The 228578-nt window shown below is 37.9% G+C and overlaps 2 protein-coding genes across 2 annotated transcripts; one reads left to right on the top strand and one right to left on the bottom strand.

The window, feature by feature from the left end:
• Window positions 1-66922: 66922 nt before the first annotated feature.
• Window positions 66923-175757, bottom strand: LOC131571568 (guanine nucleotide-binding protein G(q) subunit alpha). Its single transcript, XM_058824334.1, has 7 exons — window positions 175287-175757; window positions 135776-135960; window positions 96905-97059; window positions 83870-83998; window positions 82809-82938; window positions 73534-73687; window positions 66923-69978 (listed from the first exon to the last, which is right to left on the bottom strand). Exons 1-7 carry the CDS (start codon window positions 175420-175422, stop codon window positions 69788-69790), a joined length of 1080 nt encoding a protein of 359 aa, XP_058680317.1. The 5' UTR covers window positions 175423-175757; the 3' UTR covers window positions 66923-69787.
• Window positions 175758-203615: 27858 nt separating this feature from the next.
• Window positions 203616-228232, top strand: CEP78 (centrosomal protein 78). The gene is made up of 17 exons (XM_058823669.1): window positions 203616-203744; window positions 205921-206197; window positions 206412-206587; window positions 207203-207275; window positions 207796-207899; window positions 208658-208832; window positions 210612-210725; window positions 210978-211042; window positions 213726-213834; window positions 214434-214451; window positions 215410-215545; window positions 216462-216507; window positions 217530-217676; window positions 222300-222377; window positions 224095-224261; window positions 226048-226201; window positions 227473-228232. The coding sequence occupies exons 2-17, from the start codon at window positions 205945-205947 to the stop codon at window positions 227998-228000; spliced, it is 2343 nt and encodes a 780-aa protein (XP_058679652.1). The 5' UTR covers window positions 203616-203744; window positions 205921-205944; the 3' UTR covers window positions 228001-228232.
• Window positions 228233-228578: the final 346 nt, after the last annotated feature.

The following is a 228578-nucleotide window of genomic DNA, read 5'->3' as shown; positions in this document are numbered from 1 at the left end:
AGCAAACTTGTGCTGATGAGTCCTGCAATGGTAACAGTCTTAACATCTGCAAAACTCATACTCCAGCAAAGCCAGGCTCCCACATTCATGGTGTAAATGTCCTACTCACGTACACAGCAAATCTTGACTCTCAGAGAAAACCTCTAAGAGTTTAAACGTATTTTTCTGGAAGTTCCAGGGGGCTCAAAACTAGATCAAGCAGTCAAGGCATTTGGGCATTTTATATGCCTTCTTCTAATAAATCTGCTGCCCTAGAAAAGTATTACATTGATGTCTTTTCATGTGACCAGAATTTTTAAAGTAAAACTCCATTGTCTATAGATCTTATGACAAGATTTGCTTTTGAATTGTTCTCTGAGCAACAATGGTTAATTTATGACAGTAGGTTTAAGTACTTCTTTCAGTACTTCTAAAGGAGGGTTCAGATGACATGTTGGATGATATGGATGTAACATGGATGATACACAGATGGGCTGTTGCATAGTGTGCTTTCCGCCACCCCCCTTTGGCTGCCTCTCCTTCAGCAAGTGGCTCTGTGTCCTGTGCCTCAGGACACAGAGTGAAGAGCCTCATCCTCAGGTGCTCTTCACTGTTCAACCTCATCCTCAGAGGCTCTTCACTATTCCCTCAGCATAGAGAACTGCCATTCACTAGTATGGACACAGTGTTACAGGTCAGTGTCCTTCACTTCCTTAAAAACATAAAAGCATCGTTAAGAAGGGGCTTCTCCTGATTTTCCGACACTAAAGAAAAAGTAGATTTTTAGATTTTTTTTCAAACATTACAGACTGTTTTCTTCTGGAAACACTACTTTTTCTGTATTTCAGGAAAAAAAAAAGAACTGTGTTGTTTAATATGTCAAACTGCAAACATCTTTTATGAGCAGGGAAAGGTCAGGGTGTGCTATTCCCAGGACTGAGCTGTGAGAGCTATCCCCTGGTGGCATACACAAGTGCACTAGCTACTCAAACTGAAAATTCAGTAGAATTTTTTTATTTTTATGTGCCACACAGAAACTGTTATTTTATGCCACTAGTAAAAGCTATTGCTGTATTACTTTCCCTTAGAAAAATGGCATTTTGATGTATTTAAGTATAGGAGAAACTTGGCACATCTTTTGAGGTTAATTACTGCTATTATAAGGTTCTTCTACTAACCTGCTGTACTCATCAGTGTTGCTGGGTGAGCTGATAAGTGCCAGTAACCTCTGCAAGTTTTGCTTGGTAAGAACAGCCTTCTAAATTCCCTCATGTCCTTTATTATTTTATCTGAGAATTGTTGCCACAGTGAAGGAGAACTGAATGTGCTATTAGTGGTGTTGCCATTTTTAGTGGAGGGGTTTGTAGTTGGGCAGAAAATATGGGAGGTAGGAAAATGGCTGGAAATCTTCTAAAGAATGACCATTACAGCTCTCTAAACCATGGAAAACTACCCATGAAGCTTAATAGCAAGGGGAATGCAACGTGCAAAAGCAGGTTATATGAGTGACTTGGAGGAATTTAAGGCCTAGTTAATCCCAAGTACCTGTGGATAATCTTTCAGCTCCTATGGCAGTGAATGCTGGGAACATTTGTTAAGTGCTTTGCTCTCCGAGAAAAGTGTTGTAAAGCATTTGAACAAAAATGTAGTGATGTGCAAGAGTCACCAGTAATTAATACTTTGTAATTACTATTAGAACATCCAAGGACTTGGTCTATCAAGAGTATAGAGAGCTACTTCTGTAAAACATAATAGGCTTACCCTAGTCTTTCAATTACATTGCTTAGAACAAGAACATAAAAATATCTAGCACCCTAAAAAACTCTAACTTGTTATTTTTAAGGCAATACTGTTTCAAATTTTATAAGCTATGATTGTAAATACTAAATTTAAAAAAATCTGAAGAAAATACCAACTGGAGAGCAATGTAGCAATGTACATCCTTCTAAATACACCTGATTATATAGCTGTCAAAAAATAACTCACAGGCAAAAATGAGATGGGAAGTATGAGCAAAATATTTTAAATGTACAACTTGTGAAATCTAATTCTTTAAAACTCTTTTAATCCATATTTCTTCAGTAAATATAAATCCCTCTTCCATTTCCATAAATAGTATTTCAAAAGACGCCCTTTTTAAAATGAACACAGGCTGTATTATGAGCAAGCCACACTTTGTGGCTGCAGCTATGCTTTTCTTTAAAATAGAACAAACTCCCTCAGGTTTAGTGGACTTGACAACAGCAAAGACAAAATGAGTATTTTCTGTCTGAGGCACAAGCAGGAAAGATTATCTTCTTGTCTGGATACTGATCCTGATAGAGCTCCAAAATTAAGTCTCTGACAGCTTTCACTTCTTGTTTAAATCATAGTTCAAAGCACAGTTTTTGGTTTTGAACAGTTAAAAGCTATGGGTTAAGGAAGAAAAATGTGGGCAGTATCAAAGCAAGCTAATTTTGTATTTAAATATCAAATTACCATAAAGACATAGTCCCCTGTTAGGTTTTTTTCATTCATCTGTTAGTGGAATAAAAGCTGTTTGCAACACTACTTTCTGAAATGTGTGGAGTATGCTTTTTTCAAAGGTAAACATTACAGGTCAACAAAATTTTTTCCAAAAGTGTACTGAAATTATGCAGCATATATTAATAGTTCAGCACACTGTCGTAGTTTGTCAATGATCATGAAGGAAATTAAGTTTTCTAAAACACACAGAGTAAATAGGATTCACTTTGGCTAAGAAAGGAACATATGTTTTCTCTATTGCTAATAAATTAATATAATTTTTCTAATTTCTGATAGTAGGATTCAGCATAGAATCCAAGGAATCATTTAGGTTAGAAAAGACCTCCAAGGTCATCAAATCCAACCATCAAATCCATCGTCAACTAGAACATGTCACATCCAGTTGTTTCTGAGTACACCTCCAGGGATGCTGACTCCACCCACCACATCCTTGGGCACCCTGTTCCTGAAGCTCCCCTGGCGTAGGTTGAAACTTGATACATGTCTTGCAGAATATAAGCCTGTACTATGTAATAGGATACCTCATCTTTTTGGTGATGTAAAGCATCAGTAGCATTTGTTGAGGAAAGTTATTCAGGCTGTTTTTATAATTTGGACTTTTTTCTCTCAAATCCATAGAACAAAATTTTTCTTTTAATTATGTCTATTATATGGATGGAAGAACAGGAGCATCTACTGTTGTGACCATTTGCTTTTTTTGTTCCCTGTCCTCCTTCTCTCAGTGTCTCCAGCTTGCTTCGATAACTTTATCTAACTGGAAGTTGTAAACATACTTTAGGGCTTTAGCATATCTACTAGGGCCCTCCAAACAACTACAGTCAGGAGACAAACTGTTAGCTCTAAATGGAATTAAACTACATTCCAATAGGAGCACTCCAGTTACTACAAACACCTTTTCTCTGCACCACTCCTCTCTCCCATCCAAAACTTAATTAAATAATAGTTCAGCATGCACAGTAATTGGGCTGCTTGAATTGGAAAGCTTTTTTCATGTAATGTAAATCTTCTAAAACCATGTTTTGAAACACCATTCACGTTACTGTGTTAACTTTGGAAAATAAAAGGAATGGAAACACATACATCCAACACTCATTGAATGCGAAAGCTTAAAGGACCATAGAAGGAAAGCTGCAGCAGTTACTTTCACAATTGTATCCTGAATAATTTGGCAGGTCATCTTACTGAAATACAATATTTTCAAATAAAAAGGACACTCGATAATTCTGGTAGTTGGCACCAGTATTCTAAGAATATCTTGACAAGTTGGCACAAATGAGGACATAACAATATGACCAAGGTCACCCACAAAAAACAAGATGAAGGCATTATCATAAATGAATCACACAGACTCAAACACAGAGTAGTAATCAGCAATCATGAAAGTGTTCCCACAGAAACAGCTAAATAGAATCCATTTTACATGGCCTTAGCCCAATTGTTGCTGACATAAAACAATAAAACCCTTTAACTTTTGTTTGAATAATCTTTGCTATTATCCCAAAATAAACATAAGGATTAAGATCTGAAGACAAATATAAATATCAGTCTAGTTATAATGTTTACCAACACCAGTCTCTTCATCTGTGGTGTTTATATAGCACAGTAAAACGAAAGATTATAAACAAGAATGCTTCAAACTTAAACATGAGACTTAAAGATGAGGCATTTAGTTTCTCGTCTGACTGTGCAGTTATTCTTAACCTTATTCTTCCTAGCTCCACAAGTCTTATAGTTTTAATGGCTAGGTTTAAATTTCAGCATGACATTTCCTGTGCCTTGGTAAAATGTGTGTGTGTGTGAGCAGGGCAGGATTGCTCTCTGCAATCTACCTTCCCACCACTAGACGTCAACGTTAGATCATCCAAAACCCAAAAAAGGGTAGAAGTCCTAGGAGGGTTAGAACAAAAGATAGGAGGTGTATTCCAAATCCTACACCATGGTTGTAGCACAAACCTTCCTTTATTTAAGCACCAATTTCTCTCTCTCTTTTCCTTTCATGGAAAAGCAAGGACTTCTATGTATTCTTTCCTTGCTGCTCCAGCATCCCTCACATTTGGACTTCAGAATAAAAAATACTTACAATGTAACCACTTGCTCAGAGGATGAATTCTTTTATTCTCTTAAGAGCAAGAAAACTCATCCTCTTCAGTGAGGTAGCAAACTACTGTTGAGATTTCATCTGTAAGTAACAACAAAAGGAAGATTTAATAAAATTGAAAATAAGACTAATTACTGATTGTGACTGATTTCTAAGAAAATGAGGCTATAGTACACTGTTAAATGCAATCCTTTTTCTTCAGTGTAACATTATTTAAGGAAAATGCAGACAAACATATGACAAGAAGGGTAATGCTTGACACACAGAAGCAGATTGCCTATGTGTAACTGTTCTGAGTTAAATTTTAACATAAATGCATAATCTAAATATTCCTTGCTGAAATTTAACCCTATTACTTCTCAGCCTTGGCAGACATAGAAATGTAATTCTTCTGTTATCAGAATAAAGCTCCCCCTGCTCCATCTCCTCCCCTCACCAATTAAATTATTTCAAAACTGGGGGAGAAACTTATCTTCATTCTTATTTATATGCAAAACATTTCATATAACTGAACTCTGACCTGCCTGCTTGTTGTTAATATATTTTGTACAGCTGTTTCTCATGATTTTCCCCAAGGGAAATTCAGTTATGTACAAGCTGTGTTGACCTCAGAATTGGAAGGAACAATGTTTAGAATGCCTAAAATTAGTTAGTTTCATCTCTCCAGCTTAAAATTTGTTGTATACCACTGAGAGGTACCTCAGCATAGAGACAGGTATAACTAAAAAAGTCAGAGGGAAACCATCTCTTCTTTATGAGCCAGCATGTGCCCAGGTCGCTAAGGCCAGTGGCACTATGGCCTGTAGTGTGGATGACAGGGCCGGGAAAGGGATTGACAGCGTGCTCGACATTGTGAAGGCCACACCTTGAATCCCGTGCTCAGTTTTGGGCCCCTCACTCAGTACAGGAAGGACAGTGAGCGTGTCCAGAGAAGGGGAACAGAGCAGGTGAAGGGTCTGGAGCACAAATCCTGTGAGGGGTGAAGGGTCTGAGCACAAATCTAGCTTTCTACCAGGCTGTCTAGCCTGGAAGAAAGGAGGCTCAGGGGATATCTTCCTTATTGCACTCTACATCCCTTTGAATGGAGGCTGTAGTGATGTGGGGGTTGGCCTCTTCTTCTGAGTAAAAAGTGACAGGACGAGACAAAATTGCCTTAATTTGTACCCAGGGACATAAACATTGGATATAAGGAAAAAAATATTAACTGAAAGTGTTTTCAGAGCACAGGCTGCCCAGAGCAGTTGTTGAGTCACCATCCCTGCAGGTGTTTGAATGTTATGCAGAAGTGGCACCTTGGGACGTGGTTTAGTGGTGGACTTGGTAGTGTTAGGTTAAAGGTTAGATGTGATGATATTAAGAGTATTTTCAAAATGAAATAATTCTATTATTAACTTCTCTAAGTCGTATTTGTTGCTGTAATTAGGCATGGTCATTACTGCTTATATGAATCTAAGAGATGCTATTCCCTCTGTTTCTTGTAAAATTCCTGAATTCACAGAATCATAAAAAATGTTTGGGAATTTAAAGATGTGTTAGCTTAAACACCCCTGGGTAGGGGTTGGTTCTAACTGACCCAGCTGCTTAGACATCCTCCAGCCTGTCCTTGAAGACCACGTATAGGAGTTGCACAAACTACTCAGCAATTTCTTTCTTTTATCAAGTCTAAACCTACTTTCTTTAAAGCTGTTTAAAGAAAGTTTAAAGCTGCTTCCCCCATCCTTGTCCAACTTCCTGAATCTTTCCAGAATTCCTTGATTGCCTCAACTTGTCTTTCCAGCAATGTCACTTTATTCTTTCATCATCTAGTCAATTAAATTATTGCACAACTGTAAGAAAGGATTGCTATTGGCACACAGCGCAGCACATTTCCCCCTTCTTATTATATTTTTCCCATCAATGAGGCTAGGCATCACAAAGGAACCTAGGAGAAATCAAGCAGTTTCAATCCTTGAATGCATTTAGTTTTCAAGTAAATAACTGCTATTGAATGTGGCAGTGTGTTTTCTGATTGCAATGCATTTCTAGCAGTCAGTTTATAATCTTTCCTATTTCATACTGTCACAACATATTTTATTACTGATGGATTGTTCCTTTCCCCCTAGTGTTGTTGGTTTTGCCCTAGCTGTCCATCTCCCCAAAGACCTGCCCCTCTGTTCCCTGTTCCTCCCCCTATTGAATGTCAATCCCTCCCCGAGCCTGCCCCTTTCTCTAGAAACTTCCCTATCAATTTTGTATCCTTCAAAACCCCATTGGTTTGTTTAAGTTATTCTCCTCCCCTGCAGTCCCCTATTGGTTTAAATATTGTATTCCCCCCGCCTTGTGTTCCACCCCCAATTTCTCCCAATTGGTCAAAGATTGTATCTTCCCCTGGGACCTCCTCCCCCTTATAAGTTGGTGTATGGTAGTGAGTTTCTTTTTACTGTTCCTGAGCCTTTGGAGGTAAGCTTCTATGGCAACCATACAGAAGGCCTCTCCCTGATCTTTGTCCCTACCCTTGGCGCAGTCTGCAGTAGAGCTGCCGTACCCTGCAGCTGCACCCTGGACTGGACAGCTTTCTGGGGGCAGCCCGCCCATGCTGTCGGTGCTGGGAGCTGGTCAGGCAGAAGAAATCCGGCACCGCAGCAATTGAATGTTTGAACCTCTCAAATTTCAACAATGGCAAGTGTGAGGCCCTGCACCTGGGTTGGAGCAGTCTCCTACATTAATATAGACCGGGGGACAAAACACAGAGAGGGCAGTCCTGAGGAGAGGACTACTGGGGATACTGGAGGATGACAAACTAAGTATGAGCCAGGAGCGTGTGCTTGCAGCCCAGAAAGACAACTGCATCCAACTGACCAGTGTGGCCAACTGATTTAGAGAGATCTCTTGAGCTCCCGTCCTGGTATACTCCATACAGCTCTGGAATCCCCAGTACAAGAAAGACCTGCTGGAGTGAGTCCAGTGAACAGGCTTTTTCAGGGGTCTGTAGAGAAAGGACAAGGACCAATGGCTTTATGCTGAAAGTGGGTAGATTTAGCTTGGACATAAGGGAGAAATGTTTTATGTTGAGGGTGGTGAGACACTGGAACAGGTTGCCCAGAGAATCTGTGGATACCTTGTTGCTGGAAGTGTTTAAGGTCATGCTGGATGAGGCTCTAGTAGAAAGTGCCGTCATAGTAGGATGTTGAACTAGAGGATTTTTTAAGGCCCTTCCAAACCAAATCATTCTGTGATTGGAAGCATTGTCGTCTGTAACTGTTGAACTGGTAAATACTAATGTTTGCCAATACCCCTAGGGGTCATCAAAGGAATTGTTCTAAAATTAATTCATATTTTAATAAATTATTTAGCAGGTGGAATATAGATTGGTTACAGTAAATTCAACTGGCCTCCACTTTTCCCAGTACACTGATAGATATAAAAACCTTTTACCTTAGATCCAATGTAAAAACAAAATAAGCTTTCTTGCCTACCTCTTTATTGAGAACTCAAATGGTAGTGCTGCATACAGATTTGGTCTGGATCTGGAGCAGTGAATTCCTGGGTCTGTGGAGGACTGGGCATAACCGTGTTGTTTCTCAAGCATTCTGACTGTGGTAACAGGACAGTTGTGCTTAGAAGAGAGTGTTCTGCAGAGCTGGGATGGCACTATGCTGAGCCAACTTATTTTTCTGCCTTGAGACTCCTGCTCAATCCATGCCCTCTGCCAACAACTTACCTCCTAGAGGAGAGTCCCAAAGGGCCGGCTGTGCCGTGTGTGAAGAAAATGGTGTGAAATACCTAATTTACATAAGAAATGCGCACCATACAACCACTCACTCACTTCCCCACCAGGGAGACTGGGGAGAAAATTGGAAAGGTAAAATGTAGAAAACTTACAGGTTGAGAGAAAGACAGATTAATAGGAAAAGCAAAATCCATGCACGCAAGAAAAGCAAACCAAGGAATTAATTCTCTGCTTCCTGTGGGCAGACAGAGGTTCAGCCATCCCCAGGAGGGCAGAGTCCTATGTTACAGTGACCTGGGAAGATAAATGCCATCACTCCAAGCAACTGCCCCTTCCTCCTTTCCCCTCCACATTTAGATACTGACATGGCATTGTATGTTTGGAACATCCCCTTGGTCAGCTGGGGCCTCCTGTCCTGGCTGTGTCTTCTCCTAGCCTCCCAACTGCCCTGCGAGTGTGAGGGTATGGAAAGCAGAAAAGGCCCCGGCACTGTGTAAAACCTGCTCAGCAGTAACAGAAACATCTCGTATATCAGCACTGATTAGAAAGGCTAGAGACCCTGTGTCCTGACCATACACTTTCTCTGTATTTTCAGCCTTACCAGTGGAAAGATGTGCAAAATAATTTTGATTATGAGTTACTGTTCCTTCAATTTACTGAAGACACAGAACAGACATCATTTTGTAGAGAACATAAAGGGCAATGTCATGGAAAGGCACATGCACAGCATTTTGAATGGGGTTTATTCTGGCTTCATTGTAATTGCATCTGCAAAACTAGCTTTGTTATCAGGGTCTTGTGAGAAGAATTATTTCATAAGCATCTACATCTGCAAACCTCGGTCACCTTATGTGGCCAAGTACCACATAACGTCAGAATTAACCATCAATTTGACAGAATATAATAAAAGGAATTTGACACAGACAGCTAGTCTCATGCTATAATTCAAAGAAAAGCAAAGTCTTACAATGAAGTGAAGCATTACTTAAGGCACAAAGTGATTGTATTATAAAGCTGTGGGCATATCTTCCTCAGTAAACAGGCATGTTACTAATAGAAAATGCTTATGGTGTGGATTATAGTAGATAACATGATATGAAAGCCAGACACAGGAATTTTTATGTTCCTTAAAATGCAATTCTGAGGATAAATGAGTATGCCTAACACTAGGAGACAGCCTACAATAACCCAGCCAGGATCTGATAGAAGAGGGGATTAACACGAAACACATTCTAAAGTGTTCTTAGAAGCAGCAGAAAGTCCTTCAAACTGGACAGCCGGAGAGTCCTGTGTTTTTTTTATACTGGGAAATACCAGCATTTTAACCAACAGGCGGATGTCACAGGGCTTTGTTTGAGTGCTTGTGTTTGTGTTCTTGTGTTTGTGATGATTTACTACTAACAAGAAGCATTCATTGCAAGACCAGTGCAATACCAGCTGTTTCAGCCTGACTACTGCAATGATTGAAAGAAATTCTTTTTCTAGAAAATTGTGTTGGCAGGCCAGAAAAGATCAGTGTAAAATAGGATTATAACTGGAAATTGATTGTTTGTTTTAGATCTAGTTTTGAATAAAATTGATTATCAGACTTTGATAAAAGTTACATCTAAGTTGCAGATTTTCTGTATTGCATTCATGGTCAAGACAAATAATTGCAACTGAACTGAAAATCTCTAAACCATTGGAAAATTAAACACCTGAGCTGTATTCACAGCTCCTGCAGTATATAAGAACCAATTCTGTTAACCAGTTCTTTTTTTTACATTGTTGTATCTCTCCCACTGAAGGGTTTTTGAGGATTATAGCGAGTAGGTGGACTTAGAATCAATAGCTCTAGCTATTACTGTAGCTATAGCTCTAGCTCTTTAGGCTAGTCTGATAAAATGCTTAAATGTCCCTTCCCCCCACCCCCTTGTTAAATACTCTAAAGGGTTACTGAATGAGATAAGATATCCCTCAAGGCTTGCAGGCTTTTTGCTATTTTGCTAGTTTTGTAGAATCTCAAAACTAAGAAGTCTAGAAAAGGGTTATTAAATCTTGTCAGCACTTCGTAATAACACAAATTTACATTTAACAAATATCTTTTGGCATTTCCAGCTGTGTATCATGAAAGGAGTGAAAACATCCTGAAAATTTACATCAAGATTGGAATTTTATAGGAGTCTCACCACTAAGAAGTTAGCCCAAGAGACACAATGGAAATATGCAACTGTAAACACATGAGCAGTAGCTGCTCTACAGAAGGAACAGAAAGGGTTCAAAGTAAATCCATAATCATTAGAGAGCAAACCAAGGAACAAAGAGGGAAAATATAAAACAGCACAAGCACATGTTAGTGTCGCTTCTTGGCAGAAATTTTTGTTAATGAAATACAACTCACAAATTAATTCCAGAATTCACTCTTAATTGAAATACGTAGAATATAACATGTTCTCTGTAAAAAGAGTATAAGCAGGAACAGCAAGAGTTACATATACGGTGCTATAAAATTTTGATACTCCATGTATCCATGCCAAAGTTGCCTTGCTTCAGGCTGATTTTTTATTTTTTTGTAGACCTCTACTTTTCCATGACATGGTGCATGGTGCAGAAGACAAAATAAGGGTAAATAGTTTTGAATATACAGAAGTAGGAGAATATACTTGTCTCATTAAAAATAAAAAGCATGTGAGAAACCAAACTAGACCAAAATCCTCAAAAGCTATGGTCCTGGAAGGAAAACTGATCATGTATAATAAAGATAGTGGCAAAATCATTTAACAGAAAAACCTCAAAACCTCTAGCTAACTTCAATTGAATACTAAAAATCTATTACTCTCTTTAAAATGTGTTACATTACTGTCCAGTGGGAATCAAATTTATTTCTGTAATAAAAGGGCAATTGATGATGAATAAGAGGCGCCACTGCAAGGACCTGTTCTTAATCTGTTTTCATTAAAAAATTATATAAAAAAGAAAAAAATAATCAGGAGACATCTTGAGTATTTCTTTTTCACTTCAATCAGTAATACCACTGGGTAAAAGCAGCTTTCCCCTGTTTTGTGAAAGTGACAAGAAAGAGGGAGAAACACCAGGTGAATGAGTATATTGAATACAACTCATAGTAAAAACAAATATTTGTCAGGCAACAAATGGATAACACTGTAAGTGAAAAATAATTTTTTGAAGATATATGAATACATTTTATCTCCAGCTGTTACATGTAATGATATTATTTCAATAAAGCTTCTCTTTTGGAGGGTTTGAATCTCCATGCTTGGAAATAAATTGTATCTGGTTTGATACCTTGCACCTCTATCCTATTTCCTAGGAAACAAAATACTAAATAGAACCCCAAGCAGTGCTAAAGGCTGGAGACAGAGTGGCTGGAAAGCTGTCCAGAAGAAAAGGACCTGAGATGCTTGTTGACAGTGGCCGAATACGAGCCATTGTGTGCCCAGCTGGCCAAGAAGTCCAGTCGCATCCTGGCCTGCACCAGGAACAGTGTGGCCAGCAGGGCCAGGGAAGGGATCATTGCCCTGTACCCAGCACTGACAATGCCACACCTCAAATCCTGTGCTCAGTTCTGGACCCCTCACTGCAGGACTGAGGGGGTAGAGAGTGTCCAGAGAAGGGCAGTAGAGCTGGGGAAGTGTCTGACACACAAATCCTGTGAGGATTGGCTGAAGGAGCTGGGAGTTGTTTATCCTGGAGAGGCTCAGAAGAGCCCTTAGTCTTTACAGCTGTTGAATGGAGGGTGTAAAAGGGTGGCACAGCATCAGCCACGTCTCTACACTGTGCCCCATCAGCAGGCTGGGGTGCTCCTGGCAGGGAACACAACTCGGCCAGCTGACCCAAACTGACCAAAGGGAACTCCATACCATGTGATGTCTCTCAGATATTAAACTAAGGGAAGGAGGAGAAAGGGAGATATTTGTTATTTATAATATTTGCCTTCTGGAGCAACCTCTACACATGAAGGAGCCTTGCATCCTGGGAAGGGGCTGAATGCTGAACATAACTTCCTGATGGCAAATAACGGAAAATAATTATTTTTTTGCTTTGATTATGTGCAAGCAAACTTCGCTTTTGCTTTAATAAACTGCCTTATCTCAACTTCTGAGTTGTTTTTCATCTGATTTTCCCTCCCCTGTACAGCTGTGGAACAGTAGAGAGGCTTGGTGGTCACCTGGTATCCTGCCAAGATCAACCCTCCACACCTGTCTAGTCAGCAATAGTACTGAAAAAGCACAAAAAGGATGTTTCCTCTCATTGACCAATGCCAAACACTGGCATTCTTACAGGATATTCTGCTTGAATTAGGTTAGTTTTTACTCTGCTGCCACTGTGTTTTTGCAATAGTGGAGATGTGGAGGTATCAAGCGTTAACTGACTACACATCAGTTAATACTATTTCACCTGCTAAATAACTCATATTAAAAAAAAAAAAACACTCCTTCTTTAGTACAGATCTGCTCAGAAGTAAGGAATTTAGCAGATTATCATAGAAATGGATAAAAGATAGAATCATAGAATACCCTGAGTCAGAAAGGACCCACAAGGATCATTGAAGTCCAGCTCCTAGTTCTGCAAAGGACAGCCTGAAGACTTACACCATGAGCCTGATGACATTGTCCAAACACTTCCTGAGCTCTGTCAGGCTGATGCTGTGACCATTTCTCCAGGGACCTGTTCCAGTGCCCAACCACCCTCTGGGGAATTCCTAATAGCCAACCTACACCTCCGCATCAGGCCATTGTCACAACTTCAGGCCTGGTCACCATAGAGGAGAGATGAGTGTCTGCCCCTCCTCTTCCCCTCCCGTAGAAGTTGTAACTACAGTAAGATCTGTCCTCAGTCTCCTCCAGGCTGAACAGACCAAGTGACCTCAGTTGCTCCTCACACAGCTTCCCCTCAAGGCCCTTCACCATCCTTGTCGCCCTCCTGTAAATGCCATCTAACAGTTTAATGTGTTATATTGTGGTCCCCAAACTGCCCCCAGCACGGGAGGTGAGGCTGCCCCAGCTCAGAGCAGAGCAGGACAATCCCCTCCCTTGCCCAGCTGTGATGCTGTGCCTGATGCACCCCAGGACAGGGTTGGCCCTCCTGGCTGCCAGGGCATTGCTGACCCATGTTCAACTTCAACTGAGCAGAACCCCCAGGTTTGTTTCCATAGCACTGCTTTCCAGATTCTCCTTCCACAGTCTGTCCATCCAGGGTTGCCCCATCCCAGGTGCAGAATCTGACAGATGTCAGATGCTGTAGTAATGCCACATCTTTTCTCAAGAGCATGCAGTTTTCACAAGGAGAGCAAAAGTGTTTTATTGAAAGGTCACAATATATTACTTGTGCTGTTTTGCATTAATACTATCTATTCATGTTGTGCAAAAATATTTGAGGAATATTTATTTTGTTCCATAGTCTTTACCCTCAGAAACATCTCTGACATTGCCAGATAGTCTGTTCTCTGATTCCAGTTGAGCCCATTTCAGCAATTTCAAGTAGTGATATTGCGGCAAGGCCTGGGAGGTCAGTGTCCGGCTAGCAGAAGGTAGGCCAACACCCAGCTGCAATCCAATGCGAGCACCCCTCAGCGTCTGAGGGCCTCGGGTTGTGCTCGCCTGCGGATTGGTCTCGCTGCCAACACGACGGGGAAATAAGGAGCTGGACTCTCGATGGGGTCAAGTCAGGTCTAATGTGAAGCCCAAGACGACAACCAGGGAGAGACCAGGAATGGAGGGTGGAACAAGGTTATAAAGGGGGTGGGTGTACACAGGAATCAGTAGGGAAGGGTGAAGGGATGAATTTAACATAACTGACATAAGGGAGAAGCCAGTGGATACAAAGTAAGGGAGGGGCCCCGGGACCACAGCCAACCACAACCCCCAGAGAGAAGAAGATTCTGGAAACCTGGGAGGAGTGGGGGGTGATTGACTGGGCCCAGGGAGGAGAAAAAGTCTACATATAAGGAGATAAGGGGGAGGAGGAATTATATAACTTAACGGACAGTCAGTACAAGTGGCGGGAAAACTGGGAAGGGCAGAACCATTTACATAAAACGGGGGGAAGAATACAGAAAATGGGGGAGTAATACAGTAAACTTAACAAACACACTACAACATGATATGTCAAGAAGATGTCAACTACTTGAGAAGGTTCTATTCAGGAATATTTGTGTCTGTGATGCCTAAGTCTATAATTGAATTTGATCACTTATATTAGACAATGATGATAAAAAGAATCAATTTCATATGTCTATATCCTATTCTTATTAAAGCTTTCTAGAGATATAACTTTATCTTCCATTCCTTTTGCATTTGCTCTTTACGGATGGCTTCCAGAAAATCAGAAGAAAGACATGTTAAAAAGTTACACATTTTGATAATCCTTATTCTTACTTTTGTTCTAGTTAGAATGGCCCTAGCAAAGTTCAGCAGTAATACAGACTTCAATCCATGCTTTTTAAAAACCTAGCAAAAAATAACAACATAGGAATAACCATATATAGTAAGCAATGCAGTAACATAGCATTGCTGAGTCAACAGACATGAAAAATTAAAGGGATTCTTTTTCTATCTTTTTGTTTTCTAGCAGTGCTTAAAAAATGAATTAAATGGAATTTTCATACTCTTATAGCATATTAGTACATATCCATAACAGTAACTGTCTCTTTTCCTGAATAAATTATTCTAATTATTTAACCCTGGAATGGAGACTGATTTCTAGTCACAGAATTTAATCCAGCTAATCCTCTGCCTAGCTTCTGGTTTTCTTACAGTATAATATGAAAAAATGGAACCAAGTTTAGTGGAGATAGGAATTAATGTCTATAATTTTTCAAAAGTTAAATCAGAGAAAGAGGTCTAGGCATGCAAAAACTATGTCGGTTTTGTTCTTGTAACTTCCTTTTCCTTCACCAATACACTTGCAATAATTTTATCACAAAATCTGCCAGAACTTAATTACCTTTGACATGTCTCTCCTTTGTAACTTTGGCTGATATATGTCAATGCCTTTAAAACCTACAGGGAATGAAGGAAGGCAGTCATGCACAGTGTGATCACAGAATATTTCTTGTTTAAGAAACTAGACTTAATACTTATTACATTTATTCTGCCCTTACATAAAAACTGTATGAAGAAAAGAAAACATGTTTCCAAGTAACAATATTCACTAAGTATGTGCTCAAATCAGGGAGAAATTCACTAGTGTTTTTTTGACTCGGTTTGTACTTGTATCCCACCACTGACTGTAATGGAATTCTTTCAGATTCATAGTGAATCAGGAAAAACATGAATAGGTCTCTGAAGGTACAATATGTGTAGATTCCTGAAAGGAAGGAAGCAAATTCAGGGAGAAAAAACCCCCTGTGATTAGATAACATTCATATCAAATTGAAACCAACCCCAAAAATGCAGCTGGCTAAGAGTAGGAAATTCGTCCATGCCTTGATTTCCTTCCTTGAAAGTAACAAGGTTCACAGGTCCAAAAGCCTGCATGTACAGCCCTGTGTGTGGAGCAAACTTTTCAAGTGGGAGAACAGGGGCACTCTGGGCACTCCACTATTGGAAATTTCCTAGGCTGAGGAGGAGATTCAATTAGTGAATTCAGAGTCAAGAAAGGAAAATAAAACAAAATGCAAGAATTAAGACAAAAAAGAATAATCTCCTGGCAAGGCAACAAATTAAAATATTATTTAGAAAAAACAAAGAGTTGGACAGAGCTTGCATAAAATTTCATACTTCTGGGTGTAATTTTCACAGTGGAAACTCACTAGGACAAAAATGACATTAAGAAGCTTTTAAATATGTGATTATTATATAAGTAAGAGCTACTGAAGTCATAAAGAGGTTCTTTAGCCAGGTGAAGCCATACATACACACATACACAAAAAAAGGAAAAAAAAATAGAAAAGGACAAGAATGTGGATGAGTGGGGATGTATAACTTCTACAGTTTGGTGCAAATTCTCTAGATTTCCTCTTTCTGTCAAAACCACAGACCTTTCCACCTATTAACATATCAAATTTCTGCAGGAGTCAACACTGATACTGCAAGATTAACTTCCTCTCAATTATTTCTGTAGTTCTATCAGCAAATACCTCAACCTCTTTGAAAGAGAAAATTTTTCAACTGTAGAGAATGAGAATACATTGTGAAAAGGAGTTATGCAGTCAGTAATTGCAAATAACTATTTCAGATATTTACACCAAAATTTCAGGAATTCATTAATGCATTCTATCTCCATCTTCTTAAATTACTGTGTAGAGGTTCTGCATTACAGGCAGTTGGAGACATTCAAATGATTTAGACTGTACCATGGAACCAGGAGAAACTTGAAAGATAAACGTCTCTCTTTCCCAGGACTGTGTCATAGAAAGAAAATATACATGGGAAACCAAGAGCTATTGGTTATCTATTCTCAAACAGCTCTAGACAGAGGAGCAGTTTTGTCTCTGCACCATTGAAGGACTAAGAGTGTCAATAAAAGGAGCCCTCCTTGAAAACAAATTACTGTCCTGGAATGAAATTGTCTCAGTTGGTCTCTATACAGAGTTTTCCATCCCTGGTGATATTTACTTCTGTCTTCATTACCTCTGACACAAGCAATCCTGATCTGAATAAAGAAAATACATGACATTTCTTGCCATCAGCAGCCATATGACATGACATTACATACTGTCTCATTTTTAAGACACTTATGAACATCAAAATTGAAAATAACAAGAAATACACCATATCCTTGGAGAATCCATGTTAAGAGCATCTGAAGAAAATTAAATTTCTGGCCACCTTAAGCTTTTGCAATATACCACAGGAGAAATAGAGGCAAATATAATACAGTTCCACTGATTCCTTTCAGGACACAATGCTGCATCTTCATTATCACCCAGTACTTTAAAACAGCATAACATTTACCTAACACTTTCTGCAAAGTTTTTGGCATTCTTTTTAGAATAGAGATGGACATGTCAAAGGTATTTCACAGGTCACACCACCTCTCAAGAATTAACTCTCTTGCAGCCTTGCTAGTGTACTTACAGTAAAAAACTTATTGCAGAGAAGGTTTTTGATTATGGACATTGTTTTTGAGTGTGTGCATTAAGATGTATAACAGCTTCATCAAGTAGAGATCATCCAGAATTTTCCCCTGCTTTCTTCAGCCAGGGATACCTGTGGGCTGACCAGTGAAGACTGATGCAAAGAAAGGCATCTCAGGGGTATCTCAGCCTTCTCAGCGCCTTCTACTGCAAGTGTACATGTTCTGTTCAGTAGAATGCCCAGACACCAGGTGACACCAGCAGTTTGTATACAGACGCGAACGAGACGGGGCTGCTGTGAAAAGCATCTTGAGCTATTTATTTTTCAGCATGAGTCTCATTACGTGCTTATGACAATAGAGCTATGTGAACAGCTCGCTATCCAGGAAGCAGGCCAAAAAACTTAATGTTACAATATCTCATATGTTAGTCTTAGCCAACTACACAAAGCAAAAGCATATTGGCAGTAATTCTATCCAATCACCATAAGCACACGTAGCTTTGGTTAAAACAGTAATTGCTTATTCTCAAATACAATGCCCGTTTATAAGAGACAACGAATAGAATCCTATTCATAAACTTAACCTTCTTAATATCTGCTAGATAAACTTGTTGCAACTTAGAAAGCCAAATTACACAGCTCTATTGTTCTATTTCTCATGTCTTCTCTACAGCTTAGATATTTTTTCTGCTGTTTTAGCACTGTTCACAATTCCGCTGTATCTGAGGCCTGTCTTTTGACCACCTTCCTAAAACCCTCTGATTTTATGGATTCCCACAATTGCCTCTCTCTGTTGACCCAAAAAGAAACCTTCATAACTGTGTCATTTATTACTTGCGTTTCATAGCCCTACTGTAATATTTTTTGCTTACTATCTGCTAAAGGCCTGTCCTTGCTGACACTAAGCATTGCTGTATTACCACACAGCAACTTGATGCTGTGAAGGCCCAGTCAGTAGAAAGGGTATGAATCACGTCTGACAATAGTTACAAGTCATTGTTCAAAAAACTCTTGTCGATTCCAGGGTCTTAATTCAAAACCCTCCTCCCTTTCTATACCTTTATCTACCATCTCTGTGAGATTTCAAGCACTTTCTGTGATTCCACTTCCTAATTCTCTCATGTATGACAAAAACTTCTTTGACCATTTTGTTCGTCATTCGCCACACACACTGAAGTATGCAGGGCATTACTATCAATATCACTACCAAAACACCCAATACATAGAGACCTATCTCGCAAAGTTACCTTAGCCAAGGAGCAAAGCTCCATTCTTGGAACAAATATCTAACCAGGACCCACCGTCTTCTTTAATTTGGGCTGTCAAATCTATCAGCTTTTGTATGCTTTTGTGGATGGATTCAGAATGATCTGACAGGTTCATACAACACAATCCTTCAAATTCCTCGCAACCATGTCCTTGTGACAGTAAAAGAAAATCAATTGCTGCTGTGTTTTGAAGGGTACCATATTAAACACTATCAACATCAGTCAACATATCACTAATTGCAGAGGATGTGGCATTAGCTTTTTTGCTCAGCCAGCATCCAACCCGATCTAATTGTTACAATGCCATTGCTGAAGCCAGGTGGGGTAAAAACAAACCTGCTGAAACCCTTTTTGCAGCCTTCCAAGGCATGAAATCACTTCTATAGTTCTCATCATAAGGATGAGCAGATCTTCTTCTCCTTTGTTTCTTTTTCATAACTGCTTTGGCTGCGGGCGCAGTTACAGTGAGCATCCCAATGCTACATGGGCCACCTTCAAGGTGTGCTGGAATGCCTTGCCAAGCCCTTTCTCCACAAATGAACCAATATCCCTTGGTGTCCTGGTTTAGGACAAATTAGGGGAAATCTCCAAAAGGGAGCCCCCCCAAAACAAAACAAACCTCCAACCACCCCTCCCCCAACACCGGGTTCGGGAAGGAATTTCTCGGAGGAGCAAAGTGGAAAACAAAACCTATTTATTTACAAGTAACAAAAGAACACTCCCCAACACAAGAAAAGAAAAGAAAACAGAAAAAACAGACTGTGTGTTGAGAGGGCGCGGCGCTTCTCTGCAAGCTTCGGGTGTCCTGGACGTCTTCAGGTCACATCCGGAGCCGGTCCAGTATCTTCAGGGGAGGGTAAGAAAGAGGGAGCAAGAGAAAAGGAAAAAAACAGCACAAAAAGCAGAAAGCAAGCAAGCAAAGCGGCTAGCCAAGCCAAGCAGCAAAAGCCAAAAGCAAAAAGGCCTGGTCAAACACTCCCCCCTCTCTTCCCCGCCCCGCCGCAGCAAGACGGCCGGGGGGGGGGGGAAGAGAGAAAAGGCACAGCTGCCAGACACAACACACGATATTGGGATAAAGGCTGTCAACCCACGACACTTGGGCAATTGTCGTGGATATTGGTCAGCCTCAGAAAGCACATCCCAACTGTTTCAAAAATCACACCAAAAACTTAAATTTCTGTATGCAAAATAATGGGGAGTAACATTGTACTTTGGAGAGTCACCTTCTCACCAACCACTAGCTGTGAAGGTAAAGCAAAAGTCCATTGTTAAAGAACCAAGGATTTCCGGTTCTTGGGGTTCAGATACTGCTCTGGGAAATTTTTTGGCCCAAACGTTCCAATTCAATGTGGGATCGTTCCCATTGTCAGTTTCACCTGGCTTTCTATCGAATTGCTTTTTGACCAAAGGCAACTCTTTTACTGGCACACCAACCAGACAGGTTGAGAAAGGCTTTTCTGGTTCCAAATCAGACAAACATACAGTATCCAAGCCGGCAGCCTTGGCTAAGGTCACCCAAACATTTGTTTGCGGTTGTTCCACAGGCAAATCTGCACAACAAAAAACAATTAAAACACACCAACACCAACAGACAATTTGATTTTGCTCCATTCTGTTCATGAGCTAAGTTTTGGCAAAATCCTCACATATATACCAATTTTAAAACTTTGCTTTTAGCCTTAAGATAAAATTTGACTTTGAAAATCCAACAGAGGGGATCTATAACTTAACAAAAACAAAACCACAAACTTTTGCCCAAAAATCAGCTCTACGAAACAAACACTTGACATACAATTGACACACTTATAAATAACATTAGCACAAAATCAGAGTTTGCAGGTTCCACCGATGCACGTCAGGCGTGACCCAGGATCCCTCTGCTCGGCTCACATCTGTGTACTTGCTTCCTCAGTTCTGGACTCGTCAACACGTTCTGGGGTGTGATATGGTTTGATGTTTTTGGCTGGAACAACTTAATTCCTGCATCTGTAGAGACCCTTCTACTATTTGAATGTCTAACTCCCAAGCATTAGTTTTTTGGTTCAACCAAGTTACGACTGATTTGTGACTTTTGCCAGAGCCATCAGTGAAGAGAGTTACTGCATTTAAAGGTTCTTCACTTAATTTAGGTTTCTCCCTAAAACTCAATTTTGCTTGCAATAATTTGTGAGCTGGGTAGTGAAAAGAACAAACACCTGGGAAGTCCAACAATGCCTACTGTAAATCATCAGAATTTTGCATTGCCCAATTAAGATAATCTTTGGCAAATAGATAATTGCAAATTCTTGACCTGCTAAAGTTAGCAATCTGGTTCTGGCCTTAATTACAATTTGTGCTATCATTTCTAAAACTGTGAAAATAGTCTTTGGAAACCTGTAGGGAAGAAAAGTCCATTCTATTATCAATGAAGGATCTGTCTCAGAAGGGTCCCACTGGAAAATGAGACCACAAAGTTGCATTTTTTCTCCTAAAATTGCAAAAAAGAAAGGCTTTTCCGGAATACAGTGATGAGCTTGTCTTTGAAGAGCTTCCCTGACCTTGTCGAGGGCTGCACGAGCTTCAGGTGTTAGGTTCTTGGAGAGGTGATGTCGCAGCTTCCTCAGTAAATCGAAAAGTGGACTTAGTTCATCATTGGTGATTCCCAAAACAGGTCTGACCCAATTGATTTCTCCCAAAAGTTGTTGTAAGTCTTGCAGATTGTTGACACTGGTCCAGAGCTGTATCTTCTGCGGTGTTATTGTCTCCTCAGTCATCTTCCAACCCAGATACTTTCAGGGTGGAACTTCTTGGATTTTTATTGCAGAAATTTCAAGTCTAGCATTTTGAATTTCAGCGACAACACTAGCACAGGTATTCCCACAACAAGCTATTAAATACTTCTGTTAATTCAGTGTACAAAGATATGTGAAAATACATCTTCAAGAATATTTAGGCCTTAATTGAAAATAATCTGAATGGATGTTAGATGATTCCCCAAAATCTATCTTAGTTTATGAAATTACATTTCACACTTGAGTGTTAACACTTATACTGCACTGCATGTTAAACTGATTCTTCCAAACTTTCCCCATCTTCCTTTCAAAAATAATAAATTTTCCATCACTTTAAAGTAACTAATGACTTGAATTTCTAAAATGGTTTGAGCACAGAAAATTCTGTATATCTGACAATATCTAACAATCTGCTTTGCCATATTTCCAGTTTGTATCTGTAGACATGATTTAGATAGCTGCCATTGCTATCTAAACTAAAATGAACTCCAAGATTTTTGATGTTCATTCATTAATAAGGACTGGTTGTAAGGACAATGTCCTTGAAAGTGGATGCTTTCCCAGTGTGCCAAGCTACTCAGCTGTCTAATTTCCTTGATAAGTGTCGTGGGTTGACAGCCTTTATCCCAATATCGTGTGTTGTGTCTGGCAGCTGTGCCTTTTCTCTCTTCCCCCCCCCCCCCCCCCCCCCGGCCGTCTTGCTGCGGCGGGGCGGGGAAGAGAGGGGGGAGTGTTTGACCAGGCCTTTTTGCTTTTGGCTTTTGCTGCTTGGCTTGGCTAGCCGCTTTGCTTGCTTGCTTTCTGCTTCTTGTGCTGTTTTTTTCCTTTTCTCTTGCTCCCTCTTTCTTACCCTCCCCTGAAGATACTGGACCGGCTCCGGACCTGACCTGAGACGTCCAGGACACCCGAAGCTTGCAGAGAAGCGCCGCGCCCTCTCAACACACAGTCTGTTTTTTTGTTTTCTTTTCTTTTCTTGTGTTGGGGAGTGTTCTTTTGTTACTTGTAAATAAATAGGTTTTGTTTTCCACTTTGCTCCTCCGAGAAATTCCTTCCCGAACCCGGTGTTGGGGGAGGGGTGGTTGGAGGTTTGTTTTGTTTGGGGGGGCTCCCTTTTGGAGATTTCCCCTAATTTGTCCTAAACCAGGACAATAAGTGAATTCCTTGGATGTTTTCTTATGTAGGATTGTAAGGGTATATCATGTTGTACAGAAAGTGAATGCTGCCAAATATAGTCTGACCCTGCCCTGAGAGACTACATTCTAAACACACTTCAGATACCTCACAGCACAGCTCAAGTAAATATGGCTTTGGATACATACGAGTCAGAAATAATTTCTCCTTTTGCCTTCAACCTATGTAGGGTACCAGATATGCTATTTGTTTCAGTACCCAGAAGAAAAGAAAGTGATGATGAATGTAAAACACAAATGTCATTATTATCTTTCTATATTAAAAAATATCTCTGTATTCTCAAACACGGATAAGAAGAATCCTTTGCTAGACTTCTGTTGAAACATCTCTCCTCAAGCTCTGAATATTTTGCATTATCAGCTTGTGTTTAATTCACTAATTTATCAGTTTAAGTACTGAATAGACCCAAAGAATTTTACTTAAGAAGTTAGCTTCACATTTTCATGAAAGCAATTTCCTTATTTCCTCTTCATTACTCTGAGCTTCTTAAAATCCACAGGCACAAAAGCCTTTTCTCTCATATGTTGAAACATGGGGAAGCAGACCACTCCACATTTTGGTTTTAACCACTGAAAGACAAAAGGAAAGAAATTATATAAACTGTCATTGGCTTGCTAAGTAGTGACAATCTCTAAGCAAATCGTAGAATCACAGAATCATAGAAACATAGAGCCATGCAATAACCTGCATTGGAAGGGACCTTAAATATGACCTGGTTCCAGCTTCCCTGTGATGGGCAAGGATACCTTCCACCAGACAAGGGTGCTCAGAGCCCCATCCAACCTTGCCTTGAACCCTGCCAGGAATGGGGCAATCACAGATTCCTTGGACAACCTGTGCCATGGCATGCCTTACCATGCTCACGGTAAAGAATTTCTTCCTAAAATCTAAATATAAAATATAATCCCACCCTTTTCCAGTATGAAGCCATGCCCCCTTGTCCTGTCCCTATATGACATTGCCAGAAGTCTTTGTCCATGTCCTAGGCTGACTATATGATGCTTTTATCCTCAATCGTCTTGTTCTGTTTATGCTGAATGTGATAAATAAGTACGATTCGTGCTAATGAAAATTGAAACAGTAATTAGTATTGATACAGTAATTAATATTTGAGAATAATAAATAGTTAAAAAGTTGTAATGCCAAAGAAGAGAGGGAGAGGAAAGGCTCCACCCCCCCTTCCCAGATGTTTTCAAAGACCACAAGAAAGAAGCTGAAGATACAGTTACTAAAAATGACCAAGACCCTGGTTAGGTCCCAGAAAATGCTAATTATAAGAGATTTATTGCCTTGATATGTAGATGCAGTGATACGTTAGTCTTAGCTTACATTGTACTAGCTTAGTGCACATGTGTAACCCAAAAGTGAATTAAAAGACAATGAAGAAGACTACAGGGCCTTCATCAGTGACGACCCCCAAAGACTTGTGCCACCACCAAACCGAGTAGTAGTGCATGCATAATAAAAGTAGTAATGAGAGCAGAGACAGAAAAGTGACAAACCGAAAATAGGAGGAGATGGCATTGACACATGGCATATAAAGAGTGACTTTCACTTAGCAAGACTATACGTGAAGTAGCAAGAGTCAAGAACTCTGCCCTCCGTACCCCGCAGTTGTTTTTGCTTATGCGCTATTATTTGAACCAAATTATCCCTTATTTATATATGTTCTAAACTATTCAATTAAAATTGCTGCTACCTTAAATATTATCTAGGGTTTTTTTGATAAAATAATTAAGCAAACATAACACTGAATAATAAGTTTTCCACCTTTAAGACTTGTTACAGAAAGTGAAGGGGGGAGAGAAAAAGCATGCAGTTTGTTTTCAGACACTGCACTCACTCCTTCACATTCTGGCTCCTGGATTGTGTTGTCTGTGGATTGACAGGCAGTGGGACAGAGCTCTCCTTTGCTTTTAGTTAGTTTAGCTAGCTGAGGCAAAGAAGTTCCCTGGACTGTGGGGTTTTTTTCCTTTTTCTTTAGACCTGTTTAAACCTGCTCTGGACTGTACACCCAGCAGAGCACTGGCAGCTGCACCTGCGGCCCACCAGGCCGGGCCTGGGCCATGGCATTTCCAGCACCTGAGGGACTGACCAGAAACTGAGTGAGCTGAACTGCAGCCCAGGGAGGGACTTTCTCAGTTTGTCATCTCTTTGGGAGCAGCAAGGGGTTTTATTGTTTAATATTGTTTAGGTTTTATTGTTTAATAAACAGGTTTTTTCCACTTTTCTCTAAGGAGTTATTTTCTCCCAGACCTGTTGGGGGGAGGGGGCAATTGAATCTGCTCTCCTAGAGGAGCCCCTTTGGGAGGCTGTCTCCAAAATTTGCCCTGAACCAGTACAGTCCAGTCTTCCTGTAGAGACTCTTTAGGTAGTGCTCTAATGTCTTCCTTTAGCCTTCTTTTCTTCAGGCTGAGCAACTGCAACTGTCTAAGCCTGTCTTCTGAGGAGAGCTGCTCCAGCTCTTGAATCATCTTCCTGCCCTCTGCTTAACAGGTTGAAGTCTTCCTTATGTAGGGGACCCCAGAGCTGATGCAGCCCTGCAGGTGGGCTCTCAGCAGAGCAGAGCAGAGGGGCAGAATCCCCTCCCTGGCCCTGCTGCCCACGCTGCTCTGGATGCAGCCCAGGACACGTTTGGCTCTCTGGGCTGGGAGTGCCCATGGCTGGGTCATGTCCAGCCTCTCATCCCCCAGCACCCCCAAATCCTTCTCAGCAGGGCTGCTCTGCATTATTCACCTTCCAGTCTGCGTTTGTGCTTGGGATTGCCCTGACATGACTGATATGCCAAGACAGAAGATGCATCTTAAATGCATCTTAAATGCCTGCCCAGTACTGAATGATGTCAACAAGTAATGTAAGAAAACCCATTTGCCTCTACCCTGTAGATAACTGTTACTTTTAAAGTGATAAAAAACAAATGGAAAAACCAACTCCCCAAAATTTTAGCTTGTAAGTTCTGATATATTCCTGTTGGCATTTTTTCCCAAACGTTCCATATACACTGGGACAGGAGATGGAGAGTGAATGAAGTTATTTGTCATGCAAATCAGTTTTGTTAAAGGCATTACAAATACTAGATGTGGGTTTTCTAATTTTGTTATGACTCAGCTGTGTGAAAGAAATGAGCCTGTGTTCTGGTGCTGCCTACCTTTCCAGAAAAATGGTTAAAAAACATTTCACAAGGAACATACATGACAACTTTTTATGTTTTCTATTCTGAACTTTTCATGTTTTCTATGCTGTTCTCTGAGTTCACATAGTAAACTTTACCTCTTTCATTTTGCATATTAGTGTGAATAATATATTGCTTGTGATAGAGGTCATTACTTACAATTTATTGCTTAAAAACCTATATTTACATAGTAATGTATGATACTTCTTTTCTTTTAAAATTACTTACTACAGATATCATCAAAATGAATGACATCCAATTTTAAACCAAAAAGTTGATTCCATTTATGAGAACAGTACCATATTTGAATAGCAGAATATACCATGTTGATCAGTATTTTTAGAGTATATAATTTTATTTTCAATCTGTGAATACTCTGCACCTGTAAGATTTGATATCTACAGTCCAGACCCTCTTTTTATCCTCTTTGCCTCTACTACCTTAGATATTAAAAGAAAAAAATGGTAAATGCTGCTAAAAATGAAATGAAATTTTATGAAATGCATTTCATAAAAATGAAAATGCCATACAAATGCCTTCTAAAGAATTCTGCAGGACAGTTGGCTGTGTTTCATGGTTCATTTATTACTTATCTGTGATTCAATTTTGCTTTAAGAATGAGAAGATGCCATCATAGAACTTTTCAACTGAGAGCTGTGGTAGTAGCAAAATAGAAAAATCCACGGCCTTCTAATAAATACGGTTTACACAACCTGCCTAAGATAGAACTTTTTTTTGATAGAAAGGTGGGAGCAGTGGCCAGAGAGCCGTGCTGCCCTTCAGAAGGGCCTTGATAGAGTGGAGAGAGGGGCACAGAAGAACTGCCTGAAGTTCAGCAAAGGCAAATGCAGGGTCCTGCACCTGGGGAGGAAGAACCCCGGGCACCAGCACAGGCTGGGAGCTGATCTGCTGGGAAGCAGCTCTGAGGAGAAGGGCCTGGGGTTCCTGGTGGACAGCAAGCTGTCCGTGAGCCAGCAGTGTGTCCTGGTGGCCAGGAAGGGCAATGGTGTCCTGGGGTGCATTGGGAAGAGCAGTGCCAGCAGGTCAGGGGGGTGATCCTGCCCCTCTACTCAGCCCTGGGGAGGCACAACTGGAGTGCTGTGTCCAGTTCTGGCTCCTCAGGACCAGAGAGACACAGAGCTGCTGGAGCTGGTCCAGTGGAGGTGACAAAGATGATGGGGGGACAGGAACATCTCTCGTGGGAGGAAAGGCTGAGGGAGCTGGGCCTGCTCAGCCTCGAGCAGAGATGGCTGAGAGGGGACCTCATCAGTATCTGAAGGGAGGGTGTCAAGAGGATGGAGCCAGGCTCGGCTTGGTATTGCCAATGGAAATTGGGAAAAAGCTAGTTTAGCCAGTCTGGCTCTTGATTTTTATCCTTCACCATGAAGAAGCTTGGAACTGATCCTGTTTAAGGGCTGGAGCCATGCCTAATGTATGTCTTCATGAGAATTGAAACTTTTAAGGGATCAAAGAGAATAAGCATGAGTAACTTAATCACACAAAGTGTAGAACAGAAAGTAACAGATGACTTCTCAAGATAACCAACAAATATGTAACAATTTCTACACATCAAAAGTGGAACTTTGGCATGGAACAGAAGAAGGCAAACTTTCCACCCATTCCTATGTGAATAACCTATCACTCGAATATTTTACCGGGAGCAGAAATGAATTTACTGTTATAGCAACTCTCATTTTATTTTTAATTGGAGCATAGCTTTTAGAAAAACAGACAAGCTGGGATGAAACGAAGTCCTATGGTCTGTGTTGTACAGGAAATTAGACCAGAAATTTGCAGCAACATCTCTCTAGTCCTTATGCTAAATTATAATGCATTTTTGTGCCAGGCAATCTTGGGGCTTATTGACATGGTATAACAAAAGAATTGCTGTCAGCTTTTGAGAGACTTCTAAGAAATGTTATCGCTTGAAATTCAGAGTAATGTGTGCTATGTTCCATTTATTTAATTTGATTTGTTGCTAACAGGAACATAGAGCAGAAGCCAGCTGAGCAGGGAAATTGCATGCATATATCCAGCATCAAAGCGTGGTGGTAAGAACACCAAGGTTATGGGTTCCATGCCTGTACAGGCTATTCACTGCAGAATTGGACTAAATGATCCTGGTGAGTTCCTTCCAACTCACAATATTTTGAAATTTATGAAAAGGAAATAAACATTAATTTAACAGAGGACAACTGGGAATAAAATACTAACTCATACAATACTAAGTTTTACTTAAAGAGTTCCTACTCCACTTTCCACCTCACTATTTGTCCCTGTTCCATTTGAGCTTCCTATGGCTTTATATTTTGGTTTCTGATCCCTTATCCCAAATAGTTTTTTTTGCACAAGAATGCTGTAATGTACCCTGTGGTCAAAGGAGGTATAATTGAAAAATCCCTTAGTTCCTCTACTGTGACTTTGGGGGAAAAAAGAAAATAAAGAATGCTGTCACTCTAGTCTTTCTACTAATAATCAATTTTATTTTTCTACAGGTAAAGCAGAAAGAAGCTCTTAACTTTCAGTTTTCTTTTTGCTACACCACAGCATCTGTAGCCCTTAATTACCTAGGTTCTGCTCATCAGACAAAAATTGTCCCTTTAAGTAGAAGGAAAAGAAATGAAAGAAAGCAAGGGAAAAGCCTGGTGTTTTGGCAAATCTCTGTAAAGTCTCTTTCAGACTAACGAACTCAATGCTAGATATTCCTAGCTTTGCTGTGCTCTTAAATAACACAGGCCTCATGATCTCATGGCTCACAGCTATGAAGAAGGTCAGGACTCCAGCTACCAAAAAGACCTCTCAGATACCTGCTCAAAAACTCACTAAAGCTGTAGATCTCCTATGGGCGTTTTTTCCCACTGTCTACCTCCCAGACTACATCTTCCCACGCTGCCCCAGGGACTGTGCCCTCTCTGTGGTCTGTCTATCACCATCCCTCTGGGGATCACTGAGCTACAGAATGGTTGAGGTTGGAAGAGATCTGTGGAGGTCACCCAGACTAAGGAAGCTCACTTTCTTTTCTTTTATTCCATTAGCAATCAATTGCTTATCCTATAAATGTGTGGGGTGGTTTTGTTTTTTGTCTTCTGTGGTTTTGTGTTTTTTCAGTTTTTTGTCTTTTGTTGTTGTTGTTGTTGTTTTGGTTTGGTTTGGGTTTTTCTCTTTTCTTTATTTTTTTTCCAGAGCATAGCTTGAACTCATGGTAGTGCAAATGGTTTGAGCACATAAGTGAAGTGCTGAAGTACCTCAGACAGTGGTGGGCCAGTACAAGTGTTTATGTGGAATTCTGACAGGATGGCTGCCCTCTAGCACATGTGGCAGAAGGCTTGGAAGATGGTCAGGGTGTTTACACTGCCACAATGTGAACGAATAAGTAGCATGAGTGTGAATTTTGCATCTGTTCTCTACCACTAATAATGCCATAATGGTTAATATTACTTGAGCTCCTCTTCCAAGAAAGTCTTGACAATGCAGTTCTTTCTTTGGACACTTACACTTATATTTCTGTTTTAAAACAGTGCTTGTCAATATCCAAGAAATTTCACACAAGGTATCTTAGGGAACCTATTCAGAAACTTGCAAATTACAAAAATTCTCTAAGACATTAAAATTAAAGATTTGCTTAATATTTTTTTCAACAACTAAGCAATAGAAGAATAAAAGAAGAAAAAGCAGCAGCACAAACCCATAAAAAACAGAGCAGGAGAGAAACATACCAGCCATAAAACATACAATTACTCTGCTTTTTACTGTAATGCCTATCATTAATTCTCAAGAAATTTCTGTGTAAATTAATACTGACTTCCTTCAGAATAATATATCTGCCACTCAGATATACTTATGTTCCAAGACAGCGAATAAAATTGAGAGAGGAATTCAGAGGGACAGACCTGTTTATTAAAGAAACAAAATAACCAAGTGGAAAAAAACCCCAGCAAAATTATTTTAATTACCAAGTAAAAATGAATTTTCTTCCAAATTTCTAGTATAAAGCTAGAAGTTTTGTTTTACCAAACCTGTTCAAAGTAGTACATTACAGAGACAAAATCTGACCTGAAGTCAGTTCCTGAAAGCCTGTGTTATTACAGCTTTTCATGTCCTCTTTGAAGGCCAGGTTGGAGGGGGCCCTGGGCACCTGCTACAGGGGGTCGCAGGGAGGCAACTCCATGACATGGAGGGTGGAACTGGATGCTAGACTTTAAGGCAGATTCCAACCCAAGCTATTGTGTGATTCTATGGTTTTATGATGTGATCTTTTTCCTCTTTGATGTGAATTGCCTATCTTTAGTTTATCCTGTTTCTTCAATTAAATCTCTTGTACATGCTAGTCTAGGGGCAAATTAGAGCACTTTTCCCATCCATTTTAAAATAGCATTGTATAAATACGTGAAAACTGTAAGATATACTCTTTAATGTCACAATATACTAATTTAATGTTGTGTGTATAACATACTATTTCTTTTTACTTCTAAGAAATACAGTTTTTCACGGTACAACAAGAATTGAAAAATTAATTCAGGATTTCTTCACCGTATTTTGCATCCAGATAGAATGTGTTCTATCTGGAAATATCAGTGCAAATTATCAGTAAAAGTGTTAAGAATCAAGAGACAGAAGGGAAGGTCTTTTGTTTAAAGCATACAAAATTTTGTTGAAGCTTCTTTTTCCTGTGATGAGGTGCTGCTCTCAGCTCTGCAGGTTTTTTCCCTACAGGTCTACCACACATTCTCCTCAAAGCCGATATTCACCAGTGAGTGCTACCAATACAATTTGATGAAGCACAGTGAATAAGGTTTGCACATCAAATTCTGTCTTTCCTTACTCTATTCTTGCTTACTTACTCTATTCTTGCTGATCTATAGATGACTTGATAAACACTGCTGTAAATGTCAAAGCCATTGAAATCCTTTTTTTTTTTTTGCAAGCAAACAGGGCCTTTGTAGACTCTACTTGACAGCTACTGACCACAGCACCTACTCAGAGCCCTTGCAAATAGCACCATGATCACTGCTAGAGTAGAGGGACTTCCTTTCTGTGTTGGCAGTGTGGCCTCTAGGCAGCAAGCAGGCATGTCTTCATGAATTAATCTCCCAGTCAAACAAGATGTAGAAATGGCTTGCAAAAATATCCCCAAACAAACAAACAAGAACCAAACAAAAACAAAAGAACAAAAATCCACACAAAGATACCCCATCACAAACAAAACCCAAAGCAAACTAAACAAACAAAAAAACTCCAAATGAAGCAAAAAACCCCCCACAAAATGCAAAGAGAAATTCAGTGTGAGAGTTTCACTTTTTTGCCCTGCAAAATGTTCTGCATCCTTCCAAGACAGATGCTCAGATTTGCTGACCAGGATAAATATAATGGCCTTTAGAGTCTCTTCACACGTTGTAAGAATATCTAAATCAAATACATGAAAAGAATGGTGTACATCATGTTTCAATACACATACAGGAGTGGAAAACCATGGCATTCAATAGGAAATAGACTAACACTAAAAACACTTTCTGAATTTTTTCTGAACACTGTCTGAATTTGCCAGATTTTTTTTTCTTCGTTGTGGAAAATTCACTTCAGACAATAATTTTATTGGCAGATCATAAATCCATAAAATGTGTCACAGGCTCTAGCACTAAGGAAAGAGCAGGCCTAGAGGAGCTTTCCAGCTGGTTCTCTTTCTGAAGTGGCCTTTTCATTTTTAACATGACACTAGATGCTGATATAAATGATTTTGGCTGAATTGCTACTAATTGGTCTTTTCATATGCAATTAATTTCTTGTTTCTTATTCACAAAGGGATTTAATTGCTGTAAAATAGAAATTTGCCAATTTTCCTTTAGAGAAATGCCCATTAAACTTTCCATTGAAACAAAATCCTCAGATCTTCCATTGCAAGGAGTTGTTCACATATTACTGTAAATATCTGTAAAATAGTATGTTTCTCTTCTAAGAAAAAAGGTTTTTCAACTGTACATATTCACTCATTTCTATCTTAAAGCTGAAGTATGCAAGCAAGACTGTGCAAGAAAACCTAATGACCTGGAAAAAGTTGTCAGTGATAGCAGTCACATGGCTTTCACACAGAGAGCATGTGTTTCATACAGCCAATTGTGTACAGGTATCAAAACTCTCCAGCTGCAACACACATTTACAAGTATCGTCCTCTCAGGACTGATTCAACCTCTGATTCCTCATGCTAAATCTAAAAACACGGACTTTTGTCTTTTGTTGTTTTAAACTTTATTTTCTTAGAGTCTTTGATGAATCATTTTTAAATTATATTTTGAATTTTTTTCTTGCCTTCTGGTTAGATTTTTTTTTCTTATTCTGCTGACAAAGGTCTCTGAGAGATGTACTCTGGTTGATTTTGTTGTGACTACTACAGATGTGAATTTGCCAGATTGAACCCAGGCAACAGAACCAGGGGCATATGCTTCCATCCAGATTCTGATGCAGAAGCATCAAGTTCTGATAGAGAAGTTGGGTGACAAAATATATTCAGCCACAGCTGTCTCTGTACAGTGTCTTTATTTTAGTCTCTATAGCAAAGCTTTGACACTTTAAATCTCCTCAAGCCACAGCTCAGAGAATAATTGGACTCTGCTCCATCTTCTGCACCCTTAGGAGACTTGTTTTTCAAGCTTCCCTTTGCCAATAAATAATTCTTGTGCAGCAACAAAGGCAGCAACACAATTATTCACTTACTACAAAGGAAGGAGCATGGGGAAGAGAAAGGATATTTGGTCTGCAGTACATTGAAGTCTGTTCTGAAAAGCCAGAAAATATTGACCACTTGTACATATCCTTCTAATGTGAACCATTACATGCAATCCTCCACTTCCAAGTACAGCGCTAAATCTGGTATCCTCACTTACAAGCTCTGCATCATTAATGATTTTTTCCATGACTACTGTCCTCTTTTTTCATTATCAGATCACATCTTCTCTATATGTACTATTTACGCCACTAATAACACGGCAATTTGCAGTAGAGTAGAACAATTTGGAGTAAATCCACTGCTGGCTGAAGGGCTTCCTCCCAGTCATTCCTAATGCAGTAAACCCAAGCCTTGGGTTACTATGTGCTGTGTGCGTGTGTAACTTTGTGTGTTATGTTAAATGCTACATAGAAATAGCAACTATAAAGTCAGAACATTTTAGATGAAAGGCCATATAAAGTGAAAAATATATATCTATATCCAGGAGATATAGATACGACATTTTGTGGAGAAAGGCTAACAAAGTATCAGCTCTGGGGAGTACCTCAGAGCTGATTTTGGTAGATTTATGGGTGTACCTCTGCTCATATATTTGTATTTATGAATACATAGGTGATATTGACCAGGAAAAAAAACCCCATTTTTCGCCCATTGCCTCAGTATTCACCAATATTTACTTTTCTTAAAAACAGCCCAGTCTAAAGTATGGGTGCCCTTCATAGTATTTTTTGAGAAAATATGCTCCTTCTCAAAAAGGAACCTACCTCAAAGATATGGACATGTAAAAAATTAAAAATCATCACTATCACAAAGGCAACTCAGTTTAGAGACTCAAGTAAGCCAGTTCAGCTCAAACTTTCTTCAAAATCCTATATATATACACAGTCTTTCTACCATTCTGTGAGAAACTGTAGAAGTATACACTTTTTAAGACCTACTTTTTCCTCCTTTCTGCTCTTCCCCTTGTGATATTGTTCCAGTTACAGTTTTTTTATGTTATTTTTTCCCAGAAGCATCCAAAAGTCTGTTATGATTAGTTGAAATAACTCGAAGGGTTAACTCTGTTTCTGGTAAGCTAAACCGTCTCCCCTAGTGCAAAAGAACCAAAGCAAAATGAAAATGTATGTAACATAATATTTTACTTAAAGAGCGGTATAAAGCCCAAAGAACCAAAAAAACTCCACAAAATAAAGGAAAATAGGCCTATCCCTCAAACAAAATAACATGAAGATGACACAAAACTTGGAATTAATTTGTAAGTGAGGAGGGAAACTCTAACATTTTTGGTAGCTCTGATATTTTATAAGGCAGAGAAATACCTACAGGTTTCTAACCAACAGTCACATGTTTTGAAGAACAAATTAATTCAGCAATTCCACTAGAAAACAAGCAAATGGGTATTTGGAACTTAGATGCTAAGAAAACAAGAAAACTCCTGTTACTATTGCTTTTGCATCTGGGTGTATCCAGAAACTACTTAGGAAGGAGGACTACTAGAAGCCCATTACTCTGAATTTACCAAAGAAGAAGTAAAAAGCAACTCTAAACCCAGCCTGTCATATTTATTTACATTCAGTGGAGTAATGCAAACAGTGACGCAAACAACCTCTCCAGTATTGGCAGCAATAAGATGAAATAGATCCCAGTACTCAGTCTTGTCAACAACGTGGCATAGTACAGAAACTTGAAGTCTTTAAAGTAAAAGGAAATGGTCCGTGTATTTACAAAACTGTACAGACTCCTACAGGTCTCTTAATAATAATTACTAACTAGTATTATGTCTTATAAACACACAATTTTACTATGACATGCCAGAAAAGAACTTCTTCATTTGAAGCAGGGGCATTACTGGAAACAGTGTCATTAAGAGTCTGGTAATTTTTAAATACAATAAAGCATTCTGGTGAACGGGACCATTAAAAAAAAAAAAAAAACAAAACCCTAACCATAACGAAATCAACATAAAATCAGCAAAAAAAGACTCCCAACATGTCCTTAACAAGTCCCGCATATTCTAATACCAACAAACATGTCCCAGCTGGGCACGTGCATATTGCTTGTGTGGCAGGGAAGGTTGCCATTTAAGAAGTGTAAAATTTCCTTCCTGACTTCCATGTAGAGTCATATTAACTCACTTGCATGGCATTTTATACTTGGTCATGTAAAGCAGCAAACAAACTTAAGCCCCCAAAGTGGATAGTGAATCACTTTGCTCTGGAAGGAGACCAATGTTCTCTCTCAAAATAAGAGCTTATAAAACAAAAAAAAGAACAAGAAAAGCTATGCCCTTCCTGGAAGGAAGCAGAAGATCTGATGTTGTGTGCCCAAGTCTCTAAGGATATGGTGCTATATGCTACATTTCGTGACTGAATGAACACAGCTTCTTGTGCTTTGAAAAGAGCCTCTCCTCTGCTGACTTTTTGCTTTTATTGCAATTTGAGAAGCTTTCTCCTTTCTCTTATTTATAACCATCCAGCAGCACTAAATTTTCTGAAGTGAAGAATTTCAGGTTTCTACCTTTAACCTCTTTGTGGAGATCAGCTAAAATCACACAAAAGGTCCAAAGACAGATACAATTAGTCTGTTCACATGAGTCTCATTTCCTTAGAAAATCAATTTGAGACCTCTGTTTAGGAGTGCCTAGACCCATACTTTGTGCATTGGCCAATAACTAAATGTTTATTATGAAGCAGGGTATAATATATTTTGGAATGCTTTGAATTAGAGTCTCTATAAAACAAACTTCTAAAATACATCTAGACTGTCCATAAATTCCATCCCTTTATCACCTGAATTAGTGCCAGCCCAATGAAAGTCACTTTAAAAAGTATTGTGTCTTTTAGCTAAATTTAATTGCAAGTAAAAATGCTTTTAAAAGCACAAAATAGAATTGTTATGATCAGATTACTTTTAAAATAAAGCATCTGCTATAAGAAATGGTTTCTCTCCTAAGGTTTAAAATAATGAAGAGAAGAAATGACTGTGTTATATAATTTTCCAAAACTTCAAATGCCTACATGCAAGGAAATCCACCAATGCCTCTTTCCTATGTTTTCCATTCATCCACACTACATGGGTTCCCTGTGTACTTCCCAAATTTGATCTTGCTATACTTGTCTTTTTTGCATTCCCCTTTTCTGACATAAGCTGTTTACCTATCCCATAATATTAATTTGGCATTACAGTACTTTCTTAAAAGAAAAAAAAATTAGCTCTGCTGACACAGTCATGCTGGCGCAACTTTGCAAGACTAAAGGACACTAGATTATCATTTACTGAAAGTCAGAAAAATTTTGGAGAAATGCATTTTTCACAGTATTCTGTTTTACTCCCTAGGAAAAAAACAATTGTTCAGACTGCTGAAAAGAATTGTTAATTGCAGACATATGCCCTGTCATTTCCCATGTGCATTTATGAACCAAACCAACCCACAACAACAGGGCTGAATTCCTTTTCCATGATCCCCATTCTAGACAGTTATATAAAAACCTCTTCATAGCTGGCTAAATGTACACATTTAGAATTTTAGATTTCTTTTCTTCAGCGCAAGTAAATTGAAATTTCTAATGTCACCTAAAGTGGAGAGGGGAAAGAGTGATTTTCCTGCAATATAGGCTATATTTTAGTTTGGAAGATGAGGGAAAAGTTTTGTTGAACTAGTATTTTAAAATCTCTTGCATCCCTAGTATCTTTATATGAGTAGCAACAGCAAAAACTAATGTAATTCAACAAGCTATGACTGGCTGGCAGAAACAAACACCCAAGAATATATCTCAAAATGATCCTTTTAAGATTGACATATACAAGCAGAATGGTATAGTTTCACTTCCTCCATCATCAACTGATTTTTTTGTCTACAATGTTTGAAATTTAATTTCCTACAATTTGACTTTGATAAAAAAATCCAGTACAGTGAGAAAGGGCTTTCACTATTTCACTTGTCAATGACTTGCTGTCAAATGATTTTTCATTTCTCTGTGCCTCACTTGTACAGTTCATCTTTGATTTACTTATATTAGTAGTCACAGTTACTCAAGCACTGTTTCTCAAAGAAGCCATTAACTTTCAACTTGCTTTTTAGAAATCTGTATTCTCACAAGAAGTGTTTGTAAAAGTAGTTAATACAAGCTGTCACACAAAAGCGCTATCCTCAGATTCTAAATTATGTTGTACTGTAAAGGGCTATTCAACCAACACTCAATTTACCAATTCCTATTCTATGGTGCTGAAAAAATGTAGAATATATAGAATATTAATAATAATTCCTCCACCAAACCCCCTCAATGAGTTCACGTCTAGCAGGAAATTTTGGAGTGGTTATAACAAGAAAACAAACAGACAATCAAATGCAAACAAACAAAAAAAAAAAAAAAAAGGAGGAAAAAACCCCAATCATACAGCCCGTCCAGAACTGTAGAGTTTAGAGGGTAGTATAATCATGCCTTATATTATTTATGAACTGTAGAATTCCTAAACATCTGCAAGATTTTCACTTAAAATGTACCCAAAACATGCTATGACATCTTTTAATTTCAAGTTGAGGTCTAGAAAAAATATCCCAAAGAACACACAACCTGAAATTAAATAAAAATTACTTCCTCAGTTAAAGGTCAAGCATGACTATAGTACATAACTACTTCATCCAAGAAACAACCCTCTTACCCTCTCATTTCAGCATCTATTGTGGAAAACAAATAACTACAGCTGAAAACAGCAATAAGAAACCTCATTCAATACCTTCTGTAAATTGCTTTTACTTCTGAAGGTTAACAAGTCCTTTTGATATTCTACCCATACAGGAGTTACAGATTTTCAGATATATTACACTCACAAAGAGACAGAGCGTAGAACAATCTGTTCTCTGCTACAAAAGCTCTAAAGGCAGATATTCAGCAGCCAGAGAATTCATGGGCGCTGACTTGGTTAAAGCACAAACCTGAAAACAAGAAAAATAAAAATGCAAACAGATAAACAAAATTGATAAAGTGACATAGGAAAACAAATACTTCAGAGAAAACAAGTCATGCCATGGAAAAGGCAATCACGGTGTAAAGTGGGGGACCATGCATGGTGATTTCTTCCTTGTCACATTATGACAGCAGAATCACAATTGCTCTGTTCATTACTGTTGTTGACAACTGTTTTTCATTATAGGCCTAAGATCCATTAATGTGCAACAATTACAAGACTAACAGTACTTTGCATTATATTCAGTACCTAATGAAAGATCAAAATGCAGTAGTCTTCTGCAAAGTGGTTGGAGTGATGCCTGGATATTTTTATGTTGTCTCTCAGGGGTTTCTCTGTGTGTAAGCAAAAGGGATTTTGCTTTCTCCATGTCACTGAAGCTGGCCTTGCCAAACTCTTCTTATCACTTAGTGCTTCGTTACCTCTGATAAAGAGCCAGAACACTACATTTTGCTTCTCTCCAACAAGCGTAAAATAGCATTATAATCTCCAGAATCAGAAGACACTGCCAGCACAGCTATCATCAAGAACAACATTTTGGCAGAATAATGTGTTATGGAAATGCATCCAGCTCAGTTCTCAGTGCTCAGAATAAGAAAAACTTTATTGTTTATTAAGTCTTCGTATATTTTTTTAATGAGAAGAAGAAAACCCAAATCCAAACATGAAATTCAGTAAGAGAGAGTGCAAAATAGACTCCCTCAAATAGATTCTGATGGTCATAACTTTTCATCAAAGTATACACGTCTGAATCAAGATGACGTATATTCTCAATCATATTAGCTGCTTCTGTAGCTGTTGCCTTCTTGAGGACCACAAGGTGTTTTACAAGTTATTAACTAACCCTCAAAATAGTTTCTTTATGTGAAAGAATAATCCTAGTTCCTCCAGTCTATGAAGTCCAAAATTCGTTTTTGTTGACACCATGTGTTCTTCTGTGACAAAAAATAAAATAATTTTAATTTACCAGTTTTTTATGCTTCTTCTCTACAATCCTAATGATAAAAAAGAACATAAACCAATGTAAATAATGAGAAGTCTGATAATTATTTTTTTATTCATATTAGTCATATGCAATCATATTTTTTGAATGAAAGTAAGCTATTGACTGTATTTTGTTCATATAGTGCTTCAGTGAATAAATTCATAAATTCTATAGGGTTTTTTTTTCTGTCTTGATTCTCCCTACAGGTTATCCCATTGAGTGGCAATTAATTTCCCAAAGCCAACTCCTTTTTGCCCATAATGGTAATGGGTAAGTGTCTTTATCTTGATCCATGAATTTTTTTCACCATGTTTCCTTCTTGGCCCTGTTAAGAAGATGTGCTGGTTTTGGCTGGGAAGGAGTTAATTTTCTTCAGAGTAGCTACTGTGGGTCTGCACTTTGGATTTGAGCTGGAAACAGTCCTGATGACACAGGGTGGTTTATTCAGGGCAAGACCTTTTCTGCTTCTCACTCCAGCCCACCAGCAAGAAGGCTGGGAATGCACAAGGATTTGGGAGGAGACACAGCCAGAACAGGTCCCCCCAAGTGACAAAAGAGATATCCCAGATCGTATGGCACCATGGTCAGCCTGTAGGGATGAGGGAAATAGAAATGATCATGCTTGTCTTTCAAAGTCACTGTTATGTTTGATTGTGCCCTGCATTCCTGGGCATGTCTGAACACCTGCCTGTCCATGGGCAAGTGGTAAATTAATTTCTAGTTTTGCTTTGCTTGTGTGGACAGTTATTGCTTTACCTATTAAACTACCCTTAGCTCATGAGTTTTGCAGCTGTTACTCTGCTGGTTCACTTCATCCTGCTGCAGGCGAGTGAGTGAGCAGCTGGGTGAGGCTTGGTTAAACCATGATGGGAGGGGAAAGGACAGAGAAGCATGGTGAGCTCAAGAAAGTCAACAAAGGACAGCATATATTTACCTTCTGCTGTATTTTCCTCTATTGATGATTTATAACCAGGTAATTTCAGTTCTCAGGTGGAAAACACTCCAAAACTTGATCATGCCTTAGGCCCATATTGAAGTTTTATCAGTTCTGTTTACCTCTGAGATATACTTGAGGTACCAAAATATCAAAAACGTGCTGACAAAACTTAGATTTATGAAGTGACATCATTGTCTTATCTGCACAGTAAGCAATAGAAAGAAAGAGGGAGAGCATGTGCTATATGTTTATTCTCCATCCGCATGATTTTATACTGATCTACAATTAACTTTACCTGCTGTTTCACTGCTTACTCTCACAATATCCTTCTGAAACTTTCAGTCATCCTTATCAATTTCATTAATACTCAACAGAAAAATTTCTTGTGGCTGCACAGCTTCTTTCCCACAATACCTTTCAGTTTCTCTATATTTCCTGTTATTCAGCATTAGTGTGATGTGGCTGAATTAATCCATTCCTGTCCCAGAAAGCTTTAAAATAAGAGGAACATGGACAGCATTTTCTTGCTCTTCCCCAACTGGAGGATGGTACAGGAGCAAAATAATACCTGTTATAATTTCTTTTTAAAACATTGACTGTAATTTTTTTAAAGTTTAACCATTGACTCCATTCTGTCTGAGTTTACTAGTTGCTTAATTTCTTTACTAAGCAGTTACTGCTGGTAAAGTAGTATTCCCATTAATAAACCTTCAGTAATTTATACTTTGTACCACTAGGTGTCAAAAATATGTCAACACAAAGAGGGAAGATTTTCTCTGAATGTCATATCTTGAGATGTAGCAAAGCAAGAAAACGCTGTGACTGACCACCTCCTCACACTGTATGTCACTACTGTAGCACACCATACCATCACATTAATGAGCAATCACCCAGCTGCAGGGCTCTCCTAATATTACCAGTAAGAGCAAGCAAAACCCAGGTAACTTAGGAAAGTGCAGTATGGTACGCATTATTTTATATCACGGCCATTTTTCTAAAATTTTTATTACTGTCATCAATTCTTGCTCTATGACTGTTTTTTTTTTGTATTTGCATCATCCTTTGGGAATTTCCTTTTAAAGCTGCCATCAGTCCCTTGTTCAAGCCCGATATGTTCAACAGCCCCTCTCGAGGACATTGCTGGCACAGCTCTGCTTTCCAGGTAATATGACCATCAGAAGAAGACTGAAGCAGTTTATTAGACAAGGAATAAGTAATATTTCCTGGTTTTGTATGTAAAAAAGATAATACAGTCATTCTTTCAACATTTTTTTTTGATTTCTCTAATTTTAGTGTTGTATTGCTTTACTGGAAAGAAATATGAAATATGATAAAAAATATGATGGAACATATGCCAAAAAAATTTTGGGAGGAATTTGTTCTAGCAAAGTGCTGATGTTACAAGGTACACCATGACCATCAGGAAGGCAGTTCTGATGTGTCATCTTTCAGAAGTCAACAAAAGCACAATGCAAATACAATTCAGTTTTAAAAACCCATCCAAAAATTCCACCACTAACTTTTTTCACTGCCAGTGGAACCCTTATATTTCAGAGGGAGACTACCTAACCTACACTTAATTTCTGGCCAAAATTTTATAAATTCAAAATAAACAGCCCTATCACATAACAGCAGTGCCCTCTAGCTCCAATTAAAGAAAAAACACCATGTGACTGTCAGAATTATGAAACAATGCTGTGAAATAAACATCCCCTCATCACCCCCACCCCCCCAATTTCAGTTTTTAAAGGAAAGTATTTTTTCCCAAGTCCCACAGGCATCAAAGGCAGATGGAGCCAAGTTTGAAGAGGTCATAATCTATAATGCAAACTGGAATTGACAGAATCACAGAATGAACCGGGTCAGAAAAGACTTTAAGATCATAGGGTTCAACCTATCACATAGCACCTCTTAATCAACTAAACCACAGCACTGAGTGCCACATCCAGCCTTTTTTAAACATGTGCAGGGATGGTGACTCCACCATCTCCCTGGGCATACTATTCCCCTGCCCAATCATGCTTTCAGTGAAGAATCTTTTTTTACATCCAATCTAAACTTCCCTTGGCACAGCTTAAGACTGTGTCCTCTTATTCTGTCAGTGGTTGCCTGGGAGAAGAGATCAACCCCACCTGGCTGCAGCCACCTTTCAGGAGATTGTAGAGAGTGATAAGGCCACCCCTGAGTCTCCTTTTCTCCAGGCTGAGCCACCCCAGCTCCCTCAGCCGTTCCTCACAGGGTTTGTGTTCCCAGCCCCTCTCCAGCCTCGTTGCCTCCTCTGGATGCGCTCAAGCGTCTCAAGGTCCTTCCCAAACTGAGGGATCAGAACTGGACACAGCACTCGAGGTGTGGCCTCACCAGTGCTGAGTACAGGGGAGAATGACCTCCCTGCTCCTGCTGGCCACACTGTTCCTGACACAGGCCAGGATGCCCTTGGCCTTCTTGGCCCCAGGGCACACTGCTGGCTCATGTTCAGCCTGATGTCACCAGCACCCCCAGGTCCCTTTCTGGGCACTGTCCAGCCACAGCATCCCCTGTAATGCTGCAGGGGTTATTGTGGCCAAAACGCAGGACTCAGCACTTGGACTTGTTAAACGTCATCTCATTGGACTTGGCCCATCTATCCACCCTGTCCAGGTCTCTCTGCAGAGCCCTCCTACCCTCCACAACAGATCAACTCACACTCCCAGCTTAGTGTCATCTGCAAATTTACTAATGAAAGACTCAATCCCATCATCCATGTCATCAATAAAAATATTGAACAGAACTGGCCCCAGCACCGACCCCTGAGGGACACCACTGGTGACTGGCCCCAGCTGGATGCAGCACCATTCACCAGCACTCTCTGGGCCCGGCCATGCAGCCAGTTCCTAACCCAGCACAGAGTGCTCCTGTCCAAGCCCTGGGCTGCCAGCTTTCCCAGAAGTGTGCTCTGGGACACAGTGTCAAAGGCCTTGCTGAAATCCAGGTACACAACACCCACAGCCTTTCCTGCATCCACCAAGGGGGTACCTGGTCATAAAAAAGTGTGGTCAAATACGACCTTCCCCTCCTAAACCCCTGCTGGCTGGGTCTGATACCCTGGCCATCCTGCATAATGACACTCAGTATAAACTGCTTCATTACCTTACCGCGCACTGAGGTCAGGCTAACTGGCCTATAATAACCAGGATCCTCCTTCCCACCCTTTCTGTGAATGGGCGTCACATTGGCAAGTTTCTAGTCATCTGGAACCTCCCCAGTGAGCCAGGGCTGCTGGTAAATGATGGAGAGTGGCTTCACAAGCTCATCTGCCAGCTACCTCATCACCCTGGGATGGATCCCATTCGGTCCCGTGAATTTATGAACATCCAAGCAGCTCAGTAGTTCTCTGACTGCCTCCTCCTGGATAACAGGGGGACCATTCTGTTCCCTGACACATCCACCAACCCAGGAGGACAGTTGTCCTGAGGACATGTCTTTCTGTTGAAAACTGAGGCAAAGAAAGTGTTCAGTACCTCTGCATTTTTCTCATCTTTAGGTACTAAGTTGCCTCGTGCATCTAATAGAGATTGGAGGTTGTCCTTACCATTAATGGAGATTGTTCTTTTGCCATTAATGTATTTATAAAAGTATTTTTTATTGTCCTTCACAGAAGTTGCCAGTTTGAGCTCTAACTGGGCTTTTGTTTATACCTCTTTTTTCCACATGCCATAGCAACTGCCCTAAACATTTCCTGAGATACCTGACTCTATTTTCAAAGGTGATACACCCCTTTTTTTCCTTAGTTCTGCCAAAAGCTCCTTGCCCATCCAGGCTGGACATTTGCCTGATCAGCTCATCTTTTGATACAATCAGGACTGTCTGCTCCTGTGCCCTCAAGATTTCTCTTTTGAAGCATGCCCACCTTTCCTGGACTCCTTTGTTCTTAAGGACTGCTTCCCAAGGATCTCTTCAAACAAGTCTCTTGAATAGGCTAAAATCTGCCCTCTGGAAGTCCTCAATATAAATATTGAGGGCCACCTCTCCTCCTCTTCTCCTTTCCTGTCTCTTCTGAAGAGCTTGCAGCCACCAGTGCAGTGTTCCAGCCATGTGAGTCCTCCCATCACGTTTCTGTCATGGTGACTACATCAAAGCTTTGCTGTTTCACCACGGCCTCCAGCTCTTCTTGCTTGTTGCCCATGCTGTGTGCATTAGTGCACATGCCCCTCAGCTGGGCTGCTGGTCTCACCCCTAACTCTGGCTTACCACCCCTGGGCCTGCTTCCAGACAGCCCAACTGCATGCCCTTCCCCATTCAAACCCAGTTTAGAGCCCTCTCAATGAGCTCTGCCAGTTTGTGAGCAAAAATCCTTCTGCCCTTAACAGAGAGATGGAGCCCATCCAGTTCAAGCAGGCCAGGTGCCATGAAAGTTGCCCCACGATCAAAGAATCCAAAATTCTGCCAACGGCACCAGCCTTTGAGCCACTTGATACTTTTGACTTCTCCTGTTCCTTTCATTCATGCAGTTCTTCACTGAATGTAACCAATTTAATTTTTAAAGAATTGTTAGGTTAGTATTTTATTAATATTCAAGTTATCTACTCTATGTCAACCTATAGCAAAAGAAAATGGGCTATTGATATGATTCACAAAGTAGTATGAAATACATAGGTAAAAACCAGAGCCATCCTGCTTTACCCAATGGCCTTTTATAACCCTGAATACAAGATGATTTACAAGTTTTGTGCTTCCCATCTGATGTCAAGTAGAGTACACAGTCTTCCTCTTGTATTTTTCCTTCCAGCAGCTCCTTATGTGCCTTGCTGTGCCTCTTGACATAAACCCTGAATACTGGGTCTGTGCAAATCCCACAATACACAGTGTTTTGTTACTCCATTCCCATAAAACTCTCCAGGGCTCATTAGCTAAAATGAAACTAGGCTTTTGAAGCACATCTTGACAGAGCATCATTTAAAAGCATGTTAAGAAGAGGCTAGGCTTTCAAAAAAGAGCTTGAATATGGAGTATTCCAGTCAATATGCATACTTCTGAGATATTAAACTAAAAATAATTGAAATTCAGGATGGAACAGCATATGCAGTCAGACTTGGACTGAGTATCTTTCTAATTAAAATGGCTGGAAAATAAATGGACACACAAATTGGAATGTACCTTTTAAAACCTGGTGCATCCTTATAAAACAAAGTATAGTTGTTACATTAGGAATAACAGAAAGTGCTAAAAAGGTAATAAAAAGATGGTAATACAGAAAGTATAGATAATAGAACAGATAAATAGTGATGCATTATATATCTAGAAATATATAATCATATTTTAAAGCTGTCCATTCTAGCATCATGGGAGAACAGGAGTTTTTGAAAAATGGCTATATACCAGCAAGTTCTTGGGATTCTGTTATTACTAGCAAGTCTAAAAACATTATTTGTGCTTAAAAAAATTTAAGACATACCCCCCAAAACATAGGCAAATTGTATTTTACTCTTCAGTGACATTTCTGACAAGCATTTTCTCAGAATGCATTTAGTGGATGTAATTTCAGGAAATTATCTGTTGAATCATTGCTGCCACAATACGGCATTATGTATTCTGCCGAGCAGGTCACAGACAAAAGGTGGCATGCAAATACTTCCGTGGATGCCATACAATTATCCTCCTCCCAGTCACTTCAAGCATTCATTTTTTAACTCTGCCTCCAAATACTGACTGCCACATGGGTAAGTATAACCTGTTCCTCCAGTTAGGCATGGCCACTGGAAAAGGGTCCTGAAAAGGATCATGTTTGAGCTTTAGGTGACTTACCAGCTCTGCAAAACTCAATACCCTCAAGCCTCTGCTTAAGCCTCTGACAGGCCACATTTCTGACTCTCTACAGAAGAAAAAAGGGCAGAAATATTTAGGAGAATAAAGATAGCAACATTTAGTGATTAAATCAGGAGATTCACTGTTGCATGAACAACTAAACCACCTTGACACAGGATCTGCAATAGTTGGTACTGTAGCTGGTAGGCTTGTACCACTGAAAGAAGAAAACATCTTTCTGTAATTGTAGGAATAAGAGTTTGATATGCAGAACTAAATGGAGCTAGTGTGCAAATGTGGATATAACAAAAATGGCTTTCAAATAAATAAACCTGAATTACTGAAAATACATAAGGTTATAAAAAAACCATAGGGTTTTAATTACAAGAAACAGAAAAATTGTCAGAATTTTCTCTTGAAAGAAGAGAAAAGCAGCAGAAAGGGATTTTTCATAGGTTGTCAGGAAGAAAATCTTTATGATAATTCAGCACTTTTGGACGACTACCATGCTCATTCTGTTAACCACTTCTATGGAGGTACTATAATAAATGCTGAAAATATCTTCACAACCTAATGCACATAGCTACATGAAAACAAATCCATGACCATTTCCACTACTACAAGGCAGTGACAAGAGCTGTGGAAAAACCAAAGGAGATTTAATCTCTATTACTCATAAGAAGTTATTGTTTTCCAGTAGGGATGTAATCCAAAAATAAAATGTGTTTTCACTTCTCTTGTTCATTTACCAATAAGCAAGCATTCCTAATATCTGTGCCAGGCAATGTTTTGAAGTGTTATCTGTGACTTTTTACTAATCAACAAAAAAAAGCGCTATCTTTCCACAGATATATGAAGAAACAAATTTGGCCTGGAAGATGAGGTTGGGGAGCAAAAACTGAAAAAAGCATCCCCCTTAAACCCAGCAGCTATTCCAGATATGCCATTCATATTCTGTAGGGTTCAGAACCATCTTCCACACTGGTTACCAAGGAAACAGGTCTCATGCATTCTAAAATCACACATGTTAAAAGCATATTCTGGAGAATTTTTCCCTGCTGATGACAGGGAATATGATTCAGAATATGAGATTCTCCATTCCCAAAGTTAAATTAACAGAGGGAGAGGCTCCAAACATATTTAATAATAACTATCAAAAATTCTGTAGAGAAGAAAAAATACTTTAAAAAATTATTTATAAGTTCATACGGACTATTGTTATGCATATATCTGAATGTCTGCTTCTGACATGACACCTACATAACTTGCTACTTCAATGATATTTTTGCTACTAAGTGTAAAGGTGGAAATGACAATGTATCTTCAAATAAGCCTGTAAATTATAAGAGTCTTATCAAAAAATATAATACAGAATTCTTTAGTGAGAACAGTTTAATAAAGTTCCATGTCTCATTCAAGTCTTTCATCCTATAGAAGCGCAGGACAAAGTTAGTCTTAATTCCATCATTCTAAGTAATTCCAAACATCCTGAAGGAAAGCATGGGAGCAAAATCAGCATTGTCACCAAAAGTTACAACCTCTGATCAAATCCCCCAAAGTTTCCTCATGTAGGAATGTATGAGGCTTTGTAAAGCATTTCACATGCTTAATGAGCAAAAGCTACTGTCCTCATCCCCAAGAGTCTGCTACTGTTGAAAATATCTAAAAAGTGCTAAAAGTATTTCTTTAATAATTTTATTAAAAAACAGAAAAGGTAGGTCACAGACAGTCCAGACACATGTGTGTACAAGTGCACTTGGGTGGGCTTTAAATAGAAACAAAACCAAAAACTTTTCAGGAACAACTTCCTTTAATAATTCTGTCAGGAACACTGGAACAAGCATGTGGAGGGTAGGTAGGCCAGAGAACATGCTTGTTAAAGCACAGCAATGCTCCTCCACTTTATGACAGTTTTGTTTATTTCAAAATTATCCTTCATGTTTAAAATTTAAACTTTATACATTTTTTTATTTATTTTGGCAAGATCACGCCAGTAATTGTTGACTAGAAAAGAAAGAGAAATTTGATGTATACAGAGGTACAGATGCCATTGTATAGAGGCAAGATTGGAGTTGCAGCAGTGAGGACAGACTGGGGAATGAGTGGCTGGAGTGAAATCCCACAGGGGGTCCTGGCAGGTTGAACATGGGTTAGCAGTGCCCTGGCAGCCAGGAGGGCCAACCCTGTCCTGGGATGCATCAGGGACCCTTCAGCTTAAGCTGTTAGAAAGTGTCTAAGGGAGAACTATGAAGATGGTGAAGGGCCTTGAGGGAAGCTGTGTGAGGAGCACATAAGGTCACTTGGTCTGTTCTGTCTGGAGGACACTGAGGGGAGACCTCACTGCATGACTGCAACTTTCTCTTTACCCTTGCTGTACTTACCTTAGTAAGTGGTGGCAAGAGCTGGCCTGGAGGCCCCACAGCCACAGGCAACCCTGGTGACACAACTCCCCCAGCCGAGGCCGCTGCGGATGCAGACAGCCCTTGGCCAGTGAAGTGCAGCCGGTCGGGACCAGCCACGCTGGCTCTCTCACCCTGGATAAAGGTGATTCCCATTCCACTGGAATGGCTGTGGCCATGTGAACCTCCAATGTCCTGCCCTCAGCTGCGACAGCTCCATGATACACGGGACAAAGACAAACCCCAAGGTATACTATCAAGACGCAGATCGGCAGCACTCAGTATTAACATACTTGGAGCTCTATTAAAAGATCATTTCAAGGATTAGTCTGAACACTAATCTATCCACACTTGCTCAAAACTGCTTAAAAATTTTCTTGTGTCACATTATAGACATAGATACATTAATAGAGCAAGCACTCAATTAAAAATTGAAGTTTGCCAGCACAATGTTTTTTCCTTTTTTTTTTTTTTTCTTTCTTTCATGGAGGCTGGAGCCTATGTGCTTCTGGAGGACCTGAGCAATTTACCACCCCAAGTTCTCTCATCTTTGTGAAACTTAGACTCTTAACTGAAATTACAAAAACAAAAGAAAAATCTGCCATGCATTACTCATGATTTACCTCTGAACCACAAGTAGTCTGAGACTATCCTTCATTAGTTGGATCTTATATTAGCATTTTGTGCTGCTGACCACAGGGAGGATAATTTACCATAGTTCTGTTTACTTCTTCTTACAAATCAATAATATCAGTGTGCCGAAATATCTGATAGTGAGTGCAAATAAGACAGGGTTAAAGTCCTCTACTCTTGTCCACTGAAAGGACAGGAGGCAATGGACATACACTGGAATATTAGAGATTAAACATAAAAAACCCCTCATTATTTAACGTGAAGGTGACTTAATACACAACTATTCTGTCCAGGGAGGTATTCTTTATCTTTGGAGGATGCTCAAAACCCAACAGGACTCAGTTCTGAGTAGCCTGCTCCAGGTGACCCTTCTTTGAGAAGGGGCATAGTTGATGCAATCCCCGAGGTTCCTTCCTACCTCAATGACTGCTATTCTATGACTGGGTGAATAAAAACACTGCCCAAAATAACACAGCAGTGCAGCAGCAAGAATCTGGAAGTTGACTGAAACCCTCTCTTCAGAGGCAGGGACACCTCATACAAAACTTCCATTGAGCCAAAATATTACTGAGCTTGAAAAGGTTAAAAAAGGTCGAAAGAGGACAAGAGAAGAACCCAAACACCACCAGTCATGCACAGCTCTGGGAGATGAACCAAACAGGATCTTATGTAGAGAAAGAGTGGTGAGTACATGAAGACAGTCTCCTAAGAGGCTGAGTGGGATCAAGGCACAACTGCTATGCCTTCGTACTGCATACCATCCAATTTTTATGTAGACATTTGGACTACAGACCACAGATTTTCTATTATTCTCCAACAGGTTTTTTCCTAGCAGTATTATTTATTTCTGCTCAAAAATTACTAAAGTGCAGACTTTATATCAGAAAAGATAGCAGGCAAAGAGTTTGAAGTCTACCAGTAAGATTAGGGATTGCCAGAAAAAAAAAATCAGGGCTATTTAGAAAAAAAACCATAAATACCCCCTAACCCCCCACATATTAATCTTAACTACCTATTATTAAGACTGACCTCATCCTCCTTTCTTCTTTTTCTCCCCAAATCAGCAGCTTCTCAGCTGCTGATTAAATACTAATATTAGCTAAAATTTAGCTACTTTTAAATACTAATGAATATTAATAGTAAATACTAATATTCTTCCTCTGTCTAAAGTTTTCTCTGATGGATTTGCACTACTACAAACAAATAAAACTTTTTATAGAAGGAGAAGCTGAATAGAATGAAAGAAGAACCAGTGGACAAACCCAGAGAGTAGTCAAACAGACTGGCCCTTTAAAGTTGTAGCATTACAGTTGTTTAAAATTTAAACTTGGTTCCAAACATTGTAATGGAGAGGTTCACTCTCAAAACAAACCAATTCTCACTTTACATCACAGGTAACAGGGACACAGGATTTCACCCTAACTGCTCCATCAGACCTGAGTCTTAAGGTAACCAAATTTTTTCCCAATAGTTATGTGTGGTTGACCTTTTCTGGATGCCAGGTGCTTATCAAGCTGACCTATCACTTCTCCTTCTCAGCTGGGCAGGGGAGGGAAAATGAGATGGAAAATGACTTGTAGGTTGAAATAAGGCAGTTTGCTAAAACAGAAGTGAAAACTGTGTGATTACAAGCAAAGGGGGAAAAAATTATTCCTTACTTTCCATCAGTGAATGATGTCTGGCCACCTCCTGGGGAGCAGAGCATCAGCACATATAGAGGTTTCTCCAGAAAGCAAAGATTGTAAATAAAAGGCATCCCCCTTTCTCCTCCTTCCCTTAGTTTAATATCTGAGAGACATCACATGGTATGGAGTTCCCTTTGGTCAGTTTGGGTCAGCTGGCTGAGTTGTGTCCCCTGCCAGGAGCACCCCAGCCTGCTGATGGGGCACAGTGTAGAGATGTGGCTGATGCTGTGCCTGTGCTGCTCAGCAGTAGCCAAAACACTGCCGTGTTATCAACACCTTTCCAGACACCATTGCAAAGCACTGTGAGGGCTGCTGTGGGAAAATTAACTCCGGCTCAGCCAGAACTAGTACACTCGAAAAATATTTTCATCTAAATAACTCTAGGGTTGGCAAAATCCACACTCCAAAGCCAAGACTCTCCAGGTTGCTCAATCTGCGGCTCACCCCACCATGGCTCAGTGGTGTTAACCAAGCTGTACACAGGAAGGCAGCAGTTACCTAAGGACACCATCCCCAGTCAAAATTTTTATCTCATCTCTTATGAAGCTATACACAATTTCTAGCAGCTCCTTATGACTTGCCTACTAGATTCTGTCTTTTCCATTTGCTTTCTATATCTTTTACTAAAATCACACTGAGATTCTGTTATTTCTTGTTCAAAAAGCTACAAAATTAAGCTTGGTCTGAAACTGCAAGCATTATTTATATCTTCTGCTTTCTGTTCAAACAGCCAACAGTTCAACATAACAATTTCTCCAATTAAGCACAACATACACTGCTGCATGTAGCTGGAGAAAGTGGGTTTCACAGGTATTTCAGAAAGAAAAAATAGAAACAGAACACAAAACAAGAAGTTTTGTAATCCAACACTAAGAGAAGCCTGTTTAAACTTAGTTCCCAATCTACAGTTTTGTTCAGTCTTCCTGACAACTTTCTGTCAGAAGCCTGGTTGGTTATTTGGTGAGGCACATCATTCATGACGCCAAGCCTTGAGCCCCATGGGCGTCGGAGCTGAAGGCAGAGTCTGTAGCAAAGGAGTGTGAGCACTAGCACAGAGTCCTGCCAGCTCACTGTGCTCACAGACTTCTCTGGTGCTGCTTAGAGCAGAGAAGCAGCTCCAAACTGGGAGCTTTGACTCCTGAGACCTTTTGCATCAAGCTGTGGGGGCACAGGCAGCTGCCACAGAAAAGCAAACCTTTCCTGACTGAGGCTGCTTCCCCCTAGTTTAGAATTTTGTATCAGATAGTTCCAAGTATCTGGTTTTCTTTCAGCCACTGCTGTGGGCTTCGTTTCCACCCACACTCTGTTCCAGAGCAGCAGGAATTCTACTGGATGTGTGTTTGGCATCTGTGCGGAGCTTTATAGAGAAGGCTAGAAAGGCTTAAAGCTGTCAGCTTCATCTGCACTGGAGCCCTCACCGACACCTCGCTGGGATGAGCGGCAGTGGAACAGAGCTGGCGGCAGAAGGCGCGAGCTGGGTGCGGGATGCGGGAGGGAGCAGGCCTACAGACACGGCTGCTAGGCCTCAGCACAACCGCCCCTGACACCACGGCGTCCTCAGAGTGCCCTGGGCACTGCGGGCTGGCCTTTGGCTCCTCTCAGAAAAACCACCCAGGCACCAGGGAAGGGAAGGGGAAGGGGAGGAGGGATGGGAGGGTGCCTGTCGCAGCAGGGCTCTGGGTCCCCAAGCTGTCTGCAAGCTGGAAGGTGGGGGATGTGTCTGCCATTGGTGTCGGCCAGTTTTCATGTTGAAGGGCTTTGTTGGACTTAGCTGTATTTCATTCCTTTCTGATATAGTTGGATCTAGCACTGAGCTTACTGTTTTGTGGTTTTTAAGGCATACAGTCTGGGAATTTTGCTCACACCCAGGTCTTGCCTGCAGTTGTAGCAAAGCAGCATTCAGGGCAGATGCAGTGCAGTGACAGGGGCTTCTCAGGTGTCCAGCAATTAGCAGCAGCATTACAAAAGGCAGGTTTGATGTTCCTTAATACATAATTCACTGATTTAGAACAATTACTATTTGTACAACTATATGTCTCCTTTGAGGACATGGTACTTCAAGCAAGCGGCTTAACTACTGTAGCCACAGAGATCTGCATGGTGACTTGTGCTTCAGTTGGAAATATACCTCTGTGCTGAGGGTGGCTGAGGTGGGAACTCCTTCAGGTTAAAGATTTCATGGCTTCAGTAATTTATTTCAGGTTTAGCCCTTTCTGTTCTCAGGCCAGAATGAATTCCATTGCTCTTTAAGGACACACTTACTAATGTAGCAGTATGTGATACTCCATGTTCCGGAGTCTGAGGCTCATTTACAGGCTTGCAAACAGTGGAGAATACAGTCTTTATGACCTTCTAAATGTACTGAAGTTCAGTAAAATAAAAACATAATTTTAAAATATCTTTTCAATGTTATTTCAGGTACAGAAAATCTTTTATTATTTTTTCTTTTTTTTAATTTTTTTTTTTTTTTTGTGATGGGGAGAAACATTTATTGCATAGAAGCTAGATACTCAGGTTTGTAATTACACTGTATGCATTAAAAATTAAAATGTTATAGGGTTTTTTCCCCTCAATTTTTCTTTTCTCCATGTATGCATTCAAAGTTTCCTTAGAGATTGTTACTTTACTTTGTCTTCCCTCATCGAGTTTTTCTCTACTGGTTTATTCTAAAGAAAACAAACCTTTTAATGAGACTTGAACTTTTGAACTTCTAGAGTTTTGAGCACTTTTAATAATGAGGAACAAGCTTTTGATTTGTGCAACAGGGATAGGTGAAACCATTAGAAAATAGAAATATGAACAAATATTTGAACAAGCATAAGGTGATTTTTTCCCCCATAGGCGTTTGTGTTTATATCCTGAATATAAAATATTTTTTAAATTCTAAGCTTAGTATTTCTAGGTTGATGGAAAACAACTGTCTCAAACTTTGCAAATATGCAGGAGTAAGTAATTATATAATAGTTGCTTCAAAATTTAAAATTGAAATGTTTTTGTAGTTTTTATTCATAGTAAGTTTTTAGAACATTTTCCTGACATAATGACATGGCAGGTTTTAAAGAAGACAGGATCTCTGAGTTTGCTGATCATGGAATTTCATACAAATGTGACTGTTCTCTGAATGACATTACTCATTGCTACTGCAAGTAAACATTTGCCTTGGTTAATAGCATTTGATGACCTGTGCATACAGTTTGAGATAAGTGTCAAAATTAGGTTTTTTGTTGGATCAACAGAAAGATGTACACAGCAGTACAGTTCCCACTATGCTAATCGCTTGGAAAATTTACATCATATCTCTGTTCCCACATTAGGGTTGGCTCTCCAAGGAAAGGAATCAAGATCTAAATTTATTTTTCTGTATATGTCCTACCTTTATCAGCTTTATTCATAGCACCTTTTAACAGGCTGGATAACTTTCACAGACTCATAGAACTGTAAATGGAAACTGGTGGAAAAGACCTCTAATGGAAGCGAGTCTAACCATTTAACCCAGCACTTCCATGCTCACCACTAAAACAGATGTCCAAATGTCATATCCGCACACTTGTTTAACACTTTCAGGCAATATTTCCCAACATATAACACTCTGGTTCATATATTTCTTCATCTAAGAGCAAGTCAGTACAATGTAGGTAATCCTCTGGGCAATTTATTCTTGGAGCAAATATTTATGTGATATGCTTAAGCTTTCTTCCAATCACTAATTGTCTTTTTTTTCCAGCTTACTTATTACTTTCTTCAATAAGCTTGCACTATTTACAGTTTGGTTATTCTGTAGATGAGTAATATAATTGTGCAGACTATAAGGCTGTCAATATTTTCTTCTGTGGGGTTTTTCAAGTCAAAATTCTGCTCCATCTCTCTTGATGCATGACATGGTTTAACACCAGCCAGAAGCCAAGCCCCTCACTCCCCCACCAGTAGGACTGGGAGAGAATTGGGAGGGTAAAAGTCAGAAAATTCACAGGTTGAGATGAAAACAGTTAACAGGGAGAGTGAAAGCTGTGCACACAAGCAAAGCAAAACAAGAAATTAATTCACTTCTTCCCATGGGCAGGCAGGTGTTCAGCCATCTCCAGGAGAGCAGGGCCCCATCACACATAATGGTGACTTGGGAAAATAAATGCCATCACTCCAAATGTCCTTCCATTTCTCCTTCTTTCCCCGCTTTATGCACTGAGCATGATGTCAAGTGGTCTAGAATATCCCTTTGGTCATTTTGGGCCACCTGTCCCTGATATGTCTCCTCCCAGCCTCCCATGCACTTCCAGTCTCCTCCCCTGCATGGCAGCATAAAAAGCAGAAAAGGCTGTGTGTAAGCCCTACTCAGCAATAACAAAAACATCTCTATATAATCAATGTGTGTTCAGCACAAATCTAAAACATAGCCCCATACCAGCCATTGCGAAGATAATTGACCCTATCCCAGACAAAACCACCACACTGCTGCTGAAGAGAAATACTGCCACCCAAAATATCCGTCAGCCAGTCGTATTTCTTAGACTAGATATAAGCATCAAGCTCTTTTCCTTTTAACTCCTCTGGCTGATCCACCATTAGTGAGTCATGCCCACTCTCAGACATTCAGGCATATGAACTCACAACAATCTTGATAAGACTGCCAAAAACAAAGGAGTAGGTAAATGATTGGTGTCAGTACAGTTTTTGTTGAGAGCTAATTACAGTATAAAATTTTATTATACCGTCACGGATGAAAATTCTATTGTCAGCTAAAATGAAAAAATTATGCTTTTATAGGGGTGGATTTGAAATTTTTAAAAATCTGATATGATGTAAAAATCCTTATAACTCAAGCACCTCACTGTCTCACATACCTATATTGCTGAAAACTAGCTCAAAAGCTGTGCCCACATGCAGTTGGGAAAAGTTGTAAATCACCCCTTTTTGTTAAGCTAAGTGAGAGTTAGTTTGGCCTCATGGAGAATGGTCAGAAGTAATTTTCAGTGAATATCATGTCACAAAATCATAAAACAGCTACAGGTAGTCTCCTCCTTCTTCTGCTTGCATATTGTTACTCAAGGGCAGAGGCATACACAATAATTTACTGCTCTCTTCTTCTTGTCAGGTTTTCATTGTTGTTATGATTCCTTGAAGATGAACATCTTTAAATCAGGAGGGTACCAAACAAAAAGACCATGAAGCAGGGCTCTGTAGCAACTGCTAGGAAGAGAAGTGGTATTTTGAGTAGAGGTAGGAAGCAGAAGGAAATGTTTATATGCTTCATAGGCTTGTATTCATGATGTGCTTTACATGGAAGTAGCTGGTTGATTAAGAAAGGTAATGAGTATAGGATTGGAGAAGATGAAGTTTTAGAAAAAAACATGAGCAAAAATGTGTTAATGTAGGTTCAATGAGGAAGTAACCAGTTTTTCTATTTTTAAATGTTTGGGGTTTTTTTGATGGCTCACAGCAGCTTTCTGGGTATTGTTGATATGGAGAAGGGACTTCAAGGCAGAGTACTTGATACCAATAATATTTTTGTTTTACTCCTAAATTACAGATACATTTTCCTATTTCTACGTTCTATATATATTTTCATACCTACTATGAATGAGAGTAGTGGTAGAAGACCATAAAAAATCCTCCTGTCATTCACTCAAGAAGTACTGAAAAATGAGAAATCTGTTATTTTTTCTGAGCCTTCATAGAGCATGGTCATTTTAACCTGTGAAAAATGGATACACAATTTTTTTTGCAATGCTTTCTGTCCACTTTTCTTAGGAACAAAGAGTTATGTAGGACACAGACATTCAGACAGAAACAGATCTCAATTCTTATACATTTTCCAAAACTGGGAGATTAAAATAAACTTAATTTTGCTTTAACGCCATGTGTAGCTTTCTCTTTAGGGTGGTGGTTTATTTTCTATTTGTTTTGTTATTCTATTGTTTTGCTATTTTACAGTTTGATAAAGTTTTACTTCAACTGACTTTTTTATTTTCTTTCTCACTTTGTGCACTTTGTGCATGTCATTGCTTAGTAACTCACAGTAGCTGTACTCCTTAAAAGGAACAGATTCAGAGAAACTTTCTTACTGGCCCAAACTAGTTTGACACGTTCACTGACCCCAAATACTGGTGCAGTGAAAAAATATCCCAGATTCAACCACCTTCCAAGTGCACATTTTTGAACGTATTCTTACCCTTCAACAGAAATACCTGGGTTAAAGGATATGAATTAAAGTAGCACTTAGAATGTGAATAATGAATTATATAAAAATCAGAAGGCAGTCTAGTTCTCAAAGGCAAAGCTTGTCCTTGCAGTAGGAATACTTTGAAAACAACCAACTGCAGCTTAAGCTTCTTTCTACCAGATGTCTGAGACTTATCATGGCCAGATTTTGCTGGTCTAATTCATGGTAGGTTAATCTCATCTGGCAATGTGAAGTTATCCACTATTCTAATGCTGCAAACCAACAAGAAATTATGAGAGCAAAATAAAACTGCTGGCGTACCTTATCTCTCCTGAGAGAAGTAAAAAAGACATTATGGATGACCAAATGAGGAAGCGTTTTCACATAATCATTCTTGTGAGAGGATAAGTCCAGGACCTCTCCTAAATGTTTGGTCACATAGGTTAGAAATCCTAAATGTTTGCTCACATAGGATAATTTTCCCAAGTAAATCCACATGTGCATGCTGATGTTAATATTTACTCATGTTTTGTTTTGTAAAGATTTATGGTGTTGGGGAATAAAGCAGTTCATTGCACAATAATTATGTCTGCAATCCTGAGGTATGAGGAAAGAGTTCCATCATTTTATTATTAAAACCACTAATTAAGATTAATGTTGCATAAATGGTTCTGTATCTGCAGAGTTTAAACCCACCATCTCCTGTTAGAGTGATGCCTTAGCAGTAGTCTTCTATGAGATTCAAGTATTTTATAATGCTTGTAAAAATATATTAGTAACGGCAGGTTCAGAGGAGCTTAGAAACATATTGGATTAAATATTGTCTGGGGAATAATACGTGTTTTTTCTGCTGGCAAATATAATGAAGTTTTGCATTTTTGTATTTTCTTTTCAGTAGTTTAAACTTCACCAAAAATAACTGCATTGCTTCCCACAAAAGTCTATTTGGCTGGACTGGTTTTACTCCCTGAAGTCCACTGACTGTACATAGAAAGCAGGAGAGCAATTCCACAGGATCGCATCACAAACATGACAGAGCTGGAACAGGAAGCTTGAGTATAATCACTGTTGTTCAGTTTATCATAAAGCACTCAGTAAACATTCAAGCAAATATATTTGAAAATTTATCAGGGTGTTTGCTTATGCTCATTGTTGGCAGTGTTTAATTAGTTAAACTACATCTCATTGTAGCGCAACAGCACCATGGTTCCACCATTCTGGGGTTTCTCTTGGAGTTCCTAATTTATTAAAATTTTACATTAAATGAAACAATAACTTTTTTGAATTTTTGGCTGCAGGTTATCTGGGCCTGTTTTAATTTCTACTCAATATTTTTTACAATTATCCTTAGTGACAAATGTATTAGAAAGTATTCAATCATACTCACTTGATAGCACCTTGCTATATTCCCTTCAGACATATACCAGACATAGGCATATGGAATGCCTGCTTCCTAATTTCTTCATATTTATGTTTTACCATTTGGGTAAAACCAAGAAGGACCTATGGCATTGCTAATATTATTCTAATGTACTTAAAATATCTGTCTTTTTGGTGCTACCTCATCCTTTGGTATTTAAACTTCCCTTTAACTGTTGTACTCCCTGACTTTGAATTCTGATTATTTATGACTGGATTTTTTTTCTGTGTTGTACTGCCTTTCACTTCCCTTTGCTACTGAGTAAAAATGAACATACAGCAGTATCTGTCTTATTACTGAATCTTCATTATTGATCTGGTAACTGTCTTAAAAGTTGTGATTTTTCTTTGCAGAACACTGTGCTTTTTTATTCCATACATCACTTAAAATTTTCCCAAACTGTTGTAAAGTGGCTTCTTCAAGGTATCAGGCACATAAATTACTTCCAGGAACTCTCCTTTCTTGCCAGTAATAAATACCAGGTATTGGGATTTTTCAGTCTGAAGAGGAGGCTCAGGAGAGACCTTATGGCTCTCTCACAGAAGGCTGTGGTGTAGTGGGGTCAGTCTCCCACGTAATAAGCAACAGGACAAGAGGAAATGATCTCAAGTTGTGCCATGGGAGATTAAGGCTGAGTATTAGGAAAACTTCTTCACTTCAGGGGTTGTCAGGCACTGGAACAGTCTGCCCCATAAAGTGGCTGAGTCACCATCCCTGGAGAAATTTAAAAGCTGAGTAGATCTGGCTAGTTAGGGAGACATGGGTTAGTGGTCAACATGGCAGCTGCACTCACTGGTTGGACTTGGTGATCTAAAGGGTTTTACCAACCTAAATGATCCTGATTCTAAATTGTATGAACTTTCTGAAGAGATACATACATAAATACACACACACACAAGCATGCATACATACATACAACGGGTACATGGATAGGTGGTTGATATTGTCTACTGTGCAAGTATGAGTAAGCGACCCCAGCTTCTTGCAAGGAGAGGGACAATTCCGATTCAGGGAAATAAAGGACACCCTTGGACTGATGAGAGGATGCTACCAGTGAGAGGATGACCCCAGCACCTGCAGCAGCTCTTCCAAGCCCTGCTATCACCTTGTGTCACAGGGCAGTACCTGCAGCCAGACGGACGCCGCGGACGTTTCAGTGGAGACAGCAGCGCATGGATGGTGGCAGCTCCCCAGAGGCGGGAGTCGCTTTGCAGAGCAGCGGGGTGTGTGTGCCTGCGGGGGACACGAGCTGGTGTGAATTGCTGGTGATGCTGCGCGACGCCCGGCAGGGAAGCGCGGAGGCAGCGCGGGCCTGCGGTGCTCCCGCCGGGCCCAGACGGGGCCGGGGCCGCTGGTGCAGTGCGAGGGGCGAGGGGCGGGCTGCCGTGCGGGCACAGCGCGGGCTGGGAGGGCGGCCGGGGCGCAGAGCCCGGCTCCGGTGCCCGGCGCGCCCGGGATCCCCTCGCAGAGCCGCCGGTGCCTCCGGCCGGCCGCGCTCCCCGCGGGCGGCCCCGCACGGGCGGCTCTGGCTTTTCTCCTCTGCCTGGCACCGGCCCCAGCCAGGAAGCTTCTGGCCCACTTTCTCTTGGCTCCCGTTCCTCTGGGGACAGGGCAAGGAGGCAGAGTCAGGAGAGCCCCTGGCTCTCACGAGGTACTTTTGGTCTCTCGACCACAGCATGCATAATTTCCTCATTATCATTGTAGTTTGTGAAACCGAATCCTTTTCAGCCAGTGGCAAAACCATAGCTATACTTTGATGTAAAATATCGAGAAAGTAGGCTCTTTAAAATAAACTTGTTTAATTTAACACAAAAAAAAAAAAAAAATCAAACAAAACACAACTTTTAGTTTTCATTGACAACTACGAAATTACAATAGTTTTACAATAACTTCTTGAAAATTCTTTACATAGGTAAGCACTATCTGTAAGACTGTGGCACTCTCAGACATCACAAAATGCCTGGATATGCTTGCTATGCCAATAGAAATGTGCATGTACAAACAGAAAAATGTACTTAAAAGCATTTGTACTTGTCTATGATGAAAGAAGTAAAATTGTGCGGCCTGCCATTGGCTTAGTGTTGCATTCCTTATGTCATTTATATATGCCATTTTCCAAATGTCACTGCTCCTGAATTTACTGCTAGGTAGTATATGCACAGATATATTCTCAACTTGTGTTTTATTTAATGACATTCTTGAACTCTTGGCAAAATACCTCAGACTTTACAATTTTTATTTTCAAAGGAACTTTTATTAAGTGGTATGACATATGCCACGCTGCTGTTTTCCCAGTGTATTTTTGGTCCAAGTGTAGTAGTTTTCTGCCATAAGAAAGTCCCCTCCTTTACCAGTAACTTTGGTCTGTGGGTTCTTCACATTCCAGTGTCTTGCCTGTTCTCACCATAGATCTTAGTACATGGTCGATGACCATCTGTCATTACCTATTACTTCTCTTGCCACTTGGGAAAGGCACCTTCTTACAGAACAGTAGCCACATATTTCATACCACATATCAAACCCTGCCTGACATTACAGGCTTGATGTAGTTACAGGCTCCACATCAACAGCCAGTGGTCATATTTGTAGATCTGGGCACTCAGAGGCTCAAACAACATGGCTGAAATCTGTTGTCTGGAATGTGTGTGTCATAAGCCTTCCCAGCTCCTTTGGAAGGTTTTGTTTGTTAGGGTTGGTTTTTGTGGTTGGGTGTGGTGGTTTTGGTTTTTTGTTGTTGTTTGGTTGTTTTTTTTATGTATAGAAATGATAGGGAGAAGGAAGAAAACAGGTATCTCTGTTGTAGAGAAAGTTTGTTCCACAAAAGTAGCAGCACATCTACTCTTGCTTTGAACACAGGAACATCTGACACCATGACTTTCTGCTATGACTTTTCTTTAGGGCCCTGGATTCACAGGTGACACAGCAGGCCAAGGTGATCGTTGTGCACTGAATAGCAATTTCCATGTACCCATAAGCATTTTAAATAATGCTGCTCAGCCTAAATGAGGGAAATACACACTTTCTTTTAATGCTTCACCCTCTATCACTTACAGACCTCCAATTACCAAGTTAATGTTTGGAAATATCAGATAATCAGCTGTAAAAGAAGCCTCTTCTGAGAAGCAGATTTCTTTTCCATGTATATATGTGAGTGGAACCAAAGTTTTACTCAAAATACCTCCAGGCAGACAAGGGAAACTATTATCTCCTAAAATGTGTTGGTCACAGAATTATTAAAAGCAAAGACTAAGCCAGTATGAATAGATTGCAGAAAATGAATCTGCAGCAGATAAATTTGTCTGCCCTTTCATTAATTTATTGTGGTTAGGACCTGTCTTTTTGCCTGCTGTGCAACAGAAGGCTAAATAAAGGTCATACTTGTGGCTCCAAGACAGCAAATCAAACATTGAATGACCAAGAGTTCAGGAAAGGTGTGAAGCTGTTTTTGTAGCCTAGGGTAAGACAACAATTGTCCCTATTTCCATTAGAAAAAACTGAACAGTTGTAAATTAAGAACTCTTCAGTTAGAATTAAAATGACTGCTAGGGTACTGAAGCCATAATATTTTCTACTGAGAAGACAAATGAAATAATTAAATTATGTGTATTTTGCAGATCAAATGGCAAAGTCATTTTCATCTGCATGACTGGGGACATAAGGTTTGCCTTCCATGCCTTGCAGCATTTCACTATCCCCCTCTGCTGCAATTCGGAGGCATCGGTTTAAACATCCCAAAATGTATGTATTGTGAGTGTGAGTGTGTATTTCTCAACTCTAGAACATCAGAGTAAGGGAGAATAAGCTTTTAACCCACTTTGCTTTGACCTGCAAAATGTTTAAAGAAGAGAGATGCTAGTAAAGTATCTCAAATGCAGGTTGGTTTTTTCTATTAATCTTGAACAAGTGAACAGTCAACTAAATAACTCACAAATTATTTCTCAGTTTACATAAACTTTTCTCTGCTTAGGAAATTTGATGTGCTCATTTACATTGTACACTATCATCTAGATTAAGCCCTGTATTTACCTTCTAGCTATGTAATGCTTTGCCCTTCTGGTTTTTAATTGAGGACTATGTTTTGCTATCTAGAGTGGAGTTGCTTTTATTTCGTATTAGCAGAAATAAAATCAGCATGTATAAGTGTGAATATGGATCAAAAGAGAATTATTTAATCCATAACTACAGAAATCTTTCACTTGTAGCACCAGTTCTATAACTTCTTACAAGAGATTCCAACAATTTCTAGACCATTAAATAATACTGAAAATCAGTTAAGTTGTTTTTACATGTATTAGTCATATTATTTGAACTCTTCCAACATCTCCTAAAGAATCCGAATATTATGATTATGTATATAAGATAAGGACAGCTGATTTCTTTTTAGTACCACCACCACAGCTCATTGCAATTCAAGAGGAATAGCTCCATCAGCTAAATTATAGTGATGTAATTGATTTGTACATTAGAAGATTATTATGCAAGGGAAGTATCAAATTTGACTACATTTATATCTAGCTTTTTGCCTCTCAATTACACTCAGGTTGCTTAACTTCAGCAAAGTGAGATGAAACAGTGAAGTTCTAAATAAAATTTTTATTCAAAGTTTTTGAATAAAAAACTTTGATAATAATAGTAAATCAGTTAATTTCTTGAGCTAAAATAAATCAGGTCTTATCAGCAACTGTGAGTGTTCTTCTAAAGACATGAGAAAAGTAGTCACCAAGATACTAATAAAAACATTACTTGGCTTTTCCAAAATCAGCATTTGAAATAAACCAAGTATTCTGCAGCATGTGACAACAGATTAATTAACCTCTACTATACAATAATCACACTTGTGTGCACACGTAATTGACAGTTGTTAAGAGACTCCAGATACTTCATTGTGAGATAAATGGAATTTTATTTTTAGGGAGAGAGTGATTCCTCTTCAAAATAAATGTATAAAAGTGCAATTATCTTAAATATTTACTGCATGCATGCAAGTATCTTTTTTGTTGTTGTTGTTAGCATCGTATAAAGTAATCTTATGCCATAGTGTCTGCAAGAATACATTTGAACTTATTGTCGAATTAATGCATCTCTTCAGTTGAGTGCCAGCCTGATCATTGCATTAACCACCTCATACAGGGCTGCAGGAAAAAAGGCAAATTTTCAGCAACATCTTAGCAAACAACTCTCTACTGACAATGCAAAATGACATATTAAAATGGCAAAATTTGGGCCATGTTTGCCAACTACATTGTTCAAATGTTTGTATTCGAACGATGGTGTTACAGTTTTCTGAAATACAATTAGCCAAAAGGCTAATTGTATCTTCCCCTGATTACAGGAACCTTCTGAAGCTGTTCTTATTCACGATTTGTCTTTTAATGCAGCCAGTATGATCAACTCTGCAATGGCTACCAGAATTGAATCTGGTATGTCAAGAAACCCTCTCTTTGTGGCAAACAGGATAAAGGAAAGATATCAAAAAATAATCAAAACAAAATGGCAGGAGGAAGAAGATTAAGCAGAAAGTGTGTTCCTCTTCAGCTGTGTGTTCCACATCAGCAGTTGTTGAATTTTACCAGACCAATTTACATTTAATTCACAAGGATCAGAAAGTATTCCAGAGTGCACATACATAAAGCAATACTGTATTTTCTTTAGATGGCAATTAATGAGTGTGGAAGAGGAAGCAATTAATGTGTGATATTAAATAAATGTAAATGGAGAAAGAAGTGCCTTGGACAAGACACAGTAAACCTTGAATATCAGGCCCAGCAACAGAGCATTTTAAATAAGACAGAAAACATCTTTTTTGAGCTTACTGGAAAAGAAGTTTTGGTTTGTTTGTTTTTTTTTTTTTTTTGTTTTTTTTTGTTTTTTTTGTTTTGTGTAGCTATGTTTTGAGGGTTTTTTTGGTGGTATGAATAAAAGTCCAATTTTTGTATTTTTCTATCCTTAACACTAAGTTTGATTTCTTGGCATCAGTCATCAGTCTGACTAGAGTTTCATTTAGTCTATGTACACAGAAATTTGTGATTCTTAAAGGGGAACAAGAAAGAGTTTTCCTTGTTTTGCAGTTTCCTTTTTTTTTTTTTAAGAATAAGTATGCAATCAAGGCCTTTAAAAATGAAAAGTGCAACACTTCCAAGCCAGAATAGCTAATAGTGCATAAAATGAACGGTTTAGAAACTACAACACTAGGATGAGGTTTTCAGGGAGGAATGTGTTACTCCCTTTCTTCCTCATTTCTAAGCCTTTGGGCCACGCAATTCTACCCCTTCCACTTGGTCAACTTAGCACTTCTTGGAACTTCTTGGTCAGCCAAACTGGCTGACACCCCTGAAAATCAGACTAATACAGCAGCCAAGCAAGAAGATCAAAAATAAGGTGGTTGTTTTTCCACCCAGTTAACTGACAAAGCAGCAGGGCTGACGTAAGGGAGAGAGAAAGCTCTGAGTGGAAGAAAACCAGGATCAGAGGTATTGGAGGGTAGCTCCTTTTAAAAGTAATGAGCTGTGAGAGGGGGTCTGGTGCCTTCGTATCAGATACTGATACCAGATGTGCTCCTAAGGATCTGACAATTGTGCAGTTGTGGCATTTTTAAAATATTCTGGAACTCCTAGATGTTTGGGACAGTATCCTACAAAGTGCTTGGTAATTGGGTGAGATGATCACAGCATCTGATGTAAGATTTTAATTGCAAGTATGCACAACTTATCACACAGATACAGGCTTCTTCATCTATTGCACATATCTAAGGGTCACAATGACACTGTAGCTTGTTGACACTATCTTCACTGAGACACAGACATAAAATAATCGCTTTCCTAGTGACTGATCCTTCTCCCATACATTCTGCAACTGCAAAGAAAAACAAGGAACCATTCACTCTTGTCTTTGCTTAGGCAAACGGTTTGCACTCCGTTGGAGGTAAGGATTCTTACCTCAACTGTTTTGTTCACTTAACAGAGAACCAACTAATTTTTGCAACTTGCCTGAAATACTATTTCTTCAGTAATGATGATCTCAGATCCACTGATTGTTGACCAGGTATGAGTCAAACTCCTGAAAAGTAGCACATGGGCCTCTTTCTGTTATGGCTGTCATGACATAGGTGAACAAAAAGATCTAAGAAACACACTACTCTTGCAGTAGCACTGCAATCATCCAAAATGCCTTAAGAAAATTTCCTGTCTGCAAAGCATGAGCTTTCTTTTCCTAAGACATAGGTTTTATTTCCTTTCTCCCATGCTTCTGAGTTTCCATTGTACACAAGCCAAAAACACTCCAAAACTTTTATAATACTGTCGAATTACCTTCTCCGCTGTAACAAACCCTAAATGTTTTGAACATCTGGCTGTAACAAAGATACTCTGGAAATTTAATATTTAGACACTGATGATGGAGCATGTATAATTAAAAAGTAACTTTGGAGTAATACATGTCTCCAGCATTTACCAAATAAGAATCATTTTGGGAGAACAATAACTCCAAATATTCCAGAAAAACTAAATTTCAAGGAATGAAGATGCTATAGTATGAAGATATGGCAAAAAAATACTGTCTTTTTAACCATCAACATTTTTGAGGGGTAGAAACTGTATAATATTAGTTTTTCAAAAAAAACTATTTCCATCCCTCGAGCAACACACAATACATGCATTTATGTGACACTTTAAGAACAGCAAATATTATTTTAAACACTCTTAAGTTTAAAAATGCATCTGACATCCCTTCCTTAAAAGAAAAAAATTATTAAGAACTGGTCAAATAAGGATTTCCTGCAGCATGGTAAATGAGGAAACCAGTTTTAACTGTATTCTGAGAGCAAAAAAAACCTTCAAATAATTTACATAAAACTTAGTATATCTTTTGACACTGTTTTCAAAATCTCTCTTCCTTTCTTACCTGCAGTATGACTACTGTGAAAAAGCTCAAGATAAACCTACAGTAAAATTCTTTTATCATCTAAATTGTGACCCCAATGTATTGACTAGATAGAAAAATTTCTTGTTTGACTGACAGAACTCAAAATGCTACAGATAACCAGAAGGCAAAACAGAGGAAATATTAGTAGCTCCACTTCTCAAACTAAAGCTATTGTTTTGCAAGACTTCTACTAAACTAACAAGCTGGTAAGGCTTTAGTTAATGTCTATTAAATGCTAGAACTTATGGTTTATGTCAAAAGAGGGACCGCATTTGTAAAAGCATCAATTTCTAAAATACCATGGTTAATTAAATACCAGGACATTTAAATTTTCTAAATTACTTATGTCAGTCTCTCCAAAACATAGCTACTTTACTAATCTCTTAACTAGAGGTAGGTCATGTGTAGGCCTTGTTAATATGCTGTGAACACTTCATTAGTTCACTAATGCAATAGTCTGCAGGATAACTATGCACAGATCTCCAAGAATAGCAGCACATGTAATAAATTAAATGTCTAAATTTTATTTTTTTCATGTGGGTTAACATGTACTTGTTTTCTCCTAATATTTCATTCTTTTGTGAAGACTGTTTAACAAGGAAAGGGTCATGAGGTTGAGTACTCTGAAAGTCTTCTGCACCTTACAACTCAAGGCTGGGAGTCTAGCAAAATCTATATGCAGCCCTTTTCCCCCATATAGAGTTTTTGCAAATCATGCAGTCAATTCTGACTGTTATCCAGCATTAAAAGTCTCTTCTCCATTTTCAAACTTTAAAAAGTGATTCACAATCATGTGGCAGTATGATTAAAAAGTACAGTCCATACACCTTGACAATCAAAAGGATTGAATTATAAAAAGTAAACTGCCCTTATAGCTGCATCATTTTACATCTGTAAGGACAGTGACAGTTAATTTGTGAAAAAGGCAAGTTCCAGGTTTCTGTAAAACACATATTACAGCTTTCTTGTGCTAGTGAACATTTAGAATACACAGGTTCCCAAGACATTTTCCTTCCCTCCTCCCCCATTTATAAAATTCAAAGAAAACACATCATTTTGGCAAAGTTAAAAGGGTTTCTGTCTTGATGTTTTTGCCTTCAGCTTCATGTTAGAGGCACAAACTTCTGGACTTAAGCACTATAAGGCATAGTAGAAACCGCCAATTAAAACAACAGCAACACCACCACCACCACCACAATGGAATATACTACAAGTGGGAACAGCTGTGTTATTTAAAAAGAAAATGTTTTGTAAACTGTCATACTGCACTGCTGTGTTAGGTGATTCATGTAAAGCTTGCCTCAGCATGCCGAATATTTTTTTTCCCCAGAACATGCTCAAATGATCTAAACATTGCCACAGGTTCAACTTACCTAAAAAATACCAGAAAATAGCCCAGTGGCACACACTCTTGAAAACTTCTGCAATCACAATATAACTATAAAGCATGAGTAAACTTTTGTTTCGTTTTTGTACAAAACTTGGAACCACATTTCCTTCTCCCCCACCCAATATCCCCTAAGGAAAAAAACCCAAACAAATTAAAAAACCCCAAACTTTTGTTAGACACTACTGTCTAAGCTTTTTGTTTGGTTGTGTTTGTATTTTTTTTCTTTTTTTTTTTTTTTTTTTCCTTTTCCCCTCTTTTTTTTTTTTGCCCCTTCCTTTTTTGGCCACAGTTCCATTTATAGCACTGAACCCAGTGTGGGCAATGTATTCCCAGGTTAAAAAAAGGGATATTATCAACAGCGGAACTGTGAAAACAGAAGCTCTGTTGCATTTATAGCAAGATCAGGACCAATTTTGTTAAGCTGTATGTAAGAAAGAATCACTGTTCTGATCCCCTATTCAGAATGTCAGTGTCACTTTTTATAATCTACATCTACCTGGTTTAGCTTCATTAAATAAAACACTTTAACTCCCTAAAATTGTTAACAACAGTGACTTTTTGGTTGTTGTTTTTATACCTAAGGTTTCCACAGTTTCTGAAAGACTGATCTGATGTTTTGCATTTTATCATGGTATTTGTAGGGCAACAGCATATATACATTAGTACTTATGGTACAATGGTTTGAAATATCTCTGAATTTACTTTTCCAATACAACTATCAGAAAAGTGAAAATAACCTAATGCGAATCACTCAAATAAAACCTGAAATTTCTATTTAAAGTTTATGTTCTAATATGAGATATAATAGCATAAGTTCTTGTAATAGGATTTGTTTTATACAGCTGTATAAAGCCCTGATAAGATTTGAGCATTGTTTTGAATGTGAATCATCTCTGTCTCGGTGTCTCCAATTTACTTCTACTCAGGAATGTGCAAATGATTTTATACAGCACGATTCTAGTACCGCTCTGTACTATAGTATTTTGTTTTGTAAATAAAAACAACAACGAATCCCTAGTCAGAAATAAACTGACAAAATTTACATTCTTCTCTCTTAAAAAAGTAAATAAAATAACATTATTTAAAATGTGAATTAGCTATAAGACATACAATACAATTACATAGATACATATCAATACAGCACATTCAATTTGCCAAAAAATTAATGATTACAAAGCCAATATGGATGCTGCCATATATATATATATATATATATGTATGTACAATGATTATAGCATTCATAATTGCACTATACCTACAACCAGTTTTAAATTACAAGGTGTTTTAAGAGGGAGCAAAAAATAGTAACTATTCTTATTATTGTTCTTTTGAATTTGGGAGGGTTAAGGATGAAAAATATCTCATTGTTAACTTTGGAAATCAACTAATAAACCCTTCTTTTTTCCACCTCCCATCTGCTGCTATGTGGCAGCCATTTTTGTGTTAAGTGCACTCCAGTGCCAGCTGGCATCATAGATAATCAATCCAATTACATGTCTGAACTCTATACAGAGTTTTCTTGCTAGAAATCATGCACGTGGTCAAAAAACCTTCAACCTAAGCTGCGGAATAAAGGCTCATCAATATGTGCTGCACTTTTGTTTGTTAAAAATTGCACATTTAAATTTCAAGAATGATTTTGTCACTGCTTCATTTACATTTATAAATCTCTTCTAAAGAACATTGAGAAAGGCTATTTTGCATGAAAGCCTATCAAATGCCTGTGAATCAATTAACAATCAACCTTATTAGAAAAGGTTCCTGAACGTGATCTCTCATCAATAACTTCTTGTAATACAACTGAAGGTGCCTTGACATTATTACAGAAAACAATCTCATGTCATAACTTACAAAATGAGAGATCTAAATTGTCTTTAAATTACTAGACTACATGCGGGTGCACAGTACACCTTATAGAATATTCACTTACATGTTGGTTTTGGCATTAGAAAATGGTACACTTTCTAAAAAAGGGAACACATGAGCTGAAACTGTGTGTGTTAATCATTTGGCAGTTGATTCAATCAGGTCAGTTCCCAACCCATCCATTTGGCATTTCAATCAGTATCTTATATTTCAAGCACATTGCTTTTATAAAAAGCCAGATTTGGCAACATGAATTTTGTACAATAAAAATAATTTTTCTACTGTGGAAAACAAACACTTAAAAAAGCTCTAACATAAGAGAAAACACCCCACACAACTGAGAAAAACATTGTTTCAGGCTGCAGCCACTGAGGAAAATGTAGTGTCTATGACTTTTCTATTTGGCATTTGTGAATAAAAGAAGAGAGAAAAAAATGGCACATGGCAATTAAAAAGAGGTTCTAACATATTCCATGTATATCCCAGATTGTGTCTTAATTACTTCATTACTGTCTTCTGTGCACCTTTCTTAACTGTAAAACTATGTTTACATTTATGATCCTTAGACAACTGTAATTCTGTTTTGCAATCCAAATATTCTAGTCTCAGAAGTGAAGACAGAATGAAGACATCCATGTAAAGAATTTAAAAATCACAGTATCAATACTTTTTGATCCTTCAAAGTATATACTGCAAAATTTAAGTCATACTGATGACTTAAACAGTGATGATAGTGTTTTCCTGACCGAATCATTCAACAGAAAACATTTCACCCAGGAATGCAACTGGGGGGAAAAAAAAAGGCCATTGTACCTTTTAAAAGATAGGTGGAGTAGGAAAGAAGGGGAAGAGAAAGGGTTAGGCAAAGAGGAAATCAGCTTGATTTTGCTTCAATAGCAAAAAACTGCTATCCTTTGTAAATGTACGACTGAGAATTTGAAACACATTGAGTCACATGGTTTTACCTAAAAAATGAGGAAATGTGCTGTGAATGTACTTCAGCATCTTTTGGTTTTCCTCCATATACTTTAAATAAAATCATAATATTAACTACAAACTCTGTGGACATTCACAGAGTCCAGGCCGGCAATAAATTAGTATTATGCAAATTGTTTTCACAGATTATAATACAGTCCCTCTTGTATATCTTCAATCATGGAAAGTTGGTTTTGGAGGATGCCCCAGGTACAGTTAGACCAGGTTGTACTCCTTCAGGTTTAACTGTAGGATTGTGTCCTTGACAGCAGCAAAGACGAAGCGGATGTTCTCTGTGTCTGTAGCACATGTGAAGTGAGAGTAGATAATTTTGTCACTGTCTGGATTCAGGTCTACAAACATCTTCAGGATGAACTCTCGTGCTGCCTGTGCATCCCGCTGTGGTCCTGTAAGAGAAGTTCAGTTTTCAGTCAACTTTGTATTCCACTTCTTTGAAAGAAAATAAGGAAGGCTCAGTCTGTGATCCCCACCTAAAAGAAGATGGGGAACCTTTTACTAATCAGTATTATCACATACTGGCTGCATTCCTTGTGGTAGGAACTATTAAAAATAAAGATGGAAAGAAATTTTAGATGTTCACTAAGTCAGAGCTGGTCTTTCACTGCTGACTATCTTCTTTCTTTACCAAGATAAATCACCTGTTTTAGAACAGGTGATTTATAAATGCATAGAATGAAAATTTAAAAAAATTAGATATATAATTAAATCTTTTAAAAGTTAGTAGAAATGGTGAATATTCAGTCTAAACCTACTATATTTAAATTTTACTTCACTTATTTTAGCACTGCAAGTTTACTAGCTCTATATGGATTTGAGTAGGAAGCATAGAGAAATCATATCCTGAACTGGATCTGACATTGTCATCAATAGACCTTAATTTACTTTAAGTGATAATAAAATACACAGATGCTCTCCAGCTGAAACTGTTGTCTGTAAAAGGCTCATGTTCTAACAATTTAAAGTATCTAGTATTTTAGTTGGTATCTAAATTATGTATGCTAATGATCCTATCATATCTAAATTAAAGTTGTAACTCTCAGAAGGACAGAGTCAATCTAACCAAACTACATTTTCAGCTTAAAAGATCTCAGAAGGTAAAGTAATTATTTCCAGCCTGCAACAGTGAGGATTCATTCAAGTTCACAGCCAAAAGAGCAGTGCAGAAGCAAGAACATAAGCCACAAGCTGGTGAATCCTGTTCAATTACTCTAGTACTGCCACCAAGTCATTGTTCCCTTGCTCCTGTGTTTCTGAAATGTGGGCTTCTACAGAACACAGATTTTCTGTGCTGTTTCCTCCTATTCTCTTCATTAGTTCTGTTGTTACACAGCAATACAAATACCAGCATCCAGCTGTTATTTGTAGCTCCGTCCTTCAGTAATCATAAAATCTATAGTTTGGTGCCCAACACATGTCCACACATTTCACCAACTGGGTAACAGACCTTATTTTAATACTTCAAGCTTAAAATTTGTAACACTTCCAATTTGTGCAACTAAAATTTAGGACGGGGATGTATAAAAGAGAAAGCACATACTTTCTGGTGTGCTGCAAATCTATGTGGAGGAAGAGTGAGCTTTGGCAGTAAATGGCTGTATGCACGTGAACAGATGTACAAATATGCACATACATACATAGATGACATATTTTCTGAGATTTAGGAATATAAACAGATAATAAGTTTTCTGAGGCAGGACAGAGGACACTGGACAGTTGGACAGTGTCCAACACCTCTACAGCTTCTAAAACACAACTGGCTCTAGCCTTTAGCTTGGACACCAGACTCTATCATAGAGCAGCAATATTAAGTCTCACAATAGCACATATATATATGAATATTTATGAAGAAAATTATTGGGCTTCCAAAGACAATGATTTCATCAAAATAAATCACTTAGTTTTCTAGACAGTTTCTAACAGAATTTTGTTAAACAGTTTCACAGTAGCTACACACACTGTTTTCTCAAGACCTATTGGCCTATTCAGAGATATACCCAAATCGGCACACCTCGAATCTTACGTTATTTAAACTTTTAGCTGACTTCAAGCATAGAGAAGTATGTGTATGACCTCAGGAACTTAAAAAAACTGAACGAGTTAATGTCAAAGTTAGATGGCGAAGTGGTTCTGGTCTAAGAAACCTAGAAAAGAACTATCATATGAGTTAGTAGCTTTCTTGCTCACTGCTCTCCCTAATCAGCAGTTTTCCATGGCTGGCTCTATATGATACCATGAAGATCTATGTAACAAGTGCTACAACAGTATTTTTCTCTTATTTTCCTACCAACTACAGCCTCTTTTTGTGTTTGCCCTCACTCCCTCTCCCAGCCTGTGAGTCAGTTGTCAAGTACTAGCATACAAAGTGTGTCTTCATATGACACACCGACCTAGCAGCATGGCTCGGCCTCCCTTTCAAAGCTCTTACTAATGCACTGTGCAGCAGAACTCCTTAATTTAATCTGTCCAATTTGCCACCCAGGCAAGCAGTTCTCATCCCTAGGCTACTTTCTCCCTTCTGAAGATGAGAGAAGCAATCCAGCTAAAAATACCTATTTCTGAAACCTTCCTCAGATCTCCCGCTTCCCACATCCCCAATACACTGGGATAGAAGAGGGGACCACCTCTGCAGTCACAGACTCCACCCTGCTGTAAGAAGTAAACACATCAAATTGTATACACATCAAATTGTCTCTGGAGTTAGGTCCTGCAAGACCTACAGAATTAGGATACAAAAGATTCTCAAAGACTTGCAGGTCTTCACTCCCACATCCTTGATAGTCCAAAAGGGTTTTTTCCCCTCATCAATGAAAAAGGAGAAGAGAAACAAAGTTTTTACAAACTGTTTGAATTATTTTTTTTTTCCCCTGGAAAAGCATTTTACAAAGGCTTTGTCAACATTTGAGAGGAGGTAACAGAGTAGACTGTAGGGTCTACTCACCTTTGGGATGTTGTCTAGGGAACCTGTAACACAAAGTAAATTCAAAAGAACAAACATATTTCTATTCAACTGCCAGTTCTCTTCTCTACATTACTATGAAACTAAATTTACACTGCCTCATAGATAATGTGATCTGATCCTGCAGGCTTTTTCTGTTCTCTTCCTCTTTAACAGAAAACAAGAAGTACATTTTTCCCATTAGTACTTTCCATATTTGAACATGGGAGTTTTAATCTTCTTCTCAGCTTCCCAATCAGCTATTCCTTCCTGGTGGGACAAAATTGATTCTCTCTTCAAAAAAAAAAAAGGAACATTTAGTTCCTTAAACCTCTTATTATATGAGTTTGATTTTTCTCTGTTACCAAGGCCTCCTCCACTCAGTTACCTCAAAATACGTAGCTTTTCCCCTCATAAGAACTTCCTGAAAGTACAGCTTTAATAGAAACACTTATACAGTCCTCAATTTTTTTTATGGACAAACACATTAACTCCACATAATCAATGTAAAGTTAAAGAACAATTTAAAAAAGTACAATAAAAGGGTGGAAGGGGAGGTTGCTTGTTTCTCTGAATGTTACAGAGAGCTCACAACACTTCCGCTTCAGTATTCAATCTTATATAAAAGCAAACTTCAAAGCACCAAAAATATAAAAACTATATGTACAATTAAGGAATATGTTTCTATTTATTTTTAACTCTTGTATTTCAATTTAAACTCTCACCCTAACTTTTGAAAAATGACAAAAAGTGGTTTACTACTAATATGACAATATCATCTAAAGTCAACAGTTTCTCAATAGAGGTTCTGCCATCCTACCCACAAGTCATTACAGTACAAATCAAAATCTTAGCAGCCTAAAAATTCCACAAAACTTCAATCACTTTTTACAATTTTTTAGTATTTTTAAAGGAATATACCAAAGTATCTATCTGTCTAGTATTTGGTCAAGCTAGCACAATTTGCCAGTACTATAGAGTAAACAAAGCATGTCATTATACTTACCGTCATACTCTGGAAAATAATCAACTAGATGGGAGTACATAATTTTCTCCTCTAGTAGATCTTTTTTATTTAAGAACAGAATAACTGAAGAGTTCTGGAACCATGGATATGTGATAATTGTCCTAAAGAGTGCTTTGCTTTCTTCCATTCGATTCTGGAATAAAAAAGAGAGCAGAATTTTGGTGGTCATGAGATTATTTTTTTTCAAAATAAATTCAAGCATTTTCACTCCATTTGGCAAAAGAATCCATTTCTTGTTTTGCACTTTCCTATGATCCAATTAATTAAATTAAAAGTAAAGAGCAAACAGTAAACGAAACCTTCAGGCATCTTCCTTTTGCAAATTCAGCTAGTTAAGCCATAAGTATTCTTTAAAATACTAGTCATGAACTTGAAAGTTGTAACAAGAACATTTGCTAAACCTGAATATGCAGTTACAATCAGCCAACACACTGGTGGTTATTGAAATACAAGTCATTCATGCTAGAGACATATATAACAACACAAGACAACCAATTCAAAGTTGAAGAACATTATTTATTTTACTTGCCTTTCCCAAATTTTGAATACAGAGTTCAGCAATTCTTAGAGATCAGGTTAAAATAATTGCAAGTAAATTTAAAACCTGGCAATATATTTTGTCAACATCAAGGGTTTACATTGAATTTTAAAAAATTGTAAATTATTACCTTTGTTTCTAGCATTGCTGCCAGATGAAGAATTGCTGGCACCTGGACTTAATACAATGCTTATTGTTCAGAACCCACTAGCCTATGGAAGAACACAATGCTTATTCTGTAGGAAGAAAAATTAGAAAGCAACCAGCCAGCCCAGTTATGTTAACTTTTACCAGTTCACCAGGCAGTCAGGTATGACTTTGGGGTTGCTGACCAGCAGGTACCACCAAAGAGAACCACAGGACAAAAGAATGCATGTACAGAGGGAAGGGACCACATGTCAAGGATTTTGGGGAAATTATGATCGTATGTATGTTTCTTCTGGGAAAATTAATATGTATGTATGTAAAATACAGTATATAAAGAGAAAATGTTCTGTACTCAGCACACACAGTATTTGGAGGAGCTACCCCCTTGTGCATCTGGCTAAATAAAGAATTTCTGCTTCTTAATGCTGCCTTGGGGCTACATTAATTTTTACTGATTTTTGGTAACAATGCCATTGGATTAGCCTTTAACTCTTTAGCTGCTCCTGAAACCACTTTGCATTATAACTGAAATACCAGAAAAGCCTACAGTTATTTCTATTTGTAAAACTTTTGTCATTGTAAAATAATGCTACAATTCGATTAGTTCTGAACTGTTAGGCTGACTCGATGTGGTTAATACAGAGCCAGAGCAAATATGGTTTGTAAGACAGGAACTAACTTACTCCTTTTACTATTATTATAATTTAAAGCTGCAGCTCCCTGAAAAGGTTGTTTCACCACCAAATGGGCCTCCAGAGGATGATAAGAACATGAATCTTGCAGATTCTGCTCTTACTGAGCCATACAACAATCTGTTAGATAACTCAGAAAGTTTTGCTGTAAGTGTATATTTACTTCCACTAATTTGCATTTTAGCGAGGCCAACATAAACAAGAATGGGAACATGAAAAACTCATACCAAACATAAAACAAAAAAACAAATAGTAAGCTAATTCAACGTTGTACTAAAAGCTGATGATTTGGTCTGTTAAACTTTATTGCATGTTGCTGTAGTGCATGAAAATAAATAGTTGAATTTATATATTGAGAAACTAATGCAGACTAATCAAACATTTGCTTTCATGTAGTCAGATCTCATGACTCATATTGATTTCAACACTGCCAGGATTTCACTCTGAAAGGAAAGAACCTCTAATGTCAACACAGCTGAGCATAAAACATAACTCCTTAGACAAACTGTTAATAAGATGCTATTTTCTTCTCAACATTATATGCAGAATTCTTCTCTTAACAAGACATTAAGAAAAGGCAAGGGGAACTACCTAGTATAGTTATATCTATTATATAGTCCACCTCAAAAAGTTTAGCTCCATGTAACTCCAGAAATACTTGTTGACAAGTACTTGTGTCTTCTTCACTAGACTAAACAAGCTCAGGTCCTCACAGAACATTGGCTGTGGGCTCTTCATGCTTTTCCCAGCAGATTAGGTGACCATGAAATTTAGAATAGAATAGAATAGAATAGAACAGAACAGAACAGAACAGAACAGAATAGAATAGAATGCAAATTATTTCAAAGGGAAATAGAAGCAAACTGTGTTAAGGACAGACAGTAAACTGACATTTTGATATGTTGTCATTTATATCTGTAGTCTGCAGATGTTTTGTAGGAATTGAAAAACGGCCTAGAGATTTTCAAGTAAATTTTATCTGCCCATATAGAGAAATGCAGTTTGCCATAACAGATTAAAATGCAATAATGGTTTCATTAATTTACTGTGATTGACTGATTAAGAAAAAATTTGAAGTGATTGATTTTTGACTTCTCAATCTCTGATTAACATTCTGCTGTCTTTCATCTCTCTGTTTATCCAATTACTAAGGGCAATTCAACTTTTATGGTTGTCTCACAGCAGATAAAAACAATTTTTATGCCAGAGTAAATTCCTCCAATACTGGAGGAATTTATTATCCTCTAAAATTTTTCTTAAACTGGTTTTCTGTTTCTAATGATAGCTCACTCCTTTCAATGCTTACTCTTTTCCTTTATTGAATATATGTGCCATAATATTTTTTAGCAGTTTAATTAATCACAAGATCATATGGTTGAACTGGTTTCTGAAAAAACCTTTCTTTAACAGGATGCACTATTGCTTGTGTAAAAGATAGTTTTATGTTACAATATTTTCCCTGATAGTAGGGAAATGATTACAAGGAGTATGGAAAGAGACTAGCACTGGAGATGTGACCTTCTGTCAGATGCAACATGAAGGAAGCTTTGCCAAACCAAGCATTACAGTATGGCTCTTCAAAACCAAACCACACAAACAAACAAACAAAACTCCTAAAAACCCAAAACCACAACAAACAAAAACCAAAAACCAGCAACAATGTGGGGCAGGCAATATTTACTAGGTTGTCCAAGTACTTAATCTCCTTTTATGAGCAGCTCTATCTCACCAAATTGTTTCCAGAAAAATCTTATTTCAGCTTCAACAAAAAATGCTGCAGATAGAAACTAGAATAAGTAATGTACAGAAATGTGCAGCTGGATGTGGCTCAAGGCATTTTCAGTAGCTGACAGCCAATGTCTGCAGTGAAGCCAACCTTCCACAGCAACCTCTGTCCAACAGCAGCAACAGCTCATCATGGCCTCTCTGGCTTGGCACATGGAAAATTAGCAGCAGGATTACTGTTTTCATCATCCCTAAAGATCTGCTGGGCTGGGCAACTTCCCTGATCAGCTTTTGTCTGCTGTCAATCCAAAATTACATAAAAACATACTGATATCACCAGCTGTTCCTCTCTTTTTCTTGTAAGGATATACAGATGCCAGTGTAAAATTCTCCATCTTCCATACAACCTGATGAAGTTGTCAGTCCAAGGTAAAAATATCATTATGAAACTCAGTAAGAAATACAGTAGACATACTCCAATAGTGAATTTGTTAACTACAAACAGGTTACATAATCTTGGACAAAGTTATCCTAATATTTAAATAAATATCAAGAAAAAACACTGTACTAATGAGCTACATGACTGTCCAATTTTATGACTAGAAATATGTTTCTATGAAAGAAAAATAAAATGGAATTTCTTTCTGTCATGTACTTCTTATATAAAAGATTTTACGCTGGAAAGTTTTTGTACAACAATTAAACATTAATACAAATACAAGCAGAAGTATAAACCATGTTTCCCCACATTTTTTATCCAAATGCAAACCTACTCTTCCTTAAATTTTAATGGATTAAAAAGGAGTATACTTAATTCAAATTTTATTTTTATATGTACACTTTCAATTTTCCTTTTAAAAGGATGGATTTCTTGTTTGGATGTCTCTTTGCTATCTGTTGCTCTGGAAAAATGCAATTACTCCTACAATTAGAGAAATAACAAAATGGAGGTAATTTATAAGCACTCAACTGTCAGATCCTGAAGAATACCTGCAAGAGTGCTAAAACAGCATTTAAAAGCTGTATCAGCTAGTATTCAGTGAAGGGAAAGCAGCATTTTCCAGCTAACAAGCAGTGCTTTGACAGAAAACACTTAGTAAAATATTAATCTGAAACAACAGAGAAGCACTAGTGGAGTTTCACCCATTATTGTCTTTATGACTATCCAGAGTGGCATCTAGTGGGCGTACTGTAATTCACGCACTGAACAAAAAACGTAGTAATTACTTTTCTCTTTAAAAAATGTTAGCAATTCAAACAGTGTCTATTAGGAAAATTAGGATTTCACATAGTCTGAGGAACTACATTTTCTTGGAATGCAGTGAGAGACAAGGTGGCAAGGAGGTAAACGAACAAGCATTTTTCAGTAAACTACTTGTTCTGTGTATGCATGCAACTTCTGTATGCTGGCAAAAATGCTTATATGAATCAGAGGGCATTCAGAGATGATAAAGGTAGAAAACGAGATACTGACGCATGAGAGCTTCAGAAAAACCAGAAGTTAGTATTTCTGAAGGTTATTGTCATTGTCATGGACTCTATTATTTTGGCTGACAAAAACTTGCATGGTTTTTATGTACAACTCTGTATTAACTTGGAATGTCTCTATTATCCAACTAAGATCCCTAGCAATTATTTTCACAGAAGCAATGTCAAGCTCTACAGAAAGACCTACAGCATATTTCTTGGCTAAATATTTAATGAAGCTGCTTTGCAAAACCTGGGAAACAGTAGAGGAAATGAGGAAGTGGGAGGTAAGTGCAGAGTCCTCCACTGTGTAAAAAAGTAAATACAGTATCAAAATTGGAAGTGCTTTGCATTTTTGCCACCAGTATGAAGTATAATCTCATAGCTCTACTGCTGTAACTAGTCATCTTAGTAAAAACTGCAACACAAATATTTTGATGAGTAACACAAATGCAGTCAATAGGCTATTTCAAACAGAGCTCAGGAATAATTCCTTTATTTTGTTCACTGTCTTAAATATTTCTGTAAACTAGACTGAAAAAAACAGCTTCTGGTAGAGGACTGGAAAAAAGTCTCTGTAGATAAGAATTGTGTTTTTAAATCACCTGGGAGAGGAACTCTCAACTCTCCAAAAAACTGAATTTGCAACACTGCACTTTCAAGTACACGGCAATTTTATGTACCCAGCAGAGACACAGATGAAGCAAGTGACAGTTGAAATCCATTAAATCAACATGTTCAACAACCATCAAAAACCAAACATACTGTCCAAAGCAAAAACGGTCTATAAAGTACTCATAAAACATGCTTCAAGTATTGCTGTCAAGTATTTTTTAAATGCAAAAATGGCTCCTTAATTATTTTTCATCACATAACACTAATGCCAAAATTGGCTATTTTCATAATACCTACATATATTTGAGAAAAATAAGTAAAAACATTTTAAAATCAAATTGTCCCTGAAAAAAAACCCCAAACAGTTACATCTTTGCCAGTAGCACCATTTACAAGCAATATTTCTGGCAGCCTCTGTATGCCGGTTCATGATCATCCAAGCTCCCAACTTCCATTATGAACCATCCACTTCAACAAGAGAGAGGCTCTGACTCTTCCTAATTAAAATCTTTCCCAGCACTGATAGTTTACATTCAAAAGGTTCTTTATCCACAAGCCAAAAATAAATATGCATTTGTGTGGACAGGTTTTAAGAGATACAATACATGGAGCAATGGGGTTTGACACAGGTAATTAATGTGCTGTTTTCTCAAGTTTCCAAATAACCAATCAATTCTGGAGATTTGATTTCCCATGGGAAAAAAATAAATAAGATAGTATGAAAACTTTTTGAGGATTTTAGTTCTAACTAAAGGAGTTTGTATTATCCCACTGCCACATTTTCAATTGTTCTGGATTGTTGGCTGTTGATGAAAAAACCAGCCAAATGAAGTATTACATTTATTTATGATGTAGAAAGACTGAAGTCCTCTGATCTCAGTATTGTTTTCTTTCAGCCTTCACACTAAGCCATGTATGACTGAGAATAAGTAACACAGTGCTGGAAGAGAAGTGGAAGCATGCTCAGATGTGAACAGCATGAGAGCTCTGATGAAAAAATGAAATACATTGTTCAGATAATTGCCTCTTTGAAGAGTAAACATACTCTGAACTTTGCAGTCTCATGCTATTTCTTATTTTTGCACACCTCAGAACAAAGTGTGACTGGAACATGGTAGCAATTTGTCACCTGTTAATGTATTACACAAATTAACGCTACACAAGTTCCATCTAGGCTCATCTGTTTTGCAGATGTACTTTTGTTCGGATTTAAAAGTTAAGCTGTAAGCCCTATGTTTCATGTCAATATTTTAATAAAAATTTAATAAATTTTAATAAATTAGATTTTAACTGCAATATTTTTTAACTACCTGTTTTGTATTTCATACCAAAACCAAATTATCTACAATCTAGAAACACACTTAAAAGAGATGCCATTGGGTCTGAGTATCACCTGTTAGAGACATCATACAAATACAGGTGGACAGCCAGGTGTGCTTGTCTTCAGGACTGAAGCTCACAACTCTTCAGGTATTTGTCAGGGGAGTGCAATTTCACAGGTGTGTCATTTAGAAGTCATCCTGCACCTCTCTGGATAACAGGCACTCTGCACTCTTATTCTCTTTTTTTCTTATTTTCTGTGTATGTCCACTTACACAAGAGTTACATTCCTCAGAACTTTTAATTCTAAATTCCAGCAAGGGCATGAAAATAGAAACATTTTCCAGCACTAACTCACATATATCCAGTGAGAGACACTAACAAAGACTCCCAACTAAGTGTAACCTCATCTGATTTATAATCCAAATGTATTTCCCTTGAATAAGATAAACAAGGAAACAAACAGATTTACAACTGACTATCCATCAGGCATTACATTTTCAAATAAAAATCAAGAGTCTTTACTTCCTAATGAGAAAGCTCATATAACCACCAACACCCCCTTCACCCCCGCAAATAGAAAATAGTCCTTTTTAAATATTTCTATTTACTCATTAAAATTATATCAATGAAAAACTGTATTAACTAAAAAGGATGACATAAATGATTAAACACTACACTTTTCTCTGTAAAAATGTACTACAGGAAATGAGACTTAAGGCAATATGCAATGGACTAATTAGAAAAAGAAAGTAGGCCACTGTACAAAAATCATAGTTTAATCAGGCCATGAAAGCAATGAAAAGTAAATAGCAGAACACTGTAAATTGTCAAGTCAGATATTTTAATTTCAATATGAGCCACATAGACCAAAGAATTATTAGATTCCATTCTAGTATCACACTGATGGCATACATATTAAGAAAGTAGAACATTCACACACACTCCCTCCACTTTGGTGCTAAAATTTCAGTACTGCTCCACAATTTAAAGCTAAGCATGAAAAGTATCTCTTGGCTGGTTACCAAAGTCTTCAAGTTAAACCACTGTCTTCCCTACTGAGGTTGTCACACCTCAGTGAAGAACAAAAATAGCTTTGTGAGTTGAATTTCCTAATTCAAGGTGTCAACAAACATTTAAAGCCATATTTCTGCCACACCCACATTCAGATAAACTATGCTTTGCTTTGTGTGGAATAAATAAACTCATTCTTCCATTAATTCTGGGACTGCAATGTTTAGAGATACAGAGGAGAGAAAAAGAAGGGAAGAAGGCAGTGTCCTGGCATACCAAGAAAATCTAGACAGACAGGTGACAAGTTTGCTGAAAGCCACAACTTGAGCTGCCCAGATTGGTGCTCAGCTCTAAGACTGTCTAGATCCTTTCCAGAGTTAGAGTAACACAGGCCCAAGTGTGCTGGAAAGCCTACTAGGCTATGTATGTGTAACTTGAAAACAAAAACTGATTTGAATTAAAGACATGAATATATTTTAAACTACAAGTCAAAAAGGTTCAGAAGTTTTCCTCTGTTGTTAAAAACATAAATAGTTCAGTAGTGAGGTGTAAAAACCATCTGCAAGAAAGTTTTGATTTCCATGAAGCTTATTTTGGATAGTTAGAATAGTGTTTGAAAAATATCATAACTAATTTCACATTACGCAATTTCCAATAAATTCTGCTTTGCTTTGTATAATTAAAATGCTTAGTATTGGTGTGTTGACTTTGTGGCTACAAAAGAATAATGCAAACAGAAGAAGACAGAACCAGACACTTCCAGTTTGACTTGAAACATACCAAGTCTGACAGTTTTCTCTTTTTTAACTACATGTGTCTAGCTTGTATTTCCTATAAATTATAGGAGATGAAGCTGGTGCAGACTACATCATAATTTCTGGAAATTCAGCCTTGAATGACACAGGTAATTATACACTTAATGTAAAACAGGGGTTTTTTATGAAAACACTGCAAATGTAAAAATTTCCAGAGCTCCAAGGCTTTAAAAAAAAATCCTAAAGAAAGCTCAATATACAATATACAATTGTGATTGTCCAGGGACACCTGTTTTACTTTATGTCAACAACTGTTTTAAACAGTGAAACTTGTATCCAGCCATGAAGAAGATATTGTCTGATGTTCTCCTTTTTTCATCTAACTTTTTAAAGTATGTGCTGAAAGATTTTCACAAAACAGTGCTAATTACTAAAATTTGTAAAAGTTCGTTGAGTAACTTTAAAAAGCCCTCAGGATAGAAAAATACCTTCAACATATAAAATCATCCTTAGTCTTCATTCAAAACAATGGATAGTGTGCTTTGAACCATCAGCACACCCATTTGCTTACTTCTCTTGGTTTTTTGAAACAAAAATACAATATACACCTTGGGTTTTAAGTCAAAGGAATGGAGTTTGCTACCCTGGGGCTGTTCCTTAGGAATTGATAAATTTTGTCTTCATTTACACCACCTATTATTGTGCCTCTGCTCATAACAGTAACTGAACAAACATTTCTCTGTGTTCAACTGTATTCCTCTTCAACACAAAATAGAGACTTCTTTGAATCCTTCATGGAGCAGATCCACTTAGCCATACTTGAAGATTGAACCCTTCCTCCCCTTTGATCCCTGAAGTGCTTCTCCTCTGTGTGCCTTTTGTGTATGATTGCTTGTAGATGCATTTAGAAAACACCTGGGACTGGACTAGTAAAACTATTTTTTTTTGAAGAACTCATGGGTTTTGCTGACGGTTGCTTACCTCATTATCTGACTCCACAAGCACTTGATCATATTCACTAAGAGCTACTAGGAACATGATAGATGTGACATTTTCAAAGCAATGTATCCATTTTCTTCTTTCTGATCGTTGGCCTCCTACATCCACCATTCTGCAAAATTAACAACCACATCAAATCCATGAACACCTTAACAGACAAACACCCAACTACAAACACAGCAAAATACAAGAATTTAGTTTAAAACACAGTTTGGCTAGGTTTTCTTAATGGCTTTTTTTCCACTGATATTTAATAGAATCTGTTATAAGCATGTTAATCATACTTGCTGATGGGTTTTCTGTATTTGAACTACTGTGACCCCTCAGAATTATGAGATATAAAGGTCTCATGAGCAAAGATTTGGCAATGCATGCCCCATGTATTCAGCAACAAACACAAAACAGATGGTGGACCACCATTTTCTCCTCCCCATAACAGAATCAAAATCTACAACTTGTCAAAGCTACCCCATTTTAAGCAGACAAATAGAAAACAATACTTATCTAATAAAGGCTTTGACAGCCAAAATCAAAACTCATGTTTGCTTGCAGTGTATTTCCATTTCATCCCATGTCTCAGTGTAAACACAGGTGTCTAACTCATTATTACAATTCCTTGGTTATTTTTAAACAATTGTACTTGCACTAAATTAGGGTGGTATCTCTCTAAAAATCAACTAACAAATGGTGACCTTTTATTCCATGATTTACATGAATGACAAGGGCACCTGGCTGGACTTTCAGATTATTATGCATAGTGAAACTTCAATATATATTACTGAAAAGATTAATTACAGAATTTTTATCAGTAAAAACTGCTCTCAAAAATAACAAACCTAATTGGCTTTGATCCCTTTGACATTTTTAACATGAGCTACTGAATACATGTGGACAATTAGATAAAAACAAACCCACCAAGTTCAAATTTTAATACCAGAATAATTGCTTTCTATGTAGTTTAAATGAATATCCTTACTTGACACTGCTAATGTAAAAGGAAACAAAAGAAGCAAAGCAAGTGGGTGCCAAAACTTTTTTCCTACCTGAAAATGACGCTTTGTAAGTCGAATGGATATTCAATGATCCCTGTTGTTGGGACTCGAACTCTGAGCACATCCTGCTGGGTTGGCAGATAGGTGGAATCTGCTATGCGGTCCAAGTCATTAAGATAGCTATAAACAGGGAGAAACAACAGGAATGCTAGACAGTGACACCATCATCCCATGAGGAAAAGAGAAAGGAAAGCTTGGGAAGGAAGTGGGGTGTGGGGTAGGGAGAAGTACAACAGGAAAAAAAAAAGCATTATCGGCAGAAAAGAGGGGATAAAATATAAAAAGGTACTCCATCACCACTTGCAAGCTAATTCTACAAGAAAGTTAGCAAAATTATTATGTTTTTTTCTTAATCTCATATAATTTTGCTTGGCTTTCACATGTAAATTCACCAAAGTTGTCAATTACATCATTCTAGGAAATTCAGAGGCATAGTATTGTACAAAGTGTGAAAAACATAAAATTGCTTTGAATCTGTAACATATTTCTTGATATTCAGTCTGTATGAATATCAACTCCATAAGACTGAATGAACCTTCCAAAAAACAATGGACTGCTATAGAATAGATAGTGGTCTACAGGAATCTGGTGTGACTGACTGGTAATAGATCATTACCAGTTATAAAATGACAGGAAGATAAAGAGCACTGTTTTGAGACTAAATTAAAAATTGAAAAGACCAACCACTGACAATTAAAACACTCTCCAGATCTTGTTACCAGAAGGCAGCACAAACTAATTAGTGGGATCTTTGGCACCTGAACTCCTGCATTCACACTGAAACTTCTGATTAGGTTGATAAGTCTGCAGTACTTGAAACACACTCCAGCTGGCTAACAAATAGCCCAAAATTGTATAAAATTGCTTGTAAATATTCAGTAACTATAACATAGACCTATTCTGCTTATTGGTTAATGGTAAGTTTCAACCATAAAGCACTAGTTTACTGAAGGTTTTAATTAGCTGTTATGAAAAACATCCCCCAAAAAAGGAAGGTACCCATGTGTGTGTCCAGGAGCTAGACATCTAATGAAGTCAGTGCACCACGAAGCTTATGCCCTCCCCATGGTGGACCTGTGGCAGAAGGACTGCTGCAGGAAACCAAGCTCTTTGACATTTGGCTAGTTCACAGCAGAACAGTAACCCTACAGTTAGTCACTAAGAAGATAAACTAATGTAGGGATCCCCTCATTCATTCTAGGGGATGAGAGCAATGGTTTTGTAATTTATTAAATGATGATGAAGTGTCACCAACTTCTGAACATGTTCTTTTCCTTGTAGTAACTAGTGAAGACACTCTTTTTAAATAAACCCACACAAGAAATAATCCGACTTCTTCTAGAGGTTCTGGATTACTCTTTAATAAAATAGTGAGAAGTTATCCTGAACGATGACAGAAACAAACAAGTTTAATTTCTACCTTACAGTAAAAATACAGAAGAATTTGTTAGCTTTGGGAAGAGCCAAATTATTATTGGCTCAATTATAAAATTATCAAATTTCCTTCACTCTGTTTTATTAATGGAGTATCAATTCAATAGTAAATACCAATGTGAGAAAGATTAATTGAACACTATCTCAGTTAATCCAGAAGGTACTAGTCTGAAAATATTTTCTGAGAATGCTAATTGGCTTCTGGCAGTGAGAAAAGGGCTTGAGAGTCTGAGCACTGGATCTGCCATCAGGGTTTTTTTTACACAAAAAGCAGCAGGAACAAGTCACCACCAATTTGTTGGCAGAAAAGGAAAAAAAAAAGTGAATGAAATCCATAACTATTACCATAAGAAAGTGACAGACTCAATTAGATTCTTATTCCCTCCCACCTACAGAATAATTAGTTTCATTTTTTGATGAAATTTTGGAGGGAGATAAAGAAGCATTGCCAGTCATTACATGCTACAGTGGTATTTATAAGAGCAAGAGAATTTTAACTGAATAAATTGGCAGGTGGCCCATTGTGCCCATTTACACAACTGTCTTGTTGCTTTCCTTTGGCAAGCAGTCTCCAAGGTGAGCCTGGTTACTGCATCTTTGCACAGTGGACATGTTACTATCTGGTAATGCACATCTGGCTCATTTTAGGAAGGTAATAAATCAAAGGGATAGATACTATTAAATTGTAACATCTCATTCATGTTTCTAGAAATCAATAAACAAGCAGATGAGGTTTTTTGGGGACTTTTTGTCCAAAGTTTTAGAAACACTAACTTATCCTTAAAAAACCTTTTCCTTGTCCTCATCCTTTATGCTCAAGTTCTGCTCACGCAGTAACCAAAAACAGGTCATTTCCTCTTTCACCTGTAGCCCCCTACAGAGTCTACACAGTCCACAGAAGAGTCCTTATGCATACCTACAGAGTCTTTCTTAATATCTAGAGTCTTACTTAATATCCTGGATTGCTTCACTTAACAGAATAAAGAGTGTTGGGCTCTCTAAGAACTGTCCTGAATTATACATTCAAACCCAGAATCAAGGAATTAGTGTCAAAACCAGTAGGACTATCTCACAGGAAAAAACCATCAAAACAGAAGGGTGCACCAAAACTCTAAAAGAAGAAAATCTTTTTTACAATCATAAATAGCAGGCTAACATACATACAATCATAAATATACAGGCTAACAAAAGCCATTTAGAAAACACCCCACTTTTTTTGTTGTTGTTGTTTTCCAGTAATATTTAGCCCTTATCCCCTTTTCTTCAAACTTAAAACTTAATAAATTAATGTATTATTGTATCAATTTATTTAAATGAAAATATCACAAGTCTTAGTTTTACAAATTGAAGTCTTTTATCGTTGCTATTTTAATGCTGTGACCATACTGCAAATTGTCAATTAAATTCTTCCCGGAGAGAAAAAAATGGATTTAGTTTTGATTTGTGGTTTTTCTGTTTGGGTTTTTGGTGGTTGTTGTTGTTTGTTTGTTCTGGTTTTGGTTTTTTTTGAGTTTTTTCTGGGTTTTTTGGAGTTTTTTACATTTTATTTTAACAGACTCTTTTAACTTATGCTGAAAAATTACTTGTACTGAAATTCAGATTTAAATTAAGTTTTGCACTGTTGCTCTGAAGCAAAGGAACCGGTATTTTCTGTTACTGATAGTTCTGCAGACAATTACACTTCCTGTTACCCCATGAAGATAGGTAACTTGGTGTTCTGCTATCAACTTCAGGGGGATTAAACATGAAAATCTGAAAATCAGACTGAAAGTTCTGCCAGCAGCAGCAACACAAAGTTGTCTTCAAGATCTTCTAAATTCACTAAAAATGTGGCATGTCTCTTTTAAAATTTACATAACCTCTAAAATAAAGAAGGAATTTTAAAAAACCACCTATTTTCTTTAAGCAAGAACATCTATCATTGGGATTGACATCAGGGTCTTTCTGTTCCCTTTTTTTCACTGTTTTATAACATTGTCTGAAGACTTTTGATATGACAGAAATAAAATGTCTCTTTTCAGTCAGGTGCAATCTTCCTACAATACCAATGAGAGCATATCAACACACATAACCTCAAAACATTATCATAACTTGTGCATTAATTGCAAAACACTACATCTCTACATCCACAGTACTACACAGAGAAAACTCAAGGCACTTTCTCTTTATGAAGCACAAAAATGGATTTTTGCATTTCATTACAAGGGGTGGGGTGACACTCTGATTATTCTGAACAACTGGTTGTTGAGCTGAGTCACTATTTCAAAATGCTGAGAGGAAATATGTAAGTGAATGCAGCTGACTACATAAAAAGAGAAGACAACTAGAATACAATTAATATTTAAAGACATACCAGCAGCACACACATTTTCCACTTACTACTATTCTAACTCTTCCTGTAGCATTGAGATTTTATTATTTGGCTTATCATGGTTTATTTGCTGTCACAATAAAGACTTTTACTTTTAAATCTTCTTTGTACCAAAAGAATTGGATATTTGACATGTTTTTTACCCTCATGAAAGCTGGGGCTTAAAGAAATTCCCTGATCACCAGGGAAGTGCAGCATTGCATACATAAGCTCTAAACATTCTACAGCTTATCAAACTAATGATTTATTTGTTTTTGAATTACTTTATGAGGCAGCAACTTTAAATTAAAACATCCAAAGTGCTAGCTAATGCCAATTGTCTTCTGCTTTCAACTCTGTTGGCTCCAGACCACCCTAGCTGCTCCTCTGCCCATCCCCAGCTGCCAGTTCTTTAACTTGTGCAATAGCTTGATAACACATCTCTGCCAATATTATTTGGAACAGTGAAGAAACACTACTGAAATTGTTCTGATTATGGTTTATTTGAGGGATATGTCCTAGGATGTGGCAAGTCCATAAACTCCAGCAAGAAAGCAGGGTGGATTTATTCTCTTCACTGGTTTATCTGCAACCAGAAGACAACTTGTGAAGCCACAGCCATGTGAACTGTGTTGAGTTTTTTAATGCAGATGGATGAGGAGTAAATGAAAATTTGATGGGCTTTTGTATGTATCTGCTTACTAATAAACTGATTCACTGTGGTTCTAAAGCACTTATCTAATGCAGCCCTAAAGTACTGACAACTATATTGCCCTCCTGAGGAAACAAATCCTACATACAAACAAGAAATTTAAACAAATAAGAGAAATGCACTGTGTGTTTTAGGGTAGATGCTCAATTCAAAATGGAATAACACATACTGCAAATCAGTCTTACCAATGCACTTAACTCTCCAATGTATACTTCAACTGACTTTACATGCACTCTAGCAAACAAACCACAAGACTTGACATAGATACAATCTTACAAAAAAGGACAGTAGCCAGTAATTGCACAGAGCAAGTATTTTTTCAGTTTATTGGCTTCAAACTTTGAAGTCATAATAACAATATGGTTATTGGAAACACTCTGGAAGCCATCCTGAGGTCTAGTTCAACACTGAGTAACCACCAGCATTACCACAGAAAAATCAGTTGTACAGGTAGTAGCAACTGTGCAAGACATTTAGGTCTCAGCTACATGGTACTCAGAGTTCATTTTCACGATCTATTGAGAAATCTTGTTTTGATGAGTCACACTGTAGCTATATGGCCTCTCACCCAAACAGCACCTACTCAGCTAGGCATTATAGAAAGGAGATAAAATGAGAAAATACATGGTTTTGAGTAAATTTACGATACAGACCAAGTTTCTAAAGTTAATTATATCCATAATTAGTTTTAATAAACATGAATTTTAGTGGTGCTGAGGTAATTTTCCGGGGGTTGCTATAGTGACAGGCAGAAGGTGCATTATCGAGGCAATGAGTATGTAATGAGCTGCTGGCAGTGGACCTCCCTTGACGTCAGGACAAGCTGCCAGCATCTAGCAACATACCCGTGATCTGCACGCTGACTAGAAGCAGAGGAAGACTTTTATTTCCCAGTCAGCACCAAGAGCTAAGTAATTATTTTTAATGCACTTTACATCACCTGTGACAAGGTCTAAGCCTGCAGCCAGCTTCAGTGAAGCTGCCAAGCTATGGACATGCTAACAATGCTGTTGAAAGAAAGCACATATCAAAGGTACAGTGGGTCTACATTTCCAGGTAACAGCAGGAATAGGATTATGGGAATAGACTGACTCTGTACTTTCCTACATGTATTTCCCATATGGAAATTGAGCAAGGAAGTGAGACTCCTAAGCTTAATAAGCAGACCACAGTTGTTTTAACCAGTAAAGTTCTTTAATAAACTGAGTATAACTCCAGTCACCATGAACAGGGAGCTCAATACTGAGCCTTATTTCCTAGGGCTACACCACCTAATGAAGACAGACCATCAAAACTTATTTGAATTTACTTTCAGAAATCAAGATCTTGGAGCACCTTCAACATGGGGCAGACACTTCAAAGAAACACCCTCCTCTAGCTATGAGCTACTACTTACCAGCATCTTTGAGGTCAGATTTTTCCAAGTAATCAGGTGATAAAGAAGCATTTTCTAAGGAATTCATAGGATGAATTTATGTAACATTAAACTTTGTTCTAGTTCTATACTAGTGTATAACCTACTTGATCACATGCAGGCAGTAAGGCATGGGCAGACAAAGGTAGAAAGGATACAGCCTTCAATACATCTCTAACATAATTTCCCTATCTGAGGTTAAAAATGAGACTAGTCTGCTCATCAGTATTGTCTAATAACTTTTCTTAAACTCAACAGGCAAAACTGATGTAGCAAGGTGCTGAATTAACACTCACTGGCACACTATCAAACCCTGGGCTTAGGAGTCTGAGAGACACTTTGAGCACAGAAGTCTCTGGAGAGCAGAATGCATCTGTAACACACTGCTGAGGAGAAAGGATCTGACTGGCACCATACCAGAAACGTTATGTTATAAACCTCTCAATAAAACCAAACATTGAGACAGAAGTAATTATTGACACTGATAGAAAGGTCAGTATAAAACCAGTAAGGATGATTTGTTATCACCCAACCAGCCAACACATGTTTATGGTGAGAATGAGAGTACAGGGAAGAGTTTGTTGATGATTTCAGTATAATCACAGTTATAAAAGCAAGCCTTACCAGAAACATTTCACATGCAAATGTTTTATGTTTTCTCATTGCATTCAATGACGAGAGATTTTGGTATGATAGTAACAATAAACATTTACATCTTTTCAACCCCAAAGTTCAGAGGTTTAATGCAAAAAACCATATTTTTCCTTAATATTAAGATAGTTCATGGGTATGACCCTCTTGAAACGCTCTATTTCATACACAGATAACAGCAGTGCAAGAGAAAACAGAAACCTAACCTAAGTCTATGACAATGGATAATTTGGCAAGATAATAAACAAGATTTGATATATCTCTGTCCTTTGGAGCCTGCCTGTTTTGGAGCAGGGTGGAGCTATACTACATACTATTGCTGGAGTTTGGTGTGGTTTTGGGGTGGGGTTGGATTTTTTTTAGTTTGTTCTGCAAAACTTTGAGCCAGTTGATGAGGCCACTCTCCTAAAACCCCTAGCACTAATTTGGATCATGTGCTGAAAAACAAAAGCCTTTCTTTTTTTGCTTCTTAGAGAAAACATGCAACTGGCTTGACTTTCAACAGCAGATATGCAAAATGCTAAAGCTGCTGTAGCAGGATTTTTCCTGCATCACCGAGCTGCCAGAATAATTGACACAAGTGTTCTCTATGCTGAGAGGCAGCAGTCCAGTAAATGGAATTGATTTTCAGCATACAAAACTAAATGTAAACAAGTACTGGCTGTGTTCTCAGAACGTCTGTAGAGGTTTGTGTTTCTAAGACTCTACACCATTGATGAAAAGTTGAAGTAAATTGCCAGTTTCCAGAACTATCTTATCTTAATCTATAGTTTGAAGTGAGGTAGGAAGATGTTGGCACAGCAGTTTTTTAATCCATATTCCACCTAAGCCCTACCTAGTTGTCTTCCTCAATTTCCTACCTCACTAAAAGCCAACATTAACAAAGGCTAAAAAGATTAGTCAAAAAAGAAACAAATACTCATGCAAATTTTTCTTTTTATGAACTGTGGTGTAAAAATTATACAGTCATTAAGAACATGTTTGGTGCTGCATCAAAAAAAAAATCCTGAAATAAACACATACTGTATACTGCTTTACATGGTCCCTCTTTCCTTTTTGAATTTCCCAAGCTGTGTTGTATAAGCTGCAGTTTTTGTATGGGAAGCAGTACTTTGGTATGCACATCCCATCTTTCTTCAGACATTGCTTTTATTTTTGGGACTATATCTAAAGCATAAGATAGGATTATATCATAGTTCTGCTGCTAGTACTTGATCTTTGAATTCAAGACTTTCATTTTTATTTGCTGTTTCTACTTTACTCTAAACCGCACGTAAGGCTGTGCAAACTCTGAATACACAAAAGCAGAATCTACAATTCTACAACACAAATTGCCCTCAAGTATAGGTTTAGGACCTTCAGGTATATTTTTACAAATGAAAGTAAGCAAGTACTAATAAGCAGTTTATTAAATAATAATGTACTTATGCATCTTTTAAATTATCACTATATGACTATATTTGTCACTACAGTCTAATGACTGCCACACAAATATCCCAGACAGTTGTTCAGAACTTGCTATCAGTTCAATTTCATAGTAGGTCCCAATTTCAGACATTATTACTACTTCTGAGAGACCCATCATGCTCTAAGAGTGCCCTAGACCTTTATGAAATGAAAAAATTATTGCTAAAGGCAATGCCAAGAAATGGAGTAAACTGCATTAGTAAAAACTTAATATTTATGGGTTGCTCTTGCCCTCCTGTGTACCCCAAAGCACATTGTATTTAAAGGGGGCTAGTTCCACTGAAATTTACCTGTTTCAGAAAAGTAACACAGAAGGAAGATGATAGTTTTAGATGACAGATATAAATGAATTTTTTACCCAAAGTTTTGAAAATACTTCAAACCTAAATGGAGTACTGTCATAGAAAAATTACTAGATGACCAAAGCCTTACACCTCCTGCAACAAGTTTTACAAAAGGTGTACTTTACTGAGCAGACATCACTAGGTTTCATATCTTTCTTTCCAGTTAAAAATCAGTGATATGTGGTAAATGACCTCATATTCACACACTTGAGCTCTTATATTACACAGTAAAGTATGGGAATCTGCATTTCTATACTAACTGTCCAGAAACAAAAGCCTGAAAGACTATACATGCATGAGAATGCAATGGCATGCATGACTAAAGAAGCAGTACATTATATAATAACAAAATCTGCTATAGATATCCACTGGCATAGCTAACACACTAATGGGAAAATTAAACTTAATTTTCTGAAGTGTTAGAAAACATAGCCACGGAAGGGAAACTAAACAGACATTCTCAGTGCTTGTAGCAATTAGGAAGTCCTTAGCTGGAGGTACACAGCAGCCAAATACTTCAATTTCATGTGGCTAGAAAAAGATGAAATTAAAAGTCTGAGCCAAGCAAGGCTCTGGGACACTTTCTAGGTCTTGACACTTCCTACATTTTGTTAATGAATGGTAAACCCTTAGTGCCATACTGGAGAAAAATGGTGAAGAATTTTCAAAAATTCCAATTGCAACCCAAATTCTCCAACACAGAAGGCTATTGGCTCTCCTTTCCTTAGGCTTTGAAAAAGTATGATACAATCAAACTGTTTAATGGTAACTTTTTTACATTTGGATTAAGGTCTAGGCAGCTGGGACAGCATATTCTGAATTCTCTCATCTTATCTCACATACCTACTACTAAAAGCAATTCTCCATGTTAGTTTACATCTGTCTCACACTGTGAAGCAGCATCTTAAAGGGAACTAATTTGATGGTAATTAAGTGGCTAAGTCACCAGGTAATGCACATGGAAAGCAAATAACCTCTATATACCTCAGGTGCTCTTGACTTTACTACAGAGAAGTCTAAAAGTTGATTTTAAAACAACATGAACATCCAAGCTTTGGAGCATTCAATGGTCAGGAAAGAGAATAGAATTAATTTGTTAAGCCTCCAAGAAGTTCAAATTGACTCCCATAATGCAGAAAATTTTCTTTCTTAGACACTACCCCCACCTCTTCTAGTAAACATACACTGAGTGTATTCTTCTAGAGCACATCAAAAATGAAGCTAACAATGACAAAGAATGACAAAACGGGTCAAAAGATGGCAGAAAGTGAAAGTAGTATGATATACAGGACATAATAGAAACCTGAAACGTAATTTAGAAACAATAAAATAACAGGAAAAAGACTATGTGTAGTAAGAGAATAATTTAGATTGCAAAATACCTCAAACATCATTAAGTCCAACACTTACCAATCACCACCTTGTCACTTAGACTATAGCACTAAGTACAACATCCAATTACTTCTTGAACAACTCTAGGATGGTGACTCCACCAATTCCTGAACAGTCTGTTTCAATACTTAACAATTATTTCCAAGACCAAATTATTCTTAATGCTCAGAAAAATGAACCTCAGCTGGTGCAACTTGAGGCTCTGTCCTCTTGTCCTATCTCTTGTTACCTGGAAAAGTGTCTGACCCCCAGATGGTTACCTCCTCCTTTCGAGGCAGTTGTAGAGGGTGGTAAGTTTACACCTGAGCCCCCTTTACTCCAGGCTAAAGACCCCCACCTTCAGCTGCTCCTCACAGGACTTGTGCTCCAGACCCTTCACCAGGGCTGTGCCCCTTCTCTGGACATGCTCCAGTCCCTCAGTGTCTGTCCTGCAGTAAGGGGGCCAGAACTGGGCACAGGATTTGAGGTGTGGCCTCAGCAGTGCTGACTGCAGGGGGACAAACCCTTCCACAGTCCTTCTGATACAAGAAATAAGATGTGGTCCTGATGACCACACTATATATGATTCAAGCCAGGATGCCATTGGCCTTCTCAGCCAGAAGATGGCTCATATTCATCTGCTGTCAAGCAGCACTCTGAGGTCATCTTCTGCTGGGCAGCTTTCCAGCTACTCTGCCCCTGCCTGTATCACTGCCTTGGCCTTGTGACCCAAGGGCAGCACTCAGCACTCAACCTTGTTGAAGACTGATGGCAGAAAAGAGCAATATAGGCAGCAGACTGAAAATACTATTACCACTACTACTGCTACTACTACTACAAAAACAGTGGAAAACTACTGAGAAGATGAGAGGCTTGTGCAAGGGATGAATGAAGAACACACCTGACATTGACACATACATTTACCAGATACTGGCACATATGCTGAGAGCTGGTGGACAACAAACTATTCTGGTTTATACATCAAGTCAGAAGACAATGAGCATCAAGTGCTTTTTTCTGTCTTACTGCCTTGTGAATCCCAGTAGTAGCTTTAAACCAATTTGTTTCCTTGCTTTGTGACATTTATAGTGTTAATGAATTTGTTTGGGTGTTTTAATTGTAAACACACATACTGTATTTTTGAAACAACATTTCTTTTGTGTTTGCTGATTTTTTATAGTGGACCTCCACACCCAGAAAAAATTCTACTTGCAAGCATAAGTATACATAGAGGCTTTTCTAAATACTCATATACAGTGATTAACAAGTCTAATTTAAAAGATTTTGCTGAAATCCATAGTATGAACTACAATAAAGCCACCAAATCTCCACAAACTCATGGTAGACTGCTAAACATGCTGAGCTTAAGAAATAACCAATCAACTAGTACATGTACCTTTCGCAAGACAATGTACTAGAAGGTTTTTTTAATAGCTACTTAATGATTATTCCCTACTATTCTTAATGCTACCCAAAAGATCCACTACAGTGCCAATTTATTAAAAGTAGATCGAAACTACGGTATTCAGCACAATCTGATCTGAAGTAGCATCAGATCATTGTTTCCTACTTAGGAGAGTAATCCTATTTTTAGCCTCTAAGGTAGAGCACACAAAATACATAGTTACTTCAACTTTAAAACCAGTATCTCATCTGTTGTGGAAATAAGGTTAGGACCTACAAATACAAGAAATTCAAAATATAAGATGCTTCACCTTCTAGTTAACCCTGCCACTCATTTCAGTACAGAAACAACCTGAAAATATGTTGTTAGTAACGTGTCTCTAAAATTTTTTTATCACTGTTTATGCACCCTGAAATTTTTCTCTTTATGCAATATTATATTTGTTTCCTTACCACCTAAAACCAAAACACAGTATGGTATGTTTGGGGACAGTGAGAATCTGAGCAATACAAGAGAGATGCCATTGTGCTTTGCACCACCCTACACAAAAATGTATGTGTAAAAATGATGGGTTGGGAAGGTAACCAGGACAGAGAACTGCACAGGACAACAGAAGCCCTATGCTCAGGGCAAAGGGAAGTCATGGTGTGGTGATAACATTGCAACGGATCTGAGGAGACTTAGGTCATGCATCCATAGTCTTCAGCTGCCTAAATTCTATCAGCAAGATCCTAGTAAGTTCGTCTTGTCTAATTCCCTTATAAAGTGCGGTACTAGATAGGGATGCTTAGACTACTATGCAGATAAATGTCATTCCACACCTGTCATGTCTAATGTCCTGCTACAATGAGCTTAATGGAAGTTTCATTGTGCTTTCCTAAGTGAGAGGCTTCCATCCACATACACATGCCAAATGGAGACTGGAATTATGTCACTGGAATAATTTTTTTTCATAGCTAATACAGAAATCAAGGTAGAACCCGTGGAGGTTTTTGCCACGGCTTTAACAACAAACCAAGCTGTGCTCTGTAGCACAGGTCAACATCAAAAGGCCATCATCTGTTTCTTTGACAGCAAATGACAAATTTCACCTGAGCTGTATGCCACATCACTAAAAAAATAACTAAGATTCATGGAGTAAACCTCTGGCAGACATCAGATTCCAATGACAAATTTCACATGTTTTTCTAATCAGATCCCAGTCCCAAGAAAAAGGTAACATTTCAGATAGTTTTTAGTCACATACACATTTTTATTATTGTTGCTCTAGAACAAACAATTTAACTTGATTAACTGATTTCTTCCTGGCAGCCATTTTAAAGTTTAGAATTTGTTTCCATAATAGAAAGACAGTTCTAAAAGACAGTATAAAACAAATCTCTTTGTTTAGTACTGTTTACCTCACCACTAAGACTGCAAATGCCAGAGAGGAAAACCAGAAAATCTGGAAAATAGAAGTTATTGGATATTTCAATTTTTATGAATTGTATGGAGGTCTACTTTGGCTGCACTTCCCAGTATTCACTACTGTCACACTACATTAAATTATTTTTGCATATCTTGCATTTGTGATTATATGTTGGAAGAGAGTAAGTTGACTAGGTTTAACAAAAATTCCCCCCCAAATTAATCATCCCTAGTTTGAATGTTAATTTAAGACTTTGTGTGATCACAACTATCATTTTGTAAAATAAGCACAGGTATAATTCTAAAATAGATGTATACCACTCCTTAATTCAATTTATATTCAGCTATGCTTGTGCTGCATATACATACAAACATGCACACAGACATATAGTACAACATGCTAAAAAGTAAAAATTACTTTGTTAGAAACAGAAAATTATATATAGATGTTCATAACTACCATGTACTTACTATTTAGTTGAATCTGATAATTGATATTCCCGTCGTCTATCGTAACACTCCTGAATTCCAGGGTCATTCCATAAGCTTCTTATTGCATCTACATATGGGTTCTCAAAACTTGACACCTTCTCTACATCAACTTCTCGAACTAATAGTGCATGAACCTAATTCAAAGCAAACAAAACAGTAAAAATGTACCTAATTTTCTATGTTTGCAGTCAGCTCATATACAATTAACAAGATTTATAATTCTTCACATTGGTTATATCACCAACACGAATTTAAATTTGAAAAATCAAATATCATGAAGATGATTGTGAAGATGCAAAAAGGAGGTAACTTTTAAGCTAACATCAAAGGGAGTGAAGTTGCTCTTGGGAAAATTGCATCTTCTTAGACTTCTTTCTTTTGGGACACCAGCAATTGTTACCACAACATTAAAACAAAGAAAAAAATAAAAATAACAGACAAAACAGAAGGATTCTGTAAGCACCACCAAATTCAAACTGGTCATTAAGATCTGGCTACTGATAGTTCAACTCAGTTGTTTCACCAACATCTAGATGATGTAGATGGCTGTTCAGTTCACTACAATTTTGACAACAGCAGACAATATTTTCCATGGCCTTCTGGGAATATAAGAATGTCTCCTTTTATTTACCAGAAATCTTGTAAACACTTAATCAACTATTTTTGGAAAACCACGTCTCATACATTTAGGATCTTCTTCATGGGTTTCTATAAGTATTTAAAGAAAGATTTCAGAATACGGAAACTGGAATTTTGTAATCACGATATCACCACTTGAGAAGATACTGAAATAGCAACCATGTTTTCTCCCTCTTTATTCCCCTCAGAAAACTATGAGCAGGGTTAAAAACTGATTCTGAGCTTCAATTGTATTACAGCTTTATGCTGGTTTTCCTGGCAATACTCTTTTTGCCACAATCCATTATATACTTATAAAAGTGTGGGTTTTTTTGTTTTTAGGCTTCATCACCTCAGTCTTCTACTTATTTTCTTTATTATCATCTCTTATTTTTATAGTAATGGGAAAGTAATGGAAAATAATTTCCATTTTCCCAATGCAAAATAATTTCCAAGCCACTAGGAAAAACCTGGTCCTACAGAATCTACTTCAAAAGAGCTGAGAAAGTTCTAGTAACTCAGCACTATTACTAAGAAAAACGTTCATATTTTCTCTGTTCTTTGGTTTGTAGGACTACGTTAATGGTGGTTAGATTTGCATAAGACCAGTGAGTTGGCATTTCACTACTGTGAAGCACTTTTTTCCTTTGGCTACTTGTGTGCATTTAAATTAAACTAGATTTTACAAAAATGCTGTATATATTTTCCTGAACTACCTCATTGGTTATGACAACAATAACAGTTAGCTGAATAAACTGAGTAAATAAAAATATTTAATGCCAAAAATGTATTTCACTTTTCCAGCTATAGGAGGAACTAAATCAGTCATCTCTCTTTGGTTTGCCTTTTTTTTTAAATCAGTGTAATCTTCAGAATATCCAGTGTAAAACTCCTGGGTTGCAGTTTCATGCCATTCCCTCAGGTCCTGTCACTGTCACCACAAAGAAGAGCTCAGTGCCTGCCCCTCCTCTTCCTCTCACTAGGAAGTTGTAACTGCAATGAGGTCTCCCCTTAGTCTCTTGTTTTCCAGGCTGAACAGACCAAGCAACTACAGGCACTCCTCACACGGCTTCCCCTCAAGGCCCTTCACCATTCTCATGGCCCCCCTTTTGGACACTCCCTAATAGTTTAATATTTGTGTATTCCGGCACTCAAAACTACACATTAGACTCAAAGGAAGGCCATTCAAAGGATAGTGCAGAGCAGGATAATCACCACATTTTAAAACCCCAGCTACAGAATAAAAATGGCACAGCAACTTTGGATGATCCCAACACTTTCTGGTAAATTGAACTTAAATGCAACTATGGATGTCTACTGTAACACTTAAAGACTGAGAATGCTGCAGCTGTCAGACAGTCAGTATGTGCTATATGGTAATTTACATATAAGGCTGTCAAACCCTCACAAAACCTGTTAGAGCAGCATCTTCCTCACCATGGCTCCACTTGCAACATGAAGATATAAACAACAATGAAGGCACAAAGGGAGAAATAAGGGTGTATAACAGCTTCTTTGTTTCCTCGTAGTAAAAGGATGACATCTCAGCTGGGTGAACTGAAATCCATCAGAATTTCAAAGAAACATACATAGAGCCTGTGTAAACCAGCCTGGGACATGGATCTATGGTCACCTTAGGAATGCCATTACAGGGCTACTCAAATGTTTAAAATACAACACAAACAGGGGAATGAAAACAGTGTATACAACTTGCACTCTAAGTATTACACAATTCTCATGACTTCTCATAATTAAATCATATTTTTATGACTCTATGACCAAATTTGTTATTTGCAAAACATCCCCAAGAATTAAGGTATGGAATAAGCAGATGAAAACTGTGCAGGTAAATAGTTCCATGAAGGAAGTAAACTCTTCCATGAAGGCAGGAAATTGTATGCCATTTCTGCGGAACAACCCAAAAATCTTACATCTGCAAAAATTACTAACATAATGCAGTATATTGTGGGGCATTTTTTCACCTCCAAGGAAATCTTAGTTACCAAAGTATTTCCAATGTTTTGTCTGTGTCTGGTATATAAAGCAATTCACCAGGGATATAATACCATTTCATATATATTGGTACTTCAGAGACTTGAGGCTTGATGTAAAATACAGATATAACTCTTGTTTTCAAAAGCAAAATGAAATTGAAACATATTCTAATACTTGAAATTATTTGACTACCTTTAATGAAAAACATTACAGTAATTTCTAGTCATCTTTTATTCCCTGTGCTGCTGGTATATGAAGAAAAAAAATCTGAAACAAAAAATACCTGTTATTTGAAGAGAGGGGGAACATCTCACTTTCTCTCTCTGCTACAAAAGACTTAAAACGCCATAGAGATAATGCAATAACCTCCTCAACTGCAGTGATGACAGAGGCAAAAGAGAAATTTCACCTTATGACTCTAAATATTAATCATCCTTTTATATTTTTCACTCTCTCTAGTTGTTCCACCTATAAACTAAAATATGAAGATTTAATAATCAAAAATTAGAGGCTCTTTTATCCTCTGTTTTAAAAGTTTCATACCTCTAACTCTCCAGACCTCTAATTCTCCAGATCTTCAAGACATTTGCCTACTTCTTTCTTAGAAGGTGAGATCATTAAGCATTACAACTTTTAAATGCTACAACTTTGCTTGCCAATGACTGCATAGGGTGTTACACTCTTCAAATACTGGCATAACTATAGAGCTAAGCTGGAAGATGACATCAGTGCAAAACTGAACAGCAGGTTGCAAAAATCTATCACAAAAAAAATAATAACTAATATTTACATTTGTGTGTGTGGCATGTTACATTTGCAACAGGTTATAAATTAGGCACTTTCATACCTCCTGCAGGTACTAAATGTAGCACCTTACATGAAATTTTCACACACTGGTCCTGAAGTTTTGCAACTAGTGAATACTTTCCTGATGTGTGCTGTAAAAATGTGTCATTTTTGCTGTTGAGGATAGAAAAAGAAACAGCTTTATTCTATGGAAAACACTTTTGCTTTGTAGAGCTGGGGAAATTCTACAGCTGACTTTCTGAAATATCTCTATGGATCAACTAACTGCTACATCCTTTCCACTGCTTCAGTAATTCACCCCCAAAGAGCTGGTTTTGTGTTGGCAGGAGATGAGGTATTCTGCCCTGAAATTAGTCAAGTCTGCCTAAACATCCTACTTGTTTACATTCACTTCTAAAATAGTTCAAAAAACCCAAACAAACCCCAATTTTATTTGCAATTTTATTCTAATTGTAAACAATAGCTTCAATTACACGTTTAATTTATATATATTTAACTACTTGATTAGGAGTCTATGACATTTATTCACAAGTTCAACTTATTCTCCAGGCTTTGCCAAATTCCTTTTTAAAGAAAACAGAGCAATGAGTAAAATACAGTCCATATAAGTAAAGAGAGATCCAAAACAACTAGCAAAAATTTATTTTTGCTAAGTTACTACTGGGTTTAAATAGTAAACAGTCTCATTAGGTCACATTTTGACTTGTTTTCCAAGTATTACTTTGACTGACAATTTTTCAAAGGTTTTCAGCAGCTGATGAAATTTTGAGATTAACACTTTGGTTCAGATAAATCCTTAAGATTCCCAAGGATACCATGGAATATACCTGATAATGTTCTGACATTTTTAAAATTTAATTTTAGCTTTTGAATTCTAACACTGATAATCTGAACATAAAACTAAACCAAATCTTTTTCTTTTAGACATAGTCACTAGCAACAAATGACAATCTCATCAAGTCCTCACAATTAATAACTGACAAAGAAAACAAGTGAAATAATCTTCTAGCAATGAAACCTATTTACAAATTTAATTCAAATCTTCAATGACAGAAACTAACAAAAACCGTTTCAGATTTGAACAAGCATAGGCAAGAACTGGCAACAAGCTCTCCTCTCGCAACAATTTTTGTAGTTGAAAGGAATTATCTAAATTACTGCTCCATCTATAAAAAGATAGTATTATCACCAAGTAATCCTTGAATGTTTACAAAAACACATTCAAGCATGGAGCTCTAAGCAATCTGGTCTAGTGGAAGATGTCCTCATCCACAGCAGGGAGAATTGAAACTAGATGATCTTTTCCAGGCTATTCTACATATCTACAATAATATTTTCAGAAAGATATCAATGTTATAAGTATTTTTTCCTATTTTTTTGGTGTGCTCTTTGTCTTCTTTTTTTCTCCCAAGGACAATTTTTAAGCTGAGATCATCCAACAATTATTGTGCTATAATCCTACAAATAATTATTGTACACACAACATATAACAAAACATTTCTCCTACTTCATAAATATCTCAGTTTTTAGATGTTTATAATATGCTTCACTGTTTTTAAAGAACAGTGCTCGATAAGTCTTGCAAATGGTACACTTTTCAGCCAGATTTTTGTATAGTGGTTCAGCTGAATTTACAGAAGAAAATGTAGTGGAAACATGGACATGCTGAAATTTTCTTTCCATCTGCAAGCAAAATTCTGTACTTCACAAGCCTCCAAGAATCTGCTACCTCAGTCAATCACTGCAGTACACAACTAAGTGCATTAAAAAGAAGTAAAATAGAAGGACAATGTTCCAGTACTAGAATTCTTATTTAACAAGCGTACCATTGAACAGATCTCCCACAAGCCTCACTCCTGCGCCTTGGTCCTGCACTACAGACTTTTTTTAAGAGTACAAGCAGTAACAGCCTTGCTTGGTCTCATGGATTCAAACACCTAGAACTGAGAAGATGATGCACCTCTTCACAGATGTCACGGCCAGTTGATTCAGACAGTTAAGCATCTATTTGCTTACCCAAAGAAACTGCAGGAATTGCACTGCATTTCAGACCTAGAGAAGAACCTATGGTGAACCTAGGGCACAGGGAAACAAACAGCAAGCTCCTTTTAAGGGAATGTCCGGGTTTCGTCTGGGATAGTTTTCCTCTCAGCAGCTGGTACAGTTTTGGATTTAGTATGACAATAAACTTGATGACACACTGATGTTTTACTTGCTGTTAAGTATGTTTACTCTAAGCCAAATTTCCCATACTCTGTCAGCCAGCAGGTGCACAAGAACCTAAGAGGCCGCACTGCCAGGACAGGTGATCTGAGCTATCAAGGTGATATTCCATACCACAGAATGTCACGGTCAGTATGTGAACCAAGGAAAGGCGGCTGAGAGGCACTGATCACTGCTGGGCAATGGGCTAGGCATCATTCAGCAGGTGCTGAGCAGTTGTTCTGGGCATGTCATGTTTCTCTTGGGTTTTGTTCCTCTCTTGCTCTCCTTTTCATTCCTATTATTATGATGTTTTATTTTGATTCAATTATTAAACTGCTCTCAGCTCAGCGCATGAGGTTTAATATTTTTTTCTCTGAATCTTCTCCCCACCATGGATGTAGCAATCAAGTGCCTGTGTGGTATGTAGCACTAGACTGGGATTAAACCAGGACAAGAAAATGTGCAATTGCATCTGAATTTCAATTCAGGAGAGAAAGTACTACGTGGAAAAATAATCCTCTATACAACTCATACTAATTAAAATTGTCAGATGTGATAAGTTAAAAAAAAAAACCACACACAAAAGAAAAGAATTTTGCCTCCATAATTTTAAGTCACACTTTTTTACCTTCAAAGAAGCAGAGTGCCCTCTACTGACTAATACATAAGAGCAGAGGCAGTTATTTCAAACTGGTATTTCTAGAAATATCAGAGAACTGGGAGGGTCCCTTTCAAAATAATGAGTGGTTCCAGCAGAAATTTTCCTCTGTAAAATTGCAACTAACTTAAATGATTGTATTTGTGTGCTGTCCAACCAAGAAGATTGTCCTTCTAAACAATTACCTCACTTCTTGGAAGTAAACTCTGAAAGTGAGCTTCAGACTTACCCTAGGCATGCAAAGATACATGACACCCTATCACCTACTTATTTTGAGTGTGCTCATTAATCCCTAGATGTTTAGAACAATGAGTTGGCAAGACTGAAGTAAGGGGGCAAAATGTAATCTCAGATGAAAAGCTGTTGTTTAGAACAGGGTCATACAAGAATCAATTTAACCCCAAGATGTTAAAGATAGCAAGCCAACAATATTTTCTCTAGAGAAACCACAGACATATTATACCATAGTGATGAGTAACTATTTGAAAAAAGCCTTGAGGGAAAATTAAAATAAAGTTTTATGCCATGTGTGACCTAAAAAAGTGATAGCTTCCTTATAAATTAGGTACTATCTTCTCTGTTCCTAGAAATGGACTGTATTTGTGCTGGCTGATATCAGATGCCAAGAAGAGCTTATTTAAAGGAGGACGGCAAAACACTGCTGACTCCCCTTTCAAGGCTTCAAGCAAACACCAGTCCTGAAATATGCTGCCAACTTATATCTTTGGGAAGGAGGAAGAAATAACCAATAAAACACATCTTTACAAGACTGAAAATATTGAAACAATTTGTCTATTTTTAAGAGCTTGAAAAGCTACTCACTTTGCTGCCTGGCGTGTGTAAAATTGATTCATTTGTATTTTTCAAATATTAACTCAGCTTATTAACTATTTAATATTTACAGTGAGAGGTCACAGTGGCCTTTTAAACAACCATTTGGACAGGTTATTTAACCACCAAAGCACAATTGGATGAGATTCTCAGGAGAAATAAGGCATGTTCTTTATAAAGGTACCATCAGTCATCACATGAGAGGAAATAGATTTTTGAAGGGTTATGTTAGTGTCCTAATAGTACATTTTTAATAACCTACATGATTTATTTGAAAGCCTGTGCTTTCAATAAGAATGACATCTATGCGAAGGTAAACAAAATTGAGGGCTTTTTTGAATTAATTTTGATTAAATTTCATCTGGAAGAAGTGAGGGGTGAATAACACAGGTGTGAAATCACAAACAGTCTATTGAGAAAAACTGTCCTCATTACTAGTATAGCAAGGTTTCTGAATTCAGTCACCTAAGCCTGCTCTTCAATATACTCTGGAGATTCTCTAAGCAACGAGATGAAAATCTAAAAGTGAACATGAATGATGAAGTAAACAGTCACATCCAGACATCACATCGCGTCTCCTGGAGTCAACAGGTTCTATTTAGCCACAAATATCTAAATTTACCCTCTTAATTCTGTCCGTTATTGTTGTTTGTTAGTTTCAGAAATGTCCAAGGCAATTTCCCAGAAAATTTTCAAAACAAATTAATCAAGTTAATTTAGGGAAGCTGTTGATGTAGAAAAGACATGCTGTTTGAGTTATATCCTGCTATCCAGAAAGAATGTTTATTAACAGGCCTTATCTACCCCGTTCACAAGTATTATCAGAGACAGGCAGCTACTTAGGAAATCAGCAGGCAACTACAACACACACACAAAGAAACATTTCTAGTTGTAATTGCAGTATTAATTCAAATGCTGATAGTAAGACTGAACTGAATGGTTAACAAAAATAACCTGCAATTAGTCTTTAAAACAAAATAATTAATTCACTGTAAGAAAAAAAGGCAGGATTTTGTTAAAAAAGCTAGCAAAGCCCTCTTGCTTTAAGTTATTATTAAGATACCTGATGCTATCATTAAAATTTTTTTCTTCAGTGGCTTTAAACTATCAATATGAAAATAACCCTAATTACTTTTTAGACAGGGTAAATAAGTATTTTGTTTCAGACTTCTGCCATAAAATGAATCACAAATTGGATTAAATATTAATAACATTTAGCTTCAGTGGATAATTATAATACATTGATTTAATGCAATCCCCACCTGCAGAACACATCTCCAACTAGGAACACTTTTGCATTTTTGCAGGTAGGTCAGGACATTATTAATCAAATAAAAGAGAGCACTGCTGGAGGGGAGGAATCAGAGTAAGCTTTATACTGGTTTTGCAACCACCCAACACCTTCTTCAGAAGTGTTGTTTACTAAATCTGCAAAGCACCACAGCCCCACAATCACTCAAATTTGTATTGATGGTGACCGACTTGATAGCCCACGTCACAGCACCTGGCAGTTTGCGCATCTCGGTATGTGACCACTGATGTCCTTCAACAATCTCTGCAATGATATATACAAAGCAGCAGGAGACGTGCAGAGGACAAAGCCCTCTTCCACAATTGTCATCACAAATCCTAACATGGAAATGCTATCAGAGGAGGGTAAAAGTTTAAAAGGCTAGAAAGCTGGAGAATACATGATAAGGACATGGCTCTGCCACTTTCTTTGTACACTGGTGAGCTTTCCTTCACACTACTACTTTCATGCTCTTAATAATATATATTCAAATGATTTAAACTACAGATTTAGTTAAAAAGGTCAACACTGAATAGATATAGAGAGAACACTTAGTGATGCATGTTAACCTGGTAACCATGTAATGTAATATGGAATGCTCCTTGTAATAAAGTTTGAATTTTGTGATCTAAATGCATCAACATAACAATGTTAGAGCAACTACTATTATATAAAAGTACTCTCAGTTGCAATCTGTCATACCATCAAAACTGGGTTTTAACCAAAATTGACTGGCTGTGGATTATAGTGAATTTACAGTAGATGAAGAATTCACTACAGTGGCATCACATGGGTGGCTTTATGTTTAATTGTTTAAAAATCAATTGATGGAAAGCTAGAAAATTCACACTACAATTCTAAGAAAATACTAAACTTTGTCTTATTTGTGTGATAGGACAAAGGAACCACAGAACTTATGTTTTCCAAAGATTTCAGTGCTGTTTCCCCTGCATCTTCATTTCAGTGACTTCCTTTGATAGCACATTCGTTGTTGTAGCTGTTAAATTGCTTCACATTGAATTGCTTTAAATTTTAGAATGAGGCTTTAAAAACTGTCTTAGGTTGCAATGCAAGATGTACCAGAAGCAAGTATTCTATTACCATCTCTTAAAACCAGGTGGAGCAGTGTTCTTTATCTCTTCCAGGACCCATCCTCTCTCCAGGAAGATATCTTCTGCTAATGGGCCATTGAGTCTCACTGCATGACTGATAAAATTACATCATCCCATTGGGAGATGCTCCACCCAGGGGGAGGAACCAAGCATTCCTACCTGGATAAAAATCTGGTATTTGGAACATCACAGTCAGCCTTTTCCCACTGGATTCCCAGAGAAAGACTAGACCCATCTACACCACCACTGGACCTTCAGAGGAAGATGAGACCCTTCTACAGGAACACTGCTTCAACAAAATCACATTTCTTACTCCAAAAGGAATGCAGCCACCATTTAATTGGACTTCTACCAGCACCCTGACTAACAGGGTGTCAGGTTGTATTCTGACTCTCTCAGTGTTTCTATATTATTGCATTTATTTTAATTTTCCTATTAAATTTTATTTCTGACTTAGGATCCCCCACTGGTTTGCTTTCAAACCAGCGCAAAACACAACAAAAAACACAACAAAAATCCCTTAGAAAACAGAATATCAAATTCTGTTGTAAGATTCTTTTCCATACAGTAATCAGTCCTTTTCTTTGATGAAAAATTCAGTCCTACTCTTTTTCAAAATTCAGCTTTTCAGAGTACAGAAAGTACTTCCTTATTTAGGGGAGCTATGATAGAGAAAGTTACTAGTATATACAGAGGTCCCAGTAATTCACCACAAAGAGAAGTATTTATCCAAATGTAAATTTGGATCAGCAATCACATTTACCTTTTCCTAAAACACTAATCACTGAACAGTAAAATCATTCCATACTATTACGGAAAGAAGTTCGCATTGTGAGGTCAGCAATTCTTTTTCACTTGTTAGGCCACACTTTTCAGTTTAAGCAGCAGAAAGCTGCAAGTATCCACAGTGTTTCCCCCAGAGGGTCAGCACATGAGTCAAGCTTAACAGAGGGGAAAAAATCTCATAAAGAATAAAACAGTTTGGACAAGAACAAGAAGCTCTGCCTGTGCACCCTTCTGTGGTTGCTGGTCTGCAGAAGCCCCTCCAGTCTCCTGCACCACAATTATTACAAGTATTGCATAGTGCTGAGAGGTCCCAAATACTGCCTCAGCTCTGACAGCCCACTTGGAAAACACCTTAGCAAAGAAAAAAGTTAACTAGGTTTGTTAAAATACAGACTGTTGACAAGCAAACACAAGTCTAACTACAATTCAACCCTGACCCAATAAAGACCAAGGATTTGATAAGCAGTATCATCATATGATACTGTGTTTATATACATTATATACATTATATACATTATATACATTATATACATTTGTGGTTGGTGTCTCCGTGCTTTCAGAGACGCATCACTACTGTTTTTCTCCCACATAATTTACTGTCTAACAGGAATCCGCAAATTCTATTATGTCTCCTTGCAACTCCATTGCTGTAACTGTAAGCAAAGTCTTTAATCAAGGAAAAATAAATAAATGAAGTGCTCAATCATTATCAACCTTCAAATACATGCATCCTTCTTCACCTTTACAACTTACAGGATCAATGGCAACGTATTTGGTCTGACACTAATACTTCCATGTCAAGAAAAAAAGGAGAACGGGGAGGCAGAAGAAAGGAAATAAACATCAAGATATAGTTCTCTAACTTTTAAGCTGTTTTGCAGCTTCATCTTCTGTCCACTGAAATCTAAAGGCAAATAACTCCTGTAATTCTTACTGAATAAGCACTGCAGAAATCACTACTCCTACAAGAACCCAATAAATTAAGCAAACTCCATCAGGGTCTTACAGAGATCTGTAAGTGGTGTATTTATCCCATTCCTTAACTTGTCTTGGATCATACCATACTGCAAATACATCAACCATACATAGTAAGTAGTTTGAAAGGCTGTGTTGCCTAATGACAGGTTTGGTATGTTCAAAATGCCTGGCAATTTTTCTGTGAGCATTACTGTGAATTCCATGGCCTTAATTTACAGCAAGTCTTACTTCTGTTCATACAAAGTACAGCTCCTGAGTGCATTTTCCTGTTGCATGTGCCACAAAAAAAGCCCAAAAGCGCAAAATCAGCCAACTGATTAAACAAAAAAAGCCTATCCAAAATAATGGCAACAAGGAAGAAGAGACAGGAAAGGAAATGACATTTTTAAAGACAGTATCCTGTGGGCAGTGTCACCTCCTACTCTCAGAAGATCATAGAATTATAATTATAAAAGAAAGACTGTGTACCCTGAAGTCAGGGAAATATTAAAAATACTCCTAGAATATTTAAACTGATGCTGCTATACTGGTCTCCCCACTTTCATACAGAGATTCAGTGGGTGAGGTAAAGAATTTCTTATTTAATAAGAATACCAGAGAAACACAGCTCTAACCATATGGCTATAGATTTTTTGCTATTATTTTCACTGTAAAGGCACCACATATTGCCTTCTTTCATGTTCAATCACCTAAACCATCTTATTACACATAAGGACAGCCCAGTATTAAATGTTCAAGTGATGTATCAGCATTACCCACACCAACAGAAAAACAACTGTTGAACCTTAGACACACACGCCCCAAAAAACCTGAAGACAGATGATGTAAGAAGCTTTTTTCATCCAGAGTCCTTGTCTATAATAATGCTGGTCTTTCCTCCCAACATGAATAAATAAATAAAGATGTTGGAACAAGTGACAACCAGAACAAGAACTCAGAGGAACACAATTACTCATCCAAGTGTCACAGTCACAGCCTGCCATGAGCTTGTGATCCATAGGCAAATGGCATCAAAAAAGCAGGTACAGCTGTTCCTCCTAAACTGTGTAACAATGGAGATGCCTAACAGCTCCTAGAGAGTAGAAGAAGCTGGGCATGCCCACTGATTCCATACTTTCATAATTAAATTCTGAATTGCATTTGCAGAATACCAGGGACTGAATTTGATTGTGTACTATATTTGGTAATCCCTAAAGTATGTTGTCAGTCAGGCTGCAAAAGAAAAGCTGAAACTGAAGAATCTGGACAGGGTTATAACCATAAATAAACCAAGAAGAAGGCTGATAGAAGAAAAGAAAATTTATGATCGAGAAGAAATCTCCCTTTTTTAATTCCTGCTTCCATTGCCTTTTGATTACATTTAAAAGAAGGCTGACCCCAATCCCAAACTCCAAAACAAGTCACCACTACAGTTCCCATCTCAACACCTAAACTTTGACAACAATACTTTGCATCCTAAATCTTTACTTTTCCTAATAACTAAACATGTATACTTAATTCTAAAAAAACTTACGAAACTGCTTGCCAGAGAGATGACAAATAGTCCATTCAGCTGATCCTTAGACATAAGCATCATCACTTTGGTTACAATCATATGCAAACACCACACACATTAATATGACTGTGTGAGAAACCAGTAAGTCACTACAACCTAAAAGAAACTGCAGAAACCTTTTACACAAAAGTACTACAGGAACATATTTTACAAAAAGGTAATTCACATCTGCAATCCTAACAAGTCACTGTGTTAGGTATACCACAGGAAATAAAACTTTCTGTTCAAGCTATAATATTGTAGTTATTCTCCAAATTTAAAACAGACTGATCCTTCTGGGTTTGTACGAACCCTAATTTTTAATTTTCAGAAATCATACACTTTTGAAATCAGTTACTCTGGACAACGTTTACCTGAATGAGCCTATCTGAATCCTAGGGGTTTTTTGGTACAATCTGTATCATCAGCAAAGCCAGTACTGCAACAGTAACTCTGGAAGAGAAAACAAGGCTTTGGGAATTGCTGAACACAGAGGAACAGAACAGACCTAAGGAGAAGTAGAAGAGCAAGACTTTATAGTGTGAATAAATGCCAGACACAGCATATGTGCTTCACTACTTTAAAATGGTGTGGCTGGAAATAGTTCCAAATTCTTAGTGCAAATGAAAACATGGAACTACGTTAGAAAACAGTGACTAGAGGAAATAGCGTGAAAGAGGACCTGAGACTGACATTTCTCAACTCTGCACTGGAGTTTCTCCAAAAGGCAAAGAGAAAGCAGCTTCAGTGCCTTGAATCAAGACCTTACAGTGAACTGTATCTATTGACTTACCTGAAAAATGCATATTTATAAAGAGAGTAATTAGAAAAAAAAAAAAAAAAAGAAAGATAAAAAAGAGCCAAGCAAAACCCTTTGATATAAAAATTGCTTTCATTGGTATCATGTGAGATGGGTGAAAGGGCCTTCTCCATCTTCTAACTAAAATCTATGATATCACTCTTCTGATCAATACAGAGAAAAAAACCATTGTCTTTAATTAAAACCTGAAATCACTCATTCAGAATAGATTACCTTGCCTGTATCATCCTAAAGATTAATGTCTCAGCTATGACTAACATGACTTAGCTGGCAAGAAGAAGACTTTGACATAAAAAACTATCAAGCATATGCAATTGTGTTAATGCAATGGTATGCTGCTGGGGGAAGATAGACTTCTGGCAGCTTTGGAACCAGACAGCAACCCTCTGAAATCAGGAACTATTAAGTAGACGAACCAGCAAAAGTGAAAGCTGTAGAGCAAAAATTCCAGCAAACCATGAACACACTCACGAACTTGTCACCACCGCATCCTCACCAGTACTGTTTACCTTCTTCACCCAAACCATGTTCCTCTTAATTGTTTCCTCAAATAACCTTCAACTAACCATTATTTTTATCCCATACTAAGCTCTTAAAACTTAACAGATATACACAAATAATTGAATATGAACAGCTCTCATTGAGAGCTCTGTCTGCAATTTTTAACTCTTTTGTTTGATGAAGGCCTTGTAGATAAGCTAATAAACTAGCCCCCTTTGAGGAAATGCCCAACAACAAATAACACATTTGTTATTTGCAAATATTTGTTACTGCAAAACTAACACTCTCTCAACTTCTGCTGGAGCACAGCTCAGGAGCCAGACATTTATGCCTTAACTTCCTTTAAAGATGTTAAACTGTTCTGAGTCCTTTCACAAAGCTTGAAAGTAAACTAGCTTTTACACTCCAGAACATAAGTTTATCACATAAAAAGAAGATCAAACAAACAAAAGAAGAGGTACTGTCTACTGAACCTAAAGGCAAATAACTCCTGTAATTCTGTACTAAATTCTGTACTGTAGATGGGAACAGCCACTTTATTTTCTGGACATAAAAGCTAGATATTTAAATTGAATTCACTCTTTCAGCAGTATGAGAGCTCTTAATGAATCACATTTACTGGATTCCAATGCTGCATACATTTATCATGCAGTTCTTGAGGAACTGAATTTAAAAAAATTGCTTTGGGTTTCCTCTTTGATACATTATACAGATATCTACATATATATATATAGTTACATTGCAACTGTAATGTAACTATATGTGCTAGGCTTGTTGCAGCTATACTCACTGATTAATTTTGAAATTAATTTAGGCTATTGCTTATGGAACATATTTTGTCCTTTTTAAAAATTTCTTTGCATACTTTTTTGAACAGTGAGAAATACAATACTGGACTCTAATTTTTCATAAATCTATTTTAAGAATAAAATAGGAGGTTCCTTCATTTTCCTTTCCTGTCTATGTAAACATGTAAACCCTCATAAAAACTAAATGAAGTGTAGACATACTAATTCAGTAATCAGTCCCTCATTCAGATCAGGCTGATGACAGAAAAAAAAAGAGGGAAGAATGAAAATTTGGTTTTTATATGGACCTCGTGCTCATCTGTGAGCTCTGCCCTAGTTTGAACCTAGAGTTTGGGACATTTGAGATGTTCACAGATGGCATGTGTTAATGGAGTTGTTAGTTATTATTTTCTCAATTTCTTGGCCCAGGAATGAGATATTGGAAAAGACTTCTGAGTGATTTTGGTCTCTTGAGAATAAGGTGAGGTATTGCAATTTTAAAGGTAGATACATTTCTCTAGACATCCACATTAAAATAAATGTTCATGAAATTGTAGCAAACTAGATAATTTTGATTTATCACTCATGGGACTGTACAAACTACTGAATTAATATTTTCTGCAAGAAGAATCCACCAGACAGGAAGAACCATGGAGGCAGTTTCCAAATACAGGTGGCAAATGACACAAAGCACCCTTAACTGTTTCACTGTGGAAAATTATGAGAGGAGTGGGTAAAAAGGAACATCTGGTGTAATGCAGTTGCCTCCATCATAGCAATCCTTGCCCAACCAAGAGCAACTGAGAAGGAAAGATGCAAAAATGATTGTATGGAACATAAATGAGGTAAATACCAAGAAACTTCTGTGGTGTAGATATCCTCAATTTGGAGGAGATGGCTACTAGAAATGCTGCCTTTTAAAGGGCAACAGCTAAAACCTAGAGTTTTTAAGAAATGTAACTGGTCTGCTGACATAAAATATTTTACAGTATTTGAATACTGACTGAAATGTATTTGAACAGAAATGTATTCAAAATGCATAATCCTTTGCCAAATCTCTTAAGTGTTCTCATTTCTAACATCTATACTACAACAATATCTGAATGAAGATACTTATCACACATCCTTTCCTGTATGCCTAACATTAAACTTTTTCTAAAGCTGATGGAGGCTGAGACTTCCTGTATGTAAATAAATCTGTTATTGTCCTTGCAGCTCTTAAAGTGAGACACCCAGAGTTATATCAATATTGCTCCTTTTTCACTAAACCAAGAACAATTACATATTTTTTCCACTTGTATAAAAAGTTTTGAAAAACTGAAATCTTTAAATGGTGATTCATTGGTTCATTTTATTAAACAATTAGAGCTTAAGTTACAGTTCAATAGAAGGGGTTTGACTAGAATCAAAACATAATGATTCAAGACAAATTTTCCCCCCTTTTTTAATAATCAGTATGAGAAACTTAATACTCTCATTCTTTCTTCCACATTATTTATTGAAGAAAATTAAATACAAGTGTTCATAGTTAGACACTCTAACAAATTCTGCAGCTGAAAGAGGTCCAGCTCCTATACACCTTTTATGCCATATACACCTTTTATGACACATTACACAATAAAGAAAGAAGGTGATTAAGTGATTTGTTGCTTTCTGTAACCATTCAGCAGTATTTACATTTGACCACATATGTGTACCTTACTAAAATACAACTGAAAACATCTACCGCTGGATGACCTGAAGTTTCTCTTCACACTACTTGTTTTTCCAATAGTGCTTCTTTCCTTATTAGATAGCCCTATTTTGTGAGTTCTGAATATATTAAAATCTCTTCAAGACAGAACATTCTAGCCTTACACTGAAACTGCAAAATAGAGGTTTAACTCTGGAACCATGTTGTTAGAAAGCTAGTCTTTGGTGGCAACAGTGACTCCTTTCACCACACTATGAATAACAAGGGGCATTTAAGTCACTCTTAGGCAGTTTGGATGAAATAAATATACAGTAGTGCTATACTGTTTATATGCAATACAACAACTGTTATGATGAAAACATTAGCATTATATATATTCTAACAATGAAAACAAAATGCTAAATAGAAGAATACATTTTTAAATTATAAGGTTTCTTTTCATTGAGAAGCTGCAATTCTATTGAAACTTGAGAGAATGAAAGAATAATAGTTATCTGCAATTATTGAGCATGGATTGCAATTGGTGTGAATCAGTGTAGATTCACTGAAACCACTGTGGCTTTGCCAGGATTTTCTAATCTTCACCAGCCTCTTACCCAACACCTTGTACTACATCATCAAACAAGCACCACCTTTTGATGAATACTACTTCAAGCCAATAAATGGGAGACATGACATTGGTATGAATCCAGAATCTCTTCTGTCAAATGGATTCTATGGGTTCACGGTCATTCTGAAAGAGATGTCATTACATGTAATGTAAATATTTTCAGTTAAGGCAATCCATTCTGCTATTGACACCTAATTTCTCCTAGGTATGAAATATATGCCAAATAAGAGGCTGGTATTCAACACAGTTAATATTTATGGTATTTATGACTGACTTCATATTAGGCTGAGAAAAAGTATATAAAGCAACGGATAAAAATGGATCTTGGATAACTTCATAAAATTATTAAACTGGAATGATGTGCAAAAATGCAGCTACTCTCAAATTTTCAGACTCTTCTTGGGTGGAATGCTAAGTAGAACACAAAGAAATTTCATAAAATAGCACAACTTCAGCAAAATGTTGCATGACAAAGAAAAAACATTTTAGAGATATTAAAAAAATATTTTTTTCCTTGAGAAAACATGAAATACATAGAAAGGAGCAAATACAGGAAACAACTTCCTAGTTGTATTAACCTCTTTAAAGTGTGAGGACAGTGTTAAATATAACTGAAATTGTAAACAGGTAAAAATATATCTGCTTTGTTATAAAAGATTATATTTCTTTTTAGAGCTAGAAAGTAAGTGTAGTGTAAGTTTTGCTTCTCATCATTTATCTATAGCAAGAGAAATTAAAAAATGTTGACAAGAGATCATCACTACTTTTGGATCCATAAATTAAGAGGACAACAGCCACAGGCCTCAGAAACAGAAAATCAACAAAAAATATATGTTCTATGCAAATAAGGAGAAAATTAAATTTGTAGAAAATAATCTGGAAAGTGAACATGCTGCGTCCATATATATTGACTGTAATGTGCTTAATACAGCTATAACAACTAGCTAATTTGAACTATAAAGCCTGACATTACCTTAAAGCAAGTAAATCCATTCAAATTGCACATCAGTCATCTCTTGAAGGCTGCAATATGTAATAAGAATTTAAACCCACTGAAAAAGGCATGGATGGCATCATCTTAAGAGAACACTGAATTCAAAGTTTTTCACACACTTCAAGGTCTCCCATATAGAACTCTTTTAAGCATAATTAGTCTGCAAGTTTGTGGATAAGTGTTATTTTTACAGCTTCATATTTAGTAACATGCATCTTGAAATCATTGTGTGTGTCTCTCACACACTGTCTAAGGTAATGATATTTCATCTTCAGTTTTCAGTATCATTAACAGTTGAATTTAAATTAGAATAATTAATTAAGTTATCTAACCTGTTTACTATGTATTTTGAGTTATTTCACTAAGGGAACAATATGAAATAGCATGCATATAGGTAGTTTTCTTAATTGTGGTCTGTTCTCCAGTTAGATTTTTTCTCTCAAAAGGAGGCAGGAAGGCCCTTCACTACTTGAGAAGAAAAAAATTAAGAGGTGGATAATGAAAAATTTACAGAACTAAATTTTCAAACAGACACAGCTTCTCCATAAGCAAGGACAGATATTCTCAGTGTGAAGCTAAAAGTAGTAATGTTAGCTTGGACTTCCTTACAGAACTCTTTGCACACTTCTCAGTTTACTCTTTCAGTAGTTTTGTACTCCTGCATAAGTAATGTAATCCCTTTGAAAAACTCTTAAATAGGAGATACAATTGAAGTGTGAAACATAAACAATCCAAGGCACTTTTGCTAGTCTAGACTACATACAACAGTATGGAGAAGCTCCACTAAAAACTCCCTACTTTCCTGCAAGCCAGTAAGAAAAGTGCTCCCAATTAACTATTTTCTGGCTCCAAGCTAGATAATGAGCAAGATCATCAGAAAAGAAAAATAATTTTGAGAGATCAAGTTCTATTCTGTCTTCCAAGTCTGCACGCTCCTGCATACATGTCAAGCCTTGACTTGGAGGATGCAAGTCTGATAGAAAGTTTTTTGCTTAAAGAGAAAAAAAGAGGGCAGTGGGGGGATGCCATGAAAGAGGTGGCTTGAAAAAAACTTCTCGAGAATTTTGAGCACAAAAAGATGCCAGTTCTGGCTACCATTATACAAAATTAGGTGCATTTGACTTCCTTTTTGACTAATCTGTTGGGTCTGACACTCCCTCTCTCCCATGTCCCTGTCCTCACTCCAATCCTCACGCCCTAAGGTCTTCCCTCCAAATTTATTTGCAAATAACACAGAAGAATTTGTTAGCCTGGACAAGGAGCAGAATAAAACAAAAAACACAAAACCCAATCAAAACCAGAAAAGATGCAAAATGGAACAAAGAAAAGAACCACACAAAGCAGCTTTTTTATAATTAAGGCTGAAACAAACTTTCCACTAACTTCGCCAAGACAAAGTTTCCTTTTAAGTTTTTTACTCACTGTAATCTGACAGATAATTCTTTGGGAGACAATGAGGGTTTCAGAAAAGATGAACTAATCACATGAACATTTGTTTTCTTGTAAATATTCAATGAATATTTGTAACAAGTTAAGAGTTAATGAGTTGTCTTTTGTTCTCCTTTGTCAAAAAACATACTCAGCTAGTTTATGGAACCAGAATACAAAGCTCCATGTGAAAAACAGGAAAAGAAATAACTAGAATTTTCTAGGATGCTGATGAGTTGCCTTCTAGCCTCTGATCTGTGAGAAAACAAAACCATTTCCATTCCTCCAGATCCTCCTGTCTAAAGAGTAAGAATAACCCATTCAATAATGCATTGCCCAAGAACTTTCAGGCATAAAACTCAAGGGCATTATGTAAAATTGTGAAGGAATATTTTTTTCCCCTGAAATGCAGTTGCCACATAAATTATGATCCCCAAGGCTGTTGGCAGAATAGGCATCCTATGGCTGACATTATATTGCCTCATCAGTCCCACAGATGATAATATGAATCCCATCCAGGCCCAGAAAAAAGGGTCTAAAGGACAAATTGTAATCACATGTGAACTGAAAAAAACCAAGAAAGGTAAAACAAAGCAAAGTATAACCATAAAGCATTAGAGACCTTCAAGGGAGGCAGGCAAGCAGGAAAACATCTGAGGCAGAAGGATAAATGGGACTTTTCTGGGAATTACAAGGTAAGTATGAAATTGTTCTCATGATCAATGAAGTTTGTTAAAGAAAATTTCTTAATAAATTAGGAGAAAGGAGCTTTAATGTATGAAATCACATGAAGCCTTCTAAAATACCAATTTTTTCCAGTACCTGCAAATTATCTAAAGGAAGGAGTATCTAGGGTACAAGATATTTCTTTTTCTGAATAACAGAGAACTTGGGAATATGAATCCTTTCTTTTGTATGTTAAAAATATACATAAAAGAAGCATTAAAAATATGCTCCAGTAAGAGTTTTAATGAAATATGATACAATGGACCTACTGCCCCAAGTAAGGGCAGCAAACACAAAGGTATCTTTATCCAATCAAGATTCTGAAATTAGACAAATTATCTGAGAAAAAAATAAGTTTGCTCATCTGATCCTACAGCAGATCACTCCAAAGAATCTAACCAGGAAAAAGGAGGTTATCTAAATGTTCTCACCAAACAATTATCAAAACTGCCAAACAGACTCATTTCCCAGGTCTGTGAAGTTACAGAAGTATTGCTGATCCACTGCAAGTCTTCAAAACCAGAAGTAACTCCAAGTATTAGTACTCAGGTATGTGTACAGCACAGCTATAAAAACATGTTCAGCACCATGTAACAATTTTGTAAGTATTGCTACAGAATTAGCTCACTTTCAGGAAAAAAAGTGTAAATTTTGGATTTACTAGTGATGCTAATTTTTTCAAATCTAAGGAGAATAATGATTCATCATGTGGCATCCTGACCAATGTTCTGTTTCCTGAGAAAACAATACCAAAACCAGTAATAACAGAATCAGTTTCCCGATTTATGGCTTTTTCTGTAAGTACTCAAAACTTAATTGAAGCTCAGCAAAAAGCAGTATGTGTGTATATATACTGAAGTAACATAAATGGGACAGGATTCAATGTTACAAATATTGCTACTTTTGTTTTCCTGCATTACATTTTTTGGCTGGACATGCTCTGCTGTTGAAATTACAAGTGTTTGCTGTTTCTTTACTATGAAATTTAGATTTCTTGGAAGAGATAAAACATGTTTGGTTTTTTTTCTGCTCCAAGCAATGACCATTTAAAGCATTGATTATTTCTAGTCCTCCTCAAAATTTGCTTCAAACACTTCCCTATTTTCACATTCATGATAAAAACTGTATGGCTTTGCACTTGGAAATACATAGCTACTTCAGCAGTTATATTCAAAAACTGAAAATAAGTTAAATCAAAGTGAAAAAACATATTACAAAGGGTACTGCTCCTTTGATGTTTGTTGCATTGTATCACAATTTCAGAAACACGGAAAAACTTAGTGCTAATCAGTTTTGACAGTGCTTGACAGTTCCTAAATGTCAATAGTACACATTAGTCTTTCTGAACAGTACAAAATTAGGCAATCCTATGAAGACTTTCTTTTTACAGTTCCAGTTACTTGTTATTCCTGCTGAAAGCAGACACTAAACCTGCACAGTTAAATATAATACCATGAAGTGAAGCATATATCATATATAACATATTAGGTATGATCTAAAACTTCTGAACACTGGAAAGCTGCAAGTTTTACAGTCCTAAAATAAACTGTGAGATTTAATTTTCTGAAGCATCAGTGGAAGAATAAAACCAGGTATACATTAACAATTAAAATTGAAACCCTCATATGGAAGGGCAGAAGGGCTAAACTGAATCTAAACTAAGCAAAACTAGTTTTGACGGGGAAAAAAGGGGCTGTAGGTAAGGAAGAAAATCTAAAGTAATTGATTGGTTTTGGTAATTCAGCACATGAAATGGGACAGAGGAACCTGTTACAACAACACAGTTTGGAATTATCTAATTGTGGCAGCAGATGCAGAATTATTTTCTTAACAGAATCCTTCCTTACTGTGGAGGTATATATTCAAAAGAAAAATGAGAGAAACGTCTTGATTCCAAAACTATGTACAGACTAACCATTCTTGTTTTGAAGTCTCTGGAAACACATTAAGTCTGCCATCAACAAAAGAGAAATATGCAATAGCAACACCTTATCAGGTTGAAAGCAGAACATTAAAAGTCTCACAGAAGAACTAGCAGACCCTGGCAAAAACCCCAAAAAATACCCTCCCATCTAAAAAATCTAAAAAACAAAAAACACACCAAGAAAAAGGAAACAAAAAAAAAAAAGCAATCAACCAGCCCCCCACCGAAAAGCGACACCAGAATCAAACAAATCAAACTAAGAAATTTTGAGCCAAACCTGAGAACTACATTCTGTACCTGGTATTAACTTTTTTACTATCATTTTGAGAAGACTATCAGTGATAAATGGCAGGATCATATGTTGCTATACAATTAATAACCGTATTTTTGCAATCTCTACTCTTCTCCTGTATGACTCCTTCCCTTCCATTCTTTTACATATTTTCCATTGCTCCAAGTATTTCCATCAAAGATCTTGTAAGGTGCCGCCCTAAGAGCTTGTCTTAGATCCCATACTACCTATAAACACTCCAGCTTCCAAAAGCGTGTCCTGGGGACAGGACATGGGAGACAACTTCTAGTGACATAGATGTACAAAGTTACAGTACAAGCCCAAAAACTCCTATGGGATTTCTAATTATAGCTTTCATTCTCTCTTTCTGTTCTCAAGCAGCATTTCAAACACACTGAACTTATTTTCATAAGACTCTGAACTGAAGGAGTGAGTTCAGTGCACACAGCTTCTGAATTGTGCAGGAGTTAACATTTTTGGAACTTTTCTCCCAAATATCATGCTTTTATTAACATCAAATAATGGGTTTTTTCCCTCTTATTTGCTGAATATTTGCTAATAAGTTCCTAAGCACGACTACAAATAATAGATGCCTAGACATACAAAGATTTTGGTAAGAAATTTTCCTGTGTAGCCAACATTGTTTTTTACATCAATGTGGTTCTAACCTTATTTTATTATTGTCTTTTTTATACAGCCAATGGTGCTTTCTCTAAGCTTTTAACTGGTCATCATCCAGGATGTTAGATTTTTTTATTTAATAGTGAAATGAGTTAACATTAAGTTATTTTAGCACAGATAATTTAGGGTTGGCATGCTTTATCCAGCCTGTTTGAAAATTACTTCAATCAAAACAATTAAAGCAGCTCTGAAAAAAAATTCTCGCAAAAATGTTTATCAGAGGACATATAATCATTGATATAGAGCTTAAAACCAGTTTTTCAAATAGCTTGGAACCTTTTCTGAACGAACTACAGTATAACATTCTCTTTTAAAACTGCACATGAATGTCTGTATAATAAAGCCAAACATCATAAAACTAAGAGCACTATTAATCAGTTAGCAAAACAAGGTAATTGAAGGACAGAACAGTTCTCCAGACCCACTGAGACAAACCTTACCCTAGCAGGAGATTACATGACAAGCCATCTTATTTGTATAGTAACAAACACAGCTATGTAGCCTAACAATTGCCTGGTCACCTGTATGGAACATTTTCTGACCTCTGCGTAATAGTTTGCCATGATTCATGTTGTTGTCAAGCTAAGAGGTAAAAAAAATAACCGGCAGCAGTGAAGCTGTTCAGTGCTGTGTCACACCTGATGCTCACACAGCTCACTGTGTTCTCCTCTTTAGGGCCTCTCACAACAGCATCACAAATACCAGAGCTTGAATTCAAAACACTGCTTCTGGTTCTATAGGGTTCCCTACTTCTCACTGAAATGAGAAGAAGAGGTTTATTTAAATCTTAAACACGGCACATGCAGAGCCTATAGAAAGGCAGATGGAGTTTATGAACAAAGGAGGTAACTGATAATGCATCTGCCTACTGTGTTTACAGAGGGACAAGTATCAAGAAGCAAAGCAGTTTCATTGACACTAGCAACACGTTAGGCAGACATAGCTGCACTGACTTGCTAAATTCTACAAGTAATTCAATCAGAGGAACAATGAAATGGCCCCTGCCTCCAACCCCTGAATGACACTGTATCTCACAATTTATAGAACTGCTCATGTAGCAAGGTGAAAACCTGCTTGCTTCATAACAACTATCAGCCACTTTCCTAACTCCCGTGATATGCTGGTTTTGCTTCAGTTTTCAAGCCTATTTCATTAATAACTTTAAGTAAAGTATTACTACTTTTCTTGCCTTCTCCTTTTGTATTTACAGAGGTAACAAGCATGACTCACATCCACATTAAAACAGTGCTGTCCTCCAGAAAGCTAAATTGCTTGTGCTGCTGTTCATAACTTCAACAAGTTTATGATCAGCCTCCTCATTATTTTTTTCAGCATTAGTGACACAATTAAAATACTATGCCAATTTTGTTCTGCTGCAAGGGCTTAAGGGAAGTTACAAAATGCAGAACTGTTGCTCTTCTAGACTCAAGCTCCTAAGGAGGAAGTAAACCTTAAATGCAGCCTGAGGCAGTTATCAAGGGAAATATACACACAGAGGCTTTCATAAATAAAGGCTCCTCTTCCTTCTGCCCTGAGCAGGAGTTACAATGCCACCACCTTGTAATCAGTTTAATGCAAAAGGGAGCTCCAGAAATTCCAGTCTAGGACCTTCAAGATATATAAGAATAACTAAGAAAATACTACCTTCCCTTCCCCAGAAGATATTCAGTGTGTGTTACCAAAACTTTAAAACAAAAACTATTGCAAATTGTAGATTTGTGTTTGGTTGGTTGATGGAGGGGGGTTGTGTTTTGTTCTTTTTTTGTTTGTGTTTTTTTAAATAATCTTCATTTTACTTAACTCTGGTACATTATGTTTAGTCTCTTTGGTAAGTGGAATAGGAATGAAAAGTCTCCAAAGAAAACAGTCAACTGACAGATGAATAACTACGACATGGTATTTAAATAAACTACCAAAAAATGTGTGACTTTGCCAGGTAACCAGCAAATTCCTCCCATTTATTCAGCTACCGCCTCAGGAGCAACAACAGAAAAAAACCTCAAACACAACAACATACTGAAATGAAAAAATTTAGTCAGCATTATAGATTTACTTCACTCAAGGTCTACAATAAATATTTATTTCACAGTTAGGAGAGGGAAAAGTAATGAACAAAGCAGATTAAAAAGAACACAATTAGCTGGACAGTGACTTATCAGTAACACAACCAACTCTGCATTAAGTAACATCATGTATTCCTAGTTTGCTTGCCATCAAGCATCCAAACCTAAACCCAAGGAGTTGAGGGTTGCTCCAAACTCGAATGCTCAATGTATTTCTGGAGAAGGATTGCCATAAAGAGTTGCTGTCTATACAGACTGAAAACACCTTCATCCCATCAGTAAGCACCTCCTTTTTATTTTTTTCTTAACCCCTTAGTTAAAAAGGAAACAGTATCTCAGCAGTTAGATCTTCAGAAGAGGTCTAAAATTAATTAGTTCAGGCAGTATGATTTGAGGTGTAATTTTTTTTTCACCACCCCCACAGATAGCAGAGCTAAGCGGAAAGAGTGACTAAGGTAGCAAAAGGACAATGCCATAGATTTATATGACTAAGGGAAAACAGTATTAAATTTATCAAGTAAAAAAACCCCACAGAATATTCCACTAACAAAAACAATAGTAACTGAATTTCAGTTACTTACTATTGCAATCTTTCTCTGGATGTTTTCCCCATATTTTTCATTTCAACAAGGTATTCAGTAATATTAACATTTGTTTGTCAGGCTCCTAACAAAGAAAATCTTCAGAAAAAAGTAAAACTGTGTCTTACAAAAATTCTGCTCATGCTGCTCACCAAAATTTACTAAAGCACAGTCTAAAACTAAATTTTAACTGGGTCCTATATAATAAATACAAAGCATAGAAATAAATCTTTCATTTTCTTGAACAGGGATTTTATTACCGGCAGGACTCTGCATATCACATTTTGTAACTTAGCCTTTACACCCAACATAGAAAAGATGCAGTAGCCCCCTGAGAAGGAATTTGTTAAGTCCCATACTTTGGAGAGGGACGCAGTCAGCCAGAGACTTGCCGCTTGACATTGCAAATACACAGACCAAATTATGAACCTTTGCTCATGCTTATGAAGCCTTCCATGAATAACCTGGTATTAGTCTGAGCAAGTACTTATCAACACGATTAAGAGGACAACCACTGGACTCATGACAATTAACACAAGTTATAAGTACCCTTGTAAAAGATAAATACTTCTGGGCCAGATCAAATGCATTTTTTACTAAAACATGCAAAGATTTCTTTGAATACTTGTTTTTTTCCTAAAGATTTTACATGAATACTTCCACTAGACTTGTGAAATGTGCTTGGAAGGATATTTGATGCCAAGAGGGAATGCTGTGTAGAATAAATAAATGGAAAGAACATATTTTTGGTTATAATTTCAATTACATCACTAATCTTCATTACTTTGCTGAAGAAAGTTTGTGGGGAAGCTTTCTACCATCTCTGTGTAATCTGAAATACAGGTACTGTGGCTCCTGAATAAAAGCCTAAATACTGTTTAACTGCCTAATAACTCCTCCTACTGACAATCTGTGTACAGAGGCAAATAGGTTTCCATGGGTAAACTACCCATATTCCTGCTAAATGCATGTAAAACACATGGCACTCGTTCAGCCTGCTGCTCTGCAGTGGTAGTGGGGTACTGGTCAAATAAATAACAAGAAAGTAACTGTAGATCAAAGTGTAGATTTAAGTTGGTGTTTATTGAGCTGAGTTTTTTCTTTTTGGTACTGGAAGGGGGCTTCGTTAGCTTGCTGTGTGCACCCCAATGTCAGTACACCCAAATCAGCTGCCCCCAAATCAGGGATTGTTCAAGTGCACTATCTGTATGGCAGTCACATGCCCCACCAACAGTGAACTCACACTGACAAGACACAGGGGGAGGAGGAAAACACTGCTTCGCTGAGTCAGACTCTGGAGTCTGAGGCTGGCAGTGCAATTAAGAAGTATCTTTCAGAAATCTCAACTGTGCTTTCACTGTTCATCTACTAGGCAGGAGTCACTTATGTTAACAGCATTTCACTAGAAGAGCTGGAAGAGAGGAAAATAAGCTTTGCCTTCCTAATTGTTATTTCCGACTTCTACTGAGTTGTAAATACCTATCATTCTCTTTTCATATAACTGAAACAGTGATAGTGGAAAGGTCAAAAAACAAGTGTGTATTAGATTAAAAAGATCAGAGGTGGCAACACAACAACACAAGCAAAAACAGGTTGGTGACAGAAAGCATTAGAAAGCATTATTCACTACAAACTGACTAGGCACAATCCTGCAATTTCCAAAATTATGATTAATTTTGTTACAACTTCTCACAGCAGAGGACAGATTTACTAACGCTAAAAAAAGTAAGTGAAAAGGAGTCAGTGAAAGCAGAATTAGCAGCTTAGATACCAAAAGCCCCTCCTTATGTTTAGACAATGCTAGTACAATTACTAATATATCAAAAAAATGCTTCAAAATGGTGCCAGACATGTTTTAACAGGAGTAGATTTTGGTTTTAACTGTTTTAAAAAACTGATGCCAGAAGAGGCAGCATTAGTTTTGTCCCATTAAAAGAAATGTACCAGAGCTCATCTTAAACTGTGCTTCTTGAAGCTAGATTGTCTTTTTCCTGCTTGTTACACAGCCAATATTAAAATTAAGAAAAAATTTAAAGGTAATTTCTTTATAAATTGCTTTACTTACATGTTAAATGGTAGTTAAATCATTGCTGTTTCATATCCACAATAGAGAATTTCACTTCCTAAAAGTAACTTTCCCACCATTAAAAATATGAACACTCAAAAGCAGAACAAAAACCCCTGACAATGTGTGAAATTCACATTCAGAAACCAACGAAGGGAGAAAAATTTCTTGACAGGCAATAGTTCACACTTTTAATCTCAAAATAAAGATGAACACATACTTTTTTTTACCAGCAAAAATACTTTCCATCTTGATTTTTCTGATAACTGAATAGTATCAACCTAAGTTAAAATGCAAACAAATCTTCAACAAACAAATCAGGTTGGCAAGAAATGAAACCTGACAGCAAAATCTGAGTTGCTTACTTTAGTTTCATGCAGATCACTTAGTTTAGCTCAGGGTGTTTCTTGTTTTAATCAGTGGAAGACATTACCTGCATCAATTAACTGCATGATCATATAACCAGTATAAGCATATATTAAAAATTACCTCCAAAATTATCTGGTATGGACTTCGTGACATTTTCTAGCATGTTCTATAGTTGCACATGAGGTCTGAGGTCAAACTTAGAAAATCAGCCAAGCAATACTTAATTGAGAGTTTGGGGGAGGTGAGGTGTGGGGGGGAAGAGATTCAAAAGAAAGACTTAAGCATAAGATAGGGATAAGTCATCTTTATACCCTCCTGACAGTTGATGCTTTTAGCTTCAGGCACTACTCCAAGTTAAGCTAGAACATCCTCCATGCTGAGCTAACTTTCAGCAGCAGCTAGTGGGTCTGGCAGACAATTCGGTGCTTTCTCTACTTTATCAAATCACATCTCTATACACGAATACTGAACACTCTAGGGGAGCAGATGTTAGTGTGCAGATCCTCAGGTTGGCCATAAGGAACAAGTATCCAAAACCACTGCAGTCCATTTTCTGAACCAGCTCTCAAGACTGCAGAGCATGTACTTCTGCATGTGTGTGGAGTTGCCCAAGACACTGAGCCACAAACATGATTCCAGCATTCAGTTCTGCAGTGATACAGGCTGTGAAGCAACACCAAACTAGCAGTGACTAATACTTTGGTAAAATGATGTCATAAAGGGAGGAAAGAGTTTTGTTTCATTCAGAGGTCAGAAAGGGGAAGAAAAAAATGTAAGAAAAACCTTACTCAAACTAGTTTGCTTGAAGTTTCCTATCTTTGAATTAACCAACATTAATGTTAATTTAAATGCTGTGGGATACCATCCAAGATCCATATTTAGACTCTTAGCTATGCTGCTTGTGGTAAGACTGACATTTTCAGGGCCATATAAGCCACTGAAAGTGACATGGACCGAAGAAAGGATCTCTACAGCTTAGTGCAGGTCACCAGGTGTGTGAGAGAACTTCAAAGAGACTGACAGTTCATGGTGATTGAAGGCAGCACATGCTAAGCATTCTTACTGCTGCTCTCCATTTATGAATCTGTGCTGCAAACTGGATGTGGGTTTGTCCTGGGACTGCTCAGAGCAAGACTGCTACCGCAAGCAGGGCGAAGGGCAGAGAATCTGGTACTGGACAGAACCACAGTTAATACTGGAAAGGAGGGAGGAAAAGCTCTGCCTTTAAAGAATCTCCCCACAATAGCTCTGAACACTTTTTCCAACACTGGTCTTCATTTTAATGTCTAGCTATTAGTACTTCAGGCATAACCACTGATCTCTATTGAATACAGGTCTCCATATAACAAGATGTTGTAAGACGAATGACAGTAGAGACTAACACTCAGAATGGCAATATTACCACAGAACAGAAGTAGTATTTTAAGGGATATGAGCCTTTCCCCTATTCTAAAATTGGTTGTGCTGAAGAAAAAAAAAAGTATGAAGTGCAGAGGAGAATACTTAGCTCACTTATTGATTTTATTTATAAATGGTAACAGTGATGGCACTTGTAACACACTGTTACAGTGGAGATTTATCATTGCTTCTTTCATGAGACTCATCTGTTGATGGAGTGAACCATAATTAGGAGATGGGCATGAATACATGTCTGAATTTTGCATGCAGTAGGGTTCTAGTTAAGAGTATTTTTACTCAGCCTTTCAAAAGATCTATGAACTCCAATTTCTACTATAAAATTACTTCCTAGTGAAAGCATGCATTACATTTCTGCTCATTTTAAGGATGGGATAGTTACTGTCTCTTCTTTTCTTGTACTGTACAGAAGGGATGTTATGTATTTCGTGCAATGCTGCCAACTGCAGACCCAAAATTATGGCATTGTTTTTTGTTTGATTCCTCAGCCACTTGGGAATACTTATTTTTAACAAGAACTGTAGTAAAATTCCCTGGAACTCTGCAGCTGGTATAAATCTGTATCTACAAAGCAGGTGCTGGAAAATGCAACTATAACAGGAAGCCTGTGTTTCACTGTCATATCAACCATTTTTCCAACTGTGTTAATTACTGATTCATGTGATTACTTCTATTACTTGTGCTGCTAAAAAACTAAGACTGTCCTGAAAACTCACTGAATTCTAAGAAGTCCGAAAGCTCAAAAAGAATATTGGAACCAGGCACAAGGCACGGCAGTGTAAGAGCTCTCATTTAGTACTCTCCCTCACACTCTTCTGCTAAATACAATTGCATAAAATCTGAGAATATGCAAAGTGAAAGAAAAAAAAAATCCCACAAACCTTAACACAAGAAGATAGAAACAGTTGTCTAAGGAAATACCTTATTTGATAACCTGTTGAGAAATAATTGTATCATGTTCAAAGATTAATGACTTAATGAGACCATCTGAACACTGGAAAACCATTACTAAACAAACTCTCTTCAGGGACTAACTCTTTCTTTACAAAGCAGCATCCTGACAACTCAGCCTACATATCAACTACACTCCTCCCTTTGCCCACGTCTCTACCAACCCCTCTCCCCAAGGCATATTTATTTAAATTTCCTCTCATTGTAGTAACTTCATATGAGAAATCTAATTTTCATCCCTTTCCAGAGGAAAGAACTCGTAAAATCTAATTCTTGTGTTTAGACCAGTAATGAAAGACACATTGAAAAATTGCATTAAAATCTAGCAAAGCCAGAATTTGATTGCATTTTATGTTGGCAAGGATTCTGTCTGTTTAAGTACATCCAGACATTTACAACACCTGCTTGGGATGCATTCATAAAAGGTTGTTTTCTACTGCATATTCTAGCCAGTAGATGATAAATCAAAAAAGACCTGCTGGATCACAGAAATCCATCCCAGTGTGCCCTAAGAAAGTAACTCTAGATAGTACTGACTTCAAAGTAGAAAAATTAAAATGATTACTGTTGGAGGTTCCTTATTTGTCAGACAGGCAAAACACTACCCACAGTGCTGATTCATATGGTATTATCACACAGCAGTGCACAGGAAGCTCTACAGGAAGACCACAAAAGCTGACAAGTGTCCAAAAAGGGACAGATAGGCAGAAACATACCAGGAAGAACTTACACACCATACTGGAATCAGGAAACAACAAAGCTAGTGAGTGAGCAAGCTATAGCTCCTACCAATCATTAATCCTCAAAAAACTACTTCTTAAAAAGGTACACTTTTTTTCTGAAAGACATGAGGACAATTTGAGTAGTTTTCTACAGCAAGGAGCTGCTATTTAAAACATTTTGCAATGCAGCGACAGAGTACACCACTATAGCAACAGCAGCCAATGCAAGTCATTGTTTATCACACAAGAAGGGCATGAGCTACAGGGCTTTACTGTCATACTCCTCTCTGTTTAGGATGGTTTTGTTTATAAAAGTTACCCCAGAAAAATAACTTTTTTTAAAACAGGGCCTTTCACAATGAGTCTAATAATAATAGTAATGTCACACAATTTCTTTTCCCTATCAGAAGTACTAGAATATCCCACAGTTGAAATTAAAAACTTCCACAACTCAGCTTGGAAAAATGCTGACTGGTGTTAAGACATTTTTCATAGGACGGGATTTTCAAGAAGTAAGTGAACTATACACAACACAGTATCATTATAAAAATTCTGAAAAGAGCTGCAAAAATAACAAGTCTGCAAAAAGACATATCGCCTCAACAACATAGAAGCGTCCTTAGAACCTTCCTGACCATACTTTAAATACCACCTGCATGGTCTGTGTTCTCCTTCAGGAAAGCTTCGGTTATCTCAGTGTGCAAGCTCCTCTGCAGCCTCTGAGGAGATGAGTCCATACAAGCATTACTCAATCTTTTCATACACAGTCTTAAACACCTTCCCTTATGAGCAAGCTTGAATCTGATATAAGCAACTCCAACTTTCTTCAATAAAAATCAATTTTATACTGCAAATGTAACTGTAGATACATGTCCTAGACATATTTTCATGTCTTTTACTGATGTCTCAGTTCAACACCAACAGCTCCTCCATGGCTCATTATCACAGTGCCACTTAACTTGTTTTTCTACAAGAGTTTTTAAAAGCTCCTTGCAAAGTGGTAAGTGGTTGGAAAAAATTCCATCTTTTTCAAAACCAAGACTAAGTTTTAAGGTTATTTTCTCCCCCAAATTCCTACTACGCAGCTAAATTAAAATATCTATAAATTATTTTTGAAAAATGCCACTACATTTCATTTTCTCCTGTGCCTTTCTTATTTGTAGACTATTGGCTACAGCAGAACTTACAGTATCTGATATGTTTTTGCACTGTTTTGAATGGCTTCATTTTCAATTGTTCATTATAACCCTTTCACCTTTTCAAAGATCAAGGTAGTATTTAAGTGTAACAAAGAAAATGAAAGAAAAAGAGGAAAAAATAACTAAAGCAAATCTATTAAGCTTTAGGGTTATATTTCAGCATTAAAGATATCTTTTTCAATTAAGACTTTGAATAAAAGCAGCTTTAAAATATGCAAAGGGTCAAAGGAATATTAAAAACATGTATTAGAAGTATTTCAAAAATATTCTGTGCCAAAATCAGTTTTACTCAATTCCATGGGTTTACGGCTGACCTATTAGTACACTGTATCTACAAATTGGCTTAGAAGATTAACAACTAAACAGTAATCCAAATTTTAACACTGGCTAGAAGGTAATATTAAGAAAAATGGTAAGTCGTCATCAGAAACAACTTTAACTACTACTTTAATTGTCTCAGCTTTTCCATAGTATCATTTGTCTCAGAAACTCATACGTATCTCAAGACTTAATGAGGAGAGACATGACAGTTAGAGAACTGTTAGAAAGCAGCTCTTCGTAATTCTCAACCCTACAACTCAACATTTAGCTTTTCCTGTAATATTTGAAACTGTTCACAGAAGTGACTTGCTCATAATCTACATCAATCACAATCTACAGTCAAGAGCTCTACACTTTCTTGACAAAGATGAAGCACACAACCATAGCCTTGTGATTGTCTGTTTGTTATGTAACTGTTAGACAAAAATTAAAACGTAACATGACTAATGTCATGCTTTGATTTTCCTCCGCCAACCTACTCTTCCAGAAGCAAAACCCTGGATTCTTGCCTCCTTACTCACCTTTATGCAATCACCCAAAGTGCATACAAAATCTAAGAATGGAGCTACATGGGCCCATAGCCTAAAAACAGGTAGGCATGTGATCGGATTGATGAAGTGTAAATATGTAATCACCTCTTCATGTGCAGACTTTAATCCTAATTTAACCAGGGAGAAAAAAAAGCAAAATAATCTTCCAGAAAAAGTAGAGGTCAATGTGAATACTTTTACTAGGCAATACATCCAACAACACAAAACAAATTAAACTTCAGAAACAAAAAAAAGGGGGTTGGGGGGAGGAAGGAGGGAAGGGTGGGTTGTGTTTTGATTTTTTTTGTGGATTTTTTTAACTACTCTTTTGTCAAGCCAAGGCTGAATTTTATTATAAGACAAAACCTGCTTGCACTGTAATTTTTACCATATAGGAAGAGCACACTGAACAAGGGACTGACAAAATCTGGAGAAATAGATTGTCCATTTAATCTGAAGAACTATTAATTGATTGCAATAAACCTTATTTCAAGCATCTTGTGTATTACTAGGAATTACAATGAATAAACAAGTATCTTTGAGTCATTTTACATAATAAAACCAGAACACAACAGGATCTGAATTCCCCCAAAAAAAGGTTATTGTGAGAAAGAAATATTCTTATAAATTTTCAGAGGAAAATATGACAAAAATACTTCCATCTGAAATTAATTTAGAGATAAGTATTAGACAAGCTTAGCCTATCTCCTGTAGAAGACTGAGGAGGTGCCAGAAAGAGTGGCAAAGAATGAGAAAACCAAATGACTGACAGGAGACTGATAAAAAGATGAGAAAGGCAGCTGAGGAGAGGCTGCTATCTATTTAAGATCACTGAAATCCTCACAAAGCTTCCTTACTAAGCACTCAGGAAGAAACTGCTTGTGGCTTTATTGGAAGCCCTAAAGTTCATGGATCAATATCCCCATGGGAGGAAACACAGCTATCAGGGAAATGGGCTTTCCCTCATATTACGGCTTCCAGTGAAAAAAAAGTAAGCTGTCTTCAGTTCCTTTGTCTGAATACATGTAGTTCAATGACCACGATATTTTAAATCTTCTATACGCTCTTGAACATTATCTGACTGCAGCTATCCAATTCTTGCAAAAGTAATGCCTATGGAGCCTCCTGGTCTTAGAAGCATTTAACTCTTCTGCAAGACTTGCTATTTATTGGGTAATTTTACTTTTTGGTTTTGAGCGCTTGGAGAAACACCTCAGAGAACCTAAATACTAACCAAGCACTAAACATTGTTAAATACTAAACAAGAACCATACAAGTTTCTCCATCTGCTCGAAGAGCCATTTGATTATATCTATTCTAAAGTATTAAGCATTTTATGTCACTATCCCAAGAACATAATTATTACTTTTTTGTTAAATAAAACCCCTCTCTAAACTGAAAGACTTTCCTCCCAGTTTGCACACTACTGCTCTAGATTCAGTCCTTCACACCCTGTTTCAGGTGAGGTGTCTGCAGTAAGTCCTTTCCTCCAAACTATGTTTGTTCAACATCAAATTTCACCATGGGATTTCACCACCTAACATTCCCAAATGTTTACCCAAGACAAAAACTTATGCAATCTCATTCCATTCCTGCTCCTATTGTCCCACTTCTGCCTGTAATTTTATTAGCTTTCTCCAGTGGATCTGTCTGACATGGAAAAAACCAAGCTAACAAAACAATTATGAACTTGAAGATAATGCTAATAAGATTTTGAACTTTGAAAGCATTTCCGATATCTGCTCATTTTGACTGCAAAACATTTCCCAAGGGAAACAGGCACAAATACAAACAAAAATTAATCAGAAAACACTCTTAAAAACTTAACAGCAAATGTCTACCACAAAACTTGCTTTTATGTTTCCAGCTTCTTGAAAAACTTTCCTGCAGCCTATTCTTGAAGACTACAGTGACTCACATTAGTTTTAATATTATGAATATTTAAGAAGTCTCACAGGAAATTATGGGAATGGGATTCAAGTAAGGTTTCCTGCCTGTTAATCACCATGGAGTGACGCCTTCCTGATACTGTCTGCTGGAAGAGAGTAACAACTTTTCTGTTGAAAGTTACATTAAAATGGAAAAGCATAGGACAACCATAGTATTTGGTGATTAGTATAGTAGTAGATGCATGTGTCTTAAAATACAAACTGCAAAAAGCATAAGCCTGTATTTTTTTTAATATACATTTGAACACCTGTGGTTGCACCAGTTTGTTTGTACAAACAAAACTTTGCAAAAGACAGGCAATTTTCAGAATTGCTTCTGAACATTTCTCTAAAAACTAACACTTTCCCTTATTTCATAAAATACTTCTTACCCTAAAACTCAAAAGCCATACAACAACTTCTAGTTGAAAAAGAATTAATGGAAGCACAGTAAAATTTACTCAAAGGGAAATTAAAAAAGTCTATAAGCAACTATTTCCCATGACAGACAAATTACTGAAAGCAGAGATCACACTCACCCATTATCTTAAACCTCAGAAGAGCTCACATTCAGAAGTTTAAACACATAAAAATGAATGCCTTTCATGATATAATGCTATAACATCAGTACCAAGATATTAGTTTCTAAACACAATTATAGTTCTCAATAATTGTGAACTATAATTCTGATAATAAATCTTTCAAAACAGTCTAGGTTATTATAATATAGGACAATGCATTTCAGTCTCTGCCTCTTTAGTTACATCTGTGACTATGAAGACAAATATAATCTCACAAGAACTAACTGTGAAACTTAGAACTTACCTATGTTGATTATACTAAAATAGTCCAATGTAAATGTTGTAATGCTGTACACCACACAAAGAAAACAGCTGCCTACTTAACTGACTGCTAAGGACATTTCAAATTCCAGCAGCATTCAGAGATTCAAAATACTCCAAATTTAATAAATCACAGTTAAAGGTATGAAAATTGGTGCAGTAAGAGAAAACCATTTATACTGTAGCCCCAAAGTCTATTGCAGAGCATGAAGAACTTGACCCCAAAAAGGGGTAATTTTTTTCTTCAGGCCCAACCAAATCAATACCAACTTGACCTGCAATTTTCTAAACTACAGTGTACAACAGCTACTGTGCTAAAAATATTCTGTTACTCAAACTTCGAAATATTCTCTCCAGAGATGGGATTTCCTGATAGGAGATTCAAATTAATAGGAATTTGAATTTCCTGTGTTTTCCCTTCCTGTGTTTTCTAGATTGCTAGACTAATGAGTATGTTTTCAACAGCTTGTAAATAAATGAAGGAGCAGATTTATTTGTTGACTGGTATTCAGTGCTTTGAAGTGAAGTGACCTTGTATACAAATACAAAGCATAGTAGACCATAATCATATCTATTTAGGCACAATGCTGTAGCACATTTGGTTTTTCCTACATTCCTGAAGGAATTTGTACAGGAATTGCCTTGAGAGCTTGGTAACTGGTGACTTTTATTTTAGTCTGCAAGTAGCCCTATTAGAAACTGATGGGAACCCTTATGAAGTAGCTGAGCAGAGACTCCTACTTTAAGCAAAGTAATTTTTATGTAGAGAAAGTGAACAGCTCTGGCCACGCTTATAAAGCTATGGCAAACCTACCCGACTCACTCAGCCATATAAACACACTAGAATAAGTCAGCACATCTAAAAAATAATTACAGAACCCATACTCTGCAATATAGTACAATGAAAAAAGAATCCTAATCTATCATTAGGATTTCCAGATATTAAGGCTAAGTGACAGCCAACACCAATTTTGAAGAAAAAATGTGCTTTACAATCAACTAACTTTTCAGGCCAGTATGTTTCATGCTTTGCACGCAGCAAAAACATGGAGCCAAAAGACTGAAATGAAAATGAAAATGCAGTTTTAAAACTAATTAGACATTTGATTGTGATTTATAAAGGATGATGGGAAAACAGACAGCACCAGCAGGCAGCTAGACTATGAAATCTAACAGTCAGGAGTCTCACCAAATACAAATTTTTCAATCTTTTTCACGTGCATGAAAAACCCCACCCACCATTAAAGAAGGTTAACAATATTGATTCTGACAGATGGGATCCTCCTGACTTCCTACTGCATCAAGTCACCCTCCCGCAAGACTCTTGTTATTGCAACATTACATCACCAACAAAATGATGATAATCTGTGATGACTTCAGCAAATGCAAATGAAAAAACAACTCATCATTAGCCTGCTAATAAGCTTTATCTTCCCTACTTATAAGTCAGCTGTTGTAAAACACATACAGCAGTTCAGTTCTAAAAATTAAACTTCATATATTTAGACACAAAAGATTCTATTATTAATCCAAGTTTATCTCATTTTCTCTTTCCCAGTTAATGGATGCTTTTTTTAATTGTAAATGTTGCTGCTCTTTGATATTTTCTATTAATGAAAAAAAAATAGAATAAAAGAACTTTCGAGTAATTTATCAAAGAAAATACTACTTTTATTCAGGACTACTAGATAATCATTAAATATTCTTTCACAAGATGGAAAGAAAGGTGAGCCATCCTCTTTGTCACGGATCTTAAATTCTCCTTTTGACAAACTTACTGATAATGGATCAACAGTAAAAATACAAACAAGTTCTCAGGGAACTTATAAAACAGTGCCTGCTTGAGCAGGGAGAGATTGGACCAGATTATGCACAGTGGTCCCTTCCAATTTGACCCATTCTGTGACTTCGTGATGTTGGGAGACATAGACATGTAATTCTGTGGCTTACCATATATTTTAAGTAAATAGCAAGTATTTCATTCCTAGTCACAGACTGAGACAAACTATTGTAGTTACCATACTATTAAAATCTGACTATTAAAAAAAAATGTTAAAACTGTTAGAAAACGTTAAAAGGTTAGAGATGAACCCTAGAAACACTTTCAATGTATTTTGTCCTTTTAAACTGCAGTAACAGCATCAATCTAAGAAGACTCTGACTGTTTTAAGGTCTTGCGCAGAAAATTTTAATTAACAATTTATTCACACACAAATAGATATCTTCACCTATTTGTCTAATAATTTGAATTTTTTCCACTTGTAATGTAATAGCCATCCTTAAGCAGTACATCACAAGAATGGTTTAACTGTGCTCTCATAGCAAAGGACAAGAGTTAGTGAAGTCAAATGGCAGCCTGTCATTAAACCTCTGTTCTGTGACAATGCCCCCCAGGCATCTTAAGAGAGATCTCTTGCTTAAAAGCATATTTGTGTTGTAAAAGTAGACAAAAAGGCAGGACAGGAAATGCCCTTTTCTTCGGAGCTTTCAGTATCACTTCTCTGATGTGTCATTTTTCTGAGACCTTCAGTACATTTCCGAAAATAAAAAAGAGGAAAAACTTCAGCTACAGAAATAAACATAAATCTCACCTTGTTATTTTCACACTTGTATGGGATTTTGAGGGTATCCATGGCCTTGATCATGGCCTGCATTGCTGTAAATATATTCTGGTACACCAGTTTTGTAAAGCCCCTTTTGTCTTCATCAGAGTAACCTGATCCATGAATGATTCTCATCTGCTTGATAAATGTGCTTTTGCCACTCTCTCCTGTGCCTGCAAGACAAATAAGAAGGATATGCTTTACCTAGTGAACACAAACACGACTTTTCTTGCATAATGCTAACAGCTTGCTTACTGCAGAGCTTAACAGTGTCAAGTGGTGCTTGGGAGGTAGCTACAAGGACCAGTTCAAGGTCAAACAGCAACATCAGTAGCTACTGAAGAACTGAATTAAAATTTGCACTTTGATTTAACAACTAAACTAATGAGCAAAATGGCACTCCAAAATATACATTATATATGACTTGGTATTTGAAAATATTTTGTTCTTAAAGATGTAATTGTACAAAACTCTAACTCCATGAAACATTTCATCACAAAAGTTCTGAAAGGAAGAAAAACAATCTTCCTAGGCTAACTCTCAGGACATTACAGTAATCTGGTATTACAAGCAAGAGATATATGTGTTTTGGTTTTTTGGTTTTTCTTTTCAGGGGTGTCGGTTTGTTTGGGTTTTCAGTTTCATTGTATTTGCTTGTTTGGTTTTTAATTTGTTTGTTTGAGGGGATATGGTTGGGTTGCAGCTTTTTTTTGGTTTTAAGCTAGTATTGGAACAATCAGAGCCCAACAAACCTCAATCTCAGAACCATATGAAATCACCGTTAATTAAAATTTGATTCATATTTATCAATAAGCAGTCATTCCTTCCACTAAATCTTTTTCATGTCTTTTTATACTTTGTACTAAAAGTAATTTATTGATAAAATATGACTATTTGTTAACTTAAAGTTAAGATCTCTGTTGGAAACTTCACAAAGATTACAACACACATTTTTCCTTCTCTCCAATTCAACAAGCTCCTCTATGACTACGAGAGCTTATCTATATTATCCCTGTGTTTGCTTAAGAGGAGGAGTTGAACCTGCAAAGCTACATAAGCCCTGTGTTCACTCAGCTGCTCAGCTCTGCAGAAAGCAAAATGCATTGCTCAGTGCTGTGGTTTTCAGACTTTCAGCCTCGTCTTTATTTTAATCATTTCTGTAAAGATTTCATGCCTTGTGCCCTAATACTCATGTCCAGAACAAGGTAGCTTTATAGGCCTCTTAGATAATGTTTTTGGTGTCTTCTCAAAAAAGTGTGTTTCACAGCAGTGGAGTTTATAGGAGTAACCCTTAACTATTTCTGAGATAGCACACACTGCAAAATCTAAGCCTCCAAAATCTTCTGCCCTTACCACAAGCATAATTTTGAAACCATCACTCCAATTTCCTGCACACATATAAAAAACTTCTAATGCAGGTTTTCTTTATGCACACATTCCCAGAAAATCAAACATGATGTTACCTACTACAGAATCAGAATGGTTTGAGTTAGAAAGGACCTTAGAGATCATCTAATCACAAGACCCCCCTGCCATAAGCAGGGACATCTTCCATTAGACCAGTTTACTCAGACCCCATCTAACTTAGCCTTGAATACTGCCAGGGATAGGGCATCAACAGGTTCTCTGAGCCACCTGTGCCAGTGCCCTACCACCTTCACATGTAAAGAATTTCTTCCAGTATCTCATGTAAATCTACTCTCTTTTAAGTTTAAAGCCATTTCTCCTTCTCCAATCACTACATGCCCTCATAAAAGTCCCTCTCTAGCTTTCTTGTAGGCTCCATTTAGGTAACAAAAGGCTGCTAGATCATCTCCCTTGACATCAAGACACTGACTGGTATCAACTTCTGCCTTTTACAGCCTCAACCATTCATTACAGAACAAGCTAAAAAATACATCATGGCAATACAGTCTAAAAATTTTACCATTTACCATAATAAACAAAAACAACACTGCGTAACAGCATGAACAGGACCCTTGAGTGGGCCTGTTTCACAGGGTGAAAAGAAAACCCGAAATTACATAAGAAAAAAATCTACATATTCTTCTGAGAGGATATGAATGCCTTATGGGCTCTGTTAGCCACTGCTTCTGCTACCATCATTCTACTTATACCTCCAGTGGATACAAGACAAGAGCAAAGGTGAAACAGCAGTGCAGTGGATCAGCAGAATGAACCAATGGGGGATAAAACTATACTGAGACCAATTTTCTGCTGGCTACCACAGCACCTTTACATTGGTCAAGACAGTTCCCTGAAGCCAGATATACAGTATCTTCTCATCTGTCAGAAGACTGCTGAGGCCACACGATGTACCTAAAACTCAATCATAATCAGAATACCACTGCCACACACCCTCATCTTTTAAAAAACATTACTTTCAACCTTTCCCTCCCCATCCCCTCTCCAGTCCCAATATAACTCCTTGTCTAGTACTTAGATGAGAATTGAATATTGTGAGAGTAAAACCCCACATTCTTGACTCAAGCACACAACATGGTTCATCATCTGACTTCTAAACTTCTTCTCAGATAAAATCAACCTAATGAATGAAAAAAGATTAACTGTCATCAAAAAATAATAAAGAAATGTCTGTAATAGTGATGAACTCTTCAATCATGGCATAGAGAATTATCAAAATTTTTAAGAGCTTAGCACCTTAAAAACTGAAAGTTTCTGAAAACCTCTTTGGTTTTTTTTCTTGAAATGTTAATAACTACAACAATTATGGTATCATCAAGAATTTTACAAGCAGAGATCTGAAAGTACTTCTAGCAATATTACATCCACAAGCAGAATCAAAAGAAGCCAGATTGCTTAAATGCAGAGTAGATCCTTATGCATGCACTTACACCCAGATATATACATATCACGTACAATTTATTTCTCCTGGCACACTTCCTGCAAAAATCAAGATACAGAATGTTGAAATACAACATTCTTTGCTCTGCAAAACTTATGGAAAACCTTTAAACATAGGTGACAATGCAGCTACTGGCAGAGAGGTTTCAGAACTTGTGGTGACTGACAAAAAAGATACAGGAGACTAATTTAAAAGAAAAACAACTGTAGAAGCCTAGAATGACAAGCCTTTCCTTTGTATGGTTGTCCTGTATTTGTTTTTGCATTTCTCTGCATTGCAACTTTAAAAAAATCTTAGGTATAGTATCTTCAGATCAAATACAAGGCTGTTTTTTAACTAAAACAACAAACATACCATTCTCTAAGCAAAATTCACACTGACATCTCTTAAACAGAAAGACTGCTAAACTACACCTGACAGTGTTTTTTCCCCCAAGTTTGACCTATGAAAGGGCAAAAAAACCCTGCTATTTTACTGTTTGAAAATTTATATTAAATTAGAGAGAAGAGGACATTCTTAACATGTAAGGAAGGAAAATGCCATTGAAATCCACTACCCTGTTAGTCACTGTACACACACACTTATTAGGAACTGTCAAAACAACAGTGTGTACATTTGCAGAAAACTGGCTTTCATCTTGGAGCTTAGATGCAGAAAGAAAGCCTACAAGTACCTGGAAAGTGAAGATTCATGGGTAAGGGTGAAATCAACATCCTACACAGATGAGCAGAACCATACTATAACCACAGTTTCATCAAACATGTACTCAGACAAAGCAGTTGGTTGTACATTGCCTCATAGATTTACAGAAAATAGGAGCAATAAACCTCATCAGATACTAAGTAGCAGAGTAATTCCTAGGATGAGTAAGAGCTAAAACAGTACTAGAGAGGCAATGCATGAAAAGAAAAATACTTGATTTCACTTAAAGTTGTACTTCACTTGGAAGAAAGTTTAATGTCCTCCATGCTACCACTAATTCAGTGTTAGAGAAAACAAAAAATATGGTTTGGTCTGTTGCTGCTCTAGCAGTGGAATGCTTGGATCACATTTCCACTGAAACCAAGTATGGGTAAATGAAAACATGAAACTGTGCAGAATTCCGGTCTTGGACCAGCTTGGCTTTGTAGGTGACAAATCAGTTAAAATGTAGTATGGAATGCATGAAGATCCTCCAGGGAACTGAGGCAGAGAAGCCAGTCTGTCCGACCACTCGGAAGAGCAGCTTTCAGGCTCACAGCTGGAGGCCGCTGCTGGGAGGGATATTCAGTTGGTAAGACTGTAGCAAAACTCCCTGAGGTAGAAGTGAAATTCGCCACCTCACCCTGCAACACGTATCTGTCCAAGCTCTGGAGCGGAACTAGAGTCTCACTTCTCCATCAAAAGAAGGCAGCAAGGCTAGGGAAACGAGGGGTCCCCCATACAAACAGCTCAGTCCGCCTGATGTGGTCATGCGCCCAGGCAGCCTGCGCTCTCATCCTGACATCATATGAAGAGATCCTTGGCCATCACCTCTGTCAACAGTTGCCACAACTGAGTTGACCTGCTTCAAGTTGGTACAGCTATTGATCAGGCACTTTTTAAGTGAAGACTGCTAGTACTCTATGAACTTTTTTCTCTATTGCTTAAAAAGTATTACCTCAATGACATTGTATCACTGTATCATACCTCTTGAAAGATACACAAGTACCAACCTACACCAACAACCAATTTATACTATTACAAGTTAATAACTGAAACTGACCATTTTCACCTTGGTCATAGAAACACCAAAGAATTTCAGGGACAACTCATCCAGAGACATAAACAGAATTCTTGTAAGGAATTACCAGTGCTGATAATGGATACAGTAGGCATATTAATATTTTTCACAAAATGAAAAGTAGAACCAGTATATCTTCCTTGTATGATTATCCAACTTACTAACTGACATTAAGAGATTAAACCTCACAAGAGTTGCTTGATGTTAGGAAACATTTCAATGGCATTTCATTTAGAGTTACAGAAAAGCCTATGAAACAGGAAAACATCTCAAATTTCAGTCAAAAAAAAGCCAGAAAGAGAACTAAAGTTTCCTGAAGTCTGTTCCTATATCAATAGCACAATGTTTTGCAGTTATATTAAAAACTGAACAGAATAACTACAAAAAGCAAAAAAAAGTGAGAACCTCAGTGATGGCATTTTGAGACTTAACAGTACACAGGTTGAAGTTAAGAACCACTTCGAAAACATGGGAGAGAGGTACATATTATTCTATTGCCAAGTGTTTGCTCCACTGACAGAATATCTTTAATTTAAAATCACTACACAATCTTCTTACTTGTTTTGCTTAAAAGGCACATTTGCATATTCCACTTGCTTTTTTAAAAAAGAGTAAGCATATGATCATTTCACTATTCACTGAATTATCTCCTCTGTATCATTTTCATAATTAATAAACATTTCATTAAGATTACTGTCAATATTCTACACAATACTATTTCATGAATTACTAATGGAACAACAAAAAAGAGCAAGATGAGAAAATATTTATTCCAAAAAAGGGTGGATAGAATTTTATGAAGTACCCCATGAAGTACAAAATTACCTCAAATAAGGAATATGAAACATCTAAATTCATGTAGAGCAATTTGTTTCAAGAATAATCTTGAATGTCTTAAATATTTATGAAAAACTAAGCAAATGTTATCCATTAAAATATTACTAAGTTGTTCCATCATTTTCTTACCTACGTGATTGAAATTGTATTGACCATCTTCCTTAAAAAAGGGGAAAGAATACCTGCCATTATGTGAACAGCTAGTTTGAGTGCTTTCTACAGAAGAAAAATCCTCTTACAAATTTGATCTGGTTGTTTTTGAGACTATAATAAAGTTAGTCATTCTAGTGCAGCCACAAACTTAGAGAAACAAAACGCCCATCCTCATTGTACAAGTGATGCACTCAAAATAGTTCAAGTGACCACTACAATAAAGCCTAAGACAGATACTGAATTACTGAAGGAAATGGAAGATAGAATTGAAACATAAAATTCAGCTGATGTTCTGTAGCTTCTTAACTAATGTTAATTCAAGCTTTTGTGAACCAGAACCTCCAACTCTTTTACAGGAAATGCAGTTAATCAAATACAGCTTTGTGCCAGATAATCAAAATTACACAGCAAAACTACTATTATGCAGCTGAAAGTCAGCATTCTCTTCTCCACACCTTCAATTCAGAAAAACCCCAAACCTACCCATCCAACCAAAAAAACCCAAACCAGCAAGACCCCCCCCCACAAAAATCAAAACAACCAGACAAATCAACAACAAAAAATACCACCAACACCTAAGCCCCCACCCAACAAAACAGAACCTCCTCCTTATCTTTTATAGCTACAAACAGATAACTGTCACCATTTTAGAGGTATCTTATTATGGTTCAGGTGTAATTCAGAAGCAAGTATGCAAGAGAAGAGATAAACTAGGTGCCTTCACAGAGGTCAAGTAATTCTTCAAGAATTTGCACAGCTTTGTAAATGGGTTCAAAGCAGGACAGGATCCCACCTTGTGTGACCTTCTCCTCCCTTCTCTTGAAAGGATCCCTCTGATAAACCACAGATTCCCTAAAGAGAATCAGCTCTTTCCAGTCTGTGCTTATTTTCCATTTTATACAGTTTGGAGCAGCTCTGATAAATTCTGCCTAAAGAACTCATCTGTGCAGAAAAAGCATCACAAATCAAATTTCAACCTCAAAAATATTTTCTTGATGCTACTCACAACTCAACTGAACAGCAAACTGTTTAAAGTCAGTCTGTTGGCTGCTGCTCTTCGATGGAAATGTTACAAACAAAACCAGAAGCAAACATCAGCATTCATAAAAGCAGGTATCATACAAACTCTTACCTCCCTAGCACAGAGGAAAGGCAAAATCGGTGTCTGCGAACATGTGTGATTAATTTCAAATGAATGTTTATATGAGGGTGTTGGAAAGCAGACTCCAGTAGATTCCAAGGCACAAGCAAATCAAGATTGATCATTTATTATCTTCTTTGAGATCAGTACAATACACAACTCTTCATAAATCAACATGTATGTTTTCTGTAAGCTATTTATTAAAATGGTAATAATACGCTGAGCACCATCTGATTTTCTGTGAAAACTAGCTTAACTACTAATTTGATAGAGACAGGGTTTAGGGTTTAAATCTTTTATGTTTCCTTCATATTACACCTACAGTTCATCACCTCTACACCTAAGCTGGACTAAAAATGATGGAGGCTGAGAGAGGCCACACAACACTACATGTCCTGCAGGTCTCCAGGAGTATTCTCCAGGAATTTCAGTACGAGATTAAAATTTTCCTGCATTCCAAGAAAAGTCTTGAGTTAGCTCTAAACTTTTATTAAGGAAGATACATAAAATTTATTTAATTAATAATTAAATCTTTCAAATTTCTTTCACATTCTGTTAGTCGGAGGGATTATGAACCGGTAAACACAACTCTTATTCCTATCAACTCTGAGAGACTCTGTTTCAGGAACAGTATAAATCACTATGATTAATCAAAAGCAAGGATAAATACTGGTAGCATTCTAAATTACAATAGTTTTCCCTTAGTTTTATTATGGAAGGTAAATATCTTAACTACTTCAAACCCTATGTCTTCAGAAAAAGTGGTCTTCATGTCTAAGATAATGCAACAGAGTTTGGCCATCTATGTTTCCCCCATGCCAAGGGCTACCATTCTTCCACCATACAGAAAACTGCAAAAGGTGAATATTTCTCTATTGGTATGTTCTATCTGGAAACATAATTATCATGTACAAGAACATATCAACAAAACAACAGCTGTATTTATCAAACACACAAAACCTTATAGTTTGCATGTTCTGCTTTCGTAAGGTATAGCTAGAAATTCTGTGACCTGTTCTCTAATCTGCGCTTTAAAGAAGTACTGTAGTACTCCGAGTATATTAGATGTGCATTTGCATCCATCTGAAATACCAATATAAAACAGTATATTATGTAATTTGTTTAACACTATGTTATGCTAACAATATGTTAGCGTAACAATATGTTTTTGGACAACTAACCTTTCCAAAGGTTTTTTTAAAAATAATATTTATTCTATTCTATGCCTGTGAGCTCTATTTTGAAAGCCTGATATAAACTTTTGACCTACCCTTCATACAAAAAGGCTCCATCCCAGAGCTGAAAGTACACAGTGCAGCATTTCTTTCTTACAAGTGGAAATGCATACAAGTAAATTGCTTTGCTATAACAAAACTAGTATAAATATAAATTTACTGAAAACAAGTCATATGAATAATAGCATATTTGTTATGATCCAATACTTAGGTCAAGTAACACTGCTGATGGCAAATCTTATTATCTGAAATCAGAAACTAAGAACAGCGACTGTTTTGTAGCATTTTGGAACATTTTTTCTTCAAGAATGGTTGGCCACTGCTTCCAAGAATGATAGTCACCCCAGTTCCAAGCTTTAGTCTAGAGATCATGAAGCACTCCTTACAGAAGAAAACCACAAATGAATGAACAGAAAACCTCTTTGTTTTTCCACTTTTTTATATGTTCTTCATTCATGCCAAAGAAAGAACATTTTCATATGGATTGAGATGATTTAAAAGAAAGAAAGAAAAGCTAATCCTGCTGGTTCTTCTTACACATGAAGAGAAGAATATTTTTCCCACAAAGCTATTTGGGGTCTTTCTGTGTTAGGTTACGTACTCCTGAGGAAGATATTTAAGCTGTTCTCTTGGTCTCCTCTGCTTCTTTGCTGCTCATGCTTCAGAGCTCTCAGTGACCTCTGCGCTAGTATGATAACATGACAGCTGATGCTAAAGACGTCATTAGACAAGAGTCAGCTTATTGGTGTCACTATAATACTTACACTAGAAACATAAAGGAACTATGTATCAGATGTTGGTATGCGCATACCTGTCAGACAGCTTCCCTGGTCCATTCACAGGCAGTACTAGAGGAGAGACAGAGGTTTCTTTCAAGCCTCAAATATACCCCCAGCACTAAAATGATGAAGTAATTTTTTCTTTAGTTAAACTACAAACAAGTACAAACAAAGTGCAGGGTCTTGAAAGCAGAGCCCTGAACTGACTGCAGTAAGGAATCAGCTGGGGTAATTAATAAGTTTTTTTAATATTACACCTCACAAGTGTATATTACACATTGTGTATCTTCCCGGTTTCCCCAGGAAACACATCTTGAGAGCATCATAAAGGAAATACTTAATGGTATAAGCGAAAGTTTTACAGTAAATATCTCTCTCTAGCATTTAACCCCTTTCTCTCATGCTACTGTGAAGGCGTTGCTCCTCCTTCCCCAGGGAGACTGAAGAGATTGTGGTAACTGAAACCCACCCACACCCGGTTTCAGGCCCTCTCACTGAATGAGCACCCATTTCACTCCACATGCCACCAACTCAGTTACTCCATTTGGGATATCACTGTCATTACAGCTGATCCCAGCATTAAACTGGAAGGAGGGTGGGGTGGGGGGAGCTCAGGCCTTTTATAAGGAACAAAGAAACCTACTAACAGAAAATAGAATGGGCAGGCAGCTTCAGCAGACACTGACTGCTGGGAGACCTAAAAAGGAGGTGAACTGGGGAGCTCAAAGGCAAGTCCAGTGCAGAGACTGCTTCCAAATCAGGAGCTGTGAGTAGCCCTGGGAAGAACTTTTGCCATCCCCTACAAGGCAAAGCTCCTCCTGGCTGTCCTTCACCCCATGGACAAGGCCTTCGGAGCCCAGGGATGCTCCTCTTGCCAGCCTCCTTCCATGTGCAAGTTTCTCAGAGGCTATTTAGCAGCCACTGGAAAGACTTCGTCCCCAAAAGACCTGTCCCTTACTACAGGCAGTGTTCCTTCATCTCTTCACCCCCAAGGTGCACACAGAGCCCAGCAAGGCTGACAACCATGATAAGAAGCTCTGGCACAGCAGCTATCCAAGTAAAAACATATGATTCGATTTTTATTTTCATCCCACAAATACTGTGAGAGGCTCAAATGCTGGGTTTGCGTTCTGCTTGTTCCTGCGTTCACAGTGTTGCTCCCAACTTCTACGTCTTCCTTGGTGCACACCAGCAGGGCTGTGCATATACACTGTGAAATCCAGGCAGGCTCTGAGGCCAAGCCCATTGTAAATCCACCCAGAGGAAAGCACAGTTTGTGCACATTTGTGGCACATTTCCTGCAGCTTATGGCAGACCATCCTTAACTTGAGAGTGTTTTTGAGATGCTACTTCCCCTGGAGAGTCACTAGTTTTTGAGTTTTTATGCTGTCTTCTCATATTTTATGTCTTCTGAGGTATTCCAAGAAGCTATACACTAATTAAGCAGTTCCTCCAAAATGAAGGTACAACCAAAATGAAGGTACCACAACCCCTTGTACACTTTTTCCTCCTACAAGGAGAGGGGACCTGGGCAAGTCAGCTCATTAGCTGGATAGGAGTGACAGAACTGCTATATTATTGTAGCTCTTACTTGAAACATTTCAAATCTAGGAAGTTTGGAATAATACTGAAAAAGTAAAGAATGAACAAATCACGTTTTAATCATGTTCTTTGCATATTTGAATATAAATACCATCTGTGCACATACTTTCATGTGCATACATACACACATAAAGTGACGGAGGCTCTAAAGACATAAATATACCACTGGCACTCTGAATTTAAGAAATCAGGTCAAGGGTAATATTAGCAAGGAACAATTTTATAATTAAAAAAATTATAATTAGATTCTCCACCCCCCCCCAAAAATCCCTGCTTTTTGTTAAGGAAAAAAAAAGGTAAATCGAATAGCTAAGTTCTGAGAGGACATCCTTGCTAGCTTTAAACATACACACTACATCATATAGGTATTTCCATGCTTAGTACATGACAAATGCAGTATTCTTTTCAGATGCTGCATTTGCTCAAGCAACTAGATGAAAAATCGAAATAAACATTATGCTTGCCTAAAGTGACGGATGAAAACTACTACTGGGTCAGTAAGAACACGGACTGTCACAATCAGTAAGAACAGGGACAAGGAGGCAGATTTTACGGTCAAAGTATCTGGTGCCATCATTTTGCATTTGCATTTTTAACAGCACAGTGTCCCAGCATGCATACTGCTTAAAGCATCGCTTTGGTATGGCTGAACTGTGTGACATCTCAATGTTCTGCTTCTCCAGCAGGGAAAGTCAGGTGGCACCACTCTGGAGTACGACAGCATCACAGAGAGAGCATTCATGGCTTGTGCCCCTTCAGACTGCCCAGACAGGGCCCAGCTCCCATGCCACTGCCCTGCTCTGAGCAACTTCAGCAGCTCAAAGGAAGAGTTTCCAGTCACATCTCTGACATGGCAAAACAGACAGCTACACTACTCTTGTTCTCCTCAGGAGATCCTCCTTATAATAACCTTGTTGCTGAAGCTACATATTTATTTAGACCTGATTATATAATCTGATTATATACCAGATTATTACCTACTCTGAAAGTTTTTAGATTTTTTGTATTTTTATTCACTTTACACATGTACTATAAACAAAGACTGCATAGATTAATAAATAACTACTTTTTACTTATAAAGGTAATACTTTTTACTTAAAAAGGTAATAAAACCCATAAGATAATAACACACTCAGAACTCAGTTAAAATTGTGTCACAGGAAAGCATTGTTTTGCTGGATACTCTTACATTCTTAGAAGAAATCTCCAGAAATCCATTAACTAGATGGCATCTGAATTCAATGAAACAACTATTGTTTTACTCAAAATCAGCTATTCTAGCCAATAGCATGTACCACCTACACATGGATATGTAACTTAGGAAATGTCACCTCCTTTCTCTCCTTGAGTGCCTCATCACTCTGACCTCTTCTGAAATTACATGTGGTTTTCTGTTTAAATAATTAAAATCCACATGCTGTTCATTTGCATTTAAGTAAGTTACTTGCATTATAAATCCTGGTTCATCTGAGAGAAAGTTCTAAATTCACTTACTATCCTCAGTAATTGGGCTTTCTATGGTGACAGGTTTTCATTTTATGAACATTTATGCAATTCTGGTTTTCACTTGTTGTACTGGCATCTGGTTTCAAAAAAGATTACATTGAATACACTTCTAGCCACTTTCAGTGCTATGGCAAAAGATACTCAAAAGCATGATAACACTATGAAGCTGTTCCTGTTCTTATTTAGTACACCAAAGCAGAAATAAATTTAACTGTGAGGGCAAAGAACTGTAACACAAGTGCAGTTCATACAGACACAAGGTGGCAGAGTGAAGAACTAGTTTCTATTCGCCATTATTTTTCTTTATAGAGGAAACTTTTACTTCCAGGAAGTAAACATTTATTTAACATGTCAATCCTTTGCACAATAGTCAAATAAGAAGTATTTGAGTCCAATACTTTATGTTTTAGGCTAATAAAATGCTATTCACCAAGTCAACATTCTTTTTTTTTTTTTAATTACCAATTCAGTTCAACTAAAAAACCCCACAACAAAACAAGCAAGGGCATATCCAGCTGTCACCACAAACCACAGAGTTAACCATTCAAAGCTAAACAAGAACTTACTCACAACAACCACAACGGAATGATGCTGAAACGTGATTATATTTGGCATCTCTGTATTTACTTCTCCATTTGCATCATTCTTTATATACCTTTAGAGCAACAATAAAAAACAAAACAAAACATCCCCCCCAACTTCTTTTGGACTTACGCAGTCAATTTTGCAATTTTTTTAAGACTTTTTTTGATAAAATGTACTCTTTGATCCCTTTTGTATAGGGCTGGACTGTATGAAAATCTATAATGAAAAAATCTGGGAAATCCAAGAAGATATTAAAAATGTTCTCTTTATTATAAGGCTTGTTCTAGGAGAAAGAAAGGCAGGCAGAACGAAACATGCAATAATTTACATGACTAGAAAATAGCCCACACCTTTTAGATATTCCTAAAAAATCCCCATGTCATAACACTCCTATTGCTCTAAAGGCCTTGAATCTTGTGAAATAAAGTTGATTTTATGGAGAGTACAAATGCTGAAAACACTAAAAATTTTCAAAACAAAGAATAGAGACAGACACCATTTTTCTCCACTAACGTCACAATTTCTAACCATCTGTGTGGGGTCCCTCCACACAGCTTTCCCTACTGGTCTGCAAAATTTGCAAAATCACCACCAAGCACAAAGGCGCATGCCTTCACCCAAACCCTCCAGCAGCTGTCCAGCCTCATCCCGCAGGTTTCTGCGCTGTGTGTGCCAGCAGAGGAGAGCTGTGTGTGGCCGAAACAATTTCTGCCTGGGACATGACAGTGGGAGCTGCCAGCCAGCTCTCCCCAGTCAGGCACAGCCTGGCCCTTAGGGAGGGAGTACCGGGAAAGTGCCCTTCCTCCACCCACTGACTAGAAGCTGACAAGGCAGTTCCCTATAGAAGTCATGGTGCAGAATTTATTTCTGGAGAATTTTAAGCTCCTTCCCCAGCCTTCAAGTACAAGCAACATAGAGCCATTTGGCTGCTGTCACACTGAGGAGCAAGAGGTGTGTAAAAAAGGACAAGGATGACACTTTCAGCACAGCAGCCAACCCTTAGTCCACACTTTGCAACACTTATTTTCAAGACAATGGGAAGCAGAAGACAATATGATAACCAGGAAGTTCTGAACTATCCTTTTTTTCTGTGGTCATTTGTCAGGTTTTGGGATATTTTGCTGACTCCAACTGTCTCATTTGTCGAGAAAGAAAGAGAGAAGAGAAAGAAAGAGAGAAGAGAAAGAAAGAGCCCAGCTGCTTCAGTGTGTGTCTTACCCTACAGATCCATCCACCACTGGAAGCCTTCGAGCATTAGTAAAAGGGTAACCACTGCACCCTCCCAGGCTGCTGAATTACACGTGCACATCCAGTATAATCAACACCTCACACTAATTACCAATTATCTAAAACACTTAAAAAGTGTTTGCCATGAGGAAGTCAATTGTCTCTTTTAACATGATCTCCAAAATCATGTAAGCATTCTGACATTCATTAGACGAGGAAGGATGCTGGTCCTCTAATCTCTGCCACATGGGAACAAGTGTCATAAAAGACAATTGAAGTGTTTTGGGGATGGTCTTTATATTGTTGCAGTTCTGGGAAAATGTTATCTACCAAACTCTAGGTTTATCAAATCAGATAAAGCAATTTCATTGACTAAAATATGCAGTTAAAGACTACCTTCTCACTATGGCTGACAAAGCACAAAGCTATGGAAATGTGTTTTAGACAACAGACCAGTGTATCCCAGATGGCCTGTGTTATTCCCTGATACAAAATCTAAGATGAATGTTTCTGCCCAGATAAATATGAATCTTTCTTGACTGTCATCAGAGACCGCCTGTTTTGCTGGTCAAGTTTTCTCACGCCATCTTAACAGCTTTCTTTATTTCTAAAGATGAAGAAATAAAGGCTTCTGCGCAAGTTTTCAACAACTAGCACTTCTGTGTAAGTATCATGTAACTTCACTTCAAACTGCCAAATTCTTTCTTCCCCAACAAAAATTTGGTAAGTCAGAAAATTCAGAGAGGGATTCCTACACTTCAGTAAGAAATTTCCAAAGTATGAACATAACAAAAAGAGAAATTTGAGTTGTGAGTGCAAAATTGTTCCTGCAATCTGTTTGCAGCAGAAAACAAGAGAAAATGCACAATATTAGCATAAAAATATGGATTTTTACACTATGCAGCTTACAGTCAATAACTAAATTTCAACTACCAGAACTTCAAAAAAAAAGAGCAAACGTTGTTGCAACTAAGAGGACTAAAGCTATGTTCAGGGTATTTGCAGGGGAAAACCCCTAAGCAACCTACAACCTCTCCCCAGTTTTGCAAGCATTATTTTCTTCTACATACTGACTCCTCTCATGTCAGTAGTAAAGAAAAACCAATCATTTTTCAAAGAAATTAAGTTACTGGAGAGTTTGGAAAAAGAAATTAAAGAAAGTAATAATGACCTCAGGAAAGGTTAATCATACCCCTCCCCTGCTCTTTTTTCCTGTGATCCTTATTAAGGATTTTTTCTGCCATCCTTACTCTTTAAGTAGTCCCAACAGATTACTGCAAAGTATGGCCTTATTAATATGAATGAGGGTAAAAAACTGAGAGTAGACATAAAGTATACTGCATATCCATTTTAATAATTTTAGAAGTATTCTTGAAAAACAAGGAATAGAAATAAAGAATATCAAATGCTTTCCAAAATTCTCTGCCTATCACTTAATCAAAGTACCTAAAATGTTTCTTAAGATCAGAGAGAGTCTAAGAAGAGAGTTACCATGGTGTGACCAGTTACCATGTATTAGCTGCTCCACAGTGGTTTCTGCATGGGTAGTGCAGTTACCTGGAAATGTCAAGTGTTATCAAACTGATTTGTTAGTCCTTTTTTATTTCAGTAAATCTTGCTGCACTACACAGCTAATGAGAAGATTAAATACCTTTAAACACTGTCCTAAAAAGTGACTTCACCTATATTATACCATATTAACAAATGAAGAAAAATGTATTTGAAGAACGATGTATATAACTTTATAGAAACTAATTCATTTTTAAACTGAAGTATCAGACGAAAGTAGAAGACTTAAATTTTTACTAATTCTCTGATTCTATTCTATTGCAGCTCTGCTGTTACAAGTTTATTATTAACCTGCTTTTTAACTTCTAATTGAGAAACAATTCTTTGGCAAGCTATTTCGTTATGTCACACAACTAGGCATACAGGTCATGATCCCATTCCTTCTCAACAAAGAGGTGAAACATATATTTACCTGAATGAGAACACTTCAGCACAGTGTGGTTACAGCTGCTGTGTGTGATGTACCAGTCCTCTGAACAGTTCCTTATGCATGTTTTTGTGTTACTGTTGTTAATTCTCATAACAAAAAAACCGCACTTATTCACTAAACAATCAAACAGACCAGTTATTAATGACCTGTTTCTTAATTACTTTTAAAGACTACTGGTACCTAACCAACAAGCACCAATTTCAGCACTATTTTTCTTGAGGCTTTTTGCCTCCCTATAAATCTCATGTGCATGCCAGATTTTAGTGAGACTTAGAAAAAAAAACCACATACCATTTTTCTGCATGAGCTATCCATTTCAAATCAGTTACTAAAATGTTACCTTCGTTGTTGCTTGGCATACTTAAGATTTTTAAAACAAAATGCAGTATCAAGAAAAATCTCAATGCAGAGAAGATGCTCCATTCTGACTACACCTCCACCCTGCCATTTGGATTTATTCAAAACTCTGCTTACAGGCATTCCATGATCACACACATTCCTTTTTGACTCCATACTCTCCACAAGAAGTTGTGTTAGGCTATCTTTAGTAGAAGATAGATACTGTGACAGCAACCTGGGAAGAAGTAAGCGCAGAAGCAAGGACTTGTACATTATACTGTGTATCGACTTCCAATAACCCAAAAACTTTTGCTCTCAAACAACACATGACTGCAGACAATCAAGTATTTGCTAAACTCTGGAAGGCATGTGAAATTTAAAACGAAAGTTTTACATCTTCAAAGCCCTAAATGCTGTGGCCTAAAGCCAAAATTAAGTACCTTAAATTCTTCTCTTCCCTTGCACAGGTATTTTCTGACTTACCAAGACTGAAATGCAACAGTTTCTATTTCTGTAGAAGAACAATATACAAACTTTATGTTGGAAGGCACTTATAGCACTGGGTTTCAGACTGCAACTAGTGAAAGCCACTGCATCACCAAGGTAACTTCCTAGGACAAGGAGACAGCTCCTTTAAGTCAACTACTGACACATGGCTATTGATTCATATGCAATACTGTACATATTATTTAAGACTGTACTATCATGAACCAGTTATTAAACAAAAATACTGATTTGACTTTTGCAAGGAAGGATTGCTAACATAATGCTACATGAATAAATGTATCTTTTCATATATTTTACCAGCAATTTCAGGTAGAATCTAATGCATCATATAATTACACTATGATTTGTTTGCTTGAACTGATCATCTTTGAAATTAAATAAGCTTTTCAAAAAGCAAATTTATACAAATAAATTTCCTGTCTCTTTACTAAATTAAAATTTTCTTTCCCAATTTTACTGGTAGCCAAAAATCTCCTGAGGAATGTGTGAAAGATAACTGTACATCAAGTTAAAGGCATCTAGCTCAGCTTAAAGCATGAAAAAGTTCCATATGGAATAATTTTGTAGATACAAAACCAACATACGGGAAAGCCAGCATCAAACTTCTCATTCTAATAGCTCTGTTGTGCAGCTACATAAAATCTATAGGTCAAAATTATTTTAAAGATTGCCTGAATATACTTACACATGCAAAGAGAGACAGAAGGATAGCTATTCTTTTCCTTCCAGAAAAAAATCAGCCTAGAAGGATTGTATTTTTCCCTGCTCAACTCCTTGTTTTTAAGATCAAAAGCATCTGTTAAAATCTATTTTTCTGATGCTTCTGTTGAAGAATATTGGTATGAATTGACAGTATGAATTATCATTAGCTGAAACAAGAAGTCAAATCAAACAAAAAGGACTGATAATTTAGATGTTAACAAAGATACTGCCTAACCAAAGAATAAACACTTCTCTGATCAATTAGTTATGTTGCAATTTAAACCTACTGCAGGGTCCAACATCGAAAGCAAAGCAAAGGAGGAGTGAAATGTCATTAATGGTTCAGACAATTTAGAGCAAAAAAGACCATAAAGAGGACAACTTAATCCAAGTTTTTGCACATAATGGACTAATTACTTCTGGCACTGAAACACAGAAAAAGAGAGTAAGTAGCTCATGTTCTTCATGAAAATCAGACTTAATCAGAAGATGTTTCTCAACATAAATCAATCTACTTCAAAGAATTAATATTTCATTATCACTCAGCAATTACAGGGAAAAGTGAAATGTGAGTTCCATCACTTTCATGCAAAGTAACAGCCAATTCCTAAGACCAGATTCATGTATATAAAATGCTATTGGGAGACGCTTTGCAAGCACAAATCTCTGTTCAGTTGAAGTGCCCTTAGCAGCTCTGAAAATTACAGAAGTATAGAATCATTTAGGTTGGAAAAGACCTTGAAGATCACCAAGTCCAACCATTAACCTAACACTGCCAGGTCCAGCACTAAACCACATTCCTAAGCACTGTCCAAGGATGCTGACTTGATCGCTTCCCTGAGCATCTTGTTCTAGTATTTGACAACTCTTCCCATGTATAAATTTTTACTGACACCCCATCTAAATCTCCTCCAGCACAACTTGAAGCCATTTCCTCTTGTCTATTACTTGCTACTTGGAAGATTCCCACCTTGCTACAACCACTTTTGGGTAGCTGCAGAAACCCCCTGAGCCTTCTTCTCTTCAGGCTAAACAACTAACCTGTAGACATAGTGAAGCTCCTACCTGAAACCACCTGCCGGAGTGTCCCATGTCCCTGTGGGTGGACATATGTGGAGAGATTTATTAATAATTGGTTAGCTGAGAAAGGCCACGCTGAAATAATGCCGCTGGTTAAGCTGAAGGAGAAAAGCCAGCAGTCAGCAAGCTAAAAGGAAAGGTCAGCAGTGACCTTGCTGCAACATGAGGAGAGGGAGTAGAGATATTCCTGAATATATCCTGAGAATATGTGAAAAGTATCAAAAGTAGAACCATAGGAATGCAGAAGTAGGCGTAGGTGCTGATATGTAACTGACCAGCTAACCTGATATGTAACCTTTCTCAGCTAACCAATTATTAATAAATCTCTCCACAGACATATACTAGTGTTTATTTCAAAAGTGCTCTTCTGAACCTAGCTTAAACTTCCTCAACTCCTTCAAGGACTGTGCTCTTTCCCACCGCTATCAAAGTATCCCCAGGTGAGAACATAGATTTCTTTAGAACGAAGCAAGCAAAAATTGAAGTTAAGGACCACAACGAATCATTCCAACTACAAACAGACATTTAGTCCCTAGGATCAGATTAGACCTGGCTAAAGTAAAAAAAAAACAAACCCTTGGACATTGGGTTCTCCACACCTACTGTTTTATCCTAGAGATCCACTCTTCATTCACAGTATTTGCTAACTCAGGAATGGCCTTTCTCTGCACTCCCCCACCTATCACCACAGGGATAGTAATTATGAACCCTATGGAGGTGACAGAGTGACTGATTAGTTAGTAGGTGGGCAATATTTTGAAAATCTGCAGTGCTATGTGGCTATTCCCTCTTATTACAAATACTCTTGTGCAGGTACCATCCAATAAGACAGTAGTGTATAAACAAGAAAACCCCTATCTGGAACACCCTTGGTTTCTCTCCAGCACAACTTTGATCCACTTGCTGAAGCCACTCTGGTGACAGCAGCTTTATTTCATGGAACTTAACAATGATATGATGTGTCCAGTCAAAGCACATGCATTGATTTTAGCTAGGATGCTGTTCAGTTCAGCAGAAATCTGTCCATATAATATAAGCTTTTCTGGATCTTAAAATGTTATTTATCAGTCAGGATCCAAAAACCCATCAACAATGAAATGACTCCTCAATAGTACTGCTATACACAACAGAAGCAATAAGTACCTACTGCTGTTCTCATGCATTTCCTGCTTATTTATTCTTGCTTAATAAAACCAAAGACAATATAAAGAATCTATTAATAAGTACTTTAAAGATTGCAATTTTGTTAATTACTACCTTTCATGTTTCATTTTGGCACTGTACTTATGCTTCCAGAGTTCTTTACCTCCTAGGTTTTGCAGTATGGCAACAGCCCCAGGGGGCTCATCTGAGGAGTCCAGAGCAAGCCTCACATAGTGTGAGGACATTTTCTCTGCTTCAAAATACAACTACAGGAGAAAACAACCCTTCCTACTTCAAACAGCTTTCTGCTTAGCTTAGTCACAGACAGCTAGAAGACTACACAGAAGAACTTTAATTACCTTCTCTTGTTTGGCAAAATCAGTTCAAACTCCCAGTTTTAACCTCTCAAGAAAGATAACCTGCTGTCCAACTACACTACCATGTATCACGCATCCATGTCTTGAAAAGCAGGATGTATTGCCAGATGAAGGAAGGAAAGTGATCACGTTCTCACCCTTGATCAAAAGTTTGTCTCAGCTTCTGATCCTGCCAGTTCTAGCTAACTAGGCACATGCTTACTCATTCACCCAGTTCTCTCGGGGCTTCTAAATCAGGTCAAAGGATTGATAAGTACTTCAGTGCTTGCTAGCAGAGGTCACAGTTCTCTCCAGGAAACCTGCAATCCCTCTGCACAGATTCTTCACCTGGGCAGTATGGCATGATGAAGATGAACATAAACCATCAGGTGGTCTAAGCATGTCAAAAGTTGCAGTTTGAAAAACCAGTGACTAAAGAAGCTAGATGTACTGCAAATAAATTAATGAACTTCAATGCTCTTAAACAGATGTTTAGTAGAGTGACAGGATCTTTCATGTACACATTCAAAAATATTAATCAAAATTACTTCCAATTACCAGTATGACTACATGGGTTAGACTAAATGAAAGAGAACATTAAAATACATTTTACAGTAAGGTTTCTCAAAAAGTTAACTACTGGTGCCATCAAAAACATAAGTACCTGATTGTACACGATAGAAAGAATGAAAAGGAATTTCTATAAATAGTCACTTTTTATGGAATTGTAACAAGATGTTCCCAAGATATTAAAATATGAAGTTTAGTTCAGACATTAAGGCAGTATTGGCTAAGACATGAAAAACTTACTACTCCTAGGCAAACATTTCCAGTCCAATGTAAACTAAAATCCACCTCTCTGCTACCTCAGTCTCTTTTCTATCTCAGAGTATGAACTGGGTGACATGCTAGAGGGGGAAGCAGTATCACCTATGAAAGTAACAGCTACTGCCTTTCTACTTTCCCTACTTTAAAATTTAGTTTCAGTATGACACTTTCCTAAAAAGAAAACCTATTGTGTGAAGGTAAGATAATGATCCACGAAGCCCTGAATTAAAGCTTTATCATTTAAGAAAGAATCATGCATTATGATCAAACTGTAGTAATTATTTAAGTGAATCGCAGAAAACCAGCAAAATTGGCAACATGCTGTCATTCCCAGGTAATTTACAGCATCAGAAGCATTACAAAGTAAACTAAAAGAAAAAAAGAAAAAAACTCAACCAAACCCAACCCTAGATCAGTCTGAATCATAATTTTGTTTGAGAAATGATGATACAGATTCATTAATTGAACCCAGAATAAAGCTTGGTGTCATTTCCAGTATAATTCTGAAATGTAATTCATAACACCATAATTACAAAGAGATTACTGGGCAGAACAAGCAGCTCAAAACACTTAATTACAGAGATACCATTAATTTAAGAAAAAGAAGAAATACTCCTAGGTGACTTTCATGTCAAAACATATAATCAGAAAAAACCTTGCTTGCTGAGGGACTAAAAAATAATCTACCTTGCTTGCTAAAGGACTGCCTGAAATTGAGAAATAGATCACTGTGAAGGCAATAAACTTCACAATTTGCATTACAAGCTGTTCAGGAAGGTTTTCTGCCTCAAAAGAACTTCATCAGAAAATCATTTTTCCCCTCTCTGTGAAAGCAGATTTATTAAAAAGGCAAGTCCAAAGAAGAATGGCAGGAATGCTTATTTTTTATTTACAATTAATTTACAATTGCAAAACTGTGAATTTCATTTACAACTGCAAACTTGATATATTTCAAGGTAGCTCCATAACACAGAAGAGGGCTGGTTTGTTTTGTTTTCTGGGATTTGTTTGTTTTTTCTAAGGATGTGGGGTTTTTTTCCTTATTTTTTGTTTTGATTTTTTATTTTAAACATACCTTATTCTGAGAGCAAGTGGGTAAGACTAAAAGACAAATCTTTGTAGGAGGCAAAGGCTTTTGTACATTTAAAGCAGGCTGTTAAGGACAGGGGAAAAGATAATTCAGCATTCAAATGGCTTTTCCCTTCTTTCCATTTACTGGTTTTCACAAAGAGAAGAAAATAGCGTACTCCCAAACAGCTGACTCATTACTGGCATTACCTCAAGAGAGCCTGGAAAACAACTTGCCATCATTTGATTTTACAGGTTAAGATGCAAAGAAATCCAACAGGTTGAGAGCTCCAAAAACAACCAAAATCCAACATCAAAAAAACAAATTCCCAATACTACACAGTGTTATGACAAGAGGAAAATAAACCCAAGAGTTGATTTCCAAAAGGTAACATCAAAAGTAACATTTATAGAAAGTAACAGCAAAGATCCAAGCACAACTACACGCTCATTTGCTAAGGTCCAGCCCTCCTCACGAAAAACAGTGCTGAGTTTCTATAGGACCACTGAGCACCAGTCTTAAAAACAGAGACCTACGGATGGGGCCAAGGTTCCAACTCGAGTGCAACCTGACAAATGTCTCACATCTCCCTAATTGTACTGAATGAGATGTTTTACCATAACACCATGCCAATTCCTCCCTGCAGCACAGCCAAGGCAGACAGGTAAGGTGTGCTTCACAGCCTCCTCATGCTTCACTGTCCCAGATACCACAGTCATCAGTGGACACCAAGACAGCAGATATGGAGATGGGACACGGGAGATACGATGTACCACATCACTCAACTGTAGGGTACAGGCTCATCTTCAAACACTAGCTAGGAGGAGCATTCTTAAAGAAAGAAATAAGGACGGAGCAGGACTCACTTTGGAAGCAGGTGCCTCTCTGCTTAAAAGCCTCTATCCTGCCCCACCATTCCCAAAATTCCCCTATGGGAAGCCACCAGGCCCTCCAGCAGGCACACACACACTAAAAAGCAAAGTCCTGTCCGCTTAGACAGTAAAGCTCTGCCAAGAGCCAAGGCAGGTGCTGGTTGCTCTGCTATTCCAGTACCCAGCCTAAGCATGTCAGGGCTATAGACTGGCAGTACACGCACTTCTTCCTTACAATCTTGTCAACCTTGACTGAACAGGCTGATTATTTCAAAAAGTTATTTATATGTATTTTAGAATACACATATTTGGTGCACAGTACCTTTGTAGAGAATCACAAGTTTTATCCATTTCTTTCTCTCATGAATGTACACACCAAGAATTAACATTCACCTCTGCAAATAATCTTCTGACTTTGCAGCATAATACTACCAGTATTTTGTGGGTAGGAGAAGAGACTATTTTTCTTTCTGCTACTTTATCCAGAAGTAATTTTGTCTTCTACAAAAAGAATTTGCTGACAACAGACAGACCATCTTTTTGAGTATCACCAAAACAACAGTTTGTGATCGCATCCATGTGCCGCTTACCAGGATGTGCTGGCACTGATCTGGGCTTACATGCACAGTGAGTATCCTGCACCTAGTTTACAACATGGTCTCAGGATGTTGCCAAAGTGTGTTTTTACAACTTGGAGGGTTTCAATCCTGCTGTGTCTACTTAGTTTATAATAACATGTCAAACCCCTAAAACCATAACTACCCTATATAATGATGCATACTGATGTGACATTACCAGGAGCACTGAGACTGGATCAGGCTCAGAGGCTGCCCAGCCGACAATCAACAGCTTGAAGCTACAGCCTGTGTCAGTCCTGTAGCTATTCAGGGATCAGCTGAAAGACAGCCCTATATTAGCCCACAATTGAGGGTAATGAGCTATCTTGCTGTCTTCTCAGACTGACTTAAGCTGCACAGGTGGCTGTTCTGGGAAAAGCATGCTGGCATACTGCCACTGCAAGAATTCTGATCCACAAAACTAGTGGTTCAGAATTTCACTGATTCCCCCTCAGGTAACTGGTCACAGTGGTCCAGGACTACTTACCAAATTATACTTACAAGCACTGATAAGCAAGTGTAGCATAATGAAATATAAATCCCATAGGATTTCCCCCCCATTGTATGATTAAAGGTCAGGGTCACCTGGTGACTCAGCTGACCCAATGCTGCAGCACAGTTACTGTATTTCACAGAAACACAAACTAGTTGAGGTCAGAAAGGATCTCAAGCAGGGTCACAACACGCTGCCCAGGACCATGTTTTTTTTAATAGAAGGCATACGCTACAACCACCCTGGGCAACCGGTGACAACGCTCAGTCATCCTCACAGTGAAAAAGTATTTCCTGATGTTCAGAATCTCCTGTGTTTCAGCCTCTGTCCATTGCCTCTTGCCCTATCACTGGGCATCATTGAAAAGAGCCAGGCTCTGTCCTCTTTGCAAGTTCCCTTTGGGTACAAATTGGTAAGATCCCTCCCTGAGTCTTCTCCTCTCCTGGCTGCACAGTCCTAGCTCTCTCAGCATTTCCTTACAGTGAAGTATTCAAGTCTCTTCATTACCTTAGACACTCCTTGCTTGAACCCCTCCAGAAGTTCCACACCTATCTCTCTTGTACTGGAGAGCTTAACCTCAGACTCATTGCTCAACAAGCAAGAGGCAAAGAGGGCTAAGTGCTCTCTCTACTTGATAAGGAAACTTTTTCCCCAGAGTGTTTGGGCTGCATCTGCATCAGTACAGTGTCAAGGCCTGACCATGCTTCAGCTGTGTTAATGCACATCTGAAAATTATGTAAGACCTTTCAGAGCTCTATAGGTACACAAGAAAACACAGTCCCACAGGTAAGCAGTGGTCCTATATCCTATAGGCCTCAAGTTCTCATTTTTATATTCTCAAATTCTCAAGATTAGATCTATTTATGAAAGTCTGCCAATCTAGATGAGGGTAAGTGGAGCAAAGTACCTGGTAAGTATCCCAGACTATTCCAACTGCGGTTGAGTCCTGGAACACCCAGTTCTTTCTTGATATCAAGAAGTACTCACTTTCCCAGGATAAATCTGATTCCTCTGCAGAAGATGCAGGACTTCTTACAGCAGGCCTCTAAAGCCAGCATTCCTAAAGGTACAACATAAAGCTGTTTTCATATTTCACACAAGAGCTAAGCAGCTGCTACCAGCATTCACCAAGCATTGACCCTTACACAAAAGGGTCAGTGTACATCTTACAGACTGGTGTGCGGTCTGTACAGTCAGACAGTGCTCCCAAGATGAATGAGCCATGACCACTGTGCATGCAGTACACAAGAGAAGCCAGCAGGCACTGAGATGTAGGCACAGACCACTGGGATTCTTACATCATCACATTCTATTTGGATGCAAGCAAGACCCTGCTAATAGCTCAAAGGGATTGTTGAACATTACTTAATAGATGTAATGACAGCAATATGGAAGTATGCTGAAATACGCTCCATCCGAGTAATTACTCTGAATCTTGTATATTATAAATACCTAAACACCTAACATTGACAACTCCTGACACCTAACAAGTTTAAACATTACTGTGCTATACTAGAATGAAACAGAAAAACCTGGAGGTAAACTACTGGACGGGAAAAGAATACACGACAGACTTCTGAGCAGGAGACTAGTCCTTGGATTTCTGTGGAAGACGGAAGTTGCAGAATTTGGGCAATTTCCATTGTAAGAAGAAGAAAAGCATTCTGAAAGGCAGGTTGGCCAGAGAGGTCAGAGTATCCTTGCACTGCTGAAAGTGAAGAGAAGGATGGGGAGCAGAGTGCAATTATTTAGCAGAAAAATTGAAGAAGGATTAAAATTAAATGAATAATCAAATAAAATTGAGAGGTTGAACTGTTTGTTCAAAAGGCAAAATATTCTAGATAGGCGACAAACCCACAGAATTGCTGATATATAGATGTTGATTTGAAGAAGGAGGTATAACTAAAGAAAGAATTTACCAAGTTGAAGTCTTTACAGTGGCTGGATTTATTTTACACTTCAGAATTGTCTGGCAGCTAGAGATCTTCACATTTTTGGTTTAAATTCTAATAGAGTAAAATTGAAACAAAAGCTGATGGCATAGCAGATGACAGTCTCAGGTAAGGGCAAGCAAGTGGAGTTCCTCTAGTGCTTTCATGAAGATGGAGAAGTATGACCTCCTAAGGCCATGTAGCTGACACTAAAGGTCTCAAGCAAATTACCTTGGTATTTCTGCAAGTTTAAAAATTGTGATTCCTAAACCAGAAAAGCACCATACAGAAATACCTCTTAAGAAAAGGGGCATGTGTCAGAACCACAGTCAAAAGCAACTGCAGGAGCATATGATTATGACTGTACACCATCTGCTATGTGTAAATGAGCAAATTTCAAAACCAGTAGTAAAGGCACATTATAAGCACATTGTGTTCATAAGAGCTACTTTAGCAAAAACCTGACAGAATTGCAAGTGTAAGTTACTGGATTTAGATTTAAAACAGGAACAACTGGGAGTAATTTCAGAACATTTCATGAAGCAGCCTAGACAGCCACAATTATACAAAGAAAAAAGAAAAGCAATAAAACTAGCCTGGATAAGAGAGGAAGTAAAAGAAGAAAATTGAAATAGGTAAGCCAAAAACATGGGAAATCTCACCTCTTTTTAAGAGAAAAAGTCAAATGATGACCTCTGGGGCTCCACATAAAACCCCACTTTTTCTTAATGACAAGCCACACTGGTTCCTTATGAAACTGTTGCTGTAGAATACTTAATATTTATTAACACAGAAAAACACTCATGTAATTTTCTTTCTTTTTCTTTTAGGGAAGCACAGACCACATTTGCAATAATGAAAGAATGCCCACTGAAGATGAACAACACAGAGGATTTATTCAAGTCAGAATGGCAGTCAGACAGTCCAAAGGTTTTAGAAGGACAGGCTAGGAAGGCATACTGACTTGAAACTCTCGAATTATCACCCAAAAAAGCCCAAAGGATGAAAAACAGGTGAGGGAAGAGGAGAGATTGCATACCAAGACTGATGGAGTTACAGTATTTGGATGGTTAGCCGTCAAAGTTAGTGGTTTTGAAGAACTAAGCATCTGCTAAGTAACTGATCATACAATAAACCAAGACTTCGTGCATTCAGTAACAGTTGCTTAAACAGTTAAGTAGTAAACTACACAGGCAAAATTCCTCAGCAGACAGCCATCTTCCAAACAGGATCCCAACAATATTAAAACTTAAAATAAACCTTAAAAATCTTCACCCATGAGATAAAATAAAAACATAGAATCATTACTGCCAGTACTTGTAGGTGATGCAAAAGCTGTGAACTGGTGAACAATGATGATGATATGATGCTGAAAACTGTATCAGAATAATCTGTAAAACAGAAAGAGGCAAATACTGTGTATCCAAATACTGTTAAAAATAAACTTGTTAAACAATTACTAAACCCACCCTAAAAAGCAATTATTTAGAAAAGCATTTAAATTACAGCAGTCATCTAAACATGAATAGTTTAATGTCATGGCTCAGTAGGCTGTTACACTCCTTGAACACACCTCAACAATGGTACTCCACCTAGCAGTACCTATATACTTGTAATAGAAAGTATATATAGGTGGCCATTGAATTTTAGTATGTATTGTATAGGTGGCCTTTGAGCCACAGTAAAATCTATGTATTGTATACATGGCCTATGAGTCTCAGTAAAATCTATGTATTGTATAAGTGGCCTTGCCCCAGTCCTAGTTGTTCTAAATGGGCTGCAGCTGTGATGTCCTTAATTGGGTGGCAGCCGTGGCTAATGAGGATAACTGGGATAAAAGGGGGTGGGTTGGCTGGTCAGGGAGAGCCTTGGAGGAGCCCTGATGGAGAAGCAGGAACAACACTGCTGTGAAGAGCTGCTTGTAAGAAAACCACCCAGAAGGTATGGGACTCTAGAAATATGATAACAACATATGGGACTCTAGAAATATGATAACAACAAGTATATACATATCACTGTTCAATTCTCATGATCTCTACTTTAGTACTGACCTTGAATTGGGAAGAACTCAAAAACCAGCTACAAAAACAGTTACAGGATGATAAAATCCACTCTACAGTTACAAAGTTAGAACTGAACTATGGAACCATCCAGACTGAACCCCAAGATACTGGAGTATTTTCTTTCTGGTGTCAAAGTGGATAATAAATGAAATGTTCATGGTTATGATGAACTTAAAAAAATGAGTAGTCCAGTTATTTTACTTCTTATGCTTTATCTAATGTCAGACAATAAAATCCACAATATATTAAGAAAGAGCATCACACAGGCCGCTGGTGTTTTGTGCAACCATGCATTTTGGTTCAAAAAAACACGTATCACCTTAAAGACACCCATACTCAAAAAAGAAAACCTCATCATGTATACCCACAAAAAGAAACCTTTCTAAACCCACAAAAAAGCCAGAGTTACTGAGTACAGTGACATATACAATTAGCGTCACTATACCCAAACAACCGTCTAGATTTGTAGGTTGAAATACTGTTTTAAATAAGACTGAACTCAGTTAACAAATAAACATTTCTCTGTCTTATAGCTCTGTTTTGACTACTTCTGCAGAGTTTTGATCCTCTGTACACCTAAAAAAACCTGCAAAGAAATGGCAAGGTGTAAGAAAATTCCATGTCACTAACCAGAAGTAGCTTGGTATCATATAAACAAGACAAAACAAACAGGTAAGAAGGTGATCACATGTTTCTGCAGCTACAGATTATTCCAGTAAATAGTGTCACAACTTGAAAATAACTAAAATATAAAGCAAAAGCATTACAAAGTAATTTCCTGACAGTTGCCCCCCTTTTAAGCTATTCTAACAAAAGACTATGTCCTAGCAGCCTGACAGATCATAGTCATATATAGTAATTTTGCATAATTACCAGTTAAAGAATTCCCACCATATTTTGTCATTTTAAACAACAAAAAGACAATCTCCTCCTGCTTTACTGCTTTTATATTATTTAATGAGAAAATTCCATAGATGAAAAATGCAATGTAAGTATTTAAATCTATCCTTCTCACTTCACTACATGAAACTGTAGACCAAAAAAGTCCATAAATCAAAACATTCTGACAAGGTATTTTCTGAGAACAACCAAATAAAAAACGCACTAATAAAACTAACATGGTTGTTAGCTTACAAAACAAAACAAATTTTAAAAAAGCACAAAAATGTGATTACCCAGAGAATGTGTCATAAATTTCTCTGAGAAAACAATTTAAAGGCATATATACTAGCTTCACTGTTCAGTATCGGGGGTTTACATTTGGTGTAGGAAATAGAGCCACAATTAATTAAATAGAGCCACATTATTAGCAAATTCTGCTCATGTTGTTTCTGTAGTTTTGGTTCAAAGGCCAAAATCTTCAGAGATTACCATGAGTCTAGTTCTTAACCCTAATTAAGCCTAATAATTAATAGCAGTGTATAATTATGTTGTGGAGCCAAACACAGAACAAAATCAAAGCAAATCCGAATTCACTATTATCTTGCCTTGCAGGTAACAAAAGAGGATGAATGCAATTAAGTAAATAAACCCCAAGAGAACAAAAACTGTTCTGGGCAGAGAATGTTTCTGGATTTCTATGAACACCAAAGGCATTAAAATCCTAGTTAAGGAATGTAAGACAAGCCATTTTACTAATGCTGACTGTGGGGGCGGTGGGGCACTGACACAGGTTGCCCAGAGAAGCTGCGAATGCTCCAACCCTGGCAGTGTTCAAGGCCAGGCTGTATGGGGCACTGAGAAACCTCGTCTAGTGCACAGGGGGCTGGAACTTTAAGATGGCAGGGGGCTGGAACTTTAAGATCCTTCCCACTCAAACTGTTCTGTGATTCTATGAAACATGCTGTTAGGCAATTTAATGAAATACAGTAATTCCAGTGAATCTTTGTTCCATTTGCAGAAAATACCCAGTCTTACATTTAGATGAAAGCAAATTTACTCCTAAATTGTCTGTTCTGCTTTTCTATGAAATAAGCGGCTAAACCAGGAGAGTCACCTAAATGAAACCCATCTTTGCATCACTTAGAGTAAATGTTTATTATCCCCTTTAATTTATTTACCAATTCAATGCTGAGATAAACAAAGACCAAGAGGATACTGAACACAGTATGAAAAAAAAACCCTCATGTTATTTTCTCTCCATATTCTCTTCTACCAAGAAAAATAAGAGTATATTTAGGTGCATTTTGTGTTTTCAGAGGGGGAAAAACACATGTATGAAGCATTATTTCTTACAGCTATCAATTAGGAAGATGTACAACAGCTTTAACTTCAGGAAATCATTTATTACCACAGCAGTCCGATCATAGCATCGCAGAGCAGTTAGGGTTGGAAGGTACCTTCAAAAATCATCTATGCCACCCACCACACCAGGTTGCTCAAAGACCCCTCCAGCATGGCCTTGCACACTTCCAAGGATAGGGCATCCACAGCTTCTCTGAGCAGCCTGTTCCAGCATCTCACCTGCCTCCTGTAAAGATTTCTTCTGTGAGTCCAATCTCAATCTACTCACTTTCAGCTCAAACCCATTTCTCCTTGTCCTCTTACTGATAGACCCATGTAAAAAGTCTTTCAACAGCTTTCTTATATACACATTCCTGGTATACTGAAAAGCTGCTCATCATGGTCTTTCTGGCATCTTCTTTTTTCCTGGCTGGAAAACCCACACCATCTCAGACACTCTTCAAAGGAGAGGTGCTTCATCCCTCTGATCATTTTTGTGGCTCTTTTCTGAGTTCTTTTTACTCTAAAAGGTCCCTGTCCTTCTTGTGCTGAGGAGCACAGATTTTAACGGATTCCAGGTCCCAGCAGACAAGAATCACCTCCCTTAACCACCGGGGAAGACTTCTGATGTAGGCCTGGCTTTCCAGGTTCCAAGTGCAAGTTTTCATTCACCAGTACCCAAGTCTTCCTGCAGAGGGCTACTCTCAATCCATTCATCTCCCGTGCTCTACTGACATCAAGGGTTGTCCCAAGCCATGGACAACGCACCCAGGACCTTGGAATTGCCCCTGCTGAACCTTGTTGAGGTTCCAATGGGCCCACTCACCTCCTGTATCAACAGTACGTCTCAGACTGGTGTCACCTCAAAATCTGCTCAGGGTGCAACTTCCCACTGCTTATGTCATATGAAGGTATTAAACAGTATGATTCCTTGAGGGACACCACTCATCACTGCTTCCACTTGGATATTAAATCGTTGACCATACTCCTTGAATGCAGCCATCATGTAAATTCTTTATTCATCAAAGAGTCTGTCCATCCGATTTCCCTCACTTCAATTTAACAGTAAGAATGTTGGGAGGGGACACTATATCAAAGGCCTTACAGAAGGCTAGACAGATATGACATCTCTAACTCTTCCTTTGTCCACTCATGCAGTTACTCCATCATAGAAGGCCAAAAGATTAGTCAGGCAGTTAGTCCTTTGCACATCTTGTTGGCTGACTCTATAACGAACACCTCCACATCATCTTTACGTTTCAATAAATGTTTGAAGGCTACCTGTTCCATGATCTAAAGCCTAAATTATACCCTGAGTTTTGCCTTGAGTTTTAATGTTGCCAGAGATGTTCCCCTACTTGGCGGGACCAAAAAAAGTTTCTCAAATGTTTGTCATGGGGTTTTGTACAAAATCCTTTTTCGATGACATGCAACACCTGTAACTTCAGATCAAACCTCCATAAAAAAAATCTCTTAAAGGACTTAATGGATTGGAGGAATAGTAATGAGATAAACAGATTTTGATCTCTAATTCTCTCTTTTAATAATGGGCTAAGTCAGTCAGAAAGCTGCTTGGTGGCCTGCACTCTGGGATTAACTACTAATCCCACCACTGTTGAAGATGACCAGGTGCACACATCAGAACCACCCTCAAGAAAACAGGGAATCACAGGACAGGAGAGATTCGAGTAGCATGAAGATTGTTGCTATGTATGAAAGCACTTCTAAGCATCAGGTTCCATTAACACACAAGAAATTAAAAGAAGGAAAACAGAATTTACCAGTTATTCAAATATAGGTGTAAGAATACATCCTTTATTCTCTGGCCTTTCCTCCCCAGCATAACTACACAGTGTCTGTTTCCATGTTACTATTATTTTCTTTTTAAAAACAATCAAACTGAAATACAAGTGAGAAGTATTGTAAGAATCATTATTCTCCCTCCTAAAAGATTAACTGAGTTAAAACAAATTTTACAAAGGAGTAGTTTGGGTTTGTTTTTCATTTGTTTTTATTTGTCCTTTTTGCAAACTATCTTTGAAAGGTTTTAACCATCAACATAAATATTTCACTTAAACACCATCTAGATAGCACACTCCAAAAACACAAGCATCAGATCCTCCAAGTATCTGAACAGCTGTGTAAGATTCTATTCAAGATACGTGGATGATGCCTTTATTTTTCAGCACATTTAATTTCAATTGCTTTTGCTGCTCTGGTCTGTGAGACTAAGAGGCACTCACAGTGCTTTGCAAATGCATTATCAGAGCAAAATGAAAGTTCCATACTTGATCACCAATTTCCCAAGCCTGACCTGCTCCCAAAAACATAAAGAATGATGGCATCTTTTCCAACATCTATGTCTTTTGCATTTTTCTGGTGTTCTGAGTTACCAGCTGCTTCAGAAACCTTCAGTTTGACTTTCTGGATGATGCTGTTCACATAGAATTGTGGGCTGGAATACCTTTCAGGATTCTTTTTCAATATTCTCTAATTTAAGCAAGATAATGGATATTAACATTGAAGACTTGGAGTTTAAAACTCTCCTGTGATCAGTTCATAGAACAAGGAAATCAAAGAAATTTTCCTTAATTCACAAAAGTATTCTCATTCAGTATAAGGATTCTTGACAAAGATTATCATTAGAGCAATGAATTAGCCAAGGACCAAGAAGTTTATGCAAGTGTCTAGTGAGCATATAGCTCAGGGACAGTGAAAGACACACTACCAAAACTAGATAGCAATGTATATTCTGTGCCATAAGAATAAGTACTATTACAATTAAAATATTTTTTCCTACTGTATAATTTCAAAGTGCACCTAAAACACGTTTACTACATTACACCTTAGTTTATAAAAGTATAATCAAGAAGAGGATCCCTTTGGTTGATTTCATGGCTATATTGTAACTAAATGAGTAATTTCTATCTTGATTCTTATATACTCAAAGAATCTCTAACAGGTTGTCTTTCTTTCACATCCAGATACACTAAGTTCCTACAGAACAGAAATCTGTGCTCTTACCTTGAATTAACTTAAAGGCAGCTAACATTATCTGGGCAAACACTATTCGGATCCACATTTGGTGATACTTAAGATGTGAGCTGTACCTTTCGGTTAACTTCAAAAGACTTAAAGGTATAACTGCACTCAGCTCTTTAGAGAAGACAAAATTGGGGGTAGAAGGGAGAAATATATAACATATATCAAATTTTAACTGCCCTTTCCACAATTTCCTTTGGGAAAAACAAATCCTCCTTCAACAGACCTTTGACAGCTGGGACAGAGTACCAAAGTACTTCAATAAGGACCACAATGGCATTCTCCTAGATACAAAACAAAAGATACAGATATCAGTGAGAACAGGACCTATGGTAGAAATCTCATCCATGTACTCTAAGGCAAATAGACTCAGACTCTGACACTAGTCAAAACTAGCTAGTCTCATTCACTCCTATCAGATGCTTCTTCCACACACAGATCAATCTAAATTACAAATAGCAAAGCTCCCAGATGAAGCTGTCAATACACAGCTCAGCTGTGCTGAGGCAATAGTGATATAGCCTTTATCTTTTCAATTTACTGAATCACTAGTTGCTTCCACTTCCATCAACTTTTGAATGTTCTCTTGCCTATTCAAGCAACATGTATTGCACATCACCTGCTTTCCACAGGAAGATGAGCTGAATCAATATGGTGGGGCACATGTAAATCATGCAGTTCATTACAGTAGTCTGTCAGATGATTCCACCTTAACGTATTGACAAAGTAGGAGTCTTGCTGGTTAGGGTTTATTTTTGTTCCTGGAACAGCCACACTGCTTTTTCAAGTGCAGAATGAAATGGACAACAGTACTTTTCTGTTGGCAACTGCATCTCTATCAGGGTTCTGGGATAAAACTCTGTGCTACTGATAAACAGTAAGTACAGTGTACAAATTAGGCAGTTTAATTATTCCCTGCCATTTGTCCTTTGAAAACTTACAAAGAACAAAAATCTGTAGAAAATCACATTTCAGTTTAGCCTCAGTATCAGCACTACTTATTGAGGGAACAATGTGCTTACAGAAGACTTCAGATTTAAACTTCAGTTTAGCCTGAAAAAACATTTGTGCTGTTCCCGGAACTCTCCAGGAACAGGAGACTTTCAAAACTTTTAAATTCTAAAACATTGGTATCTCTTGGACTTCTCTTACCCAGTTTTAGCACATCTAACTTCTTTGCACAGAGTTGTTAATATTTAAAACCTGTAGCATGCTTCCTACTTTTTGGCCAACACCAAGTGTATGGCTTCCTAGTGTCTCCTACATGCTAATTCTTCCTTTGTTTTCTCCTGCTTTCCTGCTCTTTGTTCTTGCCAGGTGTGATAATTACAGTAAATAAAAGGTGAATACTGAAAAACTTCCATAATTTCATCAGTAACAGCTGTTCATACACAGCATTTGTGTACAAGAACAGATTTTCTTCAGTCTTCTACCATTCAGCTTAAGGAAGTTCATAGAAAAAGATATTGTGCTGACGGCATTCTATTCTGCAACAAAGCTAATCACCACTAATCGGACATCTATCTTACTTTATTTCACATCTCTCTGTGATTCGTTTTTCAGAGATTGCAAGGTAGTGCCTTCCTCTATGAAATTGCTGTTACCGTACAACAACAAAATTAATCTGAAGCAACTAAATGAGGAGAATTATTATTTCTTCACTTTGCAGCACACACTCAAATGCCCATTCTCCAATGATTTCTCTGCTCAGCATGTATTTTTTCATCCTACATTTATTCAACATTATTTGCCAGAGTAACATACAAATTAGGGGCCACTTGGCTCTATAAATAAATATAAATAAATATAAATAAAGCTAAATTAGTCTAAATTTTTAACTCTTCAGACCCTCCACTAGTTCCTATTAACTTTGGTCGGTGTAGATCACTTATTGAGTAGTAAAAACAAAAGAACAACAAACCCTCTTTAACGGCTGCACACAAGGTCTCCCTTTGTGGCACACCAAAAATAAATGTTCTTAAATATTTTCTAAATACATGTTCTTCACATTATCACACTGATATCCAAATGGTGATTTCTGTTTTCCTACTCCACAATAAAATGTTCTTATACATGGACATGGGTGTGTATATGAGAATACATCAAGGTGTTAAACATCTAGACTGAAATTGTATTTCCTTTGAAAAAGCTTCTGCTAAACAAGAGATATTTACCTATCTAGTTACAATATGTATGAAGAGGTAAGTTAATTATTTGTTCATTTTTCAGTAGTAAATATGTACTGTGTCAATTACCTAAAATTATTTGAAAGAGTTCAGTGTGAGCAGGGCAGACTAATAAAAATACAAGGTACAAGAAAAATAAGGAAGCTTGTTTCTCCAGCTGAAGAAGTTATAGGAACACGAGTGTGCCATTGTTGGCTTAACGATCCATTTCCTCTTAAACGTATCTACACAAAGTTTGCCTCTGTGAACAGGCCACATTCTGCATGTTCAACATCTAATTTGGCTGACACAGGTTTAAGAAATAATACATATAGTCACCTTATGTTCAAAAGCATCTTTAAGCATAAGATTGACTGCTGTTGATGCCAATTTAAATGGCTTATCGTCCATCTAGTTTCCGTGCTACAGCACAGAGAACAGGAGGACACTTGCATCAAGGCAAGTTTCTTAACTGACACATTTGCTATCTTCAATATAAGAAGTACCTAACTCCTATGAAAACAGGCTTTGCACATGACACAATACCAACCAATATGCTGCAAAAAACAGCACTGTCACACACATCTCCAGTAGCTTATCTGGCCAGGGTTTACAGACACACAGGCACAGCTAGCACAACACCTACATTATTGTCTTAGATACTCAAGGCATTTCTCAGTGAGAAAATAGACTACAATATTAATGTATACAGTCTACAGGCAGACTACATCTAGGACTGATGGTTTACGGCTACAACCTGTCGTGCAGGCTCAAATGCTGCTTTCTGAGTCCCATTTACATGGATGGCAGGAAAAAAATTACATACAGAAGTATGACCAAAAAAATATATCCATAAGTATATAGCTCTTACTACTTTAATATAAATACATACATAAATGCTTAAAATAAAAGCATGCAGAACACATTGGCACAGGCAAATATAAAACATTAGAACACCTCTTCATTTTCTCCCCGAATTATAAAAACGATGTGTTTTTTACAGATAACAGCAAACAACAGATGGATATTCACAACTGCAAGCTCTGGAGAACAATCACAGTATTTTACAAAGTGTTCATCAATAATGACATCCAGAAGAGTTAAAATACAGATTAAAACCAAATTCAGTGGAAGACTGAATTTGTTCCAAAGTGTCTCAAAAAACTACAGGCAAGTTGTGCTAGCTGAAACTACTATGTAATAGGCTTCCGTGCATATTTATGGATTCTGGCTTTCCACAATTACAATTGTAAAAAATACTTTGTCCTATTCTAATACATTAAAAAAAAATCAAATAATGATGTACAAAAAAGGTATGTAAAATTCGTATTTTAATGCTTAATCAAAGAGTGTTTATTTTTAAACTAAAACCTAAAATTAATCTTAGCACACAGTGAGTTTTACACAAATTACTTCTGACTTTGAGCTCTTTTATTTCATGAAAAGTAAAAAGATATCATGAGCACACATAAGCAGTGTGTGTGTGTTTGTGTCTGTGTGCGTGACACAGTAACAATTTGGAGAAAACTAAGTTTCCAAGAAGGCACTGTGTCTTTCACAATTTAAGGAGGGAAAAAAATCCTTTTCCTCTGAAGCAAAAAGATTAATTTTTTCTTTGTTTTCTACCTATGTGCATTTTTATGTGTGTACATCTAATTTTAAAGCAAGTGTAATAATAAAACAACTTAGCACAGACACACTTGTTTGTGCCTTTAGAGGTTGATAATACCTTTCACTTTGCACTTGCAACTAGTCTGAAGAACACGCATAGCCACTTAACAAGGTTCAGCTTAAACTGCACTAATATTCCCTCCAAAAGTCAAAGGTTATTCCTTAGTCCCATATTTAAAAACCTTAACACACTTATGTTTTTCAGACCCATTGAGAGAGTAGGACTGAGAAACTGGCACTTCCAGAAAAAAAAAAAAAAAAGGAAGAAAATTTTATGTAAGCATAAGTGAACATGTTTGAGTTAAGCTGTACTAGTGATTTTCTTGCTAATAACGAGGGGGAAAGAGATGAAATGGGACAGTAAACATCTATTAGTATTTAAAAAATCAGATCACTTTAAATATGTTCAGATGGTTTCCCTGCTACCAGCCTCACCATTTTTAATGAATATATTTTCATTTGAAAACTGTTTTATCTGTCTCATAACCAAGTGAATGACCTAAACAAACAACAAACTTAGTAACTGAGCATTTGCTTATGCCGAGAAGCAATGAAAGTGACTAAAAAAATACTGCTCTAAGATACTTAAGATAAACCTACTAATGAAAGAAGTTTCCCTAAATGTCTTTCAGAAATTGAGACTGGAGTCTACAAAATACCAAGACACCAAGAGTCCTTCACTACACACAGCATTTCACAAGACAAGATCATTAAGTGTTGATCCAAATGCACACATACTCCTTTCAGTCAAACATATGACAGAGGCTGACAAAACAAAAGACAAAAAATGCGTGCACAATTTCTGTACTGGTTTTATTACCCAGGTATATGGATGTGCTGTTAAGTACATGCACCCAGAAGTTCATCCCTCCAGATCTCTCTATATCATGCCTCTACTTTCACAAGCCTGCTGGAACTCTTAGCAGGCATTTATGATGAATGCCAAAGTCTTTTATACAGGAACTCCACAGAGTTTTCCCCAGTTCCTTCCATGGGGTGGCTTCTCCCCCATTCCTCTGCAAGTGACCACACATCACCTGGTCCAAAGTGATGCTGTAACTGGACTCCAGTCTACCACCAACTACGCCAATACTTCATGTTAGTGGTGGGAAGACCTTGCAAAGCAGCTCAAGTTCTGCGTTCCTAACTGCAGAAGTCAATCTCTGAATTTCTTCTCTAGGTAATATATGCAGTGGAATATATTCTAGGTAATACATTTAGTCTCATTCAATGGATTTCATACATTTCTCAAAATCTGGGAGAAGCCTCTAGCACTACTGTAAGAGAAATCCAGAACATACAGAAAAAACCTGGACCTGAGTAATAGGTCAAATGCATAAACTGCCTATCCTGAAGCAAGTGTCTATCATTAATCATACTTAGACATCCATAATATTAAGCAAGGGCAACCTATTTAATCTTCTTTGTGAATCTTGGAAATCACACCATGTGCTGCCATAAACCAAAATCAGGCCAAAATCCAACAGAACATTATTACTGTGAGTGCTGCATCCATGTCCACTACTTCTCTCCCAGATCAGTTAGAAATCCCAACCTTCTCTACATCCAGAAGATAACCTTCAGGAAACAGCATATTCATATGGAAGCACTAAAACGTATCAAAACTTTTCCTTCCAACTTGCCTTACCTCATTGAATAGGCAGTTTACTTCCCCAGTATCAACCACTACTTCCATATACGCGGCCCAAGAAAAACATCTTCCCCGTAAATATCCCACATCCATTTGGAACACACTCACTCATCCACACACCAGACAGCAGTGCTAGAACACATAAAGGCCTACGAGTCCAGGCAGGAACTATTACCAGAGAGCTACACGACACAGTGCATCACACTGGACACGGGCAGGCATACTTTAATTCAAAAGCCTTATTTTAAGATAAGCCAAATTTCTATTAGATAAATGCCACCTCCACACACTTGCAGGTCTAAAATAGCAACCTGTTTTAATTAAGGAGAAACGATGCAGCTGATTTTATTTCCACCATCCAGTGGGTGGATGCCAACGGTACTAAAGATCCTGTAATCATTCAGCACACTTCAGGTTACCCCTCAGCTTGCCATGTGCATCTGGGCCTTTGCGGCTCCCTTTTCTTTATAGAAACCGGTATGCAAGCTGAGCACAAGCCCCTTATCCAACTTTACCTCAAGAAGTAAAAACCACAATAAAAAATTCAACCGGTAAGCTAACAACCTTCCCGAAGCCCGCGGAACAATGCAGATATCACACCCGCCACCATCGACCTGCACAGCGACTCCCCTTGTGAATCCCTTCCTTAATCCGCTTCGCTACCATCGCTCTCCCACACACATCAACATTTGCCCCTCATCCCGCAGCCCCGTCTCTCACCCGCCATCCGTTCCCTCTCCATTTTGGAAGGCCTCTTCCCGTTCCACACCGAACCCACTCGCCGACGATGCCCGCGGGCGGGCACACACGCCCCATTCCCCGCGGCGGGGGCTCGGCCTGCGGCTCCCCGCGGCGGGGGCGACGAGCGCCCAGAGGCACCGCAGGCATTGCCGCTGCCGCCCCGTCCCCGGGTACCTGCGCCCGGCACGGACCGCGCCGGCGGCGATGCCCGGGCTGGAGCCCGGCGGCACCTGGGGCGTGCGCGCCGGCGGCGGCCCGAGCCGAGCGGCCCGAGGCGAGCGGCCCGAGGCGGGAGGAGGAAGCCCCGCACTCACCCAGCAGCAGCAGCTTCAGCTCGCGGCGGGCGTCCCGCTTGTCCCGACGCAGCTGCCGCTCGATCTCGTCGTTGATCCGCCGGGCTTCCTTGGCTTCCTCGCTCAGGCAGCACGCCATGATGGACTCCAGAGTCATTCTTCCTAACTGGTTCAGACACAGCCCCCACCCCCCCTAAACCCGCACGCACACACGCACCCCGCCGCCGCTCCGGCCCCGGGGGGCACAGGCGCTCTCCGAGGGCCCAGGGGCCGCCGCAGGGCAAGCACGCAGGCAGAGCAGCCTCGATATCACAGAGGGGCAAGAAGAAAGGCAGGGCCGCTGGCGGCGCGGATCGCCGCTCCCTGCCGCTGACACCCGCCGCTGCCAACTCCTCCTCTCCTCTAAATCATGCACCGAACAACATGGAAACATCCACCGCGGCAGCAGCAGCAGCGCTACCCAGCCGAGCCGCCCCTCGTCCCGCTGCTTCCCTTCCCTCGCCGCCGCCCGCAGCCTACGCGGTCCCCGAGTGTCCCTGGCGGCCGCCGACACCCCCGACGCGACCACCCCACCCCCGTGGAAGCGCTAATGCCCACTAATCCCTCCCCCGCCCCGCACACGCACACATCTCCCTGCCGCTCTCCGCCCCCAGAGCGGGAGCCCAGCTCCTGCGGGGTGGGCGAGACCGCCGCTGCCCGGCAGGAAGAGCTTCCCCGCGGCCGCTCCTCCTTCCCGCCGCCTCGGCCGCTCGCCCTTCCAGGAAGGAGGCGGGGGTGGTGGTGAGGGAAAGCGGAGCTCGCTATCAGAGAGCTGCCGGTGTTCGGCTCCGTTCGGTTCGACCCTGCCCGCGTTGCCGACGGAGCAGCGAAAAGGGAAACGAGTGCACTAGTAGGGGTCGAGCTCGACCGGCTTTTAAATGGTCGGGCGCCGCGGGCGTGGTGCAGCAGGAATATGGCGGCCCGTCTCCCGCCGCCGCTCCCGCTCTCTCTCCGCCCCGCTGCGCGGTGGGGGCGAGCGGCCGGGGCAGCCGAGCCCCCGCCCGCGCTGTGCCGCCCCCCAGGGCCGCGCCGCCCGCCCTGCGGCGGCCGAAGAGGAGGGCAGGAGGTGCGGGAAGAGACTGAACGGATTCTCACTCCAAATGGCTGCGAGGAGCTGTGCCTGCACCGGTTTGTTCTGCCGGGCAGCGCCTTTCCTAACGCCTTGTTTGTTTTCGCTTCCTTTGTTTTTAGTCGTGGGCACACATTTTTATTCGGTTCCCATCCTAGAACAGATGAGTTGGGTTGGCAGGGACGGGCGGAAAATGTGGCCAGCTGAAAGGAAGGAAGAAGTAAGGAGCCGAAAATTCCTTTTCCACCTTTGCCGGAATGGGAAAGCAGAGCGGGATACACGCACACCGTCAGGCACCCGGAAGGTTTAGCGCCCTGACTCTTTGCTGGGAAAGCAAAGCCTGGGACACCCCACGGAACGCCACCAGTGTGGCCGATACTCGGCTGCGGTGAGTTCTATTCGCCCCACGCCCCAGCCCCTGCCGCAGACCCAGTCCCTGGAAAGCTGTCCCCATGTAGCTTTCGGTAGCCCTCAGGGTGATGGCATACAATCGAGCAGAACGCACTGATGCGCCTTTTAGTCTTTGTGAATTCATAAACGCCTCACGGAATTCCCACACCTGCACTTCCTTTGGCCACCTCCATTTTAAGCTACTTGTATCTAGGAATGCTGCCAAATCGGCTGTAAATCTGGTACTAGCCTAGGTAATGGGTAGAAAGGCACATCATTTTCTATCTTCTAGCTCCATGTCTGACACCTCACCAGCACCTGCTGACATCTGTTTTGGAAAGCATATGCTCTTTCCTAAAAGCATCCATATGTACCGACAAAATTATTTAAGTAAAGTGTACTATAAAGAGTAAGATGATGATGGAATTAAAAATAAAGATAATAAACCAATCAAGAAAATAACACATTCAATCAATTTTTTAGAGCATGAAAAAAAAGATTACATATTTTAAAAATGCATCATTTTCATGTAGATATATACTGTACTGGTATATATAGTGTATAAAATGATTGATACAACTTGGAATCTTTTTTTTTTTAATTCCAGTCAATGACTTTAAGTCAAAATTGTGTAGTTTCAGCTACTAAGAATAGATTAGATTTCACTCAAAGCATATTCTCTCTTTTAAAACCTGTATGTATACAATTGTATCTATGTATTCACCTGTATTGTGTACTGGTCCCAGATGTATTAATATTACATGAAATTAAGATTTCTAAAGTGCCAACACTGAATTACAGAGACAACAAGTAACAAAAAAGAGGGGGAGGTTACTTCAATAAAATAATTATTAGAGTTTTTGAGATAAATACTAGGGTTTTCTTAGAAATGCCAAAGTCCAAAAGAGTGACGGTGAGTGTGGTAAAGCTCACAAGAAATACTTGCTGGATGTTTTGTACATGGTGCCCAAATCCACAGCAATCATCTCCAGGAGTCACATCTTGAATAAAGGTTAGGAACAGGTCAATGAGTTTCCAACCTTTAGGTAAACTGAATCAGTATCCTCTCCAAAACTGAGGGCACACTGTTCTAATAAAAACTGTAATAGTCTGCAGTAGAAGAAGCTGGACTAAACTTTCTTAACTGTTTTAGCTGGAATAAACTTTTTAAACTATACTTTTATATGCTCAGTATAAAAGGTATGAACACAGTGTATACCTCAAATGCAGAACTGTAATTTAATTTTGCATTTTTAATGAGACAAGACACCCTACAGACCAAAACTGTAATCTGCATGTACTACTTCTATTGACATAACTGAATTTCAAATATTTACATAATAAATAACTTCAGATTTTTAATGGATGAGCCATCTAGTCCTGAGTATGGCATCAGCAGATAGCCATTATATACTGTTTTACTCATTTGCTTCATGACTTAGTGGAAGTCAGAAGAATCCCATTATGGATAATTACATGATAATAAAACCTATGAGGAAATTTCTTTCCAGACCTCAATTCCATAATGGTTGGCTTTTGTTTTGAAATGTGAAATATCCTTTATAAATATTTTATCCTAATAACAACTATCAGTAAATGACATAAATCTTTATTGCCTATGCACATACTTATTATCCATAGATACCGTAGATATCCATACTGTTCCCTAATCCTAGACAGATACTTCCTGATAAGCCTCCCTATAGCACTAATCTCATATTCCTCTATCCAACTAGTCTCCAGTTGGGTTGCATGTCATAGCAACCCATTGCCTGTGAGACATTTTGATGTTGCTTACAGCTACAGGAAATGAAAAGTGAGACTGACAGAGGGAGAAAACATGGTATAAAACACCTTGTTTCTTAGGTATTCTTACTCATAAGACAGTAAAGATTTGGAAACTACCACTATGTTTAACCATGTCCATAACATTCTTTGCACTAATCTATCCCAGTTTTCAATTTCTTCCTTCCATATGCCTAAAGATGTTTATTGTCACTTTCCTCTGTCTTTTCTGCCTAAGAAAGGTTTTCTGTGATGTTTTGACAGGTTCCAAATGGTACCTGAACTTGGTACTCACATGACCGTAAAACAGAGAAGATTGTGAATAGCAACATCATAGGATTTTCATAATGAGTAAGCCTCCCATCTTAACCAATTGGATATCTTGTGAGTGCTTTTTGGTTGCCAATGTGCATTAAGAAGACATTTGTACAGTGCTATGCAGAAGTACATCCCAGTCTTGTTTGTGAATGTTTCCAGTAAATTTAGAGGCTGTCAGTATGTCTGAGTTGAGCAAATTGTCCTTCCAGTATGCCTTCCTAATCAGCTTTTTGTTTGCTGGTTTTGTTTGGGTTGGGGCTCTCCTTTTGTTGGTGGTTTTTTTTTTCCTCTGTTTGGTTTGGTTTCTGGGGAGGTTTTGAGTTGGTTTTTTTGGCTTTTGTTTTGGTTGGTTGGTTGGTTTCTGGTTGGTTGTTTTTATAAAGGGGAAAAAAACCCCCCAAAAATTATCAGCTGTTCTCTGCTGTTTAATGAATAACATCCAGTTTTTGCAATTTCCTTCAACAGATATCCATTTGTTCCAGTGTGTGCAGTTTTGACAAATTATCTTCTGAATGTTTCTCAGTGTTACTTATTTCAAAGCAAAAGGTGCCCGCCAAGGTGCTAAGGTATAGACTAAGGACTAGGGAAGAGTTAGCCCCCTGGTTTTTCACCTGATTTATGTGGAATTTTAGAAACTTCCTTCCTTCTACCTGTTTGTATGTCGAGGTTCTTATGAATGACCTATCTGAAAAAGCTCAAGTATTTTTCGAAATACGTTTGTTCTTCAGACTCATCTCTTAATATTATTTTGCCCCGGCAGGCAGCAGAAGAGGGGTGTTGTGCAGAGCAGCGACCCGCAGGCACCTGCACCAGGAGCCAGCATCCTGTCCGCAGCGCTACTCGCCCGTTCCAGCAGGACAGGCTGCCAGCCGCATGATTTAACTGCGTGCAGAACTGATCCTGGTATATTGTGTTGGGTGGGAATTTTCTTGGTCGTTAGGGTTTGTTGGTTGGTTCCTTGCTTGGTTGCTTGACTGGGTATTTTCCCAGAGTTTGCAGTTAGTTTAAGGATTTGCATTGTCTTTCACAAAGTTTCAGTTGACCCTTCAGTCCTGCTCATGGGAAGCGTCTAGTAGGCACAGTGTGATCCAGGCCACCACTTCTGTGGGAATTAGCTGCTGGATCACTTGCATGAGCCAGTTGTTCCTGCATTGTTCTGCACAAGTCTGGTGGAACAGGATCATAAATTTCAACCTTGAAAAAAACCAAAAACCCAAAACAAAGCAAAAAATCTCATCGTGCTTGACATGACACAAATTACATTAATAAATTGGTGGAGTATGAGCTGATAGTACTGCAATATGGCCACTCACTGAAAATGAATACTTAAGTCTTCAGTATTGGCACTAGCTGTTTCTCTGATTACTTTTGTCCTATTGTATTGCTTTTACCATGAAATGGATGCCAATTATGGATCCAGGCTTATTTGTATTTTTATTATTTGAGAGTTATAGAGGTTAAAATCTCCTCCCAAAAGTTTCAGCAAGGCCAGTGATGAAGTGTTCAGCCCAGGATACAGTATGGAGGATACTAGTCTTCCACCTCCGTGACATAAATTATAAATTCATATTTTGGCATCATAGAAATACTATTGCTTCTGTCAAAATACCTTTCATGTGCATTTATTATGTCACATTCAAGCACATTTTTCTTTCATGTCATTGAATTTTTAACAAGGCGGCTTTCATTCTTTATGGGTTTTTTATTTTTGTGCAAGTCCAAAGTAAGTTATTCATAAATATAATCACACCTATTTATTAACCTAGAGAGACTTTGTATAATGTCTAGTTCATTTGCCATCAGCAGGGCTTCTCATGCTCTGCTAGGTTAATGGTATTGTATGTTTGGATTATTTATCTAAGACTTCAAACATTCTATTCTAGCTTTTACTCTTACCCTACAGTCTATTCTTGGATATATGCTTCCTAATTCTGATTTCATATAAGTTTCATAGCATAGTAACTCCATCATTTTCAATGGAATTGCACCATTGAAAAACAATGGAATTGTTTTTCATTATCATACACAGTAGTGTCAGACCGTGAGCTTCCTTTAAGATATTTAACATGCACATTGTAATTGTGTGACTCCTCCAGTTTGTAAGGAAAAAACCAAAACTTCAGAATAGTCCAACCATTAGAAAGCATAAACTGATACGCCCTCATTCCCATCTTAGTTCTCACTATGTCACAGGACAGGGAGGCAAGAGTTACACATCACCCAGACAGAGGTAGTTCTTTTGGTATTTCATGGAAAAGTATTATTTATAAATCTTTCCATCATCCAAAGAGTGCGTCAGAGGAGGTTATTTTCTTGCAATCCAAAGTACGTCACTAGAAGGACCATGGATAACTATCTCATTGCCCATAATTTTAAAATGGAAGACTAATCTGAAATCAAAGCATTCTTGAATACTTCCCACAATCTTGTACCAAACTTTAGTATGTAAACTGAAAAATTATTTTTCCAGTGGAGATGAACAGAAAATAATGATCCACTTTCATGTAGTAGTAGTAGTAGTTCATAAACTTATCTTTTCAATATGCAATTCATACACAAGTTAAATGCAAGAATTTAGACTCTTTAGGAATAAATTCTGTATTTTGTATATGATTCATGTCTTATATTAATAGGAGCATCAATATATTTTGCACATTACTACCAGATTTTCTAATGAAAATCATAAGCAAATGCATGAGGGATAAGTGACATAAGGATAAAAATTATGACCCAGTCAATTGTGTTTTCAGATGAGCAATTAAATTATTTTTATTGATATATATAATTTAAAAACATTATAGCAGAAGCCCATCATGAGATTGTTTCAAGTATTTATGGTTTTAAAGTGAATGCAGAGAAGGATCTTAAGACAACAGGTAATCAGTGTTTTCCTCTAAGTGGAAGTACAGTAATAAGGGAAGTATCTTTCTTTCTCTGTATGAAAATCTATTAGAAAAGCTTGTGGTACTTAGAAAAAATGGTCCTCATTAAGTCTTATATAAAGCCATCACAAATACTTGACAGAAGTAGTATTTCCACAGAAGTATTTAAAGTAATGGAGAAAATTGAGTTGGAAGACAGCAAAATAATTGGCTTCCATTTAATACTTTAGGAAGTATTGAGCAGGAATCAAAGCACTCAGTTACATACTGAAGTAAAAATGTGGGTTGAATTGTATAACTATAATTACAGTTACATAAATTCGGTTATACCTATAACCTCAGATAGCCAGATAGTATGTTTCTTCATACATGACTTGTGAACTTGAATTTGGGCAGAAATAGAAATAACTCTTGTGCCTGTGATGTAGAGCTAACAGTAGATTGCTGTTATTATTTCCCTGCAGTTAACATGGAATTTAGATAGTGCGCTATACTTTTAAGGAAGATTGGTGAATCTATAATAATATTTAAGGGAATTACAGAAATTCATTAGTAGGGAAAAGGATAACATTTATTTCATTTGTCCTAAGAGACAGAGAAGAGAGACTTTTCAACACTTAGAAAGTTCTGTTTTGGACATATAGAGAATTTGATAGAGTTCTAAGATTGTTTAATTACCACTTTGGATAAAATACATGCATTACCCTGGTGTGGGTATAATTGTGAGGCAAGCTGTCAGGGTACTATATTTCTATGGGACTGCTTACTAATCTGGTTGTATTTTGAATTGTGGGTTTGCATTGCCTTACATAGAATCTAAATAAAAATCCTCTGAAATTTTGGTTTTGTTTCGATTGAAAGGAGATATTTTTTTTTTACTCCAAAATAAAGAGTGTTTAACAGAACTGAGACTTGGAAGAGACTAGGAAATTTTCAGAAAAATCAGTGGTTAAATTTTAGTTTGAATACTGAGAGTAATAGATGTATTTTGAATTATATAGGATATTCAAATCTCTGGTATTTGTGAGGGAAAACTTTTGTCATTAATACCTGCTTCTGCTAAGAAACTAGTCATAAGTCTGAGATGTACAAGAAAAGAAAAAAAGCTTTGAGCTCCCCCTACTGTTCTTTCCATCCAAAAAGATGGAAAACCTGAATTTTGTTTTGATGGATAAAATATCAGTCAGATAGAAGAGAAATTTAATAACACAGAAGTACTATTTTAAGTTTCTTATAATGTTCTATTAACAGTGGAGAGAACCCAAGTTGTTAGAACTCTTAAGGTTTTTGGCATTCACAGCATAATGTGCACGACAATGTATACCTTCATATACAATAGTTTTCCAAGTTTCCTGTGCAAAGATATGATTTAGTGTTTGTATATGCATACACTTAATCTTGTTCCCTTTACATGAAATTGGTGGATCATAGAATTTATTAAATATTGGCATATTCATACAAATTAGTAATTTAATTTACTTTTCCAGAAAGCTTTCAAAAAGCTATTATTTATTCAGATAAGTGATTTGGGAACTCCCACTGCAATTTTTAATAAATTACTACTTGTAAATCTAATTTTTGAGTTCTTTTACATTATTACCATTGCAAGTTATAAAGAGTACTTTAAGAACTAAAATTCTGAGCTATGTACTGACTGACATAACAAATACTTTTCACTGAAAGTGTTTAATCTCATAATGGCCAGATTTGTCTATAATGTATAGTTTATGAGTTCATCATCAGTGCTCATGATCAAAGCACTTTTTATCTGTTTATTAGTATTTCTTTGTTAAATAACACTTAATTTTTTCCAGAAAAAAAATCCTCTCCTTGCACAAAGGCTGAGCTTTATTTGGAGTTATGCACTTTCATTGTTTTAACAACTGAAAAATATTAATGTACTGATTATTTCAAGTCTTGTTATACCCATTCTCATAAAGAGTCTCTGCTAGTCTCATTATAGGTGACATAAAGGTGGTAGCATTGTAACAAAAAAAAAAGTCAAAATTCTCTCTAGTGTATCATATATGTATTGGTACTTCTCCTTGATTTTCCCTATGGAGTTCAAAATTCTTCTAATGAAATAATCTTTCTTTTTTACCATTATGATTTCCAGCAAGTAGTTAAACTAACCTCTATTTCTTTGGCCTGGTAACACCAAATACCATCTGTTCCACATGGAGGTGTGGGGTGACGTGAAAATGAGCTGGTGCAGGGGTCTTGCTAAATTTTGGTGAGAAAGGCCCAACAACCCCAACCACAAGTGGCTTAATAAAGTTACTTCAAAAAGACAGGCTGAGAAGAGGGGTAGAGATAGCAACATCTTACATCTCCTCAGGTGATAGGCACTCCATGGAGTATTCAACAGTGCCCCAGTGGATTTTCCCATGGCACACTGCACAGAGCAGATCCTGTCTGGGGAAAGAAACTCACCCTTTTGGTCATTTGATATCATCTATAATTTCCTTAGAAGAAAACAGATCTGTTTAAGGGCAAGTCCATGCAGGAGGTATCATGGCAGTGCTGAGCAGGAGCTGCCCGCAGGCAGCTGCTTGTGCTGTCCCATGTTAGTTGCAGTGTACAGCTGTCTCCCAGTCAGGATCAATGCATTCCATCCCTTGATCCCTATACAGTTTACCTTTCCCAAATATATGTTGTAATTTACAAATCGTATTAATAACATGGCATTCTCAAGTGCAAGTTCCAATAGGAGAAATGTGGCCTTTGCAAGATCACCAGCTCCTCAGGTTTAATGTCTTCCATAAGGATCCCAGTACAGTATCTACCTGCACTCTTTTCAAGGATCACATTGCTCCTTTGTGATAGTTAATGAGAAAATAAACCAATAAACCAAAGTGATTGATTTTTGATGCCACTTCATGGTCTCATTAGAGAGACAGCACTCCAAGATTCATGAAGACATTTGTTTTTACCCTCAGATCATTCACCATTTTTCTGTTCCCTACATTGTCTAGAAAAGGGCAGTGAAGCTGGTGAAGAGTCTAGAGGTAAGTGATTTGAGGAGCAGCTGAGGGATCTGGGGTTGCTTAGCCTGGAGAAAAGGAGACTCGGGGTGACCTTATCAGCTGCTAAAACTACCTGAAAGGAAGCTGTAGCCAACTGAGGTCGACCCCAGGCAATTAGGATGAGAGGACAGTCTGAAGCATGCACCAGGGAGGTTCAGGCTCGACATCAGAAAGAACTTCTTCACAGAAAGAGCTGTTAAGCACTGGATCAAACTGCCTGGAGAGGCTATGGAGTCATCCATCCCTGGAGGTACTTAAGAGAAGACTGGATGGGGCACTTTGTGCCATGATCTACTTGACAGGGTGGTGTCTGGTCAAAGGCTGGATTTGATAATCTCAGATTATTGATTAATCTAACTGATTCTGTGATCAAGGGACGTTCAATTTAACTGCAGTTTTAATTCTTTTTTCCTGCTGTTTACATGCTCAATTAATCTTCTTTCACTTTAATGATTACTTTTGCTCTGTCTTTTCCTTTATGAATTGAATAAAACAGCTCCATGGTTTTAACAAAAGATTTATCAAGTCCTACTTGGAGGCTTACATTGGATATAATATTTCAAACAGCTGACCATGCTAAGAAGAGCCAGTTCTAGCAGTGAGCTGAGAGTATTATTTGTTGCTAGAATTCTATGTTATAAAATGTAGCTCCTACTGTGTGTTTAATCCGTTACATTCCCATTTTGTCTCCATCCTTTTATTTGACTGCTTTGTTCATGTTGCATATTTTTATGCTTTAGTACCACATCTGTTTTGTCATGCATATGGATAGACCACAAGCATGAACAGTTTAAGAGTATATATCCTTTTTTCTGTAATTCTATTTAGTGTCCAGACCATTGGGATTCCAGTCCTAGTGGATAGTAGTTGTAAGAAAAATTCATATGCAAAGCTCTGTGTGTTAATACAGGTATTTCAACCACAGAATTTCTCTCTACAGGTATGTTTTCTTCCCTCTGCTATATCAAATCCTTCCATCTATTCATGTAGACCACATAGAAAGGAGTAGAACTCAGTTTGGAGAAAATATCAGCCACACTCCCCATAAGAGTGTAACTCACTCCAAATTTACACGCACCACTATTAGTAAAAGGTCACCATGAGTTATCAGTTCCCTTGCTACTAAACAAATATGACTTGTTTCATTCAGGACATTGTTTCCTTAGTGAATATTTGGGATCTATTTTGCTTCTGTCTCTCCGTTTTTTTGGTATCTATTTAGCACCTACTGATGCCTTTTTCTCTGGTCCTAGAACTATGAGCCAGACACAGGGAGATCAAAAGGGGTTATCCTTTATATAAGGATCCTTAGGTACCCAATTCACCAGCTGGAAAATGCTGAAGATGCACACTCTGCATAATGCAAGAATCCGCAATTAGATGCACACCCGGTGAAGTCATGTCCCTGTGCTCTAGTATCTTCTAAATCGTCCCCCTCAGATGCGGCCTAAGCTCTGTAAAAAATAAGTCTTGAAGAGCTGGTCTCAGTCTTGGTTTCTAAGGAGAGCCAGGATAGCATTGGGGTCTTGGAATGTGTTTTGTCCTTCTCCCTAGGAAAATACTCAAGTTAAGTTACAATAGTAGACTATAGAGCTACAAATATTTGTGTAAAGAATATAGAATATATATAAAAGAAAAAATAGCAAAAATCAATACGGCGTTATTTCCGCACTTTTTTAGAGACTAACAAGACTATCTTGTCTAGTCTCTACTCTGTATTTAACCACAGCACCAGTTTACACAGCTGGCTATCCCACTAGTTATTGTGATTATACAGATGTCAATTATAACTACAGCTATTATGAACAATTCTTTTATCCAGGCCCAGTTTGGTAACCATGAGGTTACCATCTGGTCCACATAAGAACAGTGGTATTAATAATAGCACATAAATAGCACATAATTGTGCAGCCAGTATGAAATTGAGAGCCATTGTGTTCTGCACAAACACGAGACATACCATGGATTTCTTCCTGTAAGACTGAAATTGCATCTAGAGTCTGCCATTAAATATATTCAGTAATGGCTGAGATGTTTATAACTGCCCTCTCCAGCTTGACTATTCTGAAAGAGGGAATGAGAGTTCTGATTATACCATGGAGACTAACTAACAAATCTTTTCCTCCTCCCATCTGGATTTTCAAATAGATCAGATATTGTTATATTTGGATTTACAGCCCAAGGGCACAAACCTGAGCTTTATCTCTGGGCAGGATTTTCCAGGCCTTATTTTCACATATCCAATACCAGTATGTCCTAAGTGGTAGAACTAGTCTCCATGATGTCAATTCCATTTTTCCTCACAGTTCTTGGGCTTATTTTTTCCATGAATCTAGTCTTATGGCAGTATGAAGGGAGAATGGTCTTTCCTATGTTGTTTTTAACTGCACAAGGAACTGTATCATTCCTGTGATCTATTAGACTGCTCAGGGGTATAGGAGCCAGAAGAGTCTTACTGACTTGTTACCACCTTTTGGTACAGTTTGCTTCCATTAAAACACCAATCAGTGGCCAGTTACTACTCTCATTGAAAGGCAGCAATTGAGTATAAATCCAGTAATTGTTCTTATTAAGAGCTTTGGATACATTTTGGACTAAAGTCCCATACAAATTGTTGGGCCAACCCTGAGTCACAGTTTCATCAGCAAAGCAATTTCCCATTTGGGGACTTGTTTTCCTTTTTTGATGACCTCTGCAATGCATAATAGCTACCTTTGAAGGCTTCCAAATACTCTTAATTCACACTTAATTTCATTACCTTGAGGAGTTATAGCCCTCTCCTTTCAAAGGGGTCCATGGGCATAGACAACATTAAAGACATGTTTGGAATCAGTCCATATATTCACCTTCTTTCCCTGAGTTCTAGAGCTCTTGTCAGTGTAAGAAGTTAAATCAGATCTTCAGTCACCTTATCCATGGTTGTTACTGTGTAGCTGTCATTTGCTTACCATTTCTCATGAAGCTACTTCCATTCTGTATGCAGTTCCCAGTCTGGATTCTCCAGAGGCACATCCTTCAGGTTTGGTCTGCTGGTATAGGCCTCTTCTATTATCTGTGAACAGTCATGCTCAGGCATGATGTAAATTAATGCAGATAACAAAACATTGCAGGATTTACAACAGATGTTTTATTTAGGGTAACATCATCCCATTCCAACAACACTGAGTGATACTTAAGCATTCTGCTAGGAGATAGGCAGTGTCCTCCTTTATGTTCCAGTACAGTGATCACTGTGTGGGACACATACTTGAATTTGTGCCCAAGGGTGGCTTTGTGGGCTTCTTGTATCAGGATGACAGTAGCTGCCACACCTTTCAAACACCCAGGCCACTCCTGACTAACCTTGTCTAGCTGTTTTGAAAAGTAGGCCACAGCCTTTTGTTGATCTCCAAGGTGTTGCACCAGTATCGTCAGAGCAATATTCAGTCACTCATATGTGAAGAATTCAAAAAGGCTTACTTAATTCTGGCAGCCCCAAAGCTGGGGCTGACATCAAGGAACGTTTCAGCTGCTTAAATGCAGCCCTTGTGTTCTCTGTCCACATGATGGTTCCCCTATCAGCTGCCTTAAGGGGTCCATTCAGAGGTTTTACCAGTAGTACATAATTTGGTATCAATAAGCAGAACCAATCTACCATTTCCAGGAAGGCTTGCATCTCTCTCATAGTGTGGAGCTCTGGAAGTGTCTTCTTTTTGTTCTCTGCTGAGTTGTTGATGTCCATGGAATATTTCTAGCCCCAAGTAGACTACTGTTTCCCTGGCAACCTGTGCCTTCTCTTGCAAGACTCTATACTCACTTAGTTCCAGAAAGTTCAAAAGACTTACACTGAGTTAGATGCAGTCACCTTGTGTTCTAGCTGCAATTCAGATATCATCAACATATTAAAGAATAACTCCTCCTGGTTCCTGTCTTCTCCAGTCCTCCAGTTCCTTTGCGAGCTGGTTTCCAAATATTGTTGGGCTGTTTTTGAAACCCTGGGGTAGAACCATATAAGTGAGCTGGGTTTTCCTCCCTGTCTCAGGATTGTCTCGCTCAAAAGCAAAGAGTTCTTGGCTATTCTTATGCACAGGAATACAGGGAAAGGCATCCTTGAGATCTAAACAGTGAACCACCCTTAAATCATCTGTCAGCATGGTCAAAAGAATGTAGGAGTTTGCTACAACTGGGTATATATCTTCTGTTATTTTGTTAATTTCTCTTAAATCCTGCACTAATCAATAACTCTTACCATCAGCCTTCTTTACTGGAAGAATGGACGTGTTGTATCTGGATTCATATTCCACTAATAACCCAAATTTAATGAACTTCTTAGTTATAGATTCTAATCCCCTATGGCCTTCTAACTTCAAAGGGTGCAGTTTCTGCCTTGCCATTGTAGACCCTAATCTGAGTGTAATACAGGCTCAGTCCTTTTGCATGTCCCACGAAAATCATTGGCCCACACTATTAGAATGACAGCATCTTCAACTTCTTTGAAGATGAAGATGGGAATTTTTGGATTTGGGAATTTTGCCATAATTCTCCTGTAAGAAAATAGCTGCTTTGACAAATTTAGGTTTAGGAATTATAACTTTCACTCCCACCTTCTTTGGAAAATGTGATTTCTGCTTCTAATTTCTACAGTAAATCCCTACCTATTAATGGCTTTGAGGTGTTTGGCTTATAGAGGAATTGGTAAGCCACCCAGTTTCCTAACTTAAATTTTAAAGGTCAGAAGAAAGGCCTTGTTTCACTGACCCTGTGGAGGCCCTGTGGCACTAATCACATTTAAAGTATCTTGACTCAGTTTCCCTTTTAAAGTATTTAACACAGAATATGTTCCCCTATATTTACCAAAATTCAGCATCCTCTTTCCCCAGCTTAACTATAACCAAAGATTGTGCTGGGCAGGATAGTCCCTTCAGTCTGCATCAGTTCCCATTCACAGCTAATTCAGGTACTGGGGGTACCCTTTGTCTAGAGGAGTACTCCTTTTCAACACATTAGATGACTTTCCCTGATCACCCCTTCTATTCTGCTGGCATCTATTCCTGTCTGTTGAATCTCTATTTTGATGTATCTTTCAGGCTGTATTCAACAATTTACCTATGTCATGCATCTCACCCATCTTTGACAGCTTATTCTTTATGCCATCTGCAGATTGGCCTATAAACAAATAAGCCAGGTGGGTTTGCTCTGCAGGTGCCTTGAAGTCCAGATTTGTGTGTTTTCATGCAGCCTCTTTAAGCCTGCTCAAGAAGTCTGTAGGGGTTTTATTTCTGGTTTGGGGTTTTTTTTGGTTGTTTTGGTTTTGTTTGTTTGTTTTTTGTGCCTTCATATAATTTTGACCAAGTCACTGCTTTAGGAATGGCATATTTTAGGCCAAGTAATATCCAATTCTGATAACATTTTAACTTTGCCATTTGTTCTGCCACATAAGGGTCCCACCCTTGGTCAGTTAAAGGAAAAAATATTGTTAACCGGCCGTTGAAGATTTCCAGCTATAATTAGAGTCTCTGTAGCAGATATAACAGCCTTATCAACCATCTGTTTTTCTGTTTCATCTAATAATGTGTCTAGCATTACATTCAGATCACTCCAATCTGGGTTTTGTGTCTTAATAGCCCTATTAACAAGATTAGCTACCTTCTCTGGATTGTCTCTTTATCGTCCAACTGAGGCTTTCCACTGTTGCAGTTCTACCAGAGAAAACAGTGTTTTTATGAAAATCACCCTTTGATTCCCAACAGCTCAGCCTAAAGGTGCTTGTATGGCAGACTCTTCCCTTTCTGACTCCTCCTTTTTAGATCTGATATGTTTTGCTACTGGGTCGGGTGTTTCCATGGCCTCTTGGGCTGCTTTCCCCCTTTTCCTTATTACTAGTGGCTGCAGCAGCTTTGCCCTCGGTTTCATTTTCCGAGGAGCTAGCTATGTGTGTGGGAAGCACCGCGCTCACTTCCAGCGCAGGCTGTTCCGCGGGGTGTCACCGGGGCTGAGGGCCGGCAGGGGCCTGCTCCCGCGGCGCTGCCGCTCTCCGGCCGGGCCGTTCGGGGGCTGTGGCGGCCCTGCCACTGTCTCCGCTGCTGTCACCAGAGCCGCGGCGGGCTCAGACGGCGGTGGCAGCTGTCCTGCCCACCCCACCAGTGTAGGGGACAATGGGGGCGGCACGGGTAGATGCTGCTCCCCCCTCCCCGCGCAGAGCGGAGCCGCCAGATCCACGTCAGTCATGGCGAGCTTACCAACACGGACCGGGCTAGCAAGAGGCTCCTCCTTCTTATCCTTTGTCTTTACTCTTGAAACCATTGTAAAACAGCCTTCTCCAGGTTTGTATGCATCTTCTCTGAGACCGAAGTTTTGATAATTCTGTTATTAATTCACTTTCTAGGCTGACAAAGTGAGGCCACGCCCCTCCTCCTAATTTTTGGATCAGCCAGATTTCTGTACAGAGTCGAAGTAATTATTTCGTGATAACAGGCATTCCCCTGCTTGCCAGGAAATGCCAATGCTTTAATATAAAATCTAACATGGAGTCATAGGCTATGTGCATGCCTTTGTTGGAAGATACACATCCCATGTTCTTACTTATAAAAAGAAAAAAAAAAAAACGCTGAGAAAAGAAGCTGCTAGCTGAAGACTCTGACCCGGGATTTGAACATACACTTTCCACTCCCAAAGCAAATTACTAAGCTTTGTGCAATCCTTTTGGGAATTCAGTATAACCACCTTCATAAATATGTGGCGCTCAAATTTACAGGAAACCATTTTTGGTTCCACTGCTGGAAGTAGAATCTAGTATCTAGCTGCTTGACTGATCAGGGACTTTTTTGATGTTCCAGCTTAATGTGTCTGCTCGTGGGCTATTTATTCACCATGTAGGGGGCACATGAATTCAACAGACTCTGTGCCCCAGGTCCCTGTCTTCTTTAGAATCCTTTTCCAAGGTATTTTATCACAGCTTTTAATTTGTATTTGTTTTCTTGGAACCTAGACAGTTTTCTTGGAACCTACTTTGATCAATAGAATTAGCTACCCGATATTAGCTACTCAATATTAGCTACCCAATATGGTCTAAAACCCCAAATCAACATCTTTCTGCTGGTCAGGAGAATGTGTGAACACAGTTGAGTGCACTGACTTTGTTCAGTGCTTGCATTCCTATTTTGGTAGTACAGAAAGGCATTTTCTCTGTAAAGTGAATTACAGTAGCATCATCAATATGGATAATAACTTTGACCAATTTGAGTAAAAAAAAGAATCTCTTATTACCAGACATGAGAAAAAAATAAAAAAGTTTAACAGTTATTATTACCTCCCTGAAAAAAATGCATCATCCTCCATATTGAAGCTACTGATTTTCCACAAAACTGATTGCTAGTCTGTCAATTTGTTTCATTAACTTTAAAGCTAAAGTTAGAAAGAAAACCTGCCTGCAAAGAAAGACTGAAATATGATGGAAGATTTTTAAGGGAATATGGTTCCAAACAAGTATGCCTTCTTTTGGAGTTTTTGAAACAAGTCAGAGGAGAACATTTGATCTTGGGTCAGACAGCATCAGTGTAGTCTTCACAATGATGTCATGTTGTGACAGTGGAATGATTTCATGTTGCTATCTACCTACTTGAGACAAGAGCCATTGCATTCAAACCACTTTTCAGGTGCTTTGATTCATTCCTGCCTTACTGCTCTTTCCCAGTTTTCTCAGGATTGCATACTTGCACATCTCTACATGCATCTTCCCAGTTCTAGCTTTCTCTCACTCTTTTGTTTTTTTCTTTTTTTTCAATTAATGAAACCATTGCTTGAGAAAATAATATAGATTCTGTTTACTACTCAGTGCAGTATATTCTCTTGTACTTTTTGGGGTAACTTGATCTTTTACAACCGTGATGGCAATTGTATGTAACTCATTGTCCAAAAAGATTTTATATAACAAATCAGCCTGCTACTGCATTAATTTTTATATGTTTCATTCACTCTATTTCTAAATTTGCTTTGCTCCTCTGACCTGGCTAGTAATAGAGTGGGCAGTATTGACTTTCGCCACCAATTGCTCTATACTGTCCCTGGTGATGCTGTTCCAGCAGATATCCATTTGCCTCTGTTATATAGATATTAAGTTATCTGTAAAGATATATGGCAGTTCTGGCATAGAGGTGGTATTCCCCCGTTTAGTATTCCCACTAAAAAAAAGAAAAACATATGCTTCTCCCTTTTCTGGAGAACTGGAGGCACAAAAGGCAAAGATCATGGGTTAAGAACAATTTACAGCAATGAGATAAGAGAACAAACAGTCACTGCAACAATATTAATAATAGAAGTGTAAAAAACAGAGTGATTCACATGCAAAAATGCTCACTGCAGACCCCGTGACAATTAACACAAGGTGGCTTCTGCTACATTTTCTCAACTGGAAGAAACCCGATCTTGCCAGAAGAGAGTCCCTTTACCCTGCCCTGTCAATGATATCAGGTCATAGAGAATAACCTTTTTGTCCTAGCCATGCTCCTCCTAGCTACCACAAAATTTAATCCTGTCTTGGCCAGAATCAGAACAATGGCCAATTAGAAACTATATTTTTGAAGTTGTTCTTACTTTTCAGAAACTGCAAAGACTGAGAATCCTGTACGACTTACATTTTCCCAAATACAGGCACTGGTGTTGCCTCACGCAACTTGACGTGGGATGAGGAAGGGGAGCTGGGGATGAAGGAGTGAAGTTGAAGCTGGGAAGAAAAGGGGTAGGTAAGTGTCTTTGAGTTTTACCACCAAGAAAATTAATCTTTCTCAAGATGAGTCTCTTTTACCTATGATAATAATCAGTAAGCTGTAACTCTGTCTTTATCTCAGCCTATGAGCTTTTCTATCTTATTTTATCTTCCCATGTTGTGTGTAAGAGTAGTGAAAGAGCACCTGGGTAGGGTGGGTGTCCAGCAGTTAGTCAAGGTCAATACAACATGTACAGCATGGGTGCCAAGTGGACTAAAACTTGAGCCTTTGTTAGACTTTTAATGTGGTAGCGTCAAATGAGCTGGCACTATATCCAACAACTAAATAATTTAAATAATGACTAAAAATTCCAGCATCGCCATGTCATTAAACTTTAAACTGCATCAGAAACAATGTCAGTATAGTTTATATCTGCAGTGTTGTGTTGGTTCTCCTAGCAAGCTGGAGATCTGAATTTGCAACATATTGGTGCTCAATAATGTAAAGAAACTGTTCTATTAATAACATTACATAAAATACACCGAAAGGTTTTTCATACAGTGGATTTATATTCAGCAGTTAACACATGGTGGGGAACACACAGAAATGCCATTCCTAGAATTACAGAATCATAAAATGGTTTGGATTGGAAGGGGTGGACATGGCTGCCTGCTGTGTGCTGCAAGTGCACATTGCTGGGTCATGTCCAGCTCCTCATTCACCAGCACCCCCAAGTCCTTCATGGCAGGGCTAGCCTTGATCCATTCTCTGCCCAGCTTCTATTTGTACTAGGGATTGCACTGGACTGGATTCCTCTTTGATATTTTTCTCTGCTGGTACAAAGATTTATGTATGACTTCTCTAGAGAAAACTGAAACTGGGTGTTCAAGCTGAATAAGCTGAAAGCAGGGAGAAAAGGCCATGAATTAACGTTGAGCAGAACAGGGGGGAAAATGAGTGAGAAAAGAACAATCTACTTCCAGATTGTGATATTATTGGCAGTGAAATCCAAGGGAAAAAAAACCCCTTACCTGTTTAGTCAATTCTTAAGGACCATCAAATAAATACCAGCTTAAAACAAGGACACTTTATTCTATTTACTCCTACTCCTATATTTCTATACTCCTAGTCTTCTATATCTATACTCTCACTTCTTCATTCTATGTCTCCTCCTACCTCCACGTGAACTGAATGTGATGCTGGATTTTGTCCTTTAACACTTTTCAAACAATGACCCTAAGATTGGCTGGGTGCCAGAGTACTTTTTTTTCTGAGCTGGACAAATGTTTTGGTAATTTAATATATCACTACTGTGAAAATGGGTTTTTCCTTGCCTACAATTTTGAAAAAAATATTACTTTTCTGGGAAAATTGGATGTTTTTCTTGTTGTTTTCTAAATGCTATCAACCATATATACATTTTGGTTAATTTCTAAATTCCCAGTCTTCCAGTTTTCTATATGACTATCATCTTGAGAAAGTTCAAGCAGTAGTGCAGAACCTTTAGTGAATCAAGTGAGTTTTCTTACTGTAATAGACAAAGTCTCCTTATCTAGTTTTTGTTCAGTTTTTAGTTTGGATTCTATAGAATAATGCCAGCTCTTACTTCTGAAAAACTTCACTCCTCCAAAGCTTTTAAACAATAATATTAAAATTTTGCTATAGTTTTTTTACTTCATCCCAACTGCCTCTTCTTGCCAAAACAGTGTTATTTCAGGCTCTTTTAATAGTTAAGACATGTTAGATGAATATTGTATGACCTCTAGAACAGCATCCAGCACAGTATTAAAATCCTCTGTAAATAAAAAGAAGGTAAATCTTCCCTGGAAGAGAGCTAATAACCAGAAAATTTGTTATTATATGTATTATATGAAGAAAAGTGATTCCATATTAAAAACCATTTTTGTTGTCATTTTGTCTTTTTCTTCTTTCTGAAAAACCACTACCACTGAACTCAAACAAATGGTTTTTCATAAAGTATAGGCCAAAGATGAAGACTACCACAGAAGAGGTATTTCTTTCAACAAAATAGGTGTTCATGGGAGCTTATTATTTTTGATTGAGGAAGCATAGGAAAATTTGGCACCAAAAAATTATTTTACTCAGAATGCAAAATACACTAAGACATGATTAGATGCTTTTATAATGCTTAACTCAAACTTAAAGCTCAAAAGGGAGTTCTAGGAATTGTCATTGATTATCAGCCAGTTGTGCTTTAGCTGCTGAAAATGCCATTGAATGCTGACAGTCACCAAAAGGGTGCTGAAAATAGGTCAGAATGCATCCTATTTGTTCTAAATCTAAATGAACCTGTGGGCTGCAGGTACAATTTCCATTGCAGTTTTTTCCATGGCAAGAAGTATCTTGTGGACTTAGGGAAAACTCAGAGACTGGGTGACTGAAACAGTCATGTGGTCGAGCAGCTGCTTTGCAAGAAGAAATCAGAAGGACCAGCTCAATTTAATGATCTTTTAGTTCTCTTTTTGATGGAATGTTGTGTCTAGAAGTCTAAAATGGTCAATGGATTACCCTGACAGGAAATCTCAGAAAGTACGAAAAAAAATCTGAGTCAGAGCAAGGTCATTTAATGTTGCACGGGCATGTGCTGTTAGCAGAAAATAAGAATTCAACAGTGTCCTGGTTCTGGCCAGGACAGGGTTAATTTTTGCAAATCATAAAATGGTTTCGGTTGGAAGGGGTGGACATGGCTGTGTGCTCTGGGTGCAAGTGTGCATTGCTGGGTCATGTCCAGCTCCTCATTCACCAGCACCCCCAAGTCCTTCATGCCAGGAGGAAGCATGGCTAGGGCATAAAAATTATTCTGTACCACCTCACATAATTTTTTCAGATGGAAGGGAAGGGGCCCTTCTGTTTTGGGTGGCTTGGTGGTAGTGGGGTACTGTTGTGTGGTGAGCAATCATGTTTGAATGGTTTGTCTCTCATACACTATTATTAATATTGTTGCTGTTATTGTTTGTTTTCCTGTTTCATTTGCTGTTTCCAGTAAATGGTACTTATCTCAGCCAGTGATCTTTACCCTTTGAACCTCCAATTCTCTCCAGCCACCCACACAGGGAGGTGGAGGAGAAGGGTAGTGAGTGAGCAGTGCATGGTTTTGACTGCTTCAGTGGGAACACTAAATAGGGGAATACCATTCCTAAACCATGACAAATATATATTGAGTAAAATTTCGAAAGTAATTAAACTAGTAATGATGGAATGGTGAACAGGAGAACTAAAAGTATTATTGTAATTGTGCACTAAATAGTTAATTAATTAATTCAATTTCCTGACTTGGTCCAATCGTACCCAGCATAGCTCTGGCAACTCCAGGTCTGGCAATGGAAGTCATATTAGAACATTTTCTGCCTGTGCTGATAGTTGCCTTTGGTTGGTCTTCTTCTGGTCAAAGGCCACAGCATTCAGAGGGGATACCTGGCTGTTCAGCAGCAGCGCCAATTACAGTAGCTCTCTGGGTGTCTTGCTTCCTTAAAGTGCCTGGGAGATGTTTTACTTCAAAAACTTGGTGTTCTTCAGGCTTTAGAATCCCCTTGCAACATAATCTTATTTGTTAATGTAACAAATCTTGAATGAGGACAGACAATATTCCTCCTTTAAAATTCTATTTGAAAGTATATATTTTTATATATACCTATTTTATTCTATGTGATGGAGTATGTTGTTACATACATTTAACCAGCAGATAAAAAACATATTTCTTTATATAAGTCATTGCTATATCTATCTCTTGATAGAGCTGTTGACCACTACCCTCTGGATGTGACCATCCAACCACTTATCCTTTTAACAGTCCAGTCACCAAATACATCTCTCTTCCATTTAGAGAGAAGGATGTTGGCAGGACTGTGTCAAAAGCTTAACAGAAGTCCGGATAAATGGCATCTGTAGCCTTTCCCCTGCCCACTGATGTAACGACTCCATCATATACCACTAGCTTGGTCAGGAAGACTTGTCATTGATGATGAAGTCATGCTGGGTGTCTTGAGTCATCTCCCTGTTCTCCCTGTGCCTGAGTGCAGCTTCCAGGAGGATCTGTTCCAGGATCTTCCCAGGCCCAGAGGAGGGGCTGACAGAGGGATAGTTACCAGGGTTCTTGTTTCTGCCCTTTATAAAGATGGGTACAATGTTTCCCCTTTTCCAGTCCCCTGGGACCTCACATGATGGTCATGACTTTTCAAACAGCATGGAGAATGACTTGGCAACTACCTCAGTGAAATGGCTCAGAACTCTGGAATGTATCTCATCAGGTTCCATGGATTTATATACATTCAGATTCCTCAGATGGTCACAAACCTGATCTTTATTTACAGTGGGAGAGACTTTGCTCCCTCAGTCCTTATCCTGCTGTACATCACTTGAGAGACGTGAGAAAAGACGTTGCCATTGAGGACTGAAAGAAAAATACTGTTGATTACTTCAGTCTTCTCCTCATCCCTTGATACTAGTTTTCCAGCATTGTTTATCAAGGGTCTCTGGCCTTTGTGTTTTGCTTAATATATCTGTAGGAGACCTCTTGTTATTCTTTTCATCCCTTGATAGGTTCAGTTCCAGCTTTGCCTTGGCCTTCCTCACTCCATCCCTACACAACTGAATTTTATCTCTATATGCTTCCAAGGTCACCTATTCTTGTTTCTACTGTCTGCATTTCCTTTACTTTGACCAGCAGTTTCCTGCTCAGCCGTGACAGTCTCCTGCCTTCCTTGCATCATTTTTTACTCCTGGGGATTGATAGTTTTTGTGCTCTATAGATTAATTCCTTAATGATTTGACAGCTCTATTCCACATCTTTGTCCCTGAGGGCAGCCTTTTAGGGTTGGATGGTCACATCCAAAGGGTAGTGCTCAATGACTCAGAGTCCTGTGTTACAAGTGGTGTCCCTCACCAGTCCTTATTGGGGCAGCGTTATTTAAGATCTTCATTAATGACATAGACAAAGGGATTGAGTGTTTCCTCAGCAAATTTGCTGATGACACCAAGGTGAGGGGTGCTGTTGCTACATCTGAAGATGCCACCCAGAAGGACCTGGACAAGCTTGAGAATTGGACCCATAGCAATCCCATGAGATTTAACAAGACCAAGTACAAGGTTCTGCACCTGTTTTGGAGCAGCCCCTGGTTGCAGCACAGGTTGTGGGATGAACAGATGCAGAGCAGCCCTGGGGAGAAGGACTTGGGGTGCTGGTGGATGGGAAGTTAGACATGACCCAGCCATGGGCACTCCCAGCCCAGAGAGCCAAACGTGTCCTGGGCTGCATCCAGAGCAGCGTGGGCAGCAGGGCCAGGGAGGGGATTCTGCCCCTCTGCTCTGCTCTGCTGAGAGCCCACCTGGAACCCTGCATCCAGCTCTGGGGTCCCAGCACAGGAAAGACATGGACCTATTGGAGAGAGTCCAGGAGAGGCCACCAGGTTGATCAGAGGGATGGAGCACCTCTCCTGTGAGGAAAGGCTGAGAGAACTGTGACTGTTCATCCTGAAGAAGAGAAGGCTTTGGGGTGACTTAATCGCAGCCTTCCAGTACCTGAAGGGAGCCTACAAGAAAGATGGAGAGAAACTATTTACAAGAGCATGTACTGACAGGACAAGGGGGGATGGCTTTAGACTGAAAGAGAGCAGGTTTAGATTGGATATTAGTAAAAAATCCTTTACTGAGGGTGGTGAAGCACTGGAACAGGTTGCCCAGAGGTGTTGCAAATGCCCCATCCCTGTGGAAGTTTTCAAGGCTAGGCTGGATGGAGCTCTGAGCAAGCAAATCTAGTAAAAGATGTCCCTAGGCAGGGGGGCTAGAACTAGATGATGTTTAAGGTACCTTCCAACCTAGACCATACTATGATTTTATAATATCTGACAGCTACCTTAATGAAAACCCATGTTTTCTATCCTTTCTCAGCATTGTTTCTGAAAGTTAGTATATATTTCAAAATTAGTGTATAGTAATTACTACTATTGTTGCTGTTACTTACTCTGGCAGTTGAGACTGTGCAGATCTGTGTAGTGAATCAGAAGTAAATGACAAACTTTGTGCAATGAAACTGCTGAAATTGTTCCCAATATAGGAGAAAATTTAGGATCAAGGACAGTTAGCTAAAAGTGTGTTCTTTTCCTGCACATAAGACCTTTCAGCTTAACTTCAGAAGGAAAAAAAAATGTTCTTTCACATATGTTATATTACATATTTAATTTATATGCTTATGTGCACAATTGTATATAATTATACATGTTATATATTTTCTTCTCTATACAATGATATATATTGTATGTATGATATCTTATTGAATATATATTATTGCAATGGTCCATAATGTTGTTATTTTTGTTCATGCTGCCTTTCTATATCCTCCATACTCAGTATTTACTCATCTCCTAACTTTGGGGAATTGCATTTCTAGGTGAGTTTTTCAGTGTTGCATCTTGTTACAGTTATGACTTTCAGAATTCATCCAGATAATTTCCAGTGCAACTTTTGGAGGAGTAATCATTTCTTTTCAATGACTTTTGTATCTACATTGTTGATATAGTTAAACAGCAATTTTCAAAAAGAGAAAATAAATTTAAAGTAGGAAAAAGGGAGATAGTGAATAACAAGAAGAGACAAAAGGAGAGCAAAGGTTTTCTGTACATATCTGACAGTGAAAGAAACAACAATCTTTTGAGAACACAAACCAAGCCAGTGGTAGATAAATACAAAAAAAATCGATTTCCACTGAACAAGTCCTGCTTTGCATTTCTCTCATTGTTACGTGGATGTGGAGCTTCCAAGGCTACGAAAAGGAGTGCTAATACATGGAATGGAGGTAGTCATCAGATTCTGCAGGGAGACAAGAACTGAATCTATGTCTATGCCCCAAATCTTGTCCAACCCAAGATTTCTAAGACAAGGAATATTCAGCACTTTTTCCCTCCTTGGTCCATAAAGTATTTTCTACTTCCATCTTGGCCAAGTTTCCTCTTTCAGGTTTTTTGAAGCATATTTTCTTACCATTGCTTCAATTTCCAGTGCCCAGTCCATGTTGCAAGAGGTTTTGTACAATTGAGGATTACCAGAAAAAGTTCTGTCTTCAAACCGAGTTTCATACCTTTTTGGATCCCTTGGTGTGAAAACAATGACTTTTCTTTTTAACTTGATGTGCTTTTAGGTTGCCCTGAAGTAGACATTGAAATTCTGCCAGTTTGTCACATTTAGTGTGTGTTGAAGGGTCAAGTCCTGTTACGATATAATGCAAATAATAAGGAGCACTGGGCACTTATGCAACTATGAGCTTCCAATAAAATATGATAAAGCTATCTAATAATGCCAGAATGAAATAACTATTTCCTCCATGCTTTAAGCAGATTTATGGGCTCTTCCAATACAGCTTTGCTTGATGAACCTTGCCACCTAGGAACAAAGGACCCTCTCAGGCTTCTGGACAAAAGCTATACAGAGCTGCCCTGTTAGCACCTTTTTAAACTTGTTAAATATTTCTGGAAATTTTGTTTTTTCCTTTTTTGCACTTAGCATTCAACCCCACTGGCATTCTGCAGAACAGAGGAAAATAATTTTTAGTTATTTTGTTTTGGAATCAGACAGCTATTTAAAGCCAGCTTGGAAGCAGACTTTAAAAGGCTGGATAGGGGAGTTAAAAAAAAAAGAGAAAGGACAATGTGAAGTGGTTCCTTTAACACATCCTTACTAGGCAGTAAGTGATAATGTGGAAGAACACCAATCAAGTAGGATACCTTCCAGACATCCTCATAAAGTCAAGAGAAGACATCTGCTGCCCACCCACTAACAGGGTAGAGTGCACAGCCCCTTTTTGTCTCCAGATGTCTCCAAGAAAGATAACATTGGTTATGGTCTGAGACTGAGAAATGCTTGTACTGTTGAATCAGATGAAAAAATTAAATTATACATTAACAAAAAAATTCACAATAGGATATGGCCTAGAAGGATACAGGAAGAAAATAGTGAGAACAAAAATCACTTAAACAAATTCAGCAAAATGATGACTGGCGAAGAAGACATCATTTGCCAAAGTGACAGAATTGGGTCTGTTTGGGACTGTTCTCTCCAGAGACATCTGGTATCTCACCAAATTACTTTATGCTTTTGAAGCTCTAAAACAGCAAAGGGAACTGCCTTTGACTACAAAAGAAAGTAGTGATTATAGTTGCAAATGCAATACATAGGGTATATTCCAAAATAAATGAGATCTCTAACCAAAGAGAAAACATAAAAGAACAGTAAAAATTATGTGGTACATGGGCTCTTCTCCCTGTTCACTGTGGCCTGCAGAGGCTCTGGGTGATGGCTGGCATTCCAGGACTGTGCCCTTTGTTAGGCAGGAGGTCAGTGCCTCTTCAAAGCTCGTTGTTTGGGGCTGCAGCTGTTTCCCACCGGCCAGGGCACAACCTGCAGCCAGTGCAGAACTTCAAGCTACCTGCACTAGGTGTGTTCTGCAACAAGTCTGTGGGCTTGCTGCAAGGCCCACACGTGGGAGACCGGAATGCAGAAGGAGACATCATCACAAGTACCACACAAAGCCTGTGTTTAGGGCCTACTCAATGATTGATATACACAGAACACTTTTGATAATCCTCCCTTTTGGAAGGTGTACCAAAAGCTCTGTGTCATGTATACCAAAATTCTGTGTAGCAAAAGCCCCCAACCCAATCCAAACAAACAAAAAAAAAACCCGAACAAAACTACCCCCCCCACCCCCAAGCTAACAAAATCAAAACCCACCAACCAACCAAAAAAAACTAATCGCCCCAAAAGCCCCACCCAAACCTAAATCAAACAAAAAAAAAAAAAATAGAGTTGCAAATAGACAACAAATCTAAAGCACTGAATCAAATGCTGAGGAAATGGACACTTAACAGTATTTTTTAAAGAAAACCAAGGTTGGTAGGGAGCAACTTGAAGCAGTTTCTCAGCAAGAATTTGAATTGCAGTTTTGGAGATATCTGTGTAACTAAGTAGCATGAACAATAAACCTTTAAAAGTAAAGATTCTTGAAAATATATTAATTTAATTTTGCTTGAGTTTAGTCTGTGACACCAAGATTTATGGCAAGCACAGGGAATATTTGTCATACAGTTATGGAAACATTGGTTTTGCCATTTCACTGATAATGGTCCTATGTTTGTTGTCTTTTACATTGAATTCCTCAAATGTCACAGTGAAACATTTGTACAGATGGTGATGTCAGACTTACTGAAATAAGTCTTATTCTGGTACACTTGATAGCTATTAAGGTGCTTCAGTTGCTTCTGATGTCAGTCAGAGACAGCGAGTAACATTGCATCTGCGTAAACACAGTGTCCTCTCAATGTCCTAGCAGCCTGTCTAGTTTCTGTGGAAAGCTCTCTGGAGCTTGCTCACCTTAAGAGTTTAAATCCCGCTGCCTACGAGCAGATTACAAGCATAATTTTTTAAATAACCAAATTGCTCTTAGTCATCAACCTACAGTAAAAATTTTTCCTAATTAGCTGGTGAATGAATTATCCGTGAATGAACTGCAAGTCCTAGGAGCAGCACCTGGACTCCATTTTGAGTTATTCTGCCCTAAATGTCACACCGTATAATGCACTGTACTGAATGCTAATGAAAACTCTGTGTAACCTAGCAACCTAATGGGAAACACGGCTGTGAAATACGAGTTTGTTACCCTGTTGGACGGCTCAGGCCGCCTGGCTGTGGCTACTGCTGTATATCAAAACGTTTCCCTACCTGTGGAGCTCCTACATCGCGTGCTTTGCTGACGGAAAGCTGAAGCAGTGCCTGCTTTCTTCTAGCACTGCGTCGTTGGCTTTTGGTTTGTTTTATGAGTTTGGGGTTTAGGCGGTTTTTTTTTGTTTGTGTTTGGTTTTGTTTCTTGGGTTTTTTTGGGTTTTGGGGTTTTTTTTTTTTTGGTTTTTTTTCTGGTTTTTTTTTTTTGGTTTTTTTTTTTTTTTTTTTTAGGGTTCTTTTTTCTGCCTTTGTTTCTGTTTTTGTTTGTTTTTCTTCAGGAAAGGGAAGCGGTACTCTCTTGCACGGTACTGTTGCTATGTAACACCCCCGCCGTCGCGACGGCCGGGCGCGGCCATTTTGAACGCGGGCGGGAGGGCGGCGCGGCGGCGGCCAATCTGGGGCCAGGCTCGCGCGCCACGCGGCGGCCGCTCCAACGGCGCCGGGCCCAGGCGCGGGGTGCGGGAACGGCGCTCACTGCCGGGGAACAACGGGTAGCGGTGCGCAGTGCCCGGTGACGGCGGGTAACGGTGCGCAGTGCCCGGTGACGGCGGGTAGCGGTGCCCAGTGCCGGGTGACGGCGGGTAACGGTGCGCAGCGCCGGTTAGCGGCGCCTAACAGCGGTAACGGCGGGCCCGCGGCGCGGAGGCGGAGCGGGGTGCGCGCGGAGGCGGAGCGGGGTGCCCGCGGAGCGAGCCGTAGTCGGTTCCGGGAAGATGGGGGCGTCAGGGCCGGGGGTGTTGGGGCCGTTGTGGGCGCGGGAGCGACCCTGCTGATGTCTGTTCCAGGCCGCCTCTGGCAAGAGCCCTCGAGGTGGTGGCGGACAGCCCAGCCCTCTCTTGATGCCCGCTCAGTGGTGTGCGGTCTGAAGTGATTCCCTGAATCGGTGTCGGTCTTGAGTCGGTGTAGCATAAAAGCCCCGCTGTTATTACCCCGGTGCTAACCGTAGCTGTCTGTCGCTGGGTGCTGTGTTACATCCTTAAACGCAGTTGTGCACCACGTCCAGTGACGGGTGCCTGGCCGCGGCAGGGCCCCAGGCCGCGCTTGGCAAGGCGCGCCCGCCCCGGGTGAGCGCGGCTCGGCCTCCCCGTGTGCTCCGCCGGTCGGCGTTGGCCGTGGCTGCTGCTGGCAGTGCTCCTGGGTGCCGTTTGCCCGCCCTGTATACATTTAGCCAGCTGGTTATTTTAATCGCTACAAACTCACAGGTTCCAGAAAACTCCTAGCATGGAGCTGGATTTTTCAGTTTTACTGTGTGCTGTATATTTCTCGTAATTTCTGGCCAGCTAGTGTGATTTCTTGGATCCGTATTGAGTAGATAAGTATCGTCTGTATACATTCTCAGAACTACTCAGGTCAAAGGTGGTATCAGGTTGGTTGCACCTTCAGTGCAGAAGAGTTCAAATTTATATAGTTTTCCTTTTGGAAAGCTTTTGGGTCTGATTAGTTTGTTCTTTTTGTCTCTTCCTACAAGTGGGTTAAACTTCAGCGGTAGGGCCAGGAGCTCCTTTCTTCAGTTAGAGGTGGGATGTTAAGATGTTGCAGTGAAAGCCTCCATGAAGAGAATATTGCTTAAGCTCTGGAGAAAAAAGGCTAATATTTTGCACATTTATACATTACCAGAAGCCATTGGTGCCTTAAACCTGGTGGTCATTTTCCGAACCCAAAGTGTAAGATTATAATTCAGTAATTTCTGTTCCTATGGCCACAGTGTGGTCATTAAATGCTAGTAAATCAGAGCTAAAAAAAGGTAAAAGTGTGTGGAGGAACTGTATTATTAGAATTAATATCTTACTATATTTCCAGTCATTTAGATGCTAAAAATATATTATTTTTCTAAACTATGCTTTTACAAATGGCTGTCCTCACGTGTCCAGTATAACTTGTCTTAATTTAACATACAGAATATTTGAGAAGATTGGTTAAAGCTTTCTAGTCTGTGACAAATAAGAAAAAAAGTTTGCAATGTGTGATATCCTATGTGGAATACTTAATGTTGTCCTGAGAATAAATAAATAAATAAATAAATAAATGTATTTTCTAAATATACTGACAAGTGTCCCTATTGAGACAGTAGAATTCCTTAACTCTTAATAGCTATGTCATAGCAGTATTTAGAGATTCTGTTTGGAAATTGGTAGTGTTATTCTCTGTGGGTACTAAAGTTTAACAAAACCTTATGCCTGAAAAGTGCTTAGTGAATTTTACTGGGATATGTATATCCGGTATGCAATAGCAAAGATATTTAGGAAATCAAATTTTATAATGTATGATGATAATTTAGACTTAACTGAAGTAGCAGAGAAGTTCACAACTGGCTCTGTATGTTTCCCTTGATAGTGGGTCAGGGAGTGTCCAAGGCTTTTGGGCAGACCTTGATGCTACAAAGTTAAATCTTAAGATGAAAGCAAGATCTCTACAGCAGTCCCTGCTTAAAGATCTGGGCTTTTGTGTTCTTGTTATACCTGTTAGAGTGAGGAGAATAAAAATACAGATGAGTTGTTTTTTGGTGTTTGGTATTTTTTCCCCTAGCCCTTTACTCATGCAACTTTACTTGCACAGATAGTAAGCATCATAAGACATAAGGTTTTTAGCTACACACTAAAGATTAGTAAATGCTGGAGAATATCCAGGAACATTTTCATGTTTTGAATATGCGTGTTGAATTGGCACTGTGATGCAAGTTAGTTATGTATTGAAAAGAAAAGTTTATGGCTTTTTTCCTCTTTCTTATTTTAGAGAGAAATTTAGTGCATAAAAGAAATGATTGAGTCAGTCAAATTAAGAAGACAGTGCATGCTGGATTTCTTCTCATATTATGAACATCTTTGTGAACTTCAAGGCTCTCTCCCTCTGAAAGCTGTGAAGGCTAACGTGACTCGTGATGCTATTGATCTCATTGTGGATCACATCAAAGCTACTGATTGGGCACCACTTCTGGATGCTCTCAGGCATAATAAGACTTTGGCTTCTATTAAAATAAGAAGTTTACATCAACATGGTCTTGAAGAATCAGGTAAAAGATAAAAGATAAGTATGTTGATGTATGCTTGTTAAAACTTTTTGCATAAAACATCTGTGTGATTGAATACGTGGAGGGAGGAATTCTTATGCCTAAGGAATTGCTATAATTTAAGAAAGTACAAAACAACAAGGAAGGTATGATTATAATTGCTTTTAAGCCAATACAGACTGGATTTTACTGATGTATGGTTTTTATTTTTCACTAGGTGTTGAAAGATACAAAACTTACTTTAGAAGGAGAATTCCAGCAACTCTGCCAAAAGACTTGACTGGCCAACTATGCAAAGCTGTGAAAGGCTGTCTCAGTATATCAGATGTACTAAAACATTTAGAACTGCAGGGTTTGCTTCTGAGGGAAAGAGACCTAGCACTTTTAACTAAGGTGGGAATATAATAGTATGTACAAATACATAGTACATATAGTACAAAATATACAAATTGCCCAGAACAGAGAATAGTAGCAACTAATCTTTGCATGTATTTGTTGCAGACAATACATGCAAAGATATCTTATGTAGTCTTTACACATACATAAAGAATGATTCTGCTGAGACTTTCAGCATGACCTGGTCTTAACTGAATGTCTCAGAAACACAAGGCTTACTAGAAAGATCTTAGCAACATCTCTGCCATGTATTTGAGGTGTAGGTCATAGACTTATGACTGAAACCACTGTGCATGTATGTGGTAGAAGGGAAGTTGTGGGACACCAAGGAGATAGAAATTGATCCTCAGATGTGTTACTGGAAAGCTCCAGTTTGCACATGACTGACTTCTGGCGGGGGGTTGCTGCTGGTTGCCCACAGGCAAGCTTCCTCTGCAAGCTAAAGAAATGAACACACTTAAACTGAAGGTGAATGTTTGCTGGTTTTGACCTTTGTTTGAATCCCCTAGAGTTTCTTGTAAGGAACAGAGGATGAGTGGTTTGGTCTTTTTTTTTTTTTTTTTTCCTTCTTCTTTTCAACCAGGTAACAACATTGTTTGTTTTATTCTTCAGGGCTTGGCCACAGCTTCATCTTTGGAAAATGTCTCTTTAGCCCACTGTCCAATTGGAGATGGAGGGTTGGAAAGTAAGTTCAGAATCAAAACTTGTAAATATACTTTTCTCTTTTAAGTTTCCAAATAGGTACGCAAAATTTTCAGTATTTCCGTTCCTATTTTAAATTTGTCTATGGAGATTATAAGAACAATCTTTACTTTATTCTGCATAACTCAGTAGCATTTAAGGACTTGAATTTCTTCACTTCAGGCTAGTAAATATATATACTACTTTATAGTGATGTTTATACTTTTATCTAAAACAGCATTTGTATTTCTTCACCCTTTCCTGATTTGCTTAAGCTTCTATAAGTAAATTGAAATCAAATATTTTCTAACTTGTTCGGGTATTCTTTGCTGAACATTTGCACTAGAAATGTATGAATTTAGAACACGTTAATTGTATTGAAAATACAGTCTGTATTTCAACACTAGTTCTTTGTCAAAGCTTTTGGCTCTTAAAGCTGTCTCTTAATAGGCTGATGAAGAAGCATGTTCTGATAATGTGGAAATGCTGTGTGTAGATAACATGTGTGCTTTTGTTTTCTTTAGCAATCTGTCAGAGTATAAAGAATATAGCTACTATCAGATTTCTTAACTTCACAGCATGTAGCCTCACGTGGCGAGGGGCAGAACATATAGCCAATTTATTAAAGGTAATTTAATGAACTTTCTTAGGATAGAGTGTTTGTAAGAACTTAATAAATTTAATTTTTTACTTCTGCTTTAAAGTCCAAAATCTGTTAATGCACTTCATGAGCTTGTGTGAATACCAAAATTAAGTGTATGTTCTTATGAAAGGTGTGAATTTGTATGACAAAAGTTTAGTTTACTGGTGTGGAATTTAAATTTGCTATTTATTAGAAAAAAACATAAATAATAAAGTATTTTCTTTAAATAAGGACTAGGCCTGTAAACATCTGACACCTGTTTTCAGGGTGTTTCTTTCATTGTCAATAATTTTGAAAAACGTCTCAAGTATTCTGAGTAAGAATAATCAAGTTTACAATTCAGAAGCTGCTGATTAAATGATCAGGAGATTTCTGCCTGGTACTGTGTTTTAATTAGTGTTAATTGTGATTTCTGTGAAAGCACAAAATTTTCATAGTATGTATTTATTTCCTATTCAATGTGCCTTGAAAGTGTCTGTCAAAAGAAGGTGATAAAATAATTTGTAGCCAAGTTTAATAATTTGTGTTGCAAACTGGGCAATCACAACAATTATGACTTAACAGTAAGGTTTAAAAATTAGTTATGTTTCTTGAACTCAGGAATGGTGTACTTATACCAGCATATATTTCTTATACCAACATTCAAGCCATTGAACATGGTTTACAGAAAAAGGTAACTTGTCATCCTGTTCTCAATTATGGCTTTGCCATTTCACTTGTTAACAGCTTCTTTGTTTGCAAAGCACCAGGCAATAAGAAGACATGGTCAAGCTTGGGCTGACAGCCTACGTTACAGGAGACCTGACCTTGAATATATGACAGGTTTGAGGCGGATTACTTTGAACTGCAACATGCTTGTTGGAGATAGAGGAGCAAGTGCCTTTGCGGACTGTCTAGGAGAGGACCTTTGGCTAAAAGGTATTACTAAGTCTTTTACTAATGAGCAACAGAGTAATTCAGGAGTTTCCTTACATAGTAACTATAGACATACTAATGTATATGTAATGAGATATTCCATATAATGTGGAACTTGGTCTATACCAGCAAATTCCTGATATACTGCATATCTGCTTGTTACTAGTTGCTGTAAGGATTTCAGCAGGATCTCCATATCTCTTTATCTCTACTAATATCTTTTCTACTATCTCTATATCTCACTACTGCATCTCTTAAAATATAGTAGTGGCAGGCAGAAGACTTAAAATTATCAGTTATAACAGTTGCAGCCAGAGGAGTAGCTTACTGTGTTGCTTGGGAAGAGTACTCTTTTTTTTTTCCCAAAGAAATTTCTCTTCCTCTTTTGAAGTATCTGAATACTGTTGTGTTATTTAGTATTGTCTGTCAGTATCTTTGAGAATGAATTTGTTCTGCAATATATGTATTGCTATACCTAGTAATTATACAAAACTACTAATAGTGCTGGTGTAAATCATAGCATTCTGTGTGTGGAATAAAATACCTGTTTTATAGTTTTGTTTTCTAGTTTGAGGCAGGTCTACAGATAACATCCATCCTGATGAAAGAGGATCAGATTAGAGAATACTTAAACTGGACAAACAGCCATTCATAGGCCGTAATGGGATGCGTTCACAAGTGCTGAGGGAGCTGGCTGATTTAATTTTGAGGTCACTCTCAGTAGCCTTTGAAAGATCATGGTGATTTGGGAGAGTGTGCCTGAGGACTGGAGGAGGATAGCTATTGTCTTGCCTATTTTCAAGTAGTCTGGGAAGAAGGACTCAGGAAACTTCAGTCTTTCTTGGATCCCTAGAAAGGCAAGGATGTGCTGCCATCTAGAGGGACCTCTGCTGTCTGGATAAATGAGCTGATGGGAACTTCGTGGTGTTTAAGAAAAGGAAGTGCAAAGTCCTGCTCTTGGACAGGAATAATCTGTGCACTAGAACATGCAGGGACTGTGTGGCTGAAAAGCAGCTTTGCAGAAAGGGTGCTGCAGATCCTGGTGGACAGTAAGCTGTCCATGAAACAGTGAGGTGCCTTTGTGGCAGAGAGAGCCATTAGTGTTTGGGATGCATTAAGCAAAGACTTTTTGAGCAGGTTGAGGGAGGTGATTCTTCCTCTTTACTCAGCACAAGTGAGGCCATGGAATGTGCAGTACAGGAGGGAACTGGAGCTACTGGAGAGAGTCCAGTGAATTGCCTCTAAGATGAAGGGACTTAACCAGCTCCGATTTCAGAAAAGGCTGAGAAAGCTAGGACTCTGGCTTGGAGAAGAGAAGGCTCAGAGTGGAATCAAGGTGTCCAAATATCTGAAAGGAGGATGTAAAGGAAATGGAGACAGACTCTCTCCAGTGGTACCTGTGGACAAGGCAAGATGGAGTGGGTAGAGATGAAAACACTGGAGGTTTTTCCTCAACATGATGAAATCCTCTTACTTTGAGGATGACTGAACACTGCCACAGGTTGCCCACAGTGGTTGTAGAGTGGTTCATATTACCTCCTCTGCAGATGTTAACAGCTGTTTCTTAATGTTGAAAAGTGCTAGTTGTGATCTTTGAAAGCAATACTCCGGTTTTTACACTTTTTTGATGACTGTTACCATCATGTCCTCAGTTCTCATGCTTCATTTTCTCTGAAATGGAGGTTTTCAGCAGGATTAATTTTTTTAGATATTAATTAAATTACTAACTAAATGTGATACTACCTCTACTGATTTTTTTTTTTCCCTCCTTAAACATTTTAGCACTTGATTTGCAGCAGTGCGGAATATCCAATGAAGGAGCAAGGTCATTATTAGATGCTCTTCAAACTAACACAACATTAGTGGTACTTGACGTAAGAAAAAATCCATTAATTGGTATGTATCTGTGTCTGTATTTATTCTCTTTGTGTGGTTGTTGTTTTTTTTTTTCTTCTTCATTTACTATATGGGGAAAGGTAAACTACTTTCAAGAAAAAAAGAACATGCCACGATAATTTGCTAAACATTTTTAACATAAGAGAACAACCAGGATAGGTAATATCTACTTACTAGTCAATGATCTGTTTGTTCACAAAAAGAATTGTCTGTTACAGAAAATTCTTAAAACCGTGTTGTAATTCATTCTAGGTCATGGTCTAATGAAAAAGATAATTGAAAGAGTTCTCAAGAATGGAAGCAGTGCTGACTCAGAGGTGTGTTTTACACATTTTGGAATGAATTTGGGATTTTCTTTATAGATTCCATTGTATTTATTTTTTTAAAGGATGACTTTTTTCAGAATGAATCTGAAACAGCTATTCTGGTTCTAAACAGAAGTTTGACTCAGTACAAATGAAAAAAAACCCCACTCTCTAGGGGGAAACCTAAAACTACTATAATGAACATGTTTCTGTATTTCTTTCCATGTATGATTTCTTATGGAATTAAAACTGTCACACGTAATAAAACCTGGATATCTATTTAATGGAAAGAAAAATGGAAATGTGTGTGTATTTGGGTATTACCATAGAATATTAATTAAATGTTGCTCCAGGACTGCTGGACGGCTTTCTACAACATAGGTCCTTGTCAACATGGTAATAGTAAATTCTAACTAAAAAGTAAAGGAAACCACAATTTGGAATTTAGCACTTAATTTATTTTAGAACTTATTTCTTGTCTCTAACTTCTGTAACCCAAAATTTTTAAAGTTGCTCAAGCCTGTCCTTTCAATGCAGACCATCTATGACAACAGAGCTCAGTTTAAGTACATTACCCCCATTCAACTTGGTCTAACTGTCCACAGAGAGTTCACAGTAATGCACATAAACTGAATATCTAGACTGTTTATCATTAGGTATACTGTTCAAATATACAGAAATGTGATTCAGTTCTCAAAGAAGTCCCAGCAATCCCAGTTCTTGTGTTGGAATTTAATGCTCTTTTGGTTTTTGAAAAGATTAAATAAAGATAGAGCTGTGGATGTGTAGAGACTGTCAAATAAACGGAAAGTTTGTGTACAGAATTTCTGGAGGATTATTACAGTTCCCCACTTCCATCTCTAGAAGACATTTTTTGAGAAGTTGAGGTTGGTTGTGAAGAAGTACTCTCTCTGCTTGGCAGATGGGATTAAAACGTAGAAAATATCACAGGAATCACGGGAATATAACATCTACCTGGAAATGCTAAAGATAAGTGGAAAGCCAGACCATGGAAAGAAGCAACTCTGGGAAATCTCCCATGTACTAAAAGATTACTTGACTCAAGACTTTAGTTTTATATTCAGCCAGTTAGTGTGGTATCTTAAGTTTTATTAGCACTGCTAGTAATTCTTTATACTTCATTAACAACATGGATGAAGAAATACTTCCATTGGCTTACTACATAGCTTTGCTTCTTCTGCTAGTCACATCTGTCTTTCCTTCCATCCTGCTTTGTGTAAAAAGTGAGTGTTTGTTTTTCAGTAGCATGTAGTTGATTCTGTTCTGGACCTTCTTTTTGGGTTTGCAAGAGTAATTGTCTACTGCTAATTGATGCCTTTGCTAAAACAAAAGCTATATATTCTAGCAGCACTATGTAGTGGTGAAATCACAGATATGTAATCATAAGTATGTCCAAGTGTAATAGGTGATGAAAGTTTGTGTGGTTTCTGAGAGACTATAAATAGCTCAAGGGAAAATCCATTGAAGGTGTCTACAAAACAGGATACTTTCAGAGCACTGGTTTTATATTTTGCTGTTTTTGTGCTTGGATGCTTGGATGGTTTACAGCAAGAGCAGAGATGAGACAGGCTATGTGCTAGATGAACTTTGGATTTAACCTAGTAACGCTGCTCTTTTAGGTGTCTGGCAAAACAAAATTAAAATTACTTTTGCTCTTAGAAGCTTGCAAATTAATTTTACACTTTCTGGGTGTGTTTTAGTTTAAAATGATCAATTCACTTGCGCAGGGACCAGACCCACCTAGAGACACAGCAAAATTTATACAAGGTTTAATTGTATCCAATGTGAAAAGAAAAAGATCTTCTTGACAATGATGAATTTGAATTAAACTTAGAGCACAGTAATGGCATTTTAATCATTCTAATGCTTTAGATGGGAATAGCTCTGGCATACTGTTTCTAGTACTCTGATGTGGGATTTAGGACCATGTGAGACAAGCTTTGTGTTAGTGTCATCTGTATTTTATTCAATGACTGCTCCAGCACTAGACCTTGTATTAGTGATGCACACTGAAAAGTAAGTAATTTTAGCTGAGTAATTTTAGAATATCTGCCAGGAGTAATTAAACTTTCTATCAGGGCAAGGGGAGTCTTTAGAATAGAACTCTTGCTGTAAGGAAGTGAAATTGGAAGTACAGCTGTGGCCTTCGATCATCACTGTCTTTTAATTTTACTTTGGGGCTTATACTTTGTAAGGATGAATTTTCATTACAGGCAAATAATAATAAACTTTGTGTTTTTTAAAATACTGACTTTATCAGTAATACAAAATTGCATTGGGGAAGCTTTTATTACTCTGGAGAGCTTTGGTCTGAGCCAGTCATTCCTATCAAGCCAGTTGTCTGAGAATGAAGTGCAGAAGCCAGAGTTGCCTCTTTATAGGGTTAATGCTGAGAGATTTTTGCTATAGAAGGAGAATGTTTTCCACAGGAGAAAGGATAATACTGGATGGGATATTGTAGTGATGTTTTGGGAACACTTTCTGGTAATGTACACTATCATCTGCTTAAATTTGGACCTTGTGAGACTTCTGTTTTTTCTTGATTTTACAGCTTATAAAGTTTCCTGTAAGCACAGTGTTCTCTAGATCTGACAAACTAATTTTAAATAACATCTCTTCAACTGTCAGTTGCTAAACAGATTTCTTTTTCTTTAAAAAATAAACCAAATTCTAGTTTAAGTGGCTGATGTCTCCGTCTTCCAAAGATGCTTTGAAAACTAAGCCAAAGAAAAGAACTATTGTCCTAGGAAGTGGTCGGAAAGGAAAAGCTACTATTCGGATTGGTAATTCTTTGTTTTTTCTGTATATAGTACATTTTGTCTAGAAAATGTTATCTTAATGCTTAAGAGCTTAAATTAAAAAAAATGTATGATGGGTCTAAATATTAGTGTTTTACAGAACATTTGTCTCCAAATAGAAAAAAAATGTTTCTTCTTAATGATATAATGCATCTTGTATTATCGTTGGTATCTCTAGGAAACTTACTCTTGTTTCTAGTGCTGCTAGAAACATGGCTGGAAAAATAGTAGGATAAGCTGACTTTAAAATGTATGGAAGCATTGCACATATTTATTCTGTATCTCCACAAGCTTTCACTTCTGCAAAGCTTGGCAGTAGTAAGTTGTCTAGTTCTCCTGCTGTTGTAATCTTTTTGTAGCAGGCTGTCCAGAACAAGCAAACATGCATTTTTTAACTGATGTACAAAGTGTTCTAAGACATTTTTTAACTTCATGTAAACTTACTATAAATAGTATGTTTAAAATAACAAAGGTATCTTGAATATTTATAATTAAGTACTGATACTCGTGATACTCAACATTTTTCAGTAAGCTACTAAAAATTTCATTGTAATACATTTCACTGTCTCTTGTCTTCACTCTAGTTATCTGGAAGCAGAGAGGTAAGTGATCTGGGTGGTAGTGGGAGGAAAAAATGCCTGGCAAATGTGGTTGTGGAGGGTTTTGTGGTTTTTTGTCTTTTTTTCTGTTTTGGGGGTTGTTTGTTGTGTGTGGGGTTTTTATGTGCTTTGGGATTGTTTTTTTAAGAGAAGGACGAAGTCAAGGTGAAAACTATCCAGTTTATTATGTTCAGAATGAGTTGAGATTTTGAATCCTATTAACAAAGTGATGCATTTCTAAACCATTACAAAATCAGTTATTGTACTGATCTCAGAAAAACAATAATCTGGGTTCTCACTAGTTTAACTGTAGGAAATATAAGATGATTAGTTTTCAAGACTCACCGGTTTCTGGCTTAGAGAGAATGTGAGGCTCCTCTTGCCCTGATAAAAAGTTTAATTACTCCTGGTAGATATTCTAATGATGATCCACATTAGGTTTCTTTCTCAGTCTACTTTGATGCTGTATGATTTAAACAGCAAAATACCAGACCAGTAAACCGTACTTTTTCTTATTATTGCTCTGAAAGGAAGAGATTGCTGGTGTCCTGTACAAGTGATCTGCATGAGTATCAGCTTTCTTTTTAATTATTTTGCCCATAAATAAATTAATGTTCTTCACTCTAAAGACACTAGAGGGCAATTTGAAACACATAGATGCCTTTAATGTCTGTGGTGGATGGTCTAAAACCCTCTAAGCTCTTCTGCTACAAAACTTTGCCTCCTTTTTTGAAAACCAGCTTGTCTTTCATCAACCTAACAGCAGTTAAGTATACCATCTTATAATCTCAAGGTTTTGGATCAAGTTTTTTTTTTTTTTTTAGCAAAATTAGACTGAATGTCAGATTTCCTACAGTCCTTATTTATCTCATAGAAAATTTGATGAACAGTAAGCTGTGAATTCGCATGTGAATAATAAGGTATCATTTGTCTTTTCTTCTGGTCTTGCTCTTCAATTCAGGATTATCATCTAAAAAATCTGTAAGTCCTGGGAAGAAAAATTTTACTGTGAGAGAGAGTTACTCACCAAAACCACTACCACCAGGCACAAAGGGCTTCCTTCCTTGGCGGACTGCAGAACGTGCAAAGAGATACAGGTGAGGTTTTCATAGTACAAGAGAAAATACTAAACCATAAAATTTGCATGATAAATACAGTAGAGAGCAATGTTAGCATTTTAAAATATGATTTGAAAGTTACAGAATGTTGTAACTGTTGTCAGAGTTTTTTCTGTTTATATAAATTTTGAGGATTTTACATAAATTCTTCTCTAGTAAGGATTTAAAATACACAAAAATACATGATAGCCACTCATATGCAGCAAAAAACCCCACCACAACGAAATCTACCTTCTCTGCTTGTTCTTTTGTTAATTATGATTTATCAAATGTATCATAGCTGAAGAGGCACGTTTAGCATTCTAAACTTTTAATATAGTTGGCTTGAGATCCAGTCCACGGTGCTTAGGTATTTTCCTGCCTCTTTTTTCTGCTTCACCCCACTCAATACCGGCATAATTATTGTGATCATCTAAGAGCGGTAAATTAAAATAAAACTGAAAAAAACTTACACATGAAAGCTGTCTTTTGAAACAATTCTTGTTTGTTTTTGTTTTTTAAATCCATTCCCTAGATCTTGGCCGCTCAAAATGGAGACTATATAATTATTTAAACAAAAAAATTTCTTAATGCTATATTGCAACTGTGGTAATTAAGTTTGTTTTTCAAAATACTGAACACCAAATTCTCCTATTGACTTTAGTTCAAAATAATTAACTAAGCAAGATGCCTATTGAAGATATTAATGTTAGCATCCAGTAGTGTTGCTCTAAATCATGATTAACTAGGGAGTACTATTCAAAATGAGAATGTAATGAGGATTAAAGGGATATAGTGCAGTGTCTGATGCTGTTTATTTACTCTTTCTGCTTCACCTGTCCTAGAATTTTGTGTTCGGAGCATTATAAACTTTCCTCAAAAGTATGGTTTTGATTTTTTTTTTTCTGAACTTCAGAGGCAGGGCAGCGGATTGTGCTGGGGAATTGCCACTGAAGATTCAGGTACTGTTTCTCTCACACACTGGTTTTATTTTAGTGGGTAGCTGCCTGAAAAGAGGAAAATGTTCTCAACACATTGTCATTGTCTGAAAGCTAAGACTGGAACATACTTTTAAAGATTATCACTCATAGGTGTATAAAAAAAGTAGTTTACATCAGCCTTTGGTTGAATCTTCTTTGATAGTTAGTTTACTTCAATTTCTATCTCTGTATCTTTTGGGTTCTTAGTCTTAGGAGCTAGCTGAGTTGGAGTATAGGCACAGTCCCTCCATAGGCAATAGGAATAACCAACAGCATTTTTCTCTGAACGCTTTCTGCACCATCTTTCCTGACTTGGATTTGGATTATATGCTTGTTTTTGCACCTCTCTGTGAGCTGCTCTACCAGGAGAAGAAAAACCCCATCTTTCTTCCTTCTCCTTTGTATCTCATTTCCATCACAGAAGGATCTGATGGCTGCAGAAGCCACCAGTTATCCTCTGCTCTGGTGTAGGCTTCCCATGGACTGCAGTCCTTTGGGAAAACATGGGTATCTTAGGATGCCTGTGGGCAGCAGCTCTTTTGACCCATCCCTCTGCTCTGACACAGGTCTTCCCTGGCTGGAATGAGGGTATTGGCTCCACCATGGAACACCTCTTCTTGCTCCCTGCCTGATGTTCCCTCTACTTTTCTCACTCTTTTTGTTCCCACCTCTTGTGCCTTTCTGGCATTTTATGCCTTGCAAAGGGTCAGCTGAGACTGGCTGTGTCCTGTGTGGGGCAGTCCTGGCTGTGCCTTGCAGGGGCTGACTCTGCTGCTAAATCTTCACCACAAATACTCAACATAGGCACACATAGGATTGTTTTCTTTAATATTGTTTTATGCAAATTTATTTCCTAGGTGTATGGCTGGGCAATGTGTATACATTGTAAAGGACTCTGGGAAACAACTGTATTTAAATTAAGCTTTTGATATGATTTAATCTTGATTTTTGCTAAACATTGTAATGCCATGAGTGGGCATGGTTTTCTTTTCTGGTGTAACTAGACAGCTGTACCTGTGAAAGTGACACTAGAACGTGCTTCTACATCTGAAACTGAAGACACAGAAGATTTAGAGGACGTTATCCAGCAGACTGGTTTGTTGAAATCATTAGATGATAAGACTGATGTAGCACAATATCAACAGTTACAGGTAAGAAGCATATTCAGTGCCTTAGACTCTGTAAAGGCAAATTATATAAATTAAACTGTTTTATTCAGAAAATTGTAATAAAACAAATAACCAGTTTTGGAGCAGGATTTCAGAATAACTTAACACAACTGCAGTATGTGTAATTTCTCTGTTCCAATCTTGCATCATAGTACACAGATCTTTTGATGTTATTGCCTGTAGTATTTTCTTTCAAGTATTTCCTTTATAAAAGTAATTTAGTGTTATTTCTAAGAGCTAAAATATAGAAATGACTGTTGTTTAAAAATAATTACAGAAATAGCTGAAAATGTTTGAATTTCATTTTATAATTGAACCCAGTAAACTTTTTTAATCTGCTTTTTATTATTCCTTCTACTTGTTTGATACTTAAAAAACTTACCTGGTAGTGAAACAGACTATTTGTGCAAATATCTTGATTGGGAATCTTATAAAAGAAAGGGATGCAGAAAAGGTATATATCAGTGGCTCTGTAATGCTGCTGAGGTAATCTGACACTATTATAAGGTAACACCCTCAGGCAGAATAAATGAGTTAACTGTTTCTAAAGTGTTGAGATTTTAATTCTGTTCAGAGAAAGCAATGACTACTTCTGTAAATAAGATATACAGTCAGTCTGGATTTGCAGGTCGTTGTCAGAGCACCACGCTGGGTGAATATGCTGTTTGTATGTGTAAATATTGGACTGTATACCTGTCTTTGTGTATGAGGAGTGAAGTTAACTTGCTGTAGGTTTATTAGTAGTGGGAATGTTTCGGGTGGGATAGAGTTGTGGAAAGCAAAAGGACTGTAGAAATACTGCATGAATAACTACCAGCTTTTTCAGCTGATGTATACTTTTTCTTTAGACCTTCTTCTCCCTAGAACTCTTGTTCAAGGTTTTCACATGTTGCTGGAAATTAGTTTTATAGCAACTTTTGCTGTTAGTGTGCAATGTATTGACATTGTGCTGTGTGGTGGCTTCAACACTCTTACCAAGAGCACTTTGTCTGAAGTCATAGAATTCTATGTCATGCGTAAATTGCTCCAAAAACCTGTATGTAGGAACTACTGTGCTTGCAGAAAGCTTTTGATATATTTATTCTTGCTTTTTGGAGAGGGAAGAATATTATATTCATAAGACACAGCAGAGGCATGCAGTGTTTTGTGCTCTGGGGAGGGGCTGTCCTACTGACCTCTAGGATGTCATATTGACCATACCACAGCTAACACATCAGTGTTAGCTGTAGTACTACATGTAGGGCAGTTATAAAGAAGAGACAATTTATGATTAATTTCAACTTCCTTGGAGAGAAACCCACAAATTTTGGCAATCTACCCAAGTTTTGATTTTTGTGTGCTTGTAAAGGTCCAGATTTTCATGACTTTCTGAATTTGAAAACCAAAATACTTTTTTAGGCCATGGTTGCTTATCAGATAGCACCAGTTAAGCAATCTGCACTTGATTCTGTGCCTCACCCGTTGTTTTTGTTACATTCACAAAAAGCAGGTTTCACATTACAGCAGAATCAAACGATCAAATTTGCCCCGCTGAATTGTCTCTTTTCCCTCTGTCTCTTAGCCTTTTCATTTCTGGCTTCAATCTTTTTCTCTTGTGCCTTTTTTAACATCTGTCTGATCATGAGACTGTCATTAAACAGCTGTTACTATGCAGTGGCTTGTGAGGGGACATGCCTTGAGGAACTGATCCAACTGAAAAGTAGTCCAGTGTATTTGGTGGTAGCAGACCTTGCAGTTAATGGGACTACCAGTTGTGTTAGAGCAACAATGGGAATGCAGAGTAGGAATAAACAGTAAGGGGTGGGAGTTCCTTAAACTGCTGCTTTGTCAACAAAAAGCTCTCCAGGCATCTCTTGATGTGACTGAAGGACCAGACTTTTTCACTTAAGTATGCAAGTTTTGGAGAATTTCTCTACATCCTTCTGCAGAAAAAGGGGCTTTAGGCATACTACTTAATATAACTAGTAGTAGTACTTAGTTGTGTTTTCATTAAAAAAAGAAAAAAGCCTTGGCTAGTGAAAGCCTAGTATTTGCTTAAATGAAAAATGAGAATTGATAATTGATAAATACTCTCTTCTTCCACTAGAGGGAATCAAATGTCACAGTTGGTTTTGATGAAGTATGTAGTTAACTCCCATACTTATAAATTTTAACTAGGGATTTAAATGGTGAACTTTACTCTTAATTAGTTATCAGGGCAACTCTTTCTACATCTCACTACTTTGTGAATTGCAAAGAAGTAGAGATTACACTGTGACTGTTTTTTTTTTTTTAAGTATGATGCAGTCAAATAAAAGAACATGGCTGATCAGTTACTAAATTTTTTTTAAATATAATTTTTTAAACTTCAGTTTTATACCTCTTTCTAGTGTTGAACAGACATACTGCTAATGGTAATTCTAAGGACTACCTGTATTTTTGATATTCAGTTTCATCTTAAAGTCTATCAGTGTTATCCTTCTGGGCTGTAATACTTGAAGGCTTAGTCTTGTAGCTTGGATGTACATTTACCTCTCTGATATCAATTTTAATTTTTTTTTTCTTCACAGAGACTAGGGGGTTGTGTAAACTAGTGAATTTCTTGAAAGCAAATCAAAGATTAAAATGTACATATAGTTGTAACAATGGTGACAAATCAGTTTCCTTAAATGCTGGCTTTGCTACTGCTTATGAGGAGATGCAATTGCAGTGTTCAATTTTGTTATGAACTCAGTCTATAACCATGAAATACTATGTACATATAGAGTGTGATAAATCAAGTTTAAACATCACTGCAAAACATCTACATTTCTGTTTAAAAAATTGTAATAATTTGATTACTGCCTAAGCCATTGACCTTTAGCATTACAAACCAACAATTTGAAGAAAAAGGTCAGCGCTTTCATCTTTAAAATTATCTAATATCCATCCACAACAAAAATACTAGAGAGCTATGGTTTCTAAAGTAGAGTTCTAGCCTACATCCTAGAAACTTCAAAATATGAATGATTACACATGTGCACATGCACTATAAATGGAAAGGTAAGAATTCTTCAGTCTGTGATAGCTAATACTGGTCTTCAAAGCTAGGCTGGGGGACTGCCAAGTTGTCAGTGCAGAATATTACGGTTTCTACTTTCTGTGCTGTGCTTCTGTGTATGTAGAGGTTTTGTAGCTCCCATTATTTCCACATCTTCAAAGATAGATGGCAGTAAGATTATGATATTTGTGGATGGTTCTCCTTAGATATTTGCCCCCCACCCTGTGCCTGCAGGTTAGACATATTGCTAAATCTGCTTTGATGCTCAAATAGGAGTATGATGAAAATATGACTAGCTTTCTACTTGCAGCATTTGCTTGGTTGATACTAGTCTAGGGATTTTAGGAGTGGGCTTCACTGGAATAGTGACAGACCCGTAGTCATCACTTGGAGTGGTTGTAGAACCTGCATCTTGGAACCAGTTGCCAAAGTACCTTGCAACTTATAACACCTTTGCATTTGTAGAAGGTTTATTTTTACTATGCATTCTGTTGCACACTAATTTTCCCAGTTGGTTACTTATATGAAGTGCAGTAGTATGCATTGGAAAAGCTTTTACTAGTAAACAAACTATTTCAGTACTACTTGAATCTTTGATTCTCCTTAGAACTGGTTGATATAGTGCGTACAAAATGCAGTGTCCTTTTACATATATGTGCTTGTACACAAAGTGAAAGGGAGAAGTTTCGTATACTGTTAATTTGTATAGTCTAATCTCTGAAAAATAGAATAGTGTGATAATTCGAACAGTTTTCACCTTTTAAATCAGAAGATTGTTAAGGTGTACAAGAACAAAAATTCTTGCTTGTTTTCCTAGTTCAAATGCTGTAGTTAAAGACAATAATGCTCAGCTGGGATGCAAGAAAATGTGATATTGCAAATCTTGACTACTCTTACTGAAATTGAGATTTTAATTAAAATACAGGTTTAGGCATCTTATGAATAAGACTAGAATATATTTTATTAGGTGTTTTGGATTTGTTTTTATTCTTGTTAACTCAACACTAACCTTAGAATTGTGAAAAGCTTTTTATTGAAGAGCTAATGAAACCAATTAGAAAGAGTACAGTTCTTACTTTTCAGAATTTTGTATTCTGACTACTTAGAGTACAGTTCTTCAGAATTTTGTATTCTTACAATTATAAGAAGGGATAAAGGAAGGAATAAAATCCTGGCTAAAGAGTATAGTTGGAAAATCTAGATATGGCTGCTAAGGATTTCTTGTTAGAGCCCAATTTGAGCTTTATGATGTAGATATATTTAGTTAAAGATGATGCTTGAAAAAATGAAGGGTAAGTAGAGAAGAACATATGTTCTTGATGGTTATGTCATAGGCCAAAAAGACTTGGACTGTAATTTCATGTCATCTGTTGCAGTCTTACAAATCTGTTAAGTGAATAACACTTACTTCTACTTCTCTGTCTTAATATTTTGCATCCTAGATGGTATATTGGTAGGCCTCTGTCTTGTATTTTTGAAGAAGGTATGTTTGGAATACCATTTGCTAGCTGTTAAGTTTTTTCTTATTGCATGTTAATCTGACATTTTGAGATAAATTTCATTATAGTTTATCTGTGTTTTGGTAGTTGGAGCTGGAAGAATGCATGGAAAAACTAAAGGAAGAACAGAAAGCTAGAGTAAAGGCTGAGGAACGATTACTAGAGGTAAAGATAATTAACTATTGACGATATTTACTTTTAAAGGAGGCACTGCTCAGAGAATGCACTTGCTTAGGGGTAATTATCAATGACTGCTAATGTGGTAACTTCCAGATTTTCAGTTCAAAGTCACGTGGACCGTTTACTGTTCTTAAGGGCAGTGATGAAATCTGTGTTTAGTAATGTTTGTTCTACTGATTCTGTTCCAGAGCCTTGAACTCCAGCTCAAGCTACTCTTTCAATGTGTTTTATTCATTTTCTGAAACACTTATGATCTGGGACATCCTGATACTTGCTTTTCTCAAGAAAGTGATTAAATCTATTTGCAGTATGTACACATAGATAGTTCTTTGTCTCCCAACTCACTAACCATGATTTGTGCTGAAAGCTGTGTGTCACAACTGTTCTTCAGTTTGGTTTATTCTGTACCTTTGGTTTTTAAGTTTTATTTCTGCAGGAATTAACCATATTGGATGGTTTTCTGCATGTCACTTGTTGTGAAGTGCAGTTCAGCTTTGACAAAACTGAACAACTTACCACAGTTGAATTGTGAGGTCTGTTTCCCCTCTGCTGTTGCTGACCTAAAAATACTCTTCTGCATGAATTCTGAATAAATTCTGAATAAACAGAATTTCTTGTAATGTAGTTGAGTGTAAGGTAGTGTAAGCAAAGGGATTTGGTCCTTACATGTGATTTGGGGGAAGTGAAAGCGGTGATATCCTTTGAAATATTAGCAACAGGTGATACCCCGCAGCAGATACCCACAAAGAACTCCCCACTTCTGAAAGACAGATTGTAGCCCTCTTGTGTGACTGTTCCCATCTTCCTGTAATATGATGTGCACCATTGGGCTCTGCTACCTGTCTGTTGTTTAGATCCTTAAATGCTTTTTAGGCTGAACACCCCCTACAAGAAATCTTCCTCTGTCAAGGGTAGGCTGGTTGGATTTAGCACCTTGAACCAGGAGATGGACTAAAATGAGTAACATTAATCTCTAAAAGTGTTTATTTTGTTGCTTATTTATCACCTACAGTGCACTACACAATCTGTAATTTTTTCATCCTCTCATAAAAAATACAAGACAGAAAGCCTGTGTTAGTACTTGATTGCATAGCTGTAATCTTCAATGAGTGAGTTAATGCTTCCCTCAAACACAAAACTGTATATCCTGTAGTGATCATGCAGTTTTCAGTTTCATCATCAATTTGATTACTGGTCGTTGTAGAGAAAGATTGAATAATCTTAAACTTTCAGTTTTGGGATGCACAGTGCAGGGGAGAGTTATCAGTAGTATGCATAATACCCCCAAATATAGAGGGGTGAATATAAGGCGGGCATTGGCCTTCATTAAAGTTTTTAATGGTAAAATAAATTCTTTGGTGTTAACATGTCATATAATACATACAAAGTAAAACAATATGGAAGCTAAATTTTTCCGCTTGTACTTGATCTGTAACATTCTGTGCATATTGAAGACAGTGCTAAGCCAGTGGCTTTGAGTGCCTGCAGGAATATCTATGGAAGCATAGAACTGCATCTGTGGATAAGCAGACCTGCACAGAGCTCATGCAACAGTGACCTGAAAGTGTGTGGTACAGCAAACTCTGCATCTTGTTACATCAGTTATGATGCTGCTGTTTAGGCACACAGGTGAGGTTTGATATTTTGGGGTCTTTTAAACTGAAAATGAAAGAAATTTCTTTTTTTTTTTTTCCCTGCATAGCTGGAAATTGAAAATGCAAGATTAAGGAGTCTAAATATCTCCCTATCCGAGGTTCTTCATGCACAGTCAGTAACCAACATGATTTTGGAAGATGAAGGTGTTCTAGGCAGCATTGAGAACTCTTTTCAAAAGTTTCATGCTTTTTTAGACCTCCTTAAAGATGCTGGGTAGGTTGTCACTTTTAGTCTTGCTGTTTTTCCTGAGATCTTTTCAAAATTATCCTCACCATGAAGTATGCTGCCTGCTACCCTGCCAGATTTCTAGGTGTGTAGTCTGAGAGAGCAAAGGAAAATAAATTAGCCATTTTTAAAATAAATGACCAATGTTTAAATAAATTACCTATTGTTTAGTCTTTTCCTAGTGGCAAAGGCATGATCTAAGTACTGTTCAGCTAAGTTCATGCATCTGTCTTCGGGAAAGGCTTTCAAGAAGCCTATTCCAAAAGAGTAGAAAGCTTCTATTAAAGCCTGTTTCCAGGTCTTTAGTGAATCTAAAGACTAATCTTTGGCTCTTAACATTCCCACCATATGAAAGGCTCAAAATGCAGTTGAACTGCCTTCAGAGAGTGTCCTGTTACCTTGTGCTCTCCATTCACAAATTGAAGTATGGAAATCTACATGGGATTTGTATTTCCAGCCTTTGTATTTTAAGTCTGTATTTATTGTTACTACTAGTAGTAATAGTAGTAGTAGTAGTAGTACTACTACTACTACAGAAAATTGATTGAAGTTTGTATTACCACTGTATTTGCAATTTGTCAGAGGATGGTTCATCCTTCCCATTTTTCAAAGAATTTCAGCTTGAACCCAGCTTGTAAAGTTTGTATGACCAAGCATGGCAGTCTCATCGCAAGAATGGAATTATATGAATATGCGTTGTAGTCTACTTTGTGGATTCAGAGAAGATCACAGAAGACTTTATTTGCCCTCCCTATCTCCCACTTGCAAATTGTAGTGATATAACTAGGTGACAATGGCCTCAAGTTACGCCAGGTGAGGTTTAGAAGGGACATAGAAAAAATTTCTTCCCTGAGAGTGTCGTCAGACATTGGAATAGGCTGCTCAAGGATGTGGTGAAATGGCCACCCCTTCAAGTGTCCAGAAAACATCTTGATGTGGTGCTTAGGGGACATGGTTTAGTGATGAACCTAGCAGTGTTAGATTAATGGCAGGACTTGATAATATTAAGAGGTCTTTTTCAACCTTAATGATTCAATGATTCTGACTTACTGTAAAGTTCACCCTGAGGCTGTGTTTTAATTTTTGTGACAATTGGTTTGTAGAGTTGCCATTGCTACAGGAGTTTCAGATTTCTCAGGAAGGGAAAAATGCAATTTCACTGCATGAAAAAAGTTTCTTTATATCAGCCCTATGTCTATTCATAGTAAATAAGGAGCTTCACTGAGCATTACAGGATCCCAGTCATGAAGAATGCTCTTCTCAGTAAGCTTCTTTTTATCATATGCTATGCTATCAGTTAATCACTGCAGCTTTTTACTGAGGCTGAAAACCCACATGTGATTGGTTTGGCGAACTTACAAGCTGGCAGATGACCCAATATCATTGTATTTGTGAAGCTTGTCATTGACATGTTAAGAGATTATGCGATTTGGAGATGTGCATCAATTTCTGCTTGAATGGACAGAGTTTTAATCTTTGTTCTGCCTGACATGGAATCTCATTGCCAGTATGCTGCTCTGAGTTCAGTGCTAACTAGAGAACTTCATTCTCAGCCTTGTAACACTTGTTTTGATTCTGCAGGCTAATTTGTGCAAAGACAAGAAAATACCTTCAGCTGCTTGTTTTTTCTAAGTTAAGATACTCTGAGCTTCACTTAAAGTAATAGAAAACTATGTTCAAAGCTTTAACAGATTCTGCTTCTGGTTTTGAATGTTTAGTCTTTCAAAAAGTAAGAATAGTTAGTGTGATTTTATATTAAACATTTACCTTACAGGCTTGGACAGCTTGCTGTATTAGCTGGGATAGACCAATCAGATTTTGGTATTTTGGGGCATCCACAAATGAATGCTACTCTCAGTAAGCCTGTGAACGTGGTAAAGGAGAAGTCTTTTGAAGAAGAAAGACAGGAACATACTGAGAATAACAAAGTAAGTCTTTATAAGGAATGCTAGAGGCAATTCTACTTTATACTCTTTAATGTACTTTTTAGCTGTTAATCCCCCTGATTCATGAAGTTATTACTGCAACCCTTTGCTGTAGCTGCATTTATACAGATCATAATAATTCAGTGATTAATGTAAGCTTTTAAAGTGTTTACCACTTGGAGCACGAACTGCAGTACTTTGTAACATATTAAACTTTGGTGGTAATTCTGTTGTTTCCTTGTCTGAAATAGGAAGTTCCAGTAGTGGAATGCATCCATTCAAATTGGAAAATACCATGATAAGGTTTCTTAGAAACATTTAGTAATGAAGTATAGTGTTTTGAAGAACCCTGGTCTTATAGGAGAGGCTATACAATGTACCTACTGAAAATCATAAATTTTCTTGTAAGTAATTATAGTGTATATGTCCGGTCCTGATAGATTTCTCTGTGGCCATGACATGAGCTTCAGGCAACTACAAATTTGTAATATTGCATAAAGTTTGACCTTCTACTCTGTGAATTAATAGTAAACCTTGAGGATTTTTCAAAGGAGATATTAAAATTCCTGTAACAAAGAAAAAAAAAACCCAGGCTTTTTTAGAGGCTGTTAAAAATTTAGATACTGGAGGCCTATAGCTATGTCCAAGTTGAATAAAACTGTTGTACCAAGAATCATTCTGCATTCCAGTGTGTTTCTTATATCCAAAGTCTTCCACTCTATTTTAATTTCCTCAAGAACACATGAGATCCTTAAATGTAATGTTAAAAATTTGGGGGTTGTTTTAACAGTGTGGAGAGAATTTCCAGTTTTGCGGTTTGAAGACTCTTGTTCTTGCCTCCCAATACTGGTGATTAGTTTGGGTTCTTGTAACAGCTAGGTGTTGTGGTATAGAATGTTGAGACTACACTCTCTACTAGTGAATTGCTAGTAAACATAAAGAATTGCAGGTGCTTTGGGATGATAGATGTGATTAAGTTTTGGCTGCTTTTGTGTAAATGATGCATCTCTGGTATAGATTTGAAGCTAGATGTGAAACTGTAATGTGCCAATTTCTGTGTCATTATCACCCTAGCAATCTTCAGAAATCTGTTTTGAAAGGTGATAAAGATCGTTCAATTGCTATTACTCTGTCTCTTACCTGTATTAGGTAAAGACTCCAATTTGCTCTGCAGACTCCAGTATATGTGGCAGTTGCAAAACGGCTTTTTTTTTTTTTTTTTCTTGTCCCTCTCCTCTAGTTGCCTGTCTTTTCATTGGAATCTTTTGTTTCAGAACAAAGGTGGAGACATCCAACTTCCTCTTCCTGGCACATTTCAATCCCAGATGGCTGTGAATAATGCCTTTTCATCACTTAAAGAAAAGAGAGAACATCAGGCTGTTGGACAGCAGTACCAGCCAGGTTTGTGGAGAGAAAATGAAGCTCAAACAATTAACCAAAATAAAGAGAATAAGCCTCGAAGTAGTACTCCAGTATTATCTGAGAGAAGAGTCAAACAAAATGAACAAGCAAAAGGACATCACTCGGCAAGGCAGTTGGCTACTGGTCTGCATTCATTTGCTGATTCCAGTGTACAAATTAGAAGTGATGATAGCAGAATATCCAATGGTATTTCTGGTGAAAAAAGCAAAAATTATTCCTCTAAGAAACACGTTCCTCTAGTAAATGAAACAGCAGCTCCAAGTAACGGAGTGAGAGGAGACAAAAGTAGACTGCAGATAGTAAATGTTAGCTCTGGAACTGATACTGTAGGATCTGTCTCTGAAATACAGGAAAGTATATCAAGTGTTAACAGCATTTGAAGTGGTTCTAAAATGTTTGAGCTGTTCTTTGCACTTGCAAGATTATGTTTTGAATGTCTCAGTATAATTAGGGAATTTTTTGTAAAGTTTTGTAGACTTGGACTTTTTAAAGCATTGCATACTGCTCAGTATTCCTGTTTCATGCTTACATTCTTTGTCACTAGATTTTTAGTTTTGAAAACATGTGATGCAGCTAAAATGGTACCCATGAGTTTGTACTACGCATGAGGGACTCGACATACAGATTTCATTATCACAGATTTTTGAGATAATAAAGTTAATTTGAGTACAGGTTTTTCCTAGTGTTTATTTTCAGTGTATTTCAGTGGGAGTGCAGAAATGGTTTTGGGGCAAACATCAATTCCTGCATAACAGTGTGTGAGTATGACATTCCGAAAATTAGCGGAAGTTTCAGAGTCAAAAATGAGCCCAGAAACATTGCTATAGGAAACCTTTAAATACAGCCATCATTAGTGCTATGACTGCAGATCATAGAATAGCACATGCTGGAAGGGGCCTCTGGAGGATGTGTAGTCTAACACAGATTGCTCTCAGGACCTAGAGAAATGTGAGAATGT

This window comes from Ammospiza caudacuta, chromosome Z, assembly GCF_027887145.1.
Source record: "Ammospiza caudacuta isolate bAmmCau1 chromosome Z, bAmmCau1.pri, whole genome shotgun sequence".
Classification (NCBI taxonomy): domain Eukaryota; kingdom Metazoa; phylum Chordata; class Aves; order Passeriformes; family Passerellidae; genus Ammospiza; species Ammospiza caudacuta.
The sequence above is the reverse complement of the archived record's forward strand: the minus strand, read 5'-3'. Positions and strand labels throughout refer to the sequence as shown.

Bases quoted from the DNA above. Each gene is read 5' to 3' on its own strand.
- CEP78 (XM_058823669.1), top strand. From the start codon at position 205,945: ATGATTGAGTCAGTCAAATTAAGAAGACAGTGCATGCTGGATTTCTTC. The intron at 210,726-210,977 runs GTATGTATCTGT...AATTCATTCTAG, and splicing joins AAGAAAAAATCCATTAATTG to GTCATGGTCTAATGAAAAAG. The intron at 224,262-226,047 runs GTAGGTTGTCAC...TTTACCTTACAG, and splicing joins GACCTCCTTAAAGATGCTGG to GCTTGGACAGCTTGCTGTAT.
- LOC131571568 (XM_058824334.1), bottom strand. From the start codon at position 175,422: ATGACTCTGGAGTCCATCATGGCGTGCTGCCTGAGCGAGGAAGCCAAG. The intron at 82,939-83,869 runs GTAGGAAAAAAG...TTAATTTTGCAG, and splicing joins TTACAAAGCGTCATTTTCAG to AATGGTGGATGTAGGAGGCC. The intron at 69,979-73,533 runs GTAAGTATAATG...CTTCTCTTACAG, and splicing joins TTATTTTCCAGAGTATGACG to GACCACAGCGGGATGCACAG.